This window comes from Dermacentor andersoni, chromosome 1 (genome assembly GCF_023375885.2).
Source record: "Dermacentor andersoni chromosome 1, qqDerAnde1_hic_scaffold, whole genome shotgun sequence".
Classification (NCBI taxonomy): Eukaryota; Metazoa; Arthropoda; class Arachnida; order Ixodida; family Ixodidae; genus Dermacentor; species Dermacentor andersoni.
This window is the reverse complement of record NC_092814.1, coordinates 23,454,135-23,742,492: the sequence shown is the minus strand read 5'-3', so window position 1 is coordinate 23,742,492 and position 288,358 is coordinate 23,454,135. Positions and strand designations below refer to the sequence as shown.

The window sequence follows — 288,358 nt, the reverse complement described above, 5'->3', positions numbered from 1 at the left end:
CGGCAGGACATTCAGTTCGTTACTACGAAAGTGACTTAATCCGTGCACTATTATTATGCTAAATATGAAACAGTAGAAATATACTTATCTGCAGTTTGTCGATGCTTCCGTCACTGTGTTGGTTGCGAGATCCATCATCGGCACCACCTCCTTGTCGCATCGTAGCTATATCGGCTGTCTTCCTTTTGCACACACTATGCAATATTCGTGACGCTCGCAGTCACGCAGAGTGGAGGAACTCAGCGCACTCACAGAAGCAGCACCGGAGAAGTTGTTTGTTCAGGATTGTGCCGTGAACAGTAGGTACGCGTTGCGATCTGTAAAATCGCCTAAGCTATTCGTAGTCTTTCGGCGTGCACGGAAAGATTGCTCACGGAGGAACAGAACTATCCAAAAAATAGTGGTCATCGTCCAGCCTGATCACTACGTCGCACACTGGAAGCTCGTTGTACGAGTTTGTTTACACTGGACCTCTTCGATGTTTAGCCGCCATGCTCGCCCGATGAATGTATGTGATGACGCCACCACAGCGTTCCCTCGTGGTATAATGCGAAGCGTACTAAATTACAAATTAGTCGAATACACATTCAGTGTACATCTTGTAAGCTTTAAAATGCTTTTAAACCACGTTAAACTAACTAATAATATTGTATTAAATGCATTTGTTTTATAACTCGCTTGTGCGTGTAATGCATTCGGTGGGAACGACAAACAAGTGAAAGAAGGCGCGACCATGCACCGACGGTATGATCACGTGAGCCCCAGTTTGTCGACCGCCCAGAAGGCAACGCCCAAGGAATGATAGCCCCCCAGAGTGAATCTAGATAAACCAATGAAACTGGAGGCTTCTCGAAAGATAAACTGTGTCTCGGTACCATTTGTGCTTTCATCTTGGGGTGTCGCCAGAGCTCGTGAAGATCCCGAGTTTCGCCAAACTCGGCGCATCCTGCATAGCACCCCAGGTCAAGTAAACCTAATGCACTCACTGGAAATGGTTCAGAATAACTCTACTCGTTTCATTCTTTCTAACTATAATAGAACCGCGAGTATCAGTGCCATGAAATCTAGCCTTAACCTACCGTCCTTGTCATCACGTCGAAAAATGTTCCGTTTGTGCCTTTTTCATAAATTTTTCATCACCCGCTGCTACGCAACAAACTTATTTCTCCGCCTCCGTATGTATCGCCCAGACAAGATCACATTCATAAAGTCGGCATTTCATTTTGCAGATCCAACGCTTTTTTGCAGTCATTTGTACCACGCACTTCCAATGAGTAGAATTGCCTCCCCGCCTCGATGGCCACTATCGCAGATCACCAATTGTTCAAGAATGCCATAGCTAGCACTGTATAACTAGGAACCTTTTTCTTCACATTGTTCAACCTATACTCACAAACGCCATAGCTAACATTGTATATCTAGGTGCCATTTGTTAAATATATATATATATATATATATATATATATATATATGAAGGGAAGTGAAGTGAAGTTCATTCTTCTTTTCAAGGAAAAGAGGGGACCGGGACAAAAGGCAGTAATGCCTGACGAGGCCCCGGCACCCATACAGTTGGCAGTAACAATATAACTGCAAAAAAAAAATGTACATAGAAGGCGCGACAAATATGTCAAAACAACGCTATAATGCGCACAGTGAAACTTAATTCGACCCGCCGCAGTTGCTCAGTGGCTATGGTGTTAGGCTGCTGAGTACGAGGTCGCGGGATCGAATCCCGGCCACGGCGGCTGCATTTCGATGGGGGCGAAATTCGAAAACACCCGTGTACTTATATTTAGGTGCACGTTAAAGAACCCCAGGTGGTCAAAATTTCCGGAGTCCTCCACTACGGCGTGCCTCATAATCAGAAAGTGGTTTTGGCACGTAAAACCCCATAATTTAATTTAACTTAATTCGGCAAAAATACAAACATGTGCAAGGTAATATGCAAGCACACAAAGTTATACACGTACAAATACAATGCGTACATGGCTTGTGAATTAAGACACGAAAACATGCAACTGCAGCAAACTATTGTTGCTTGTCCGCAACAAAAATAGAAAGAAAGGTATGTATAAAGAAACGGTAGATACATTTTCTTACATTTGAATTTCGCCTTCAATCAAACGTCGTTTCATGTTTTTCTTGAACACATTTTTAGATAAAAAGAAATCGTCTCTAAAGGTAAATTTGTTGAGGGCGTTGGGTACTTGAAAATTTAGTTTTTGTTTACCATAATTCGTGCGTGTTCGCGGTACACGTAGTTTTACCTCACGAAGGTTGTATTTTATAGTACTGTCAGCAATAGAGTACAAACTGTTTCTATGAATGTATTGCAACAGCCGTAGATAATATACACTTGTTCAGCTTGTAGTATGCTATGTTCAACAAACAAGGGTTGTGTACGTAATTTATGTGGTGCGCCGCAATAGCCCTCAATAGTACGCAAGGCTCTTTTTTGTAGCAGTAGTAGTTTATGGTAATTTGACGACGTAGTCGTACCCCATACAAGATTACAATATGACAGTGTTGAGAAAAACAGTGCGTTATACATGGGCACCTTTAACCAAACAGGTAAGAGTTTAGAAATCCTAAGGAGCAGACCAACAGTTTTGCTTAGTTCAGAAGCAAGTTTTGAGATATGAACAGACCAAGAAAGATTTTCATTAAACCACACACCGAGGAATTTTTGAGAAGAAACCTGATTGATGTGTGTATTATCATAATAAGTCTGTATAGAATAACGTTCCACGGTGTTGATCGGCTTGAAAAGAATATATTTTGTTTTATTTATATTTAAACTGCAGTGATTGTACACCTTTCTTTTCAATGATAGTGGTAAGCTCCCAGTAAGGAGCCGACAGTGTATGCCGTATGCGCTACAACTCATTTTTATTATTTTGTGAGTTTCCTTCTTATGATCAGGGTGCCCTGTGAATAATTGACATGTGAATAGTATAAACTTTGCATTCTTCCAGTTTTCTGGGACCGTTGCAGTCGATAGACACTTCGTATATAGAGCCGCCAGTTTTCCAAGCATTATGTCTCGTTCATCTTTGATTAAATAAAATGGTAGTCCATCTTCTCCTGCCGCTTTTCCCCGTTTCCTGTCTTGCAAGGCCCTTATAACTTCATCGCTATTTATAGAAGGAGGTACTGTAACTTGTTCATTACTACTTCGAATGGAGGTATCGAGGCTGTTTTGGGTACTGTATAGGTCAGTATAGAATTCTTCCGCTGCTTTTACTATATGTTCGAAATTGCTGAACATATTACCGTGCTAATTTTTCAGCGCATACGTCTTGGTTGGTCCGATGACAAGTTCTCTTCTCACTGATTTCAGGCTGCGTCCAATTTTTACTGCTTCCAGTCTTTCCCACATTATAATTTCGAATATCCCTTATTTTCTCCTTGTTGATCAGTTTGGATCGTTGCCCGAATTCTATCTTATCTCTTGAGTTGGATACTTTTATTCGTTGTCGTTTCTTTGTTACTTGTGAGAGTTTGCCTACTGGTTGCCTTGGTGCCTTACCTCCCACTTCAATTGCGGCTTCTGAAATCAACCTAGTTGATAGGTCTTCATCTATCTGTTCTAAAGCTGCATATTTGTTTGCAAGCACTAGCCTGGATTAGTCTGCTTGAACCCTTACTGTATTTAGGTTGGCCTGTTTGTTCATGACTAATATTATTCTTTCTCTGTTTATATTGAGGGAAATCCTAGGCCTCACTAACCTATGATCACTGCACTTTACCCTACATAACACTTCTACATCCTGCGCTATGCTGTGATCGGCAAAGAGTGTGAAATCTATTCCTTGTTTCTCTATTAGGGTTCTATCATTGTTTGTTAGTTTTTTATATGAATAATAAAAATTGGGCTCCTCGGTTTCAGAAATGGTTTCCCGCAGAACGTTGTGACACGGACACGAAGAGACGACGGCACACGCTGCAACACGTTCTGCTGAAAACCAATTCTGCTGTGCACAACCAGCGAGCTTAGGCTGGCATTATGCTGACGTCCCTCGCTTTTGTTTCTTCTAGTTCATATGCACATGAACGGGGTTAACGGAGGAGACCGATTTTTGTAATCACATCATAAGAATTCATAATTATTATCACACATACACGCACACGCACACACACACACACACACACACACAACACACACACACAAACACACGCACGCACGCACGCACACGCACACACACGCGCACACACACACACACACACACACACACACACACACACACGCACGCACGCACGCACGCACGCACGCACACACACACACACGCACACGCACGCGCGCGCGCACACACACACGCACGCACGCACGCACGCACACACGCACACACACCACACACAAATAAATAAATAAATAAATAAATAAATAAATGTATACATATCTATATGGGTGTGTGTGTGTGTGCGCGCACATCACACACATTCATAACGCCGCTTCTACACAAACAGTGTATAAGCCACTAAAGTTAGGTCCGTTTTCGACGGTATATGCGATATATACTGGAGATATTTTCGCCACGTGACAGCTGTCATATAATAATGCGAAGACACGTACAAATGGCCTGAGGCAGTACCACGACGAATGGAACTTGTTAACAGTTGTAAGCGTCGAGCCGAATTCCGTGTAGTGCCCTTGCTACATAAGCAGCATATCACTGAAACAAAGGCAAGGGATAACCGGAAGATGCGGTGTAAATGGTCATGGCACGTATCTCCACAGGACGTAGTCCGCATACCATAATAGTAATTCTTATAGTACGTGATCATGACATGTGGATTGGTGTGGATTGGGTGCCATTTTGGTCACAGTCGGGCGAAGGGGAGACTCAGCATGAGTTGAAGCAAGTAAACTAGCAAAGAAGCACAGGCACGCACGGAGGCAAACATATTTAAGTCGATCAGCCCTTGTTGACTATGCGTATCGACATACAATGTTGCAAACAATTGAAAACACTCTGCTAAAAGTACAGAATGACCTTCCTCGTAAAATGCGTTTTAAATCGTCCAATAAGCGGCTTCGCTCGGCGCATCGCTCGTTTCTTTTTTGATTACCAGCTCGGCATCGAGCCGTTCCGCGGAGTGCCCTCCTCGCTTTTCAAGGCCTCGTCGCAGGAATCGGGAAAAGCGGGGATAGAAAGCGCGCCGCTTATTTTTTTGGGGCGGCGTGCGGCGTATAATCGAATGAAAGAAGTGTGCTTTCAAATGCAATTCGATTTGTGGCGGTCCCGCTCGCAGCCTCCACTGCAGAGCTCGGGGCGAAATGGCGCCGGAGGGGGGTTCTGCTTTGTGGGCTCTCATTATGCTGTAAAAACTGCTCTTGGGCGCGCGCTCCGTCAACACGGCTCGCTATTGTTGGTGGTGGTGTGACGCGGGGGAGGGAGCGCGCCGGTCGAGCGATCTGATTATCGGCCACTTCAAGGAGCGCCGCCGGTGAACGTTTTGGAACAACTGCTGACCTGTGCAGGCGTTCTTTTGCCGGTGGCACCCGGTTTCACTGCTGGGGCCGAGGTGCGCACTGCGCGAAAATTCAGGAATGCTGTCTCGCATGAGGTACTGTGCCGGCCGAGAGCAGTTTGAGCCGGCGACGCGTTTCCGTTTCTGTGCGACTATTTCCTGTCAGTCCCAAGCCACCGGCGGCTATCCGCGTCATCGGTGACACTGATCACCTTATCTTATCTGATCACCTTATCAACGAAAGCAGAAGTACCACATGACATAAGAGAGCGTGTGGAACGCTTATTTGTTATTGCTCAACTGACGCCGAAGGACAAAAATACGGGAGAAGCTGTGAAAAATAGTGCGCTCTTTCTTCTGACATTTTTACGAGAGAAGACAGGCCTTATTGACACGTGGTGACATTTACCGCGAAAAGAGACAATCAGGCGGAGCAAGTGCCGGCAAGGCTAACCCCGCCTATTGTAACACCACCACCAGGTTGCAGAAACTCTTGCAGTTTGCGTTCACATGCGGTGAGACGATGAAGGAAGACGAGAAGAAGACTGGATTGAAGACTGGTCGTTACGACAACCCGATGGCGACTACAAAAACTGTAGCGACCAGATGGCTCGTGTAGGAGGAGGGCGGGCAAGAGGATTTTGGTGTGCGATTGGACAAGCCTGTCGGATTCAAAGAGATTCAAAGGTCTGGTACGGTGTAGCCGTGTTCATCCGGAAGATCGTAGAACCTATACTCTCTAGATTCTGATGCGGTAGTGCGAAGGCACGCGCCGCAACTTCCGAGATGCTTTTGCGCGGGGTCTCACGCGCAACTGCCACAGCCTATTATGGCAACATCCAGGTTGTACTCATTAAATATGTATATAGGCGTACAAGTAAGTTATTTTGAAGATCCTTTCTTGAATTCATACTAGCTGCTACTACACCTTTGACATCACAGTCCTTCGCCAAGGCGGAATTGGTTTGTTCAGATAAGTTCACCCGGGCATTTCCGACGACCATTTTAAATTTAGATTAAAAAATGACTCGCAAGGACAGCGAAATTAATCTTCATTTGGCGAAGTTAGTGTTGTGCAGGCCACCGGATTTGTACAATGAATGCCTGGTCTTGCTGACACCGGCTGGAAAACTTGAAGCTTTCCACAATCTCATGAGGTACTTGATCGTAATAGTCGTTCACAACTTGATCGTACGTCGCGAAGCTCGGCTTTGTTGGCGCAAGCCTTGCACGCAAAATATCGACTATCCTGAAGGGCGGTAACCAGCAGCAATCGCTTCTTTGAATCATTAGTTTCAATATCATTAATTTCGTCATAGCTTTGAGCTTTGATAAGACCGCCACATGTATCCGTCTTGGTCGAACTTACGCTGCCTGTGGCTCATTGCGGTCCGTTGCGTCGCCACCAGAGCCAAAACCGTACGGCAAATGAACGATACTACGTCGACCAGCAAAAGACGAGCGTTTATTGCCAGCACGTTTTCGCATAGAAAACTGGGTGGAGTGGAAGGAAGAAAGGAGCACATAGCGACACTAAGGGCGCAACTGCGAGAGCCGCTCACGTTGCAGACTGCAGCCAGTATGGCACACGTACACACGTACGCTGAGAAGGCATTGCTGAGCCGGAGGTTGGATTTGTGGCCTGCATTCACCATGCTTACGGTGCGCGTTCGAGAAAAACCCCCAACTATGATAGAACGCCACAGAGCCTGTCTTGCTTTTGGGACATCACACAACGGGGGATGTATCAGCCGTAGTGAACCTGGCTGAGTCCTTAAAAAAATTATGAGGCTTTACGTGACAAAACCACTTTCTGATTATGAGGCACGTCGTAGTGGAGGTCTCCGGAAATGTCGACCAGATGGGGTTCTTTAACGTGCACCTAAATCTAAGTACAAGGGTGTTTTCGCCCCCATCAAAATGCGACCGCCGTGGCCGGGATTCGATCCCGCGACCTCGTGCTCAGCAGCCCAACACCATAGCCACTGAGCAACCACGGCGGGTAAACTTCGTCTTGTTTAGTGATTGCAACAATTTCATCAAGTATTAGGTGTTAGCTATAAATAAAACTATGAAGTACTGCAAAGAATAACCTTTACCCAAGTGGTAAAACGTATTCTGGATACCTCCTCAGGGTGCATCATTTCCATGGCCCATGTGTTACTTGTAACTGCTGAATAGCTGAAATCACGTGATCATGCTTGGTGCAAAGCACGCACTGCCTAAGAAATACGTACCAAATATACGCTCGATATTGCGATGTCAACGAGATAATCGAGGAATTCTGCGGCCAATCCGGTGAGCTTATCGTGCCCTCGTTAGCGTTCGAGGCTCGAACGCGATGCTATACCGGCGAGCCGACATTGCGACTCCCCTCGACTTGATTGCTCCTACCGAAGAAAGCGTGAATGTGGAGTAAACAAAAGCTGACGTCAGCTCTATCTTGTTCGACTCACGTTTCTAACTCGGCAGTGTCTCGAAAATAGGTAACAGAAAGAGGCACCGCGTCGTACAAAATGGGTTAAAATGCTTGTGAAGTGAAGGAGGGGGCTTTCCCGTCCAATGAAAAAGAAGCGCCTTTGGCGTCAATCTTGTCTGCGGTGCAAGCCGTGCACTTTTGCGGGACGCAGCGCCGCGGTTTAGTGCGCGGTTTGGGCGGGCTCACCGAGGCCTTCAATTTCTGATCGCGGTCGCCACCCGCCTACGGGATGTAGTTTAATTGGATCTCCAATAATGGGCGCCAAAGCGGCGCGTTTCATACATCAAAGCCACTTACGAGGCGGACCCAAGCCGAGATTGGCGACGCTGTAGTTTTTCACGTGCGAAGCCGCGCTCGCCTCAAGGGCCGAACCTCGCGGGGAAAGCGCCGAGGGCCGCCTCTGCGCCCATAAATCTCCATTGGAGAGCAATTCCAACACGGTGGCATATTTTCTGGCACCGCAGCAATGGCAGAGACTAAACAAAGCGGAGCGTAAGAACACGATGAACAGCGGCGAAGCAAGGACAAAGGGCCGTGACAGCCTTCGGCCGAAAGGGAAGCATTTGCATATCGGCTTCCTTCCGCGCGCCGCTTATCGCGCGGCGTGTCCGGCGCCAGAAGGGAGCCGTCATTTCCCGCAGCCAATTAAAGTTGTCCACAAAGGCGGAACCCCCGGGGACAGACCGGCCGCCGCTATCTCCATCCCGTGAATAATTCAGCCGCGGACGGTCTCGTTAACGGGCGCTTTTGTTTCAACACTGATAAGGGCCTTTTGTCTGCCCATCCAAGATGGCCACCGATCGCGCCCCTTGGCAACCTCGGCATCCGTCTTCATTTGCGCGACGCACCCTTGACGAGCAGGGCCTAATGGGAGCGGCTGCACTGTCATCGCGCACGTGACTCCCGACTGAAAGTTTCATGATGCCGCTGCGACGCTTATTTGCGCCGGACGGCTTTTTGCCTCGTAGGGCGCAATGAAGAAGCAGAACAACAAGAAACACAAAATCATGACCACTTCAGGTGACAAGACCGACCGGTCCAATCCCTTATACCCCGATCGTCGTGTTGCTTGCCGCTGTGACACCCAAGGAGCAGCTAATTCTCTGCCACTGGCACTATATATGGACGCGGCGTGCTTCTACACTGTTAGAATTCGCAAACACGCTGCATGGCGAGCAAAAATGAAGCCCATTTTACTTGACGTTGAAGCCGAGTCTAGGTCTCATGGTTTTTAATCCTCATGACTTGCAATCCCACCATCTTCGCTGGTCTGTTAGCAGTGTACAGCTGACCGATTCTTTAGCAGCACCGTGTCAGGAGTGATTGGCCGGCCGGTCAGCGCCTTCTAACCGCGCGAAGCGACGAGATCAGCAAGAATAGCGCATGCGCACCAACTGGGAGCCGCGAACTCCGATAAGCTGGGGAGCTTGCACCGAGGTAATCGTCGCAGGGGCTGTGTCCAGCTGGTGGGAAGAGCTTAGCAGACGAAACTTGCGCTTCCAGTAAACTTGATGCGGATGCGCTACTCTTGCAGATCTCATCGCTTCGCTGGCTTCGCGCTGTAAGAAGGCACCGACCGGCCGGCCAGTTGAAGAATCGGTCGACTGTGCCTGTGCTGCCCAGTCGTAACCCTTTGACAAAACCCCAAAAAGCTTCTTTAAAGCAACTCACACCCACGTTGATGCCGACCAGAGTCTGAGGATTCGATCTTCCCAGAGTTGGTCGAGTTCGTCGAGTGTCGTCGAGTTCGTCGAAAGCACCAGAGAACGTTGTAAAACTTATCAAGATTAGCACACCAGCAAGAGTGTAGAATAGGGTACACAGTTTAGGGTCTTTCTTTCTGGGTTTTATATATATATTTTTCTTCACGGTCGAGGCTTGCCTCGTGGCGCTAGAGCACAACTACTCAAGCTGTGGGTTGGTTGCGTGAACGTGCACCAACGTTTATACAGACAAGGACGTGTGGCAAGTCCATTGTGTACGTCTTGTGGCTACTGCGAGACACTTCGGCCCCTTATATTTGAGTGTCCCGCTTTCAGTGCGCAGCGCATGTCGCTAGTAAGAAACTATCATTTCCTTGGCCTGCGGTGTGCGACACTCGAGGAATGTTTATACCCCAGTGGTTGTGCGTCTAAACGTGATCAGGCCCATTACGCCCTACTTACCTTTCTAGCGTTAACTAACTTAGGTTCACGTTTGTAGCGTGAACATTCAACATTCTGTAGTAGCGTGACCTTCAGTGACCGGCCCTTCTGTGTGTGATCTGTACTGTGTTCTACTTTAGTCTTTAGATTTGTCCTGTTGCTCTTCCTTTCATCTTTCCTACCCTCCTTCCTATCTTCCATTTCTGTGTTGCTGTCACCTCCCTTCAGAAGAGTAGGCAGGCATTGTGCCCCTTCCGGTGACAGTTGCCAGCCTGCTCCTCGCTTTCCCTTTCCTGTTAACTGTGTATATGTGCTCAAAACAAATAATAATAATAATAATAATAATAATAATAATAATAATAATAATAATAATAATAATAGTAATAATAATTCGAAGGGTAAAAATCGAGTGGTATTATTGCAGAGGAAAACCGGAGAGAAATCGTATGTTTTGCTTGTTACATCATCATTATCAGCCTGGTTACGCCCACTGCAGGGCAAAGGCCTCTCCCATACTTCTCCAACAACCCCGGTCAGGTACTAATTGTGGCCATGTCGTCCCTGCTAACTTCTTAATCTCATCCGCCCACCTAACTTTCTGCCGCCCCCTGCTACGCTTCCCTTCCCTTGGAATCCAGTCCGTAACCCTTAATGACCATCGGTTATCTTCCCTCCTCATGGTGACATTCCTTCCTTTACATGGTGACCCAAAGTTTGTGATTTTCCTGGTAAGGTTTACAATTATTATTATTGTTTTGAAAACATATATACATTTAACAGGAAAGAGAAAGCTAGGAGCAGGCTGGCAACTGCCACCGGAAGCGGCACAACGCCTGCCTACTCTTCAGAAGGGAGGTGACAGCAACACAGAAATGGAAGATAGGAAGGAGGGGAGGAAAGAGAAAAGAAAGAGCACCAGGAGAAATGTAAAAGAATAAAGTAGAACACACAGTACAGATCACACACAGTAGGGCCGGTCACTGAAGGTCACGCAATTACAGAATGGTAAATTGAAGAAATAGTATCGACGCTACAAACGTGAACCTAAGTTAACTCTAGAAAAGTAAGTAAAGTGCGATGAGCCTGATCGCGTCGAGACGCACAAGCACTGGGGTACGAACATTCGTCGAGTCTCGTACACCGCAGGCCAAGGAGATGATAGTCTCTGACTAACGACATGCGTTGCGCGTTGAAATCGGGACACTTCAATATCAGGCGCTGAAGTGTATTGCAGCAGCCGCAAGACGTACACGAAGGACTGGCCACACGTCCTCGTCTGTATAAACGTTCGCGCACGTTCACGCAGCCAACCCTCAGCTTGAGTTGTTGCGCTCTAGCGCGACGAGGCAAGCCTCGACCGCGAACTCGGGGCGGGAACGTTCCATTTGCGACGCGCTGGTCTGGATGCTGCTTGAGTAGGTGGCGACGAATCAGCAGACGAACGTCATCAAGCTTGCACAAAATTTCTGGGCAGTCACAGTTGTTATGAGCGCAACTTGAAGCGAGCCGATCAGCCTCTTCATTTCCGGCGATTCCTACGTATGAAGGTATCCATTGAGCAACGAGAGATACCCCACGTGATGTAATTTTGCTCGCAGAGACAGTAATACTGCGCACAAGTGGACAATCAATCTCACTGCGTTGTAACCTGCTAAGGGCAGCACGGGAGTCCGTAAAGATGGCAACCTTCGATGTAGTTAACTCCTCTTGCACGCTGCTAGCTCCGCAGTTGCCGACGAAGTTGGATGAAGTATTTGAAAGATACGCCGTACTTAAGTTGAAGGGCAGAAAAAAGCTGCAGAGGCGCCTTGACCGTCGCAGTGTACAGATGCATCTGTGAATACTTGAAGATAATCTGGAAATCTTTCGCACACGTGATACTGAGCCATACTTAAATATACTAAAATTGGAACGATACAGACAAGGCTTTCAAACGATTAACGTAAGCAGTTGCTTCCTTTTAAACACAAACGTTTAACTTTAACAAGGGAATCACTCACAAAAGTATGCAATGGTAAGTGAGCTCGTCGCTAATTATGTGACGAATGCATTTCTACAAATCCTCATTGTCAGCCATTATTGGTACGTTTGAAGGAAGCCACAATAACAAAATCAAATGAAGGAGAGCGGTGCAGTCGGCTAGCTTGTATTGAATATTAAACACTAGAACAGCGCAAATTACGAAGACGAAGGGAAGACAAGAAATGACACTCGGTCCACAGAGCCTGCAGGTTGTTTCGTGTCTCCACGTCGTATTTTGCACTGTATTAAATGAACAAATGAAGACGGGTTTGGCGATCCCTTGTTTACTTTGTTTGCCGTAGTTTTTTTACAAAGGAAGAACGTACAAGAAGCAGTGCACACTGACATGTATCGCAGTAGGTGGGATGTTTTCCCTTATCTTAGAAGCCCCTTGTTGACGTTTATTGTCATACACATTGGAACCATTTTTGGGTCAATTTTACAATTGTTGTCTGCTGACATCCTGTTTTACAGGTTCCAAATATACGCTCTTGCAATAAAGTTTATGAAATATTAACTAGACGAGTCAACCACCCTTCTTTTAGCGTAAAATAGCTGGGGAAAACCGGTTAATGTTCACAATGCAGGGCAACGTCATCGCTGCGTTAATTCGCTTCCTGGCGCATCACCGCGGTTCACATGTATGCAGCGTGCGGGAAATATGATGCAATGTTCCACTGTCGTATTCTTGTAAACGTGGCAACTGAAAAAGCAACGAGCCTTCGTTCACTCAGCGCTGGCAGGTGCTCAATATATGACATTTTATTTATGTGCCCGTTTTCGCCTATGTGTTAGGTGAAAACAAGGCATATGCCACGTTGATGTATTAATAATAATATTATTATGATACAGCTTGACCTCTTGCTCTCAAAAATTGGGCAGCGTGCATTAGTTTTGTATGGTATGGTATGAATAACTTCATTGGGTCCTGAAGGTCAACTCTAGGTTGACGCGGGCCGCTCCCACGTTGGGACTGTCAGGCCGAGCCCTTCAGACACATCGCGGGCCTTCTGGACTGCCCGTAATTGGTCAGAGAGTGATTCACTGTGTAGCATTTGCCGCCACCATTCTTGTTCCTTGTCACAGTCTGTGAAGACCGCGGGGCACTGCCAGTGGCGTAGCCAGAAATTTCGTTAGGGGGGGAGGGGGGGCTGATGTTGCAGCTTGGCCTCCTCCTTAAGAGGAAGCTTTATCTCGGATGTTCCTATCTAAATACATATAGAAGGTGAATTGGTTTTTCTCGGCAACCACTGCACAAAATTTGATGAGGTTTGTTGCATTTAAAAGAAAAACTTAAATTCTACTGTATTCTGGTTTCGAATTTGTCATTTAGGTTGTCAATTTTTTATTAAAAATCGGCACAAATCTCAAATTTTCAGAAAACGAAACTATCACGTTTAAAACTCTGTAACTCAGCAATGAAAAATAATATCACAATTCTGTGAATCGCATCTAATAGTACATCTACAGCGGACAAAATTGATATGTTACAAATGAATCTCAAACAATTTATCATTGTCGAAATACGGCTTTTGCAGAACCCTTGCGCACCACGTAACTAATTCAAATAAGATACAAATTGACATACCGAATTTGTCAACTTTCACTTTTATAATAGATGCCGTTTGAAGAACCGCGATATCTGTTTTTGATGAAGAGCTTTTAGTTTGTAAACGTCGTGCTTCTATTTTTTCGCACTTTCAAATTTTTCAAAATACTTTAAACAAAATTCAGGCCCTAAATCGAACTTCCGCTTCCAACAGATACTAGAAGTTAACTTCCTCAAATTCAACAAATTCCATTAAAAGTGATCCAGGGGTTAACTCAGAAAAGTGTTTCTGCGTTTCACATTTATTTGAATAGGCCGCGTCGGAGTTGGGCCCGAGCTAAAGCTTCCTCTTAAACAATTTGTCGAGAGATCGAATACATGAATAATAACTGCATTGCCATTGCCAAAGATGCTGCAAACGAATTCTTGAACGCTACGCACTGTCAAATATCTGTAATATATGTATTTCTTAATAAAAAGACATACTCGTATGTGCCAGAAATTGTGCTCAAAATAACTGATATCAATGCTTCCATGTTTTTGTATATTTAATGAGCAAAGAAAATATCACACGATCCTTATAACTGTAACAGTTCGAAACCAGCAAAGCAGTGCATGCCACTGATATCAAAAATGTAAAAGCCATGAAATGAACAAGTTGAGGACAAATATGTTAATGAAACTTTGTCATTCAACAACCTTGTTTACATTTTTGTACATATGCAACGGCCAGTGAAAAATCTCAATGACGCTGTCATTTATTCCAATGTATTACGCATGAGCAGCTGTCACCGGTCGTACATCGTGAGTAATGGCATCGAATTTATTGTCCCAACAGAGAGCACGTATACAAATCCGTTGTGCAAAATATACGAGGGCGAGTAAATAAAAGTGAGCCAATGCAAATATATGACAAACGGGGTACTTAATTTAAAAGTAGTCTCCATGAGCACTTAGATATTTATCCCATTGACTGACGAGTCGGGTGATTCCCGTCTCATAAAACTCCTTAGGTTGCTACTTCAACAAATCTGCAACTGACTCTTTCACGTTATCGTCCGACACGAATCTGTTTCCATTAAACTGTTTTTTCATTTGCCCCAATATGTGGAAGTCGCAAGGAGACAGGTCTTAGCTGTATGGTGGATGTTGCAGCGTTCCCCACTTGAACTTTGCCAGTTTTGTATTGACCACATCAGCGACGTGGGGGCGGGCATTGTGGAAAAATTTTAATTTAAATTATGGGGTTTTACCTGTCAAAACCACTTTCTGATTATGAGGCACGCCGTAGTGGAGGACTCCGGAAATTTCAACCACCTGGAGTTCTCTAACGTGCACCCAAATCTAAGTACACGGGTGTTTTCGCATTTCGCCCCCATCGAAATACGGCCGCCGTGGCCGGGATTCGATTCCACGACCTCGTGCTCAGCAACCCAACACCATAGCCAGGTCGTGGAGCAAGATCACCCCATTCGTCAATTTTCCAGGTCGTTTGTTCTTGATTGCGACACGCAGCCGATCCGGCGTTTCACAATATCGGAAACGATTGATAGTCTCTCCGGCTTTAGAAAATTCTATCAGTAATGGCCCCTGACGATCGAAAAAAAAATAGTAAAGAACCCTTTCCCGGCGGAAATGACGGTCTTTCCTTTCTTTGGGGGCGGTGAATTCGAATGTTTCCACTATAAGCTTTGCTGTCGTGTTTTAGGCTCGTAGTAGTGGCACCATGGTTCGTCCCCGATCACAATTGCAAACAAGAAGTCGTCACCCTCATTGTGATGCCGGATCAGATGAGTTAAGGCAGCGCAGGACCTTCTGGCGGTGGTTCAAAATGTTGGGCATCTATTGGGCACACAAGAGCCGATAACCGAGATGTTCATGAATTATGGTGTGAACCGAACCGCGACTGATGTTCACACGCTCTACCAGTTCATCGATGTTTATCCTCCGTTCTTGTCTCATTAGCTCATCGCCTTTTGCACTTGTGTTGGGGGTGATTGCATGATGACTTTGGCCCGGTCTTGGATCGTCTTTGCAACTTTCACGTCCTTTTTCAACCGTTTGCTCCAATGCTTCACAGTGGGCAATGAAATGCAATGTTCAACGTACACGGCAGCCATACGGCGAATAATATCCTTTTGGGAAGCACCTTCAGCTGTCAAAACATTCACGGCCCCCCGCTGCTCAACTTCTGAAGTGTCCATTACGTCACGACCCCATGTTCAATCCAGTGTATGAGAGCATTAAGGAATATTTACCCTCACATCTGCATGTCACTTTTGTAAATGAAAGATGCCTGTGTACTACGCGCATGCCTCGCAGATAATGAAACGAACCATTATTGCGCAGAGTGGGTAGGCTCACTTTCATTTAACTCGCCCTCGTTCATTAGAAATGCGAAGATACAATGGAATATACAAATGCTAGATAAAGGGCAAAAAAGTGTCACTGGAAAGAAAGTTCACTGCACGTATACACAATACCTCGCAACAAGATATTTAAATATACGTATAAGTCTCCAATAAATCTACGTATCCAAGAAAAAGTCACTGTATATAATGCGTCAAATAAGGCAAATAAACATGTAGCGCAATCACAGTTTCACAGAATCCTAGATCCCGCCCCCATTCCATCCACTCCATCCGATGTATCGCGTGCGACGGAAGGCGGTTCGCTTGCTCCCCACTTTTCTCCTTTGCGCACGCAAGACTGAGCCACCATCATCGGCTCACCCATTCCACCACCCCCCCTACTCTCACTCGCACATACAGCATGCGGCGCGCGGTCACGACGTTATTGCCCTGAGACTTCATACGAAACATGAGGGCGACGGCGACAGCAGGAGTGCGCCTGGAGTCTTCATGTAATTGCTATCACAATAATATAATAATAGTATCCGGTAACCGAAGCGTGCCATGACCGATTACTTTCCGCAAAAGAAGTAAGAAACTGTCACCATGCGACAATTCGCTGCGCCGCAACAATGTATTTTTTTTTCCTTTTGTGGGACGAGGGCACCGAAATAAAAAAGAACGCAAAGGAGAGTATGTTGGCCACATTCCAATGCCTACTTTGGGCACCTAATGTGGCTACCGAATGAATATCGAAGAAAACGTGAGACGCTTGGTCCACCGATAACCATACGCATAGTGCTCGGTATTTTACACCGGCGAGACAAGACTTTCCGGAGAGGTTGCGCTCAAGCGAACGTGGTGTAATCCGTCAAGTCTTCACAGTGATGGCGGTGGGCGACCATTGCTTCTTTTTGCCGTCTGGTAGCCAGAAGGCGTCCAACACTCTGCCAGGCAAAAATTCACTCGGCCAGAGAAAACCACATGCGCACCGAAGTACGCCGCGCGGTGGTTTCGGGGCAACACAAGAAAAACGCATGCGCTCTGGCTGGCTCTGGCAGCCCGCGAGTAGGGTAGCGAGAATAAAAAAATTTAAGAGGCTCAACGTGTCTTCACGAATAAAAGTCAAAGTAGAAAAAATAAATAAGAACGTAGTTACCCTGGCTGGCTTTAGTGTCTTGACATGGATGCTTTGGCGTAGGAGAAAAAAAATGTTGATATTTTTTTATGCGACATGATGGCACAAATGAACCACCACAACGCTTCGTCTCATCGTATCTCGCTGCGTGTTTTGTCAACTTGTCTGATAATGTATTGATTTGGCTTGTCTCGTTGTATGTTCCGATCTAAGACTTTAGAAAAGTCAATGCACCTTTGGCGTCAAATGTTTATAACAATAGTAAGCCCACAAAGTTCCTGAATTGAAAATCTAAAGCAAGACTTTGTAAATATCAGTGCAAGTTTCCCATCAAAAGTTTATTAGAACTTTATACCCATAAAGTCTCAGAATTGAAATCCAAACGCTCCCGAATCCGCGGCCTCCGCGAGATGCCGCGACGAGCCCGCCCACCACGCCTTTGGAACTTAGTGCTCGGATGGAGCTCCTTGCGTTACAATATGTGACTCCCGGTGCATGGGCGTTCCCGCGAAATCCAGCCCGATTTCGCAATGTTCGCGCTAAAATGTTTTTTCGAGCGTGAAAAGGACATTCTAGACAAAATGGAGCATGATTTCCGGCGCCGGGGACTGTTCTGGGCGGCGGCGCATGGACAGCACGAAAAAATTTCGGGGGGGGGGGGGGGGCTGAAGCCCCATAAGCCCCCCCCCCCCCTTGGTTACGCCTCTGGGCACTGCCAAAGCATGTGGTCAAGAGTAATGATGCCATTGCACTTATTACAGTTGGTTTGAGTTCCCCTCTCCGAATAGATCCTGTTAATAAAATCTGGACTTGGGTATGTTCTTGTCTGTAGCAAACGTAATGTGACCGCTTGGGCTCTGCAAAGCTTACCGTGTGGCAATGGGTATTTCCTTCTGCTTAAATAATAGTGCTTCGTGATTTCCTTATATGTTAATAATCGATCCCTGTATTCCCCGGGTGAAGTATAAGTTACTCGGTCTTGAAGAGCACGGCAAGAAAGTTCTCATGCTGCTTCATTTGCCACCTCATTGAGGTTTCTCCGAGCTCCATCCACCACCCCCAGATGTGCAGGAAACCAGCGGATTTCAATCCTCTCACTGTTGACTTTCGCTAGTAATCTCCGTGTCACATATCCGTTAGTAAAGTTGGGTATGGCTGTTCTAGAGTCGCTGTAAATATGTGTCCACCGATTAGCCCGGATGGCTAAGGCGATTGCTACTTGTTCTGCTACTGTTGGGTCCTTGGAATAGACGCTGATGGTATCCCGTATGTTACCTTGAGTGTCTACAGCAAAGTAGGTATACGCATCCTTATTTTTAGCCCAGGCAGCGTCAACGAACACCGCCTGCTGCTTATGTTGATCTATGTCGTGAAGGAGTGCCTTCGCCCTTGCCTTCCGTCTCTCGAGGTTATGTGTCGGGTGCATGTTTCTAGGGAACGGGGTCGTCTTTATTGTTTATCGTAGTCCCGCTTGCAATTCTGTTAATAATTCTTCGTTGGTGTGGTTGTTGATTTTTACGCCAATTTCTTCAAGTAGAGCCCTCCCAGGTACTGCCCCCTTAGTCTCTCCTGGTGGGCCGCCTGTTGAGCCTCAGCTATCTCTTCTAGTGTGTTATGCAGCCCTAGGCGTGATAAGCTATCATTGGCCGTGCTGATGGGAAGTCCTAGTGCAGTTTTTATAAGTCGTCTGATTAAAGCGTTTAGCTTGTTCTTATCACCCTGTGTCCATTGTAGTATGCCTGCCACGTACGAGAAGTGGCAAAAGGCGAATGCATGTACCAATCTCAAGGCACTTTCTTCTTCTAGCCCCTTATGCTTGTTGGTAATTTTAAGCGGAAGGATAATGACTTCTTGTGACTTGTTAGAGACATGTTGTATCATCCTGCAATTAGATCCATTCACTTGCAGGTTAAGTCCTAGCACTCTAATAGTCTCCACCTGCCTGATTGGTTCTCCATTCTTGGCGTATATGTCAATGCGGGGTTCTTCCTCTGGGATATATCCGTACGGCTTGCGCCCACGCTTACTGCTCGGTAGTACCAATAGTTCTGATTTTTCAGCAGATCAGTTCAGTCCCATACCCTCAAGTATAGTTCCCACCACATAAATGCTTTCCTGTAGGTTGGTCTCTGTTTGTCCCATATTACCTTCGGCACTCCAGATTGTTACATCATCTGCATATACTCTCAATCTGCGCGAGACCTCGAGCCACTGTTGACATTGCCAAATTAAATAACATGAGAGATAGGACAGACCCTTGTGGTGTCCCACGATTCCCAAGTTTCAGGGTTGTCGATTGGAGTTCGCCTAACCTGAGACAAGCAGAACGGCCACCGAGAAAGGCTTTGACTATATTGTGCAATCGCTTACCCAATCCCATCTTCGAGAGGATATCCAATATGGCCCTGTGCTTGATGCGATCAAAGGCCTTTTCTACATCTAGGCCTAGGAAAGCTCTCGTATGTAGCGGGCTAGCAAGAATAAGGTGATGTTTGATTAAAAGCATTGCATATTGAGTCGAAAGTCCAGGACGGAAACCGATAAGGTTATGCGGAAGAACATTTCTGTTTTCTACATACTTAGTCTATTGAGTATGACATGCTCCGTGGTTTTGCCCAGTCATGATGTTAACGGTATGGGTCTTAGGTTATCTAGATTGAGTTGCTTGCCTGGTTTGGGAATAAGAATTGTGTTAGCAATTCTAAATTCCTTCGGATAATCACTGTTTTTCCAGAGTTCGTTGAAATACTCTGTTCAATAGTTTATAGAATCATCGTCCAGATTTTTCAACAGCCTATTGGAAATTCCATCTGGACCGGCAGCGGATCTACTGTTGAGGTCGTACAGGGCTGCGCGAACTTCGCTTTCTGTGAAGTCTTGATCCATAGGCTCGCAGTCTTCCCCTGTATATTCAGGCTGGTCTGTACTCTCATTGCTATCCTTAAGTGGTAAATACTTAGCTGCGAGCCGATCCAGAATGTCCTCCTCCGTTGTGTCCTGACTCTCACGATGGACGAGCCGTGCTACTGCTGTTCTCCTATTAGATTTCGTGTCGTTCTCATGAAGCAAATGTCTAAGTGGGCTCCAATTTCCACCACGTTTGATTCGGCCATCTATGGAATTACAAAGCTCATCCCATTGTTGTTTCTGTAAATTTCTGGAGTGTTCTTCAATCTCCCTATTCAACAATGATACGCGCTTCCTGAGTCTCCTGTTCAGCCGTTGTGTTTTCCATCTTTTTAACATAGATTGTTTCGCTTCAATCAAGTGCACCAGCCTACTGTCCATGATTTCGATATCCTCCTCTGTGGTAATATCCTTCGTTGCCGCCTTTACATCTTCCCTGAGCTGAGTGGTCCAAGTTTGGAGTGTTTTCTTTTGTCCTGTCTCTGTCTCAGCTCTGCTTTTTCATGCTTTCCGAAAAAGGTCCCAGTCAATGTAGTTAAAGTGCTTTATCTCATTACTGGGTGTTTCCAATAGTATTTGTAATATGTAATGATCACTACTCAGGTCAATATTGGAGTTGTTCCAGCCAGTGTTCGCTAAATTTGATACAAAAGTAAGGTCTGGGGTGGAGTCCCTGCATGTAGATGTACCGCACCTAGTGGGATAAGCTGGGTCTGTGATGAGGGAGAGATTAAGATCTGTAGCTAGGTGCCAGAGTCCATCCCCTTTCTCACTATTCCAACCATATCCCCAAGTTGGATGTGGGGCGTTGAAATCCCCTACAATAATGAGTGGAGCGTGCTTAGTAACAGCCATAGTCTTATTAAGGAGTGCCCTGAAACTGTTTCTTGTCGCTAGGGCTGCTATAAACATTGAGACAAAAGAGGCTTTGCGGTTCGCTTCTATTCCTTTTCAAAATTATTTCCACAAGTAAGTATTCTAATTTGTTTAGTCCAAGGCGCAAATCATGTTCTACGTATGGTATTTTCTTATCTACGAGCGTGGCTAGCCCCCTGCCCGGCTCTTTGCCCCTCCATGTCGCTTTGTATCCGGATAGGCTGATCTCATCCGCCAAGGTTTCCTGCAGCATAATTATTTTTGGTTTGTCTGGAGAGGTTTTTATTAAGTGCATGAGAGGTGCTTCTTTGTGATAAAATCCTCTGCAATTCCATTGCCACAAGGTAAAGCTGCCCCTGCTAGCCATTGCTTATGGAACCCGCCTTACTGCTCCCCGCTAGAGTACGCTTCGTAGAACCCCCCGACGCGCCAGGGAGCGATCTGACGCTTTCTGCTTCTAGGGTAGGTATTCGTAGTCCTCGCCTTGCGCTTCTACTTTGGTGAGCCTCTTTTCAGTCGTCAGTCTCCATTTCCATATCTTATCAACTTTCAAGGTAGTTTTATCCATGGAATCTCTAAGTTGTTTAATCGCCTCCTTGATCTCTTCCAAAGCAGAGCACACTGTCGTTTCTACTGGGCTTATTGCCCGCTTCTTTGGAGCTGGTGTGTTTTCTTCATCCTGACTGTTGTCATTATTCACCGGTTTGGCTATTGCTACTTTTGTGAAGCTAGTCTGCGAGTTCTTGCGAAGTTCTACAACCTGCTTAGTAAGTTCCTCATTTGCCTTTCTCAGATATGTTACTTCTTTAATTAGCTGTTCTATCCTGGCATCATTATCTCCGACCGGCAGCCCCACACCGCTCTCCGCAGCCCTCACAGTACCTTTCACTTTGTCGGCCCAGGCTGTTCCAGATGTCGTCTTGTCGCCAGGCGTCTGCCCTCCTCCTTCGAAGCGCACCTGCACTTCACGTGATCTGGAGCGGCTTCTGCCCTTCGACGGCGTGCGGCGTCTTGACCGCGTGGGGTTCCTTGAGCGCATACGCCCCCTGGTGCCCGTTTGGGCATCCCATTGCAGCTGAGCTGATGTCGCCCCCGATGCAGATTTGTTGCGTTCTCTTTATCGAATTCGCACTATGTATGGAATTTGGTACCGCTGTCGGCAAGTCTTGTCCCCAGTTGGGTGGTCCCCTCCACAGAATTTGCAGTTAGGCACACACATCTGATTGTCCTCCGGGTTTTGAGTTCCACCTCCTCTGCACTGTGCCACGTCCGGTGTTCGACATACATCTGATCGATGTCCAATCTTTCCGCAAGCATAGCAGACATCAAACTGCTTCCTATACAGGTAGCACCTTACAAGGGTTGACCCGTATCTGACTTAATTGGCTACCTTGAGCCCATCAAACAGAACAATGACTGAGCCCGTCGATTTAATACGTTTGGCTGCCAATGCCAGTGGGTTAAAGTCATGCACAATGTTCTTCATTATCGTGGCCTGATGCCTCTGAGGTCAACTCTCCGAATCACCCCTTTACACGTGGTATGCGGAGCTTTCTTGTAGGCGTTAACTTCATATTCGGTTTCCAATATAATGATTGACCTGATTCGCACATAGCTGGCAGTATGACTGGGATCTGGTGTACTAACCATCACGATGTTTTGCCTGAAGTTAGGGCAAACGACATCCTCTCGGGCTTGTTGCGGAGTCAGGCCCGATGCTTCAATAATCGCCACGCCTATCGCTGTGGTGCTGACTTTGCTCAAGTTGAGACCTCCGCGTGGGCGGATGATGATTTTGCTGTGCTCCTCAGGCAATTGGGGCATCCTTGATGCCTTGACAATCCGGTTTTTGAACATAGTGGTTGTGGGTGCCTTGTTCTTGCTGCTGTTGCGTTGCTCTTTCTGGCTCTGCGGCGATGTTTTCCCATCGCCAGCAATCCTTGTGGTGGAGCGAAATTTTCGGATTGTCACAATTTGCCAACCTAGATCTTCCTCATTCTCTTCTAATCCGGTAGCGTCTTCATCTTCCATGCGCGTTTCCGCCATTGCAGACCGGCGGGGCCAGTAGGCCTACTTGGGTCTTGCACCAAGAAAGGCCAGTAAAAGTCCCATAAATGGATGTCCCACCTTAAAGAAAGGTGTCCGCCAATTCCCGGTGACTTCACAAATCCAGTCATGTGCTTGAATCCGTGATGGTGGTAAAGATGGCTGCACAAACATTCAAAAACGACGGAGCCGATGTGAGGGACGTCCGCACCTCGGCTTCTCCTACCCATTAGTTTTGTACCGCTTGCTTTTATTATTATCCTTTATATAAAATTTGGCGGAACCCATCCCACGTTGCCTGGCGACGGTAATGTACTTTAGGCATTGAATCAATATAGCGGCGCAGCGTATCGTCGCCATCGAAACGAGAGAGAGACAAAAGAAAGTGGAAAGGCAGGGAGGTTAACCGGATGGGTTGATCCGGTTTGCTACCCTACGCTGGGGAGAGAGAGGAAGGGGAGGTAAAGTGATAGCAAAGTAGAGATAAAGAAACAAAGAAGCATAGACATACAATCACAGTCTAATACTGTCACCGTATACCGTCACCACACAGCACAGTAGCACTTGCAGCACTATGAACATCTGTTTAGGCTACAGCCGCTTGTCCAATTCTGTTACCCTTAAAAAGTGCAACAGTGCCTTCGTCGCCCTCCGCTGCGATGGTTTGTGATTTCAGCATTGTAAAATAAGTTCCTCTGTTAGAGGTATTTGGTCTAATCGCGCTATCGCGATTTCGAGCGATCGTCTCTAAATTGTAGCGAGGAAGCCACAGGGAAGGAGTCAGAGGGAAAGAGCCTCCTCTCTACCACAGTCATCACACGAGGCATCGTCGGCCCATCCGATTCGGAATGTAGAGGACTTAGTGAAGGCCACCCCCAGCTATATTCGACAAAGCAGGGTAGCTTCGCGACGGCAGAGGCCAGCTGGAATGCAAAGGCGTAGAGAGAAGTCTAGGTTGTGCAGCGGGTTGTTTTGAAAACTTCCTGCGTTCCACAAGGAGAACGTGATATCACGGGTGAGCATTAGAAGTTTTCTAGCGGCATCTGTCCTTGATAACGGTATCAGCTCCTCTTCCTCGCCTTGAAGAGCGAACCGAGCAGCGTTATCGGCGTGTTCGTTCCCTATGACACCGCAGTGACTTGGGAGCCACTGAAATGTCACGTGGTGTCTTTTCTCAGTCAAGGTACGGATTAGTTCTCTAATCTCGAATACCAGTTGTTCGTGTAGTCCACGCCGGAGGGCTGATAGCAAAGACTGCAGTGCTGCCTTCGAGTCACTGAATATTTACCATCTTCGAGGTTGTTCTTAGCTGACAAGACAAAGTGAAGCGCGAAGAGCTGCAAGTTCCGCAACCGTCTGTGTCGTTGGGTGACACGTCTTGAAACTGATGGTGGTGGCTTTCGCTGGGAAAACCACGGCTCCGGAGGAACACTGGGGAGTTGCCGATCCATCAGTATAAATATGCACGTGGTCGGCGTACCTCTCGTGCAAAAGGAGCAGAGTTAGTTGTTTAAGAGCAGGCGATGACAGCTCAGATTTTTTTCTGATTTCTGGCACCGTGAGATGCACTGCAGGTCGAGCCAAACACCATGAAGGAATCGATGGCTTACTTGCGGGGGTGAAGCCTGATGGAAGGAGGGTGTAATAACCTGAAGTAGTAGCACAAACTGATGCCTGTGACCTTTCTGATGGTAGCGTTGCCAAGTGATGGGACCGGGCACGGGCAAAGTGCCTAATGTGCACTCTCAACACTTCCACCGCAATGTGTGTCTGTATGGTTTGGTCCTGCGCGATTGCAACAGTTGCCTCTGTCGATGCGCATTTTGGCAAACCAAGACAAGCCCTGAGAGCCCGAGCTTGTATAGAATGTAGATCACGAAGATTTGTCTGGCAAGTGTTGGTCAGTGTGGACAAACTATCTCAAGAAGCCCAGAAAAAGAGCCCTGTACAATTTCAACATTGCATGAACTGACATTCCCCAAGCCTAGCCGCCCAGAAACTTGAAAAGCTGGGAGATTGCTGTCAGGCGCTGTTTCAAGTAGGTCACGTGCGGGCTCCATGAGAGATCTCTATCAATGATTATGCCAAGAAATCTGTGAGACTTCTCATAAGAAAAATCTGGCCATTTATTGAGATGGTGTACGGTGTCATTGGTTTGCGAGTGAATGCCATCAGTGCATATTTGTCTGACGAGATTTCAAGACCTTGGTTGCGGAGGTATATAGGTGTCACAGTAGCAGCTTTCTGAAGTGTTGCACGTATCTCAGGACGTGTCACACCTGAAGTCCATATACATATGTCATCTGCGTACATTTATATCTTGATCGCTGCTAGTAGATGTTCAACGAGACCAATGAGTGAGGTTGAATAGGGTGGGGCTTACTACACCGCCTTGAGGAACACCTCGGTAGGTGTAGTGTCGTGCGGTTTGACCATCGCCGGTACATACAAAGAACGATCTCATAAAAAAGTAACGAGGAATCCATTGAAAGAGTCGACCACCTAGGCCAACCAACTCAAGAGCATCGAGGATAGCCTCGTGAGATACGTTATGGTATGCCCCCTTGACATCCAAGAACAAAGCTGCAGATAATCTTTTGCGTGACTTTTGATGCTGGACATACGTAGCGAGATCAACAACACCGTCTACTAATGAGCGATCACGACGAAAACCAGCCATGCAACTTGGGAACATGTTGTAGTGTTCCAGGTACCACTCCAAGCGGACAAGGATAATCTTTTCCATTACCTTTCCCACACAGCTGGCCAGCGCTATTCGGCGGTATGAGATGAGTTCAAGTGGGGATTTGCATTGCTTCAGGAGAGGAACCAAGCAGCTTGTCTTCCATTCTTTGGGAACCATGCCATCTTGAGGATACACTGTAGAGATCTAACAGTTCTCTCCGTGCGCCTTCACTCAAGTTGTTCAAGGCGCGGTAGGATATTCCATCTGGTCCCGGGGATGAAGAATGCCTGCATAGAGCAAGAGCCGCTTCAAGTTCCTCCATTGTGAACGAAAGATCTATGCGGCAGTCACGCGAAACAGGGATGTCACTGGGGGCTGGAGAACCTGAACTGGTTGCTTGGACAGCGACCCTTCCACAAAATTCTTCTGCAACATCAGCATCCAGTCGCCTCTGGAAGAGCGCCAGCGCTTTGAATGGGAAGGGTTATTAAGGGAGGGAACACAGACCACGTATCGTTCTCCAGATGTGGGAAAGTGGCTTTTGGGGGTATAGTGACTGGAAAAACATTGTCCAACGTCGAAATGCCAATCTATCCATGCGACGTTGAATTTTCTTTTGTAATCGTCTGGCTGTCCTAAGGTCATCGATGGATTTTGTACGCCGATATCGCCGCTCCGCACGACGACGTAGTGTACGAAGCTGCTCCAACTCTATATCCAAACCCGTGTGCTTCGTCGAAACCGCGACCGTCCGCGTGGCGTCTCGCATCGCAGACTTGATTTTTTCCTCTAATCCAGAGGACACGGCCTCTCGACAAGCATCTTCCATGGCAGAAGTAAATTTAGTCCAGGCAATTAATCAAATGGTGTTCCGTGGGAAGGACCTGGACATCCCTTTGATGATAAGATACGTGGGAGTGTGATCTCTCCCGTGTGTCTCGATGTCCAAAAACCATTTAACGCATCTTTTGAAAGAGCTGAAGACGAAAGCAAGGTCAAGACAGCTGCCATAATTCACGCCTCGTATAAACGTTGGGCTGCCGTCATTCTGGAGTGAAAGGCCGTGGTTGCAGGCGAAGTTTGCTAGTCTTTGCCCTCTTGCATTTGTGCATGTACTTCCCCATGCCATATGGTGCGCATTGAACTCTCAGATGATGACATATGGAGCAGAACACAACGACAAATGTTCGTTAATCTATTTGAATCAAAAGTACTTGAAGGCGATGTATAAACGCCTACAAGTGTAAACATGAATTTGCCCTTTTTAATTGTTAGGCAAACATATTGATTGTCATCGTGAGGCGGAATCGGCTGGCGAACATAGGTCAGCTCTCGACTAATAAAAACGATGACTTTGCTACATGCAACAATTGTTACGGGCATAACAGCCTCGTATCCCGATTGGTTTTGAGACGTTAGGCTCACATATGACAATGATTGGAAACCAATTAGTATATATATACTGACGAAAGTCTTAAAGGCGGGACTTCAGTCATCTTGCGTTTCACTGGATGATTGACGCTGCCATGACTTCTTTTCGAAATGATTGGCGATGGTTGACCTTGTCTCTATTCGAGAGATTCAAGCACTGGGCTTAAGGCGTCCAGTACATTCAGTGCACTTCGAGCAGACGTGGTTCCAAGGCTTGACAAAATCACTCGAATGGCATCTATGAGGGGACGCAGCATCGAAATGACTTTACGATCTGCTTTGAGCGTGTCATCAGAGGCAGGAGTAGGCTCCCGAGAGGACTTGACAATCTGTGGTTATTTGGGGAGTTGCTGGTTAGGAAGCGCAGGCCATTATTCTTGAGAAAGATTCCGTTCAGCTGACTGTCTTGTGCTGTTCAGGCCCTTTGTGGCCTGATTGGAGAATGTGGAGAATGTATGTGAGAATGTGAGGTTCGGTGACCCCGACGCCTACGCCGGATGTTTCCGCAGCCTCCCTGTGTGACGAATTGTCCCGAACCATCTGCTTCAGAACTGCGAATTCTTTCTTGATGCCGCCCTATCGCCCGCTCTGTCTCCCGATCTGATTCGGCAACCATTCACATGTCCACAACCTGTAATGACCAGTATTTCGCTCCCAGACCACGCAATCCTGCTGAATGGCGAACCCCAGAGGACAAACCGATCTGCTTCCGCTGCCACCGCGTTGGTCATGTATCTCGCCACTGCAGCACCACCTGGATGCCGCCGTACTGGAGCTCATTCCCTGCTCCTTGCCCATACGCCGACGCTCGCCGCTATTCACCTCGCCATCTGTACCCTACTTCTCATGCCCCTGACAACCGCTCCTCCGTGTGATAGCCGTCGCCTCAATGCCGTAACTCCCCGGCACCCCAGCCTCGCCGCTTTTCCTCGCCAAGCCGACGGACAGAAAACTAGGCCACTTCCCGCCATCAATGCTCCATGCAGCTCTTGGAGGTAGTGCTGCATCACGTTCGCCCTGTCCAAATCCTCCGTTGACGCTCCTCACCAACACGAACGTAATTGAAGAAGACGTAGATAGTGTTCCGTTGACGGCATTAATTGATACTGGAGCCAGGGTTTTCCATAATAAGCGCTAACCTATGTCGTCGCCTCAAAAAGGTTCTCAAGCTTGCCATCACTCGAGCCGTACGCGTCGCCAATGGCGCCACTGTTGCCGTCTGGGGTATGTGCACTGCTCGCATAGAAATTGCCGGCCGCCGAGTTCCACTCCTGTTCACTGTGTTGACCAGCTCCACTCATGACCTAACCTTCGGGCTCGACTTTCTGACGACTCATTCTGCCCTCATCGATGGTGCCACTGGTACGCTGAGCCTCGAGCTTCCTCTTCTTTCAGACGTTCGCCCCGAACAACCGAACGCCTTCTGCTCTACAGCGTTTCTTCGCTTACCTCCAAAAGCCCTAACCTTCGTCGAATTTGCCTCAACGGCAACCGTGCCTGATGGCGACTATGTCGTCGCACCTATTCAAGATGTCCTCCTGGCCCGCGACATCTCTGTGTAACACTCCGTCGTTACCCTTGCCGCCAATCGTATGTGTCTCCCTGTTATCAATTTTGGCTTGACAAAGCAAGTATTACCTGAAAGCATAGCCGTGGCCACTGTTAGGGTTGGCGTCTGGCACCACCTGTTGAAAGGAATTTCAACCGACCATCTTACCCTGCCTCGTCGAAATGAGGCGTGACTTCGCCTGCTATTGTTGGCGTCCCGCTCCACGTGCAGAAAGAACTTTTTCTCACCCGACCTTCTTCCACCAAGGCTCGTCGAAATGAAGCGTGACTTTCTAATTCGCCATGACCATTTCGAGTATCTGCCTGTCTGCCGGAAGCCCCGCAGTGTACAGGCCTCTTTTGTGTGTGTATGTGTGTGTGGGTGTGCGAGTTTAGAGAGACCCTTTTCTCGAATTGGACCTAGAGGAGAACTTCCCCGAACCCGCAACGCACAGAAGAGGCGAACAAGCGTATAAAATTCCAGGAGGCGGGACGACCTTTTCCTTTCAGCAGGCTCGGTATAACCAGAGGAGGAGGGGTCCTCTTTCTGTGCCGGTCACGTGACGTCGACGGAAGTAAGCTCTCGCCCACGATTGTAGAGACCCTATTTAAGGGGCTCCGAAATGTACTTTTGATCACTTCATGCTCTTCTCATTTTCCTTCATCTACCTTTGAATAAATCGTGCAAGTTTCGCACTAGAAATCGTCTCGCTCTTGCTTGGTCGCCATGGTCTACCGGATGCCTGCAGCCCGCAGACAATGCCACGCTACCCAATAAGTAACGTTGGTCGAGCTTCGATAGGCAGGCGCCGCTACTACTCGGCAGCAGTACGATACGCTACCCTGGAGTACGCAACACCACGCTCCGGTCAGTGACAGACGACCACGTCACTGCTTTTGCAGCCGACGCGTCTCCAGATCCTCCTGATTACCCGCAGGATGCCTTGAACTTAAACGGCCCATTATGTCCCATGGACGCTCCGGAACTCGCACCTGACCAAGCAGCCGCCCTATACCGCCTTTTGCATTCCTACCGCGACATATTTGACACTGACAACCGACCACTTGGTCCCTTGTTAAGCATCGGATAAACACCGGTGATGCTGTTCCCATTCACCGCCGACAGTATCGCGTGTCCACGGCAGAGCGGCAAGTTATTCAGCAGGAAGTATGCAAGATGCTCGCCAGAGCAGTTGTTGAGCCCTCGTCGAGTCCGTGGGTGTCGCCAGTCATGCTCGTCAAAAAGAAAGATGGCGCGTGGCGTTTCTGCCTTGACTACCGCCCCCTAAACTGAATTACTAAAAAGGACGTTTACACTTTACCACGAATCGATAACGCTCTTGATTGTCTTCACGGTGCCAAACACTTTTCGTCCATCGACCTTCGACCTGTTTATTGGCAGATTTCCGTCGATGAGCAAGACAAAGAAAAGAACGCTTTCGTCACTCCAGATGGCCTCTACCAATTCAAGGTTATGCCGTTCGGTTTATGCAATGCCCCCGCCACGTTCGAACGGGTGATCGAATCTCTGCTTCAAGGTTTCAAATAGTCAACTTACCTTTGTTACCTTGACGACGTCCTTGTGTTCTCTCCTACATTTGAGACGCACCTTGATCGTGTCGCAGCTATCCTTGACGTCTTCCGCAAGGCTGGGCTCCAATTAAACTAATCGAAGTGCCATTCCGGGCGCCGACAGTTTACAGTGCTAGGCCATCTCGTCGATGCTTCCGGAGTACAACCCGACCCGGAAAAGGTTCGCTCAGTAACGGCTTTTCCTGTACCTTAGTCTGCCAAAGACGTCCGGAGTTTTGTGGGGCTGTGTTCTAATTTCCGACTTTTTGTGAAAGATTTCGCAGCAATCGCTCGACCACTCACTGAACTTCTGAAGGAAGACGTGCCTTTTACGTGGAGTTCCCCTCAAGCTCCCTCATTTTCACGCCTTATTACGATTCTCACCAATCCACCGGTCTTGGCCCACTTTGACCCGTCCGCACCTACAGAGATCCGAACCGATGCCAGGGGTTAAGGAACCGGCACCATCTTATCGCAACGCCAACACGGACACTACCGCGTTATAGGCTACGCTAGCCGGCTTTTGAAAACCGCAGAACGCAACTATTCGTTTACCGAGTGCCAATGTCTTGCTCTCGTCTGGGCTGTTTCGAAGTTCCACCCATATTTATATGGCAAGCCCTTCTCAGTAATCACAGACCATCATGCGCTCTGTTGGCTTTCATCGCTCAAGGATCCTACTGGCCGGCTCAGTCGTTGGGCCCTCCGACTACAAGAATATCCCTACACAGTGACTTACAAGTCGGGACGCCAACACCAGGATGCAGATTGCCTCACTCGCTACCCTGTCGAAGACGCGACCTCTGCGTCTGATACTGACACCGACGCCTGTGTTCTCTCTGTTTTTCCACTGCTCCATGTCACCAACAAGCAGCGCCGTGATCCGTCCTTGCGTATCATCATTGGCCGCCTGCAATCGTCACTTTCCGACAGTTCCCTTCGCTTATTCACACTTCAAGATGGCGTACTCTACCGCCACAACGTTCACACCGACGGCCCTGCATTACTCCTTGTGATCCCTAAACACCTTCGCTCGGCTGTTCTCCACGAACTTCAAGACCTCTCCACTGAAGGTCACCTGGGTGGGTCAGGTACCTACGACCGGATCCGCCGACACTTCTTTTGGCCAGGGCTTGCTCGCTCCATTCGAAGATACGTACCTGCGTGTGAGAAATGCCAGCGACGCAAGACACCATCAATGCTCCCTGCTGGGTACCTTTAACCACTCGACATTCCCGCGGAACCATTGTTTCGGGTTAGTTTGGAACTTACTTGGCCCTTTTCCTCTTTCTACCTTTGGAAACAGGTGGATCGCTGTGGGTACGGATTACGCCACGCGCTACGCGATTACCCGAGTGCTTCGTACAAGCTGCGCCACAGATGTCGCCGATTTTCTTCTACCCGACGTGATTTTATTACATGGAGCTCCGCGACAACTTCTCACAGACCGTGGCCGGACATTCTTATCAAAAGTTATCGCGGACATCCTGCAGTCCTGTGCCACGAGGCACAAGCTATCGACGTCATACCATCCGCAACAAATGGCCTCACGGAGCGTCTCAATCGCACTCTCACAGAAATGCTCGCGGAATATTTCTCTTCAGACCACACTGACTGGGACCTCGCTCTACCGTTTGCCACATTTGCTTATAATTCGTCGCGCCACGACACAGCCGGTTATTCCTCATTTTTCCTTCTGTTCGGCTGAGAAACAGCACTGCCCCTCGACACAGCCCTCCCTGTTCACGCGGCACCGACCATAGAATATGCAGTTGACGACATCGCCCGCACGCAAGGGAAGTTGCCCGTGACCGCCTTCTGAAATCCCAAGAGAGTCAAACGCGTTTGTACGACCAGCGACACCAAGACGTGCACTTGCCGCCTGGTTCTTTGGTGCTTCTATGGTCTCCGTCGCTTCAGGTCGGCCTATCAGAAAAACTGCTGTCTCGTTACACAGGCCCATACCGAATGCTTCGTGCCGTGACTCCCGTCACCTACGAGATCGCCCCTGACGCCCCATCTGCGTCCCAGACCAGTGATATCGTGCACGTTACACGACTGAAGCAGTATCACCCTCCTAGTGATGACATTTAGACGGTCCGGGACGTCGCTTCTGCCGCCGGGGGATTATGCTACACGTGTGTGGTATTTTATTGTTTTAACGAAACGCGTCGGCGTCATCACTGGAGAAAAGAGGCGGAAGAACGTACTGGGCTTGCGCTGTGAATCTAACCGGTCAGCGCTGCAACCGCTGTTGTAAATATAACCTGTAAATAGTTGGTCGTCTTGCTGACTCGTCCTTCGCGTAACAATATGTATAACGTACTGTACTTACATATGTGCGCCACAACGCAGCACATAACCATTAATCGAACATAATGATAGAAACAAAACATCGCATTAAGACCGTTACCACTGTGATGGTTGGGGTCGGGCATGAAATAGATGGTAGCTGGCCCATGCCGTCGTCTAACTCATCCATTCTGAGGACGTTGTTGAAGGGAGATGCTTCTTCTCATCGAGAACGAGGAATATGGGAATTTATTTACAGTATCGACATGAGAATGTTACAGTTCATCAGTCTAGCATGACTGAAAGAGAATGCACACTCAGCAGCCGCGCCACGGCTGCTTATAAACACTCTGTCCTCCCTATAGATCCCTAGGTGAAGGAAAACGGCCGTTCAACCATCGACCAATTCGGAGCGTTCAAAGTCAAATTCAAATTCAAATTATGTATTTTCCAAAACAAGTTTTGTGGTTGACAGGGCTAAAAGCTGCGGTCTGCAGCTTGACAGAGGCCCGGACACCATATTCAAGGCAGGGCTTGACCGCGACGTGAATGTCGAACCGTTAAACAAAAACGTATGGAACAGAAAATAACAGTTCATCAGAATAAGAATACATATTACCAGATATACTGCTTTATATACAGAAGCGGATATATATATATATATATATATATATATATATATATATATATATATATGAATGTCAAATATAATGAAAGAAAGAGGGAAAATAACGTATATATATATATATATATATATATATATATGAATTCACAGATGCATACACAGAAACACATATAATACATCAGGAAAAAATATCACATTCCAGAAACACTACAATGTGAAATACAGGCAGACACAGGAGCATTTAACTTCTGTTAAAGAAAAAAAGAATTATGAATGTACTTAGCTTCCCGACAATAGTGGTAGGTATGATATTTTTTAAAGAAAATAGCTGTTGAAGTAATGCTAGTGTGGGCTTTACTATATCTTTATATTTATTTAGGATTAACAGAAGATTATATTTCAAAGACTGCAGTGTGTAAAAGTGCGGAAACGCGGAATTATCCAAAAGTCAAGAGAACGTGTACGAACAGTGGTATTTTGCTGAAGCAGTGCTATTGTACTAATAAAGTTTTTAAAAGTGGGTGAAGACACATAGAAGGAACGCAAAACACGAAATTCATACACATATTGTATTTTCATAATGTTGTACAACCTAAAATAATATTCTGTGGAAGCTAAGTAATCGATATTTGCGATATTGCGAACAACTTTCTTTTGTAATAAACAAATCCTCGTAATATTCCTTTGTGTAGTGGTCAACCATACGAGACTACAGTAATTAATATGGGAAGCGAACAATGCAGAATAAATTTGTTTTTTGGCTTCCACTGGGAGAATTGTACGGCAACGCGATAGAGCTCCTGTGGTCATTAATTGTTTTTTTCATAAGTTGTCAACATGCGAATCCCATGTGAGATTAGAGCTAAATGTTACTCCGAAAATTTTATATTCACTGATGATTTCGATCCTGTGCCCGTCGCAGTATATATCTTGTCCTAAGTTAATTACTTTATTTTTTGAACGGAAGAAAAGTACCTTGGTTTTAGCTGGGTTAATCTTGAGGCAGTTAGAATTTGACCAGAATAAGAGCTTCTCAAGGACCTGATTACATCTTGACGCTAGATCGGCTTCATCAGTTCCGGAGTGTAGGATAGTGCTATCATCGGCATATATTGACACGTGTACTTATCTTTATCGGGCGACCACGTTTCGCCACCTAAGAAATGTAATCGCACAGCGCGGTACGCGCCTGCATGTATCCGAAGTTTCTGGAAAGTTATCGATGCTTCTACCCGGCTGTCTGTTGTCGCCGAACGTTGTGTTATCTGATTTCATCGCGTGACGTGAATGGTGTAGAACATTGTGGAAGGCGCGCGGGTCCGAACGATTAGTCTGCAACATTCGACGACTGCTGTATAAAAGCCGACGCGCTTGCCTCGCTGATCAGATTTTCGACGATCGCCGACTGTGTTCGCCGCTTTCGTTGTGCTATAAGTGTAGCCTGTTTTGTGGGCACAGGTTCGCCCAATAAAATCTAGTTTTGCCTTTCGCAGTATTGCCACTGTGTTCTTAACGTCACCACCACGTGACATCTGGTGGAGGTGCTTGTGCGTTCATGTACCGAACGCCCCCGCAAAGCCGCGATCCAAGCCCGAAGCCCGAGGACAGAACCAACATCGCCCAAGACCAGCGTGCTAGCCGCAGACTGCAAGGACTGCCCCCAGAGCACGGACTTCTACCTGAGACGACAAAGACGATCGTGGTCAAGACAACTCCAATGGCTGCCCCAGCGTCCCCCGTTATCCTACAACAACCTCGGGACCCACCAACCTTCCATGGAGCAGCGACTGAAGACCCGGAATCATGGCTGGAGACCTACGAACGAATCGCAACATTCAACAACTGGGACTCCGACGAGAAGCTGCGGCATGTCTACTTCGCCTTAGAAGACACCGCCAGAACTTGGTTTGAGAACAGGGAATCGACCTTGACAACGTGGGACCTGTTCCGTACCGGCTTCCTACGCACCTGTACAAGCGTCGTGCGCAAGGAAAGGGCTGAAGCTATGCTGGACGCCCGAGTGCAGCTGCCAAACGAGAACGTCGCCATCTTTACGGAAGAAATGAGCCGTTTGTTCCGCCACGCCGACCCGGATATGGCCGAGGAGAAGAAAGTCCGCTTACTGATGCGTGGTGTAAAGGAGGAACTTTTCGCCGGAATGGTAAGAAGCCCACCGAAGACCGTCGAAGAGTTTCTTCGTGAGGCGACGAACATTGAGAAGACACTCGAGGTCCGGAACCGGCAATTCGATCGCCGCGCGAACTATACAAACTACGCCGGGGTTCAATCACTGGCCACCGACGACCTACGCGAGACTATCCGAGCTGTCGTGCGGGAGGAGCTACAAAAGCTGTTCCCATCATCACAACCTCAAGTGGCTTCGATTGCCGACGCCGTGCGTGAGGAGCTCCAACAACAACTTGGAGTAGCCCCTGAATCACCGCAGCCTGAGCCGCAAGCGATGACCTACGCCGCCGTCGCGCGCCGTCAAGGTCCCCCTCCGCGACCGCGCCAGGGCCCTGTCACGCCGCAGTTCCGTCGTCCGCCGCCGCCGCAGCCAGCACGACCACCCGTCGTCCAGCGCACCTACGCGAGAAAGACGGACATTTGGCGCGCTCCTGACCACCGCCCGCTCTGCTACCACTGCGGAGAAGCGGGTCACGTCTACCGACGATGCCCATACCGCGACTTGGGACTGAGAGGGTTCGCCGTCAACGCGCCGCGTCCACAGCTTGGAGAGCGCCAACGTGACATCGCCGACTACCTCGCCGCTATTCAATGGAGCACTCGATGACCGTCCCGTTCGCCGTCACCAGGCCGCTACCTGTCGCCGCAGCGCCGACCATACACTAGCCCAGCCCGGGACCGGTCAGCGAGCCCATATCCGGAAAACTAAAAGCAGCAACCGATGGAGGTGCGGTTGCTGTTCGTCGAACTGACTAAGATCCTCCGCCGCCGACGAAGACGCCGAAGAAACCATCTCGACGACATAATAACGACACGCCGCCGTCCCGAGGAAGTCAGGAAGCCAAGACTACACCGACGAAAGACGACTTAACGACGCGGCGTAACAGCTTCAGTTCAACACGACGCAGCCGTGATCCGACGCCAAGACCCAACTGCAACGCAAGACAAAGAACCACCGACCTCGACGTGCTTCTAGACGGCCACGCAGTCACCGCCTTAGTCGACACAGGCGCCGATTACTCAGTCATGAGTGGACACATCGCCCTCCAGTTGAAGAAGGTTAAGACTGCATGGGAAGGCCCTCAAATTCGGACCGCTGGAGGACACCTGATTACGCCGACAGGAATGTGCACGGCAAGAATTACCATTCACGACCGGACTTACCCTGTCACATTCGTTATCCTCCAACAGTGTTCACGAGACGTCATTCTCGGCATGGACTTCCTCAACCAACACGGCGCAGTCATCGACCTGAAGTCGAAGTCAATAACGCTGTCGGAAGATCATGCGATACCGCCGGAGAGCCCTCGTAGTCACCACGCCTTGAGTGTGCTCGAACATCAAGTGAGCATCCCGCCTCGCTCCAGCATTGTTATTTCGGTCGGCACCGAAACACCCGCTGACGTAGAAGGCGTCATCGAAGGTGACCAACGTCTACTGCTAGACCGTGAAATTTGCGTCGCAAGAGGGATCGCTCGACTGCACGGAGGAAACACGAAAGTGTTGCTGACAAACTTCAGCCAAGAGTTCAAGCACATCAACAAGGGCACGACGATCGCATACACCGAGGAAATTCTGGAAAACAGTAATGCGTTTGTCCTCTCGGATTCCGCCGCATCTACCCCGACGACCTTAGTTCCCGAGCCAGACTTCGACATAAATCCAAGTCTCCCCGCGATTAAGCAACAACAGCTCAGAAGTCTACTTCGACGATACAAAGAGTGCTTTTCGACGTCATCAAGGATTCGACGAACCCCAGTCGCAAAGCATCGCATAATAACCGAAGAGGGCGCTCGACCTCTCCGCCAGAGCCCATACCGAGTTTCGACGCGAGAACGCGAAGCTATAAGGCACCAAGTCTACGAAATGCTGCGCGACGACATCATCCAGCCGTCCAAAAGCCCGTGGGCATCTCCTGTAGTCTTGGTGAAAAAAAAGGACGGAACCCTGCGTTTCTGCGTCGATTATCGTCGTCTGAACAAGATCACGAAGAAGGACGTATACCCCCTCCCACGGATAGACTACGCACTGGATCGGCTCTGCAACGCTAAATACTTCTCGTCAATGGACCTCAAGTCTGGCTATTGGCAAATAGAAGTCGACGAAAGAGATCGCGAAAAAACGGCCTTCATCACCCCAGACGGCCTCTACGAGTTCAAGGTTATGCCATTCGGACTGTGCTCGGCGCCTGCAACGTTCCAGTGCGTGATGGACACGGTTTTAGCAGGATTGAAGTGGCAGACCTGTCTCGTTTACTTGAATGACGTCGTCGTCTTCGCCGGAAATTTCGACGATCACCTGAGGCGGCTTGCGACAGTACTAGAGGCCATCAAGTCATCAGGGCTCACTCTGAAGCCGGAAAAGTGCCGATTCGCTTACGATGAGCTTTTGTTTCTAGGCCACGTCATCAGCAAATCAGGAGTACGCCCCGACCCACAGAAGACAGCTGCCGTCGCAAAGTTCCCGCAGCCAACCGACAAGAAGGCAGTGTGCAGATTCCTTGGCATGTGTGCCTACTATAGGCGCTTTGTCAAGGACTTTTCACGCATCGCGGAGCCGCTAACACATCTAACCAAACGTGATGTCGAGTTCAAGTGGGAAACGCCGCAGGCCAAGGCATTTCAAGAACTCAAACGACGCATGCAGTCGCCGCCGGTACTAGCACACTTCGACGAGGACGCCGATACCGAAATCCACACTGACGCCAGTAGCCTAGGCCTTGGTGCCGTCCTAGTTCAGAGGAAAGAAGGACTTGAACGGGTGATATCGTATGCTAGCCGGTCGCTGTCAAAAGCGGATAAATTTTGAGCTTGTGTCAATACGGACAATATCGTTTATGTATACGTTAAACAAAAGAGGACTTAAAATACTGCCTTGAGGTACACCACATTTTATATCGAGGGGAGATGAATGGTAATTACCAATGTACACAGACTGAGTCCTGTTGGCTAAGTACGAACGGAATAGTTCGAGCTGCTTACCATGAACCCCGTAGTCCGAGAGTTTTAGTATAAGTATGTTATGGTTAAGTGAATCGAATGCCCTATCTGTAATCTGCGAAAAGACCGAGAGTTATGTGTAAATTTATTTTCAATGTTTTGTAGCACACTTTCTTTAAGAGTAAATAAAGCTGTTTCGGTAGAGCGTCCTTTTCTAAAACCAAACTGTGCGTCGGAAAGAAGATTTATTTTGTCAAAGAAGTTAGTCAGTCGAGGAAGCAATATTTTTTCTAAGCCTTTAGAAAAAAAATTGCTATCACAGATATTGGCCTGTAATTTTTTTTCTCATTTTTATTGCCTCCCTTGTAAATGACTGTTACCTTGGATCGTTTCAGTGTGTCAGGAATTTGACCTGATTGGATAGCGAGATTGAATATGTGAGCGAGCGCAGGTGTAATGCATTCGATAACATATATTATGGGCTTTATTTGTAGGTTGTCTATATCTAAAGCCTTCCTGTTCTTTAGACCTAGAAATGTTCGATAAACTTCAGTTTCACTTATATCACGCAGAGCAAAGCTTTGAGCAGGGCAATTGCTTGACGGTCTGATAACCTGTAGGTTACTATCTGGAAGGGCGTGTTCTAGAAATGCTTGGTTGAAATGATCAACAAGCGCCTGACCGACTATTTCACGGTTATTGTGCGTTAACTTTGAGGGCGTTTCCGTTTTACTTTCGCGACCGAGAACCCTGTTTAGCACTTTCCATGCGGCGTCGGGTTGCTGTTTCTTTATATCAGAAAACAACCGCTGATAATATCGTAATTTTGCCGACCTAAGCTCGGCGTTCAGTTTATTTCTTAATGTTCTAAAATCTTTAAAATCAGACGGTACTCTTGTACGTAAGAACGTGTGAAATAATCGATTTTTCTTATTGATAGCTTTCCTGTGGGCAGGAGTGACCCAAGGTTTTCTTATTCTTTTTGATAGTTTGAAACTTGTAAAAGGAAAATGTATCGCGTATATTCGCTGAAAAATTTGAATTAACTTAGAATATGCATCATTCACGTTTTTTATTCTGAATATAAAAGACCAATCCTGAGCACTGATGTCACACTTAAATAAAAGTAAAGCATCGTCTGATACATACTGCTCTGTGATTGCGTCCCTTCGACTATTCTTGTGAACTTTGGGGGGGAAGAAAATCATGAAGATTGGGCAGTGGTCACTTATGTCAGGTGCTATGGTTCCTGCATCAGCGACTCTAGTTTCCGCATTGGTAATAAACAAATCAAGTGTCGGTGAAGTTAGTACAGTGATGCGTGTCGGTGTAGTGATTATATTCCCAAAGCCTGTGGAAGAAATGGTGTTGTTGAAACGACAGTAATGACGTCAGCGTTTCGTTTCAGTGTTAGTACCTCGTAATCGTTTGTGATGCATGTATAATCTAATATTACTTCATATTCTTCAGAAGCTTTAACATAATTAGCGACGCCACCGCCCCTACGACTACTGCGATTGATAAAAAAGTTTTTGTATCCATTAAGATGGAGCATTGCGCACCCATGTTTCAATACCATGTTTCAGTAAGCATTAAAGTACTATACCGAAAAGAGAATTCATCAAGGAAACAGGCAATCTGGTCATGCTTAGCGAGAGCAGAGCGTGTGTTAATATTCAAAACAGAACCGTACATAGAATAACTTGGAAGAATTTCATAGGGCAACGCAAAATCGTGGTAGCGCATTTTGAATGCTTAAACTGTACGCAGAAAGAGGGGGGCTAATTACACCGATGTTATCTTATTGAGGTCGTCTTCACAAGTTATGGATATGGCGCCAGAAGTGTCTGACTGCCTCGCAAAAATCCTTCCATTATAAGTCCACATGGATCTCCACTGGCAGTGCTTACGCCTGATAGCCATACTGAGAAGTCTCTTTAGTATAGGGCAAAGATGCTCATTTACATAGATAGGACTTGAGCTGCCAAGTCCTAGGCTGTCATTAGTAGGCCGGGCTTTTCTCGCTTTCCTTAATGTCATGTCGCGCTTCGACCGGGACTTGAATTGCACGATAATGTTAGTTTTATCCCGATTACGCGTGGGGACGCGATGGCAAGTCTCGATATCGCACTCACTGATCGGTTCTTCAATAGCATCTCCTATAGTGGTCAATATGGCAACAACACTTTCATTTTCTGTCTTAACGACTCCCTGGATTTCATGATTGGCATTCCTAGAATACTGTTCAAGATGAACTACCTGGTTCTCAAGTTCGCCATTCGTTCTTTCCAAGGAAACGTACTTTGCCTTGATTGCCTGGTCTTCTTCGTAGTCATCGTAGCCGACCCGCCTTTGAGGGGACGGTTTACACTCTCTCTTCCGCACAGGTTTCACTGACACAGCAAGGTGAGAGGGTCTTTCGCAGACACGGGTCTTGCACTGAGCAGGCGACTCTTTGTCCCAGAGTTGACCCCGCAGACAGTGGCCGCTGCGTCTGTCCATTCACTGACGACTTCTGAGACCCGTGAGACGGCACCGCAAAACACCTTCTTCCAGGAGTTCCACCGCTTCAAACAAACCATAACGGTGACGGCGAATCCACTAACAATACCTGGTCCGCCGACTGTGGGTAGATATAGCGGCACCGTTCGGTTGGGGACTGTCGTATTGTCGTCCTGACAAAGCGAGTCGCCGCAGTGGCGCCGAAAGGCTGCTGACTCGGCGCATTGTTGTTTTCCCAAAGCGAGTCATTGCAGCGGGCCGGGCAGGTTTCGTCGGGCGCTTCTCCTCTAGTTCGCTAGCCCCCGCAGGCCGTTTGTAACATCACACAGCATACTAGATCACAGGTGACGATGGTATTACCTTTTACTAACTGGTCGGTGAAACCTACTAACTGTTTAATAAAGGCAGCACTTATATAAGTCTGAATTATCGAAGGTAGTAAGCACCTAGTAAAGTGGTAAAGCTGGGTAGTAAATTTAGTAACTACACCCAGTACTGTCTTTTTACCACCTCTCTTTCTAATAGCTAATGTACGGCTAGGAACACTAGCTTATTTATTTTATTTATTTTACATATTGTACGCCTACAAGGGCTATAGCAGGGGGTTGGCACAGTACAGGATTTGCAAAGAACAAACATGAACGCGAATGTTACAAAGACATTATGAAAAAAAAAAGGTGAAGCGTGCAGACAGGACACAAGAGAATAGAAGTGGACAACAGGAACGCCGCAGAGGAAAAAGGAGCAGTCAAAAGGCAAAAAAAGAACAGAGATTTGTGCAGTGGAGCACAATAAGAACAATAGTTTTACTAACTGTCGTGTGGATGTGGTTTATGAAGTTCCCTTTAGCTGGGGCCAGTTCTACGTCGGGGCAAACGGGGCGGTGTATCAATCAGAGGCTAATGGAATATAAAAGGTCGTTAACCGGTGGATGGTCTTCTAATATTTCGCTACATTGCTAAGATTGTAATGGTACGCCAGAGTTAGATGAATGCGCGATATTGCACAGGCACAAGAATGAAAATACGCGTCTTATGGTAGAGGCATGGCATATTTATAATGGTGGAAGTGCGTGCGTGAGTCAGCCTTCGATTACTTTACATAAGGAAGAGATTACGTGCCTTAACAGTTATCTCTCACGTAGACCGGCACATGTACCCGGCTGACACGTGGTGATACCATTCCAGAGCTTGCGCAGATGAGTTTTTCTCTTCTTTCTTTTCTTCACCTCAGTGCTCCCTTCAGTTGATAGTCGGCGTTCCTGTTGTCCACTTCCCTTCTCTTGTGTTCTGTCTGCACGCCTCACCTTTTTTTTTTAATAATGAATCCTTACCAACTAGCTCAGCTTTCTGTCGTTCTGTTACAAAAACGCTAGGTAAGAGAACATGAGATCGTAGAATCAACTATAGAAATAAAATCGTTAAGGGGTAGGGAACGCACATTACTAGGTGACAGTTGGCCCATCCCCCTTTCATCAATTTACATTAATTAGTTCAGTTAGAAGTGATGCCCACACGTGACGGGCTGCTGACGACCACATTTGAGACACGAGTTTTAAAGATGTATTTCGCCATAGGCAAATGAATACCTTTTCCCTAAATTTTGCAACGTATAGTTTTTCGTCCTCTGGCTTAAATATATATAGAAAAAGACACCACGCAGAAGAACCTACGCAAACCCCAAGCCGAGCAACTTGTAGATAAAAAGACAGTGACGCCGTGTAAGGGAGCTCTCTCATCCTTCGTCCGCAATTCTAGGGATCTGGGGACGCATTCACAAAGCTTGTCGTTCGTAAGTGCTCTTCGCTATTGGCCGGCAGCCTTCGTTAATATATGCCTAGCACCAGCATTGGCTGGAACTTTTTCTTACGAAGAGCTCTAGCGCAAGCGCTTTGCGGGAATACAAGCCCGGTTTCGCCGCCGCCCGAAATCTACCCAAGACCTCGCAAGCGCTTACAGAAAACCGGATGCAATGATGCAATAGGTTACAGAAAACCGGATGCAATGACTCGTCTTTAACAGAGGCTGCCAGCTCAACGCTTCACTATATCTGAACGCAGCATCATGTTCCTGCGCGTTGCTGCTCTACAGGGGGATCATTTTTAAGCTTTGTGCAAGTTTTAAAAAAATAGCCTGTTGCAGATTGAGCTGGATTATTCACCTAGGCGGACATTACCTGCACGAGAAATCGAAACATATATTCAAGTAATTAACAAACAACCACTAATTCGCTTTTTAATTATTTACCTTGCGGCACAATTGCAATTTACAAATTGCAACCGGTGAGTTTGCAGGGTGCGTCCACTTGGAGTGAAATTACAGAATGACTCCAGTTTGGAGATATGCGCTATCAAACTTGCCCTAAAAATGCACTTTTGTTCCACTTTTTTTTTAACCGCTATTTTGTGCAATGAAGCACAAAAATAAATAGAACGCAGCGTATTTCGTTTAATATTTGAAAACTGGTCTCATTCCGGAAATTCATTTCAAGTGGATACGTCTTGCAAGCTCACTGTCTACAATTCGTAAATTGCAATATCTGCCGTAACGTAATTAATCTTGAAGTTAATTAGATAACTACTGTTAATTAGTTGAATACGTGTTTCGATTGCTCGTGCTAGTAATGTCCGCCCCTTGGAATAATCCAGCTCAAACACAAGAATCTGCCAGAGGCAGTCTTTTAAAAATTGCATGAAACTTGATCGCTCGGCGGGACGCAGGCTGCGTTGCTGGCTGTTTGATTGATTGGCATGGCTCGGCTTCCATCGCTACCGCACGAAAACAGCTTCCCTGTGTCAAGTAGAGCGGGGCCGATTCAGCGCGACAGTGCTCCATGACACAAGTGGTATGCAGCGTATCTACATGGATTGCGTCCGATTGAAGGGGAAGGCAGCCTCATTTCAAACAGTCAACGACGCTTTCAGTAAAATGAAGCACAGACAGTTATGCGTTTGTATGCCAAAAGTGATAGCTACGTTTCTTATTGGCTTCTTTGTCATGCAGTAGAGCGGAGGCTTACGGGGCGAGGACGCCTAAATAAAGAAATGCTCCCTGCATAAATATAAGAGAAGGAAAGGTTACCTTAAAGTTTTCTCCGCGATACAGATCTCAGTCTGAAGTAGGTGCTTCCTCGCGAGAAGCTGAAGGAGAGCAAGGAGGTGTTTGATGAAGGCTAAAATGTTAGTCACTGCACCAAAATGTGCCCGTGTTAGGTGTGTTGAACAAAGCATAAAACATGCACGCTGCTGTTGCCAACAGATTGTGCGATAAATTAGGATAGCCTTCGGTCCATGCTCCTTTTCTATGGTTCCACATAACTAAACAATAAATTCTAGTCGCCTCGAACGGTTTCTCCCCCATCGGCTGGTATCGATTTGCGCTCAGACGCCCTGTATTTGGAGACCCAGGCATACCACGAATGCATGAATGCTGTGCGTCTTTTTCACTTCAGCGGCATTGCCTAGTGAAATCACACCTGGGTCTCGTGTTACCCCTGTCCATTTCATTCACATTCTGTGTTTTCCCAAATATTTCCTAAAGATAGCTCTGCCTATCCAATATCGTATCACAACAAATAATTGTGAGCATCTCTTGCTTTCTCTTAGAATATCCGAGGTCAGTACAAGAAACGTTTAGTTATAATATTTCGCTGCAGGAATATCCGGACTGTCTCAAACTGAAAGTGATCAGCGATATTTTAACATATTGTTTTGACTGCCTCCCCTAACGTTTCTCTTTCCTTTTTATGACTGTGTCGCGTCCATGGCTCTACTGCGCTAAGTGAATGCAAATCATGTCACTTGCTTTCTCAACTTAAGTGTTTACGTGTAAGAGTAGCTGTACAATTCCAGATTCCTGTCATTAGGGAAATCTTACCGGTTTCATTTGCTTCTACAATTATCAAATGTGGACGACTTACTGTTTTTAATGAACTTTTAGGCCTGTCCTCACATCGCGTTTGCAATATCTCAATGTTATGGTACTATGATCATAGGTTACGGAGGTCTAGAATTTCTCTCAATGTGAAGAAAGTAAGGGTAAAATTAGTCAAGAAGAAACAGGCCAACCTAGACGCAGTAAGGGTAAAAGCAGGCAAGTCTAGGCTGGTCCTTAAAAAAATATGCAGCTTTAGAACAGAGATGAAGACGACATAGAGGTAATGAATGAAACCGTAACTAGGCTGATTTCAGAAGAAGCAATTGAAGTGGGAGATACGGCACCAAGGCAACCAGTAGGTGAGCTCTCCCAAGCATCAAATGACCGAATAAGGAAACGACAAAGCGTGAAAGTGTCCAACTCAAGAGATAGGATAAAATTCGCTGAACTGTGAAAACTGATCAACAAAGAGAAAGTAAGAGATATTCGAAATTATAACGTCAGTATGACTGAGGAAGCAGTAAAAAATAGACGTAGCATGAAATCAGTGAGAAGAAAACTTGGCATAGGACAAACCAAGATGTATGCACTGAAAGATAAGTAGGGTAATATTATCAGCAATTTCGAAGATATAATAAAAGCAGTGGAAGAATTCTATACCGACTTGTACAGTACCCAGAACAGCCACGCTACCTTCGTTCGAAGTAGTATTGAACAGGATGCAGAGGCTCCTTCTATAACTAGCGATGAAGTCAGAAGGGTCTTGCAAGATATTACCTGGGTAAAAACGGTAGGAGAAGATGAAATAACAGTCGATTAAATCAAAGATGGAGGAGATATCGTGCTTGAAAAGCTTGCAGCCATTTATACGCGATACCTCACAACTTCAAGTGTACGAGATAACTGGAAGACAGCCAACATTATACTAGTTCACAAAAAAAGAGACGTTAAAGACTTGAAAAATTATAGAATCATTAGCTTGCTTTTAGTATTGTATAAAACATTCACCAAGATAATTTACAATAGAATCAGGGCAACACTTGACTTCATTCAACCAACAGAACAGGCTGGTTTCAGGAAGGGGTATCCTACAATTGATCATATCGATGTCATCAATCAGGTAATCGAGGTATCTGCAGAGTACAATTAACCACTCCATATGGCTTTCATAGATTATGGAAAGGCATTTGATTCTGTAGAGATACCAGCAGTCACAGAGGCTTTACGTAATCAAGGAGTACAGGAGGCATACGTGAATATCTTGGGAAATATCTACAAAGGTTCCACAGCTACCTTGGCTCTTCACAAGAAAAGTATAAAGCTACCTATCAAGAAAGGGTCAGGCAAGGAGTAACAATCTCTCCAATGCTATTGACTGCATGCTTGGAAGAACCTTATTCAAGTTTTTAAACTGGGAAGGCTTAGGAGCGAGGATGAATGGCGAATATCTCAGAAACCTTCGTTTTACAGATGACATTGTCCTGTTCAGGAACACTGGGCGCGAATTATAACAAATGGTTGAGGTCCTTAACAGGAAAAGTGTGAGTGTGCGGTTGAAGATTGATATGCAGAACACAAAAATAATCATGAATAGCCGGGCAAGGGAAACAAGAGTTCAGGATCGCCAGTCCGCCTCTTGAGTCAGTGAATGAGTACATTTATATAGGGCAATTAATTACAGGGAACCCCGACCATGAGAAGGAAATTTATAGAACAATAAAAACGGGTTGGAGCGCATACGGCAGGCGTTGCCAGATCCTGACTGGGAGCTTACGATTATCATTGAAAAGGAAGGTGTACTATCAGTGCATTTTACCAGTGCTGACCTATGAGACAGAGACTTGGAGACTGACAAAGAAGCTTTAGAACAAGTTAAGGACCGTGCAAAGAGCGATGGAACGAAGTAAGCTAGGCATAACGTTAAGAGACAGAAAGAGAGTGGTTTGGATTAGAGAGCAAACGGGTATAGACAATATTCTAATAGACATTAAGAGAAAAAAAGGGTGCTGGGCAGATCATGTAATGCGCAGATTGGATAATGGTTGAACCATTAGGGTTACTGAATGGGTACCAAGAGAAGGAAGGCGCAGTAAAGGACGGCATAAGACTAGGTGGGGTGATGCAATGAGGAAATTTTCAGGCGCAAGTTGGAATCAGTTGGCTCAGGACAGGGGTAATTGGAGATCAAAGGGAGAGGCCTTCGTCCTAGAGTGGACATAAAAATGGGCGGCGGTGGCAGCTGCGTTGAGGGTTGAGCCGTTTTTTTTTTTTTCACATAGGTGTCAGTTGCAAGTCCAGCGTTGTGGTGTCTCTTCCTTCTGTCGTGTTTGCGTCTCAATTTTTTCGCTGGTGTTTTTTCTCAAATGTCTCTATATTACGTGGGGTAGATCAAATAGAGAGTGTGCAGATTTATGTAGGTGTTCGTCTGTAATCTTCGCAACACGGTTGCCTTCGCAGCGCTGAGTTTGCCGTGCGGGGGTGGATATATTTTTATATTTTCTCTATAGTATATTTAGAATTGTTACGTAGCAAGCATCTAGGGGTGTAGGGTCCTCTATTGCAGAGTCCGGGGTGACTCGGTAATTTGTAAAGCCTCGAGCTGCCTCGTCTGCATGCAGGTTCCCGGTGACACCGTCGTGGCCCGGTGTCAAGTTCACAGTTTGGTTGTATTCAGCTGTGGGGTCCCACCCAGTCCCGACAAATATTCGGAGTGCCTGTGCTCCAATTTCGCCCCTAAATACTTTCTACAAGCTTTCTTTGTGTCAGTGATTATTGTTAATGGAGCTTTTAACGTCCAGCCCTCTTTTATTTCGAGAGCATTTGCGACCTCTTCCGCTTCTGTTGTAGAAGCGCGATCTATTGAAGCGCAGGCTGTAATCCCCCCCCTCCCCCCACGGTCTGTGACCACCGCTACCGCCCCCATTGCGCCTTTCCCAGCATGCAGTGTAGGATCCATGTTCTTAGGTATTGGGGATACCGTGTACTCTAAGTCCATTGGGTACCTCTTTAGTTTCTGTATGTTTTTGTATTAGTGCATCGCTCCCCAACTTCTCTGCCTGTTGGAGTCTCGAGTAGGCGATTTTCTTTTGTTCGTAGCTGCGCTTCGGTTAATTCTTCAATCGTGTTGCGTAGACGAAGCGCCAGTAGCTTGTCGACAAAAACGGAGTCGCACACAACGGCATGAACCAGACTTGGCACCGTTGATGACGGCATGGTGAGCGCAGGGGGCCAGGTATGACGTCGTGGGAGCATTTCGGCAGGATAACAAACTGGTCTGTATGCAGATCATCCAGAATAACGACCCACGCTGTGCACGCCGCGAGAAGTTGGATTCGTTGCGCGCTCGCAGTGCTCAGAATAAAGCCAGGAAGGGGCGTCGTAACTTTTCAGCGTTCATGGCACAGTTTCTCACTCACAACACACACTGTGGCTCCCGTGTCGACAAGAGCTAGGACGGGGACACCTTCGACAGAGAAGGCAACTACATTATATGGGGAAAGCTAGGTCTTGAAAACTTGGCATGCGGTGCACTTCTTGCCCCTGGAACTGCGGCTGCTATAATTTCCCACCGGGACAGGTTGAAGCTGAACGGCGACGTAGGGAAGGTGATCGGCATACATTGGAGTTTAGGTGTGTCGAAGAGAAGTAGTTCACAGGTGAGCCAGATGAAAGATTCTGCGGTGTGGGCGCAAGATGATAGTTGTTTGGGTGGACGTCTTCACTTGACAGAAAGCCATTCCGGCGACAAAAAAGCATATGTGGCCATTCCTGCGACAAACCGCCCCAGAAGCATATGTGGCGGTTGTGCTCCACGGGTTTTGAAAACGTGGTGCCGGTCGGTAGATTGAACGGCCAGCCTCCGGTTGAGGGGTCGCAATAAAACGTGCGGGCACGTAGCAGTTCGTGGCGATGGAAGGACGAGGCCTGACCGTGGCTTCGGCGTAAGTCAGCGGAGCAGCCACAAGTAACGTAGGGGCTGCGGTTATCACCTCGGCAACTTGCTCTTGAACGACGCGTCGGATCGAGGAAGGTGGCGCAGATCGGGCAGGATCAACGGTACAAGGAAGAAGGGAGAGCTGGCGTGCAACCTCCTCGCGTACGCACAAACTACTTTTTCTCGCGAAGTAACTAAGAGTGATCCCCCGCAAGATCAGTAGGTGTTAATGCGGAACTTATTTCTTTGGATGAGCAGGTGCGGCGAGTGGACCCACATTGCCTCCCCAGCTCGTCATAGCTTTGACATCATTGAGTGACATCCACTACCGCTTACGTGCTCTTGGCGATAAGCATCTGGAATACATCTTCTGTGTGACACCTTTCAATACGTGTTTGATCTTCTCGGTTTCCGTCATGCATGGGTTGACACGCTTGCAAAGGTCTGCCACATCCTCAATATAGCTAGCGTAGGTTTCTACACGTTGCTGAGCTCGTCCGCGCAAGCGCTGTTCGACGCGCAACTTGCGAACGGCTGGATGGCCGAAGAGTTCCGTAAATTCCCGTTCTGACGGCTGACCAGATAGTAACATCAGTCTCGTCGTTACGGAACCACAGGTTGGCGACGTCAGTCAAATAAAAGGCTACAATGTTGAGCGTCGTTGTATCATCCCAGGGTCGTGTGACGCGAGCCAATTGTCGACGTAACTTATGATTACATAATTACGACACTGGCTCTCGGCTTCTACGAGTAGCGCCGGTCTTTGTCATTACAATATATATATATATATATATATATATATATATATATATATATGTATGTATATATATATTCTGTATTTGCATCGCCTTGGAAGGTGTTACAGCAGGGGGGCACATACATATCTACATCAATTGCCACTCATGCCAACACATGCGGTAAGCGTTTTCATTACATTGCATACCTACAATACTTGACGGGAGACCATTCCACTCCCTCGTGGTCCTATAAAAAAATGCATAACGCAATGCGCCACCCTTAAAAGTAAATTCATGAAGATTCAAGGCATGGTCTCTCCTACGCGAGATATATGATGGTAATGTAATATATTTGTTCCTGTCAATGCCTGTTTTAGGATGATAAACGCTGTGAAAAAATTTGAGTCTGAGGCTCTTTCTTCTGTCCTTTAGATTCTGCCAATGATGTCTGCTCTTGCTTCAGGTGATACTGAGGTTTTTGTCGTAATTCCCCAGAACGAATCGAAGCGTTCTATTCTGAATTTTTTTAAAGTAAATCGACTAACTGACACGTATAAGGATCCCAGCAGATACACGCGTACTCAATACCCAACGTACGTGAGTGAAATACAGCCGTTCTTTCAATTTACTAGGTAATTGGCCAAAACTTCGACGTAGGAAACCCAATTTTCGTGCCGCCTTCCTTCTTACCTCCTGTACGTGCCTGTTCCACCTTAAATCCGAAGTAAACAAAACTCCTAAGTATTTGCATTACGTAACCCTACGTAGAGTAAAGCGATTTAATTTGTACTCATATGCCTTGTATCAATGTTTTCTTGTAAATGTGATCAGTAAACATTTTGAAACGTTAAGTGACATTTTGCATTTCGCACACCAAGTTGAAACTTTGTCTAAATCACTCTGAAGTGCATGAACATCACAATCACTAGCAATAACCCTATACACTACGCAGTCGTCTGCAAACATCCTGAAAGATGACGTAGTATCACTAGTGATGTCATTTATGTACAATAAAAATAAGAGATTCTGCCCCACCCCCCCCAAGACAGAGCCTTGCGGTACTCCAGAGGTAACTGCAGCAAGATTAGAGGAGATGCCATTGAGAACCATAGAGTGTTGTCTATGTGAAAGATGTTCAGATATTCATGCAATTACCTTTTTGTGCCATTTCTACGCGTGTAATTTGCTAATAATTAGGTCAACGTCAATAGCTTTACGAAAGTCTAGAAAGATTCAATCAATTATCTGCGTTTTGTCTATTGCTAGGGCCAAATCGTGAGTGAATACTAAAAGCTGTGTAGTACAAGAAAAACCCGGCCGAAATCCGTGTTGGTTTGCATTTAATAGATGTGTTTAACTATATGCGCCATAATACAACTATATATAACGTGTTCCATTATTTTCCATGTAATACTAGTCAAGGACACTGGCCTGCAGTACTGAACACAGTTTTTAGAACCACTTTTGTATACAGACCCAACATTTGCCAATTTCCAGTCGGTAGGTACGGCACCCATACCTAAGCACTTTTGGAAAAGACGGCAAAAATACAGGCATAATGATTCACAACAGCTACTAAACATTGCTGCTGCCATATCGTCTGGCCCATTTGCCTTTCTGGGAAAAACATTTGCTTGAGAGCTTACGTACACCTTCCAAAGCAAACTTAACTTCTGGCATTTCTTCATTGCATAGCGAAAAATCTACACTTACAACCCGAAATTGACGCTCACTAAATACGGAAGAAAAATAACTACTAAATACTTCAACTTTGCGCTTGTCATCATCGACTACCGTGCCTAAGTATTCAAGAGGAGGGACAGAATTCTCGTTCTGTCCATTACGCTGAATATACTTCCGAAATTCTTTGGGATCTTCTGCCAACCGTTCCCCAAGACGAGCAAAATAAGATTCCTTAGCCGATTTGGTTGAATTCTCGAAATCAAACTTCAGCCTCTTTAGTTCGCGCAAGTTTTCCAGGGACCTGTGATTTTTTTATACTTTAAGTGTACCCTCCGCACCCTGCGCCGCAAGATGCGCTGTTCCTGATGAAACCACGGTTTAACTTTATCATGTTTAGATGAAAGCATCCGCGTCAGAACGAATTTATCTCGAAGATAGAAGAGCTTTTCTTTAAAGCTTTCCCACAACTGTTCAACGCTCAAATCATCCGCTAATGTGTCAAAAGTTGGGAAGTATGAATCTAACGACTGATTTGTAGAACAGTAATCAGCCTTACAATACTAGAACACTTTTCTAGGCGGTTTCTTCACCATGGGCACATTTTAAACACTAACGTCAGCAGCAAAAATCTTATGATCGCTCAATCCAGGTAGTGCATGAACGTCTGATACAATACCAGACCCATTACACAACAGCAAGTCCAAGACATGGCCAGTACCATCGTCACGCGACGCACTGAGTACATATTGTTCAAATGCATGAGTGTCCATTGGATCAAAACAATAGGAGGACAAACAACCACGAACAGAATTCCTGGGAATTGCACATGACCAGTCGATTTCCGGTAGGTTAAAGTCTCCTCGGACGAAGACACGGTCATTTTCAAACACTCCAGAAAGTCAGAAAGCTTGATAAACTGATCATACGACGCACTTGGTGGACGATAGTTGGAGCCAAACACCATCCTTTTTCCCTTTGTCAGCCGAGTCCTACAAAAAACTGCCTCGATATCAAGAAGTGGGCTTGCCACGTGAACGCAAGGTATACTATTATTTATAAGAATAAAAACACTTCCACCGTGAGAATTTCGATCGCGCCGAAAACAGTGGTAGCTTGCCGGGAAAATTTCAGAATCAAAAAGAGAAGAATCTAACCATGACTCGGTGCCAAGCACTGCCGTGGGCTGTAGGGTACGTAGCAGGCATTAAAATTTATCGATTTTATTCTTTATGCTCCTGCAATTTATCAATAGAACCCTGAGAGGCAATCCTGTTGCACGCTTATGCGAAGGTCGCTGCTGAACTACATCTTTCGTTGCGCTATCGAGCTGAAAGCGCTTTCGCCGCAGATAAAGCGTATCTTTAGAAGAGTTAAGTGCTGGGCTAGTTGGTGATCTTGCATAGTGAAAAGATTTTGCGCCAAAAAACAACACACACAAGTGGTGTCGTCGTCTTTCTTGTGTGTGTTGTTTTTTGGCACAAAATCTTTTCACTATAAAGCGTATCATACTTCAAAACAGCCTTGTCCCCTTCCCACTAGTTCAACTTCGCATAGTCTCATAGTTTCTTTCTTTTGTCCCTGACAGATTGTGAAAAATCTTCAGACATATTATAATTGGTGCCTTTGAATTTGCAAGCGTTCAACGGCACCGATTGACGGGATTTATAGGAACAAAATTTTGCTTTGACTGGACGCGAGTTCCCTGCCGTGTATGTCCCTACACGATGTGCACGCTCAATGCCCAGGCATGTGACACCAACCTTGCTTCTGCATAATTCTTCAATAAACTATTCAGATTTCGCTGCTGTCTCTTGCAGGATGAATCGTTCAACCGGCGGAAGACCAGATTGTTCCTTCTTTGCCTGTTCTCGATGTCGTCAATCTTTTGGGTGAGAGCCGTCAATGTAGCATGGTCACCTTGTTGCTGGCCTGCCACTCTTGCGACAGCATTGCGTACGTCATCGACTTTGCCAATCTTAACTTATAGTGAAAAAATACGAACTTTCAAGTATTTGATATCTAGGGTCAATTGGTTTTGTTTTTCTTCGATAGAATTTAACTTCAGCATCATTTTACTCATCCTAGGAGCTTTGAATATTGCGCTTTAGTTGACCCTGGGTAAACTTCAATATTCCCGCCACACAGTAATAAAAACAACAAATAAAGCGCTAAATTACGAAAAATAAACTGCCGTTTCGGCTGCCTTCTTTTCGAAAGCGACCCAGACGCAAACATAGAAAACAGCACTAAATATATATATATATATATATATATATATATATATATATATATATATATATATATATAAATGTGTGTGTGTGTGTATGTATATATAAAGGAGAAGAAAGGGGGTTAACCGAGGCGCCCGATTGTTATTATTCATATCGTAAGAAGCCAACGAACACTGACACCAAGGATAACATAGGGGAAATTACTTGTGCTGAATAAATGAAACAAAGACACGATAAATTAATGGAAATCAACGAGGATAAAAGAAAAATACTTGCCGCACGTGGGGAACGATCCCACAACCTTCGCATTACGCGTGCGATGCTCTACCAAATCACCTACCGCGGCGCCGTTTTTCCGTACACAGGAAGACCACAGTGTCAACACCGGCTCGCGTCGGGCTCCGTAGTTTTGTGAGTTTTTTATGGTGTTTTCAACAGAAAACGACACGAAACGCTTTCACCAGCTTTCTAACGTTATAAGGACCGCATCGACGCCACCCCCGTGGAAATCCGACCACCGAGGGCCCCAGGAGGATTCTTGAAAGTTTCGTCACCACGGGTGAGCCGCTAACCCTAGCCGGCGGCGGCAGCCGCTCGCTTCGCCGACGGGGATTCCCGCGACGGCACTTGGCCTAACCATGGTGAACGAAGCGACTACGATCGTTGACCCCCTCCATACAACTTCCGGAGGACACAAAGAAGAACGCATGGACCAGACTACCGAACCGGTGAGCCAAGAAACTCTGTACCATAACACCGTGAGAGAAGATCTCAAATGGCAATCAGTACGAACACAAAAGCAACGCAAGCAAGAAGCCTTGGAGAGGCGACGCGGTAGTGTGAAGCCCCAAGACCCCGAAACTACCACTAAACTACCACTAAACTACCACTACCACTAAGCGACTAAGAGTCGCTAGACCTCCGCCGCTTCCGAAAAATGACTACAAAATAATCATTCGTCCAAACCAAGGTCTGCCATTAAGAAACGTGCTCACTCATACACTTGCACGAGCGATCATCGACGCGTGCCACAACGAGTTCACGGATGACAAATTCATACTGAGAATCAACCCGGGATCCAACATAGCCATCCTATCGACCCAGTACGAAGAGGTCGCCGAAAAAGCAAGACACATCCACACCTTAACGCTTAGTGGCAGAAATCACGCAGTGCGCGCATACACCGCTCAAGGAGAAGGCGCCCTCAGAGGAGTGGTACATGGAATACCGTTACACACAATCACTGAAACCCTCATGGCCCACCTCTGAGTGAGAACACAAGGCGTGGAAATCCTTACAGCCAAGATGATTGGTGCCACTCGAAGTGCAGCGCTTACCTTTATTGGTCCCCATCTACCACGATTTGTGTACTACTACGGAGGTGAACTCCGTTGCTACCCATTTAGACCGACGCTCCAAGTCTGCAAGATCTGCAGGGAAAAGGGCCACCGTACCGACGTGTGCCCAAACCTAGACAGACCCATCTGTAGATTGTGCGGACTGCTTAACCCAACCGACGGACACAAATGCGAGATAAACTGCGCCTCGTGCGGGGAGGCCCACCCAACCGGTGACCATTCGTGCAAGCAGCGACTCAAACCGGTTCGACCCCGACCCACACCATCATCAGCCCCGATGAAGTCGAAAGCCCCACGATGGTTCGCCTCGGAAGACGAAGAAGAGACCTACAGGGCGGACACTCGCGGCCGGCCGGTCAATACTGAGGAACGCTCCCGCTCCCAATCCCGCTCCCGTTCCCGGTCAGCGAACCGCGAGCATCGGGCACCACCGACACCCAAAAGGAACCCGTCGCCTCTGGCAAGGAAGCAGAAGCCTTCACACGAGGTAAGCTGGGCGGAAGTCGTCTCTCCCAAGCCACGAAACACATCCACACCGATCGCACAAAATCCAGAATACCAGAGAGTCATTGAGGAAAATAGACAGCAAAAACAGCGTCTAATCGACTACGAGCACAAAATCGAAACTTTAATGAAAAGAGCAGCCATGCTTGAATCGGCACACGCTGCGACCTGTGAGCGATCGCCACAATCTCAATTACCACAGCTAAGCACTCTCACCGGACATCCGCCACTACAAACACAACTGCTCCCCTCCCCCCAAACAACACAGCCAAAGCAGCCTCAGGCGCACTCACCGTCTGAGAGCAACGTGGTAACCCAGGACCAAATGCAACAAGCACTGCAACAATCACAACAACAAATAATACAACAAATACAGCAACAATTTCAACAGTTCTTTAAGGAATTCCAAGAATTAAAGAAATACGTTAACGAATCCCTAACCAAGGAACCCAAGCGTAAACGAAAAAGTAGCAAAATACCCTCTCAGACAGATGACGGTAGCATGCTAACTTCCGACACAGACAGCACAATACCCTCTAAGTCCCATCATGGCCCGTAAACCTCAAATGGAAACCGAAAGCATCACGATCTGGTCTTGGAACTGTAGGTACATTAAAAGCAAGCACGCATCCCTCTCGCTATACGTACAGGCGGCGCTAGTACCCCCGGATATTATCTGCTTGCAAGAGGCGGGAGAGCGACCGAAGCCAATTATGGGGTATAAAATACAGTACGACCCCAGCTACCGCAGGGTGGCCACGCTCGTCCGCAAAGATTTGGCAACAACCCTCACAGTGCTCCCCGGTGAGGAAATCCCACATCTCATCACCACGATATGGCCTGTCAAGAAGGGAAGACCTAAACAAGTCGTATGCAACGTATACAGTCCCCCCCGCGACAGAAAGGCTGACTTCGCGTCATTGTTCCGGCACCTACAGGGAATGCTGGAGCACCGCGATCGCCTAATTATAACCGGAGATTTCAATGCAAAGCACAACACGTGGGGCTACTCGAAAGCAGACACCAAGGGCGCCAAGCTCTTAGAAGCCATAGAGCACCACGAATACACACTAATTACAGTACCAGGTACGCCTACTCGTATAGGAAACAGTGCCAGCAGGGACACGACTCCTGATCTCACCATCACCAACGATACCGTGGGAACAAGCTGGAGGGTCCTAGACGACTCACTGGGTAGTGATCACTACATTATCGAAATCACCAGCGCCTCGGCCAAACTACGCCGACCCCTAGGGAAGGCCAAAATTACAAATTGGCCTAAGTTTAGGGAGAGGCAACAGCTCGATTTAGATACAAGTCTGCCCTTCCCGGAACATCAAGGCCGCTTAACCACGATCAAGGAGTGGGCCAAACGCATCAAAGAACTATATGACGCCAACACTAAAGTGTACCAAACCGATACCGACACGCCGGCAATCGACAACCATCTAATACACTTATGGGAAGCATGCAGAGGCCTCACAAGAAGATGGCGCAAACAGAAGCTAAATCGCAAACTTAGACTTAGGATTTCAAACGTCACTAAACAGGCCAACGATTATGCCCTGAAGGTTCACAGGGACAATTGGCGCACGTTCTGCGATTCGCTTAAAGGCACGCTAAGCACCAAAAAGACATGGAACATACTCCGCAGCATCATCGATCCTTCAAACACCAAAACAGAAACAAACACAACCTTACAAAAACTCGTTGGCGAATATCCGGGAACCGAGGATGAACTCATACAGGAACTCCAGCAAACGTACACGGGAATCCGGACCGGGCATCCGAAACCATACCCTCAATATCCGGGAGCTCCGAACGAGATACTTGATGCACCGATCACGTATGCGGAGGTATACGCGGCAGCACAGAGCTTCAAGAAAAACACGACACCGGGTCCCGACGGGATCACCAACGCTATCTTGAGAAACCTAAGCGATGAAACCCTGCGAGCCTTTACAAAGCAGCTGAACGAAGAAATATGGGCACCGGGCGGAACATTACCCGAGGAATGGACTACAGCTCACATAGTCCTTATACCCAAACCAGGAAAACCGCGCAGGCTCGATCAATTACGACCGATCTCGCTTACGTCTTACCTAGGCAAGCTTCTTGAACGAATTGTACTCACTCGAATGGAACAACACATGGAAGAACATGGACTACACCCCAATTGCATGTACGGATTTCGGAAAGGCATGTCATCACAGGATGTCTTCCTCCTCCTCAAGGAAGAGGTCCTCAACCCACAACCGGGCAGCAACAACAACATACTCCTAGCCCTCGACGTAGAAAAAGCATTTGATAATATAGCACACGAAACCATCCTAGATGGCCTCGCCGCCATAGGATGCGGAGAGCGAGTATACCATTATGTCGTGGCTTTTCTCAGCCACCGCAAAGCTCGCATCGGCATAGCAGGCGTACAATCGGACATATATGATCTACCGCAGAAGGGTACTCCGCAAGGGTCAATATTATCTCCTTTCCTCTTCAACATCGGACTTAGAAAACTTGCTTTACAACTGGAAAACATCCCAAAACTCGGATGTGCCTTCTATGCCGACGATATCACTCTATGTGCAACCAAGGGTTCATACGGCGACAGAGAAAACACGTTACTCACAGCTATCGGATACATCGAGTCATACCTAACCACAGCAGGAATGAGGTGTGCCCCACACAAGTCGGAGTACCTTCAAGTCCGACCCAAGCAAACTAAGGAACATCGAGCCCCGCCAATACATCTCGAGATTGCCGGGCAACCTATAAAGCGCGTCCCGACCGCACGCATACTAGGTATGCACATCCAGGAGAACAACGGCATAAAGCTAGCCTCAGAGAAATTAAATCACGTTATAAGAAGCACCGCATCAGTCATCGCCAGAGTAGCGCGCAGCAAAGATGGTTTCACAGAGGACGAAACCTTAAGACTGGTACAAGCCCTCGTCATCAGCCGTGTCACGTACGCGCTACCGTATCAAGTCAAGCGCAAAAGCGAGACAGAACGCATGGACACTCTTATAAGAACCGCGTACAAAACGGCCTTACAGCTACCGTCAAGCACAAGCACAAAGAAATTACTAGCGCTAGGCGTATACACACCTTTGAGGAGCTAGCAAGTGCCACGCTCATAGCGAAGAGGGAGCGCCTCAACAAGACTCAACAGGGAAGACACCTTCTTCAACGGCTAGGGTACCCGCTGACACCTCAGTACTGCAAAGAAGAAACACAACTCTTGCCTAACCACATTAGAGAGAACATTGTAGTAGACCCTATCCCCAAGAACATGCACCCCACCCACAATCAGGAGAGAAGAGCAGCGCGTGCCCGCATGTTGCACAAACGTTGTTTCAGAGACCCGGATACGTACTACATGGACGCTAGCCCGTATCCCTCGTCGCCACGTTGCGGGCTCAAATACACAATCGCCGTTGTCAATCAGGGGAACCTGGTAGCCTCAGCCTCCATCCGCGCCACATGCAGCGCAGCAGCAGAAGCAGCAGCAATCGCTCTCGCACTTCGCGACGCTGAGAGCAAGGGAAGGTCCTCCCGTGTCCTTACTGACTCACAAGCGGCTTGTCGTTTATACCTGAATGGAACACTCCCTATACAAGCCATTCGAATCCTGGGTCGCACACTACAATGGACCCATGGTATCGTCTGGTGCCCCGGGCACGAAGGCCTGCGGGGCAACGAAGAGGCGGACTGCGCAGCTCGAGGTCTCACTAGCCGAGCGGCAGACCACACCGTTCTTCAGCCCCCGACAGACCGACGAGCGACCCACGAGTTATTAACGACAGGTCAACAAATACTACAGGACCAACGGCTCGGAAGAACGCAATACGCTCCCCCACACAAAGCTCTCAATAAACTCCAGGCAAGGGACTGGCGCCGCCTGCAAACTAACACATACCCACACTTGTCTCGTCTACACGCAATCTACCCAGACAGTTATACGTCCCGAACATGTCCCTGGTGTAGCAACCACACAGCGACACTCGCGCACATAACACATGAATGCACCGACCGTCCGGGCGACGCAATTTCGCCACGAGTCACAACACACACACTCACTACGTGGTCTTGGGAGGCGAGACTCTCCGAACTGGACCTGGGAAGCCAACTGGTGACCCTCGACCAGGCCCGGCGAGCCGCGATCGCCAGTGGAGCCCTGTCAGAGGGAACCACCCAGGAATAAACCGCGCAACGGTTTCCGCAATAATAAAGTTTCTCCTCCTCCTCCTCCTCCTTCCGTACACATTCTGAGGTATTAAGGATTATCTACTGGATCTAACCCTGGGAGTGTTAGCCAGCGGCACCACTCACGGACTTAGCGGTGTATGCGGAACATCCTTTGAGCCGCAAGCGCAACGAGGACGCGATGTTCTTTCGGGTGAAGGCAACTGGTCAATAAACCCACACATGCTACCTTAAGGCATCAATGTTGCCGGATTCGAGACCCTCGCTATATAATGATTTTACAATTTCATTTTTTCCATTACAAACGCTCTGTTTTCGATACGAATGACATTACTTATTACAGAAGCCTCATCATTCAAGCTAGCTCCACGTAATGTTTTTTCAGTGTGCCTTTAAAATCGCTCGATCAATACTTTCAGCGTGTTGCCGCTCTCCGGAAGGTCATATCGCGATCTGTCTTCCTTTCACAGATGGCTTTTTTTGCTCACGTAAGTGCGGATAACTATAATGCGAATGTCGCGGATAATCTTAACGTCAGCGGCAGCAGTACAGCCAGAGATATCTTATTAATTACAGAGAACACGTGTGTGGGTAATTTGCCTGCTAGAAGCAAACTAGTACGTCATTCATGTAAGCGAAATAAGTAAACAACAGGCCGTCTAGAAAAAGCACCTCTGCAGTGTTGTTTATCAGTCTACTATGGTCTGCTAGCCCTGCTTCAATCCGATATGAAATTATGAATAAAATGTGGTCTGATGTTATATTGACTACGAATGGAAATGGCGAGTACAGTAAATATTTACTGAATTGAAAGCCATTTACTGGTAATATTTATTGTAATGCACAACTCCCAGCGAGGAAAGTCCTTAATCAAGGAATGTACGTCTGGGATCGTATAATACGAAGTCAAAAGATAAAATGTACCTAAGATGTATAGACGCATTTGACCACGAAACACTAATAAAATATAAAGTTCGCAGGACCAAACGAGAATTGAGCGAGTAAAAATCTGTACTACAAAGCATATCTGAATCTTCAGAAGAAACAAAATAACGGTAGGAGAGTTAATACCATTACCTTTCCACTGCGGCAAGATGGCACTCCAGAGGAGACAACTGCTAGTGACGAAAGCATATCGGAGGCATCATTAGCAGAAGGTATTAATGTTTATTGACAGGCTGTAAATTTCGAAAGCACTATGCTGCCTACCGAGTTTTCCTGCTCTTTTAGCAATAGGGAACCAGTGTTCATGAACGCAGCGGTATCGTCTCCTGAAGTATTTGCAGTGCTTGTTAACCTTACCAAAAGAACAAAAGCCGTGATGTAGACGGTTTATAAATTATTATATTCTTTATAGATAAGCACGGTGTTAGATCTGTACGAGGTCTGTCCCAAAAGTTCATGCACTATGTTTAAAAAATTGATTTCACAAACTTTCAGATACATCCGTGTGGTCGCCTTCAATAACACTGTACGAGACAATACATTGGTTCCAGCTTTTCTTCCTTTGCTGGAAGCACCCTTGGAAGTTCCCTTCGAAGTTCTCTTCTGATAAGAGCTTCAGCCGTGATGTCATTTTCATCTGTGAAGTGCTGCCTTCCGTGGATCAGTTTGCATTTCAATAACATAAAAAAAGCAGCTGCAAAGTCTAGAGAGAGAGAGAGAAAATTATATATGAAAGGTAGGGAGGTTAGCCAGGACTGAGCCCGGTTGGCTACCCTACACTGGGGAAAGGGAAAGGGGGACGGAAAGATATAAAAAGAAAGAGAGAGAAAGTCAACTGGAGATATCAGTCGGTCCCTCAGTCCGGATCACAGACGCTGACTCAATCCGGTCGCTTTCAAATATCGCAGCAGCGCTTTTGTGGCCTTTTGTAGCTGTGATATGCGAGGCCATGATCCCAAGATCTTGTTCAAGGTGAACGGCTTTCCATCTAGCTGATTGAGAGCTGTGCAGAGGTCTTGCCTTTCATTTTCATAAGATGGGCAGTAGCACAGTAGGTGTTCTATAGTTTCCTCGACACCGCAGGCATTGCACTCGGCGCTATCAGCCATTCCAATCAGAAATGCATAAGCATTTGTGAATGCGACGCCCAAACGTAAGCGGCACAGCATTGTTTCCTCATTTCGCGGAAGACCTGGTAGCAGCCGCAGTTGCATAGAGGGATCGAGGGAATGCAAGCGATGGTGAGTGAATTCAGGTGTGTGCCACTTCTCCAATGTCAAAGAGTGCGCTAGCTTGCCTAAGTGTTCGGCTGCGTCGGTCCGCGATAAAGGTATTGAAACAAGGGTTGCTCCCTCGTGAGCTTTTCTAGCAGCTTCGTCAGCGAGGTCGTTGCCGGAGATACCGCAATGACCAGGCAGCCACTGAAACACGACGTCGTGTCCTTTCGCGATCATGTGATCGTGCATTTCTCGTATCTCCGACACGAGTTGTTCACATGACCCGCGACGAAAAGATGCCAGAAGACATTGTAAGGCCGCCTTCGAATCGCAGAATATAGCCCACCGATTAGCCGGTTGGTTATTAATATAATCAACGGCACCTCGGAGGGCAACAAGCTCCGAACTAGTCGATGTTGTCAAGTGAGAAATCTTGTATTGGATGCTTAGTGAACGGGATGGTATAACCACTGCGCTGGTGGAGCTGGTCTGAGTGGAAGAGCCATCCGTATATATATGTACTCGATCAAAGTAGAAAGTGTGCAAACAATCCAGAGCTGCTTGCTTCAAGGCCAAGGTAGGCAGGTCGGTCTTCTTTCTTATCCCTGAATCCGTAAGACGCACTTTAGGTTGTTTTAAGCACCACAAAGCTGAGGTTGAACGTGCAAAGGGTGTGAAACCCGATGGTAAGGAGGCACGATGGATGCTGACCTTGTTGGAGAAGGAACCATTATAATGGCTCAAGACCATCCGATCACGACTTACATTAGCACCGAAACGCTTAGAGCCCATGTTCGTCATGTTTCACGGATGCAGTCAAGCTCTCTTGCGTGCCTGCCCGAACGACGACCACAGGTGCAAAGTCTAAATTTGGCCAGTAGGGAAAGTGCTACAACATAGTGGCGGACTTGCTGGCCAAAAACTGACGCACTATCGATGCAGATTGTACAGGGGCATTATTGTACAAAGACGCGGCGCGCAGGGCCTTTCAGACGCTTCAGAACCTCAACGTAGAGAGCCGCATTGACAGTCTAACCTTCAGGTACAAGTTCGTGGCGCATAATTCCATGGCAGTGAAAAAACTGGATCAACATCAGTTTTAATTAGTTCTTTATTTTTTCGGCGCTTTTTTAGCCTTAGCTCATCTTTCTTTTTTTTTTTTTGCTCCTTGCTCTGCGACTTCAGCTCGATGTGGTATTCGTAAATCCAGGTTTCGTCGCCCGGTGCCTATCGAATACGTGAATTCGACGGCGTCGTCTTTAGTTTTCTAATCAATGCAACATTATATTCGACGCAACTTTTCTTCAGCTGTTTCAGCACCATCTTGAAGCAAACCATTTTCTATTCCCAATTTTTGATCGACTCTCCCAAACCAAGTGCATTCTAACAATTAGTTGGCGATCCTTGAGCGCGAGAGAACACACACGATTGAAGTTTTATCTTCCCACGAGGGGCGTCCGGATCCTGCATCGTCCTTGGGTTCAAACGGGTGAACCCACTTCAACACAGTCCTTTCATTTAGGGTATCCTTTCCATAAGTCCTTTGCAAGATTTAATAAATTTCTGCACCATTCTTGCCCAATTTCTCAAGACATTTGGTCTTGATCGTTTGTTCCGTCTTTTCGTCGATCTCCATTTCAAAAGAATTCACTCGCGTGCCAGTTGAAGCATTGTTCTTGAAAACTGAGTTTGCGCAGCGCAAATAGAAAGGACATCCATGAACACAAACAACGTTGACGGATGCTGCATTTCGACAAAGGGTGAATATGGATTGCAGACCCACATAAATTTATGCCTTATCATACAGCAGTCCGGCTCGTAGTAGAGGTCAGCCGGTTCCTTTAGAGTAGAGAGAGCTTGATAAAGCGGAGCTGCTGCACCCTCTCCCACCTTTTTGCTGACGATTGCATGAACATTTGCGACAGACCTCGTGCACTCTATGCTCTACTCTTTGTATACATATTTAAGCCAGGCCTATTATCCGAAGTATTCCATCATCTCATGCAAATAGCTAAATCTGCGCTGTACAGAAATCACCAGATTTCAGTGATTCCTTCGTCTCTGAAGTCACGTACGGCGACACACCAGCAGTGTCTGACAACAAATACTGCCATCATTCGACGTCGTGTTCATGCGCTACAATATTACCTGCAGTGTCCTCCGAAATACACGCACATACGCCATGCACCCCTCTCGCAGTCTGCTTGGTGCACAAAACAGCGCAAAAATTACGAGCGAAAATGGCATATCTAGGAGAGTGAGTTCGATCCCTTGTGACGAGCAAAGTATATTCGCCATGTCGGATGAGCATAAGCAAGCTGCATGACGGAGAGACCGACGCACATCATTTTAAAAGCTGTCCCAGATGAAACAAATACCTCACTAACAGGCTAGCTTCAGTGCTAACTATAATTTCGAAAGGTCCAGAAAATGTAACTCATACTTTACTGATTGACTTCTGTTAAAATCACACCGTCCTAAGAACGGTTCTCAAAAAAAAAAAAGTGATCATAGATATAGCGAGATAGCATAGCTTGATTCAAAAGTATAAATTGCACCATCTTCTGAGTGCTGGAAAGCAGTGTTCGTGTATCGCCGATTTTTCTCGAGATTTGACTGGCTGCTTATAAAAAGACTTGAGGTGAGGTGCATGGTATTTAGAATTCAGCACGTTCATTTATCACATTATACCTTGAACAACCATACGTCCTCGGTGAAAGATATAACCGCAAGTCTCGCTAAAGGTAACATTTTTTTTCTCCTCCCGCTTTTAACCCTTATTGACGAGTGTTGTCTACAGGCAACATACAAGAAAATAATTATTGTTTTCGTCTAGTGTCGGTGACCAGTACGAAGTTTCTGGCTAAATGTTTTCAGCCAACTCCGAACGACAGACAGCAAGCATCATTTGTTAGTTTTGAGCAGGAATACTGGACGACGAAACAGAAGTTTGGCTCGCGACTCGCTTTGCTTTGAAAGCAAGGTCACAGGAGACAGGCCGATGCAAATTATCCAGCTGCAGTGGTGTCTCAAACGTCATGTCAAGCAAATTAAATGTACACCAATGGGTCACATATGGTGAGACCTGTCTGTACAAATTCAAAACGAAGCCATAGTTGACTTGGGGTGAAGCCCACTTCCAGTTTTCTTTTTGGTGTTTTTCCGGTATTGCTGAAAAAGTTCCCGCAAGCTATATCTTTTTTATTTCGCTGATTATGCTTATTCTAGATATGTTTTGCACATTCCCACAGAAAAACATTTCTTTGGGGGGGGAGGGGGTATTTATGTGTCTATATTAAAGGCACATATAAATGTAAAATATAAATATCCATATAACTATAAAATATACACACCTGCTCATCAACGATACTGTAAACACTCCCACAAGTACAAAATATGCTCTCTATGCTGATGATGTAACTTCACTATTATCTTCTTACATGGTCGCTGGTATGGTTGGACACGCTGTTGTCGCACTTAGGGTTAAAAGAAATGAACGCGTTCGAATATCGATTGATCTATTATTTGGTCCCGAATGAATGGACGTCATAGAAAGCATACGAAAAGTAGATGCACAACTGATTTTGGATGACTAAATGAATATGGTTGTAAGTAAGCTGTCTCGTATAACATGCTGACATTGGCTAGCTGCTAAAGCAAATGTGTTATATATTTGTATGTTCCTCACACACCCTAACTATTCTTAGATTGGATATTTATATACGCATATATATATATTACAGAAAAGAAAGCATATTACGTAATGAGAGTATACCGCACACATGGCTAATCTAGATAATCTAAAAACATTATCTTGCACCAGACACAACTAGAGGCAATTCAGAGGGCCCAAGAAAGGGCGGAACATCACGGTATTCCTGCCCCGACTTGGACGCGGCCAGCGGCTTCCGCGGGTCCCCGATAGGGGCCCCCGCTGAAGCTCCTCGGGATCAAATAAAGTTCGTTGTCTGTCTGTCTCACAGTTTCCGCTCAGAGCAGTGTAGTTAGAGGAAGAGGATTAATATAGGAAGGCGATAAAATGTGAACAACCTACACACTATCAAGCCTATCTTTATGCCCCATGTATAAAAGCGCGTGGTCCGAACTTTGGCACGCACAGAAATGCCTAACTAATTTTGGAACTATACAACCGCGTTTTGTTAGACAAGTTTAACTGAAAGGGTGGTGCCGATGCTTTCTATATTTATCGAAGCAGAGTTCTCCGAATTATTTTCGTCGTGTGCTGGTCACATGTGTTTCTGTTGTTTTTCTTTTCAGTCAATGCGTATGGAGTACTTGCCGTGTTACTGAACATTGGTTTATTCTACATTACACGTGCTCTCACCATGCACTGAAATTGTTACTTCGTCTTGTGTAATGTTCACCACAATCATTTCTCCATCCGTAGTGCATATTACAGTGTAGTAGTTCATGACCGTCACGAGCTTACCTTCGTATTTCAGTCTGACCCTTGCACCATAAAACCCTATAATCACCACCATCATCATTATTCATCATTATCATCTCACCATTATTGTCATATCATCATTATCATATCATTATTCATATCATCAACGTCTATTCGCCGATGACTGTGTTATTTACCATCGTGTCACTACTAACACTGACTAATCCATTCTGCAAAATGACCTAAATTCTATTGACAAGTGGTGCTCACGCTGGATGATGGAAGAAAATATTTCCAAATGCAAGTTAATGCATGTATCACGTAAACGCTCTATATCTAAATTTCCATACTGTTTAGGCTCTGTGAATTTACCTTAGGTCGACAGTTACCGCTACCTTGGCGTTATCATCACTACAAACTAAATTCGTCGAACCACGTTCTGCAAATGACAGCCGATGCCTCAAGATCCCTGAACTATATTAAAAGATCCCTATCCTTGTCTCCTCCTTCGGTTTGTAAACTAGCATATGAAATTTTCATCCGTACCAAATTAGAATACGCGTAATAAATTTGGAATCCGTGTCAGAAGTACTTGATTGACACTTTAGAAGCTACTAAGTTTTGTACTAATAAGTTTTGTCTTATCGTATTATGACAACACTATCAGCGTTACCAACCTGAAATTATCTATTGGTCTGCCCCTTTCAGTATCAAGACGTAAAATTTCACAACTCTGCCTATTCCATAAATTGTACTATAACTTTCCTGACCTTCGTTCCTCGCTTTTATTTCCACCCGTGCGCTCATCACATCGCCTATTCAATTCTTTAAGTATCCAATGGCTTCATGGTTCTACTAAGGCTTTCAACAAATCCTTCCTTCCCGTTGCAATGTAACAATGGAACTCGCTTCCGGAATCCGTCGTTGTAGAGCGAAACCCTTCCAAATTTCGAGAGTTACTAACCGCCCATATTTTCAACTAATCATGCAAAAACTTGTGTTTTTGTGTATTTTAGTGTCTTTTCAGTTGTTGTTGCTTTTTGTTGCTTTGCACATGACCATTCCTTCGATGTTCGTATTATTGTTTTGCCCCCCCCCCCCCCTTATGTAATACCCCACATGGGGCCCTTGAGAAATAATAAATGATGATGATGATATTTCACCACTGATGTTTGATTAACATATAAAAATATTCATTTCGTACCACTGCTCACATTCATAATCTTTGAACTTTGAAGAATATCCAATTGGCTCTTGCGTGATTTTGATTATGTACAGTTCTCGAGTGCGCTCACGCACTGTAGCAGCAGGTGGATTTTTCCTCAGACGTCTCCGAAATTACAGCAGAAATCAGTCATTTCATTTGTCGGACCACATGTCTCGATTGCATTCATCATTTGAAGTATCAGTGTTTTTTTTTCTTCTGCTTCTTGCACTCTCTACCAAGACTAAGATCTAGCCTCGAGGGGGATACACGATATGTCTGTTTCCTTTCCGGTATCCGATCATGGTAGGAGCCAATCTGGCTTCAAAGCTTCGGGTGGTACAACTCTGCCACGTGGCTCTGAGGACCGACGACAGGTAATCGAGGAAAGCGTTGTAAATGTGCGGCTTGTGTTGCTGCGGATGATGCTGAACGCATCCTTTGGCGCTCGGCTCTGCAACACCCCTCGTAAGGCTCGGGATATTAATGAAATGTCAGAATGAAGCTCAAAGTGTCGCGCAATCGGTAAAATAGAACTCTCGGCAACTTGACTGCCGAGAGTTAATAAGCTGTATACACACCGGCTCTTTACTTCCTTTTTTCTTTCTTTGGCATCATACGCACAAGGCGCAGCGGCTGAGGACATGCTACAGCCTGCCGACCGATGTTTTTAAACGACACCGGGCTGCATGTCGGTATTGCGTTTACACCAGAACAATCGAAACTGCACAGCAGATCGCAGCGATTGGGAGCGCAAAGAGCGCCGCCATGCCACCCGACCGGGTCTTGACGACAGTTCGTGGCCCACTAAACGAGAACAGGTGCGCGAAGCAGGACATTTATTACGAAATGACATGGGCTGCGGCCGCAGGAGCTGGGCGGCGCCTGTGCCAGCGCCTGCGCCACGCAGCGCTCTCTGTACAGGGTTCCTCCTACGCGATGGATATGTACACACGGGCTGGGAGGAGGGCAGCGTGGTAGAAAAAACGAGTCCATGATAATACACATTGTACAAGACGACCGCTCAGCGTCACTTGGCACCCGAGGTGACGATGGAGCCGCCGTACGACTGGCCGTTGCACGTGGGCAGCGCGAACGGGTTCATGGCGGCGAAGTGGGATGGCACGATGCCTCCCATGCCTGCGGAGAAAGAGAGAATGACGTCACCGCGCGAAACGACAAGTGGCCGCTCGGCACTCCCGAGGTGCAGTGCTCGACAACCACGCGAGTGCACTGCGACTGTCCCACGACATTTGCTGACGTTGGCACACGACAGACCGAGTGTTGCGCAAAAATCAACTGCCCCGAACGTTGGCGACATGCTTTCAGTTAACCGAAACATATTCGGCAAGAGGAACTGTAACATGATCTTGAATTGTAGCGCGAAGTGACACAGACAGAGACTAGAAGCAGACAGGACGTGCGCTCGTCCTGTCCGCTTCTAGTCTTTGTGTCACTTCGCGCTACAATTCAAGATCGTGTTACCGTACCAACTCGCCTAACTTTCTATCCTTTTGCAAGAGTAACTGCGTTGTATGACAAGACTTACTAATTTAGATCTGAGATTTTGCGTGCTAAATATAGGATCTGATTTTGAGGCACGCCGTACTGAGGGACTCCGGATTAATTTTGACCACCTGGGGATTTGTTGCGTGCACCTAAATCTAAGTGAGCGAGTGTTTTCTGCATTTCGCTCCCAGCCGCCGGGATTTGATCCCGCCACCTCGAGGAACGCCATAGCCACTACGCTTCCGTGACGGATCACGGCATGACTTCTAGCTAGATGTACAATGTATTTTAGTGTGTGCTACGCCGCATTGAACTGTGTTGGCCAGGCGTTGCGTTTCCAAGGGCACGGCAGCAAAATCGGATTTAAGAAGTCTTTCTGCCTTCCAGATCGACCACTGTACCACAGAGACGACGTCTACACGCGTTTATCCTTCCGCATTTTTAGATATTTGTCACTACGGTTCGTAAAACGCAACGGAGTTTAGCGAAAATGGCGCATAAAAGTAATTAGAATGTGCCGTTTTGCAACCATGGAGCTCCTGGCGCCCCACAGACGAAGGGTGATAGAGTTTAAGTCCTCTTTTTCTTCTATGGACCCACAACTTTTGCTTGGTGACGTTTTGTTGTCGCAGCAGCCACACTCTTTGCTGGCTCAATGCAAGGTGCCAGGTTTGGGACTACATTGCACCAACAACATTGCCGATGGCCGTTCTTTTCCACAATATACCGACATTGTTAGAAATAAAGCAGTCAAAGGTCCATGGATGGTGACAGAATGCTTCGTCATCGTTGGCAAACGCTTAACTAACGATGAAAAAATGTGTTACTTTTCTCTACAGATCTTCATTCTTCTATTACACACACGCGTAAGCGGCCGTGTACTTAGATTTAGGTGCACGTTAAAGAACCCCAGGTGATCGACATTATTCCGGAGACCCCCACTACGGTGTGCCTCATAATCAGATCGTGATTTTGGCCCGTAAAACCCCATAATTTAATTTTTTGCACTACCTAATTTGTGGTTTTACCGTGGACACCCAAAGCCAATCGGCCTACCGATCTTTGGTTAACTTCCAACCCCGACGAGATTTCTGATTTTAAGCACAGAATGACATTTGCCAACGCTAACGCTCGCACCATTATTCCTCTCCAGATTCCGCGCACCACCTCATAACTATTGTGGCCCCATCGTGCTCTATGCTTAATTGTTGCTGCATTCCGCTTCCCGTTTATTTCCACATTAGCTTGGTGGGTGCTTGAGTAAGTGTTTCCTTCGAATATGTATAAGCCGAGGTATTTATATAGCTTAACTAGGGGTTTGACTTGATGTTGAATTGACACCACGTAATTACTAGTGTCTTCACTAAAGAACGTAATTCCTGATTTTTCTGTGCTAAACTTAAGATTTGTCGCTGCGTTGACATTGATATTTGCAAGTGTCTGTAAATCTCTTGCATTTTCCGCTAGTAGCACTATGTGGTCCACATACATCAGTCCGGGGACCTTTTGTTGCACCATTTGTTCATTGCGCATGTAGGATAAATCAAACCCTAATTCAGTGTTTTCCAGTCGTCTCTCTATGTCCTTAACATAAAGCACGAACAACAATGGAGACAGAGGACATTCATGATTTAGACCTTGGTGAACTTCCAGACCTTCATTATATGTTCGGCCTTTCTATGCAATTTGTACTCGGTTGTCTCTATATACCTCTCTCAGCAGCTCCACGAAATCGTCATCTATGCCTTCGTGCTTGAGATTCTCTCATAACAGTTCCCTGTATACGCTATCGTGGGCTCCTTTAATATCCAGAAATGCTATCCATAAAGGTCTATTCTGAGCTACTGAATCTCTGTGCACTGAGCTAGTACAAACGTATTATCCTCTAAGTGTCTGCCTGGTCTGAACCCATTCTGTAGTTCCACCAGTACATAATTTTTTTCTTGCGTCCATCTTACAGAAAGAACGCAAGAGGGGCAGCTTCCATGACACAGTATCTTGCTGGCGTTAGTATCATCCGCGGAAATTGTGCAGAAAAATTGATCTCTCAGACGACACATACAAGAATGCACCTAGTGTACGAGCCTAACAAGGAATGAAACGTTAGAATACAGAAAACGACTTCTCATCGATGTCGAACGAATGGTGCGCTTGGCGGCAGAGAGAATGCGGAATGCTTTATCCGTGTGTTCCACGAACGTTGCGACAGCACTGCATCGCCCATCGTCTATTCTTTCCTTTGCCTTGTGCCTAAGTGCTGTCTTTATCTATCATCCAAAACTAACCAGCCATAGCGCCTGAACATGTTGGCGACGTCGTGTAGCCGTGGCGCTGCTACCGTGGTACAGACATTATATTTCAAGTTGTGAAGTGAGTACGACATGTGCTTATTATAGCGAGGTTTCCAGAGAATACACCTATAGTTTGAAGTAGAAAGAAAGCGCCAAGCGAAGGCTGCAACACTCCGCCTCTTCTCCGTGTAAGCGTGCGGCTGCGAAAAGTCGCTCAGCACAGCATGCACACTGCCGGGTGCGCGAAATAACTCTGCGTGATTGCCACAGGCTCAACGTGTCTTGGCAAGGACGTCAGTTGCACGAAACGCACAAACAGCGTCCTCGGTCCGCAGCGCAAAACTAGGGCGTTCATGCAAATGCACCACGAAATGAGGCTCGCAATACTCTACGGCTGGCTCACCGAGAAGGCCAGTATGAGATGAGGGAAGAAAAGGTTTAACACGAGCGAGAAAGGAAGCTCTGGCAACAACGCTCTGGCCGTCGCGCCGTCGGCGTCGCTGCAGCCGGGAGGCCCGCGCGAGAGGAGCACACGCACCGTTCAAGAGTCCCGGCGACCCGGGCAGCGGCCCCGCGGCGGCATACGTGGCGTTCGCGCCGCCGGCGTACGGCCCCCCGGCTGTGGCGGCGCCGCTGCTGCTGTGCGGCGTCGAGGCGTTCGAGCCGTAGCCCCGAGGCGACACGCTGCTGCTCTGCGAGCGGCCGTACTCTGCAAGCGGCGGCAGCAGTCAGTGGGCCAAAGTCCAAGCTCCTCCGCCCCATCACATCCGTGCAGCACACGCCGTTCGACGCCAGCGTGTCTCTCGCGCACGTCGTGTCTGGGCGAAGGCCCGAGGCGCGCCGAATACTGTGCGTCTGTACGTACGTTCAAGTGACAGCCGCTTCCTTGCACACTTAGCTCTGGCGGTGCTGCACGAAACTGGTGAGGCGGAGTGTAGCGTACACAGCGAATTTCTCAGAGATCAGGGCGGGTGCCTCACAGTTCTCGAAACGGTGCCGTCGCGCAATTTATGCTGCGGCGGCACTACCGGCTGCAGCACACGGAGCAGCATTCATTTGCGAACATTCAGAGCACGTGGTCGTAACGATGCTTTTCGTGACAGCGTATGGCTTGCGGAAAGAAGACACGCCGTTCTAAGAGAACGAATAACATGAAAGTGCAGACAAAGTCACTCAGTCGTGGTTTTTTTGCCCTAATCTCCTAATGAGAACAAAAATCTCGCGTAAGCCTCATCACGTCATCAGGTCACGGTGATGTTGACAGATATGCTACGACCGCTGATTAACCCGACACCTACAGAGCCGCGTATCCGCGCTTACGCCTTAAATATTGAAAGGGAGAGACATGTCAACCAAGGCCGACTAACTAAGTTTCGTGTCGTTGCCCTTTCAAGCGAGCCTCAAGCATAGGAAGGTGACAGCCATTACAATGGGCCGGACGCTCGTGTCGCGTACTAAAGATCGCTGCTATCGCGATTCCCGTTGTGACCTCGTGTAACGAGCCTTTGACGAGGAGGACACTGCACAAAACCCGGCCAATTTCATTAACTGAAGGCGCCTCTGGTTCGGAGCAGACCTTAAGAACGAAAGGCTTTATGAATACCACTCCTGATTGCTACTATAGGACGGCGACAGCGAATCGCAGATAAGTGTGTCATACTTATCAGTTATCCAGGCTCTGAGATTTGCTGTTTAGACTATAGTCTGATATAATGTCGCACATATGCACACATAATTGCGGCTTGGCTTTTGCACGGTCACTTATCCTCAATAAGCAGAAGGCAGTGATAACTCATACATTTCCGTCAATGGACTGGTTCCATTCGTGTTCAACCTGAAAAATAGCGAGGCGTGCAGTCATCCTAGAAACTCGCAAGTCTGTCAAACCAGACCTCACAGAAATATTGCTCAATCCGCTTCAGTAATCAAAAATAACGTACAGCGCGAAGGACAAGGACAGCGATAGACGACATACACAGCGCTGTCCTTGTCCTTCTCGCTGTACGTTATTTTTGATCATGAATTACCAACTAGCCCAAGCAACCACCCTAGTTCGCTTCAGTAACTTTTTGGCATGTTCGTCATCGTCGCCTTCTCAGTTCAAGCCCCAGCTTTCGCCCACGTGCTTCTGCTGTTCGGAGAGGGTAAAAGAAAACGCGATGTTTTGCCCCGTGCTGATTGCTGCTTCCCAGCAACAAAATATCCATGCTTCAACTGCGAGAGAAAGTGAAATATCGGGCTCGCTCATGGAACACCCACCTCGCGCATCACCTGCGATAACAGGCTGTGCTGCCACGAAGCACAGCACGTCAAAGGCATTTGCACTTTCAAACCGTCTAACGAAATGTGTCCCTGAGCTGCAATGGTTCTTGTAGCTGCTGCAGTAAAGAGCACCACAAAAAGGAATTTCAAACTTCTGGAGTATTAGGAAATTAGACGGTGTTCGCAACGTGTCAGATCGGTTTATAAGTTCGTTGTGTTTCGAGATTTAAGAGGCTGATGTCCCTATATCATCGCCCATAGCACGCAAAAGTGACTCACGAGTGAAATCACAGACTGTTCAAGTTCACGTGAAAGCGAACTGCCAATGCACATGGCAACACCAGCGCTATTCACGGCGCGTCGCAAGGCAGGCCGAAATGCAAAAACCAATATATGATACCGCTGTGGGTGTAACTGCGATAAATGAACGCATGCTAAGCGTACCGGATAAAGTTGGATAAAACATCGCTGTGATTTTTATCATGCAGTTTAAACGTCACTCTCTGTTTAATTTTACACGTGTGACTTTATGCGCCGTGAGCGAAACTTGAAGTGTGCCGCTGCTTTATTTTTCTTTTGAGGCACGTGTTTGCAGGTGCTTTTTGTTTTTCTATGTCTGCATGCGGTGTGCGTCTAAACCGTTATTTCCTCGCTATTTCCTTCGCTCCTGTTGTTTATTTTTCTGCATATCTCTTACGCCTCTCTCTTTTTCCATTTTGTTTTAATGCGTTCTCTTTGAAGAATGCTATTGTTATCGGCTAGTTGGTGTTTCATTTTATGGATACAAAGGGCGAAAAAAAAAAGAAATAAAAGAACACGCAACGTAAATAAACACAGGCGTTTTGCGCTACGCCTTCTTACGAGACTTTTATTTTCTTCGCATTATGACGGGCACAGATGCCGCTGTCCCGGCGGCTCACCGTTTTCCTGGACGTTGACGGCCAGCTGACCGGCGGCGGCGTACGCGTTGAAGCCGGCCGATCCTCCGGAGAGTGCGGGCGAGCGCGGGCCCTGCAGCGAGAGCTGGTTCTGCCGGGGCATGCTGTACAGCGCCTCGGCCAGGTCGGCGGCCCGCTTCAGGATGATCTCCTGCAGAGTCAGGCTCCGAGTCAGGCCGCTAGAAATAATCCTGTCTCGCTCCGCTAACTCTCCTGCGCCGAAGAGCGGTTTGGCCCTTGAGAAAGGCATTATCGTCGTACGCGAGACTCCTACGACACCCAACTGGTAGGTTCCTGTGCTCGCAATTTCGGAGAATACACATCGGAATAGCGGCGACGAACTGCCCTTTAGAATTGTGAATACTTCAAGCACAGTCAAGTGCCGACAAGCGACGGACTTTCGCATAGTGTATGGGAACGCACCTCGGTAAACGCCACGCGTATTCTGCAAACATCAAAGCGAAGAGACAGTAGCAAAAAAAGTGGCTAAGCGGCCCTTAATTCAAAACAATATAAGCTGGGGCTCCCACCCACCAGAGCAGGTTAGTGTGCCCTCTCGGCGCTGCCACTCGGGCATATTTGGTCAAGCGATATAATACGAGAAAGCGAAACCCTTCGATGCCATATCTAGAAATATCAAGTTAAAAAGAACATGTTATGCCTGTATGTGAATACCCGTCGAATATTCGTTAGAATATTTTATTTTATCAAACATACGAAGGCCTCGTGTGGCTCTTAAAGTGGAAGCATAAGTGAAAGATGTATTATTTGCTATTATTTTGGTTAAGCGGACAACATTCTATTCGTTTGGCTAGCGTGTGTTCAACGGACATGCACCAATAAAAAAAAATATATGCGGATCCCACGCACTGTGAAAGTCGACGTAAGCGAAGCTTTATGTGCCGTTTGCTTTGAATGACGATAATCAGCGGTGATGTTGACTGCGAATGCATAATTTTCTCAGCGTTTAGTGCAATACAGAGAAGTGTTTATTTTTCAGAAATAGCATAAGCGTACCGTACCTTCAGTTTGTCCGCAACCATAGGGTTTCATTGCCTTCTCGCGTCATCTTTCCCCTCTCGCGCCCTCTCCCCTGTATGGCTACTGCGAGGATGACAATGCTCTTATTCATGCGTTTCGTGCCTGTTCTACCCATTTTCTGCCTCCTCTCCCCGTCTTATCTACAATTCTGTCTATGTACCCTCTGAACTTGCACGTGAGTAGAAACGTAAGCGCTGCAGTTTCTGTAATTAGGTTCACGGATAATTACCACTGCCAAAAAACTAACGTGGCGTCAACCAGGAAGCTCCAGAGGGCGCTGTGATAGCTAGGACACTAGGCAACATAATAAGAGCTTGGTGGCGCCACCCACCACCCCGTTCCAAAGGGCATGCTCATAGCATCCATCCATCCATCCATCCGCGATGGAAAGGTCGAAACGAGTTTCTCGCGTCGACTTTCCTCTCTGCGGCACTCCTGCCATGTATATGCACGCTCCGAACCACCTCCCGACGCTGCGTGACAGACAGAAGCAGCGCGAAAGTCAAAGGAAGAGGCAAATAAAGCTTCGCTTTAAAACATTGAGCCATACTTTTCAAATTATGAGAGATGTGACCGACAGAGAAGGCTGGACAGGCAGCACTTTCTAGAAGTGCCTTGCTGCATCGCGCGGGTACTCAAGTTGACTTCCCACGTGATCAGCTCCGCGAAAATGCAGTGCAACGGCACACTACCAGCAAGCAGCACGGTCTGGCGCGAAAAGTAAGAGTCGCCTGAACCCACCTTGGGAAGCTTTTCGGGGTCACCGGGATGGCGCGGGATGAGCTTCGCTAGCCGCTGGAAGCCGTAGTCGATGGTGGGCTCGTTGAGCGCTGTGCGAGACAAGCATGCGCCGGGGCGTCAGCCAACCCACGCGCGTCACTCTATTTAAGGCAAAAACTCCGGGGCAAGTAAGTCAACTCGCTCAGGGTGTGGCCACTGCGGTAAACTTAGATCAAGCATGCACCAAAAAACACTGTTTGCTTTCATTCCTCGGTACCTTTAAGCCACAAAACTTCTCATTCGTAAAAGTTTATTTCACATGGAGCCTTCGCTATATAATATGTCCCACATCACGACTGGCTACCATCTGTTCATGCAGACAGTTCTGGCGTAAGCACTTCTTTGTGAATAAGGACCCCAGCCCGTATTTACAAAACGCGCGCTTTGTAATATTAAATGTTCTGATGCTGTATTAGCGAAGGCTGCTAGCCAATTGGAAATGACACTATTGCCATTGTCTGTCAAAGTTTTGGCAATTCGGCTCCCGGTTCCTAGACTATACGCCAACTTGGCAGCGAGGATGTTTGGAGGAAGGGAACACAGGCAAGACAACCAACATAGGGAAGACCGAACAGCCAAGTATGGTTCTGCAACATAAAGTTGCAAGGCGCGAGACGGCGGCAAGCAAGTGGCAGGTACGCGGTAATACGATGATTTGACCTCTTGGCACTGAGCGTCCGACCTCCATTCCTTGCACTACATCACCCTGCCCTGCCCTAGTTGTCACTAACCCGAAGGTTATGCGTATGCATGCGTGATGACGAAAAGCAATAATACATTTAGGAGAATTTTCTTAAACACGTCGCACGTATCTGTACGGCGAACACGCCTTCTCAGCCTCAGCGCTCTCTCATGATGTCTAGAACAAGAAAACTGAACGGCACTCTTCCTTCAGACGCAATTTAGTCGTCACTGCCGTTGTTCAGTTATGATGGAAAGCTTTTAGCTCGGGGGCTCTGATCTAAATACACGGGAAAGAAGCAATCGTTTTTCTGCGGAACCACTGCAGCGAATTTGATAAGGATTGTTACATTTAAAAGAAAAGGTTAAAATTTAATGACTGTTGAAGCGGATTTTTATTTAGGCCGTCGATATATTGATAAATGCTGCCGAAATTGCAAAATTTAGAAAAACGAAACTATCATGTTTACAACTCTACACCTCAGCAATGAAGAAGAGTAGCACAATTTTTAAAGCTGCATTTAATGATACAACGAAATGCGGACAAAACTGATTTATACATCCCTGGGATATGTATTACTTATTTGTGAATAGGGCTTTTGCAAAACTCTTGTAATATTGTAACAGATTCATGTAAGCTGAAACTTATTTCAAATGTCCGCTTTCGGCGCTCTAACGGATGCAGGGGCCCTATAACGTAAAACTATTCCAATATGTTTTTATTCCAATCTCCTCACGTCAAATTTACGTAACCACCGACGCAAGCATCGGCCGGTCATCCGAAGAGTTGTCTCAACACACCAATCAAACGCTATCCTCTTTTATAGGAAGTCCCTTTTGTTTGCTTTAAAAGCGGATAACATTGCCTACACTGAGCGGCTTGTCTTATCTAATTGGCTGACAAGAGGCGAGGAGCACGCTCAAGTGGAGAGGGATTCGATGGGGCCGAGCCAGTGCACTGAAGGTCGATAACCGAATGAAGAGGGTGGTGCCGGCGTCTGCGATTGGTCCGCTTTCCCTTACTTAGCTTGCGGTGGCTGGTCGAAAATTGCGGTGGCATGCACCGGATGGTTAATAATGCTGCTAAAACGGATCCTCAGCAAAGAAGAGTTGGCAGAGCGAGGTCGTAAACGTTCCGAAAGTGCTCGAAAACGTTACACGGTCATGCAAAAAGTTTTATTGTACGCAAGTAAACCCATGCAGTTCGGCAGTGCGAGTAACCAGTGCCTTAGCGATCGACGGCAGCCATCTTTTATTCCTTTCGGAACGGGGCAACATGCGGCTATTCAGAAAAAAATTAAGTTTTTTTCGGAATATTAGCGCATCTTTAACGCGTACATGTCACTTTGACGCGGTGAGTTTTCGCGGTTTTGTGACGTCGCGTAACAGGCAGGTGAAGTGGGTGCAACCCGAACACTTTCGACCAATCGCCGAGGCCTAATGCCCAAAAAAGCGTCGAATCCGAAATAACTATATTTTTTTGTTTGGTCCAATCATGCATAATCGGTGTGTACACGTCATATCAGATGGGGAGCTATCGAGGTTTGAGTGACGTCGCGTGACAGACAGGCGAAGTGGGGGTGGTCCCAAAAAATTTTCGCCCAATAGCGGAGAGCTGATTGCAGAATTGGAATAGAAAAGTTTGGAATAGCTTTACGTTATAGCGCCACAGGTTACAGAACTGCAATATCTGTTTATCTGAACTGTTTATCTGTTGCGAATTGGTAAGCTTCCTGCTTGTATATTTTTTTCAAGCTTACCAGTTTTCGGCAATTAAAAAAAGCTTCCAAAGTTTTCCCTTCTCTCTCAAATGCAAGAACATTCAATAAAATTGGTCCAGGGGTTATTCCACAAAAGCATTTCTGCATTTTACATGCATACTAGATTTGGCAGCATTCTATTGGGGCTTGAGCTAAAGCTTCCTTTTAAGTTCGGCGAATAGAGAAGATTTTTTTCTTAAACGGCAGCCTCATTCGAGGAAGGCCCCATGAGGATGGCTCAGGAATAGTTTCTTATATACGGCCGCATTGTGTTCGAAATGGGAATGGCAACATTCCGCTGAACATCCCAGTGGGACAAGGCGATTGTCGCAGTATCCGTGACCAACCAACAAATGCGTGGTTTGCACGCACAGGTATGGTGGCGGCGCCAACGACGACCAGGCAGAACAAGCAACTCATCGAGCATAAGCTCTCCTATGTCCTGACGTTCAAAGCGCAGCTGCATTTAGCAGACTCCGTAGTTAGCAGACACATTATCAATTATTCAATGTATCAAAGTTTAAAAAGAAAACTGCGCTCTGGTTTTTATCTCATTAACTCATTTCATCTCATTCCGTTTCCACTTTAAGTGAAGAAGTCAAAGCGCCTGTACCACCGCGTAGATGATGTTAACTTTACACGAGGTCAAGAGACTGAAATCTCAGCCACGCAGTACCACCGGAGACACGCGTGCGTCCAAGCGGTCCGATCCGTCAGCGGCTCCGCGACTGCGGATACTTGTGGGAAATTGGACGCGGTTGTTTGAGACACGACCACTCGTCGCACGTTGAAGAACGTATTAACTCTGCCTCTTTTGTAAGGTGCCAAATACGAGAAAAAACAGCGAGACATAGGACGTAGTAATTGGGAGTTATCGAACAATTAAGTGCACAGAAGAAATAAACGTGATAAAATAACATATTAATGTCTTTCACAGCACATCACTACAACGCGAGAACAAACAAAAACAAACGAAAGTAAAAACACAAATTGGAAACAAGGAGAAAATATAAGGCGCACCTATTCAAAGCTGGGGTATCCGACGGCGTGCAATGCGATGAGATCACCTAAAAGAAACGTCCGCTTGATAATAAGAAACACAACAAGTGGGTGTCATTAATCAACAAAGTTTGAATGAAACGTAAAATGGCAGCGTGCACTGTGCAGAAAGGGTCGAGCTGGCCGCAGTAAGGTGCGCGCATTCCACGGTGAGTTGTGCAAAAATGCGCCCCACGCGCTGCCCTTCAGAAGTAAACGGCTGTGCATGACTGCAAGTATATATGGAACACCTGACCTGTGACGCAGGTTGTTCGAGTAATTTTGTTAGTCTAAAGATTAAAGAAAACGCGGTTTTTCGTCCCATATATTCAAGACTAGAAACAGTTGCTACCCTGACATGCATTCTGGAAGCTCAAGTACTCTCGCAGGTACATCGTCACCGACAGTTTTCATGTACGAGTTCATTGAGGAATAGTACCATTGAGGGATAGCTCCCAGAAAACATTTTTAAATACCAAAATAAGTCTCATAAAACATAAGACAATAGTGGAGCCTTTGTCACTATTTTAATGTTGTCAATGCTTTTTTTATGCGGCTCTTACATTTTCTTTTACTTATGTGACGTGCAATGTCAAAATACTCTTGCATGTGGACTTTTTATACACTAATGTTTCACACTGATTATTGAGCAATAATTCATAATGCTCTATAAATACTACAGAGTGCAATCAAGCAGCTAGAATGTGTGTTGTAAAATTGTTTCCGCAGGACTCAAATTTAATTATTCATCGTGCTTCGCATTCTTTAAGAAATATATATTTTGCCTTAAGTTGTTCCTGAACAAGGTACTGTAAATGCAAGTGGATAATTTCACTTTAGGCACCATGAATGCTCAAATGCTAACGTTACGTTGTTTCATGACTTCTGGCAAGTGTGCCATTGACAAGTCAATGGTATGCTTCCGGTATCATCATCATCATCATCAGCCTGGTTACGCCCACTGCAGGGCAAAGGCCTCTCCCATACTTCTCCAACAACCCCGGTCATGTACTAATTGCGGCCATGCCGTCCCTGCAAACTTCTTAATCTCATCCGCCCACCTAACTTTCTGCCGCCCCCTGCTACGCTTCCCTTCCCTTGGGATCCAGTCCGTAACCCTTAATGACCATCGGTTATCTTCCCTCCTCATTACATGTCCTGCCCATGCCCATTTCTTTTTCTTGATTTCAACTAAGATGTCATTAACTCGCGTTTGTTCCCTCAACCAATCTGCTCTTTTCTTATCCCTTAACGTTACACCTATCATTCTTCTTTCCATAGCTCGTTGCGTCGTCCTCAATTTGAGTAGAACCCTTTTCGTAAGCCTCCAGGTTTCTGCCCCGTAGGTGAGTACTGGTAAGACGCAGCTATTATACACTTTTCTCTTGAGGGATAATGGCAACCTGCTGTTCATGATCTGAGAATGCCTGCCAAACGCACCCCAGCCCATTCTTATTCTTCTGATTATTTCCGTCTCATGATCCGGATCCGCCGTCACTACCTGCCCTAAGTAGATGTATTCCCTTACGACTTCCAGTGCCTCGCTGCCTATTGTAAATTGCTGTTCTCTTCCGAGACTGTTAAACATTACTTTAGTTTTCTGCAGATTAATTTTTAGACCTACTCTTCTGCTTTGCCTCTCCAGGTCAGTGAGCATGCATTGCAATTGGTCCCCTGAGTTACTAAGCAAGGCAATATCATCAGCGAATCGCAAGTTACTAAGGTATTCTCCATTAATTTTTATCCCCAATTCTTCCCAATCCAGGTCTCTGAATACCTCCTGTAAACACGCTGTGAATAGCATTGGAGAGATCGTATCTCCCTGCCTGACGCCTTTCTTTATTGGGATTTTGTTGCTTTCTTTATGGAGGACTACGGTGGCTGTGGAGCCGCTATAGATATTTTTCAGTATTTTTACATACGGCTCGTCTACACCCTGATTCCTTAATGCCTCCATGACTGCTGAGGTTTCGACAGAATCAAACGCTTTCTCATAATCAATGAAAGCTATATATAAGGGTTGGTTATATTCCGCACATTTCTCTATCACCTGATTGATAGTGTGAATATGATCTATTGTTGAGTAGCCTTTACGGAATCCTGCCTGGTCCTTTGCTTGACAGAAGTCTAAGGTGTTCCTGATTCTATTTGCGATTACCTTAGTAAATATTTTGTAGGCAACGGACAGTAAGCTGATCGGTCTATAATTTTTCAAGTCTTTGGCGTCCCCTTTCTTATGGATTAGGATTATGTTAGCGTTCTTCCAAGATTCCGGTACGCTCGACGTCATGAGGCATTGCGTATACAGGGTGGCCAGTTTCTCTAGAACAATCTGCCCACCATCCTTCAACAAATCTGCTGTTACCTGATCCTCCCCAGCTGCCTTCCCCCTTTGCATTTCTCCCAAGGCTTTCTTTACTTCTTCCGGCGTTACCTTTGGGACTTCGAATTCCTCTAGACTATTTTCTCTTCCATTATCGTCGTGGGTGCTACTGGTACTGTATAAATCTCTATAGAACTCCTCAGCCACTTGAACTATCTCATCCATATTAGTAATGATATTGCCGGCTTTGTCTCTTAACGCATACATCTGATTCTTGCCAATTCCTAGTTTCTTCTTCACTGTTTTTAGGCTTCCGCCGTTCCTGAGAGCATGTTCAATTCCATCCATTCTATCAATTCTATCAATTCTAGCTTCCGGTATATACATACTATATTCAGATTTGTCCACACTAAATTCTGGTGAAATTCAGGCGGCCTTCTGAAATATGGTTCTAAAACATGCTGCCCATTAGGTTACACTGGTGCATTGCGGCGAAGTGCAACAGATGGCCGCAGAGGCAAAATTCCTGGACGTGATCCTAAATTTCTTTTTTGTGAAAAATACGAGAGACCGAACAGAAAGCTCACTCACCAGAATTTTTCTTTAAATAAAGAAGTGTGACGACTGTGATACAAAGCGGTTAAGCGTGGTGCGAGCGCTTCTTGGTGTTACGGAGGTTACACTTTCAAGAAAAGGCCGACGCCTGAGATAGCTTCTCGGTGGAGAGGCTGCGTAAGGCCGACCTATACGCCTTTCCTTGCGGGTTGCATTGCGCTCGAAGGGGAGAACGGCCACAAGAAAAAATTTTCGATAAGAAAGGCTGTTGGCGAACGCACCCATTATTGAGCTGATGACCATTATTGTTACGAATAGTTGTGAAGGTAGGGCGAACTACTTTCTAAATTAGTTTACTTGGAACATGGCGCTTAGCTTTTACTTCGCCGAACTCTCCATAGAACTGCACATCAGCCAGCCTGCTTGACATACAAACTTGTCTGCGTCATTGTGCATGGAACGTAGTCGGAAGTGCGATGTACACGGACAGGAGCCGCGAGGTGGTGTTACTCACAGACATAGACGAACCTCCCCGGCGCGCCTTTGCAGAACTGCTTGGACTTGTACGACAGCGTCACTTCGACGACGCCGGGGATGTGTCGTGGAGGCGTCTGCACCCGGATAGCGTGAGACGTGATAAGCTGCAGGGCGAAATCAATCAATCAAATTATATACTACTGAAAACATTAATCAAGTGTCAATGTCTACCCCAGGATTGTTCTTTAAGCCTTTCAGAACAGCAATACGTTTTACCGTTTCGCATAGATAATGGTGCGACACAGTCATTGATGATTGAAAAAGATTTAATTTTCAATACTAAACATTATATCTAAGTGGACAAATAAGATAGCGCGTGATAACGTTATATGAATAGCATTCTGCAGGCAAAAATCTCGCAGAGATAGACAGCAAACGTGACAGCGATTAACCAGTGGAGTCTTGTGGCGTCTCAGTGGCGGCATTATGAAAGAGCGGGAGAATGCTGGCACTTAGATGAGCGATTTGCCCCCTCTGGGGCTGAGCAGTATGCTGCGAAAGAATAGGGGAGGGAAACGACAATCCGCACTGCCTGCCGACAGAAAGGAAGCGAGATGCGCTCTTGAAATCTGTTGCAGGCGAAAAGACGGCACTTATTAAACAATGAAGGAGGAGATCGAAAAGCAATGACTGAATGCAGCCGCCTCCAGAGCTCAGCTAATTCTCGACTGGAGTCCCCGACGCTTTCGGTTTCTCCGTATACCTGGCTTTCGTGAAGGCACAAACATCAGTGAGCATTATATAGGGTGCCCATGAAACTTGAGCCAAACTTTAAATATACGCAAATGCCACGTAGCTGGACGGAACCTAAGTAATGTTGTTTGCCGTCTCTTGGAGATACTCAGATTGTCTTTTTGCATTCCGCCTAATTACATAATTAGTCCTAATTAATTAATCAAGTTCTTGAATATTATTATTTGGGGGAAAGTGTCAATAAGAAAATTGGAGCGCAACATGAAAAACTCCCGATACACCTTTCTGTTGCTCAATACGTGCAACCTAAAAGTGTTTTTCCTAGCGTGACCGCGAATATACGAAAAATCGCCGTGCAACTGGCCGCTCGAGGCACTTTGTTTGTATTCGCGGGGTTCTCGCACGCCTGGAAAAAAAATATGTTGCACGCATTGATCAGCAGAAAGTTGTATCCGGAGTCTTTAATGTTGGTCTACAATTTTCTCATTGACACATTCAATCTAATTATAATATTTGATTACTTAATCAACACTAATTAGGTGACTGGGTAAAATGCAAAACAATAATCTGGACGTCTCCAAGCAATGGCAAACGAGATTACCTTGGGTCTGTGCAGCTACGTGGCACTTGCATATTTTTAAAGTTTGGCTCAAGTTACGTGAGACACCCGGTGTACAGGCCGCCGCCTGCTGTAGGCGACGACCGAACCAGTTTCTGGTTGGCGATGCTTCGTCTACTCGAGGCAGTGGAAAGACGGCGAGGGAATCTGGCTCGTAGCGGGGTGTTCCCCTGCACTCCGTTAGATCACCTTCAGTTTCCGGCTGCGGTAGGGGCATCGGGACCGTTGTGGATGAGGTCCTCTCTATTCAAAATAATATAGCCATGAGACTTTATTTACTGGTTATAGCCATGACATGCGCTTATTGACCGCATGTGTGGAAATATCTGCATGCACATGATTGCTCTTCGAAGCTGCAGCTGCTATCAATAATTTCTCGCTCAAATGCGGCACTGGTTTACTACCTCTGGTTGGAAGTGACATTTCAAACGCTTGGGCATTCCTTATCAGAACGGGAGACATGCCTGCGTGCGACTCTTGCTGAAGGAAAGACAGAGAGCGAAGGGAGCATCTTCTCCGCCTATGTGTTCACGTTGCTACGACAGCGCCACCCTCTCCGGACAGCACTAATTAAATTAAATTCTGTGGTTCCACGTGCCAAAACCACGAGCTGATTATGAGGCACGGCGCAGTTCGGGATTCCAGATTAATTTAACCACCTGGGGTTCTTTAATTACACCTGTGCACCGTACACTGGCGTTTTTTTTTTTTTTTTCTGCATTTCGCACCCTTGAAATGCGGCCTCTGCGGCCAGGATTCGATCGCCCCTTCTAGGGCTTAGTAGCGCCACACCATAGACGCAACGCCACCACGGGGGTCCAGTCGGCCTTAAACTGGTCGGACTCAAGACCGCTTTCAGAGGCGAAAATCTTTGGAACATGGTCGTACTACGCGGCGATGGCGCGGGAAGCAACTAGAGCGTTAGTTCAGTTTCTCAAGTCGATAGGTCACACCATGTGGATCTACACGCATGCAGCAGGCAGTGCTCTTCTTTCTCTCCTCCTCGTCCCTTCATCCCCGTAATTTTGACCACCTTTAACGTGCACCCAATACACGGCACACGGGCGTTATAGCCCGAAGCCCCTCACCACGACGGCGTGGCTCAGAATAAGATCGTGGTTTTGACTTGCAAAACCCCAGAATTTAATTGTTTTTTATCCCATTGCTGCATGGCATGACCAGACGGACGTGCGTCTCGTCAGCCTTTCTTCTCTTAATGCACAAAGGGACAAATAAAGTGCTTTTCGAGTAGAACGCTTCTCTGTCCACCATCACTTTTTCTCGCTTGTTCACTGAAAAACTTCAGGGGCAGCGCTCCCGTCTTGTTGCGATGGATTTACCGTTCATTAAGACGCGGCCCGATTTTCTGCGGGAACCACGTCGAGGAAACGGAGAAACGTTTTTCGCCACAGCGAGGGCACCGAGTTGTACTCCACCTCAGGTCATGGTTCCTCGGACGACGTGTTGTAGACTATCATGCCCCGAAAAGCTACAAGAATTCTCGTGGAACTTTCGGCGTGAAGTGCATCTGTCGTGAAGGTTGACCGCTGTAGTCTTGTCCGCGCGAGAGGACTCTGCCAGTAATATGCATGTGCGGAACAAGCAAGCTCTATCATTGTGTTTCGAAAACATTACACAACAAGCTTAAGGAACTGAGGCTTAAGACCAAAAAGCACGTCTCAACAATTCACTTTATAAAAAGGAGCGTACTGGGTACTCCTCGCAAGATAATGCAGCTGGACAACATTAAAGTGCGATGTGTCATACCTGATGCCACCGCAGCCGGCCTCATGTTTACGCGACAGTATCGAAAAAGCTGGTGAAACCTGCCAACAAAAGTGTCGCTACACTGCACAGTCATGCGCCTCGGGAACCCGCGCTTCGTGACGGCTAGATACGGGTACGTCTCCACACATCAACTTGGCCCTTTTAATGCTACAGCATTATAGGCGGACTAAGCCACTTTGCATGTATCCGTTTGACAAAAATGTATGGGCCGATCCAGGAAGCAGTTCAGCACACAGCGTGTCAAAGCGCCTGCTCTCACAAGGCGAAAATTGGCACGTGAGGAATGCGCCAGGCGTTTCCAAGAGCGACTTTGGCACGAGAGACGCATGCGTGCGATGGTGGCTTCACGGTTAGAGCAGGGCTCTCCAGACTCCCTGGCCCGAATTGATGGCCGGTGGCGCTGTCGAGGATCGGCCCACAAAGAACTGAATAAAAACTGGCGAAAAATAAATTTGTAAACTTAAGTAATGCCAATGGGCGTATACTAAAAACTTTATTCCATTTAATCTACGTGGTTTATTCAAACAAGTTCTTATTTTAGTTGGTTACATTGACCTTCGGGCGTGACGTCATGGATAGAAGCAAATTAACATATTGTGAATTATGATTTTGCTTTTACGATTGGTGATGGCAAACGAGCTTCTCATTTGCCGTTTGGACATAGCTTGTTTTTTTCTCGTTGACAGACATTCTATATGCACCAAGCAGATATCTACAAGATGTTGAGGTGGTCTGATAAGCGTCACCATTCTTTACAAACGGCCCTTTGTTTTGCCGGTGTGTCGCTACCGCAAGTCCGGTAGGTCTACAAATCCGTGTTGACTTTTACGCATGGTGCTGACGCTTCAGTAGTGCAGAAGTGTAGGCCACCATTGTCAAGAATAACATAGCGCAATACATAGGAGAATGAGCACTCGTGTAGTTTGTCTTGCTCTCTGCTTCGTGCATGGCGCCATTTTCTCCTCGACAAGGTTCACGTTCTGAGGGTTGCCAGAAAAGACGACTCGTGTAAGTTGTACAGTAGTCATTGAAAGCCAGGCGTGCAAGCACGGAAACAAGAAGGGAAACACCGACTCTGAAAATTAGTGTTCCCACATTGGCGGGAAAAAAGAAAGACACGAAACTTACACCAGCACTCGCCCAAGGGAAGGCGGCGCTCACCTTTCAATCATTGCCACGTGCAGGTACTCGCGAGAGATGACTGTTTAGGCATGACAGTCGAATTGAATCCTGCGGTTTTACGTGCCAAAACCACGATTTTGATTGTGAGGCACGCCGAAGCGGGGGACTCCGGATTAATTTTGACCACCAGGGGATCTTTGACGTGCCACCAACACAGGCGTTTTTGAATTTCGCCCCCATCGAAAAGCGGCCGCCGCGGGCACGACAGTCGCGTTGTTCAAGATTGTCAAGGGCTGGCCTGCGCATGCGCTACCGTTTTTAATGCTCTGCGAAGCCTCGGCCGCAAGGCGAGTTCCTTCGCTGTCATGAGTGAACAAATTTACACTGTCTGCAAATTTTGGAGGGCGCTTGCAATGGCGACAGTGCAACGAAAGGGGGCAGTGTTCAACCGGTCAACAAACGCTTAAACGTCCTCTGATTGGTGAAACGACCTGCCTGCCCGACATAGCAGTGACCGCAGCTAAAAGCTTAGAACACTATGAATTAGGCCTACTAGGCATACTGCGAACTTGTTGGCACGCTATACACAACACATGCCAGGTATGTTCTTGCAGTATAAGCGTACTTTCATACAATGAGACTTGGGACTGTTGCGCTACTTGGCGTTTGAAAAGCCACCCCATTTTTTTTTTTCTGTTCTGTGTGACCGCAGTCATGCAGCCTGAATTGCTATACTTTGCAGTTACGCTGTTTGTGAACAATAATCATTGCCAAACTGGATGCTTTGCTCCTTAAGCAGACCAGTTGCATAAAAGGATAGCTTCAAGTGTGCACAAAAATTTTCGGATGGCACGTTAAGCTAATATTATTGCAAGGTTGCACTAATAAATGCGGTTTAAAAATTAATCCCGACTGAAGCACGAATTGATTACTCGATACTCATTTGAAGAAATCATTAAGCCCTAAAAATAAGCTTTTTCACTACAGTCTTCAGGTGAGATTTAGAAAGAAAAAAATCTATCTGAGGCAGCTGGTTAAAGTGACCTACTTGGGGACTCCATATTTACACAATTGCCATATTGTATAGTTCTGACACAGCACACATGGAGCATAAAGGCCTTTTATAGACATCGCAAAACTCTCCCTCAGTGAGTGTTTGTTGAATGTACCACGCCGTGGCTGTGTAGCCAGGCGCGTAGGAACGCGAGGCAGCCCGAGCGCCGATATCGGTCTCGAGCTTGCTCGCGCTGCGCTTCGGCGCGTACGATCTGTCCTGCACCATCTGCGCCCGCCTAGTTTGGCCTTAACGCTGTAACGGCGCAGTTTCGCCACACACGCGCTCATCGTCCAGTCGGGTGCGCGAAGCCCCAGGCAGCCGCCGGGGTGCGGTCTACGCGGCGCATAGGCCTCGCGCGCTTGCTGTCGCTGCAATTGCTTTGAGCGAAACTGTAGTTATTAAAATAAAAGACTGCGCACATTTATGGACTTGCATTTGTGAATGTGCAACAAAGATGCCCCACAGCTTCTGAGAATACGCGTTTCGCTTTCGTGTTACGACCTATTTCTCTAAAAGAGGAATCAACCAATTTCTTTGTTCCTTCGGTCAACAGCTTTCTAGTCTCTAGGGAGGCAGCCACCTCAGGCGAAGAACAGCCCGGTCAAATTATTGAATTAAGTTTATTCTATCTACGTCCATACTTATTCACCCTTGTACGCTCGCTTTCCGCCACGAACATGCGTGCCTAACAGGAAGAGCACGCTTTACAGGATGCCGTGTACACATTTACCTATATTAAAATACTTGCGCCTTCACACAGATTTGTTTGACGAAAGTGCCAACAGGAACATAATTACTAATATTAAGTCTGGAACATGCGCCGTCGTATGTACTGCAGTAAGCATTTTTTTAATGCAAATAGGCGTACATATTCTGCATTTTAAGCAGTATCTGCCAGGTATCCCACCTGGCGCATCATACGATTATGATATCTACGGTGCTCGATCATCACTCCTCACTCGTCACCGAGATAACTTCTGTGGGCTAAGTAACCAGCTACTTAGAGAAAATTATTCAATTTCTTTTTCTTTTTTCTTTTTAAATTGAACTCGTAACATCAGAGGGGAATTGCTGGTATTGCGTCGTAAAATATCCTGTCGTTTTCGGCGCGCTATATCGGACGCAATTATATTTTTTCCGCGTTTTGCTCATAGCACGTAGAATATGAAAAGTACGACGACACCAGCGGTCCAAAAAGTGAGTGAAATCGGCCCGCGCTCTCTGGCAGACCCCTCGCGCTAACCGCCCGGTCACTGCGTAGGCTGCGATCGTCACGCGGAACATGCAGCTTGCGATCAGCGGAAGCCGCAACAGCCTATCACGCCCAGGCGATGGTCGAGTCTGGAAACGAGCCCAGTTGGTTCCTTGGAATCACTTTTGGGACCGCTGGCGTCGCGGCACGTGGTTGAGTAATCACGCAGCCCTTATCGTATTTCGCTATTTCGAGCGCCACGCGTAAAACGCACAAAACATTATTACTCGCAACATGACGCGCTGACAATTACTGAATGGGATGTTTTAGGGCGCAACAACTTTCCTATTTGAAGACACGCGTCTCGCTCAAAATCTAAGAAGTTGTGTGGGTGAGTGGGTGAGTATAAACCTTGTCGAATACGAAACGAATACAAATGTTGAGTAAATAATATTCAATCGAATATCGAACAGACAATTGAGGATCATATTTGTGCAGCAGAAATGTATCTATTTGACTATACTGTACCACGCGTGCACTGACTAGCACTAAAAGTTTTAAACACAAGATCACTATTGTTCATTAAATACTCTGCCCGGGCGGCCCCTCAGCATCTTTAGAGCCTGGCGGCTAACAAGTTTTCCAAGAATGAACGACTGCTGTGTTGCTTGCTTTCCAAAAACGATGAATAAATGGTTGCCGAAAAAAAAACAAGAAAAGAGAGCTTGTCAAAGAAGAAAAAAAAAGCTGCCGAAGGACTTTAGTGCCACAAACATATACCGATCTAAAAAAAAAATCATCACCGATGTGTTGTGTCAAAGATAAAACTGTTGTCTAATTAGACTTCACAAAACACTATCATTATGGCAGACTAAGAGCAAAAATCACGGTTTTTACGTAGGCTTCCGCCACATAGCCGAAAACAAAGCTTGCATTACCCATCTTGTATCTACATTGCTTCGAAGACTTCTGTCATTGCGTTACTTCTTAAAATTTGCGATAGTTTGTTTAGTAGACAGAGAAGAGTGGCAAGACTCGTAGGTTGTAGCGAAATATTTTGTTAGTTTTTAGTATTCAAAAATACTGAATGATTTCTTTACGAAGGCAAATACGCATAATAAATGGGAAACATTCGATTTGTATTCAAATCTAGGAATTTTCGCCTAGCCCTGGTAATTATTCGTTTCTTATTAGACTGGTAATTAGTGCAATAGAATTATCCCGGTGGCTGAAGATGACTAATGACCAAACGTTCTGGGTCTCATAGCAGTATATTGTAGTATATATATATATATATATATATATATATATATATATATATATATATATATATATATATATATATATATATATATATATATATATATATGTATATGTATATGTATATATATTTCTAATCGCGTCATTAGGTTGGGCTACCTGTCAGTTGCGCGATGCCGATCGTGCTTCCTTTTTTTCGCTGCTCGGACCTGAATTTGAGGGCTAGACTTTTGAGGAAGGCGTCCTTGGATGTGTAGGTGAGATTCGGCCGACATACGGGACAGTGACAAAATGTGTCCAGCGCCCGCAGACTGCGTTTCTCCTCGCGCGTTGTTTATGGCGGTGGGCGAGGCACCGCTCCACGATCGGTCGGTCGGCGCGATGTTGCAACCAGAAAAGGGCGGCCCCCGTATCGGTTGCCCGTTATCAGCGCTAGTCTTGCAAAGACAAAGCGAAAGACGAGGAAGAGAGCGCACTCACCTCACTCCAGACGAGCATGGTGCCGAAGACGACTTGGAGGCCGTCGAAGAAGTTGTCTCCGACGATGATGACCGTGGATCCGCCAGTGGTCCACCCTTCGCTGGGGCTGATGGCCTTGATGCAAGGCGTGGCGGCGAACGGAACTGCGCACGGCAATGAACTGGCATGTGAGAGCCGCTCCCCCACGTGGCAGGGTCCACAGTGGCCGCGAAAATGACCGCAACGGCAGCGCTCTGCTCCGCACGGCGATTGACCGCGCACCTGGCGACGCCAGCGACGCCGAAGACGGCGGCGGCGGCGGCAGCCAATCCGGGCAGCTTTTCCAACCTGTTGTGCGCGACAAGCCCCCGCTCTCGGAGCCTAATAGGATTTTCTCTCGAGAGATTAGGCCGCCTTCGGAAGGAGGCAATTACGCGCGGGGGTGTGTCGCGGCCCTGTCGCCGGTCGCGGCCAGCGCTTAAGCCCGCGAAACAAGGTTTGCCGGACGCCGCCGGGGGTCATCGATTTTACGTCGCCCCCGGGGGACAGACCGCCCCGGCGGGATGGACGCGCGTGCCGGCCGCAGCCCATCACGCGCTGGTCCACGCCGGCGCTGGTGTGACAGAACTGGTGCGGTGACACTCAAACGCGGACGTCGCGACGTCAACAAAAGTGAACGCTGCTGCTGTGCTCGGTTACCTGAGCGCACACTAGGTACCGGAAAACGCTGCACTGCAAAAATAAAAGTAAATGAATGAATGAATGAATAAATAAATAAACAAATAAATAAATAAATAAATAAATAAAGGAAAATTAAACATTAAAAATATATACGTTTGGCAATGGGAACAACGACACTGACTCCCCATTGTTCGGTTTTTCAGGGTACGTAGATGGCACGATTGTTCAACCTATGTGGGATTAGAAACAGCAACTATTTTCATTAATTATTATGGGGTATAAATGAAATTATTTTTATAGCGCTCCTGCTCTTTTTCGATATCGGCCGTGAGGAAAGCAAACGCTTTAGTCCGATGAATCATCGCTCAGCCCTGTCGGCAACTTGCAGAAAAAGCGCCTTGCTCACCTTCAGTCGGGTCGAGTCGCTTAGCCCGTCGACCGTGCTTGGAGTTGTTGTGCACGAACATGTTGTCTGAGACTGCCAGCAGGGGTCCTTCCACGCTCACTTGATTTGAGATGACCACCTGCGACGGATTATTATCTGTGATACTTCCCACGTCTCAGAAGAACGCCTGAGCAGTGACAAAATTGCCATAAAGAAAGTAATAAAGCTCTTGCTCGCTTATGCACCGCTGGTTCTGTAAGGTCATCGTATACGGCACTATCAGTGCTCGAGCGACCAGCGCAAGCAGTCGCTATAAAGCAGACGACAGTCTGCAGCAGAAAGCATGTTGCGATTTGTCTGTTCCGCCGCTGTTTTCACAAAAACCTTACAGTTCTGAGTCATTTTTGGTACTTTGAACTTCAAAAAGATGTTACCACAAAAATTTATTGAACATTTAAAGAGTTCAAAGGGTGCGCAAGAGACGATGTATCTGCTGTCATTGAAAGGCACTAACAAACTAAGCCACCAACGTCAGGAAATGTGCTCGTGAGTTTGGCAAGTTCTGTTTGTCTCTATTTTTGTGTTAATTTCTGTGATATAAACTATCGCACACGCTGCGGATTGTTTTCATTTTCTTTTTCCTCGGGTTATGCTGTGTAAGGCTGCATTACCACTGTCTGATGCATAAAAGTGGCTCTTTTTCCATCTCCTCGGCCATGTTGTGAATGCATGTATGAAATGAATGAATAAAATAAAAAATAAACCAGCAAAATAAGCAAAGAGTCCATTCGCTTAAAAATTGTCCGAAGCCTAATGACGTCTTCATTTTCTTGTCCTGTCTATATATGTTTACATTGTCTGCTATGAGATTCAGACTCTGTATTGTTACGAAGTTGGGTTTTTTTTGTCCATATTTTTACCAACCACAACGCACGACGCCGAAGGGTTTGACGAGGGCTCAACAATACCTTTGGCAAGCGTCTTGTTCTCTTCAACTTGAATAACCTTACGCTCTGATGCAGGAATTTGATATGGTCGGCGATGAATGCTAGTATTTATGTGATGCTTAAGTGAAGTCTCACCCAATTGTCGATTATTGGGGTTGAAGACGTCGCAGTAGGAAACCAAAAGGCGGCTTAGAGCTGCTGCTTGTTCAGGAAATAGGCCCGCATCAACCATGGGATCAAATGTGGCGTCGAAGCAAATTGCATCCTGTAGACATGCTGAAGAATTGGAGCAGACGTCTACTGAAAACGTCGTGACGTGCTGATGTGCCATACCACGCAGCGTTGCAACCGATGCGCCTTGGGACAGAACTTCCTTTGTCAGGCCAAAATTGATGACGGGGAGGGATGTCCGGTTATCGGCAACCGTTACCACGGAGCGGGGCACAGTGATATTGTGCACCAAAAGGACACCAGGAACAGTTGTGATGACGCAATCGCCATCGGGCACCGGGAAAGATGACAGCAAATCGACGAAAGACAAGCCTTTAGGCGGCAGGCGGACGAAGGCGGTCGTACTTAAGTCGTTCGGGAACTGGGCACAAATATGTGGGAGAAGAGGAAGTTCAAGGCAAAGAGTAGTGGCAGGACCGTCGATAAGAGCGGAATGCGCCTTAGGAAAGTCTAGTCCGAGGATAAGGTCATGGGGACAACTGGTCAGCACTGTAAAAAGAGATGGAGCGTGGCGGCCGGGGGTACTTATACGGGCAGTACACATTCCAGTGACGGCTGCAGTGCTGCCATCGGCGACGCGTATGGCTCGAGTAGTAGCAGGCGTGAGAGGCTTCTTTACTCGACGCCGGAGGTTAGCACATTACGGACACCTGGGCCCTAGTATAATGGTGGATTTCGGCACGATTAAAATAATACAGCACCACCCACACAAGCTGCATGGTTTAGTTTTCCATCCGGGAGAGTCCATAATTGGTCAGCGACGAATAGCGGCGTGGATGGGGCGACGGGGACCGACGGCGCTGAGGTGACGGCGAGCGAGCGGAACGAGTGTCATCTCCAGGAACGTCAATGTTAGGAGACATACGGCGAGGTGAGTAGTGGCGAGTAATGGTGAAAAGTAGTTCCAAAACGGGGACGTCCAGGAGGTGGGGCGAGCTACATGGTCAATTTGGTGACAATGGAAGCAGACTAGTCTTGTCATCCGGAGTTCTCCACTCAGAAGGGTCGCGGAATCTCGGAGAAGAGTACAGGTCACTGCGATGCACAGCTGTGGGCACCGGTCTGGCGTAAGGTCGGGAGACAGAACAAGCTGCAGGAAATCCGAGGTTGGCAAATTCTTGCTGCGCAACTGCCTGAATGCGGGAGATCGCTAGTGCAGATTGGTGAGTGGGGTGGTCAAGTGCGCGTGGATGGAACGGGGCTGGACTGGCAGCCTAGAGCTCGCGCCGAACGATACGTGCCCCGTTCTCATTGAAGGAGGGTGCAATGATAAGGTCGACGAAAGAATGACGTCGCAGCCGCGTTACGGAGACGAGATAACTGTGGAATGACGCGGCGGCTTTTGGCCAGCTCGAAGCGGCGTCATTTCTTGACAATTACGTCGATGGTCGAAACATTGTTTAAGATTAACAAGTTGAATGCGTCGTTCGCGATCCCTTTGAGGACGTGGCCTACTTTCTCAACCTCGGCCATTTCCTCGGCGACTTTCCGACAAAGAGCCAGCACGTCTTGTATGCACGAGACATACGATTCAGTGGCAGGCGGCACTCTGATGGTAAACTCTTTTCTTCCAGCCAGTTGGGGACCGGTCGGGTTTCCAAAGAGGTCGCGGAGATTCTCCTTGAAAGTATCCCAGCTAGACAGCTCGTCCTCACGCGTCCAGAACCCGACACGCGGTGTGCCGCCCAAGTATAATGTTACATTGGCTAGTATTATGGTAGGGTCCCAGCGGTTGTTCTAACACGCCCATACATGCAAGCCTGTCCTCACCGTCAACATTATCTTAGCCGGAAAATATGCCAGCATCGCGGGGATGGGTAACCGTGACGTACGTTGTTGCTGGAGTCGCATGTGTAGATGCAGACGAGGTGTCGTCACCGAGGGCCATACTGGAAAGCTGGACGGTGCGGCCACTGTGGAGCTCCGTGGTGAGGACAGGGAACGCCAACCTCCACCAAAATGTCACGTAAATAGGAGATGAAACACCGATGACTATTTCCTATGTATACTATAAAACAACTGCAGCGCTAAACAGTTCAGCCGACAGCTCCAGCAGTTGGTCTTCTTCGTCGGGGCGCCTGCGCGCATTGTCCAAAGAAACACGCAATATGCATGCAGCAGTATGACAAGCTGTGATATTGAAATTATTAGTCAAAATGCAGATAAAAGCTCAGATAACACCAGCTTCCGGGCGCTTCGCATTCTGTACGCAGAACAACACAGAGTGATGGAGAAGGTTTCCGTATAGATTATCTAAATGACAGAGAAAATGGTGGCGAAAGAAGACAATATGTTAGAGAGAGAGAGAGAGAGATGTGAAATATTCAAAGCCGAGAAAGAGCACCGGAGATCATATAAAGCGGGGGGCGAAACAGAAAGTGCTATTGAGTTGATGCTTGCGCAAGTTCAGCGAATGGGGAAGCTTCTGACATCAGGACGCCGCGGAAGCTTACATTTCTTCCACGGTCAAACACTGCTATAACAATGTACGTACATCCCCTTATCTGTGTCATGTAATTGCTATTCAACGCTTGTAAGCGTTGGAGAAAAGGCCGTGGAGAAAATCAGTGACAGTGCGTGGCGTCGTCCCTGTTCTCGTTTCTCCACAGCTACTTGTGCATCTCGCTATATATAAAAACATCAGCGAGATTTCTCACTAGTTGATGTACAGGGGATCACAGCCGACCCTTTCACAGTGTAGCCGTAACGTGATAAGCTTGCGATTTGCCGAAAGCAGTGAGACGGACATTTCAAGCTGTCACCGGAGGAATGTAATGAGGGCACTGATGTATCCTGACATAGGTGTGCACTTTTCGGTGTCAAGAGCTTTGCGCTGGTATTATATCCAACACCTCCTGCACGTGCCTTAATTTTCTAAGAACGCATTCAGTTGTCGGGGCAAAACATTCCTTGAAGTGTAACAACTTTTTTAGAACAGCAGCGCGAGACGCTGATCGTGTCGTGCACCCAGCACCATTCCCTGCATTTCTTGCCCTTCTGCTTCGTATGCCACTCACGAAATGTTGTTTGCGGCGCCATCCTGCACCTCGCGACACCAGCACGGTGCCTATAGATTGACTGTTCCCTCTACAGCGCACTGCTGTTTGAAAGGAGCAGCAAGTGACTCGTTGTGTGAAGTGAACAGCTCCTGAGAGCCTACCTACCTGAAACCGCCGCATGTCCCGCGGGTTGCCAGCGTTCTTGAGGCAGTTTTGGTTGCACTTAAGAAAGAACTTGAGGAAAAACCTGTGGACAGAAAGAATAGAGAGAGGTGCGCAAGAAATAAGTGAATGCATGAAAACTGAATTCTTCACTAAATGATCGACCGCGAGGACGGAATTAACACTGCATAAGTGGCACAACACACCGCGAGCTGAAGATCTACCGACCGCGCCAACTTTAAGATGTTCGTAACTGTTATTTTGCATAGTAGGTACCTGTGAACATGAAATTAAATTTAGGAGCTGCGTCAAGCAAAGCGACATAATCTCATCCCGAAAATTACACTTTTACTTACCCCGTCATCGCGAGACACATTTTCTTAGGGAAAATTCTCATCACATTCGTTTCCGTACAAAGCAGTGGACCGCGCGTCGTATGAGAAGCTCAAAAATTTGTTTCATTTGTGAATAAGCGATGCCTCTCATGCTACAAGCTGTTTTTCCTTATTTGTGCTACCTTTCGTAGCTTCCAGTTGGTTCGCCAAGGCTGAGATAAAAGCTGTTTCTGAAGATGCTCAAAAACGCCAAACTGCTACACCCCACCATAGCCTACACAAAAGGGTCGCGTCTCTGGAATTTTGTTTTGCATATGACACTAACTTGTCTTCGCCACTAGGCACAGAAAACGCGCTGTCGATTCGATCGCGGACAGTTGACGGAAATACGAGTCACCGGCGAGCTGGCCGAACCGCTTTGACAACAGGCGCGAAGTGGAAGGGCGCCGGTGGCCAGCAGCGACTGCCATCGCTGACACTTGCGGTGCCACACGGGGCGCTGCGGATCCGCGAGCCACCATCTGCCCGGCGCAGCGAGCGCGGGATCCGAGCACCCTGCGCCCGCCGGGTAGCGCGCTCACCGACGCGTCGACACTCATGAAACATGCATGACTCCCAGTGGCGTGCCTGAGAAGAGGCGCGGAGGGCGCGCCTAATGGCGGAGAGAACTGGTTCATTATGTATGACTGCATGGGCACCGGTTGCATATTCATTTTCGGCTGGTCCGATCGCGCGTCCCTGGCTTGCTTTCGCGCGTCCCCACGTCGAAGCAGCGTTGCGCGCAGAACACGCGGCGTGGACGTCGCCGCGAACGCCCCCGCCGGAGTCAAGGGGCGCGTGAATATTGAATGGGCCTCGAGGTGCGTACGTTTCGCCCGCCGCTCAACAAGAGGCCGGACGACGCGTGGCTGCTGGGCGAGAAGGTGAGCGAGGCTCCGACGACGCCACCTTGTTTGACACCGTTGTCTCTCGAACGGTAAACGAGCCCCGTCGGTACTCGCACGAGCGAGGCTGGTGCTCCCCTACAGCGAGACAACGCTAAGGATTTCCGCTGGAATTTCTTTGCAGGATTTCTCGAGGCACCGTTGTTCACTCCACGAAGCAATATCGCATCGCCTGCTCGCTTCATCTCCCCGCACCCAGGAGATATACGATTCCTCCGTTGGTTGACGCGTTGCTCCGCCGAATACTTTTTCATCTCATCACCAGCCATGCCATCTGCATCGCGAAAGGCTTCTCTAAATTCTACGTGAACCTTATTTATTCAGTTACCGCAGCAAGCTGGGCCAGTCCACACAGACTGCCCTGCTGCATCACAATGAATATGGAACGTCATTGTCGCTAGAAAATATAGATTGGCTCGGTGTTTAGAAGGCCTTTGGCAGAAGTAATTTTGGTGCATCTTCAGGAAACCAACCCCGTTATGATTTCCGACGCATAAAACTAGACCTACGTGATAGCTACCTATTCGAATTGCAACAGAAAGTATGCATTGAAAAAATTAGCGTCAAATCGGAAAATTAGATAGGTGCCCTTCAGAGCCCGTAGCCATATGGAGGAGTCCTTAAATTGGAAGCACGGCAGCTTCATTTTTACAGCAACTGATGAAAACCACCCCACCTTTCAGACTGCTATAGTAGCACAAAAAAACAGCTTACAGTTGGCCTGCTCTTAAGAAAATGTTTGCTTTTTCACCCAAAACTATCTGCTTGTAGTCTGCCACTTCGTTGCGACTCAACAATGATAAAATAATTTTTGCCTTCCGAATCTAGATGCCGTTTTCTAGTGGAACTCCAACAAAGAAAACATGCAATCCAATATTTTTAAATCTTTAGAAAAAGATGTCAAGGAGTGCTTCTACCTAGACGAAAACTACTGCATAATTTTTCTGTTTGATTGTCATTTTACGGCATTGTTCTTTAGTCTAGGCTAACTGCACGAGAACATTTGCTCAGGACCTAATAATTAAAAAAAAAAAACTTTAGATATCATCAAGAATCTCTTATTTGATACTCGTATGAGCCATGAATTTCTCACCTTCACATAGGGTTATAAGTTTACCATCCGTTTCTGGTTGCTTTGAAATGTGAAGTTCAAAAGAACGTCAAAAACTTCATCGCAAATAAAAAAAAGGAAAAGAAAAAGGTGAGACCTACGCAACTGTCCACTGCCGCACGTCACATAGAGCATACGACCGCATCGCGCAAAGCGGCACAGTGCGTTATGGGCAGAGAGCTACACTGTACCGTTAGTTAAACAAAAGAAAAAAGCAAGGCCACTGCGACGCGTGGCTTGCTGTTTCTTTCTTTCACTTCCCCCACGTTGCTGGTTGAAGTTCGTCTCCTGCGGCGCGATATATAACGGGAACTTGATGGGATGCTCTCCTTAATGCATTCGATGACATATAGTTACGAGCACTGGGAAAAGGTTTATTTAGGTATCGAAGTCGGCTACGAACATCTGGATTGGCCGCTACGCAGTCATCGTCCTCACCTTCTTTTCTTTCAGATGTGCACGTCTCTATTTCGCACTTGGACGCAACAACATTAACCCACGAATGTTGTGCAAGAAGCCTGCGGCCACCTTCCCCGCGTACCAGTTCTCGAGAGACGCTATGTATAGTTCGCTTCGCTGATCTTGTCAAGGACAACGTGCAGGCCACCGTAGTTTGCCAGCAGCTTTTGGCACAAACCGCGCTTCCTTGTGGGAGTCCAAAGCCAAACGAGGTCACCAGGGTGATAGGTAACACACCGATGTCGTGCGTCGTAGCGTGCTTTGGAGTTCTCTTGCGACGCCAAAGTCCGCAGACGCGCAACTCGCCGAGCCTCTTCAGCGAGGCGTAGTGTATCGGCGACCGTAGGGTTGTCGGGGTAGTAAAAAAGGCAGGAGTGTCAAGCGTATACCGGGGCGGGCGATCATATAGAAGGAAGGAGGGGCTGCAGACGGTTGTCCCGTGTTTGGCGGTATTGCATGCGCAAGTAATAAACGGTAGAACTTCATCGCAATTCTTGTAATCGGACGCAACAGACATGGTATGCATAGTGGAGATCGTTCGATTAGTACGCTCAGTTCATTTGTGGATGATACGGCGTCGAGCGCCTGAAGTGCGACTAACATAAACGTAGAAGCTCTTCCACGATATCCGCTGTGAGTTGACGTCCCCAGTCGCTTATAATAACACAAGGTGGTCCATGTCACAGAACAATAACATGAAGTAGGTGAAGTAGGAAGATCGGCACTTTGGTGGCAGTGGCTCATGGTATGGCCGCCGTCTCGCACCGAAGTACTCGGCGTGTAGAGTTATCCAGCGGTTCCCCTTGGATGACTGATGTGGCACAGGTTGAAGGAGACCAGATGGGGCCGTGATTGTAAGTTGCAGATGTTGGCACCGCGTGCAGCTGGCCGCATACAACTCAACCGAATGCCGCATCCTGGGCCAGTAAAAGCGTTCTTGAATGCGATAAAGGGTCCACACAGTGTCTAAGTGATCGGAGGTATGGTAGTCGTGCGTAGTCCAAGGGAGTGTTGGCCGGAGACGCTCCGGCGAGCCCGTCACGTGCAAAGTAGCTGCTTGTTGCAATAGAACGGACCGAAGTGAAGAGTGACTCCAATTCGATGTCTTTCCATTGTCCAGCTTTGAACACATCAATATCAGGAAAAGCGGGTGCCACAGAGGCAACGAGATGATCAAACTCGTCTGCGTCGCAGTCCATCGCGGTAAGCGGCATCCGGGAAAGACAGTCTGCGTCAGCATGTTTTCGGCGACTATTGTAGGAAACATTGAAATTATATTCCTGTAACCTCAGAGTTCTGCGCGCAAGGCGATCACAAAAGTCGCAGAGGTTCACGAGCCAGCACAGGGAACGGTGGTCTGTGGTGACTACAAATGGGCATCTGTACAAGTAAAAGCGAAATCACTGAATCGCAAATATTACAGCCAGGCATTCTCGCTCTGACATCATATAATTGCGTTCAGTTTTGTTTGTGCATAAGCAATCACTTGCTGACGTACGCCATAGCGTTGGACCAGGACGGCACCCAGACCAACGCCACTAGCATCTGTGGGAATTTGAGATGGCCCTGTAGGATTGAAGTGACGAAGGATAGGTCGGGAGGTGAGCAAGAACTTCAACTGACGAAATTCAACATCGCACTCGGGTGTCCACTCAAACCGTGCGTCTTTATGCAGAAGGCTTGTCCGTGGTTAGGCAAGGTCAACAAAACCAAGAATAAATCGGCGAAATTAAGAGCAAAAGGCGCAGAAAACTACGAAGTTGCGTCACTGACAGCGGTGCCCTGAATGCCTCAACAGCTACCGTCTTGAGGGAATCAGGCCGCATACCGTCCTTGTCAACAAGATGACCCAGCACAAGGGTTTGACGGTCATCAAAGTCACATTTCTTGGAGTTAAGAACCAGGCCAGCGTTTTTTATGCAGTCTAGGACAATATCCAGGGCCGAATTGCGCTCACTGAATGTGAGTCCGAATGTAAAAAGTCGTCAAGATAGCACATACAGAAGTTCCACTTTTACAGGCGTGAAATGGTGTCCATGAACCTCTCAAAGGTTGCCGGAGCATTGCACAACCCAAATGGCATCACACTGAATTCGAATAATCCATACGTGGTTATGAACGCTGTTTCCACCTTATCTCCCACGTTCATCGGGATTTGCCAATATCCGGAGCGTAGGTTCACTGAAGAAAAACAAGAGGTCGAATAAAGGCTATCAGTTGCATCATCAATCCGGTACAGACATCATTCTTGGATACGAACTTTACTCGGCGATAATCAACGCAGAATCTCCAATTACCATCTTTCTTTCTGGAGCTGCCCAAGGACGCGAAGACTCTTGTATTGCTCCATTTTTCGACATCTCACTCACTTGTTCATCGATTATCTTGCGCTCATTAGGCGAGACGCGATAAGGCTTTTGTCTTACGGGGCGCGCAGATCCTGTATAGATAATATGGCGTGGTCGAGACTGGGGAATCAAGAACGTTTTGTCCGGCTGCGCACAGTCGAACACTGACAGATGGTTAGAAAGTATCCACCAGTGTATGACACTCCCTTGTGCTGAACGACTTGTTTATCATAGACAGAAGCTTGGTATCTGCGTTGGGAAGGTCAACAGGTTCACACGACGAATCTGTTAGTACAACTACGGACGAATATGTGTATTACGTAAAGTAGGCGAGTTTCAAGCCGTCTGGAAGTACGATGGGTTCTGCTGAGCTGTTAGCTGTCCACAAGCCAGCACGCCCGTTGCCGATTGAGATCGCCCAATGAAGGACAAAAACGTCGATCATCACACAGTTCATATGCATTGGCTCTACGGAGGCATGGAAACTGTCTGGAACTTCACCGCGACATACAACCGGAACGCACAGCGATGAACGCAGGCACAACAGTATCTCTAGAGCCACGAAGTTCACCTTGACTGCACGACTTCTCTAAGAGCCCGGACGAAACAGCAGTAGAGTTGTGCTCATAGGAAATGTGGTCCTCGTTGAAAACCTGAATCGTTCATCCCACGTTGTGGGACGACGATTGTAAAACCTTGCTACGGTCCGCGACACCGCATTGTAAGAACACCGGCAGAGGCCGAAAATTTCGATGCTGCTCAGTGTAGTCAGGCACGTTACTGTCGACCGCATAACCAGCAGGTGGGTCACATTCATCATGGCTAGGCATCGGCCGCGGAAGGAGTGCATGCGGCGAGGGTGTTGGTCGTATAGTCAGAATCTTGATAGCTCCCAGTCCCTCTCGTCTGTGGGGTAGACCTAAACCCGGCACCACTGATGCCGGGTTTTCGACGGCACATCTCGTGGGGCAACTCCTCGCGAACAATCTGCCGTATGGTTGACGGAAGGTCAATAGACGGGCTCATATCCCCGCTCGCCACCGTTGTTATGTTAGCCAAGCGACCAAAGTTCGGTGTTATCCATCGCATTTTCAGCGTCTCAAAGGTTGTGCATTGACGAATGACGTCAGACACGAAATCCAAGCTTTCTTTGCGGATCGAAAAATTGTATACGTCTTCAGCTACTCCTTTCAACGAATGTCCAACTTTATAATCTTTGGACATTCGAGCGTTAATTACAAAGCACAGTTTCAGCACTTCTTCGATATAAGTATTACAGGTCTCGCTGGAAACCTGAGCCCGTGGCAAAAGCCTCTGTGAAGCGCGTTTCTTTTTTGCACTAGAGTCTCCGAAACACGCTTTGAGCTCCTAGATGAAAAAGCTCCCATGGAGTGAGCGCGTCATCATGTTTCTCGTGCCAGACGAGCGTTGTGTCCATAAGGGAAAACACAACATTGGACAATCACGCGGTTGAGTTCCAACCGTTAGACCGGCTCACCCTTCAGTAGTTCGTGAGCACTCGTCGACATCTTCTTTTCCTTTAAAGTGTGTGGCACCCGGTAGTTCTGCCACGAAACATCAGGCACTAGCCTCAGGGCGGCGTCATAGTCTTCATGAATCTGGCAGGCTTCTTCAGGCATGTCATGTGAGGGTGGCGGAAGCCCAGTAAGTCGACGTATTCGGCGAAGTTGTAGCAGCGTATGCTCCGTCATTACGAGGCGTACCTCGCACCTCCACCAAACCGTTACGAGCCTGGGGAAGATGTTTGTTTAGACCTTGAAGTCGGCTACTAATAGCAGGAATGGCCGCTGCACGGTGTCGTCTTCCTCTTCTTTAGTTTAAGATCTACACATTTCTCTTTTTCGCACATGGAAACAACAGTATTAACCTACGAATGTTGTAGAAGCAGCTGCGCCCATCTGCCCCGTGTACCAGTTCTCGAGACACGGCCATATGGAAAAGAGTTCGCCTCTATCGTGACCTCTCGGAAATAATCAAACGAAACTGGTTGGCGCACCTATAGGTATTATCTTTAAGTGGACATCGTTGCTTCTTTTACTGCATCCGTAGGCCTCATTCACCCAGCCATCATCCGCCACGTCCCGTCATGGCGCGACGCACTGAGGTGTTCTTTCGCAGGTTCCAACTCAAAAAAGAAACGCCGGCGACCTTGGATGATGCTCTGAATGTCACTGGTGTTCAATGTTTAAGGAGAAATCGACGCGGAACCTCCTGACAGACGCCAATGAGGTGAGAATGACGAGGCAGTAAAACATTAATTAATTTGGGAGAGTTGATTCATAGTAGCTTTTTTTTGTGTGAGTGTAAGTGTAAGTGTAAGTGTAAGTGTTTTTGTGTATGTGTAAGTGTATGTAAGGAGATGTTGGCACCTCGTAGAGGTGCCGGCTACTTCCTCTGCTTCGACGTGGAATAAAAAGATGAACACTCTTGGGGTTAGCGAAGCCGTAGCAATGAAGAAGCACTCAAGAACGAGTTCCCGCGTGTAGTTCACAAGTCATGACACAAGAACTACAAGTTCACAATCCAAGTTCACAGGCTAGTCGTGGCCTAGTGGTAGAGCGCCCACCTAGGCTGTGTGAGGTCGATTTCTACCTCCGCCGGGCACCCACTGGTTCTTTCAAAAGGGCCACAAGCGTACCCCGACCAGGCACTCGGCTGTCTTCAGAGGTAATACGCTTGATTCAGCACCCTTAAAATTCCATCGAAATCCTGGTTAGCACAGAAAAGAAAGCGTCATTGGGAATCGGTCACACGATCTACGCGGACGACATCACTGTCTGGTGCGCGGGCGGCAGTGACGGACAAGTCGAAGCCGCTCTCCAGGAAACTGTCGACACTACAGAGCGCTTTCTAACCGACACGGGACTCCGGTGCTCCCCAAAGAAATCGGAGCTCCTTCTCTACAGCCCAACTAGAAAGGGCCACAAGCCGCAGAACTGGAAACCCCCCACTGAATTTGACATTAATGTTTACACCAAGTGCGGAGATCCCATTCCCAAAGTCGCGTCCATTCGAATCTTGGGAATGGCACTCGAAGGGGCGGGCACGAATGGCATCACCATTCACAAACTAGCAAAGAAGACTGATAGCGGCATCGGTCTAATCAGGCGTGTAGCTAACAGAAGGAGAGGCCTGAGCGATAATCTGATAAGGCTAGTCCACGCTTTCTTGTTATGCCATTTCACGTACGTAGCGGCCATGCACGTCGGAAAGAAGGCCGAGCGAGACAAGCTAAATGCCATGATAAGGAGGAGGATCAAGAGCGCAGTTCGGACTATCAAGCTACACACGCACCGACCAACTCCTGCAGTGGGGTATTCATAATACCCTGGAAGAAATTGCAGAAGCACAAGAAAGGGCACAGATTCTCAGGCTCTCTGGCACCAGAGCGGGAAGACGACTCCTAACAGAGATGGGCGTCCCCCAGGCCACTGTCGAAGACGCCTACCAGGGCCTTCCGAAAGAGGAGAAAGATAACATCATCATATCACCCGACCCACGCAATATGCATCCCCAGCGCAACGTAGAAAGAAGGACGGACAGAGCCGTGGCACTCCTACGCCGCGCAACAGAACTCCCTGGCGGCAGCTGCTTCATTGACGCGGCCCAGTATGGCAACAGCAACAATTTCACGGTAGTGTTAATCAACCACAGGGGTTCGACCGTTAACGACGCTTCGGTACGAAGCACGTCGTCGCGTGCGGCCGAGCAAGTGGTCATTGCCTTGGCCCTCCTGGACGACAAACATGCCAATATCTTCAGCGACTCCAGGGCAGCCATCCGCGCCTTCAGCGTTGGCGCCGTGTGTAAGGAAGCCTGTCGCATCCTCGACGGCAAAAGCATCGCTGCCCACGCTCTCACGTGGTTCTCCGCTCACATGGGATCCATCATGGGAGGCCCCACAAACCTCAACGAGCTGGCCCACTCCAAGGCGCGAGGTCTCGCTTTCCGCTACCAAGGAGAACTCCAACACCGGCCCGCAGTGGTGGAGAACAGAGATCAACCGACCACATACAATGAAATTGCGCTGCACTTTTATCTCGGCAGGAAAGACTTTCCCCTTCCACACAAGAAGTTAAATAGAACGCAGGCATTGACCCTCAGATTATTGCAAACAGGCTCGTATCCCAGCCCGGCTTTATTCCACAATATTTATCCCGACACCTATGCCACTAGTTCTTGCAGGCACTGCAATGACATCGCTAGCCTAGATCATATGCTCTGGCGTTGTCCCTCGTTACGAGGCACAGAACAAATAAATGAGGACAAGTGGCTCTCCGCTATCAAGAGCCCAGATGCCGGGGCAGAACTATGGGCTGTCCAGAGGGCCCACGATGCGGCGGTCGGGCACGGCCTGACTGTCCCAACGGGGGAGCGGCCCGCAGCGCGCTGAGTCGCGTACCTCAGGACCTTCATTAAAGTTTTGCATCCATCCAACCATTCATTGGGCCGCTCCGACGGCAGCACTTTCGCATGTGGCGTTCTAAAGCACCTAATAAGTGGGGGCGCCCTCGGGTAGGGGACAAACACGCCTTTTCTGAGAATTGATACTCCATAATAGCCGAGCACCTGGCCGGGAGCGTGCCTGTACCTATTTCACCAGTAGGTACCAGGCCGTCTGTGCATGGTTGGACAAATTGCGCCCTGAGACCAAGCCTAAAAATCTCTATAGGACCCCCTTTCGAGATGCAAACCCCTACAAGTAGCCGAGCACCAGGCGGGGAGGCATATCTATACATTAGAACAACCGCACTCAAGTACTCACGTACGGGGCAGAAACCTGGAGGCTTACGAAAAGGGTTCTACTTAAATTGAGGACGACGCAACGAGCTATGGAAAGAAGAATGATAGGTGTAACGTTAAGGGATAAGAAAAGAGCAGATTGGGTGAGGGAACAAACGCGCGTTAAATACATCTTAGTTGAAATCAAGAAAAAGAAATGGACATGGGCAGGACATGTAATGAGGAGGGAAGATAACCGATGGTCATTAAGGGTTACGGACTGGATTCCGAGGGAAGGGAAGCGTAGCAGGGGGCGACCGAAAGTTAGGTGGGCAGATGAGATCAGCAAGTTTGGAGGGTCAACATGGCCACAATTAGTACATGACCGGGGCAGTTGGAGGAGTATGGGAGAGGCCTTTGCCCTGCAGTGGGCGTAACCAGGCTGATGATGATGATGATGAGAACAACCGGTGGGTTTCCGGCGGCGCCGTGGTCTGAACGCAGTACCTCGCACACACAAGCCGGCTGCTCTACGACTAAACCATGTTAGAACATGTTGCCCGCTGATATTAGGCCTTTGTGATTGGTGGCCTTCTTGAGGATGCACTTTTTTTACCGGCTAGGCAGATGTTTTCAACCATGACATCATGGTGAGCAGGAGGTGGCATCTTTTCTAGGTTCACGCTAAGAGTGGCTTCATTTGACAAGAGCAATGTGCGATCACAGCTCAACCTTAAGTTTCTCTTAACTGCCCTTAAAGAATGCACACTTTTGAATAAGCCCACACAACTGCGTCAAGCGAAAAGTGCTGCGAAGCAAACGCAGCCTGATGCCAACCTATTCGCGCATTGCGCTAGAGCGGCGTCCAACGCTCAAACACGTATCGTTTCGAATGAATAAGCGGACACGCCAAGCCCTTGGCATTCATCGACGTCCCGAGCTTTGACTCCCCCGCTCAAGATGGCGGCTGCGTGCCCGGAGGCGTCAGGTGAAAGCGAGCGGGCCTCCTGAGCCCGAGGGGGAGTTGTCGTCGTGGCAGCTCCACTAACCGAGTTAAGGGGGGCGGTGGCGTGGACGCTGCGGCTCGGCCGGCCGCAACGCTGTTTGTCTTTGCCGCCATCAGCGATTCAAATATGCACCTCCCCCTGTTTGACTTCGGAGCGGTCCATCGACCCCTGCAGCCGCTGACATTACCCCCCTCCCGCACTCGATCGCCCCTTCAAGTCATGTCTGGGATCGCCAGCACTCCCCTTTTCCGGTCGTGCAGTCCACCAAATCGAAAGAGTGAGGGCAGGCAGCGACAGCCTGTTCTCAATTCATTACATGCGGCACTGCTTTGATGAGGCGGGCGTGATGTAACGTCAGCTGTTGGTTAAGAAAGAGGAGCTAAAGCACTCCGGATTGATTTAGACATGTAAGAAAGAGGGGAAAAAATGCAAGGGAAATTAATTTCTGCAACCTTCTGTTGAAATTGTAATACAATGAACATTTTAATACTATTGCGTCAAGCTTGGGAAAAAATGACGATAACAGACACTTTTGAGAGAGAATATCTTAAGCTCAACCCATACGTTATTATACCACGCGTGTTTTTAATTATTCACTTGACTTGTTCAGGTAGAGTTGATGACCAGAAAGACAGTACATACACGACCATTTGTGACACTCAAGTAACCAAAATTACATTTTTTTATTCATACAAAATTAAAGAAGAGGTTAGCGCCTTCATTGGAGTCGGCTACTAGAGCAAACAAATTAGCACGATAATTGCTTTTTTAATTGACCACATGATGACAAATTTTGAACGTGTGAGATTGAGGCAAGGAAGCAACGAATGCAACGAAAGCAACGAAAGTCTATGACTATTCACCAGAAATACTGAGGTCTGTTCCGACATCATCGTCCTCACCATCGTTGGAAGGAGGCGGTGCTCTCCTAGGTGGCGCTCTCTGTCCCTTATTCTCCGTCTCCAGCCTGTCCTTGTTATCACCTAGCTCTCTACCACTCTCGACTTGGCTTCCCTTCAACCGATTGTGTTGCTTAATAGACCATCTGTTACATTACATCACCCGCTCGACTCCAATTATTACACTTAATCTCTATCAACTACAGATCACCATCCGCCTGTCTGCGTCCTCCACACTGCCGTCTTTCTATTTCTCAACAGTAATGCTTTACACCGATCGCATCTTGGTTCTGAGCCATATCCTTGCGCTGCTAAGCACGAGGTAGCGGGCTCCATTCCCGGCCGCAGCGGGGCTGCATTACGGGGGAGGGGTTGCTGACACGCCCCTGCATTGGGTGGTCAACAATAATCCGGAGTCCGCCACTATATACGGCGCGCCTCGCAATCAGATCGTGCTTTTGGCGCGTAAAACCCCAGAATTTAATTTTAGTCTTTTTTTTTTTTTAAGCCACCAGCTTGAACATAACTTCAGCATTGTCAGGTGCTTCGGTACATCGTGCGCAGCTTGGCATTGTCTCGCCCTTCCGGTTCAGCGCCCAGGTCAACAATTACTCCCGAGCAACACGTCAACGGGCGGATGGCCAGCCGCTGTTGGTGCGGCAAAGGGCAACGCGCCAGCTCTTTGAAAGCACATTGAGAGCAGCAAACAACGGGGGATGCAAATTGGTGTGAATTGTAATTCTGAAGGTTACTCGAAGAAGCTTGCTGGCAACATTAAGAACGTTGTACGCTCGATTTATTATGAGGCAGCAGCGAATATTATAAATGCTGTATTGCAGAAAGGGACTTTCACTTGAAACGTTCACAACGATAGCCTTATGCAAACATAGATTGGCTTTTTATGCAGTGTTAAATGAGCGTAACGATGGTCGCCCTACTTCCGCAGAATAACCTGATGCGTTTAACAAAGTTCAATCAGAAATGCTCGCCCATATCACTGACCTAACGACGCCCGAGTTGACGAGTGCCTCGAAAACGATGTCTCTAAAGAGCTTGGGCGTCGCCAATCCCACTTCCGCAGCTAAAGCCACTAAATTGAAATTACATAAATCATTAGTCCGCCCAATTTTAAGATACGCTTCTGTGGTTTCGAAACCTCATAAAGACCTCGAAATCAATTTGTTAAAAGGTATACAAAGAAAGACAATTCGTTTCGTTTTCCGTAGGCATACGACTGCAACTTTTCGCCTAACCTCAGCTTTCCAATCTGCAAACTTACAATCGCTTTATTTTCGCCTGCATGTGGACACCTTAAAATTATTAGATTCAATTACTATTCAAACTTCTCCCCTCGCTGACAGCAAATACGTAGGCTTCTCAAAGAATCCATCTACTCGTCACCATTATGAACTGCTTTCTATCACTGCTTTCTATCCGCGCACTAATATCTGCAAATGCAGTTTTTTTTTTTCCCTCGCTCCGTTGATTGCCGGAATCTACTGGTTCCTTGGCGCTGCCGTACTGTTTTGAGAAAAATTAGCGATTGTTAAGGTTTTGTCCCTCCCTGCCCACGCTCCTGTGTGTTCTTTTTTTTTTGTCTGTGCGACATTTATCAGATTTTTATTGTTTAGTGTCTTGCATTTCTAATCTAGCTAGTACATTTTTCTTGTTGTCCCACCTTGTCTTTCATGCGCTCCAATACTTAAAATATTTGATTCTCTTCCCACTCCTGGTATACTCCAATAGGGTTGCAGTATGCCAAAATGAATAAATAAATAAATAAATAAGATTAGAGGACGCTTAAGCTTCGCCTTTAAGAGTGGATCCAGATAGCATTCAAAGATCCCTGACTGCTTATCACGCTTCCCGGCAACTGCAGCTTATCTAACCGTAATGTTTACTCGGAAACGCTAGCGGCGAACGCTATGCACGAAAGCGAGCTTTCAGGTAGAAATGCAGCCTCTTGCGTAGGCCGATTCCGCAAGTAATGCCACAGCGGCGCCAAAAAAAAAATTACATCATTTTTATGTTACTGTTACTGTTTTGCTCATTGTTATTTCAGTCAGAGACGATTTAACATAAAAGGCATGCGCTGTCGGTGTTTTGCTTCATGACATTTGTTTGTGGGCTGCTATTCTAAAGATTCCGAGGAATAACTTTGTCAAGAACATAACACATGGTCTGAGCAACTTTCGTGGTAGAATGGTGTGGCAATATAACCCGCATATACCGCATGTCATATAGCAAGGAGTGACATATCATCATCATCATCAGCCTGGTTACGCCCACTGCAGGGCAAAGGCCTCTCCCATACTTCTCCAACTACTCCGGTCATGTACTAATTGTGGCCATGTTGTCCCTGCAAACTTCTTAATCTCATCCGCCCACCTAACTTTCTGCCACCCCCTGCTACGCTTCCCTTGCCTTGTAATCCAGTCCGTAACCCTTAATGACCATCGGTTATCTTCCCTCCTCATTACATGTCCTGCCCATGCCCCATTTCTTTTTCTTGATTTCAACTAAGATGTCATTAACCCGGGTTTGTTCCTTCACCCAATCTGCTCTCTTCTTATCCCTTAACGTTACACGCATCAGTCTTCTTTCCATAGCTCGTTGCGTCGTCCTCAATTTAAGCAGAACCCTTTTCGTAAGCCTCCAGGTTTCTGCCCCATACGTGAGTACTGGTAAGACACAGCTGTTATACACTTTTCTCTTGAGGGATAGTGGCGACCAGCTGTTCATGATTTGAGAATGCCTGCCAAACGCACCCCAGCCCATTCTTATTCTTCTGATTATTTCAGTCTCATGATCCGGATCCGTGGTCACTACCTGCCCTAAGTAGATGTATTCCCTTACCACTTCCAGTGCATCGCTACCTATCGTAAACTGCTGTTCTCTTCCGAGACTGTTAAACATTACATTAGTTTTCTGCAGATTAATTTTTAGACCCACCCTTCTGCTTTGCCTCTCCAGGTCAGTGAGCATGCATTGCAATTGGTCTCCTGAGTTACTAAGCAAGGCAATATCATCAGCGAATCTCAAATTACTAAGGTATTCTCCATCAACTTTTATCCCCAATTCTTCCCACTCCAGGTCTCTGAATATCTCCTGTAAGCACGCTGTGAATAACATTGGAGAGGTCGTATCTCCCTGTCTGACGCCTTTCTTTATTGGGATTTTGTTGCTTTCTTCATGGAGGACTACGGTGGCTGTGGAGCCGCTATAGATACCTTTCAGTATTTTTACATATGGCTCGTCTACACCCTGATTCCGTAATGCCTCCATGACTGCTGAGGTTTCGACTGAATCAAACGCGTTTTCCTAATCAATGAAGGCTATATATAAGGGTTGGTTATATTCCGCACATTTCTCTATCACCTGATTGATAGTGTGAATATGGTCTATTGTTGAGTAGCCTTTACGGAATCCTGCCTGGTCCTTTGGTTGACAGAAGTCTAAGGTGTTCCTGATTCTATTTGCGATTACCTGAGTAAATACTTTGTAAGCGATGGACAGTAAGCTGATCGGTCTATAATTTTTCAAGTCTTTGGCGCCCCCTTTCTAGTGAATTAGGATTAGATCTTTCGCCTCCTGCGATAGCTTACTGGTCTCCTGTCTAACGGAGTTACCACCGACTTCTATTGCACACTCCTTAATGATGCCTATAAGATTGTCGTTCATTGCTTCAACACTAAGGTCCTCTTCCTGAGTTAAAGCTGAATACCTGTTCTGTAGCTTGATCCCTAATTCCTCTAGTTTCCCTCTTACCGCTAACTCATTGATTGGCTTCTTATGTACCAGTTTCTTCTGTTCCCTCAAGTCTAGGCTAATTCGAGTTCTTACCATCCTATGGTCACTGCAGCACACCTTGCCGAGCACGTGTACATCTTGTATGATGCCAGGGTTTCCGCAGAGTATCAAGTCTATTTCATTTGTAGTCTCGCCATTTGGGCTCCGCCACGTCCACTTTCGGCTAACCCACTTACGGAAAAAGGTATTCATCATCCGCATATTATTCTGTTCTGCAAACTCTACTAATAACTCTCCCCTGCTATTCCTAGAGACTATGCCATATTCCCCCACTGACTTGTCTCCAGCCTGCTTCTTGCCTACCTTGGCATTGAAGTCGCCCATCAGTATAGTGTATTTTGTTTTGACTTTACCCATCGCCGATTCTACGTCTTCATAAAAGCTTTCGACTTCCTGGTCATCATGACTGGATGTAAGGGCGTAGACCTGTACGACCTTCAATTTGTACTTCTTATTAAGTATCACAACAAGACCTGCCACCCTCTCGTTAATGCTATAGAATTCCTGTATGTTACCAGCTATATCCTTATTAATCAGGAATCCGACTCCTAGTTCTCGTCTCTCCGCTAAGCCCCGGTAGCACAGGACGTGCCCGCTTTTTAGCACTGTATATGCTTCTTTTGTCCTCCTAACCTCACTGAGCCATATTATATCCCATTTACTGCCCTATAATTCCTCCAATAACACTGCTAGACGTGCTTCACTAGATTACGTTCTAACGTTAAACGCTGCCAGGTTCAGATTCCAATGGCGGCCTGTCCGGAGCCATGTGGCGTGACATATACATATACCCAAATATATACGGCAATTTTCGCTCGCAGACAACTCCGCCGAAGGCGGCCGACAACAGATTTTCTGGGAGACGGGGCCTTCGACGTATTCGCGTTAATAAATAAATAGCGCGTGAAATTCGGTTCATAATAAATAAATAGTTGTTGCGTACAAACAGAAAGACGAAGGATAGGCATTTCAGTGCTGGAGGCAGGAGCCACGTGCTAACAAGGCCCTTGTGCCCTTCTCATCGAGCCCTTCCAAACTTGTGAAACGGGTAGTGGCACGTCTGTGTGTAAGAAAGTTCCTGCAGAAATATTGCCACCACCTAGTGCAGGACAGCTTTCAAGCGCAGGTTGAGTGAGTAGCTTCGGGAAGCCGGGTATCCGGGCCCTCTAGTCGCATCTCTTGCAGAATCGTTACTGCAAGCGACAAAGCGGTCCACGCACGATATGGATCAAGAACAAGCCGAAAATGCAGGAAAGCAGTTCTAAAAGACGGCTGCTATTCCATATTTTCGTGACGTCTCCCATCGGTTAAAAAAGATCGGAGAGCGTGCAGGTGTCAAAGTGTTTCTTATTTTTTTAAACGCCAAACAAGCTCACTTCGCTTTGCAAGATACGCAAAGATGGCGAAGTGATAACTCAGACATCCGCAAAAAGGCTCAGGACACAGTACGTGACATGTGTCGAAAAAGTGGTGCACGCGATTCTGGTTTCGTGCAGAACGACGTACGTAGGGCAGAAGGAAAGATGACAGGGTCCGTGAGCACCACAACAACAACGAACACAGAACTTGGGCAGTGCCGGGATTGTGGGTGTCTGCCGGTATTTGAAGATTCATTGCGGTGGTCGCTAAAAACAGGAATCAGAAGACACGAGTGACCATAGAGAGGCGGCTGAGATAAGCCGGCTAGGGGTCGATTGTGTCAGCGTGGCCTCGTTGGGGTTGTCACAAAAACAACTCGATTATTTATGGCGACAGCCGCGACGGAAACAGTAGGTGGTCCGAGACCGCGTTTCACGTATAGACAGACCTGTCGGAGTGAGCCGCACGTGTTACAGTGTCTTTCTGCTTCTTGTTTTCTTTTTTTTTCTTTTTTTTCGTAACGCCTGTTTAAGATGCTGTAGTTATCTAGTTATTACTGTTCATCCCTCCTTAGGCGCGTCATGCATCACCCACTTGTCCAATACATTTCAATTTGCAAATAAAAGTCAGTTGAAAGCTTGCGCTTGTGTTTGTCAAATCCCTGTACCTTGTCTTTCAGTTTGTGCGCAACAACAATTTATTTATTCTGGTTTGTTACCTACTCACCCAAACCAGTACCCTAATGAGAAATTCAGTTTACGGAAACAGCCAAACGCATTTTCATGAGGTCATGCAGAGACGTTACTCAAGCACAAGATCGCAGTGCGGGCCTCTCTCAGGGGGCCTCCCCGAAGACGGCGTCAGTGAAGCGGCAGGACGCAGCCGTGAGCGCGGACACAACCCACCGACACCGTCTATTAGGAAACAACCATTAGCATGGATACACACTAGTTCACGTGGCGGCGACGTTTCCGTCGACCACATGCAACACCTAGCTGAATAGAGTTTCCCCCAAAAAATTACTAGAGCCAACTCTGGCGCTGTGATAGTTCAGTCGCCATGGGCATGATTGTAGTTACATGGGTTTGTCTTAGCTTCGTGCTTGTGCCTTCGGACGTTCTTATGTCGTTGTTTACTATGCTTTATTTGCTTTTATTTGCATAAACTTCAAAGCAATCTATACTTTTTCTAAATGCAGAAGGCAATAACTCTCTGCGAACACGCACACTGGCTAATAATTGCAAGGGTTCCACCTGTCGAGGTGGCCAAATCGAAACGCGCCAAGCGTCTCAACGCGCTAGCTTGCTCGAGGGAAATTCTTAGGGGCGTTGTCTACCGCTTGTCATCGCACGCGTTCGTGGCATAATTGTTTCAATATGGGGCTTCTGTGCTAGAAGTCTTCTGTTTGAATCCAGCCATCGGACAGATTTGTTGTTTATTTAATTATTTATAACGCGGTAGCTTGTTGAAAATGATAAGTTTACAAAGTCACGATGCCGTTTAAAGCCAGAAGGACGAAGTTTCGGGAAGTTTATGTAATACCCCATCATTAATTTCACGTTCGGTGAACCGCGCTGCTTGTTGCTCCCGTGGACACTAACGCCACAGTTCCCTCTAGTAATTATTGTAGGAAACTCTATGCTTGCTGCACGGACTGCAGCGCTTCCAGTGGCGGCTATCACCTGTTCTCCGCCGACAATCCTCTGCAAAAGCTTTTGAGTGTAACGTTAGCAAGTCTAAGAAAAAAGGCTTGCGGTATCTTTTTCTTATTCCGTGTCGGAAGCATACCTGCCGTCAACTTTTTAATGCTAAAACGTGTTCACAAAGTTGCTCCGTTCTGTTGCATGGAACAACAACATACTTGTTTTCGTTTTTCCTTCAACATCGATCGTCGCCGACAGCAACCCCTTGAGAATGAATCCACGTGTGAGATAAGACGGTTCTTCGTTCGGAAATCTCGAATCCATCCTGTCCTACTGGGTCTCTTGTTTGCTCCCCCCAGCCCGTCTTTCCCCTTTCCAGGCTGTATCTGGGATGTGTCAGAGGCGGCGCGACTCAAGGGTGCGTGGGAGAGATATAACATTGACCGGCGGCGTTCATTTTCATACTGCTCGCGGCCGCGCGCAGTGAAACGGAGCGTGCAGAACCAGTCCGCGCTTGTTTATCATGCAAATCGGGGAAGCGCGCAGGCATTGCCGCGTTCGAGGAAAGCCCACTCGGGAGGCGTTCTCCCCCTCCCATCTAAAGGTGCGCGGTAATTATTTCCTCCGGTGGCAACGCGTGTAAAAAGCGCCGGGTCGCTTTGCATGACAATACCGTCGGGCCCGCAACGGGACTCCCCAGGGGAGCGAGGCGACAGCACGCCGGCCGCGTCGGCGGCCCGGCTCGTCTGCGCGCGCTCGAGGCCTGCCCAAGTCGTCCGTCGTGAATGTGCCGCGACCCCCGTTCGGAGTTGCCTCTGCTCTAGCGTGCGCGAGATGTGCCTTGCGAATAGCGGCGCGCACTTGAGATGCTCACAATCGCAAGTTTCCCACAATGCTCCGAGCCATAGAAAGCACATTATGAAGGCATGGTACGGGAAATTTGGTGATCATGAAAGCGACAAGCAAAGCAAACACACAACGCACGTTCTTCGTCGATAACTACGACATGCATGACAACTCTCGAGGAGTTAATAGCAAAAAAAAAAAAGCATCGATATTAAACTTGATAGTAGCCCTCACTGAACTGTGCGGTGTGCGAGGACAGTGTAATAATGATAACGAATTTCACTGGCACTATTTCGAAGGTTCAAGCGGAGACTGAAGCGGAGACTGAAGCGGAGACCTGCAGCTATACAGAGCTCACTCAGCAGTTGTTGGGAGGCCAGCCAGTTGCTCGAAGTCCGCCATATGCAAAAGCTGAAATGTGCAGCATTTTCCAAAAGTTTTGAAGCCACAGCGTAAGCTTAGCAGAGCAGGTAGATTTGCTGCACAAGAGAGCTTGCCTGCCAGTTGGCAAGCAGTTCGCAAGCGGCCCATTTTCTGTGAGAAGTGGTTTAGCTGTGGGCATTTCACACTGCAGTACAGGCCAGTAGTGACTGCTCCGAGGTCAAATAAATTGCCCAGATGTGTTTGTGAATGTTGGCGAGAAAATCATTTGGAAAAAGCGTGCAAAACTAAGAAATGGTATGAGCTGTGAGGGAATAGCGTGGCTGAGGGGAAGAAAAAAGGAATGCAACTCTTCCTGCCCCATTAATAACCAGCCAGACATGTTCCTAACTAAATGAGCTTTAGTGCTCTGTGTACACACTGTGCTTATCTGTGGGAAAAAACAGTTTGCTCGGCGAGTTCGTGGACGCAGTTGTTATTTCGTCTCATGGAATGAAAACCTTTCAAATTTTCCATTCAATGAAAGCGCCCTGTTTTGAAGCACGTTGTGAAATGTTTTATTACATTTACGAGTAACAAAACACAGAGGATCTTCCCGCATCCCCATCGTTAAAAGCCGTAAATGTCGTCTAAAAGTGGTCGCGCATTTCCGTCTGCATAGAGCGTGGGAAACCCGCTGTCGCTCTTTCGATGACCGACATGCCGACCCGTGTCGCGGGATTTCTAGCCCGCGAGTCAGCGAACGCGATTGCGCGTATAGGTCGGTAAGCCCTGCGAATGCCCAGCTTTGCCGGAGCAATTCCCTCGGCTCGTTGACGTGCGTGTCCGGCGGAAGGGCCGGCCGCCTCGCGACGCGTTGATCCGCCTCTGCTCGCACCTTCGCGGCGGCGCTTTACGCGGCGTTAAACTCGCCAAGCCGCCGGCGACGCCTGTTTGATGGCCCGCAAACGAGGATCAAGTGCGCTGGCTCACTTTACCCAGCGACGCACGAGCGACTCCCGTTGAGTATCTCCCCCCTCTCACTTTATTCCCTCTCAAGTGCGCGCATTGGATGACCCCCCCACAAACACACACACAAGCGACGGAACGCTGGAATGCGGCAGCTTGCAACTCGGGGGCAGATTGAATTTCCGAGATTTATTCCCACGTCATGTAATGCCTGCGTTTGAATGAAGCACCCTTAGCGACATTACGGCTGTGCCAGTTAATCTCGATGTTTGCCGCTGTCGTCGCGGCACCTGTGGAACGTTCTCTTATTTTGCGCACGAAATTATTGTATAGACGCCAATGACCTGGTTCGTAAAGCAACTCAAAATCAGATAATAAATCGAAGCAAATCAGTTGATAAACCAGTTATCTAGCCAGGAATGTAAACCTCAACTTACCGAAAGTCGATCAGTTCGAGTAACAACCAGTCATCCGCGAACAGCGGTTTATGTGAGAGAGCACTGGTTTTTCGCAAGTATCATGCAGGTAGTGAACCGAAATTGCTCCAATAAATAGTCTCGACGCTGTTGCTTCGCAGTGCTACCACGCAGTGGTACCATGCTTTGCACCTAGGAACCCGTCACAGACGCACGTGAATTGCGAAACGTTGGAGTCTGCAGGAACTGGCAGAAATGTTGGTGCAAAAAATGAAGAAGAAAACAGAAATTACTAATGGACTGGTCGTCTCAGAGAGCTTAACGAGCGCGTCATGTGTCGTGAAATTCAGCAATTATATAAGAATGGGATAATGTGAAGATTGCATTCCAATGATGTTCGGTTTTAGTCAGCGGTCTCAGCGACGCTCCTTCACATAATCAACGAAATCCACCTTCTGCGAGCGGTGGACTATAAGAACGCAATAGAATTGAGAGAAATGAATCCCTGCTTATACCGATCTAAGTTTCGTGATGAGATGAGTTTCGTCTGAATTACGTGAAGCCAGCTTGTTATTTGCAAGGAACAAAGCTGCAGCATTTAGCCGGTGAGGTGTGCAATGGCATCTACAAGTAGGTATGACAGCATAAGAACAGGTCGATCGTGCACTAGGAAGTCGATTACCGCGCGATTAGCTGTTGTCCGAGTTGTTAAATTGCTTACTTATGGTGACACAGGACTTACAATCGCGATATAATCGCTAGAATAAAAAAAAACAAGAAAAAAGAGAAACTTTTTTTCTGGCCAGAGCCAGAGCCGCGGTCGCTCTGGCCATTTTTTTTTGTCGCTGCCGCCATTTTTTGTAGTGAGAGAATAGTTTTCTCATTCTATTGAAAAAGCTCGCATACTCCATATGCTCTGCATTCACGTTCTTAAATGATTACAGTCGAGTGCCTCTGCAGCGAACGCACCTACAACGAAATCACCTGTATAACGAATGAATAATTCAGCCCCGGTGAGAGGTGCGGTGCGCGATCTTTACAACGAAGTAACCTGTATAGCGAATGATTGCGGAGGCCCCAAGCACTTCGTTATAAAGGCATTCAAATGTACATGGTATCCTGTATGAAAACCCGCACGTTCCCACATAAACAAATATTGAGTCATGGTAGGGGGCATATGGGTCTCCTTTAATAGCCAGTAAACAGGTTGGGCCCATGTTCTTAATGCATGGTGCGCTGGCGCGAACACGTCTTATCAGCACCACTTGACATTGCATCTCAATTTGTTAGTTTAATACGTGCTTTGTCTATGCTTTAGGTATCCTGTGAAATGATTACGCAAGTGGCGTGAATTCTTGTCGGCTTCAGATCAAAGGTGAGTGGTGATTGAGAAGCATGCGTATGGTGCCTGTCACAGCTGGGACCGACGCTAGGTTTTGGTATTCAGCAGTGGCACAGTTTCCAAGTTGCATTTATGTTCGCGATAATATCTCGAACGTATGACTTGCTTTCCTCGTATTTTGTTTCCCTCGCCTCGCGTTTCCGTTGCAGGCGAAGAGGCCGTCCGCGCCGCGCGGCCGAGCACACCCCCGACGCGCCACACGAGCAGCGTCGTGCGGCGGCGTCGCCCGGAAAGCAGCGGCCATGTCGGGGCGTGCAGCAGGGATGCTCGTAAATGTTTCCCGGGGCCAAGGTGTCTTCCCCCGCGAGAGGGACCGTCCGAGGGAAACGTGCGGACGGGGAAATAACGCCGCCGGCGCTGCCACCTAAGAAATCACCGGAGCAAAACTGGCTGCCTCGCACTGAGGAGAAGGGCGACCGTTTTCCTCTCCCCGCCACTGTGTAGCAACAGCAGCGGGGAGACGCGTTCCCCAGGGAGCCGAGGACGAGCCGCATTGAATTGCGGCCGTGCTGGACGGCTCGGCCCGCCGGGCAGATATCGACCGCGCGTTGGCCGCGCGCCTTCCTCTCGTGGTCGCGGCGTGTGACCACTCGATCCACTCTAAGGTCGCGGGTTCGCTTCAAAGAGCACTCGCGCGGCCCCTAACAACTTCGATTCCAGTTGGGAAACTCTTGCGTTAGCTTAGCCGAGCACCGCGGTTGTCTGTCTACGCCGACACGGGGCTCTGGCAAAAAGCGACTGTTGTTCCGTGACACACGCAACATTTCGCTGCCAGAGACCAGAGCTAGCGGACGCTCACGCCGGGTAGGGGAACCGAGCAGACTGCGAACGCTGTGATCCACTCAAGGATAGATGTACACGCGCAGCTGTTTCCCATGCGCCTAGATTACTAGGGTATACTGGCCACCCATTGCTTTGAATTCTCGGGCTTTTCGTGCCAAAACCACGATTTGATTGTGACGCACGCCGTAGTGGGAGACTACGGATTCATTTTGACCGCCAGGGAATCTTTAACGTGCCCCCAATGCACGGGCGTTCTTGCATTTCGCCCCCATCGAAAGGCGGCCGGGTTTCGATCCCGCGACCTTGCGGGCAACGCGATAGCCGCTAAGCCACCGCGGCCACCCATTGCTGACACAGCCGTGCAGAGAGTAACGAGATGGTGATGGTGACTTCCTGTACATTCTCGTAGCCATCCTTGTGGTTCATCTGCAAAGCATCGTTTTCGTCATGCCTCGATCATAAGAACTGAAAAAAAAAAGACACAGAATGCGTGTCCTCACGTTTAAATAAGCGAAAACATCAGTAGGAGGTTCAATTTACCGGGGCCACGTGCTGCTTGCATGTGCGCAAGCTTTCAGAAACGCACTCACAGAGAGATCGCGATTCCTGTGCGGAGCTAAAGACGACGAAACTGAGCAATAAGATTGGCTTGGGCACATTCCCTTATCCCCACACATTCTCAGTTGCTTTACACAAGGCGGAGATAGACTGTCCAGAAGCGCACCATCACTGACTCGTCGGTTATTGTTTTTCTTCTTTTTTTTTTTTCGTCCACGTGGTTCCCTCTGCTCTACTCTATTTTTCTATCATGTTCCTCACTAAATCTTCAGTTGCTAGTTGGCCTTCAAGTTGTGGCCGTCTTGTCCTCGTCTTTCGTCTACTTAGTGCTCCTTTATTTATCGTGCATTACCAATTGGCCCAGAAGTCTATCCTACTTAATCCTCTGATCACACGTGCGCAAGAAGGTAACAAGATTGGCCGGTGCCTGTTCTTGCGACTCGCTTTACCGAGCAAAGTGACTCAGCAATACCTGCGTTCGGATGAAACGTAGTTCTTCACCCCTGTGGACTTTCAAAACAGGCCAACCGCTTTTATAGTGAGTGCATGCACACCCTCAAATTATCCACCTTTGCTCCTGCTCCCTGACGGCCTGCATAACAGTGTTCACCCCACGAGGGCAGCTACAAACTTAAAACATTCCAGCAGAGTTGGTTGAAACATTTCGGGCTTCTCTTGAGCAGTCACACGTCACGTTGTGCTCAACCCTGCGACGTCGACGAAGCAAGACACGTACGTTTACCTCTTTTGTCCAATGATTCGTGCCGTCCTCCACGCCATTAACAATTCATCGGCACAACTCTTGCAAATTGTTCACTTGACAGGATCAACTAGCGCCTCCGGTGACCGCAACGTAGACTGTTTTTCACGAACCATCTCAAACTGCCGTGAAGATAAAAAAATATACTATGCGACTTGTCGATGACCTCGCGTGCTGCGGTTCTTACTGGGCTAGTTTTGGTCAAGGCTGTGGAAATGGTCGCAGCTTCGCAGAAAAGAGCAAAGTGCGAGCAAAGTATCTCGCTCAGTGAAATTGCCCAGAATCCGTTTCGGATATTTGCTATTATTTGCCGAACACTGCGTTTCTGAAGCACGGTATTCTGCTTCCCATATTATATTTTTCCAAGCGTAGTGTCTGCATCTAGCAAAAGTGAAAGTGCAAACTTGCCTGCAAGAAGAGTCAATCACAAGCTATCAGCGCCCCAGCTGTTATGACTAACATCCCTTGCAAACATTTCTTTAAACAGTCTATGGTCCATTCACATTTGTCCGTATGATTTATAGAGGGTCTATAAATGAATGTTGTATACTATGTATAAACAAATTTGATGAAGTAGTCTACAGACACTCCAAGGACGTTTATGCTGATTTCTGTCGATTATTGTCTATAGACACTCTAAGGACGTTTATGCTAATTTCTGTCGATTATTGTCTATAGACAAATCCTTTACACTGATCTATTGACAGTCTAATAACTTTATTTTTATCACTTGGCGTGTATTGCATGTCTGCATAGAATTTTCTACAGAATCTTTACAGATCCTTTATAGCATTGCGTTACACTTTTTATCGATGTTCTTTATTGTGGATGCATAGACAAATCCAACAGATTGGTCTGTAGAGTGCGTAAATCTAGCTCTGTAAAGGATGAATTGAATGGTGCGTTAAAGCGAGCACTAATTAATGGGTTCGATTACGGTACTGATGTGTTATTCTCCTTTTTTTTCTTTTGCTAGGCCGTTGATTCGGTTCATTAATTTTTCATTTAGGAGGAAAACTTGGTGGAGCGTTAAACTGGAAACCTCATTTAAAGAAACTAAGCGCAAAGCTATCTCTGTCTTGCTTTGTTATTTCAAGAGTACGACAATACGTAGACGGCAACACACTACGAACTATATATTTCAGTATTGTTCAACCACATATAGCTTACTGCATTCGACTCTGGGCCTGTACTTAGCAAACCTACAATTAACCACATCGTGCGCCTTCGGAAGACAGCAGTAAGAATCATAAACAGTGTTGCCCCTCGTACACCACCGCAAGCCTTATTTGACAGCAACCAAATAATGCCCTATCTTCGCCTGCGCGATTGCCGAGTTGCGCTGTTATTGCATAGCCTCTATACACAATACACTTTTTCCTCATTACAATTACTCGTTTGTTTTCTTCGGGCAAAGTCCTGGTTCCACTCGCCCAGAATACTTATGGCAAACGCCGTTTCACATTTGCGACGCTTGGAATGCTGCTCCCCCGGTGTGTAATAGAATCTATAAATGTAAGCTGTGCGCTCAGAGCTCCCTATCTCTCCTACACTGAGACGGAAGACTGAAAGAGACACAGATTCAGCGCTCAAAGATATTGATTTTTTTGTAGAATAATATTCCTATGGCTGTGCATGTATAAATGCCCGCAATCAGTTTCCATGGTTGACATAGTGCCCTGTCATTTGTCTTGCTACCTTACTAAGTAGTGCGTACAAGTATAGTGCGATTGTTTTTCGTATTATTGTATTATTATTATTTATTTGCTTGACTAGTAGTTGAAACATGCATGCGACGCCCACCTTTTTCCTAAGTTCATTTCTGGCACGAATCCAGAACTAGCTGCTGTCTAAAATCCAGATATTACTGTCTGTGTATGTGTATAAGTATGTACATGAAATAACGAATTGAACTTTTAAATAGAGTCAGACCTAGTGATCACGTCATTGTATGTGTCACCACGGAAATTACGAAATGTAGAATTTTACGAATTCGGATGGATGGGCATAACGAGCGCCTAATAGCGTGGTCGCAGGGGCCAGCCAGCTCGTTCACTTTATTTTTCTACTGCACCTTACCCTCGAAATGCTTGGCCAGACGGTTGAAGGCACAGTAATGTTAGTGGCGCGCAGCCTGAAGGAGCGGGAAAATTCAACGCGAATGTCCAGATTACTCTGGGTGGTGCGGTGAAACGAAGTATAAGCTTCAAACTATAAGTTTTTTTTTTTTTCCAGTTACTGTAGTGTTCTGGTGTTCACACAGCTAAAGGTGATGCCTAATAGGGAGCCCCGTAAATGACTCTTGCAAAGTAATCCACGAAACGGCCCTACATTCCTGCGCCTGTCACGAGGAAATCCTGCAGAGTGGCGTCGGCCGCATGGCGCACTGGACCGCGTTTCGCGCACACATCGCGACGCCGAGCGTTCGCGCGCAGGGCGGCGGCCTCCGACCTTGCGCCGGCGGCTCCCCGGGGGCCGCACCCAGGGACCACACCCGAGAGCCCTGGGCGTGCCGGCCACAGAGCCCCGTGACGTCACGCCACGCGATTACGTGACGCGCCGAGACCAGGGGGCACTGTGCGGCCATTTGCCTAATGGGCTTTCGCGTCGGCTGCACTCCAGGCGTGCCAGGGCTCGACTTGCGCGATCGACAGCTTCGCGCCACTTGAGTGGTCTACCGCAGCGAGGACTCATGGCACGAAAGCGGGGTGTACAGATGTTATTAAGGTACGGCCAGTCCAGCTGCGCATGGTGCGAAAGAGCGCGTGCAGCCACGGAAAACCAGATCAACGTAGGAGCGCTTGCCCCGATTCACACTTGTCCGGCAACGAAACCAGCTAACTTTGACCCGGAAGCTTCCTGTTTTCAAAGAGATCTTTCGAGTCAGCGAGTAAAGTACGCCGTCACCTAGCCAGAAAAGACCTTTTAGCGCCGGCCGGGAGGGCGACCGGGGATGCCGCCAAGATTCGCGTCGACCGACACGGCTCAGGGCGGCTTGCGGCGCCAAAAGAGTTGTGCGAGACAGTCCCTAATCGGCTTAGGACTTGCTCCTGTGGCGGCCGCTAATCCGGCGACAGCCGCGCGCCTCGTGGACATGGCCTTCGGTAATCCGGCGCCTGTACGCTGCCATTCACTTTTATTTGCTGAATCACAGAATAAAAACCAGGAGAGGCACCGAAGATGTCATTTTCGTACAACAAATAAAGTAACAATTACCCAGAAATTTTCAATTAACCACAGCCTCGTCCAATAACCAAGCTCTCAGCCAGTCATTTATGGCAACTTTCGTGAATTAAGATATAAATGCGGGCAGCCGGAAACGTTGGAATATATGGACAACAGTATGGCATCCATCAGTCCGGGGATACTTCAAAACCTATATTTATACGCGTGTGCCCATACACACTTTGCTAAGACTGATTTTCGTATGTTCCTAATAGCAGCGCTATCTACTCATGAGTGCAGCCAGTGTAGGAAGACGCCATTTGTTTTATCGGTGCAGAAAGAGTACTGCTCGACCCACATACACAAAGCAATTTTTTTATAGCATAAGTTTAGCGTTTCCATTACACTTTCTACTCCGCAGTTTCGATTAGTCTGAGTAGCAGACGACCGCGACAACAAAGGCAGGCGTTGCAAACGCGTGACGCCATTTTGTCTGCGACTATTGGAGTTGTCGGTATACACATATGTGGCAACGACAGTGAAGGTTTGCTGCGAGGACGGCAGCGAAGGGCTGGCACCACCATGTGTCACAGGGGAAGGTGAGTGATTCTATCTTCCAAGACAAAATTATCGTACTCAGAGATGGTGCTTTTACGGACAGGCTCTTCCAGATTCCGCACTGTGTTTTATGCACATATCGAAGTTGTATTCATGCGCTCAGAATTTTCAATGTATCTAGCTGCAGTTTGAGTGGATTTGCTGCTTAAAGGAAAATAGTACTTCGACATTTATTGTTCACGAACAGTTTTCAGGCATGATATGACAGATAGAGGATGGGAAGTGAGGCGAAGTGCGAAGTGAGACGCTTGTCATCTGCTAATCCACAAGACGACGCGCAGTCTGCTCTGATTGCCTAGAATCCAGTATGCCAGGTGCAGCAAAAAACGTCATAGCGTCTGCCCTGCACCACACACGTCTGCACGAGCGTGCGTGAAGTGCAGGTAAAAAAATAGCCTTAGTAACATATGCACCATGCTGCGACAGTTAAATTGGCTGGACGTGCGTAGAAATGCAACGAGTTCGCATAGCGGCTTCGTGGAAAAAAGAAGTATTTACCGTACCCAACAGCTACGCCAACGTGGGACGGAATTAATCGATCACCTAATGACGATCAGACGACAGAGATGAAATCATGTGCATGACAGAGATCCGTCTTGTCAGGATTACTCGCTACCAATATACCACATTCAAGCTTTGTGCGTGCTGTCTAGGATGAGCCAGATGCACCCACAGGGTAGCTTTCCAGTATGTGCGAAGCTGGCCCGAGTGATAACGGTAAGTCAGTGCCGAAATGCACAACTATCCGACGCCCCACACGGTCGAGTGTCAACGATGAAGCCATTTGTGCACTTCTTTTAAGTACGACACAAGACACAACCCTACTGTCTTGAGGGGCCCGCATGTTTTTCTTTGATGATCGAGTCAAGGGGGTTACTAAAGGTCCATTGGCATCCCCTGCTCAAATTAGGCCAAGTATTTGGGAGATAAAGCCTCACCAATTAGTTACTAGTAGTGCACAGAGGTACGCCACGCATCGTGCGCTCACAAAAGAAAAGATCTGGATTTTTTTCTTCAATGTTAGGTCCCAGGGAAAGCTTATAGCTTTGTTGGCTATATTCCAACTTGCACCGTTTTTTTCTCGCCTGAACACCCGTCACAATACCTTCGCATTAGGTGAGCTCTTGAAGTGCCTTCAATAAATCAAGAAGAAATAAAAAGTGCTTGCCACCTCTGCAATCGAACGCAAGAATACGCGCTATCCTACAGGAGATCGAGCCATTGATGCACCAGTGCGATGTTCTACCGCACTGATAACTAGGTGGGATCTCTCTCCCCTCTTCGCAACAGTCATTTCATGCGGAGCTTGCACATTGCACATTATTGCACACTTGCATATTACGTGCCGCTGACACGCATTCGCATTTTAGCCGGGATGTTGTTTGGCGCTTCACTCGGTCGTTCTTTGCGTGCCAGGCGACGCCACCGGCATCTGGCTCGGACAGCAGTCACGCTCTCGCGCGCACATCGAGCACCTCAGAAATGCGTGCGCTGCTTGTGAGCTGCGCATGTTGCAGGGCGCGCAAAGGACAGCGTCGACACGGGGCTGGCTAGTGTAAACCGCGGTTCGAGTCGCGCTGCTGGACACAAGTCTTCGATGCACGAGTTCCAGTGTAAATGCAGAGACTTTCGGAATTTAAAAAAGAAAAGAAAAATAAACAAATTTTTTTGTCAATTCACAGAATTCACTTCCAACCAAGGAAGGTTGGATGTATTACAACTTTTTTACCGGTCCCTAATATCCCCCCACAGTGTGCGGCACATTCTGTGCCAACGAGCAATACCTTAGAAATACCTGATGAAAGTAAGTACCTGGCCCAATAATCTACGTTTGAGAGGCTGCATTGCTCTTTCCTTTAGCACCAGTGATAGACTGCAGCCGTGTGTTGTCTCTGGAGTAAGGCGAACGACCACTATTGCAAACGACGGGCGTAAAGAGGGAAAAAAATGGATGGATGGAGAAAACAGAAAGCTGCAGCGCTACAGAAAGCACATGACGTTTTTGACCGTGTTATGCCACCTGGACACGTTCACTATAACGCTAAGCCTGAGCATGTCTAACATCAAATTATGCATTTTAATTTATTTCGTGCACTTAGTTCGTTAATTCCAGCTGAAGCTTACGAAAAAGCTTTGCTTTCTTTAACTTGTGTTCCCGTGAAATTCGAGTGCAAAATTTAGCTTGCACACTTAACATTCAAATACATGTAGAATGCATCAATTTTCTGATTAGGCTGAGCGGATTTTAATAAAGATCGTCGGGTGTCGTGCACTAGATTCGCTAGTGCAGAAAGTGCTTCAGCGCGCTACAAAATACGAAGTGAGATTCCGTGGGCTGTCTACAGCACACGACAGAAACATTAAATGTATATACACGTCTTTTGTAATCTTCGCCGCACTGTCGATTTTTTGAGGAGCTTCGTCGCATGTGTTAGCATTGTGTTTTAAATAGCAGGCCATATATCCCTTTGTTTATTTATTGAGTGTGTCAAAAGAAAAAGAAAACAATTCCGGGAGGAAAGGTACCCCACCTAGCAATACTGAACGTAACAAAAGAAAAGTTTGCGTCCCAGCTAGTTCGAACCGCCACTGGCAGTTTGTGACACAAGCGGGTTCCGCTCCGACAAAAGTGGCTCTGCATCAAAGGTCCGCACTAAAATAAAGAAGAATGTCAGACAGCATGGGAAGTGCCGCCGTGGAGCGGAAGGCGGTCTGCGAACAGAGTACAAAGGTTAAGCCAATTAAAGACGCTCGGCTCGCAAATTCCCCGGCTTTTGGAACAATCCCCCTGAGCCAGCTCGTAGCACAAGGGAGGCCAGAGGAGTTCGCTACAGAGCAACGGCGAAAGGGCGCCGGCGAAGGTGCTCTGGCGACATCCTGTCTTTGAGAGCATCGTGTTTGCTTTCCTCGACGGCTGTTCGAAAGTATCGCTCTTTCCTGGCTTTTGGGCCGCCAACGTTTCTACGCTGAACAAGCTCCGCATTTTTACTCTACCGCCAAACGGAAGCATGTAGGTCACCTGTTATCGTATTTTTTTTTTTCGAAAACCACAACACAGGAAAAGCATTGGCCACAGCTGTTCAAGACCTTTACGAGAGATGTGTCCTAGAAACAAACAAAACCAGAAGCAGATTACAATGAAAAAAGTACATTCAAAAAGATGTTGCCTGTGTGTAGAATTCGCCTTTGTGTGAGTGAGTGAGTGAGTGAGTGAGTGAGTGAGTGAGTGAGTGAGTGAGTGAGTGAGTGAGTGAGTGAGTGAGTGAGTGAGTGAGTGAGTGAGTGAGTGAGTGAGTGAGTGAGTGAGTGAGTGAGTGAGTGAGTGAGTGAGTGAGTGAGTGAGTGAGTGAGTGAGTGAGTGAGTGAGTGAGTGAGTGACTGAGTGTGTGTGCGAAGTAGTGATGGCCCAGTGAATAATGAGTGAAACGGCATGAATAGAATTTGCAGGCGTCGTGTTGCGCGAACTGGAACCTGAGGCTTAGCTATTTCCGCGTATGAAGACAAACCTGTGATTATACAATGGCAGCCTCTGCTGAATGTGTGGACCATTCTATGTGCAGCTCTTGGGAACCTCTTTTCCCCTTCACTTTGACAGCTCAGAAGTCGCAATGCTTTCGTCGCATCCGCTGCGTCATAAACGTCCCGTTTTCATTCAACGGTTGTGCTCTCCGCAAGCAACTAGAAAGGTCGCAATCGGCACTGTATTACTGTTAAAACGCTGTATTTTCAGACTTCGCTTTGAATCAAAATGAAGCCAGAGCAGATAATTTGGAAAACGAGGCAGGCCTCCTGTCACGCACGTATCTACAAAAATACTTTGAGCTCTTGCTTAAAGTTCTAATACAAGACGCATGCAAGCAATAATGCGCAAAAGAGCATATCCTCCTTTATACAACACTTATTTTATAACTTTTCCACCATATAATATATGCAACCTGTTTCCACTGCAACATGAATAGTCTGCTAGGCCGGCAAGGAGTATGTAACCCGTAATAACGAACGTCGTTAAAATGGGCAACATGCCTGCTATGTGCAAGTCAGCCTAGTTAATGGAGAGTTTTAGAATTTGGAACACAAGAAAATTGTGGCATATAAGTGCGCATGCACAGAACCAACGTTTACTTTTCAGTTATGTCGTTGCGTCAACCGACAACAAAAAATACAATAAAATAAAAACGGTGGGGGCGCATCAATTGCTTTCGACTGTTCTCGCAAAGAAGGAGAAATGGTGTGGTAAGCAAGGGAGGTCCAACGCACCCATAGAACACCCAGCGTTCGATGTTTTTGTTACCCTGAATATCCAGGGCACATATGTGCAACGCGCCGCGCGCGTTCGCAGAGCTCTAGCTTCCTCCATGCGCGGAATCAGAAGGCACATCAGCCTTCATCGTATGTGCGGTTGGTTTAATTCTGGCTTCGCATCCAATCACAAAAACTAGTAATACAATTTTAACATTGTCTAATATATTAAATTAAGTTTGTTATACTTTTATCGCAGAAATCTTTTTTCTTCCCCCAGCTGTGCTCCAAACCAATGCTACCTGCGCTCGTCCCAATTCCAAGTCATCCTCCGTGCCCAAAACCCACAAACTTCCAACCCGGCTATGCTTGTATCACCAAAGTATTAGGCCCCGAATCCTAAAACTACCTATCGCTATAGAAGTAAGGCAGTTTCGAAGTATACATTTTAACCTCACAAGGACACCGAAAAACCTAGAAGTTTCAGGTCTCACAACCCTACAATACCGCTTCCAAAACTATGGGGAAATTATAGCAAGACAACGTAACTTCTTATAGCTCAAGCTGTCGCACGATTGCATTATCTCCATTTAAAAAAAACACAGCTCTACTGCGATTCCTTAGTTGATAAAAGTTATCTAACACGCTGAAGCGAGATTTCGCAATGAACGAAACAATAAGCTTTTTTACCCTTGCACGATAAACGTTTATAGCAACTACATCTGCCAGAAGATATAAGGAGGCTTCGACTTCGTAAGGGGTTACGTGTGTGCAAAGTCTGCCATAGACTTGGCGGTAAACTGAACTATGCCTGAGAGGTTTGGAAAGATATGGAAGCCTCGCCCACGACGCTCCACCAACCAGTGTCGAAACTATTGCAGAAGCAAGGGTGCATTATGAACGTGGGTCAGGCCGCCTCCGGGTCATGGAACTTCTGCCCACAGTCAAATGATGTGTAAGCCGGAGAGAATATTTCCTAATAAAACAGCTAGGGGAAAAAAAGGAGTGCATGGGCGGGGGCGATGCTCTCGTTTGTGCAGTTCCCAAACGGCTGCTGTCCCCGTAACACAGCGCGCGCAAGTCAAGCGTGGCGCTTTCAAATTTAAGACACGTGGTGACAGCGCTCCGAGGCACGCGCGGCTACTTGCGCCACTGTCGAGCAGCCCCTCGTGCTCAGGTTTCTAGCATATCGAGAGTGAATTGGCACGGTTCTTGCTTGCTTAGAAAATACATTAAGTACGCCAATGCTAATGGGCTGAACGCTAATCGTGCTGTTTTTTCTGTAAATCATGCTTTGCCTTGTAGGCACCGCGTACAAGAAAGAAGCCAACTTTAAGAATGCGGCGGTGTCCCAAAATTTTGCACAGGATTACCAACACTCCAAGACACTCAAACACTGCAAACTATCGTGGATTTGAATCAAACGTCCCGATTTAACGTTTAGGGGCAACAAGCTGTCCCTGACCGAATCGTGGCTGCGACAGTACAGGCTGCCTGCAACGCAAAAATACTCAAGTGACGAAATAGTACACAACGCCAAAGTTGTTGCGGCAGAGCCAACCTAGAATGAAAAGAATTGCACAATTACCAGGTAGAGTAAAAACTGTAATCACTATTTATTTTTTCTCCATATAACGATAATAACGTGCACAAAAACATTACAGCAGATTCTAACATTGTCTCACGCTCTTTGAACACATGTTCATCTCTGATTCTGCAACGCATAGTGCGTTAAAGCGATGGCAAAAAAGCGCCGCTGCATATAACGTATTATTAATGCTGAATTACCGTCAGCAGCTACTTAAAGGGATTCGGGCAAATGAACATTGCTCGGATCCATCGACACGCCTGCTGTATCCACTGTAAACAAAGAGCGTTCATATATATATATATATATATATATATATATATATATATATATATATATATATATATATATATATATATTATTTCACCCTCGTACTTGCTGTGCTGAAGCATGCGTTCGCATGCACTGAAACGAGAAGTGTGCTGCGTTTTGACCTCATTCGATTTCTTTGGCACATAACCCGTTACTCAGCTACATAGGCACGTGACTCCCGACCACAAGCTCTTCATGCTTATCTGAGCATCCCGCGTCCATTTATCTCGGATCTTTGTTGATCTTTGTGACGTGGCTCCAATCTTTGCTTGCGCGCATGTTCTCTAAACGGTCATAGCCTTACCGGGCGGTCGTAGTGGATCCAATGAAAATTTATTGACAAAATAATGTTTTCCAGCTTCGTAGTGCTATAACAGATTCCTGATGATACAACCACCAGTCACTCCTTACAGTATGGTATATGTTGCTTTGGCACTAATCTGGTGAACATTTAGCTGTTCTGCTGAATATTCTGAACATATTTTGGTGAAGAGAGTGATGCAGCTCTTTTTCTTTTTAACTTCCATCACTTTTCCTGGCTGTGCCATTCACAAGGCACTGCTGCATCAATGCTGACATGCAGGTTTTCCTGTACCAGCTCTCGCCACACTGCGTCCGATGTTCAGCATGGATGGTGCGACTAACTCTACTGTCGCTCCCCCTTTTATAGCTGCTGCTTGCGCAACCAATATGCTTGTCAGCTAGCGCAAAGCCTCACTGCTCAAGTCAGACACGTTCGATAAATTTGCGCCCTTCCAGAAAGCAGTTCGCAGCAATGCGTGTTCCCGACGCGCGCGTTCAAATCTATGGCTAAACATAGACAGCAGCGATCGCGCACCGCTTTCTACCATGACGCTAGTCCAGTTCGCAGTACCATTCAGTAAAGCGGCAAAGAATCTTTCACACAGTGGCCGATTGAAATATTTCGAACTTTATACAGAAATTTCCGCTGTATTTAAACTGTAGCATACAATCTAAAGCAGGATATTGTTGTGCAAGCTCCAAGTAGTAAAAAAAGTTACAGAAGAACCAGTTCACTCAGTGACCCTGGATTCTCACAAACTTCGCGCTGTTTATGGCACCGTGGACGTCTCCAGAAAAAAATTCTTAAGAAAAACGTTACAATTGCCTGATGAGGCGTATTCGCTCGGTTGCATAAATTATAAGGGCTAAAATAATTGTGCAACAGCGAAGAGCCAAACTCGAACGTCTCACTCTCCTACAACTTGAGAGTTAAATCTACCACGCACAGTAAGTAGTTCTGCAGATAAGTAGCATCTATAATTATAAAAACAAAAGAAACTGAAAAGCGACTTGCAGGAAAAATAACGAACAAACTTTGTTTTATAATGAAATGATTCACAGTGCTTGAGCAGCAGGCACCAGAACCAGCGAAGCTGCAATCACAGCACTCATGCTCCTTGAACGCCTTGACACAATCGCCATACAGGTGAGACCGGCGGCCATAAATACCATAGCATTTAGCAGCCGCGCATATATGCAACTCTCGCCTAAATGTTTGCCGATGGAAATTATGTGGTTTCCCAGTACTGCTTCATGAGCCCGCAGACAACAATAAGAGCCGCGCAGAACGAAAATCACCACCCAAGCACTCCGTACAGGTGATTAACCAGCGTAGCAGAAACGTGCGCCCCGGTGTTTATCACTGGGTTATCACTTCATGGATCGGAGTAAACAGGCATTGTGCTATCTAGGGGGTGTTGGCTAATCGCGCCTCTCTCTCTCTCTCTCTCTCTCTCTATCTCTCTATCTATCTATCTCTCTCTCTTTCTCTCTCTCTCTCTCTTACTCTCTCTCTCCTTTCTTTTTTTTGCGCATGCGCATGGGGTAGCGCCGGACGAACTTTCGGCGTACAGGCGAACGACAGACAGACGGACGGACGAATCGGCCAGCCATACACAGCTTCACTGTGACAAGCGGATATTACGGCTGCATACACAATTTCTACTAACATCACAGCCGTAATGTCACAAATGTATATCGACGTTTCCGTCGCTAAGCGGCGGCGTGACGACAGCGTGAATGCAATGGTTGTCACTGCTCGCTTGTCTGCGTTACCATTTGATTGCATGGGCTTTCGGTCGGCTTGTGGGACGTCATGGCTCAAGCGCTAAATAATTGATTGCAGGATTGCTCGCCACTATCACCGCCACAGAGGTGCTCGGTGCTATTACGAAGGCACCAACCTAAATAGCTACCACAATGTAAGGCGATGAGCAAAACGAGAACAAGGTGAAAGCAGGAGCCACCAATGTAAGACTTTCTTGGAACCGTACTCCTTCGGCAGCCCCGTCAGCCACCTGCCTACCATGGCTTGCGGAGAGAGTCACCTGACAAGCGGAGCGAACAGTTTTAATGTTTCGCCTCGTGAAACCATTGGTTAAAACGCTAAGTAGGGAACCAACTTTTCGACCCCGAATACCATGCTAGGATGAGGTTCTAACCAGTAATGGGCTGTGAGAAGGTATCCGTAATCGACTCTGATTTGTAAGGCTGAAAACCAAGGAGGCTTTTCGAGATTTCGACGCCCGAAAAGAATCTCAGCTTCGCAATAAAGGTCTTTACAGGTCTCGATGGTTAACTTGCTAAAAAATTGCTGCGCAATGCATCAATAAGGCCACAGCGACTGAAAAGACCTGCGCGTGACTCAGTAAAACCACCACCTAAAAGCCGCGGCGCCACGCCAATGCCAATGCAATTAGGGCGGAAAGTGCGGGAAGAACTGTCCGCACGATTGTTATTGATGAGCTCTACACTGTTGCCGGACATAGAATCACAACTTTCTTTGTTCGCGGATGTCACGAAAGTACCACTGGAAATCACACATCATACAAGTTGTAATGAAAGAAAACTCCAAAATTTAAACAATATAGAAACTTGAACTGCTGTGTCTGCGACCACTCTCCGCACATTGTTGTTGTTTCGAGTCATCACACCTTAACCAACGGACATGCTGAGAAATATTTTTGAGCACGAGTGTGACATGAGTATTGCGTTTCATTCAACAAAGCACTTCAGTTAGTTCTCTATAGAAATAGTTGTTCTTTTTTTTTTAACAACGGCACGTATTCTTTAGAAGAAAGAAAGAGCCGCTTGTGAAGCTTGCTTGGGGCGTGCTCCTCCCCCCCGAACATCGATAGTTCGCTCGGGGCTCCAGAGAAGCAGTCGCGTTCTGCGGGGCTGGGCGGCACCGCGTTGCAAAGTGAGGAAGAGACTGATGCTCCCGCAGTTGAACCCGCGCCGCCTGAAACGACACGCGCATTTCCCTCCTCTGGCGAGCGGAGCAATCGGGAGGTCCCCCGCTTGGGAGCTTTTTCCCGGGGGTCTCCTGGGGCCGCGGCGGTGGTGCATCACTCATCCCGCTCGTGCGCCTCCCACCGAGCGGCGCCGCATCTTCCTTGGGGGCACAAAAGCGCGCGAGACGTGTTTCCGCGGGAGATGTACGCCGCGATGTTTATTTCGCGCGAAGGGGACCGAGTGCTCGCGTACGACGGTGTACATGGCTCGCCATAATAATCAAGCAAACAGCAGCGCGCGAAGTGCACAACACTTCTCGGCGTAGCTCAAAAAGCAGAGCCTCTCGAGGAGAAAGTGCCGGCGGCTGTTTTTGGCAATTTTATGTCGCTGACTCCCTCATCTCTACACGGGAGCCGTAACTTGACCCGTTACTTTTAGATCCGCAGAAACCAAGTTAAAGCGAATCACGCGAACAAGAATTTCAGAAATGAATGCAACTTCATTTAAGGAAGCATTTAAGATGATTCAATTTGCTACCCTAAATCATGATCGGTTTCCACATAGGTGCTTATATGTTTACTGAAAGAGCGATTGTACAAACAGCGCACGAAACGTGAACTTTTGTAGCTTATTTATTGCCCATTGTGGACAAAAGCTTATACGTACTTAGCGTCGTGCACCCATTGGTACCCGCTGTAGTTTCCAACCGCGCCCCCGCTTTGCTTCTGCAGCGCCCTTGGTGTAATGCGAAGCCCAAACCAACTCGGGTTCGTTGACTCGGACAGTTTATAAAAAAAAAATGCAGTTTAAGACAAGACTAGTGATTCGCGCAACATCTTTGCTCGTCGGTTACTGATTAATTGAGTTCCTCTAAATTGGAGGTGCTCAGGCACGGAAAACAAGCAATTAACGAAAACCTGGCGTTACCCCGACCAACATGCACGGCGCATAGGCGCGCGCCTTTCCGCTCGGACTAAGCGGCTGCAGTGCGTGCAAAGGCCGCATTTCCCGTCTCGAGCTTGGGTCTTGCATCCCTCCAAAGCACAGTCGCTTCAGCTGACAAGAGCAATGGCAGAGAGCGCGAAAAACGTGCACGGGTATAAGCGCGTCATTTGTTGCCTTTAAGATTTCGGTTATCGGCGCTTACGCACGTAAGCAAAAGTCTATCGTTAATTATGTATTTGAGACATAATATTCATTATATCGCACATAGATTTAACGTGCAAACAGCTAAAAATTATGCAAGCAAGAGCAGAAATAAAAAACGGCAACTACCCTTACCGATCGTTCCCAGCGCATTCTCGTGAAGCTCAAGTGCCCATTTTTCATTCAGCAGCAAAGCAGACGTTATCCTCAATTACACTACAGTGAAGCTAGAAGAAGGTGAAGCGGGAGCTGCTGCAAGTATTGTGCTTTGGTAGTCGCGGAAGCGAACAAGTGCAACCACATTCACACGTCTATGCAAGGCGTTACGAAACGACACCTCCGTATCTCTAACTTCTGTTTTGCTCTAAGCAGCGAGTTTCTTTTTTTGTTTTTGGAAAAAGAAATGCACAAACGAAATATGGCTTATTCAATTTTCGAATAAAGCTCAAACGATAAGGAAGACACTGAATGCACGTTCCATACAGCTTCATGCGAAAGCCTTTTCAAGAGGTGTAAAAAGAATCAACTTAGCCGTCAATACATGCATTAAGAACCACGTTCCCGCCAGCAGATGTCATTGGCATAAAGAAGTAAGACTATTAAAAGATAAAAACATCAAGTTGGGTAAAATATACAACGGCCTTTCGCCTAATCATGGAAAGTGGCCACCGACAGACACATGTTACGACTTACCCAACGTGTCGGCTCCAACAGTTAGCATAAACGGTATGTGCCCTGAGAACGCTGAACTGCTCTTAGATAGTTTGTTAGCTAGAAAGATGACTCAACGGTCTTCAAAAAGTGATTGCAACAAGTTCTGTCATCAGTAAATGAAGGCAGGTATTCTTCGCCATCGCATGAAATGAGTCCACAAAGCGCCTATTTGGCCTATACCTTCTTTTACTACAATCTACGAACTCGCTTCGACAGTTTGGTCGGCGATAATATGTTTGTACATCTCTAACCTCACAATATATATATATATATATATATATATATATATATATATATATATATATATATATATATATATATATATATATATATATATAAATGAAGAGAACGCTAGTGTAGGGGCAATTTTGCGAATGATATTAACGTTCTCTTCACTGGTTGCTCGTCATTCACGCCTCGTTCATTTGATATGGGTGCCAGGCTGCGAGAGCTTATTTCTTTAAAGCATCAAATGATCCAGGTGCAGCTGCATCCTTTGATGGTCAGGCTGGCAGAAAATACACATGCATGTCGTCCACTCTGCACTTCAGGAAATGCGCTGTTGTTGAGGAGTGTGCTAAATTCCCTGTGTCACTGTGCTCTGATTTTCCTATTCGTAGTTAATTCTTAGTACTGCGCATAATGTCCCGCAAGAAGGTTCCATTTACGAGGATACCGCGTCGAAAACCTCCGCCCAACTTGTATTTTCGCAAGCCTGCTTTGTTTCCGTATCCTCGGCATTGTTCTGTAATTAAATCGAATTTACACGACGCCTATGTTCTAGGTCAAACAGATTGAATTTAAATAAATTGTGGGGTTTTACGTGTCAAAACCACAATTTCATTATGAGGCACGCCGTAGTGGGGGACTTCGGATTAATTTTGACCACCAGGGGAACTGTAACGTGCGCCCAATGGACGGGTGTTTTTGCATTTCGGCCCCATCTAAATGCCGGCCGGGGTGCGATCCCGCGAACTCGGGTTTTGCAGCGCAACGCCATAGCCGCTAAGCTACTGCGGCGGGTATCCGAACATATTGTTTTCAAATATCGTATACGGCAAAGTCAGCCTGTTCAAATAGAGGGTGATCATTTTTAACATTTACGAAATGTTTAAAAATCGCATGTGGCGGGCAGCGTAATTCTTGTCGTTGAGCTGGATTATTAGAAGAGGCAGAGATTAGTAGCACGAGAAATCAAAACACATGTGGGAACTTATTTTAAAAATGGACAAGTTAAGTGCTTAATTACTTTACGGCACATAATGCAACTTACGAATTATAGCCCGTGAGTTTACAAGAAGCATCCACTTGAAGTGAATTTCAAGGATACTACCAGTTCCGTGATATTATTTCCTAAAGTGTGGGACGAAATACATGAGCGTCCCAGTTACTGTTCTGCTTCAATGCATAAAATGGCGTTGTGTTAAAGACAGTAAGTGGAACAGTGCATTTTTACGGTGAGTTTGATGGCGCATATCTACAAACTGGTGTCATTGTGGACGTTCTACTGCAATTTCTGCGAAGTGGTCCAGACTTGTAATCTGTCTCATCATATCATCATCAATCATATCGTCATATCATCATATCAATCTCATAATTAGACCATGTCCTTAGTTACTTACCTCGACATTGCAAGTTATGATACAAGTAATGTGCGCCTTACCCAGAAACCTACCTGAAAAGACGGAACAGCAATATCTTTGACAGGTAAGTCATAAAAAGATTATTCGAGTGAAAACAAATTTCACCGACGATTACGATACTGCCTAATGCGAAATTTGAGCGCAGCTCTATGCATGTTTTCATTTCGCGATATATTGAGGCAACAAATTTGAGAGAGTCGACTAGGGGAATCGGCAATTGTCGAAAATATGATGTGCGGGTCAGGCGCGTCGGCTTTTATACATGGCTCGTCGAAGGGTGCAGTGCAAACGCTGGTGCTGCGTGGCTTCCACAAAGTACTACACAATTCGCGTCGCGCATACAATCGGATTACAAAACAATCGCAAATCATGACAATCGAAACAAGCCCGAACGAGACAAAACCAAGCAAACCGAACAAGCGCGAGCAAGAGCTGATGCGAGCTGTCGATAGATACGAAACGAGCGGTCCGGCTGAGACCAGATACGAGTACGCATCGAGCGGTGGGGCGGTTCCGCATGACACCAGTTTCCGGCGCGCACGTCACTGAAGGGGCCGCTCTCATCGGTCTCCGCCGTTCGCGTCTTTCGCTGTGCTCGTTCGTTCGGTTACGCCGACGCTCGCCCAAGAAACGGGCGCCTAAGAGCTGCACTCTTAATACGAACAGTTCGTATAGCTACGCCTCAAAAAGGCACTGCAGATGTTTACTGCAACGAAGGCACCTTCTGGAGGGTTCCCTTCGCCAGCTTCGCCTTATTCTTCGGATGGCTCTTGTGCATGACGCTTCGCCACTGGTCTTCAGTCACAGAAGCGTATGTGATGCACAATAAATTTCTGTTGTGAGACAAGGCTAGTCGTAGCGCAAGGAGTCACCTATACTAATTTTTTGTAATATCAGTACTGAGTAGTATGTATACATTATCTTTTTGTTTATGTTGAACTTCACATACCACTAATTGAACGCATGACTTTCTTCCTCCCTAGTTTTTAATGCGAAAGCATTCAATGGTTCATGAGGCGCGAAATCCGACGTTGTCGGCGTGTCCAAACGATGGTCCAAAAAGGCTACGAACCCTCGACCCTTGGGTGGAAAAGAAACCACGACCTTGGATGTTTATTAAACCTGCGAAGCCTAGACCACTGGTAGGAGTCGAACGCACGACCTTTGGTGTCAAGGCGAAGTTAATGAATACACAGTTAATTAATATATAGTTAAATAAGACAAACGAACCCACGACCTTTGGTGCCAATTAAGGCACAGTTCATTAAGATAGAGTTCATTAAAGCACTCGAACCCACGACCTGTGATGGGAGTCGCACCCACGACCATTCGTAGGAGTGAAACAGACGAACTTTGGTTGTAATTAAGGAGAAATTAAGGTACAGTTAATTAAGATAGAGTTGATTAAGGAATTCAAATGCACGACCTTTAGTGAGAGCTAACCCTGGAGCTTTGGTGGGACTCTCCCTAGTTTTTCTTGATTTATTCATCCGCCTTCTATTTCTATTTCTTGTTTTTGTTTTTCAGATTTATGCTTCTGTTTATTTCTTGGCCTATAAAACCGTGCATCAGGCTAGTGCAAAAAAGAAAAGGCGTAGACGGCCGCACAAAGATGAATAAGCGCTATACAGCAGAGCCAATGCCTTTTGTGCCAAATGAAGACGACTCCAAGTTATGAATATATTACCGTTTGCTGAGACACCAACTGGCCTTATTCCATTCCCAATGGCTGGCACAGGTGAGGTACTAGATATAACAGATGGTTGCAACTGAATTCTAATGGACGGCTTTTGCGAGGTCTGCTCGCAGGTGCAAACACCTCCCGGAAAGCGTTTGCGACGACATTCAGTGTTCACAGCTACCCTGGTTGCTTAGTGGCTATGACATTCTGCTGTTGAGTACGAGGTACGCGGGTACTGCGGGTACCGCGAATTTAGCAAGCCAGAAGATATTGAGCGCTGACGATCATTTGGGATTCGCCTTGCAAGTCCGCAATAGATAACAAGGCTCTCACGCATCTCCTATGGAAGGGAGAGTAGCGAGATAGGTGAGCGGAATTCAAAGTTTGATTTGGATTAGAACGTCGGTCTGGGGACAAGCCACCAACGCTGGTTCACGCTGCACATTTAGGACGTCGGCAGCTGTGGACTTGCACAGGTCGTCAGCGGAAGACATTACCACATGAGAGGTTGCCGAGACCTCTCGAAGTAATATCCTTGGATTGCATCACCAACATTTATGACAAGACTGCTTTTGGAAAGCGCATAAGAAGTTGCAGGAACATTTCACGGGGGAAAGCACATGCAAAATAAGGACGACTGAGGGAGAAAATCGCAATCCTGCTGTACTCAAAGATGCCTTTCGAGGTCGTGTATGTATATATTTCAAAAACTAAAAATAGGAAATAAGAAAGGACAAGATAAGTTGGGAAATATTCCCCGTCACCGAGGGCGCGATCACGCAACAGGAAAAGCCACCGCTTGCATCATACACTCACGCATCGGCACAACAACGCGAAGGCTGTTGACAACAAGCCAGCCTCCCGAAGCGAGCAACAACGAACATTCACGACGTCGTGCCAGCGAGGAGGCGATGCTCTTGCTGCTCATTCGAGATATTACGAAAAAGTTTCGCGGAGGCTGGAAAGGTGCAACCCAGGCGAACCTCGCGCACTGTTGTCTCGGGCCCTTCAGCCGTCGCCGCACCACACCTCGCGAGGAGGTTCGGCCCACACCTGCCTCGAATGTTCTTTTTTATCACGTTCAGTTTCCTTAAAAAAATATTCCGGCTTCGAATGGCTGTTGCTCTCTTTCCGTGTGTCAACCAAAAAAAGTGCATAAAAAATGGGCGACCGAATACTTTTACTATTTGCCTAATGATAACAATGCAACAAACCGAACACGCAGTTGGTTAAATGCACGCAGTGCCCGCCTCTCCCTCCCAAAAATTAGCGCCGTTTAAGTGTGAGACTCCAGAAGGGCGCTGCACCCGCGAGCGGGCGAATCTCGGCGCCCTCCACGCCAGCGGCGCTCGTATCTGGGCGCGCCAGAGTGGCGGCCGCCGTCACGGGACCTGGCTGCAGCGCCAGCGATCCGCGTCTATCGGGCGCGCGCAGCGGCGCCTGCCTCCGCACCTGTTAATCTCGGCGCCGCTGGGGCGTGGAGCCCCGGCCTCTCGAGCCGCGCGCGGTCACACCCTCGGCTGGCAGCCGAGTGCCTGAGTCACGGCCGTGAAGGAAGCCACCCGTTCCGTTGCCACTCGGCCGGCAGGTTGCGACGCGATAAGTGGCCGCGCGGCACCCCCGGCAGGGGCGGCCGTTACTTTTGAACGCCCCTTTGCAGGAATGGCGAAACACTGCAACACCGTTTAAAATTTCCCGGCAACAGCATCGTGCTGATAGCGAAGGGCTTAGTCGTGTTTCACCACCAACCATTGCTGCTGCTTCTTCCGCTGCTTGTCATAAACTGCCACGAACGACAGCACTCTTACTCACACGCACCTGTGCCACCCTAGATGGCACTGTTTTGCTGGCTGCGCCTAACTGCCCTTTCCGCTGTCTGTCCCGGAACACTGCGAACGAGTGAAGGCACGACCCCTCTGGGCACCAGAATCCAGAGTAGCCTGCTCGTGGCACACAAGCGCGTGTCGAGTGCACGGGCCATTCGCGGAGCGATGTTCTCACGCCGCAAATGTCTGTAAGAGCTGGTCATTCGTGCTGCTGGACAATTTATTGCCGAAGGCAGCCGACTCGTCGTCATGTGAATTAGGCCCTGTCTTTCACTGGGAAAGAATCGAGCTTTAGGTGTGCAGGTTACCCCAGCTAACTTTCATCATCATCATCAACAGCAGCAGCACCACCACCACCACAACCAGCCTGGTTACGCCCACTGCAGGCCAAAGGCCTCTCCCATACTTCTCCAACAACCCCGGTCATGTACTAATTGTGGCCATGTCGTCCCTGCAAACTTCTTAATCTCATCCGCCCACCTAACTTTCTGCCGCCCCCTGCTACGCTTCCGTTCCCTTGGAATCCAGTCCGTAACCATTAATGACCATCGGTTATCTTCCCTCCTCATTACATGTCCTGCCCATGCCCATTTCTTTTTCTTGATTTCAGCTTAGATGTTATTAACTCGCGTTTGTTCTCTCACCCAATCTGCTCTTTTCTTGTCCCTTAACGTTACACCCATCATTCCTCTTTCCATAGCCCGTTGCCTCGTCCTCAATTTAAGTAGAACCCTTTTCGTAAGCCTCCAGGTTTCTGCCCCGTACGTGAGTACTGGTAAGACACAGCTGTTATACACTTTTCTCGTGAGGGATAATGGCCGCCTGCTGTTCATGATCTGAGAATGCCTTCCAAACGCACCCCAGCCCATTCTTATTCTTCTGATTATTTCAGTCTCATAATCCGGATCCGCGGTCACTACCTGCCCTAAGTAGATGTATTCCCTTACCACTTCCAGTGCCTCGCTACCTATCGTAAACTGCTGCTTTAGCCAGAGTTTAAAAATACGCGAATGCCACGTAGCTGGACCGAACAAAGTTATCGTTGTTTGCAGACACTCAGACTAAGTTTTTCATTCCGCCTAATTGGATAATTAGTCTTTATTGATTAATCAACTTCTCAAACATTATGATTATATGAAAAGTGTCAACGAGAAAAATGTAGAGCGACATGAAAGACTCCCGATACAGCTTTCCGTTGCTCAATACAATGCTACATGAAACTGCCTTTCCGAGCGGGAAAGAAGCCCGCAAATGCACGCAAAATTGGCTCGCGACTGGACGCTCGAGGCACATTGCGTGTATTTGCGGGCATCTTTCACGCTTAGAAAGGACACTTTTATGTAGCACGTATTGAGCAACGGAAAGCTGTATCGGGAGTTTTTCATGTCGCTCTACATTTTTCTCGTTGACACTTTTCATATAATCATAATGTTTGAGAAGTTGATTAATCAATAAAAACTAATTATCCAATTAGGCGGAATGAAAAAGATTAGTCTGAGTGTCTGCAAACAACGATAACTTCGTTCGGTCCAGCTACGTGGCATTCGCGTATTTTTAAACTCTGGCTAAAGTTAGCTGGGGCAACCTGTATAATTACTTAATTCCACCTCGAAGCGCCAATTGACGCGATGATTTGCTGATGCGCCGTTATTAACACTGTTTATCCACTATGTTGCTTTAAAAGCACTTATTGCATTCGCAGATATCCAGCTTTTCTGTACAAGTGACAACTGTCGCTGCCAGTCGCCTCACTACGAAGCCGGTGCGCTTCCGATTATCTTTCAGACTTGGAACGTTTGTGTGGCTTCCGATGTTCCTCTTATGGAAGCTATTTATCAGCGCAAATTACGCATGTGACAGTAATTAGTCTTTATTGTACTTTGTAGTATAATGCTTAGGCTATCGCTTGATTTTCAAAGCATGCCTTTTACCTTAAACCTTTTACGACTTTATTCGGCAATATTCAAAAGTGCAAAACAACAGTGCTCATACTTGAAAATGATGCAACTTTATCGGCGCGGCTGTGTACTATTCTGGAATAGGCCCAGGGAATAGGTTTGAGACATACTCGATATGGAAAAGTGGTGCTAAAGTCGCCAAGAAAGACATTGGCTGTAAATAATACACACAAATGAAATAGCCCGATGGCCGCATTCAAACAGAGGACTCGTAGCACCACAGCACGTTTTTACTTAGCTTGCGTTCAATTCATGCTGCCACCACAGCCACCACAGTCTTCTTATAATATTCTAACACGTTGCTATCGCATTCACTGCTTCGCCCTTACGGCAAAACTGTGATATTCATTTTTGTGACAAAAAAAAGAAAAGCCAGCTGTTAACACGCACACCAGAAAGCCTACCGGGTGGCGCGGCTGAGCACGAGGTCGCGGTCGGATTACCGGCCAGCACCTTGAAGAAGCCCAGGAGGCGCACATTAACCCGGGGCACCCCGAACATGGCTTGCTTCGCAATCAGGTGCTGATTTTGGCACGTAAAAGCCAAGAATTTATTTTAAGGCAAAATTTAAACTTAAAAAGAACTGATATTGAAATTGTACTACAAAGATGCCATGATGCCACGATACCTTTTTCAAAAACAAAGAAATCGTCCACGATAAGGGGACAAGTATTCTCCCTGAAAAATTGAAAAAAATAATGAGCTAGAGCCGCCGAAAAATATTTACACGCGGGCTATTTCATTAGGCGATAACAAGCATTTAATTTATTTGATACCCACTGCTAATATTATTTAGTTCATCATTTAAATCGTCAGTTAGGGTGCAGATGTCATTATGAGAGATGTGAACAGTAGTTTCATCTGTACACCCTGCACAAATTGCAGTTTGAAAAATCCTCAGTAAATATAAGGAAGAAGAGGTGACCCAGAAGACACCTCTATGATAGGCCAGTCTTAATTATTTTGCGTCAGACAGGGCTCCTGAAGCTAAACCACGCTGCTGAGATATGTTGCGTAACTGCGGAGTCGTTCTCGAAATGGTCCAGTTATGCGCGCTTAGTCTAGTGAAAAGAATGTTGCGACTATTCGTGTCAAGTGTTCTTGTGTAATCGATAAAGAGAGATCCTACAAATCTACCGTAATCAATTTGAACTTTGATCTTGTCATTGAGCGTAATGAAAGCAAGGTTAGTAGAATATCTCGGACCAAAACCAAACTATCTGGCTGTCAGGAGCTTGAACTAATTCAAGTAGTTAAACGGACTGGTCAATTAGTTTTTCTACAGCTCAAACACGGTAATATAGGCAATTTTGAACGCAGTAACAAATTAGGTCCTTTGAAGCCACTAAGAAAAATGGCCGTTTTGAAGATTATATTTGCAACGGAACTGAATGTTTTCACATATGTTGTCAACAATTTTCTTGGTGTTATAGGAGCATATGGTGTCTAAACCAGTATTTTTACGATTGACGATCGTGGCACGAACCTGACTGGGTGGAGGAATTCACGCAGAAAATGCTCTGCTCTGAGTACGCGCAAGCATCGTGCCACGCGCTCGTCTCCGCCTGGTGTCACTGAAACTCGATCCGGCCCGTACAAATGACGGCGCTGCGGACGGCGGCGCAAGGTGAGTGGATGATGCAAGGTGGCGGCGCCACTTGCGCGATCGCTCTTGCTTGCGTCGTCGAACCGTTGTGCGCCGCGATCAACTCTGGCGGCGGCCTCTTGAAAGCGCGATCTGCGACGGCGGCTGGCAAAGCGCGGCGAAGGCCGACACAGTTTCGTGTGCGCTGTGTTCTCGCCGCTCAGTTGGCGTTGAAGCGACAGTCGGCATCTGTGATTCGTCTGTGGGACATTTTGAAACCGCAGGTGATGCACGTGGCCCCCCATTGTGCGCGTTACCTGGTTGGCCCGCGTGCCGAGGGCGTTCTGAAGGTCGCCTCTGACTGGAATGTGGGCATATATTTATGCGCATATGCTCTCACGCATTCAAAAGTAGATATTCCTGTTTTTACTCGCAAACAACTTTATCTCCTGTGACAGTTCCACGCAATATTCGATACAAGAAGAGTCGATATGAAAGAGTGCGTTTAGCACGCCAAATGTATGTGACCGGAAGTGACAGATGACGCCAAACAGCGGAGACACGACGAACGCTGGTGCCGTAATGGTCGAGCGGACGCTGTTGACAGAAGGCATACCCGCCGTGGTTGCTCAGTGGCTATGGTGTTAGGCTGCTGAGCACGAGGTCGCGGGATCGTATCCCGGCCACGGCGGCCGCATTTCGATGGGGGCGAAATGCGAAAAACACCCGTGTACTTAGATTTAGGTGCACGTTAAAGAACCCCAGGTGGTCGAAATTTCCGGAGTCCCCCACTACGGCGTGCCTCATAATCAGAAAGTGGTTTTGGCACGTAAAACCCCATAAAGAAGAAAGAAGAAGACAGAAGGCAGTGTAACGGGACTGCCCTAGCGCATAGTATGATCAACGACAGAGCACTTGTAGGTGTGTGCTTCCCTCGTAAGGATGACGGATATCGCGGTGTGTAAATGAATGCACTGAACATTATACGCGCTTCAACTCGGACAGATGTGTCTTACAGTGCGTGCACGCACAGGTTGCCTCTTGCTCAACTGTTTATTCAATGCAATCAGACAGAATATGAGCAGATAATCAGCATTTGCGAGCGAGCATGAAGTAAGAAATTATATGCAACCAGGCAAATTATGCCACTATAGGAAACCATCATCACCTCGACCTCTGCCGTCACAATAGTTTAGGAGGAGCAAGTGATCAACATCTCCGGCGAGAAATGTCGAACCCTAGTCACCTTTCAACGAGCTAATCCTGACAATCGACTCACGAGCAACCAATGCGCCTGAAAAGCCGGCTGTGGCACTTATTACAGAGCGCCCAGGCAATAACTTTACGTTCGCTTGAATCGCTAGAAAGCGCAAAGAACAAAACGATGTCATCTTAAGGTGTAGCGTTCACTTTTCTACCGCACAACATATCCATTACTTTAGACTTGGCACGACTACCGCTAGCTTAGGGCTTCAAAAGACCGACGGACGTACACGTCTCTACAAAAATACGCGCCGCCCTTTTTAACCTCGGAGAACGCGAAAACGAGAAGAGATGGCAAAACGTGTCAGTGGCCGCTTAAGACCCTAATCCGGTGGCTCTTCTGAGACGCACAAGATAAATGCTGCCATAAGGCCACGGAGGATTTAGGCCAGCACTCAGTCACTCGGCAAATTATTCCCAGGGCGGCTTCCTTTCCTCCAACTCTGCGCTCCGTTCTCTTTAATGGAAAAGAATAAAGGAGGTTTCGAGAGGCGCTTTTTGGACTGCATGCGTGTCAAGCGTTGAGCACAGATGCGGCGCTTTTTAGCAGGCTGCTGCAACAGCTTCTATTACGTGACTTTCTTTAAGCAAAAGACCATCTGCATCGAGATTTAGCCAAATACAAGCATCCCTAATGTGAAACAACGCATCATCGGCTCCTTTGTCCAGTCATACACACGTTGCAGAAAGTGGAACAAATATGAGCAAGTGCTGCGCTGCTGTCAGCCGCTCACTGAAATCGTATGCTGTTCTCTGCCCCTTAATCTCTTTTGATCGTGCAGCGAAGCAACTCCCCATATACGTCTGTAGCTATACAGATGCGTCCAAGCCCCTACATATTTGTTGAGCATTCCTTTTTTTTCGTCTGTTTTACACTTTAAAGACTAACCCTACGAGATTACCGCTCCGACTTTACCAGCCAGTCTGCCCCCCCCCTTTTTTTTTTTAATTGGTATCTTCCGAATGTAGCCGGCCTCCTTTGTCTAGAGTCAAAATTTAGTTATTTCTTTTATTTCCTTTTTACGGGGCCCACACACAGCTGTAGAAACTAATAATGAGTCATCCGCGTTTATAAAAACGTGGAGCGCTATATAAGACGAGGACAACGTGGTCTAATATACACAAGTACAAAGTTATTTGCACAATATCATCAAGCCCGCCATAACGTCTCCGACTCGAGTCCGACGAAGCAAGCAAAGAAAGGCGAACGCGGAATGCTTCGACGCCGTGCAGCCGCAGGTGCCTGCGGAAAAGCCTGCTCGCAGCGGCCTCCGAACGCGTTCGAAGCGAAACACAAACGCTCGGGGCGCGCGCGGGTCGGCCGCCCCGGCCAATCTGGCAGCGGCACGCGACTGGCGTCGGGGAGCGAGCGGGGCTCCCGCCGGGTGACATATGGAGGACGGCGCAAGGTGGCCGGGCCACAAAAGCCGGGGGACGTCGTTATTCCCCGCAATCCCGCTAACGAACGGTGTAATGGGGAGGACGCGGTCCCCCGGGCGCTTTAATGAGCGCGCGCGCGCAAACACACGTGCCGGGAGCCATATGGTGACCCGGCCTTTGTGGATGCGACAGATGGCAGCCACCTTGAAGGCGCGATTCCCCTTTCGGGACTCACCTGTCGATGATGACCGGGTCCGAGGGCGTCTCGTTGCGGTTTCCGCAGCTCTTCTTGTCGCAGCAGCGACTGCACGGAGAGACGCCGACATGAGCGCGCGTTCTGGCCCGCAGAGCGCGTGGCCCACTCACCTGCACATCACCTCGTGCGTCAGCAGCACCCGGCACATCTCGGGGTTCTTGTCCTGTCCCTCGTACACGATGGCCTGCGGCGAGGCGCGCCCATCTGTTACGCAAACGCGGCGGCCACGATAAGCACCGCCGAACACGCTCTCGAGGGCACAAACACCGGGGCACCACTCGAGCCGAGCAGATGGGGGACTCCCTTTCCATCTGTCCCGCCTAGAGAAGCTTATCTCATTCGCCTGATGCACTCGATTGTCTCTGTTTTTTTTTTTTTTTTTTTTATGGGTCGCGCCCCATCCCTGGCCTGACGGGGCTCTCCCCCCGGCGCGTGGCTGCCGCCGGCGCATATCTGATGACCGCTCGGGTAACGAGGCTCGGGCCCGACAAGCCGCACACTTCCCTCTTGGCTTCACCGCAGAGCGGACGGGCGGCCCAAGAGTGAGCTCACTGACTTATACCTGCCACGTAGTTGGTGCGTACTTGGACGCCTATACCACGCGGTTGGCATCGCCTTACTGTAGTCGACAGGAATATACCAACCAGTATTTCAACCGACTTAGTTGAGCACCATTTTCTGTTCCCCCCATTTCTATGGTTACGTATAGCACATTCGTAGGCTTGTGCACTCGAGCTTTACGCACTACTACGCCCGTGAAGCAACCAAGTTCTTGCAACTTACGCACGCAATCCCGAACTGGGAGTCCTCACCCGTTCATCTCGGGAAGCGTACGTGCGCAGGCTGCGTGTTCTCGTCAAATTATTTGTTGTCACGAGTTCAGCACTATGCGCAGCCCCCAACGTTCGGAGCTTAGATCTGCCCAGTAGTAGGGCGAAGCTCGAGTTTGTGAAACAGATCTTGCAAGCCACTCGCGGGCTCCATTGATCCCCCAACACCAGACGTCTCATATACGTTATGCACCGCACTGACTATACAAGTGGCTCCGTTTGTTTCTTAAGCTGATGGCGAAGTACTCGTGCAGCCAAGCAACACGAACCATTACATCAACTGTACGCAGTTCCTCTTCAAACAGAACTAAAACTTATCTTCTTCGAAACTTGCAAGCACATTGTGCACGAAACGCTATTTGGCGGAGATAGTATCGCTTTTATTTTACGCTCCTAAAGCCGAGCCGTGGCTAGGAAGTATTCCACAGTCAGTTAAATAAAACGAAGAGAACTGAGGGGCGTCACCTTGGACACATCCTAGTGAACAAGGCCATTTTTGCCTGTCCCACTAAAGGAGCAGAACTTAGTCACCATCTCGCATGCAGCACGTTATTGTGCTGTATGCGAGATGGTTTAATCGTTTTGCTGCTGCCATTTGCGTTAATACACAACTTAGAGCGCATTGGGGGCATGTTAAAGATCCTCTGGTACCCGCCGTGGTCATTTAGTGGCTATGGTGTTGGGCTGCACAGCACGAGGCCGCGAGATCGAATCCCGGCCACGGCGGTCGCATTTCGATGGGGGCGAAATGCGAAAACATCCTCGTACTCATATTTAGATGCACGTTAAAGAAACCCATGTGGTGGAAATTTCCGGAGTCTCCCACTACGACGTGCCTAATAATGAAATCGTGGCTTTGGCACGTAAAACCCCAGAATTCCATTAATCGCAACTTACAGCGACAACACGTGCAACGGTAGACACGAATCAGCCTCGCGTCTGTGGTACGAGTTGCCGTAAGTGGTACGAGTTGCCAAAATTTAAATAGCGCCAACAGAGAAAATAACAGATAAATCAAGACAAGCGCGAAACAGTAAAGCTGTTGCTTTTTTTATCTCAGAGACTATCGACGCGGGAGTCGCAAGGCAGCTGTTCCACGCCGCCAGAATTACGCGCGTTTTTCTCATGTGCGTGCAATAAACTGAATGTGTGGATATGTTGGCTCGTTAAGTTATGGGGTTTTACGTGCCAAAACCACTTTCTGATTATGCTGCACGGCGGAGTGGAGGACTGCGGAAATTTGGACCCCCTGGGGTTCTTTAATGTGCAGCTAAATCTAAGTGCGCGCGTGTTTTCGCATTTCGTCGCCATCGAAATGCGGCCGCCGTGGCCGGGATTCCATCCCGCGACCTCGTGCTCAGCAGCCCAACACCATAGCCACTGAGCAACCACGGCGGGTCATGTTCGCTTGTGCATACGAAGAAACTATAAGAAAACATTTGTTTTATTTTGCGCTGAACGTAAGATTGGCGTGTACATTCGTAAATACTCTATAACCAACTTTAGAAACAATGGTACCACGAAAGGGCACCACGTCACAAGTCTCCTCGCGCAAAGCGTTTGCGCGAGAAGACTCATGCGAAGCCAACAGTGTCTCACCTCGCTTGGCCTAGCAAGCTAGAAATTGCGACCGTAAGCCAATATTTTGGGCGAATTTCCCCGCTGCAGGTAATTTGAGCCAGTTGACAGTGCTCTAATGTAGCGACCAGGCGAGCATGCCGTTCACGATGTACGAGCAGTATTGCACGCTCTGTACACGCACCGCGGCAAATAAAAGTATCCGCTGCGAGGCTATCACGTGCTCATCGCCCCCCTCCTCCTCTGGCGTATGCAGCGCTTCGAAGGCGCACGCTTTCGGTGCCCCCTGCGCAATAATGTTGGCGCGAGGAAAAGCCTCGATGACCCCGGAACAAGTTTTTCAACTTAGGCTCTGCCTGAGCACCTCGTTGCGCTGAGTCAAGTGCCGTGTCTTGTCGATGATCTCCTCCGTCGCGCTGGTGTTCCTCCGCATCGCACCGCCTCTCCTAGTGACGTCTCATTGTGCGTCGGTTCGAGTTGTCTGCGACATTCGAGCGCCGGGGTGCGCTGATGGTGTCGATCAGATCCAAGTTGCATATGTGCAGGCCGTTAGACTGTTCACATTCTATACGCTTTTGTGCCTGTCCCTCGCCCCTGCCTAGTACGAGCTATGTCGACTCACTGTCGCTTTAGGGTCTCGATTACTCTTAAAGACGATTGCAAAGCGCTCGCTGTAAGGGAACTTAGCACCTGTGGCAGTTGCCAATATCGCGGCACGAGCTAATGATAGGTGGTACATGAAGCCGGACGTTGTTCTGGGTTTATCTATTAGTGCAGTTTCTTTAATAATTATGGGGTCTTTAGGTGCCGAAACCACGTTCTGATTATGAGGCACGCCGTAGTGGGAGGACTCCGCGGAATAATTTCGACCACCGGCCGGGAATCGATCCCGCGAGCCTCGTGCTTAGCAGACCAACACCATAGCCGCTAAGTAACCGCGGCTGGTTGCAGTTTCTTTTGAAAAGCAGGAAGCAGTTACCAATACAAGGTAGCAACATACTGCACCCCTTATTGATTTATTTTCTTCATTTAGAAAACACCTTACAGGTGTTTGCGGAATCAAAATTCCGAGTTATATATCGGGCAGCTCTGTTCTGGATGCGTTCCAGCATGGTTATTAAATATTCTTGGTGTGGTGACCATACAGCGGATGCAAATTCTAATTGCTGGCATACGAACGTCAGGTATGCTAATTTACGCACGTCAGCAGATGAATTTTGCAAATTGCGCCTTAGAAAGCCAAGCGTTTTAGATGCAGTTGCGCAAATTGTAGTGATATGCGAAGACCCAGAAAGGTTACTAGTGAGGTTTACACCAAGGTATTTGTAAGTAGTGGTACGAGACAGATTCCTGTTATTTATGATGTATGTGAATATGGAGCTAGTGCGCTTGCGTGAGAACGATATATTATTACATTTGGAAGGGTTAAAAGACATTTTTCATATGTTACACCAGTAGTTAATAATGTGAAGGTCATGCTGCAAGGCGGTATGATCGTTAATGGAATTAATCGGTCGGTAAACAACGCAATCGTCGGCGAACAATCGTATGCAAGAGGAAATGTTTGAAGGTAGGTCGTTAATAAATATTAGGAAAAGCAGAGGCCCCAACACACTTCCCTCTGGTACACCAGACGTGACCTCAGTGATAGAAGGATAATCGTTAACAACGGTAAATTGGCGGCGAAGCTTAGCCAAGAAAGGGTTAGTGAGTCGATACCTAGATGAGATATTTTACAAATGAGCCGGCAATAGACAACGCGATCGAATGCTTTTGAAAAGTGCAGGAAAATGGCGTCTATTTGTTGACTGTTGTTCATACTGCTGTGTAGATCGGTGGTGAACTCCAGTAACTGTGTTTCACAAGATAGACCTTTCCTGAAGCCATGCTGTTTCTTAAAGAAAAAGTTATTTTTTTCTAGGTGCGTGTAAATGTGCGAGGCGATTATGTGTTCAAATAGTTTGCGTGACACAGATGTTAGCGATATTGGGCGATAGTTTTCAGGCCTGTGTTTATCTCCAGTTTTAAAAATGTGGACAACCTTCGCAATCTTTCAGTCAACTGGCAAGACACCAGACGACAAGGACTGCTTGAAGATACGATACAGAATGACACTTGAAATAGATACTGTGTTTTTTAATAGCTTAGTGTTAATATTGTCAATACCACAGGCAGATGTGGTTTTAAGTTCGTTAATGAGGCTAACAATGCCTTCAGTTGAGATATTTATGGGTGACATAAATGGGTAATCGTAATCCGGAACCACTGGAATATCGGAATTGTCTTGCCTTGTAAAAACAGAAGAAAAAGATGCATTAAATAGTGATGAACATTCCCCGTCTGAGAAAGGTTGTTTGTCGTCTAGCAGGGAAATGTCGGAAGTGTGACAGGGTGTTAACGTTTGCCAAACTTTTCGCGGATTAGACTTCAGGAGAGAAGGTAAGTCGTGAGCGAAGTACTTGTCTTTAGAAGCGCGTGAAGCAAAAGTGTATTCACTAAGGAAACTTTTGTTCTTGCTCCATGAGGACTCGCTTGCACGGTTGATAGCATTGCGGTACAGACGTTTTTTTTTTGTTTATTACGTAGCGTTCGAAGTTTTTTATTGAGCCATGATTTAGACTTGTCGTTGGCTGCCGAAACGTACGGAATATATTTGTCTGCAAGAGCGAGTAATTTGTCTTTGTAAAGTATCCAGTTTTCGTTAACGGAACATTGAGAAAAAGACGGCAAGAATGAGTCACTGAGAAGTAAATGAAGTTCAGTGTTGATGGAAACGTAGTTAGCCTTGTTGTAATCCCGAATTTTTTTTATACTGATACCCATGGGTATCTGGAGCGTCAGCTGAAGCAACTTATGGTCACTAAAACCGTCAGAAATTAACACAGGACACACGGTTTCAGGTGCGGTAGTTAGTGCCAAATCTAAAAGGTTATTGTCACGGGTGGGTTGATTGATTACCTGAGAAAGATTTAAGTCCAAGGTTAATTCAATGAAATCGGTTGCGTGCTTGCACGACGATGACAAGCATGGCCCATTGATTTGGGGAAAATTGAAATCGCCAACGCTATAAACATAACTATAAAGAGTGCTATAAACATAACTAGTTGAACATTTCTGCATGGCAGTAACAATGTTTTCGCGTAGTTTATCAACAAATGGAACGGACAATTCAGGGGGCGGTAACAGACACCAACTAATATGTTTCCACAAATGGTTTGACAGGCAGCCCAGATAATCGCAAGCGATGATGAGGTGCCAACTTCATAAGGAGAAATCATTTTATTTATTACAAGCAAGACACCACCGCCTTTTTTATCATTGCGGTCATGCCGATAAATGCTGAATACTTTCTGTAAAAATTTCACTATCTGAAACATCGTGGTGCAGCCATGTTTGTGTGATCTTTCTTTTTATCACAATTTTCTTTTGATGGCACACCAATGCATTTCGCCTCTAGTTCGATAAAGTATTTATCGTAAATGATGCTATACGCTGAATGCCTGCGACGTGGATGTCACTTCCTTACTTCTCGGCTTCACTTCCGTTACAGAAATAAACAGAAGGTTAATTGGTAAACTTACATCACACTGCAATTTCTTTTGCAGGTAATGTCCGTGTGTTCGAGTAGTCCAGCTGATCTAAGTTAATTATGCTGTCTGCCATAGGAAATCTTCTTCCACATGGTATATGTCGATTCACACCACGAATAAATGTTACCGTTCCTACTTGGAACAAAGCTCGTCCTTTTACGTCATATTCTACAGCGCCATTTCTGCAGGAAAGTGTGCGTATGCCGCTCTAAATTAGCACGCTGCTTGTTTGCAAAGGTAGCGTTAGTCTTCTGAACAACCCCTTTGTTAATCTCCAATTCGCATAACACTTGAAATGTAAGCACACCGCCGCGTTACCAAACGCCCCGCAAGTCCGAGAACCATGACCCGTTCCCACGCGCCTTGCACTACTTCTTGTAGTATCTCTCAGCGCTCTGTTTCACTCATATGTTTCGTTTCGATATATTTATGCGAAACTATTTCACTCCTTGATTTATATGCGGGCATGTATGCACGTACGTGCACTAAGTGTTTCACTTTACCATAATCTCAAGGACCGGTCAATGGTATCACTGAACGCCGCCAAGCCTTAATGCGCCGCTCTTGTCATCATAACAAACTGCATCTCTCTGATCATCCGTTAATAAAACACATTCGCACATTAAACCATTAAGACGCTGCTCCCCCATCGCACCAATCAGGACAGTCACACCGTCATGTGCCCATCTAGTGGTCCCGCTATGAAATTCTATGGCAAAGCCAAGCATAACGAAGGGCCTCGGAGCTGTTAAATGGAGCAAGGTATTTGGGAACTCGCCGCAAAAAGCAGCTGCTTTGCACTGAGCGGTAGACCGAGCCTTTTGTGCTTTGGAAATAGAAGGAACGTTATGAGTTCAAGGTCATCACATTGGGCCATTGCTCCGCACCCGCAACAATACAGCGTCATCACCCCCACGTTTCCTTATCGTGTACGTGTGTTTCTAGACTATTTCGTGGGCCGAGCTATGAGATAGAGTAGTCTTTAAATGTGGGCCGATCCCGAAGGTAGTAGAGTCTAAAGCTGTTCCCGCGGGTATGTGCTGTTTAAAGATGTGGCCTGTTCCCGTGACGATGTCACCACTCTATTCCCACTCACTAAAAAAGACAACGTCTTTGATCGACGTCAACTGCAGGTTGAATCGCCTTCCAACCTCTTACTTTTTTTTAGATGTACACTTTTTTCAAGTTGGTGTTTTGTTTTTCAGCGCCGGTACGATGCTCTCTAGGATGTGGGGGAGGGGGGGGGAGGCTTGGAAATCTGGCGCGAGTACATTCGCCCGCGTACATTGGCACGCGTGCATTCTTTATACTTTCCTGGTGAGTTGTTCTTCTTTTTTTTTTCACCGGCTAACCAATGTCACAATAACAATATTCGGCGCAAGACGCGCCATCATCTATCGGAACTTTCCCGAATGTTGCCGTGCCGATTCCATGTAGCCAAGTGATCTTGTCTAAGAATGCTTGCGCGAAGCTAATAGTGGTGCACATTCTGGAACGTACGCGGACAACAGCGATTACGGTGGAACGTACGATGAGTCATGTATAATCAACCGGCACACTTGACCCGCGGATCTAACTGGCGGCCACGCATCGTTACGCAGATGGAGAAAAAGAGGTGCAAATGAGAGAAAGGCAGGGAGGTTAACCAGAGTTATAGCCTCTGGTTTGCTACCCTGCACTAGGGAAAGGGAGGTAAAGACGGAGAGAAGAGCGCTACTTCCCAAATAACGGTACGAGTCGGTTTTGATAGAGTAGTAAACGAGGGATCGAAAAAAACTGTGATTGTTCCGCAAATATATATTTCTCAATAATTCTTCCAGAGCGAATTCAAAAAACGCTGCTATAGTCGGATACAACTTAAGTCTGCAGTGAAGCCTCGCCCACGCCCTCATAACCGCCAGCCACTCTTCCTCCGCGAGGCTGCAAATCATTCGTACTTCAATGTTATCCAAATAAGGCGGTAACCACAAAAATAAATTTATTAGCACGTAATTTTATACGTTTTCCCTCGCCTGTTATAGTGGAATAGCGAAAGCATAATTCTTCATTGAACTGAAATTATATTCTTGCCTCGCTGCAACTATCTATTGTCAAGTTTCACTTCAGTTGGTAGTGAAGTTTCATGAGTAAAACGGGCTCAGCAGGGAAATGAACTGTACCGCAGACAGTGAAATGCTCAGACTCCATACGCTTTGTCCATGTCTGTTGCACACCTCATTGCTTCCGCTGATGAAGAATCTTCAAGAACAGCAGATGCTCAGGAGCTATCAAGTACGACGCCATTTTGAAAAGGCCGCATGATGACGATTTTGTTTGCTTCTGTGATTGGCTGACCGAGTAACACAACCCCGCGCGGTCCGTGTGCCTTAGTAGCTAAGTGCTTTTTTTTTAACTTGTATTCTGCTACAGAAATCATTATTTTACACTTTCGCTTGTTTGCTTGTTCTTAACAGTGTTCTTCCGGCGCGTGTCCATTCGATGTGGTTCCTTGTTTGCCAAGTAAAGGAGAGGTGTATCTCAAAGGCCTACCTCTGAGATACCCCTTATTTCATTTCTCTTTGGCGGGTTTACGCGTGTTTGTAGCGAATGGTGGGCGTTATTCATATTTGTACTAGTAAAGCGACTCCCCTCCTCATTTGCATAGAAAAGTTACCTTGAGCTGCCCCCCCCCCCGAAAGAAAATCCTGGGTACGTGCGTACATCATCAGTCTCACCATAATCATATACGAAAAGCATGCGAAATATAACGCAACCGCGTAAGAGAACGTTGACTGTCGCACGAAAGAAAGGTGAGATGCTTTTAGCTAAGCAGTTATTGGCAGGATGGGAAACGCGCGTAAGAACCTTCCCAAAAGTTCCGGCATACACCTTTACTAGTGCAGCACTAAGCATTATATCCAGGAGCGGAAGTAGATGAAAGAGGATGCCACGGCTGTCAAGGGAGACAGAGATGGAATATGGCGACTCAGTGATCATAATAAATGCTCGAAGGCTCCCAGCTTTCGGAGACCAGTCTGACCACCACGTTTGGTCTTTGGATGCACCGTCAGCCCACGGCCGCATTCGGAGGATCGGTGCTCAGGAGCGTGGCCTCTATTCTAGCGTGCCCATCGGGTGCTTAGTCGAGCGCCTTCGTTGGGTGCTGCCCCACGCTGCTGTGCATCGATTGCCGCGCTGCGTGTGCCGGCGTAGCGTGCCGAAGGACCGTTGCCGCGCGGGTGGTGGGCGGGAGCGCCTTAGGCCTAGCGGCTCCGTCCCCGGGGAGACCGCCTCCCATAGATTGGCCACCGGTGGGCTCCCCTCCCTCGGCCGGACGGACCCCAAATTGAGTTGGCGGGCTTCTGCCGCCGGCTCTGATGGCGCCGCGGCTGCCTTCCTCGCGATGGGGCCGCGTGACAACTTTTTGGCCGACAAGCTGCGTCTCGCGCACAAGCAAAAAGAGAGAGAGAAAAAACGCGCGCGCGCTTCAATGCGATTCATTTCGTCGCGTTTCGTTGGGGTGAAACGAACGCTCCGCGAGGTTCATGGCCAAGTCCCTCCTCGGCACTCAGTGGCTGCACTCGAAAGGGCAATGTCTTGAACAAAGATGGAACCGCCGTCCTTGCACACCACTGCAACGCTTCGCGTAACAAGTCAGATTGACCACTTCATTGTCTTCACGTGGAAGGCGGGTTGTTCCAACAGCGACGGGACGCGCTTGCACATTGACTCTGCGCTTGGTTTTGTGTGCGCACGCCAACCGAGAATGCTTTCCTGCTTACGGCCAATGTACTGCTGGGTCGCTTCGTGCACACAAACGCCCGCGCTCTTGTTGCCTTCGTCGGGTCGGCCTCGTTGACGAGAGCAAACTGACCGCGGTCATGTACAGCACACACGTATTTTGGACTGGGTGGGAGCTTCATGCGATTAAATGACCAAACAACTGCGCCCCGTTCTCTGACTTGTAGTCATTCAAACAAAAACCGCAACTTTCATGAGCAACTTCATTTAACGCACATTTAAGGCGCGTTTAACGCTTACAGCACGCCGGAACCTCCTGCTGATAGCGCCCGCTGAGCCGGCATGGATTGGAAGAACGACGTTCGAGCCGCCCTGCTTGGCCGACATGCTGTGCTGACACGCGACGATCCGCCGCCTTCCTCGAGGCACTTTTTGCCGCCTTCCCGCTCGAGCCTGCAGCACAGCTTCGTTGGCTGGTGTCACACTGTTCCTGCCGCAGTTGTCTGAACGGTTGCCATTGAGACTAACTATAAGAAATTGTTACATCATTGTCATTTGGCCCCTTGACGTGTGTCCTAAATCCGCCCGTGTTTTGGCTCGAAGCTCGGCTGCATTCTGCTTTGAGGCGCAGCGGAGTGCGGCAGAACTTCGATCGCCATGTGCACTGCGAGCGGCAAACGTGTTGTGCCGGACTGAAAGGGCCTGCGCCTGAATTGACGGAACATGTCTGCGCGCTATCTAAATTGCGTAGGTACGTAGAAACCCTTGAAACAGTCTGTGTGCTGAATAAGGGATAGAATTCGAGACATAAATAAACGCGAATTGTTACGGCAAGCGCGCACATTATATCACGCACGTTCGTAAACGAGGATAATGAATTTTAAACAAAACGAGACTGTCACGTACTGCGCCAACAAATATTTCACCAAGCAACATTATGCGCAGACTTCCCATATATTTGAAGCAAAATAACCTAGCTCAACATACTTGCGTTTACATATCACAGAGAAGGAGTGCAAAAGCGGCGCTGCATTGGTCCGTCTCACGTGCACCAGATCCCACAAACTGTGTGGTACAGCATAGTATGCATCATGTGAGTCAGTGAGTTAGGGAGTCCAAAAACAGACTTAGCACAGCGATATGACCGTGGTATCATACTCCTCCCGTGTGCCTCGTGTGATGTTCTACGCAACAGAGCGTCAAATTACTACGGCAGCAAATGTGCTTACTCCATTAATTGCAACATTATTGTGACATCTTCCAGGGGCCCTCAGATGTCGCTGTTCTTTCGGGAAATGCACGCTTGAGAAAGCGACAACACCTCACATGTGCATGTTACTCTGCGGAACGTTCCTATTCGACGTTCAGTTTCCACTCATCCACAATAGTCCAAGGCCGATGAACGACAGCAATATTACACAGAGAAGCACTTCCCGCTTTAAAAGGGCCCCTCACCAGGCCACATAGCAAATTTCGGTTATGGCCGATAAGTGGTTACGTGCCCCCTAGGGAGCCTTCTATCACAATAATTTTTTTAACTGGTTCATTAATAGCCGAGATATAAACATTTCAATGCTGCGAACCCACGATTTCAGGAGGCAAGCGTCACCGCCAACATAAATACTCTCTCCACTTGCCGCCGTCAAGCCTCCGCAAGCCAAATTCTTCCCCTGCGTTCTCTTATACCGGATCTGGAGTGCCGCGCGACGCATACGTCACAGGCTCCGCCTTCTTTATTTTCTGGCTTTTTTGCTGCATGGTGCACTTCTGCTGAAGGTCTCGTGAGCGAGCTGTTGCGTTTGCCTCCTTTCGGGCAGCGCACGATTTTGCGCGCTGTGCACGAGAACACCTGACTAGCGGTATAAGTCAGTGCTTCACGAACACTGAGGCAGACGCAGACAGAACATAACCGCGCACTGGAACAACGTAGAAAGTGACATAGTTTCGTTCTCTACGTGCGCGACTACACGACGTGGGAACAAGCAGACGAAACGGAAGCAGATCTCTCTTACTACGGTATACACGAAGTAAAACAAGAACACGCAGACATACGGCTTGTGCGTTTTATTATTTCTCTAAAGTTTAATTCGTCTATTGAGGCAACAGATTAAACAATTAACTGATGTTGCATTGCATAAGTCTCGATGTCGCGTGGCCCCACGAGTGATGTCACGGCACTGCCATGTGCACGCAGGCGCATTTGCGCAATCGACGCCGACTCTCCGGCTGGGAGCGCGGCACCCGCGAGGGGTAGGGTCGTTCGGTTTGAACTTCCGGCTCTCTTACGCGGCGCGTAGCGGTGCAATACTTTGCAGACACGATCGTTAGCGCGCATTATATGAACAGTTCGAAATGGCCAGACCTGGGGGGGGGGGGCTTTGAAAATCTTGCAAAGAGCAGCATCTTTAGTTTGTACTAAGCCTTTATGTCAGAGTTCCACTCTTATGTTTGTAGCAACAAAACTGGTTTTACATGTATCATGCAAGCGTCAGTCAGTTTCATGCATTTATTTATGTGTGGCTATATGTAGTTACTCAGCTGCGAAACTGCGCATGATTTTTGTCTTCCGGTGTTCTATGTTTTTAATGTTCTTTTTTTTAACTCTACGACAAGGAGTATTAAGCGCCACCTAAAGACGCCAACATCATACTGAAGTTCGTACTATAAAAATATTTTAAAAATCAGCCGACTCGAATAATCTCACCGACTGCGTACCCATTTACTGCGACAGTAGTTACTCATGTAGTGACCCAAAGTTTGCGCAACGCAATCCTAATCCTGCGGGACGTCCTCCCGATGCAATCAACGATGACGCCGACGACATTTCGGTGACTTACATCCGGTCTTGTAGGAAACAAATTACGTGTAATCAATTACATTTTTGACAGTCTTGTAATTGATCGATTACTCCTTTAACCGGTAAGGCTCACTGGAATTGAATTACTTTTTACAGCAACCCATTACATGTAACGAATTACTTTATTGATGAGATAAGCTGTAACAGGTTTACCTCGTGAAATGATTAGAGCTTTCTAATTAGTTGGGAGCAAACGTAGAACGCCCGCAGTCGGGCAGCAGCACAGAATCCTCCCGAATGCGGGTGTTCCGACAAAAACACACAACGGGAGCTCTGTATTTGTTCCCTCATCTTATAGCGCTCCACCAGGTGTTGGCGGACTAATTGAACCGGTGCCGGGTATGTCTCGACAGTGACGGGCCATTTCGAACGTTAGTAAATTGCATACAGACGACTTTTAGAGCCTTTAACTGGCCATATATAACGGGAGCGCTTTCCTTGTGGCCCCGCCGCCATGAAGCGCTGCGCTTCGTAGAGAAGCGTGCACCGCGGCATTGAATGTAGGCACCATTTTGTGCGCACGGTGTTCGCACATTGCCATACTGCCCTTTCCTTCGGCGCTCACATCGACCGAGTTTACATCGTCGCTGCTGATGTTTGCACAAGAAAACGAGAGAAGAGGACCGACGAAAATACTGAAAAGCAATTGTTAGCGAATATAAGCAAGTGCACGAAGGGCTGCAGAAGGCGCTCCAAAAGTACCAGGTCCACTAGTTCTATCTACTGTATGTGCGCAACGTTAACCAAAGTTGGCAGGAAAATAACGTACAAGATATAATGCTTTACTTTTGAGTAATGCCCTGAATTACTTTCGCGGCGCAGTAATTGTTAAATGTAATCAATTGCATTTTTGAATGCAGTAATTGTAATCAAGTACTTTTTACTTTTTTTTCTGTAACGCGTACAAGTCTGCGTGACATCCAAGATAACGAAGAGCTTGCATTGCGAGATGAACGTGAATGCTGGATGTCACCAGCTATGCAGTAGGGTCCGTAAAGTACGCGGTGTCGGCGCATCGTTTCGAAAGAAGCGTCGGCAGCGTCCGAGAGCTGCGCGATATACACTCTTAGGCAAAGTTACACCTTTTGGGGTGTATCTCTGCCACCCAACGATAATCGTCATCTGCCTTGCTTGCGTTTCCTTTCTTGAAAACGCCGCGCCCGATGCTTTCCTGTCGACAATGCTATGTCACGCTGATAACGTGCATGCCGTTCGTTACTGGAAAGTACCGGGCTCGCCGCGTTAAAGAAAGGCAATGCGGAGAAGACAGGTGACGATTATCGTTGTGTGGCAAAAGGGTGTACTTTTCCTTAAGAGTGTATCTGTAGTGGTGCGTGAGGAGCGGAGTGTTTCTGCTGCGACGTGTACGGAAAGGGTGAGCGGGTTACGACGACGGCGTATGACAAAAAGGAAGGAGACAGATAATCCCCTTTCGAACATGCTGTCGCACTAAGATTAATGGCAAACGCTTGCATCAACGGTGGAAAATTGGTGCAATTTTATGAATCCAAGCTTACGTGGAAGTCGTTGAACGCCTCCGCCGGCACGTGTGACCACAAAGACTCCTAGTAAAGCTCGTCCCGACTGTCTTGGCATTGAACGACCGCTGCGCGTCGCACCACTTATGCGGGAATTCTCGCGCGGCACAATGCGCACGTGGAATGCACCACGCGCAGAGAGCGGTGCATTCCAGTGGGAAAGGTTGCCTCTCCTGTCTCGCGGAAAAAATAAAGCGCCAGAGGATAATTTGGGCTCCGGTGCTACGGTGTAGTCGGGAACGTGTTGCAAAACGAAAAGGACAGCTGCCAGACGAGGGGCAGTTAAACCACCTACATGCGTGTAATGACCGGGCTCGCTTCGTGTTCGCATTGAGATTAAAATCCTTTTAGAGAAAGGATCGAACTTGTACTGCAGCGCCATGGGACACGGAACGGTGATGCCATCACGCCCTTTCGGTCGTCCGGAATGCGAAAAAAAAAAAAAAAGCATTACCCGGCAGCGGCACAAGTGCGGCTGCACCATTCGCCAACAACGTAGCATTGCCGTCGAAGAACGCATGCTTCGAGGCCTCTTTCGCGGAGGAAGCCCATCGCGAGGGCGGAAAACGAGCGGAGCCGATCGCCCCGACCGGCTTCGGCTGCGCGCGGCCGAAGCAGCGCCCTCTGCCGGGCAGCGGTGACGTCCACTCACTTGCTTGGTGACAGAATCGATGAGCCGGACGTAGAGGTCCTGCTCCTGCCGGACACCTGCGCCAGGAACAGACGCGCTCGCTCAGCACACGCCGCCAGCACACTGCGAAACGCCCACCGCCGCTCAAATTACGCCACAGAAAGCGGCGCCCTGCTGGTCGCGCAGGAGGCGGCCGCACTTCTTCCGCCCGGGCGCCTACTGTCCGAGCAACTATTGTATGCTTCTCTGCCTTGATATGCGGTGTATTGCTAGACTTGCGTAAAGCGAAAGAAACGCCAAGGAGCGACAAAATTTGCCCTCAGTTTTTATTCCGCTGCGTTCGCCACCGCGGCGAGAACCGACGCGACTTGTTGAGGCAGCAAGGGGCATTAACAGGGCCCCCGATCTATTCGCTGCGTACCAGTCCTAAGTGTTACTGGCTATCGGAACTCGGCATAATGCAGACCCGCTATTAATTCTTCCCGCTTGATCCCTTTCCATGAGGTACCATTCGTCGCTGCCACTGGCTGAAACTGGCGGTGCGACAGTGGCTGTGGGGAAAAAATACAGATAGCAGTGCAATAGGGCCAAGTTACAATTATCTCGTACTAAGGTAAGAGGTATAAAAGAATTACACAACTCTAGGTATTCAATTTTTTTAACCTACTGCAGTGGCAAGCCCACGGAGCTCTGGATCTTGATAAGCCCGGCGCCGTATTACAATATTCTGAAGAACAGAATTGCAGAATATATTCTGTACAATACGTTAACACTGCACTATTGTTATTATTATTATTATTATTATTATTATTATTATTATTACTATTATTATTTGGAGTTTGGAGATAATAAAATACACATGCAGAAGTGAGGCAGCAGTAACGCAGCACAAGTAAACCAAATAAGTTACGAAAATGACAGTGCTTTATAACTCGGGATATAGGCACGCTTTAGCAAGCCACAATCCACACGGATCAGTACCCACCCCACGACAGGTTGTCGCAGACTAGAAGTGATACATACCGTATACTGTGTAGACGGGATTATCCATCTCGAAAACTTGTCCAACACATCGAGGTTGTCAAAGAGGCCGCATTAGCAACCGGGCTACAACCGAAGATTTCTGGTATAGCGGGCAAGTTATGGAAGCATTCGGACACAACTTTCAGGAACGGCATTGATTAGAGCCTGCATCCTCGTCCAAAGCAGCAGGAATCCCATTCAGAGTTTGGACTCGCCGGCTGATACTAGGCTTAGCATCCGCGGGGCGCTTGTTATGTTTCTCTCGGCTACGACTGTTCAGCCGCCGGCGTTCGGGCGCTCGTAACCAAAGCGAATACCCACGGGCCATTGAAGCCTGCCGGTCGCTAAATAGTTGCATGCAGCGCCGATTCAGCCCGCGCGAACATACAGAGAGGCTTGTCCTTGCGCAACCATCTGCAGCCTTCGTTCGTTGTTTGCATGCATCTCCGTGCGCGAGAAAAAATTCCTTCCCGAAGCCTGGCCTCGTGGGAGTGTCGCGTCCTCCGGCGCGCTGATTGGATCAGCGTTGCTGCAGCACAGCGAGTGACGTCGCGCGGGGTGCCGACTCGCCGCGCCGTGTTTTACGACGATCGGCGGCCCCATCTGGAGGCGCACTGTCGGAGCGCCCATTCCGGTAATCCCGCAGGAGACCGGCTCGTAAAAAGGGCGAGGGGAATTAGGTGTTGGCCGACTCACCGTTGGCGTAGAGCAGCTGGAGCCGGTAGTGGATGCCGTTGTTGGTCTTCTGGCCGTCCGATTCCTGCAACACAGCGCACGCTCAGCCACGCGCACTGCAGCAGGCCAGCGACAACCTGTCACCCTTCGTGCACGCGTTGCAAGTGTGAATGCAATGTGGTCCTCGGTGCCGCGTTTGGCGACTTACCATCAAGACTCGCGACGTTGGCAGCAATATCGCTTGACAGCACCAACTGCCGCAACCTTGCAGCATTTTCCAAACAAGTTAAGCGACTGCACTGCGAACGACTTAAAGGCAGTAAAAAGCGACGACAATAAAATGAAAGAGAGAAAAAGAAGGCGCTTTCCCGGTTGTATGGCAGCGAGGCAAAAGTGGGCGCTTTCCTGACCCCCATCGGCGTCGTCTCAGAGTGCTGACTAGTGGACTTCGAGAGCAATAATAAGCAAATGGAGAATAAGACGCGAAGACCAACTCGAGGCAGCTGGCAAGCAGTGTTCTCGGAGCGCACAGTTTCAGGCACACACAGAGAGAGCTGTTCAAACAGATTCATTTAACAGCGGCCGGCCGGCCTGGCTATACCGCGGGTGACTGCTCTTTCAACAGGTTAAGCAAACACACCGGAGCGTCGGGTATACTTGGCCGATCTCATTCCGCGGCCAGCAGCACAAAAGGCGGCATCGAGCCGCGTAATTAGGCGCGCGCTCCTCACGGGGCCCTCCTTGCGAGGCCGCACACTCCGCCCCGAGGTTGCGGTTTTCGTTTTCTTCTCGCAGGCCCCACTTTTGACTGAAGGAAGAGCGGCCCAATTCCTCCCGCCTCATTAGCGACCTTCCTGTTGCACCGACTTAAACGGTTGCTCGCCAGAAACCGTCACTGGAAGCGGAGCATGCCGCGCGTCGCACGCATGGCTTGCGCGCGCCCACGTGCGCCATTGCACAGCATGGCTCCGTCTATACGTGTGCAGCCGGTAAAGGGCCTACTTGTTCAACTGTTATTAAAGGAAGATACAAGCCTCGTCAATCTTTGCCTTTTGCCATAATAAAGTGCCTTGAGTCATGCTCAGCAAAAGCTCTCGATGAAAGCTGTATATAGTACATTCGCTGGCGGACTGGCCGGGCCGACCATCTGCAACGAAAGGGCCGACGAACCAGCGCTCTCCGCTGACCCCGGCCTGCACATGCTCGCCGCAATGCATGATTCAAATTAAGCGGCATGTTTCACACTCCTGTGACTGCACTCCCTTGACCCTCTGTTGCGTCTTCGACTGGTCTACCCCAATGCGGCTCAAGTTTACTACGTTGCTTGTGGCGTCGCTTTTACAAACACCTGCAGTTTCCGTAAAGGCGTGGTGGGCGCCTCGTGCAACTCTTGTGGTAGCGGCGATAGTGCACATCTCGATCCGCTGCCATTTTTTTGATGACGAGGAGCTTTGCGTGCTGCTTTAAGCCGACGGGACGACGGCGTTATGCAGCCGCGCCTTCTAACCGGTATTAAGTCGAATCGTCGCGAGTCGTTCCGGCCAATGCCCTCGCTGTAACCGCGCATATACAAACCACCGCGCCAGTCCACGGAGGACGGTACAGTAAACAACAAGAGGCTGCTACCAATAAAGCGCAGATCGATGCGAAGCTCGCACGTGAGGTCAACATTTGCTGAGCACTTGTCTTCGTGCAAAGTAAGTGCTCAGCAGTAAATACGTCATCATTAAGTTTACGGCAGCTCATACGATTACCGAGTGCCTCGACGAATATACTCGCACGTTGAAGCAAAATTTGCTTTATTGCTTTACGCGTTTTGCGTGGGCTCAGAAATGATTTAATAAAGTCCGTCAGTTGACCTGCGCGTGCAAGAGCGCGACGCCGATTAGCAGCAGCTACTTCGTCGAGGATTAAACCGGTTCTATTTAGTCAACAAATGCCGTCTCTTGTCTGCTTTTAATGACTTCAAGGCCATTGCTGTTGGCGTCGCCATTCCGGAGAAGAAGAATCTTCACTTTCTGCATGTGAAGTCGAAGACAGCCGCAAGGACACGAGAATTCGCACAACACTCTGCTCAGCAAGAATATTCGAAAGTCAGTCAAAGAACGCATTTAATTACCATCACTGACTGCTCGTGTGCGCGTGTGAAACACTTGGAGAGGCTGCCTCTTTTGTGCAGACAAGGTAGAAAAGAACGAGAACAAGTAACCGGCCCTGCTGCGGGCCAACGTTGCCAACCTCGCCACGGGGAGACCGCGCTCGGAGCGCTCTCCCCCCCACGCGCCGCCCTTTTGGGAAAGGGGTCCAACCGATCCGTGCGTTGTTCTGACGAGAAGCTGTTCCAGTGAGTTTCAGTTTCTGTGCCAAATAAACTGTTGTTGTTTTGTAAATGCTGCAAGCTGTATACGTATATATGCAGTATGATAACGCTAAAGACTAAAGCATTTTAAAATGAGAGATACCATTTATTTGCCTCTGCTGAAATCCATATTACTAGCAAAGGTAGAGCCCTTTGACGTATGTTTTCTCTAGTAATTGCGCTTCTTCATCATTACAGGCTATTAAAATTTTATCCGTGGAGAACATTGTTAATTACAACACTTGTTTAAGGCAAGTAAAGAATGATCTTCCCGAGTAATTTATTCTGTAAGCCTCTCTTGAAATCCAATAGAGCACAATGTAGAACTGTGGTAAGCAAACTAAGTTTTGCGTGCGACTCGATCATTTGGGAACACTTTTTGGCAGGTAAAATTACCCAAATTTCGCTCACTTGTTTCACGTATTCAACTCGTATACGTGCGTGCCGCTTTCTATCGACTGTAATAATTTTAGCGTAAAATTATATTTCACTTTTCTTGCTCTATTGCAGTAACTGCACTGTCTGTATAATCCGAATTGCCTCCGCTTCACCATTGGGCGCATCTTTAATGCATTACGGAGGGGCCATTTCAATGCAATCAATGGCTCTTTCTGCCAATCTGACACGCGCTTTAAGCAAACTTGGCGCTTTCATCAAGAATGGGCTAACGGTGAAACCTAGCGCATACACGCGCCATTCGCACCCACCTGACCCTTCTCGACGAATCCGACGAAAGCGGTCCGCTCGACCTCCACCGGTTGGCCGGCCTTGTCGTACAGCGCGACCACGAAGTGGAAGAAGTTGCTCTTGCGCAGGTTGGACGGGGGCTGCTTCTCGAAGTGCGCGCGGCCCAGGCCCACACTGCGCGCGCGCGCCTGTCAGCCGCCGCAGCGAACGACTCCGCCAGCCAATCGGGAAACCTTGGCGGCCGGCCAAAGGCACTTGCCAGCAAAAATACTTGTGGCATACATGACACAAAAATATACGAAGGCGAGCTCCCCGTTCGTTCGCCTGCCCTTATCGCATCCCTCTCGTGCGATACGCAAACAACAAGCTGTACCGCAATGCCACGATGCTAGAGCGTGCGATGGAGTCCAACGCATCCGACATGCACAGAAAGAATGTTTCCTATGTTGCGCTGCCTTTTCATAAGATGTTGGCCCTCATTCACAAAGTACGTCCTACCCTAAAATGTTCCGTAAGAACAGGCGCCGGTCAAACACGATCGTTCGCGTATTATTAGCAAAGAACGCCGGCCAATGATAAGATGCTCTTAGGAAAGACACCTTTTGTGCATTCGGCCCGCCATTGTAACGTGCTGCATGGAACGCTGGATCAAATAACACGTGATTCACAACAGCAACAGTTCGCAACGAAAGCTACTCTTTCCAGCCGTCGGCCTGCGCTTATGCGCTTTGAGAACCAATCGACGCGCCATGCACTGCCTGGCGTCAGCATGACAAACAGTGGGGCCGGAATAATGTAAGCATCTCTTAATTCGCGTGCAGGAGGCTCGCATTATTGTCAGAATCGGCCGATCGATAATAGGAATGTAGCAAAATCAGGCGGAAAGAATTAATGTTATGCATTACACTGGCATAGCATCAAACAGCAGCGAAAACAGCGTAAATACCGTGGCACCCACTCGGCCACGTATTCAGGATGTGAAATCTAAAGCTAAAGCTTCTCCTAAAGTGTGCAGCACATTTTTGTAAACGAAAAATATGCCTCCAGGTCCTCCAGAAGCGGGCCTAACGCAAGGGTATACCAGCTCTGACAACATTAATATTGACTCATTTTATGAAGAATTACGGGCCTATGTGGTGCACTTGTAGTACACAAAGTTGCATATCGATGAACATTGCCTATGGCTAACGATACATATATCATAATAAGCCAGCAAACACTGACGCCAGGACAGCAAAAGGCAAATTATCTGCAGTTCTTAATTGACTTAAAGAGATGATAAATGAATGGATATAAAAGTAGATTGGAAAACCGCCCCGCGGTATATCAATTGGTAAGAGCATCGCACGCGTAATGCGAAGACGTGTGTTCGCATCCCATCTGCGGCCACTTGCGTTTTCATCCACTTTCATTGCCATGTATTTATCACCTTCTTTATTCGATTAAGAAATGCAGATAACTTCCCCTTTGCTCTCCTGGTGTCATTGTTTGCTGGCTTATTATGATATGAATAATAAAAATTGGGTTCCAGCGCGAAGTCCTGGACATCTTGTTTACATATACTGAGTCAGTTGGTTTGCTGTCTAAACTATGACTCACGCGCGCCGTCTCATCAAGACTATGATTTTATTTTGCGTTTACCGTCTACCTTCATCGCATCAGACACTTACTCTACTGCTGATAACATCACAGGGCATGCATTTTTCTTTTTTCGTTTTTCTTCTGCCAACCCTCTTCTAGCGCCATTCTTCTCCTTTGTTTCATTCCCTGTAGAGTAGCGTGTAGGTGAAAATAAGCTGGCTAAACACTGCATTTTTCATAAAGTGCTTTCTCTCACTTTCTCTCGGGCCCCTCGATTTCCTTTCTTCTCGCTTATAATATATATATTATACATTTTTTTTTATTTTCATAAAGAAGGAGGTTACGATGAATGTAATGAAATCGTTGAAATAACATTTCGGCTGAGGGCCCGGACTTACTTCTTCAGATGATTATAAATATATATATATATATATATATATATATATATATATATATATATATATATATATATAGAGAGAGAGAGAGAGAGAGAGAGAGAGAAAGAGAGAGAGAGAGAGAGAGATGTGCGTGTGAAGGCCTCTCCCAGAAATCTCGAATTTCTTACGGCCCAACGGCTCCCATTCCGTTTTTCTCACACATGACCCGCTGCTATCTGTTCTGCGCAGTACATGACCCAAAAAACACCAGAGGTTGCTGTTCAGCTCAGCTCACTTGCGTTTCACTCATAACCTCCGTAGCATAACGAGCTTTCTATGACTACTTGCTTCTTGTTTAATGCACATGAAACACTTACTAACACTTTCCGTCGCCAATCACGCATCACTGAAGACAATAATACATCGTTAACGATGTCTTCTTCTCAGCAAGAACTGCGTATAACTGCCCAGAACTTGCCTTCGGTGGGCAGAAAGACATCTATCAAACCAAGCATTCTTGTACTACGCTGTTCTCAAGGTGTAGTAGTTCATAGCGCAGTGCATGTTATCTCGGGAAATCCACGGCCGAGTTAGCCTGACCTGTGGCAACGCCTTGGGCATCCTCGGAGAACTCGCTTCCCGAAAAAACTGCGGCTTTCGCCTTTGCACTTACCTGAAAAGCATCCTTTGGCTAGGCACCAGGTATTCCGAGCAAACGGCCTCCATATTTCTGGAAGAGAAAATAAACACGACCTTTCACGTTTCATGTGCCCCCTTTATCTGGCATTTCAGCAAATAGATCTCGTTATCCATTCTTTAAATTATTTGGAGACTTGCACGGTCCTCTATAGACTACTATTTTTAACCGAGTCTGACTGTGCTTAAAGACGCCGCCAGGCTCGTCTCAAATCGCCATACTCGTCGCAAGGCATCTTGAGTATTCCCTTCATGGTTCAGAGCACTTGCTAGCCAGCATGCTCGTTTATGCTGACCAGCAGCTCAAATACCGTGTATCCCAGCGAACGTTAGCCAAGCTGTTGAAAAAAAAAGAAACAATTAACGGTGCAAGATATGATTATAAGGTTCAGATGTGAGAGGTCGCATGACTGAACGCTGTAGGTGTTAAAATTGCATCTTGCACAGTGTTTTATTAATCTTTCTTTTTTCTCAACAGCTTGTCTAACGTTAGCTGGGACACCCTATGCATGCCGGACACTACGCTTCCTTAGGAAATACTGGAGCCGAATTGCCAAAGCGTTCGCCCTTTGCCCGTGGTGCGCCATCTGCGCTGATGTGACCAACGTAAGGATGAAGTGGAGTTTGCTCTCCCGAGCAATTGCACCGTAAGAGCTCTTTTTTTTTTTTTTGCAAACGGGTCCGTTCTTCTTGCTATATTTTAGCTCGTATTCGTGTTACGGTAGAATTCTTAGTGAGAGCGAATTCCAGTTCATCCTTACGCTGGTCACATTATCAGCGCAGATGGCGGGCCACGGGCAAAGGGCAAAAGCTTTGGGAATTCGGTCCTTTATTGTTTAGAGGAATCTGCTATAGAGAACTTGGGAAAGCAAGAGCACCGGATGAATTCAAACCAAGCTAGCGACATACATATATGTTGCAGCACACACCTTATCGTTACGTAGTTAGCTAGCTGCAGCAAAATGTAAGCAGCTTAACTTGAATATACGTAATAGGTGTAAGTAGAAAGGTAACACGATACCAAATGTTGCAATATGCGCATGACAAAGTAGGACAAGACAGACGCGCTCTCGCAATATCCACAAAAAGACCGAAAACGCTCCCCATTTAAGCAATTCTATAGTCCCCGAACTTAAAGGTGTACATACCAAAACTCGTCAGGAGAACTTACGTAATTCCCATGGTTTTAGGCGCGTGCGTAAAGGCACCTGAACAGGCGTTTAAAACAAAGACTGCGCACCGCAGCGCCCCTTTCCAACCGCGCACTGCCAGGGCTCCTCGCGTCGCCACCATCGGCCAAGTAAAAAGCGCGCGCATATATTAGTTATGCGCAGAAGATGCAAAAAGGTTGCACACTGAATGCGCGCGCTGCGCCCCGACGTGCGTTATGCGTGCCGCCGTGCGGTTCATCCACTTAATGGACGCGTGGCGGTTAAACAGCCCTTCAGAACTGATGGAAACACTGCGGCGCCGACCGAGCTTCGTTAAATTATGCGGCCAAATACGCGAGATCGTTAAGCGAGACCCACACACGGTGTGCGAGGAAGTGCCTGCCTATACGTGCAATCTGTCTCGGTCGACAGCTTGAACGCAGCGCGTAAAAGCAGCCGCATGAGGCTGAAAGCTGCACTGCAAGTACTGTAGGCGCAATGACACCGTCCAATTTATGTGTTGCAAATTGTGTGCGGCGTTTTTCACTCGAGCACCAAGACAGCACACCTTACTCTTTGCGCTTGGGAAACGCAATTCAAGCATTGTAGTAGACGATTTAGGGAATAGTGCAAGTATGTTCCTACGCCGTGAGTCATTACAACAGAGCGGATAACTAATGGACAACGTGCGTTGCGACAAATTTAGTGTTAACACGAAGGGCGAAAGAACTCGTGAAACGGAAATATTTAGACATCCAGTGGTCGTATTCAGGAAGCAGTTTATGGCCTGCTTTTTCGTAGTTAATTTCGGGGCAGAAACGGGAGATGTATTTCGGAGTTGTTGTTTCTTTTTTTCTTTTCGTAAAAAATCGGAGTTTTTTGTGCTTTCATTCACACGGTACAATAAAATTTAAAATTTCTCGGCCTTTCTTGTTTCTTTCTTTTGTGTGTTATTCAGCTATAATTTTGCTCACAGTATAAGGACAACATATTTCGAAGAAGAAAGAATAGTTAGAGAAGCAAGAACGTTTCTTAGTTACAATCAAGATTTACAATAAAAGAAGGGTTTATCGCCATTACAGTTTACTGTAATATGTGAATGCATATGTCTACCAATGTTACAATTTGTCATTAGTGAGCGGCCTTTTCGATTTACGCAACGAAGCATCGAGAATGACCTTTCAGCGTTCTCACTAAATACACCATCCAGTGTGAGAGGACGGGCCAAACTCCCAGGCACCCTTCGGAAAGCTATAATATCAGCGATGTCTTGAACAGCGTACGCCAGGTGACCTTGCCAGCAAGGTAGTGTCATGCTTCAGTGGTAAAATTGCAAAAAATAACTGCTTGTCCAATGCTATACTGGCAGCCTGAACCTTCATGTTTGGGTTGCGCCATCTCAGTCAGCGTGGTACCAGAATTACACGTTGGTAAAGTCCAAGGAAAACACGGGGAAGCCGGGAGATGGAAATTCAAGACGATGAGCAAAACGAGAACAAGGTAAAAGCGGATGTTAACGTTTCGACAAGTGGACGTGTCTTTTTCAAGGCGACATATGCTTTCCTCGGCACAGTATGCAGGGTGTCACACGTAACTTTAGCCAAACTTTTAAAATATGCAAATGCCCCGTAGCTGAACAGAACGAAGGTAATGTTGTTTGTGCTCGCTTGGAGGTACTCAGATTATTTTTTCATTCCGCCTAGTTACATAATTAGACTTATATTTAATCAGCTTCTCAAACATTATAACTATATGACATGTGTCTACGCGAAAATTTTAGAGCGACATGAAAAACTCCCGATACAGCTTTGTGTTGCTGAACACGTGCTACATAAATGTGTTCTTTCTAAGCGTGAAAGATGCCCGCGTATGCATGCAAAGTGCCTCGAGCGGCCAGTCGCGCGGTAATTTTGCGTGCATTCGCGGGCTTCTTTCACACTCGGAAAAACACTTTTATGCAGCTCGTATTCAGCAACAGAAAGCTGCATCGGGAGTTTTTCATGTCGCTCTAAAATTTTCTCGTTGACACTTTTCATATAGTTATAATGTTTGAGAAGTCGAATAATTAATTAAGACTAATTATCTAATCAGGCGGAATGAAAAAAACATAATCTCAGTATCTCCGAGCGACGGCAAACAACGTTACCTTCGTTCTGTCCAGCTACGTGGCATTTGCATATTTTAAAAGTTTGGCTAAAGTTACGTGGGACAACACCCTGTATTATAGGTAGGGTTCTTCTGAAGGGGAAAGGGGGATAAGGCGCGCAGGTGAGGCAACAACCGCTCTCGTTTTGCTCAACGCTGGTAAGACCCGCCGTGGTTTCTCAGTGGCTATGGTATTGGGCTGCTGAGCACGAGGTCGCGGGATCGAATCCCGGCCACGGCGGCCGCATTTCGATGAGGGCGAAATGCGAAAACACCCGTGCACTTAGATTTAGGTGCACGTTAAAGAACCCCAGGTGGTCAAAGTTTCCGGAGTCCTCCACTACGGCGTGCCTCATCATCAGAAAGTGGTTTTGGCACGTAACACCCCATAATGTAAAAAAAAAAAAAAAACGCTGGTGACGTGCAAGTCGTGAGGCATGTTTCGCTGCATGGCACGGCTCCTCTTCACAGAAGCGTAGAAGCACTCTCGTATCCTGCGCTTCTCCCCGTGTATACAACACGTGTAGGGGATGTCCGTTATCACAGATGCGTTATTCCGTCGACTTAGAGGCGTCGACTTAGAGGTGCATGCCAAGTAGACGGCACAAGAGCTTCTGTAGCCGATGGGGAGCAGATCGTTGCAATTCCCCAAGAGAAACCTCAGTTTGATAAGCTCGTTCTGCGAACAGTCTGTACTTCCGACGAACGCCATCTACCTTTTTTCCCACGGATGTATAGCCACGGCAAGGTCACGTGAACACAACTGAGGGCCCCGAAATTCTGAGTTTCGCGTATTAATCCGGATCGCCAATTTGTTTACCGGCGAGTGCGTCTTGAATTTTATCGGATTCAACCGAAAACGCAGAACCCTAACTATACACAGCAGGTCGCAGAAACAGGAGCCGCCGAATCGCGATATAATGTCAAGGTTTGAGACCGGGTAAGTAACATCCCAAATGATCCCTGCAATTCACCCACGGTCCTCAGTCCCCAGCAGATGCGGAGCACCTGACCAAGAGCACCTGGTCAGACCTGTAACGCAGCAGAGGGTGCTAAGAATTTATGGGTCCGGACAGGCCGCCAATGGAAACTGACCCTTGCAACGTTTAACACCCCAACCCTCTCGAGTGAGGCTAGCTTAGCAGGTCTCTTTGAGGGACTATCAGGCATTGTTTAGATATCATCGGCCTTAGTGAGATTAGAAGAACTGGTTAGGCTTACACATTGCTGAATAACGGCCATGTCCTCTGCTATAGAGGTCTCCCGGATAAGAAGCAATACGGGGTAGGATTCCTAATGTATAAAGACATAGCGGGCAACATTGACGAGTTCTACGGTATTAATGAGAGGGTAACTGTAGTCGTAATCAAACTTAATAAGAGGTATAGAATAAAGGTATTACAAGCCTACGCTCCAACATTCAGTCACGATTGTGATGAAGTAGATCAGTTTTATGAAGATGTTGACTTAGCGATGAGAAAAGTGCAAACTAAGTATACTGTAGTAATGGGCGACTTCAATGCAAAAGTGGGGGAAAAGCAGGCTGGTGAACAACCAATTGGCAAGTACGGCGTCAATTCTAGCTAGGAACGCTAGAGGAGAGATGCTGCTAGAATTCGCAGAAAGGAATAAGCTTCGAACAATGTAAACCTTTTTCAGGAAGCGTAGCAACAGAAAGTGGACCTGGAAGAGCCCTTATGGTGAAACAAGAAATGAAATTGATTTTCTACTTTCTGCCGATCCCAGCATAGTGCAGGATGTAGAAGTTATAGGTAGGGTAAAGTGCAGTGATATTAGGTTAGTGAGGGCTAGGATTCACCTTAATTTGAAGAGAGAAAGAGTAAAATTGGTCAAGAAGAAACAGGTCAACCTAGAAGCAGTAAAGGTAAAAGCAGACAAATTCAGGCTGGAACTTGCAAACAAATATGCAGCCTTAGAACAGGAGATGAAGATGACATAGAGGCAATGAATGAAACCGTAACTAGGCTGGTTTCAGAAGCAGCCATAGAAGTGGGAGGCAAGGCTCTACGCCAAACAGTAGGCAAGCTCCCCCTGGTAACAAAGGACCTAATGAAGAAACGACAAAGAATGGGAGTAGCCAACTCAAGACATAAGATAGAATTCGCGGAACTGTCAAAATTGATCAAAAAGGCGAAAATGAGTGATATTCGAAACTATAACGTGAGAAAGACTGAAGAAGCCGTAAAAAAATGGACGCAGCCTGAAATCAGTGAGGAAGAAACTTGGAATAGGACAAACTAACATGTATGCACCGAAAGATAAGCTGGGTAATATGATCAGCAATCTCGAAGATATAGTAAAGGCAGCGGAAGAATTCTATACTGACCTGTACAGTACCCAGAGGAGTCAGGATACCTGAATTAGCAACACTAATGAATAGGATACAGACACTCCTCCTATAACTAGCGATGAGGTGAGAAGGACCTTGCAAGACATGAAACGAGGAGGTGCGGCAGGAGAAGATGGCATAACAGTCAACTTAATCAAAGATGGAGAAGATGTAATGCTTGGAAAACTGGCGGCTCTTTATACGAAGTGTCTATCGACCGCAAGGGTCCCAGAAAACGGAAAGAATGCATTATACCAGAAAATTATACTAATCCTCAAAGAGAGAGACGTTAAACAATTGAAAAATTATAGACCTGTTAGCTTACTCCCAGTATTATATAATATAGCTACCAAAATAATCTCCAATAAAATAAGGTCAACACTGGAATTTACTAAACCAAGGAAACAAGCTGGCTTTAGGAAGGGATACTCTACAACGGACCGCATCCATGTCATTAATCAGGTAATCGAGAAATCTGCAGAGTACAATCAGCCTCTCTATATGGCTTTCATATATTACGAAAAAGCATTTGATTCAGTAGAGATCCCCGCAGTCATAGAGGCATTACGTAATCAAGGAGTACAGAACGCTTACGTAAATACCTTGGAAAATATCTACAGAGGTTCCACAGCTACCTTAATTCTACATAAGAAAAGTAGAAAGATACCTATAAAAAAGGGTTCAGACAAGGAGACACAATTTCTCCAATGTTATTCACTGCGCGCTTGGAAGAAATATTCAAGCTATTAAACTGGGAAGGCTTAGGAGTAATGTTCGACGGCGAATATCTCAGCAACCTTCGATTTGCCGATGACATTGTTCTATTCAGCAACATTGCAGACGAGTTACAACAAATGATTGAGGACCTAAACAGAGAGAGTGCAAGAGTGGGGTTGAAGATTAATATGCAGAAAACAAAGATAATGATGAATAGCCGGGCAAGAGAACAAAAGTTCAGGAAAGCCAGTCAGCCTCTAGAGTCTGTGAAGGAATACGTTTACCTAGGTAAACTAATCACAGGGAACCCTGATCATGAGAAGGAAATTCATAGAAGACTAAAAATGGGTTGGATCGCATATGGCAGACATTGCCAGCTCCTCAATGAAAGCTTACCATTATCACCTTAAAGGAAGGTGTACAATCAGTGCATTTTACCAGTGCTGACATACGGGGCAGAGACTTGGAGACTGACAAAGACACTTGAGAACAAGTTAAGGACCGCGCAAAGAGCGATGGAACGAAGAATACTATGCATAACATTAAGAGACAGAAAGAGAGCGGTTTGGATCAGAGAGCAATCGGGTATAGACGATATTCTGATTGACATGAAGAGAAAAAAATGGAGCTGGGCCGGTCATGTAATGCGCCGGTTAGATAACCGTTGGACCATTAGGGTTACAGAATGGGTTCCAAGAGAAGGGAAACGCGATCGGGGACGGCAGAAGACTAGGTGGAGCGATGAAATTAGAAAATTCGCGGGCGCTAGTCGGAATCGGTCGGCGGCAGCACAGAGATAATTGGAGATCGCAGGGAGAGGCCTTCGTCCTGCAATGGACCTAAAGTAGGCTGGTTATTATTATTATTATTATTCACGTTCTTAACATGACATGGCGTGATTAATATCTGAGACTTGAGGTAAAACTATAGTGTATGGAACAAACGAAACCACTTGACGTTATCGACATGGACACTATTTAGCTGTTGTAAAGCATTCGTATCCGTACCTGGTGGTTTAATGTTTGCAATATAACGGAAGATCTTTTGCTGCACTATAATAATCATACTTATGTTGATTTTGTTGTATACTCCCATTTTAATATGCAGTCAAGATTAAGTCCGAATTAAACCGCGTATATGAATACAGACAGGCTTTGAGCGGTGGTGAAACACAACATCTAGTTAGGAGAAAAGTTTGCATATATTTAACTTAGGTTTCTCAACTTGGACGAAAATTAAGCCCCGGTTGACTTACGACCATGTGCAATATGGGTATGTTGTGAATTAAAAACAATAAAGAGGCGAGAACTGTCTATGTTATCTTTAAGCACGGGGTATAATACGTTTAGTTTTCACGAGTACAAGCCTAATTCATTTAGCTTTTGATAATGAGTAAAGCTAGAAAGTATCTCGTTCACCTTGGAAAATCGCTGCCATACATTTCAGAGTCGGAAATAAGTATTGTCGATCATCGCCCTGCATCATCGCTGTCTCTGCTGACAGAAACCAAGTTGCAAACGAATATGAATCCTTCCATGTGGATAAGGCCAGCTGTATGTTGTTACAAGAAACCTGCAGGAAAATAAAAGAAATTCTGGTGTTTTACGTACTAGAACCACGATCACATTACGAGGCACGCCGCAGTGGGAGGACTCCAGATTAATTTTGACTAACTGAGGTTTCTTTAATATGCACATAAATCTAAGCACATGAGCGTTTTGTTGCATTTCACCCGCACATAAATGCGGCCGCCGCGACCCCGCATCGAGCCCGCGACCTTGAGCTCAGAATTGCAACACCATAGCCACTGGGCTACCGCGGCGGGTAAGCCTGAAGAAGTCTCCAATGTTTTTTTTTTTTTTTTTTTGTGGTATCTTGAAATGAATAAGCTATAATGAATGTTTAGCTAACTTCGTAACACTTAAACTGGCATCCAATATGTGAATACCGTTTTATAGAAAACATCTGAAAGCATTATTATCGGAAACGTCAAAAAAAAGGAAAAAAAAACGCGACACGGCCTCCAGCTGAAGCTGCTCTGGAAAACAGTGCGCCCAACCAGTGAACGGGCGTCAGCCGGGCCCTCGTTTTGATAGCGGCTAAATTCCTACCACAGCTGCGAGGCTCGCGTGCAGCCCGAACGCGCGTCAGTTTGCGAGCACGACAAGCGACAAGCAAAAGTCAAGGCTACAGATGTCACTTCGACTCACAACAGTGTGTAGACGCAAACGCGAAGAAAGGCGGCATGCGCTATTTGTGAGCGAGACTGGCACGGGCAAAATGAATCCGTTCGCAGTTTACACGTCGCATACGTCCATGCACCAAGTTACAGTCACGTTGGGAAAGAGGTAGAAGGGATTTATGAGGGTGCCCGATTACCAATGAGAAATAATAAAAATGTTTAGTCACCGGGAGACATTCATGCAAACGTAAGGAAAAAGCAGGCACGGAGAAAAAGTGTGGCATCGACTCTAGAAAAATGTAAACGATATAGTTTGGTGACGGGCAGTAATCAATAGTGAATAAGCAATACATTCTTCGGGAAACGCAGTAATCGAACGTGAAAATTGAAAAGTCCAAACGGGCATAAGAGAAGCGAAATTCCACGCTGGAGCCAGCATCGTGTACGATGTTGGGTAGGGCAGGGATCACAATCACTCCACTTTATGAACGCGACTTACAACTGGAGATGAAGTACAACCTCAATTTGAAAAGGCTCGAATATTAATCATCCATAACAGTAATACTCAACAGCTTGGCGAGGGTATGATAGTCTTTAGGCAATGAAGAAGCGAGTTATATCTGCAAAGGAAAACTACACTTTGGTTGTAGCGCATGTGTAGGCTGGAGTCGTGAACGGCAGCGTGCGAGTCTCCTTAAAAAGAGATGCACGTAATCAATGCACCCTGCAGTATTAACTGATGGGGCCTTAACTTAGAGGATAACGAGGAATGCTAACGATAATGAAATGGCAACTAGAGATAGAAGGAAAAATAATTGGCGTAATATTAGGAGACATAGGAAGACGGTGATACTCATAAGAGAGGAAATGTGGGCTTACGTGGTATTACGGCTGAGAAAGTTGAGTTGGGCTTATATTGCGCTGAACAAATAAAGGTCGGTCCGTTAGAGTAGTTGCTGAATGTATGCCAAGAGAATGGAAACGTATACACTAAGGTGTCAGAAAATGTGATGTGGTGAGATTAGGAAACTTCCATGCATAGAATAGACATGCGCAGAATTAGTGCAATTGGAGATCTTTGCGTTTTCCCTCCATCCTGATGTGGATGATGACAACGACGCCACGATGACACCTCACGCTTACATGTAATGGCAGAGTGGCTTCATTAACCGCATCCAATAAATGGGGAGTCCTTTGCATCCTCGCTTTTGCTCCATATGTACAAGTGAACAAGAGAAAGAGAGAGAGAGAAAGAGAGATAAGAGAAGGAAAGACTGGAACGTTAGCCAGTGTAAGTACCGGCCGGCTATCCTGTGCAGGGGAAAGGAGCAAATGGAATGAAAGGTGATAGAAGAAACAAATAAATAATAATAAAGTGAGAAAAATCACACAGCAACGCGATACTAAGCGCTACAACTTTCGAAGCCGGCCGCACAATTCACAAGCCCTTGAGAACTTGAGCAGAGCACTTAAGGCCTCGAGTGCCGAAAGCCGTCACTGACCAGCGGACAACGTCACACAGCGTATGCTGCACCTGCAATGCACATTAAGCTCTTGCATACCGGCTTGGTCCATACATGTCGCGCCACACCGTGTGCGTCACGAGACAAGCGGCGCCAAGGCCTGCAGTGCTGACAAGGCGCCTGCTTCTTACGACAACCGTCATCTCTTCAGATTGTTTTGTTATGCTGACAGTTTTATCTATACCTTGTGTTTCTTTTGTGCGAGATAGACATCATCAATATCGATTATAGCATCGTTTACCTGCTAGGCAAGAAATTTCTTACAGTTTATTGCGTTACCAGTAGTTAATGCAAAAAATGTTTTGCTACTGTTGTGCCACTTGTCAGTCTTTTTCAACGTTTGCAATAACAAATGACATTGAAGGCTTAAGCCTTCACCCTCTAAAATAGTCCGCTAGACGTAATGGGCAAGGAGGAGATAGAAATAGGTTAGCCAGCGCCCCCTGTGCTGTAGCGGGCAGAACTAATGGAAGGCCGCAATAATCAGGGGAGGTATTCTGTAAGAGTCCACCGAGCGGACATGTCCATTTCGTCTGCTGCTGAAGTGCTGATTGGCTGTTGTTGGCTGCGCGTGCACAGCAGCCAGGCGCTACAGCCAATCACCGCTTGAGCAGCAGACGACATGTCCGCTCGATGGACTCTTACAGAATACCTCCCCGGGACTGTCCACCCGTCGGAACTTTTGCAGCGCTACCTATATTCGGTGCCTTACAATTGAATTTCAGCACAAAATAAACGAGTGGTGCACGCGTGGGATCAACTCACGAGACCATTTGCATGCCGAGAATGCATGCGCGAAGCTGCACACAAGTTCCTCGGCCAGAAAAGCGGCCCGGTGTGGCCACTGCATCGACGAGAGGATACACAGCGACCAATGCATGGGAAGTCATCCAAGAAATGTTTTCTTTGGGGACCTTCTTCGTGAATATTAACCTTCCTCTATTACGTCTTGTCGGCTATATCATAGGGAGTAAGTGTTTATTAGCTTCGTCTTGAAGACATTTTTAAATTATGTCAATAGTTATCTTATTTTTGTTATAGCGCAAGCTTGACAAGGACAACCAGAAAGGCACATCTGACACACACAGCGCTGTGTGTGTCAGATGTGATTTTCTGTTGTCCTTGTCAAGCTTGTGCTACAACAAAAAATAAGATATGCCGTACCAACAAGCCCCTGTAGCTATCTTCCTCGTCAATAGTTAATTCATTTTGGAAAAGCATCCATCTATACCTTACGCGGGCTCCTTAAATATACAACCAAGTCAGTTTCCCAGTGCAAACTTTGTTGGCTGTCCTTCTTCACAGGTTCAAATATAGGCCCCATGTTCATCGTGCATAGTGTTTTGCCGAATACAGCCGGTGCGAGCTTCAAGCTGCGCTTCAAGGAGTGCGAAACGCGACTTGGTCTCACGCTGAAATTACGAGAGGGTTAGAAGTGCACAAACAAATAATACCGGAACAAATAACGTGGAGACCATTTAATTCCGTTTAGCATAGCCAAACGAGGCTAAATAATTATTGCGCGACATAGTATTAAGCGTTGCTATCGAGGTCCAGTGTTAAGTGTTTGTGCACATATATAAAGAGGCACTGGGGCTGCGCTTCGAGGGGTGGACGCGTATTTTAAGTCCAATTCAGTTTATTCACCAGATAGTCCTGGATGGCTACCTGGGCTAAAAGCTGTGTAGACAGCTTGACAGAGGCCCAAGTAGCCGTTACAAGGCAGATACAGCGAAACGGCAAAAACGAGATACTTAACAATACATGAAGTGAATATTTAAGCATATATGCTCATAAACCATACACAAGAATCAGAAATACGAGGATTATATATATAAAATTATTGATGCGACAAACATTTCTTACTGTGCTTTTACAAAAAATGCTCGCAGCTGAGATTTCTACATGGATTGCGTTTCTTTGTATTTGTTCAGAAGTAAAAGAAGATTGTGTTGCAGCATTTGTAGTTTGTAATCTGTGCGATAACTTGGGAGAAACCACATGTCTGTGCAGCGTGTATTTAACACAAGCCTGTACGCACATAATCTCGCGGTTGTTTCTAAGAACTGCCTAAATATTTTATTTGAATTATAAAAAGACGGCAGAACAGGATATTAATACATGGTTTTTACACGAATTATGCTGAAGTTTTGAAAAGCGCTCACAGTAGATTCACAATATTCAAGGTTTGAAATCTGTAGTATAACATGCCATTCTACTGCCATTTGGTCACGTCAGGACCAGAAAGAAGTACGGTGAAATCATCTGCATATATAATGAACTTTTCTGTCGAATCAATGTTAGTTATGCTATTTATGGAAACATTAAACAGAAGCGGTCCCAATACGCTTCCTTGTGGTACGCCTATCGTTATTGTTAGTAAGGACGATTTGTGCGTGCCGATACATACATACTGGCTTCTGCTGGAAAGGTAAGATCTAATTAAAAATCAAGGCTTACCACGTGCTCCACATATCGATAACTTATGTGTAAAAATTTTATGGTCAAGTGAATCAAACGCCCAGCTAAAGTCTATAATAAGGCTACAGTTATCAGTTTATTTTGGTTGTTTATTAGTACGTGTTCTTTCAATCCGAATAATGCTGATGCCGTTGATCGACCCTTACGAAGACCATGTTGTGATTATGAAAAATGCTGTATTCTCTGAAAAAAGTTGTTGAGCCAATAATGCAAGATTTTTTCAAAGGCTTTAGCAAAGATAGGTATAATCGATATCGGACGGCAATCTTTAGCCACGTTTTGTCTCCGCCGTTATATGCAACATAGACTCTTGATCTTTTCCCTGCATCTGGGAATTCACCTGATTCTATCGACAAATTATATATGTATGTAAGTACGGGCACCATGTATTCAAGTATTGTTTTGATTGGCCAAATTTGGAGGTTGTCGATATCTAGTTCTCTCGTATTCTTCAGACATGAAAGTCCTACAAATTTCTACTTCGTCTGTGGGATGAAGGGACGCACTTTCGGTGCAGATATTGGCCAAGTCATCGCCGAGAAGGGGGTTTGTAGCAGGAGTGTTATTGCCAGTGAAATGCTTAGGTAAAAATTCCGCCAGAGCATCACCAGTGTATACACTCTGTTTTCGTGCGTTATTTCTTCTGGAGACGCATTTTTTCTTTCATGGCTTAAAACTTTATTTACTGCATTCAATGCCGCGGAGAAATCTTTGTTCGAAATGTTACCAAAAATATTTTCGTAATAAGCTGTCTTGACTCACCGTAGTTCCGAATTGAGCTTATTTCTAACTTCTTTTAACTTCTTCAGCGCAGTAGAGCACCTTGTTTTTAAGAAAGTGTGAAAAAACTTATCTTTGCGATTTATTTCGCTTTTGTGTCATAATGTTACCCACGGTTTCTTTATTTTTCTGGGTGGTCTAAAAGTTTTAAAGGGAAAATGCGTCGTGTAAATGTTCGTAAATGTCTCCAGAAATTTCAAATATGCGTCATTCACATTTTTTTTTTTCATATACGCAAGACCAATCTTGCAAAGCAAGGAAATATTAGATTTGAAAGCCTCTAAGGCATCATCGGAGATACACTGAAAAGTAACTGAGTCGCACTGACGTTTTCCAGTTTTCCCCGGAGCATCATAACACATAAAAATTGGACAATGGTCGCCAATTTCCCATGCTAATGTACCAGCGTCACGAATTGTAGTTTCACAGTTTGTAATTAGCAAGTCTAGAGCAGACGAAGTGGACATCGTTACTCGAGTAGGTGTTTTGATTATATTAACAGAGCCTGATGAAAGCAGCCGCGTCGTAAGATCACGTACAATATGTGTGTCATCAAGAACATTTATGTTGAATTCACTACCACAAATTAATGTAAAGTTACTCGAGCGAGCGTATTCCAAAAATGCTTCAAAATATTTCATAAACGACATTAGGTTGCTGTTTGGAGGGCGATACACCACAGTAGCTAGCTCAAAGCTATTTCTTACACATAAAAATTCGTAGTCATCGGTAAATGCCGAGTATTCTGGTAGGAGTTCATAGTTTTTAGAGATGTCATTGTAAAGAGCGACACCACCTCCACGCCGATTTGTGCGGTTCATAAAGAAATTTTTGTAGCCTTCAAGACACAAAGTATCGCATTCTTCGTTATACCATGTGTCTGTCATGATAACTGTGTCAAATTTAAAAGAGAAGTCACTTAGTAAGTATGTAATATTGTCGTGTTTCCCTTGGGCAGATCGTACTTGAAACTGTAGCACAGAGTTTAAAGACGTAGGGCAAAAGGTTATCAGATTAAGTTAAACAAGCACTTGGTAATTCACCGCCATAACAGTCAGCCAACACTGTTTAAATTATCTTTTCAAGGTCGTCCTCGCTAGCAATCTCTATGGCCGTTTGTGACGGCATGCTTTTGTGTGCATTTACATGCACTTGTAGAGGAGCAGTCACGCCAAGCAGATGAAATTAGCTAGTTAAGTAACAACGGTTGTTGCATCGGAATCAAACCGAGAACTGAAAGAGAAAAAAAAATTAAATGAGGGAAAAAGAATAGGCTATGGCGAGGCGGAAATTAACCAAAAACGCAATATCTTTCTTTCTTTAAAAGTAACGGGAAATCTACAAACAATATTGCCCATTACAACGGAAACACGACATTCATGTAGAAAAAGTGATTCCGTATTTTGAGTTTGCCATGACACCGAATGTTAGAGCAAAGACTTTAAGGAATTCTCAAAAACACTGCTTATTATTTTTTTCGGCGATAGATTATTCTCCTTCATCGGCAACTGTGCGCTAATTACTTAGTTACCTTTTAAGTATTACTAAAGCCCTTTATGTAACTTGAACTCAATTATTAGCTTGTTAAATATTCACTTCAAAGCACATTTTTACGATCCCGGACCGACGCGGGTAAGTGCTCACAATTGTCCCCTTGGAAGCAATCTTGCGACTAGCAGATATTGCGAGATATCTGCTCAGCAAACCTGCCTAGCAATTCTTTGTCGTTTCTCTTAGGTTAATTCGAGAGTGCGTAATGAAGCTTGTTCAGGAAATATAATGACAGTCGACAGCAATTGGCCGCAATGCATATGTGCACCGACAGGAATAAAAATGGAGAGTTTTAGGTGAGGGTGCCAAAGAGTTGAGCTAGACGCAAACTACCGGACGCACACGCAAAGGGTACGCAATGAAGGTTGCGTTCTCGGTCAACGCTTGGGTGTCGCTTGGTGTACCCAATTCTATAACTCTCTAATGGGTGTAGCCGTGGAGAACGGTTGCCGTTATCGATCTCCACTGCAAAGTGGGTATTTGCTGTCTACGGCATAGCTCAGTGTGAAGGCATCCTTCCTGCCAGGATAGATTTGCCTTGAACATGCTCCTTTCATGTGAAAGAGAAAAGAAAAACTCGATAACCGACGCTCACCGACAGGTCACGCATTCGCATAAACCGCTTTTCCCAGCGTTGCCTTGCGCGAAATTAGCGCTCAAACGATGAAAACGCCCAGCTTGCAGTCAGAGCAACGAGACAATGCTGCGTTCCCGCGCGAACTATATGAGCGTGCTCAGAGACCTTTGAGCCAACAAACTGATGCTGCTTGGACGTTTTGCTATATGCCGAAGAAGACGGGCAAATAAAAACGAGGATGTAGTGTGCCCTTTAGACAAACTTGTGCACCTCCTGCTCTCCACAATTTCGTGCCCTCAAGTGTGTTCCCTCGGAGGAAGTTATGAATAACAACAATCGTTAGTTTTCATCATGTATACAGTTTGCGATGCGCCATTGTAATTTCATCGACACTACGACTTACCGGTTAAACAAAACGACAAGTACAGCTTCAAGTGCATCCTTATGACTAAAGTTTAAAACAATGTGCGAGGCATATAGCCCGTGCTTGATCGCTTCTTCTTGACAGAACGCTTGTTTCTGTGCTCTCTGCATTTTTGGTGAACTCTTTGCCTTTCGGGGTGCCTTACCTCCCCATCTTGCGACCATGGACGCGGAGCATGCCACAGGCCCTCCTGGCCAGAAGTCATCACGGCTGTCAACCGCAAGGAAGCGAGTTGGCTCCCCCAGCGACACCGAGGACACCGAGCTGTACTCTATGTCGGAAGACGACTCATCCGACGACGGCTTCATACCCGTCCGGAGTAAGAGGGCGAAGAGAAAGATCGCCAACACAGCGCCGTCACCTCCTGCGAGCACTACGACTATGAAGTCAAGGCCTACGCGCTGGCCACACGTCATCATCTTTATGCCGGAAGAACCGTCAAGCAACCTACGGTTGCTGAACAGGCAAGCCCTATCCATTTTTCTGGAACGTGCGGTGCCGGATCAAATTAAAGACATCAGAATAAACCCACGCAAGAATATACTCGCCATAGACGTGTACAACGCGAGTGCGCTTGGAACACTTCAAGAAATCACGGAGCTTGGCGGAATCAAAATGCGCCCCTTCATCCCGATCGACGACACATCGATAGCCGGTGTAATTTACGACATTGACATTGCCATTCCCAATGAAGATTTACCTAGCCTCATCAAGCCGGCAAACGAGGGCACGATCATTACGCAAGTGCGCCGTCTTGGGAATACGCGCTGCGTAAAAGTAATCTTCAAGGGGGATTGCATACCCTCCCACGTTAAAGTCGGACATTTTCGACATCCAGTTCGACCATTCATCCAGAAGCCGCTTCAATGCCATCAGTGCTTCAGGCTAGGACACGTAAAGGGCGTGTGTCCGAACTCGCTTCTGTGTCCCCGTTGCGCTGAACCTCATGCAGAAGTGACCTGCGGTGCCACAGTTCTGAAGTGCGCCAACTGTAGCGGCCCTCACGCAGCCTCGTCGAAAGACTGCCCCCGCATCAAGAGGGAGCGCGCGGTTCTGAAGCAAATGGCCAGAGACAATTCGGCCCACAGGGAGGCAGCCGAAGTAGTCCGGCGTCGGCGTCGACGTCGGCACCGTCGTAAGTCTTCAAAGAAGGCGCATGAGCGAAGCGATAGTACCCGCTCCACTACGGTACCGCTTAGTCGCGACGCGATAGGGCCCACCACTTCCACGAGGGCATCAGATAAGACTCTTTCTTTAGAGGAATGGCCTACGCTACCGAGCCGCTCCCTTGCTAAGGAACCTCAGAAGGTCACGGCGCCACCGGAGCCTTCTCCGGCCATTGATGATTCACCTAAAACAGATCAAGTCATCTCGGTGCTACGTTCCCTCATGGAGGCCATCCGAACGATTTTAGTTGAGATGGGGACACCGTCTGCTCGAAGCGCACTTAAAGTGCTGGACGCCTTAAGCCCAGTGCTTGAATCCCTCAACTAGAAAGATGGCTACCCATACCCCATCCTTCCGAAAAGAAGTCAAGGCAGCGTCCGTCATGCAGTGGAACGCCAGAGGGCTAAAATCACGAATTTCAGATTTCCGTCAGTATGTGTACACCAATGTGTTTCCACTCATCGTCATTTGTGAGCCCAACTTGTCGAAACCAATCAGACTGTCAGGGTACGAATGTTTCATGTCATCAACAAATAGTGCATGCAGCAAAATCATCATTTTTGTTCGTCGGGAACTCACCTATGTTTTGCAACCGATTGCGCCCCACGACGACAATCAGTATTTATGCGTCACAGTTAAAAAGAACAAACTCTTGTTTACTCTCATAGGCGTGTATATATCGCCTTCCAACAATTTCGACACTAAAAGATTAGCGGATATCTTGAGTGTTAGCCCCGCTCCATGGGTCATCATAGGAGATTTCAATGCACACCATCCAGCATGGGGAAGTACAAAGACAAATGCAAGAGGACGAAGATTATCAAGCATCGCCTACAACTATGGCCTTACTCTCTTGAACGATGGTAGCCCCACCTTTCTTCGAGGCGTGACATACGGCAGCTGCCTCGACCTTGCTTTTGTCTCCAACTCTCTCACCAGATATGTGAAGTGGTTTCCAGATATTGAGACCCATGGGAGTGATCACATTCCCACCTATCTGAACATCAAAGGCTTGATGTCTAGATCTGGCCCACGGAATACCATTCGGACGATTCAATGGGCCAACTTCAAATCTGATATGGAAGATGCCTGCAGCGAGGGCCTGCCCTCTGGGTTAGAACAAACAATTAAAAATACGATGCGGAACGCCACTCGCATACTGACGATCTCTCACACGCGAAACGACTTCGACATAGAATTAGAGCGACTTCGCGCACTTCGTCGCCGGGCGGAACGTCGATATCGGCGTACAAGATCAATCCATGACCTTAGGGCAGCCAGGAGGATACAAAAGAAGATTCAGCGTCGAATGAATAGATTAGCGTCGGAACGTTGGGCAACGTTTTGCCAAACACTCGACCCCCGCAAGCCGCTGTCTCACATTTGGAAAACGGTGCAAGGTCTGCGTTGCCTTCCGGAACAGCGTTTTCCATTCAAGGCACTCGCGCTTTTCCAAGGGCGGCAAGACATCGATGTCGCAGAAGACTTTTGTGTGCGAATGGCAGACCAAGCGACACGCCCAGATCCTCCAGCCCGAGATGATGTCCCCCATTCCCGAGATTGCCGCATGGACCTTCCTTTTACAATGGAGGAGCTCGAGGCGGCACTAGCTCTCTGCAGGCGCTCATCATCTCCGGGTCCAGATGGTATATCATACCGAGCCTTGTGCTATCTCGGAGAATCCGCACGGACAGCACTATTGAGTCTCTACAACACCTCATGGCAGGAGGGAAATGTTCCTGACGAATGGAAAGTGAGCCGCCTGGTGCCAATATTGAAGCAGGGCAAATCCCCACTAGAGCTCAGCTCTTACCGCCCGATAGCGTTGGCCAGCTGTGTAGGAAAGATAATGGAACGGATGATCCTTGGCCGCCTGGAATGGTACCTTGAACACTACAAGATTTATCCGAGTTCCATGGCTGGTTTCCGACGTGACCGCTCTTCCATCGACAATGTAGTTGATCTCGTTTCATATGTCCAGCACGAAAGGTCCCGTAAACGTTTATCTGCAGCTTTATTCTTAGATGTGAAAGGGGCATACGATAACGTATTGCATGAGGCTATTCTCGACGCTCTTGTGACGGTTGGCCTAGGTGGCCGAGTATTTTTATGGATTGCAAGTTACCTATCTGCAAGATCATTCTATGTATTAACTGACGATGGCCCAACTACGCGACGCTATACCAGCAAGGGCGTTCCTCAAGGCGGTGCTCTCAGCCCGACGCTATTCAACCTCGCTCTTATTGGGCTTGCTGAACACCTGCCAACTACCACCAAAATTTCAGTATACGCAGACGACATCTGTCTCTGGACTTCGGCAGTCACACGTCCTCAGATACGTGCACGGCTTCAGAGAGCGGCTACTTTGACAGCGAGCTACTTGTGTGAACAAGGTCTCAGCATATCGCCAGAAAAATGCGCCCTAGTGGCGTTTACTCGCAAACCAATGACGCCTTATGTCATCTCAATCAACGGGCGGACCATTTCCTATGTCAGAACCTACAGATTTCTAGGCGTAATTATCGACCGAGACCTCTGTTGGAGCCCGCACGTGGCTTACATGAAACGACGCCTAACAGCAACCTCCCAGTTGTTTAAATACCTGACAGGAAAGACGTGGGGGATGTCAGTAGACGCAATGCTGAGACTCTACAGAGCTCTCTTTCTCGGTTTTTTAAGATACAGTCTACCTGTACTGAACAACACCTGCAAGACAAATATTCGTGTTCTGCAAGCAGCGCAAGCTCAAGCACTCAGAGTTTGTCTTGGTTTGCCGAGATGCACGTCAACTGAGGCAACTATTGCGATTGCTCGGGACCATCCAATGCAGACTCACATCACGGTGGAAACCCTGAGAACGCATATCAGACATTTGGCACGGGCCCCCTATCACCACCTTGCAACACTACCTTCAGACAGGCACCAAGCATCATTCTCAAAAACTATTGTCAAGTACAACGACAAACTTCCCTCGGGCTTCACCGCTGCATCTAAACCATCGATGCCCCCTTGGTGCCTTGTCAGCCCCACAGTCCATCTCAACGTGCCAGGAATCGGGAAAAAGTCTGAGCTGTCGTCGCCTGTGCTGAAACAACTGTCTCTGCTTCTTCTGCACGAGAGGTACGCAGACAGTGCACATATTTATACTGACGGTTCCACAAACATCCAGTGTTCGTCCGGTGCTGCAGTCGTCCCAGAAAGAGGTATTACCATCAGCTTTAGGACTGACCACCCAACGACATCTACATCTGCGGAACTAGCTGCTCTTCGAGCTGCACTTTGTTTTGTCAATCGGGAACCACCTCGACAATGGTCAATTTTCAGCGACTCAAAGGCAGCCCTACAATCTGTACTATCAGCTCTGCGTCGCGGGCCATCTGAACAGCTCGTATTCGATATTAGATGCCTACTTCATACATCACATGAGAAAGGACATCACGTGACGTTTCAGTGGCTGCCAAGTCACTGCGGCGTCATCGGAAATGAAGACGCCGATAAAGCCGCTCGGACAGCTCTTGAAGACACACAGGAAGAGGCCATACCACTTTCACGTTCCGACGCAGCCAGCAGACTTCAAGTGCTTGCACAGGAGATCACGCTCTCTCTATGGTGCACACCAAGCAGCCAGACCAACCGCAGCGATCATCAACACGACCTGCCCTCCTTGATGCATCTCTGTATGCCAACCGGACTCCGCCGAAGTGAGGCCACCCTGCTTTATCGCTTATGGCTAGGGGTGGCCTTCACGAAATCTTACTCGTTTCGCATTGGAATGGCCGACAACGCTCTCTGCAATGCCTGTCTTTGCGAGGAGACGCTGGAACACATTCTGTGCGACTGTCCTGAATATAATGTTCAGAGACAGTCCATGGCGTCCGTTCTAGCGCACCTTGACAGTAGACCATTGTCAGTTGCAACCATTTTCACATATCGCCGACTGAAGACATCGCAGCTGAAGGCGACGAAGGGACTACTTCGGTTTATGAAGGATACGGGCTTGGACAAGCGACTGTGACAGTGATGTCACGTACCACACAAGAGTGACAGACTGTAACCAACGATGTGTGTGCCGTGTTATGTGCCCTCTATCTCTTCTCCCCATCTTTCATCCCCCCCATCCCCCTCCCATGTGTAGGGTAGCAAACCGGTTAGGCAAAACTGGTTAACCTCCCTGCCTTCCTTCTCCACTTTTTCCTTCCTTCCTTTCGTTAAGCTGCTAGGGTGGGTGAATGATCGTTAGCTACTTATTGGCGTCGATACCGTGGTGTCCTCTCAATTTTTTTATTGCTTTCGTCATCGCTTACTTTTTATTTATGGCGAAATTTATATAAACTAGAGCAGCTGAAGCCCACACACTAGGCTACAGAAGCACAACGACATTAAGCTCGAACTGTTCTTGATCTTAAAGCGAAGCTTTCTTTGCAAACGCTCGAGCAGACATTGCTGTCCACGCTATCTTGCCGAATAGCTAGACGCATATCGTATAACCGTCCATGCTGCCATTATACCGTTGCGCAGGTGCTCATTCATGAATCAACTGATGAATATGGCAAACCAGTTCTGTGGAATCCCGCAAAGTGGAGGAAGGTTCACGAAAGAAAAGCACTGTCATCCCTTTTCGGGACCCTTCCTCCTCCTCGCAGGTCTCCGCAGGACTGAACTACCATATTCAATGCCCGTGTGCTTCGAGTTGTCGATTAATTCACCCTCGCTCTGCCATCTGCGAGCCTCTCGGTCAGCTCAGGTAGGAGCGACCACCCCGGAAGGGCATTGGTCCCGGGTTCGGTCTCTCGGACAAAATTCGCCTGTGAATGCATCATTCCTTTGCCTTCTTTCATCCCAGGCTCTGGTGTGTCTTTCGGGTAGGTTTCTCGCCGAGCAAAGTGGGCCGGTCATGCAGGTAGCGTAATCAAAAGTGGGCCTATCCCGGAGACGGTGTAATCCGCAGGTAACGCGTGCGCCAATCATGCTGCCAAATGCGGTGCCGAACGCGGACACGTGCGCGTTGCCAGTTAAATGACACATTTCCGGGACAAGAACGGGGATAGTTCTTTGCGCGTAGCAAATGAAAATAAAATATCACGCATCATGTGTGTATTTGCATAGTATTTCATTCAAACGTTTCAATCAACGTTTCAAGCGTATCTCAATGTTGATTCCAAGAAGGGCGTTGGATTTCCCGTATTTATTTTTAATCTTGACCCACCTTAAACTGGAGCTCAACAATTTCCTATTAACCAGAGAAGATGCAGCAGCAAACAGAAATAAAAAGCTTAATTTTTTTTTGTCCTACTATCACCTTGCCGAAAGACACGGTCGTCAACCGAAACGTTCACGGTGCTGTGTATAACTCTGACTGCTCAATCACCGTCATCAGTTGACCTTACACACCTTGACTTTGTTCACGCGGTGAAGTATTCAGATAAAGGACTCCGCCGGAGAATGACACCTACAACACGTTCTGGGCACATTTGAGGACGAGGCGTAAAACAATTCCGTCTCTGACGCCCCCGAACCGAGATTGCCCAGTCCTCCTTTCCTTCCCACGCCAGACAAGGTCGTGAGTGGCCCCTGCTCGCTTCCCGTGAGGTCCTGAAAAGAAGCGCCGCTAACTCCCGGGCGCCGCATGACGGCACCGGATGGGGCAAGTTGTGCGACCGAGGGCTTTCGCGTGGCCAAATGCCTGTTTGCCGAAAAGTGACCGATGCGTGGAGAATAAACCTCCTGGCTGAGTGCGGTTCATCTTTCTTAGACTTCCGAATCGCTTCAAACATCGCCGTTTCTAAGGCAACCTGACAAGGGAGGGCCTGCAGTTTTCATGTGTGGCTGTTCACCGTTAGCGCTGGCGCCACTCGAGAAAGCTGATCAGGAGCCAGCAACGCAGAGTCGCCGAAGCGGACCACTGCGCCGTCTGCGTTAAAAATTCATTCGCCGGATTCCGCAGACGGAGCCTCGTGGCGCAGGATAACAGGCGCCGCCTTCTTTTTTGACAGCCGCTATATTCGGCGTACGCGAACCAAATGAGCACGTACAAATGAAATAAAGTTTTGCTCCAAGTGCTTGTCGACAATGACGGCTCTTATTGGCGAGTGTGTTGTCTTCCGTGTGTCTGTTTCGTGCGCACGTTTGTTTTCTCGCAGCCACGGTGAGCGTATATATGCGTGGAGCACACAAATTGTGCTTCTTGGCACGAGTGGTCCCAGAAGTTTGGGAACTTTTGCATTTAAAACGAGCTCAAGGTGCTCATAAGCCAGCAACCTTACTTTGGGACGTCAGATCTTAATGGAGACTAAATAAATTTCAGGAAATTTGTTTTTATACGTTGCCATTACAATGTGCGACCGCTTGCTGAAAGTAGCTAAAACAGCTAATACTAGCCGCAATCTGAGCATTTAGGGCATACAAAATTATAGTTAATGACCGTCGCTCACGAGGTCGTATGAGTACATGCGAAATTATTCGGAGGGCGTTGGCACAGCCCTGGAAGTCGGCACGTCCCTGCGACTCTTTATAGACATTCAAGGTCTCTCTCGCTGTTCCCTCCTTTCTCTCTCTTTTCAACTCCCCTCCCCCAATGCAGGGTAGAAAATAGGACTTGTGTCTGGTTAACGTCCCTGCCCTTCCTTGCCACCGACCTGTCTCTCTCTCTCTCCATTTGGATCCAGAGTTTTCCGTTCTGGTGCGTCGATAGCAAAATAAAAATGACGTAGTGCATTAGTTTTGCTTTATCTACTGGTTCTTTCTCTGACATACTCTATATCTTTGACGGGGTGCGTAATGCTGCATTGACTGACACATATCTCAAAGACGGATTTCCAGTTGCGGTATAAATAACAGTAAAGCTGTATTGCACTAGGTGCAACGTGCTGCTGATTTAGATATCCGACACTTTCGAAACGCTTTACTTTTGCCACGAGTGTGTCATTAGATAACATTGTCTGTAGTTTCTTTTTTGGCTACCTACTTACTATTGTAACCTCCGGAAGTGAAGCTTCATTCATTCTGTGGGCTCGACATAGCGAGCAGAGTACAGGATATTGTGGCAAACAATTAAGTGATGTGAAAGAATTCGGCGACCTCGAATTGGCATGGCCTCCGCTGATGGCGAGCTCCGCGTGACAAGGACCGGGTGGCAATGGGCGGGTATAGTTTTTTTGCTAATCACTTTTCAGGCCGCTGGATGCCGCGTATTCGCGGGGCTCTTTTTTGTATTTCGCGCGCTACGAGTGCAGCGCGAAAAATTAAGCAGGACATAGCGCGCCGAAAACGACTGAATGGGACATTGTAGGATGCACTCCCACCGGAAGTCGCATCTCTAATTCAGAAATATAAAAAGTTGCATTCACCTCTAGTTAGCCGCGTAATTAGTACAGAGCAAGATTATCCTAAAAGCTGGACCGAACGCGGTTGGTCCTATAAGGCATACTGTGCCACTTTCGGCAGCTCGGCTACAGTGGGGAGACCCGGCAGAGGACGCGCGCTTCTGGATCAACTCGGCCACAGAGTGGCCGGCCTTGGGGCCACGAAGCGCCCGCAGTCACGTGCGCCGAGTGCGCATGATGGATCGAGCAGGCACGCTGGACGCCGCCGAAAGCGCGTGCGTGCATTCTGTGAGGGCGTGCACCAATGTGTGATTCGGACCCGGTGGCATGGCAGGATAACATCTATAAGCACTTGGCGATTGGCGGAGCGTCCAGTCAGCGTTATGGTCCAGAAACGATTGTCGGCGCTAGCTGAACGCGAAGGCAGAGGAACGCTGCAGCGCGCAGCTCTCTTGAATGGAGCTCGAGACGGTGGAGAGCATCTGCTCCGTATGCACGCTTCCTCCAGTGTCTGTCGACGATTACAGAAGACCAGGCGGGTCTGTCTATAGGGAAAAATAAAAGTGTTTTGATTGCGTAGTCGACCCCGATTGTTCCACTCGATGCTTTGCAGTGTCGTGAGACGGAATGCGAGGCGGGAGAGGACAGGGAGTTTATGCTGTTCTCCCGGACCAATTCTCAGCGTCCACCATTCCGTGCCGATGCTGCGGGCGATAGCCGCACCGACAGATGGGTTACACCCTTCCCGCCAAGAAGGCTTATTATTTCCGCTCATATGCGAGTGCAGGAGGAAACATTAAAAAAAAGACGCTGACAAGGATGAAAGTTGTCTCCGCCGCGGAGGCTAAAATGACACGTAGGCGAAACCGACGTCCCGAATGCCTTTGCGATTCTCTGGCCACCGGCTGTCCGCGCTGTCTCACCAAGTACTGCAATGAGGCATTATGACAGAGTGTCAATACCACTCATCTCCGCGCGCATTAATAATCGTCATGAGAAATTTTATTCTCCTAAAGCGCAAAATACCTCTCAACGATGGAAATATGTGAAAAAAGAAGGCAGTAGTGCGCGAGGAGGAGGGAACTTGCGCGGTCAGACGACGCTTCCCAGCATCCTCACTGTCTTGGCAGACGCCCCGGTATACAGCGCGTTTCACCGCGGAAATTCAAACGGTGCGGGAAGCGTTTTCTTCTTTAGTTAATAGCGTTGTCAGCAACAACAAAATTCTATGGCGTGCAACCGGATTCGAATCTTGCAAATGTGGTGTTCGATGATGGTTGCACGATCACTTCGTCGCTCACTAGCCCAGTTTAGCCGCCTGCGACAGTGCCGGCGGTGTTTCAGGAAAGAGTCGTCAATAATCGAGCCAAGCTCATCTCCCGCCCTGTACGCGGCTCGTTACTGTCGAGTGCACGCCCGCACACAATGCTGGCGCCAAAAGCACGGGGCCCGCCGTCTCGCAATTCATTCGGGCGCAACGCAATGTCACGATCCCAAGGCAGCGCGAACTCGACACAGGATCAACGAAACACGTTTCGTTGCGAACGTGTTTCGTTGCTCCTCGGTTGCCATGGGATCGCGCCGTCTGTAGCCCGGTGGAATTGCCAAATAAATGAATCTCACCAAGCACAGTCGTGCACTACCAGCAATTAAACGGCAAAATAAAATAATCAACGGACAATGATAGTCTTCAACTTCACATCTAAACTTGTGCATTGAGTTATAACATTAAGTCGTAAAAACAGGTGAAAATTTGTTATCTAGCCAAGCGATCATCGCGTATTTAGTCTGGGAAGTTGTGTCCGCCAGCTTACAATGGCTCAATAAGCTGTACGTTATGGGCGATTTTTCTAAAGGTATGTTTGACAGAATCTGTGCGAAAGTTCCCTATCGAAGAAACCCGTACGCGACGTTACTTCAACATCCAAGCATCCCATATAAATTATAAGGACATTTACAGTTTATTTTTTATACAGGGGGACCATTTTTAAACTTCCCGAAAATTTTAAAAATCACCATATATCATATTTCTAGTCCTTGAGCTGGATTATTCAAAGAGAGGCGGACATTAGTTGCTCGATAAATGGAAACACATATTCAAATAATTAACGAAATGCACTAATTAATAATATAATTTGGGGATTTTGGTTAATTAGTTGAACATCTTTTTCGTTTCTTTCCTTTATTTCTGGTAACGTCCGCCTCTTGGAATAATCCAGCTCAAGGACAAGTATTATGCCATCTGCCACAGGCAATTTATAAAAATTCCGGAAAACATAAATATGATCTCCCCATATAAGAAACCATAGTTGCATACGGGATTAATAGCTTATGGAGTTACGAAGCGTATAGACTTTTTTTATATAGAATTCGGCTGATAAAACATCAGTTCCCTGTTGAAAGATGTTTCTAAGCGCCACTCGTTGTGCACTTCGCGATTACATACCGGGAGGAGTCGATTTCTTGCAGATCAAAATACAAGTTAAAGAATCGGCATGAACATTTTGTCAGCCAGTCTCGTCTAAAGTGAATAACTGACGAAAGAGAAAAAGTCAACTAATAAAAAAAACTGACAGATGGCAGTGCGGTTCCACGGTGCTACAACAGATTGCTACTTATTGATTGAACCGCTCATTCCTGCTTTTTGATTGTTGCCCTCATAATGCATGATAACCGGATGGGCGGTTATAAACTTCCCGCCCAACCTATACAATCGCCCATTCTCCATACCAAAGGTGAATCAGTCTTCTTTATTGAACCTGTTCCAGGCACCAGCCAAGGCAATGCATCGTTATGAAGCGTCATTACGTGCGAGTTTGCCAATCCTTCAAATGAAAACCTATCGTCTCCCCGATATGGCTTTTCTTTTTTAAGATCCAATAGCTTTCTTCGGCTCATCAGACAAGCTTTCTTTGCTAGAACCTAACCGTATTGGTCGGTCGACCCCGAAGGCAGTGCAGTCCTCTAATACAGCGCCTCAAAGCTCTCACGAGGGAAGACAGCGAGTAACTGGCGTGTGACATTTGAAAACGCTGGCACGAGATGCATGGCCGTGGTCCTACAATGATGGCGCTGCGGGAAAACGGAGCTTCGCTCCCGACACCAGTCACGCATTTCTTTATAGGAGTATAGAAGGACGTTTGTAAGTGTTACGAGAAAAGCCTTTTTAACAAGGCGCTCACTGGAAGCGTTTGTCTATTCGCTTATATTTACAATCATCGTCGATGTTTTCTGCAATTTTTTTTACATGCGGATGGGCATTCCTGGCATTGTCAGAGTAGTTTTCTTTTTCGCGGCCATCTATCTATCTGACCAAAAACGTTGGCCGAGGCCGCAGGTAGTACAGTCTAATAATGCGGGCCATTCCCGCGGATATGGGCCGCCCTTCGGTGAACGCCAACTCGGGCAGTGCTTGCTTCGCTGCGGCGCCACCAGATGGCGCAGCGTGTCTAGAGCCCGGCTGCAGTGGGCGCCTCGCGAATGATGCGCCTCCGCTGTTCACAGACTTGGAAAGCCGTCGTTAAAAAAGAAGTACTGCCTCTTTTTTTCTTCTTTTTTACTGCCATCTGCTCGATCTGTCTAACGCAACAGATCGAGCACACGGCATCCCTGTGGTGCTGACCATAAATCTAGTTGCGTTGCCCAATAAATAATTTTAAGCTAAATAATTTCGAGTACGTCACATGGGGCACGCAAGCAAACGTGTGGTGCATAATTGATATAGCATACGTATGCAGTTAGTTAAAATTGCGCTTGCACTGAAAAGCATGATTCCAGCAGATGTACTGAACACATAACTTGATTGTATGCTCAATCGCGGAACAGAAAAAAAAGAAGTAGGCAGGCGCGCAGGTCGTGACGGCGCCTCCGATCGCGTACTCGGCTCACGTCTGTAGACGAGCGTGGCAGATCGGGGGAAGCCGCCGACGCGCTTGAATCACTATTGAGCCGCGTCAATTAGATCACGTGCAAAGTGGGGGGCAAGTACAGCTGGGTTTCAACCCGATTGCCGGCGCGAGGTTTCCCGCTGCTCGAGCTGTAGGCGACACACGCTGGCGCGCTCAACCTGCCCAGGTGTTCGACAGCCAGAAGTGATTGAACAGCGTCACGACAGGAGACGTAGTGCATACTGCCTTAAACGATATCGTCGTACAAGTTTGAAAAACGCGCATTTCGGTAGCATAATCTTATCGAAATCGTTGTGTATATGATTTTTTAATTACAATTCTATATGGATCTGTCGATCAGACTATACTAAGGTTTTCGCGGTCGCGTTTGAATCACACTGCTCCCATTTCAGTTGACAGTACAACTGAAGCCATCTTTATCGCATGCGTATCTGATGTTATATGCTAGACCCCGTCGGGGGCCAACGTTCGAGCACGTAATGCGTATAAATACCTGCAAAGGAATTACACGCATGGAGCAGCAGTCTGCATGGCGAAGGACTTATTTGAAAGAGTTCACTCCCGGAATAACTGGTACGTTGCTCGTGAGAAGTTCGTGTCCCAGCGCCAGACCAGAGGACACGCGTACGGGGACACAGACACAGTTCCCTACGCTTTCCAACTCTCGACGGCTCTGCAGGGAGCGGTGACACGCATGACCGACCCCGCGCGCAGCATGCAAATCACGTGTGTGGTGCCACCGCGACCGATACCCCGCGTGTGTGGAGCGGGCTTTGCATTGCAGACAAGTTTCTCAGTGCCACTTTCGTTCACATTATTTCCTACTGTTTAGTTGCCATATGGTCCTTGTACTTTAAAAGCATCACACGCCGCATCCAAATCTCTCTTCAGTTGTTCACAATAGCTATAGGGGTACCATTGTTAAGGACCTTTATTTTTTTTCTTTTATGGCAAAGCTCCCACCACCTGTTGTATCCATGGTTTAGCGAGAATTTCGGGGCAAGTTTCCCACTTTGCACAATTCGGGTCGCCATAGTGCCGCGCAGGAGTTGAAGCGCCTTTTTGTGGCATACGTGCTTGCTTCTAATAAGCAGCCGAAGACTGACAATTCGGTTGGGATGACTACAATAAAGCGACGACGTCAGCGCAAGGCGCCAATGAAAAGTGCATGCAGGGATATATACCTCTGTCCGCATTAGTTAGATGCACGCCACGCATTAAGCAGATTTATTCGGCTTTAGTGCACTAAGCGCTTTTCTTTTATTCTTTTTTATTTTGCGCAGTATATATAGCAGGATGTAAGGTCCTCTAATGCTTGTTCGATATACAAAGAACCGGCCGGAATAATCGTTCGATCGTCCCAACGGCGGCGGCAGAGATCCGCTTCTCGCGGTGATATTAGGCCGCTTCACTGATTTGCATGCGCAGTTGGGCTAAGCGGCCACGTTCCGTCAGAGGCATCGCTCTTCCGCTCGCACGACGTCCGCACCGAAGCGGGGGCAATCGCGTTGAAGAAATCACTTAACGCGCCAAGTGCACGTTTGTTTTACGAGCTGTGTAAAAGGTGAAAGGTTATCACCTCAGACTACATTCACAACCGACACCAAAGCGGCCGAAGTGAAATCCACAATGTACTTTCGGCAGAAAGTGAGGGAGTGGTTTTAGATAAGTTTGCAAGAGGCCGGAAAAAAAAAAAAAGGCCTAATGTGAGACGCCTGCAGCAGACGAGGTACACAGAAGCAGGCGGCTTGCGGAGAGTGTATAGAGGATGCGCGCAATGCACGACCGACGGGACGTCAGCACATCAAACAGCAAAGAGTGAAATCAAAGAGTTTGAGATTTCTAAGGGCAGTGCCCTATACTATTCGAAGCCAAATCAGGATGCTGAGGACGCTGTGTAACGGGGCAAAATCTACCACTGAGTGCGTGGTGGAAATAGCGCCGAGATAGCCTTGCATACCTTGTGCAGCATGTCGCAGTGTCCAATGAGATGTAAATGAGGACCACGTCGGAGGCAATGAGTTTTAAATACGGAGTCTGAATGAAGCCGTGGGCAATACAGTTAAATACGACTGAAGCATTTGTGGCGTATACAGCGTAAATACACCATTAAAACAAAAATCTTTTTTCACACCAATGAAAGGCTTTTAAGATTCGATACTTCTGTAGCACAAACCACTTGTTTTATGAGTCAAAAATAGACGCTCAGCAGAAATATCTTGAAGACAGACATGGCTGCTTCGTAGCCCTTTGACCAATGCACCGTTTAAAATCGAGTGCTCATCAAATCCATTCAGTTGTCCCTGGTGTTTCTTATATCGCGGAGAACAAAACGACCTGGTCAAAAGTGCGTATACTTTGACTATGCGCATATCAAGATCCCGAATGTGCGCGAATAGAAGAGTGAAGACTAGATTGTGTAGTCTAGCGTCTCGACGCTGGCTACGAAGGATGCTATACGAGGGACGCCAGACGGGAAGCATTGGCTTCGACTTTGACGCGCACCTAAGTGGGCGCACAAGCGCTTTTGCATCCCGGCCCCACCGGCCGGCATTGTGAAAGACTGCGACTCCGGGCCATTCGGCTTCACTCGCGGATCTGGGGAGCAATAAAGAAGAAGGAACAGAGAGAGAGAGAGAAAAGAAACGGATTGTGGCTTCGATCTTTTTCGTGCACTTTTACGCTTCCGCAAGTGCGCGCACAAAACCGACAGGCACACACGTGTATCGCACACGCATGGAAGGTTGCAATAAAGGCGCCAGGCATAACGCTCTGGTTCCGCTGACGCGTGATGAGGAGCACAGTGAGAGACCGTACCCGCAATTCCTATAACGCTCACGGTTCTTCTACGTACCGCGCTCTCAGACTGACCGTGCGTTATAGGCACACAAAAATAATAATAATAAAGGCAAAGCATAGTACGCAAATGAACGAAACCAACTAACCGCGGTCGTCCAAATCCATGTACATTCGAACCTCGTTACAACGACACGGGATATAATCAGTGCCATCCGTGTAGTTGAAATCTCTTGTAACGAAGTAAAATTGTCCTGCCAATGGATGTAACGAACTAGATTTGTCTCGGAAACCAAAAACTACCAGACCGTTACAAGTCGAATATATAGCTTTCCGCGGACCCACATTCGGTGCAGAAGTTAGAAACTCCGACGTCGAGCAACGCGCCATGTGGCCATGCCCGAGCAGCGGCTCGTTATTGCCATCGCGCTTGCCTCGGCGGAGAAAGGGAAACGCGACGGTGGTGCGAGAGGCCAGCGCGTCCATCCCTCTCTCTCTCACTGCGCGGGCTGGTGGGCGTGGCCTCTGAGATCGCGTCGGCGGCGCCAGTGCAATCTCGGAGGCCAAAAGAGTCGGCCAAGCCAGGCGGGTGTGGCGAGGTTTGTTGGCCTTGCTCACCCACACGGTAGAGCCGAGCGGCGGATCGGCTGCGCAGTCGGCGCGCCATATTATGTGCCACGTGCCCCCTTGTTGCTGTTTCATTAAAATCTCATCGCATACGCCACCGCGTAGCGCTTCCGCAAGTCGTCTTCTTCTATGCGTGTTTGTTTGTTGTGCACTCCATTGGAAATATATTGCCGTAAAGGGCAATAATGGATATAACGAAGTAATTTTGACTCTCCATTGAACTTTGTCATACTTAAGAAAGTTTACTCAACAATAATAATAATAATAATAATAATAATAATAATAATAATAACAATAATAATAATAATAATAATAATAATAATGTTTATTGCCACAAAACATACAAAACAACACAAGCAGGTCGGTCTAAGACTCAGTTGGCTTGTAGGACCGTGCCAATGAATATGATAGACAAGGCAATAATAATAATAATAATAATAATAATAATAATAATAATAATAATTATTATTATTATTATTATTATTATTATTATTATTATTATTATTATTATTAAAGGTGTGCAAAAAACGTTACCCCGCGCAGACTGATATTCCACGCCTGTATACATATAGAAAAGCTCAGCCGAGACACTTGAATGTAGATACCTAACATGCAAAAAGCATGGAGAGATAACTTATATATTGTATTTTTATCTCCAGTAACTCTTGTTCGATTGCAACCAAGTTATGCCTAGCGATTACTTTAATACGAAACGATCATTTTTTCTAGGCTGGTTTCATGCAGGTCGACTTTGCAGCAACGGCGTTCTTATAGCCAGGCCACACTCACTTCATGAGGTGTCATGTTTCAGCGGCCACTAGTTATTCAGCAATGTCGCACTCACGGGCTCTCCAGTTCCTATATACTTCAGGGACTCTACTGAAACTGATAAATTGAAGCCTGTCATTTTTCTTTGGCCACGTCCTTTATTCAAACACACACATGTGCGTGTATATATATATATATATATATATATATATATATATATATATATATATATGAACGAGACGAAACGGAACCGAAGGGCCCGATTTTTATTAATCATAAGAAGCTAACAAACAAAGACACCAAGGACAACATATGGAAAATTACTCGTACTTACTAATTAAATTAAAGAAATGGTAAATTAGTGGAAATGAAAGTGGATGAAAAAACAACTTGCCGCAGGTGGGATACGAACCCGCGTCATCGCATTTCGTGCAAAGGATGTTCCACATGCGCCCCCAATGTTTGTGAGTGGTGGCTGCTGGCTAACGCTCCCAGGGTTAGTTCTAGCAGTACAACACAAGTACCCCAGCAACGGGATGGGAAAACGTCGCCGTGGTAGCTGAATTGGTAGAGCATCGCAAGCGTAATGCGAAGATGTCGTTTCGTATGCCACCTGCGGCCACATAATATATATATATTCTTGCCCATTTTTTTTTTTTTTGCCATTTAAGGCTGTAAGTGCGAAGCCAGCGTATCCATTCCCAGCGGTGCACCTATTGTAGAACGGCCCGGCCCTTATCTGCCGGTAGCTCCGCGGCACGGCGCTGCTGTCAGCTATTGAACACACACACGTACACACACACACACACAGATAGAGAGATGTCCCAGCTCACTTTAGCCAAGGTTTACAAATATTTTAAGCAGCCTAGGAGGCCACGACCAAATGCATGTTGTTGGTCATTCTGTGGAGCAAGTCACTCACATTATCTTGTGTATTCTGCTTATAACTGCACAATTAGTCAAGGTCATTTAACCAACTTCGCAAGCACCAGCTTCAGGGCAAAACATCCACTGGGAAAATTGCAGAGAGCTTTAGAAGACATCTAATTCGGTAGCTTCGAACTTTCTAGCTGTTGCGTAATCGTGCACCCTATATAAATATGAAAAGAAACAGAAAGCGAAACCCGTGACATGATCATCGTTGACGCACCGCGATTGCAGTGCTCTCGAACGTATGCAGCCAACGGCGCATTTAGCCTGCAGGTGCGCTGCCACTCGCTGATCGACAGGGCAGCGATTCGGCAGCGCGATTAACGCCACCGCCGAGCTTCCGTCGCGGCACTCCGTGATAGCGATAAGCAGCGCTGCTCGTTTTACACGCGGTACGTTTGAGAGCGCTGCAATCGCGGCGCGCAAGCGGGCAGATCACGGGCGTCCTTTCCTTTCTTTTTTTCACGTTTCGCGGAGTTTCTTCAGCCCGCAGAAGAAGTTAATTATTACAGAAGAAGAGGTTGGGAGGATTGAAAGCCGGGCGAGCTTGTACGAATTCATGTTGTTACTGTGCGACGAAACCCGGGGACAAAACACACAACACATGCGCAGACTCGCAACTGCAGTTTAACCTGAACGGGTGCTACAAATAAATTGTTGGCCTAGGTAAACGTGTCATTATATATAAGGCGGAATGAGCGGAGAAACAAAAAAGAATGTCCGTCACAAAACAGTATTTTCCATGCTTCGGCATTGAACATACCGTGTTAGACACATATACGAAAACTTCTGATCTGAGGAAGCTCTTGACGGTCGGCTTATGCATTCTTCTTTTTCGTTTCCAATATAGATATATCTTCGCCCTGTGAGCGTACTTATTTGCGACACCTTTTCATACCAAACCTGCAGCGCAGTTGCTTATCAGATCTGATCTCGCGAAGATTACGCCTCGCCGAGCGTCATTATCGGAACGCGCGGTGATGTCGTGCGAGCGTCGAGAATGACGTCGGCGGCGCTTCGAGCTACATCGAATGGATGAGAAGGGGCGCCCAGATGAGTCCCAACCAAATGAAGCGAACGGCGTTTTTAAAACTGCGCATATATTGCGTCTATTCATATACTTCCTGTGACGTCCTTCTATGCTATAGGATTGCAACGTTGGCCTTAAAACCAGCAAACGAGAACTTAATTAACCAATCTTAGATAATTAGCGAACGCGCTGCGACGGATACTCGACCATTCCGCCCTGTTGAAAGAAGCGACCAAAGCATCGGTGTACACGTGGGTTGAATACCATTTTTCTTAAATCCGTTTCCGCTCACATGGTATATACACTGTAGAATAGCTATATATATGTATATAACAGCTTCTCTGCAGTTAAATACGAGCCGTTTTAGCGCTCCAAAGAAGTGCATTAAATACGAACGACAGAAAGAGGCAGTGCATACGAGACCGCTGTACGCGCAATCAAGGACTTACTTTCTCTCTCTCTTGCTCTTTGTACAGATATTTAGCACGTGGGCCTTAAGGATTGTTTTCCATCAATTCTGTTCCTTTCTTATCCCCCTTCCCAGCAAGTTACTGATAGTGGCGAGACCGCGGAGGTATATACATACGCACGTCTACTTCACTGTACATTATATATATATATATATATATATATATATATATATATAACAAGAAGAAAGGCTAACGAAAAGAATCACTGCATAACATGGCCGCTTCGGCATCCCAAGGATTTCCATGCTTTGTGACAATATCCCGACCACCCGCATGAAAAGAAAATCAGTTTCTAAATGTCGGTGTACATTCATATCCACGAGGTCTCTGGCACGACTCGCGGATGAAACCGAGTGGGCATCACGATGATATTCACGTCTGCAGCAAGACCTGTGGGTCTTTGCAGCAATTCGAATAATGTATACAACATTTGCATAACACGTAGCCATGGCACGGCATGCATTGGTCGCATAAAAATACGATGACGTCCGTGTGACTGCTATCGCCGTCCTAAATCAAGATAAATCGCCGTTCTGAGCAAAAACACCATCGTAATTCGAAGGGTCTGCGCTGTTTCTCGTGTTGCAATCCTCATTGTCACTTTTCAATAGGCATGAACACAAGCGCGTGATAAATGGGCTTTCCCAGACTGTGCCACGAAGAAGTCGCGCACGAACCAAACGAAAATTTTAAAATAAGTAAGTAAAATTAAACAAACAAAACACGCACAGAGAGAAGGAAAGGGAGCAAGCAAGTTCCCGCGCTGCCTCGGCCGCTGGCTGCGGCCCTGCTTGCACACGGTGTCCACGTGCTCGCGAATCTGCCTTCGCTGGCACTGACGTTGTGTGCATGTCGACATATGCGCACTCATCTGATCGCGTGATGGGCAGTTGAGCGCTAAGCGCGAATGGCATTGTGGCATATGTCACACAAAATACGATGGCGCCTGACATTTTTACTTTTGGTCGTGAGAAACATTTGGCGGCTGCGCATACAGGGCCACATTCATCACCCTATCAACAGCGGATTATCTGCGACACTCCTCAGGCTTACGCGCGTGGATTAGCGTTGGTATACGCGAAAGTAGCAGGTGGCCATCGGTATATACCGCCTATATAGTCAACTACGGAGCAATACATGGCAGTTCTTTATATTACCAATTTTCTGCACAACGCAAAAATGCAAGCATTTCTTATTAACACAGTCAATGGTTTGGCGAAAGCTCGTCTGGTTGTGGATATCATAGTCAGAGGGGGAAAAAAGGTGGGGGGGGGGAGGTGGGGCGACGGCAACTGCAAACGAAAACAAATATATGCAAGACGTTTCGGTTCTCGTGCCGTCACTCGTTCTTGCAGCTAAAGGGTCTCCTTTGTTTATCATTATTTTTTGATCGGCGTCCATTTTACCCTTGACTACCTGTAATATGCGAGGCCTTGGTTTCAAACACAAGAACGCTCTGGAACAGTGTTGACGCTCACAGTTACCCCATGAATGTGTGTAAGGTGCCAGCTCTGCTAATGAACACCGCGCATGCTCAGGTTGCATCTGACCGGAGTGATTGGAGTGCCACAGGGTGGATAAATAAAGCGCGCGTAATCGAATGAGCGGTGGAGGGTCGAACGCTGATTGATTCCAACGTCTCCATCCACCTCTAACGCAGTTAACTAGCTGGAATGCAGTTGGATGAGTATATAAGAAAAAAAAAAAGAAGTGCCGGAAGTGGGGAGGCAATAAATAAGGCATCCTTAATATGCCTTTACAAAGCAACATCCAGGTAGCTCTCTAACGTGGAATGAGTTGATAGCCTTATAGCCTCTATGAGCTAACGTAGTCTTGCTGGTGTTGTCATTAAATATTTACAACAAAATTAGCGTGATTTAACGGGTGTCATATAACAAGGCCACGTATCCTGGCGATGTCCTTTCGTTCTGCTGCATGGTTCCGCTACAGGCGAACTGCAATCATGGTATTGGCGAGGCTCCTGAACTGTTTCGGGTTCTCTGCGTGCGATGCTAGCTCGTGAACGAACGTTGCTTATTTCCAGGCTACGCGCAGTCGAGAGTGATAACAATAGTAGTTCATATATATATATATATATATATATATATATATATATATATATATATATATATATATATATATATATATATATATATATCGTTGCACACACTGTGAGAGACGTGTTACACTTGTTGTCATCGGTGTTGGCACAGCAGTCGTCCTCACCTGGTCTGGTCGAGCATGGCCGGCTGCATCCAGCCGGCGGCGCGCAGGGGCGCCAGCGGCTCTTCCTTGAGGCCGGCCATGGGGCCCCTCAGGCCCGCGGCGTCCTGTAGGCCGAACATAAACGTGCCTTCAGCTGCCACGCGCCGCCATGGCCCGGGGGAGCGCGCCGCCTGACAGCGCGCCGGGACCGGCCGATTTGACTCCGCCAAACCTCCGGGGGTCCGCTTTTGTGAGCACACACGCGGCCCGTAACAGGCGCCTCCCATAGGACTGCCCCCTCTGGAGACCTCCGCGACCGGGGGGGGAGACGGGCGTCCCGCCAACAGGTGACGGGAGCGCCCCGCCCCCGCGGCGGGTGGCCGCCGGGGGGCGGGACTGCGGCGCGGCCCAATGGCAGCCCGCGGGCGCCACGTGCGCGCCACGTGCTGCCGCTGCGGCGCCCGGCCGCGCGCACTCGCCGCGACGCCGAGCCGCAGCACGCCGGCACAACTCAGGTAGGCACTCGGGCCGCCTCGAGGCTCCGCGCGCAGATGGCGCCACCGGCCGAGCCGGGCGTCATCCCGCGAGCGCGACCCCGAGGCGGGCTGCGGCGCGACTTTCGCGGGACGCCTTTGGTTTCGTTTTGCTCGAAGGTTCTCAGTTGGCTCGAAAGAGCTCCGCTGACGCGTCTGTGCCGAGATAATTGGTCGACACCGAACCTTTGCATAATCACCGGCTGGCGCAGTGCTTGCTCTTTTTCTCGACTTTACAACTGCGAGAAACATGTGCGCTTCTTTAAGTGTGGCTCAGCACTTCTGAATCGTTCTAGTTTACCCTGCGCTTTAGAGCCAGCTTCTAAACGCCTTTTGGTTTCATTTATAAAACGGGAAACATCACGACAGCTCTTCTTTCAATGGCACCTATCTATTTCTCGTTTCCTTTCATCTGGGAGACGTTGGTATTACCAGAGTCCTTCCATACTTTTCAACGACCGTGGTATGACTTTTCGTACGATGTGCCACGAGCGTCGTTTGTGACACGCTCGAGTTCGTCGTAGAGCTCCATGCTCTTTGGATTTTCATTATGTCGCACAATAACAACACGCTCCGCTGTTCGCATTAGAACGATTGCAGCCGACAAGGGACCGCGGGTTCGAGGCAATATCTAGTGTCTATATTCTCGCAAACTAACGATGCCCTTTTCTTAGGTTCGATACTCGAGGTTATGGAGGAAGGAAATAAATTAGGCGGGAGTATTACGTCACGCAGCCAGCCCCATGAGGTCACCCTCTCTCTCAAAAAGTCGGCCCAGCACGTGGCCCTGCGCTGGGCTGCATGGAGGTATACATGTGGAGGAAGCAAAAGACTTTCCTCCTTGCCCGTTAGCATTCGGCTCGATACCCTTGACTCCCCGTAGGCTTTAACTGACGCGTGCTCGTCGGAGTGATTTCTTCCCAACCGCTCTGCGCACAATTTCTCCCGATGTGCTTGCGCAGCTTCCGTGCTTTATTGCTGCGCATAAATCGGCTTCGTCGCGGCGTGCGAACGCGGTAGCCGCATGCACGTTGCTGTCCTGCATATCTGGCCTTTCTGCAAGAGCGGGCGCTTACCGGGACGTGATCACGTGTTGCGCCGACTGGGCTGGATTCAGTGTTGTTACGCTTGCTTCGTCTCTTCCTCCGTGTTCAAGGCAGGGCTGTATATAGGAGAGTGCGACTCGGTCTTTAGAGATGACAACTCATTAAGCAGCAACAATTCTAACTCACTCTATAGCGCTCGCTCTGACTGTATACAAGTTTAAACCTTGCAGTTGCCAAGTTTAAAGCATGCGAAGTGCTGATGTGTTATTTTGGGCAATATTTGCCGAAATGCGCTATACAGCGGGAGTATTACCGCTTCGATAGTGATAACACGACAATTCCTCGTGAAGTCATATGTATGCTATCAGGCGGTTTCACGGGTACCAAATATTCCTTGCAATTTCAATGCATACATGGCTATCCATGGCAAGATAGGTGATGAAATGTGAACAGCGTATACCCTTGCTTTTTGCGCTTCGCAACACTCAGCCACCACGGTGTCTCAGGCTCCATGCATCCATGAATGTGCGCATCGTCTCTGGCGTGCCTGTCGCAGGTGTACTGTGCGCGAGGGTGGCTTACAACAGCGATATTCGCAACAACACTCTGGAAAGGATCATCGTGGAGCGGCGCAGCATGCCACCGGCGAAATCATGTGATCACATCGAATTATAGCAACAGTCGCGACGCGTGCCAGATGCGCACTGCATGTCGACTGGACGCCGCATCGCATCCAGGCGACTCTTCGATGCGACGCGCCGGCCATAAAGACTTTAACCTAATGAAGTTTTAACCAATGAGGTTTTTAACTTAAGTTTTAACTTACAAGTTCTAGCCGGGGAGCTCGCAAGGTGGATCCACTTGGAACTAATTCTCGGAAGGACACCAGTTTCGAGATGTTAATTCCCCAACTTTGCGTAGAAATGCACTGGTGCTCCAGTTACTTCTGTTGACAAAACGCATAAAACAACGTTTTGTCAAGAAAACAAGTTGAACGACAGCGCATTTTTACGGCAAGTTTTACGGCGCATATCTCGTAAATATATAGTGCCGTCCACATGGTTTTTTTTTTTCAAGTGGTTATGCCTCACAGTCTCACCCGCTAGGATTTGTAAACTGCATTATGTGCCATAAAGTAATTAGCTGAATACTTATGTGGTGAATTTTTGTTAATTAGTTGATTATGTATTTGCATTTTTTTTTGCAAGTAATGTTCGCCTCTTCACACACACACACACACACACACACAGTTTCCCTCTTTGACACACCTAATGCTAACGAACTGCAAAAAAAAAAAAAAACGCTAGCCGAACCTCCATGTATGGGAAGTATCCGAGATATTCATAGCGTTATATTCGGCTTCGACTTGGGCCTGCTGCTGTTGTTGCGGCTGTTTTGTAAACATGTTAGAATTAAAGGCAACTGTATATATATATATATATATATATATATATATATATATATATATATATATATATATATATATATATATATATATATATATATATATATATATATATATATATATATATACTTGTGTAGTCTTGTATTGCACATTCCGTACTCGTACAGCCTTCTCTTTCCTTCTCGTGTGCGCTTTGCACTAATCCCTCGTGTTTTCTCTTGTACGTGTTTGTTCCCAGTATACCGAGCAAGGGTCTATGGGTGCTTGCTGAAGTATGGCACAAACTTTAGTGTTTTTAGTGTTTTCACGTTGTTGATGCCACGTATGTATACGTGATCAACGACTGCTCTTTGTCTTGTAGAAGGCACGTAGTAGTCCGTATACACGGTGTTAGATTGACGACTGTTTTGCACCGATGTGCATAATCGTAGCGGTTTGCGCGGACAATGAGGCCTCGCCACGCCACACTTGCCGGCCGCTGTCCAGCGCGCACACAATGGCCTTAATCTGCGCATTCTCCCCCTGTATTTGGAAAGCGTTCAGTATGGGGTCGCGGTCGGCCCGGTATTGCACTATCTGTGGGATCGGCCCACATTTTTTAACTACTGACGAACGGACACTCTTTCGGACCTACACCCCCTATAATACTAGAAATTAAACAAGCCGACTCGGATTCACGCATGCGCGTCAGCGTCATAGTGCTCTCAAACATATACAGGGCATTATTTTTTTTTGGGGGGGGGGGGGGGGGGGGGGCTGTACCCAATTTTTAAAATTAGAAAAATATAAATTACCGTACCGTTATTTTTACCGAGTGTACGGATTGGAAGCCTCTAGATTCAGAGCAATTTCGGGACTTACGTGCGTAATTAGTGAAGTTGCGGTAATCAACTTTTTAATTATAAACAATAGGTGGCTACAGCAAATTAGTACTTTGGGGCCCGTCCTCGACACTACCTATCACAACAATCAAATTTTGAATGCTGGAATTTATGTGGGAGCAACGTGAACAGTTAGGTTCCCTAGGCAGGCTCCTTGAAACAAAAAAAGATGGCTGGAGAACGAGCGCCTGGGTCGTCGATGTCTCCGCCTATCCCCTTCTTTCGTCACGTCTGTCCGGCCCTGCGAGCAGCTTTCGTGATCGCCTTGCTGTCTGCGGCGTTGCCCTAGCTCTTCAATGCCGGCGGGCTGCCAAATTTACTTAGTCATTCCGTTGGGCACCCCGTGTCCACTTCAATTGACGAAATTACCGTTTGGGTGCCACGTTAACCCTGTAGCGCCAACCGCGCTCTTTGGGTTTTTAGATACTGCATGCACGGCGTCATATATCAGTCCGTACCGTCGACCATATGGTATTCCTCCCCCCCCCCCCCTTCACTCAATGAGTTATGTTTCTATCTGTTTTAGTTTGCGCGTCTTACTGCGAAGCGGTATACGTCAACCGCCAAAGGAAATTTTCGTGTCGTTGGCGTGGTAAGCAAAAAAAAAAAAAAACTACTCCTGTATGGGCCGAGCCCCAAGGTGGTGCAATGGCGGGCCGACCCGCGGTGGAGGTGAAGCAGGCGCTGAGCACTCCCCGTACGTGGACGGATCCCGAAGTTAGTGCAATGCCGGCCCGACCCGCGGCGGAGGTGAAGCAGGCGCTGAGCACTCCCCGTACGTGGGCCGATCCCGAAGTTAGTGCAATGCCGGCCCGACCCGCGGCGGAGGTGAAGCAGGCGCTGAGCACTCCCCGTACGTGGGCCGATCCCGAAGTTAGTGCAATGCCGGCCCGACCCGCGGCGGAGGTGAAGCAGGCGCTGAGCACTCCCCGTACGTGGGCCGATCCCGAAGTTAGTGCAATGCCGGCCCGACCCGCGGCGGAGGTGAAGCAGGCGCTGAGCACTCCCCGTACGTGGGCCGATCCCGAAGTTAGTGCAATGCCGGCCCGACCCGCGGCGGAGGTGAAGCAGGCGCTGAGCACTCCCCGTACGTGGGCCGATCCCGAAGTTAGTGCAATGCCGGCCCGACCCGCGGCGGAGGTGAAGCAGGCGCTGAGCACTCCCCGTACGTGGGCCGATCCCGAAGTTAGTGCAATGCCGGCCCGACCCGCGGCGGAGGTGAAGCAGGCGCTGAGCACTCCCCGTACGTGGACGGATCCCGAAGTTAGTGCAATGCCGGCCCGACCCGCGGCGGAGGTGAAGCAGGCGCTGAGCACTCCCCGTACGTGGGCCGATCCCGAAGTTAGTGCAATGCCGGCCCGACCCGCGGCGGAGGTGAAGCAGGCGCTGAGCACTCCCCGTACGTGGGCCGATCCCGAAGTTAGTGCAATGCCGGCCCGACCCGCGGCGGAGGTGAAGCAGGCGCTGAGCACTCCCCGTACGTGGGCCGATCCCGAAGTTAGTGCAATGCCGGCCCGACCCGCGGCGGAGGTGAAGCAGGCGCTGAGCACTCCCCGTACGTGGGCCGATCCCGAAGTTAGTGCAATGCCGGCCCGACCCGCGGCGGAGGTGAAGCAGGCGCTGAGCACTCCCCGTACGTGGGCCGATCCCGAAGTTAGTGCAATGCCGGCCCGACCCGCGGTGGAGGTGAAGCAGGCGCTGAGCACTCCCCGTACGTGGACGGATCCCGAAGTTAGTGCAATGCCGGCCCGACCCGCGGCGGAGGTGAAGCAGGCGCTGAGCACTCCCCGTACGTGGGCCGATCCCGAAGTTAGTGCAATGCCGGCCCGACCCGCGGTGGAGGTGAAGCAGGCGCTGAGCACTCCCCGTACGTGGGCCGATCCCGAAGTTAGTGCAATGCCGGCCCGACCCGCGGCGGAGGTGAAGCAGGCGCTGAGCACTCCCCGTACGTGGGCCGATCCCGAAGTTAGTGCAATGCCGGCCCGACCCGCGGCGGAGGTGAAGCAGGCGCTGAGCACTCCCCGTACGTGGGCCGATCCCGAAGTTAGTGCAATGCCGGCCCGACCCGCGGCGGAGGTGAAGCAGGCGCTGAGCACTCCCCGTACGTGGGCCGATCCCGAAGTTAGTGCAATGCCGGCCCGACCCGCGGCGGAGGTGAAGCAGGCGCTGAGCACTCCCCGTACGTGGGCCGATCCCGAAGTTAGTGCAATGCCGGCCCGACCCGCGGTGGAGGTGAAGCAGGCGCTAAGCACGGTTGCAGCGAGCAAGCTGGAAGACAGATCGTTTCCTTTTTTTTTTAATGTCCATTGACTTTATTTTAAACGCGGCAAAAAGACCCGCGCAAGATACAATACGCCGCAAAGAACCGAAATTGATGTTGTCGAGCGTGCTCTAACACTCTGTGTTGACATAAGTGAAGTAATTAAGAAGTTAATTATTAAAAATTATCAAATAATTCATTATGAGCAATAGAATAGATAGAAGCAGCAGATTTAAGAGTAATTTACCAGCACTCGTGTAGCTGGGCTTGCTGGTGCATATTCAGAAAGTATAAAGGAGCGCAACCGGAACTCGCACGAAGAAAGAGCGCTCGTCCCCACCTCTTTGTTCGTCCAGCGTTCCAGGTTGAGCTTCTGTATACTTCTTGATTAAAAAATGATGTTGCGAGGGGGCGACACCTGTCAGAGCCTCATCCAGCGCGCGACGTTCCTCGCCTGCCGACATTGGAGTCGGTTTCAAATGTTTGTCGCAGTTGTTTGCCGTGTTTGCTGCGCGGCACAGGAGAGGATGCATCTTTTAAGTACGCTCTTCGGCCATCTCGTATCTGTGATGCGAATTCACGGTGAGGGATAAGCAGGCAAGAACGGGAAGAACGTAAACACGGACAAGCGCTCACTTCCAACTAAATCTTTAATAATGCGATAGCACTGTAGGCGGACTTAAACCACTTTGTAGGTATTATAGAAATGTGGGCCGATCCTGGAGATAGTCCAATAGTAAACTGGGCCACTATCATATAATATGCTGTTCCCAGAAATTGGTTTTGGCACGTAAAACACCAGAATTTAATTTGTTCAATTACCAACGAGCCATATGATCACGAAACTCACAAAAAAAGAAAAAAAAAAAAACTGAAACACAGGCGCCCAACCGCTGGCGCATTCCGAATAGAATTAACTTCCCTGTCCGATAGAACTATGGATGGCTTACTTACTGAATACATTTATTTAATTTTTATGCTGTCTTTGCCATATATATAGTAGTTAAGAATTTCATTATGTGGTGCTGGAGAAAAAGAAAACGCGTGAAATACTCTTGGAACACACACACACACGCACACACAAAGCCAACAAACAACGACACCAAGGACAACATAGGCGAAATTACTTGTACTTACTCATTATGTTGAAGAAATGATCAATTAATGGAAATGTAAGTGGAAGAGAAAAGGACTGGTCGCAGGTAGAATAAGAACCCACGTCTTCGCATTAGGAGTGCGATGCCCTTACGAATTGGTAAGAGCATCGCACTCGTGTTATGCTTTAGGGCTCGCGTCACTCACTGTGATGAGGAGTTCGTTACAAGTGCCTTGAAACGTACAGCGGCGGTGTCCGCTGATATATCGTGGTTTCCGGCGCAACGAAAAAAAAAAAAAACAGATAAGAAAGCTACAGCGGCTTGCTCGCACTGCCATGGCGACGTAGAATAACCGTCACCGAATCGCGACGATTGCTCCAGAAGCGTTGCGACTCCAGCCGCTGAGCTGAAAAATCCAGCCGTGAGCGGCGGACCCGAAACGGTCGCCTTTCGACCGAAGCGGCCATTTTCAACCGATGGCTGCGAGGCACTAGTCACTTGCCGGTATGAATGCGGGAAGAGAATCTGCACCAACAAATGTTTTCCGCTTCTTTCTCGCGGAACAACACGTGATATTTCCTTAATAATATTTCCTTAAAGTCCGGAATAACAATTGATTATTTATTCAAGTACTTTGTATCTCCTTTTGCTGTATGATTCCCTTCCTGTTTGGACATAAGTGCTCGGTATGTAATAAATAAATAACTTGCGGGGTTTCAGGTGCCAAGACGAGGATGTGACGATGAGGCGCGCCGTAGTGGGAGGCAATCTTCGCGGCCGCCCCTTGCACGCGCATCCACGTCACGGGGCCCCCGTCGGAGTTGCAAGTGGCGCCGGTATCGAGCCCGCGACCTGGAGCTGAGCAGCGGAACGCAAGGGCTACCGCGGCGGGTAAATAAATAAACAACTAATGTATGCGCCATCTGTTTCATTAGGTGCCGGGAATTACCTGCATGAGAAATCAGAATCATCGGGAAATCAATTAAAATATTCACTAATTCGTAGATATTAAATTTGATGCACCTGTTGGGGCATTGAAACCTGGCAGTGGAGCATTAGTGGCTGCGCTTGACGGAAACTGCAGCGCCCCTCACGAGGCGTCTTTTTCTCCTGGCAAGTGTGCCCGAGTTCCAGCCTTATTCCCAAACTGTATTAGAGGGACGCTTTTGGGAAACTGAAAGCTCAGTGGCCAATTCATTTCGTCGTACACTTTCGAATCTTGAAACTGGCCTTCTGCTAACGTTGCTTCGCTACTGCTCGGCTTCAGTTTGGCAATTTAGACTTCTGTCACGAAGGAAACAACTAAAAAAGTTAAATAGTCCATCTTTTTAATTAACTGCCTGGACATTGCGATATGCCGTGCAAGAATTGTCTGCCTCTCCAGGTAAGCCACACCGGAACATGTGGAATTTCGCTATATGTTGCATGGTATTAAAAATATACGTGGGCGACAACTATATCAATCAATCAATCAATCAATCAATCAATCAATCAATCAATCAATCAATCAATCAATCAATCAATCAATCAATCAATCAATCAATCAATCAATCAAATGCTTATTATATACTGCCCAGGAAAGGCAACAAGCCTTTGTACTGGTCACTTAAGGAGTAATACACGACACACAATGTGCAGAAAAGGCAAATGTGATTGACAAAATGTGAGGTAGAGAAGCAAACATGCATGAAAAAAGAAAGCGAGCGTAAAAGTGAGTTAATCATGCAACATGATTATTCACACTTGTGCAGAAGAACACAGGGAATGAACTCCTAAATATGTGAATGCAGGTAATTGTTGCATGTTTTTTCCAAGTCTAGCCACAGCACAGTCTCTATACCGCAAGAAGACGTCACGCAGAAAACGCGCATTGATGCCACGCATATTTTTGCGGCACACGAAATTGCGCATGATCAAGAATGTATAGTGCCATGAACAACCTTATAAAGCCTTATATTCTCTCTGCACCAGTTTGAGAGTGAGAAAATGTCTATTTGCAGGTGAACGCAGACGCAAGCACTTTCGACAGCCTTAAATAGCTTCAGGCCGTCAGCATATACGAAGAAAAAAGAGTATTGAACTGGCTGACGAAATTTGATTTACAAACAGTAAGAAGAAAAGAGGGCCAAGAACGGATCATTCATAAAATCCTTTAGTGACCTCGTAGCTAGTGACCATTAGCGCCCCCCATGCACTTGAAAAGAAGGCCTTCGTCGACTGATAGCGTACACTGCAGAGTGATAAGGAAGGGTACTTGAGGTAGATACATATTGGACGCGTTAGCATTATGAGTGGCAAAGTGAAAAAGAAACTATATATATATATATATATATATATATATATATATATATATATGTGTGTGTGTGTGTGTGTGTGTGTGTGTGTAAAGTATACTGGTCCTTTTTTTTTGCGACAACCTCCTATTCTACTGAAGAAAAACTCACACAATTTTACCTAAATGTGGGAAGCAATTATTCAGACGATTTCTTTCTGTAAATAAATTGCTGATGCCGCGAGAGTGCTACGAAAGTTGCGCACACAAGTGAAACTACGTCGGACAGAAAAATTTCTACAAAATTATTGCTTTGACCTATTACTGCGAATTCTCTTTTCTATATTCTGCGTACAGCACTCTTTCATGGCTTTAGTGGTATATTACTTTTCGTTTTGATTTATATTACATTTAGTCATGACAGAAATTCGACAATTGCCGCATATTTAATATTTTTAGAGAAAAACTAATTGCTCTGTGAGGAACATATTCACAACTTGGGCTTGGTACATGTGTATACTGAATGATAAAAATACTCTGAGAAGAAATGAAACCTAAAATTTCTGTTCAAGTTACGACAAACTTGGAAAAAATTATGTTGTCACTGAAATTGTGGCTCCATTTTAACAATGTAGCGGTCCAAGTAAAAATATGTCCTAATCAGGATTGTATAGTATGCTTTGCTGCTAATTTATTTAGAAAGTTCTAAAAGAGTGAATTCTGTTTTAAGTGAGAAAAAAATGTTTGAACTGCACAATCACAAGGTTGCGCGGGACATCTTTGTTTTGCCTTCACTGCACAACACATCAGTTGGCCTTTTAACCTGGCTCGTTTCACGTGTTCCTTTTCCTTCTTTTTGAAGACAAGGTCTTCTTTGGAAACTCCAGATTTATTTGGGGTTCGTGAGGTCTGGGTTTCATACCACTTTCGTTTTGTAAATTGGATGACTCGAGGCCTTCTATATTGCACGTAGGACGAGGAAACAGGCGTCGAAACAAAGCTGAGAACACAAAAGACGTGCGAAATTATCCTACAGCTATGTACAGAGAAGTAAGAACGCGTATCTAGTACATTTACTTTTTTTTTGTGGGAAATTTCATTTTGACGCCCGTTTCCTTGTCGTACGCGCATTAAAAGGCTTAAAATCGTATAATTTAGGAGATGCAAGTGGCCAGAAACCAAGAATTCACGAATCCCAAATCAATCTGAAGTCGCCAAAGAAGACCTTGTCTACAAAAAGACAAAAATCCGAGGACACATACGCACTTATGAGTTGTGAATGTGAAATCATTCATGTCCAGTTGAACGCCACTGAGCGGTCCTTCGAGTTGTGAGCTGCGAGTATTGTAACATAGCGGTACGTGCTGCCCGAGCTGGCAAGTAGCAGCATCCTGCGGTGCGAACGCCTCATACCACCGACGTCCTGCGCGACGAGAGACCGATGAAGCAGCAGCGGCCACCAAGGCCGGCAGGCGAGCGCACCTAAGCCCATAGAAGGGGGGGGGGGGGGGGGGCGTTGAGGTACGAATCCCGCGCCGGCTTCCGAGAGCGACACGGCAAGAGCGAGAGACGCGCTGGCACCGCGGCGACGCCCTCATTCGACACCTGGCACGCGCTAGCGAGCGGCAGGTGGTTCGTTTCACCCGCTCTGCTCCGTCGAGGCGTGCTCGTGACGTGGCGTGGCAGCCAAATGGGAATTTAGGCGCCGTTTCGCTGCTACAGACGCCGGCTTTTTCGTTCAGTGGGCCATTTGGTGCTTTCGCATCAAAATGGAACACCTGAAACGAACCGGGCTAAAACGCCGACCGACGTGCTGTGCAGTGAAGGCGAAACAAAGAGATGCTCCCCGCAATGTTGCGATTGTGCAGTTCAACAATTTTTCTCTCGCTTAAAACACAATTTACTCTTTTAACGCTTTCTAAGTAAATCGACAGCAAAATATACAACACAATGCTGATCAGGCCACATTTTTGCGTGGACCGCTACATTGTAAAGATGGAGCCCCAAATTGATTCAGTACGTCATTTTATCGCGATAGCAATTATAAGGACACTCCAGGCGCAATTCTGCCGTCGCCGTCGCCATCGGCGTCGGCGTGAGGTTCAGCATAAACAGCCCAGAAAGAGGATGGGAAGACGGCACCGCGGATGCGACGGCGCAGCCAGTTGTTTCTTCAGCCATTTTCATTTCCATTCTATCTTGGTCGTTGGTGTCTCTGTTCACTATTTATGATATATATATATATATATATATATATATATATATATATATATATATATATATATATATATATATATATATATATATATATATATATATATGCAATGCGTTCACGGCATTGCGAAGTTTGGTCAGGAGCAGATACATGGTGTTTTCAGTACGAAACAGAAGAATGGCAGTTCTACAATATGCGAAAGTATGCGTGATACTATGACACAACAACGCAAAGCGCGCAAAAGAACAATGACAGCGAGTTATCAGAACTATCGAGATCATGAAAGTAAGCTTTATAAATACTCAGTACTGTGTGAACGGTTGAGTGTTAGGGATGACAGGCACGAGAATCAAGGGGGTTAACCGAGGGGCCCGATTTTTATTAATCATATCATAAGAAGCCACAAAGACACCAAGGGCAACATAGGGGAAATTGCTTCTACTTGCTAACTGAATTAAAGAAATGATAAATTAATGGAAATGAAACTGTATGAAAAAACAACTTGCCGCAGGTGGGGAACGATCCCACGTCTTTGCATTACACGTTCGATGCTAAGTACAAGTAATTTATTCTATGTTGTGCTTGGTGTCTTTGTTGGCTCCTTATTAAGGAATGACAGGCGGGAACATGGAAAGGTGTATGTTCTCTGGTGACGTTGCGCGGAATACGAAACATTATACAGCTGAGGAGTTCGGGGCAAGTGAGGATGCCGTGAAAGAGTGAAGAGAAACATGAGGTTCGCGCAATTACGCCGGTAGCGAAGTAAAGGCAATAATAATAATAATAATAATAATAATAATAATAATAATAATAATAATAATAATAATAATAATAATAAAAATAATAATAATAATAATAATAATAATATTTATAATAATAATAATAATAATAATAATAGCTCCTCCTTCGTGAGCGGCAATACAATCTTCTTTTGCTTGTTCGGTGTCTATAGTGGTGCGCCCCAAGATTCCTTGTTAGGTGCACTTTTCTTCCTAATTTTCATCAGCGCTGCCAAGATCAAATTATTTAAGAAGATGCAGAGTATTGAGGAATACCGCACTCTGTAAACTGACCTGTCGTCATTTTCTGAATGGCGCCAATTAAACGGGCTCATTCTAAATTCATCTAAGACTCAGAATTTTGTAACATTGGCATAAAACCCATAATACCGTCTTTCAGTATGTGGATCGGGCAATGTATAGGGGGTTGTTGAAATAAGCGACCTCGGTGTGTTTCGTGAGAGTACCTTAAAGGGACAGTTAATTAAAATTCTGCAGCCGAGTTTGTTAACCGACGTGAAAGCTGGGGCGCTGAAAGTGGTAAATAGAGCGCTGTCTTTCGGAAAGAATTGGACTGAAAAAGATTTGTGATTTTCTCATAAACTACCAGGCCTGTATAGTGGCCGCGGCGTGAAACTGAAGACGTGACGCATGGCCTTCGAGATGGCCCGATCTGCGATCTCGGAAGGCACGCTGCTGCGCTCATTCTTTTACCATCGCCCGCCACCGCCCGCTGGGCCCCGCACGGAGTGGCGCACAGGCGGACCCCAATGAACGGTGCGCTCGCGCTGCAGCACTCGGCGAACGCGGTGCGAGCCGAGGTCACGCCAAGGGCTTCGCTTTGGCGGGAACGTCGTCGCTCGCACACGCGTGCTTTTATTGACGAACACTTGACGGCTCCGCCGCCAATAGCCCGCTGGACGCCGACGGCGCTTCGGCTCTCCTAGATCGCAGATTTTTGCCAACGTGATTAACCTCCCGCCGGTAGAAAGAGCAAGCGGGCAAGCCGAGGGAGACTGTCTTGCCTGTGAAATACCCTCGCATTACGGCTCCTCATCTCGCCAGTACATTATTTAGGTTGTTGTTCTTTTTCAACACAGGCGCACTTTTGACGTAGCCTTATTATATGAGTTACTATTTTGTGTCAAAAGCGCATTACAGAGGCTCGCCTCTCCACAGAATGCCAAGTCGATGCAAGTGTCATTGTCTCCATCTTGCTGTGCAGATGTAGAGCCTAGACGTTAGTGGCACATACCCGCTCTCGGGGATTGGCCAAGAACCAGGTAGTTTCATATAACAACAGGATGGATGGATGGATGGATGGATACAACTTTCTTGTACGTCCAGCAAGGTTTAACGCGACCCGGGCTCAGGTCTCCCACGGGAGTACGTCAAGGCCCTGCCTCAACGCCGCCTCACGGGCTTGCTGGACTGCCCACATCTGGATTCCGAGGTCTCAGCTGCGCAGAGCGGCGGCCCACCTCGACGATAGGGTCTCCGGAGTAACTGCCATCCCTCCTATAACTACATCGCCAAAAAAGAATTATAATATAACTGCAAACAAAACTGATGAATAGGTAAATTCGAAGAAATAGATTCTAGCTTATGATTGTGATATCTTTCAAAACGCGTTGTCTTCTTTCTTGTGTACCTGTTCCTCTTGAGCCTTCTTTCTAGCTTGACTTCTCTGCTATCTTTTCGTAGTTTCTTTCTGTGTATGTATATTCTGCATGTCAATTTTGTGTTGTTGCTGGATTGTTTCTCATTATAGACCTGTTTGTTCAGCTTTCATTTTCATTATATATCTTTATCCCATTACTTTGGGCCGTAGCCTTACCTTTCCTGTTTTTCTGTGTGCCAGTATTTACAGCTCGAGTTGTTCCCGGACACATAAGATAAAGCTCTCGACTGATCGATCACTAATAACACCCGCTCTATAAACAGGGTGTACCAATAACGTGCACAGAGCTAAAATGAGGGCCCTGAAAGCGAAGCCCTCCATGCCGCAGAAGCTAGCTGCGGCCTGAAACGATGGCCTATGCGTATCGCGCAAAGCGTTTCTCGGTCGAGGTGCTAAACGCCGCGGCGGCGGCAACCGTCGTTATCGTTACGCACTGATGGTTGACAGAGCACTCGCTTCTCGCCTCGGCGAGGTATGATGTTTACAGGATCCGTGAGGTATGGCTGCCATCCTGCTTCTCGCATTCCAACTTCCCATTCCTGGACTTGGACCCCAACCGCAGTTTGCGTCTGAGAAGTTGTAACTTGGTCACGTGATCGCCGAAGGGTGCCGAACAGCGGCAGCAAGACGATTCAGAGGGACCCCGGGACGATGCTCGAGGCAAACCACCTGGCTCCTCCAAAGTGCTTAGAGGCCTCGTTGTTGGGTAACCCAGTAAAAATAAATGCCCTTTTGTAACCTCCAGCGAGTTCGCTTTCCCTGTTGGCAACAGTACTATGTTAACAGCCATGCATCAAGAAACCGCTAGTAAGACTGTGCTTTCAACTTGCATTCCATCTCGCAGTGGACCGATGCCTCGAAAAGAGTTGTAGTGCACACAACGTCGTCTTGGAGCGCCTGCTGTGAGACTGTTTGAGTGCCGCGCAAAATGACAAGCGTCAAAGCATTATTGAACATTGCCGTAGCTGGGGAGTTGGATTCACCGCGTGGACAACGAGGGCTTCTTTTTCGTCTTCATATGGCGAAGGTGAAGATGGGGACGACAAGCTGGCAAAGCGACGGCGGCGGAACGGACTGACACGTTTCGAGCGTTTAATTGGCGCTGCAGTAAGTAGAGAGAGAGATAAACGGGTTGGGAAAGGCAGAGAGCTTAACCCTAAAGGATTCTGCTTTGCTACCCTGCACGGGAGGAAGGGTAAGGAGAAATGAAAGAGGGAAATAATAGCGGAGAGCAACAGCAAAAGCCCTAAAAGGAGGCTGCAGGAATAAAGCCGTTAGCACGAGGCGATCCCATATGCAATGCTCGCAAGGGACCAACGCATGACCTTATTTCGGGCTTCACCTGCTGCTGCACCTGCTGAAAAAAAAAGTCGCCCTTTCGCCCACAGTACGAAGCATATGATGCCATAGCGGGCGCAGTAAGATTTGCACTGTTTCGTGCGGTTGGGGTAAACATTCGCAAATGTGCGCGGTCAATCTCCTTGCCAGGAGAAAGCACAAGAAAACAAACATTATTCAATGTTGACGCATATCGTTTGAAAAGGCGGCGTTGCCCGGTGTACGTCGGAGGGGAGAGACACGTCACACTTTTATAGGGAGAGCAGGTGGGTTAAGCCTGCCTCCTTTCACTTTCTACTCCTGGCTTCGTTACTTTTACGTCAGCGCTCGTATCAGCCGTCAGTAGTGGCGTCATTTCATCGAGCGCTCAAGAGGCATGTCAAGATGTGTACATAGCATGCGCGGAGGGACTGTAAAGTAGGATCTTCGCCAGACTGCCTCGGAGTTGCGTCTCCACCAGTACGTTGCGCACTGCCCCTCCGTGGAGGGCTGTCACCGAGGACCATCTGTCAAGGCGCGTTGGGACGCATTTAGCCGCGTGGGGGCACACGGTGCAGACGGCCAAGACTGTCGCAGCGACTTTGGTCCGTAGTTCTTTATTTAACTGTGGCCCCGCCATTTGTCCACGCGAGTTGCTCCTTGTGTAGTATCAAGAGCCACGCGAATAGCCTGCGACCCACCGTGCTTGCCTAGTGGCTTTGGTGTTAGGCTGCTAAGCACGAGGTCACGGGTTCCAATCCCGGCCGCGGCAGCTGCATTTCGATGGAGGCGAAATGCAAAAATGCCCTTGTACCGTGCTCGTTAACGAAATCCAGCTTGTAATAAATATTACGAAGTCAGTCTATTCTACGTCATGCCTCATAATCGGATGGTAGTTTGCGCACGTAATACCCCAGCATTTAATTTTAATATTTCCTACGCGTTCTCAGTGTGCCTAACGAATGCACTCAGTTTCAATCGCGTTTTTGTCATCGGTTTTTGGATTTATGTCGGCAATCGCGTTCTTATAATCGACGCGCCGGAGAAAAACTCATCAACAGCAACGACTATCAACGGTTGCGACTCAGCGGCACGGCGCCTGCTAGCTTCCCGTAATTCTTTTTTTTTTTGTGCTGGAGTTTTACGAGCCAAAACCACGATTCGATTATGAGGCACGCCGTAATGGGGGACGACTGATTAACTTTGACCACCACGGGATCTTTAACGTGCCCTCAATGCACGGGACACAGGCGCTTTCACATTTCCATCTGCCATCAAAAAATTCCCGCTCCAATGCAACGTTGTTATGCCGTCTCTGGATAGGAGTTGCATTTACGAAAGCATACTTCCGAAATGGGATGCCAGACACACCTACGGGGGACTCCTGCGGAATCGAAGAAAGTATTGAACATTTCCCGCGCTTTTGTTCCCGTTATGACGTCCAGCGCAGCCCTGTCCGGAGAACACTAAGCCGACTATAGACTCAAGAACGTTTTCAGAAGCCAAGCTTCTTAGATCATGGCCGTGTGCCCTCACTGGCGCAGAAATCAACGAAGGCGTTGTTACAGTACTTGAAGTCCACATGTCTCTGCAGTAGTCTGTAGACGTGGTGTGCTCCTTCGAGTGTGCGCGTGACTAGGTATCTCTCTCTCTTCGTTCCCTCCTTTCTCTCACTTTTTAGCTCCTCTCTCCCAGTTCAGGGTAGAAAACCGGACGTATGCCTATTTAACCTCCCTGCATTTCCTTGCCTCTCTATCTCTCTAGAGAGGACAGACCTTTTGCAGAACAGACGATTTTGATGTGATGTGATGTGACGATTGTGATGTTCGAAGCCACAAAAGCGCTGCTGCGCTTCTTGAGGTGAATCAGTCTGAATTTTTATGTGACGAACTGAATTATGAACGCTTAATTGCGTCCTTTCTAACTGACACAATTGCGTCAGAAAGTCAGGATCTGCATTGAATAAGACTCTACCAGCCTTAGGGCTCTTCAGGTGGACTTTATGGTTTCAGCTATTGTGTCGATAAAAACATTCTGCAGATCCCACACACTGTGGGAATCGACGTTATGTGAAATATTCTGCACGCAGCAGGCTATGTAAATTGTTTGGGGTTCATACCCAGGAACTAGGGACATTTCGTTCAGATTGCTTTTTTCGCCACCACGTGACGCATTGAGCTTAACGAATTCAAAATGAATGCCGTGACGCACAACACAATAAAAAGAAGCACACCCTGAGACTGTCGCTTTACCTCGGTACTTCGAAACGAATGCGCTTATGTATCAGCCTTATTTCGAAGGCGGCCAGCAGCAATGGCAATGACTCGGCGATTCTGGTAGAAACCTAGCCAGGCAGCTCGTCGGCATTCCGGATGAAATGTCAGGCCGAGATAACTGCTGCAGCGAAGCTTTCGTTGGATACTTCCTTCTTCTTTTCTTTTTTATTTGTGCACCACTGTGGCTGTGGGATTGCGTATACGTAAGCGTTCTGTTTCATGGGTTTCCTGTACAGAACCGGCGTGGTGCATTTAATTAATTAATTAATAGTCCGTTCCTGCGGCGAGCGTCGGCGGCGTCGGCGTAACCGATCGAACGAGCGCCGCGCAAAATGAAAGCGAACGCGGAGCGCAGCGGTAGATGAAAGAAATGCCATAGCGAAGAGAGGAGGAGGAAATCGCAGGGGGAAGGTGCAGCGGAACCATGAGGCGGAAAGCGGAGGAGGGGCGGCGGCCTGCGCATGGGGCGAGTTTGCGGCGGCCACGGTATCCGCAGCCGCATGGGCCATCTCAACAGCACTTCCGAGGTAGGAAGGGTACTGTAAGGTGGGAAGGGCTACGCTCGTCCGCGGCGTCTGCTGCTGAGGTCAGCCCGTGGTACCAGCCTGTGTGACGGGGATCACTGCTGCTGCATGGTGTTGTCGCCGCTGACTTCCGCGCGACCAAGGACCGCTCTCGTCGTTGGTGGAACGAAAGCGTGGGAAGAAAAGCGTAGTGCCGTGCAAAACGGGCTGTGCGGCAACCATGACTACAATATCGCGCCAGAGTAGCGCGCGTCGCCTGTATGGCAACAAAGGGCTGCATGAGTGGAGGTCTGTCTGCGGCGGTTGCTGTGAATCGCACCCACGCGTCACCCACGTGCTGCCCCCTGCGGCGTGCCTTATACTCCGATCTTGGTTTTGGCGCGTAAAACCTCCTAATTTCATAACGCGTCTCTTTTGCCAAGACGCCTAAATATACGACTAGAATGCTTGTATAACACCGTAATTAAACGATACAAATTAAACTTTGCACGCACATCTGGTTTAACCTGCGCCATTTCTGAAAATATGTATTCGTTACCTTGTTCAGTCGACCAAGGACAATGAATATGCCCACTACATACATCTTATTACGTATGAAAATAGTAGAAAAAGCAGTATCACCAATTATCTGCATAGCTCATAATTAACCCAGAGAATGATGAGTTGCGCTGCCAGGGGGAAGCAACTGCTAATGTCTTTCGGTATGCTGGTTTCATCAGCATCCACCAATTGTACCGCTATCGATTAAGTGTGGGATTTAGACTGGATCTTAATGAATATTTAAAGTATCTGTGAAAATTTTTTTGTTTGAAAAACAAAGGAACATGGCTACAAGGCGGGTGAATGTGAAACGTGGTAAGTGCCAACTGCAGGTTTAAATTCCGAAATCTTTTGAATTATTAGGAATCCGTCTATTTTGATTCGTTTTTCTGCGACTCAAGCAAGTTAGGCAGGAAGCGCGGCCCACCACAGTGCGATCACGTAAACTTTCTTCAGCGTTCATCTGTTTACTGATTATTTAGTTATCTATAGAGAAAAAAATGCTGAAGATATCAACAGAGTCTTGTCACTTTGACGCCGTAACTAAATGGTTTAATGAATGGCTCACGGAAATAAACGCTAATCAATTTAAATTTATGCGGGGGTCGCGGAATACTCGAACCTTATTATTTATTCATGCGCGACCCGCAGCACAATTATTATAGGGGCGTTGCACAACGCCCGCAGGTAGTGAGTTCTGAACAACAATGGTTCTTGGAAAAAAGAATATTCAGAGAGATCAGCCCTGGATAGGTACGGCCTACCTTTAAGTGGATGGACTTCACGCGAGGAAACATTGTGTGGGACCTTCAGATCAGTAGATTCTCGCATGATTGTGGAAGATTGAATAAAACAGCTTAAGGCGTAACCTGCTTCATCGTCCAAACAAAGGCATACAACAAAGTTATTTTTTCACTGCTGTTACACTTAGAAAGCGGTCTTGTATCGCCAGTACAAACCTTGCCGCGACGGACTGGATTTTTCCTAATGAAATAATATGCACACCATAACACGGATCCCACAGTGGGCAACCATACTACAAAACTGGTAAAAGATGCATTTTATGCGCTGTTTCTTTTACGTCAATGCTTGCGTGTTTTAATCTTCGTTGCAAGAAGCCATGGGAATGCCCTGCACTTCTAACTACAGTATTACCACGTTCTGTTACCACGACCAAGAGCCATCCTCTGACAGCAGAAAACCTAAATATTTGACTCATGGATTATTTTTATTTCTTCACCACTTAGCAAATACTGATATTTGATTTTGTTAACCTTTCTACTAAAGCTAACGCGTACACATTCTAAACAGTCTGTCTCATCAGATACGCTTGCATACAATACACGATCATCCGCACACAATCGTATCTGTGTTTTGATGTCATCAGAAATAGTATTAATAAAATCAAGAAAGAGAAGGGGTCCCAACACGGAGACTTGCTGCACACCAGACATAGCAGAAACATCCCCCGAATGACTCCCAGTCAAAACAACTCTTCTTCGATGCTCTTACTCAACAACACTGCGTTAGAGCCTGCACATCGTCTAAAGCTGGACGAAAACTCGTCAAGTGAGGGTGATACATTGTGAAAATAAAATAGGCTCTAAGGTTCAAAAGGAAATAAAACATACAATGACCTCTCGAGACCGCTACGCGTCCCTTGTTCACAATGAAGATGAGCGCAAGCGAGGGGCCGATTATTTATGCGTTAGGTGGCGCAGAGTTCGCATGTATATCTCGGCGAGATTACCTGTGTCCTGTTGATCGCGTTTCTAGTCATATGAATATGTAAACATCTTCAGAGTAGTCTTGAAGATAGGCACTTCTCTGTCGCGATTATGCTCGCAGCAACCCAATCGGTTAGTAGTCATGTGATGATCCGCCAAGGTGCATTTTTGTCTTTGACGAACAATTTTACAAGCAGCGGTTCGGAATAACAATGCGAGCCTCCGTTTCTGTCGCCTATGCAAACCTCGCCCTAGAGGGACTTGAAAGTTCGGAGATAACCTCGCTCCAAATTTTTTTGTCCGATACATGGACGACTGTTTTTGTGTGACTCGTCTTGGCGACGAGTCACGCAAAAACGACGAGCCTTTCCTTGGGCATCTGAAATCTTTTATACCAAGTATCAGACATTCGGCGAAGGGAATGAGAACCAGTGTGTATCGGAAGCAGACACACATGTCGGTTCGACTCTGCACATCCCATGGGACAGAGACGCTCGGTTGCCGTTGCACTCTTCTCTCCCGCATTGCGTATCTGCTCCCAGTCTGGACTGCGCTAGCAAGAGCCAGCCGTGGCAGAGAAGAACCTTTCTCTCCAACAAGGATTACTCTTCACAGCTTGTGAAAACTCAAGAATTGCGGTCTTCAGTTGCTTACCATGAAACAGTACAAGAAAAAATTTGTGTGGCTACGCTATCAAACACACGAGACCAGCTGAGCTGGGTGAAGTTAAGGCTTCTGAACAATGTATGCCGTCTTCCTCTTTGGGGGGGTTCGGGTGGGACGGTGCCTTTTGAGGCACCCACTGCAACAGAAGCGATTTCTTGAGACGCCATATTCGTCGGTGCATGCTAGCTCTATGCATGCTAGCTTCGGCGCAGTGTACCTGGTAGCTTCTTGAAAAATCCGCCGAAGCGAGCGCACGATATTTTATCAGCGAGCAATGACGTCACACCACCTGTGTACCCGCAGCGCCGCTCCTTCTCCCCGTTAGGCTCCACTCACCCTCGACGCGTCGCTACGCTGTGTGATGCTATTTTTATACTCTGCTTTCACTCTCTCTCAGCTCGCTCTCCCCAAGCTCGGCGAAGCTGCGAACGTCAACAGAAACCCAGTGAGGTTCTAACAGCTCCATTATACAAGAGAAACAGAAACGTGTGGCTGTCCCCTACGCGCAAGGAAACCAGTGAGGCACTCGCAAGAGATTTTGGCTCATAGGGCGTACAAATCGCACAGGTGCCAACAAACCAACTATACGCGCCGTGCACGCCGACGGACGCGCCACTGGTGGCGGCCTTGCGCAGAACACGCGGGAGAGGAGCCTGGCGCGCGCCGTAGTTTGTTGTGTCGTTGATCGTGCTTCTCCGTCTTATTCACGTTTTTTCAGAGCAAGATAGGCAACACCATTCGCACGTGTGGGGTGGCCAAAGCTTCAGGGAATGTCGAAGAAGAATTGTTGCAGGGTGGGGGGGCTCAAATATCGGTGAAAACGTGCCGGCGTACGGTTTTAATCATTCTCGGCAAAGCCTCATCAGCGGGAGCAACGGTAGCAAAAATGGATCGTCACTTCAAATGGAAATTTCTTGTTCTCATCCTTTCCTTTGTCTCGTCAGTGTTTTTTTCCACTCGATCATAGTTAGACGCGTGAGCAACGAAGTTCGTCTGCAGTGCAGCATGAGGTTTAAAGGCATTTCGCTAAAGTTCGGAATGCTGTTTGCCGCTTATATTGTTTTCCGCCTCTTTACCTCGTTGCGCTAGCTAGGCAGCACGACTGCACGAGCGCATTGCGTTGTATGTTAAAGCTACTGAAGTTTGCAAGAACTGAAATTGTTGGTTTCATATGGCGCGGTAAATCCTCGCACCAGCTGTCGCGCACTTCATGTTTTTACATCTATTTTATGCGTGGCTTCGCACATGTTTAACTGTTGCTAGTTGCTCCATGCATAACTCTTGTCGATTCTTTTGGGCTGCGAAGTTTTCACCCTGCCTTGTTTGTAAAAGGCATAAATCACGCTGTGTCTTATCGGAATGATACCAAGGAAGTGCTTCTTTAACAGCTTTATTCTTTTCGCCCGAGGGCATCTTAGATATTGTTTGCGTTTTTGGAAATGTGTTTAGAAAATAGGTAGTTCAGGGCGAGAATTGCTAATAGCTGCTGCATATGGTATTTTTGTTCCATTTCTCGCTGAAAAGTTCGCGTCCCGTTTGGGAAGTCATCACACCTCGATGCTGCCTGAGCAAACTTAACACGCCGAGTGATTTGTTTGTTTCACAACGTAGTCCGTTCTTGCATGTGAGTTTTCTACTCAAATGAATTCTTTCTTATATTACGCTGCAGACGACTAAACCGGGCCTTGCCGCCATCGCTCATCTACTTTGACTGGCGCTGCTCTGCCTTTAAATATATCATGGGGCACCTCTCTCTAGTAATATAAAAATGTACTGAAAACTTAGTCAGTCTTTAGCTTTGTACGTTTCCAAGCAGCTCCCTTGTGGAATTTAAAATTGTACAAACTGCAGCGGGAACGGTAGTTCATCGGCGTAGGCAGCAGAATTGCATCGGCGGTACAGCAGTAACACGCGCTTTTATTAACCCGTGTGTTTGGTGACTTCGTTGGCTAGTGTACGCGTTTCCATCAATAAATTGGCAATTACTCTTCTTGAGGCGGCTTCGACTGCAGTTATTCGGCAATGTCACATGTATTCATCGGCAGAAAAATCACAACGGCATATGCAGAGATTGCACCGTGCGGATTTGTTTGATATAAGTCTGCATATAAGACAACAGCTATCACAGCTTGTTTCCAACTAACACCAAACGCAACGTATTACTTCGGCCGAGGCGCGACAGATAAGGCACTACCTCGATCGCGATGGTTTTCTTTATTTCCTTTATTTCGTTCTGGATAACTCAGAGGGAGCCTGTTCAAGGGCGCTGCTTAATGATCCGGGTGGGAGCGCAATTATGTGGTATTCTCCATATTTTGCGAGGTTTATTTATCAGTCGGAAAAAAATTGTACGCAGTTAGTACGTTGCTGAAAATACCGCAGTTAGAAGTTCCTTGGCTCTGCTTTCAAATGCCTCCTTGACACTTGATAATTAGGATAGAATGTCTCAAGTTAGATAATTATTTATAATTACGTAATTAAATCTCCGTAACAAAACAATTACTGGCAGCTGCTCCACTCTACAGTAAACAATATGCACTAGGGTTTGTTCGAGTAACGCACTGCTCTTTCTTTAAATCTTGGTGCATCATAGTTAATTTGGACACCCTGTATATTTATGACTTTGCATGCAACTGGCGATGGTTCTATCCCTTATAAATGTTGTAAATTATTAGGAGAGTTTTTTTATGAGTCGTTAGCATTGCTTACTGGAAAAAGAAGCAATACTGAGACAGACAACATTCACGTGAATTTCACACGCCATGATAAAAGTCCGTGCCGAAGGGGTCACTGAAGTCTATAGTTTTTCATGGTCAAAAAAAGCACGCAAAGCAATTTGAAACGTGGTGAACATACAGCAACATATTCCTTCTCTAGGCATAGGGTATCCATATGTTTAGAAATATAATTTTATTTGGCTATACCTCAATCTCTTTCAAAAATATAATAAGCTTTGCCCTGTGTGTACATTGAAATAAATTGTGTGCGTGTGCATTGTGTTTACAGTGGAAATTTAAAACAATGTTGAAGTGAGAAAATACGGATGAGGCGGCCGCCGCTAGTGCTTCTAATGCGCGTGTCCTCCTATTGTCAGGTTTTGTAGAAATAAACCAAAAGTGTGAACTAAAAGCCGTGGACGTCCACGCGAATAATGATGCAGTAAGCTATTAGCCCCAGTAAAATTTCAAGTGAAAAGATCGCGAAAGTCAAAAGAAAACCTCAAATGATGTGTGTGACAAAGCTCGGGCAATGGCACTTTAGGTGTGTGTGGGGGGAGGGGGCGCTTCGGCATCGCCTGGGCGGGGGGGGGGGGGGCTCAGCCCCCCCGGAAAACTCTGGAGGGGGCTCGGGCCCCGGAGCCCGCCCCCCCTCCCCCCTTTCTCGTAGTCGGCCCCTATGTTATGAAGTACAGCTTTAGTTTTCTTTATTGCAAATTATGTTATATGAATGTTGACCTGACTCTGACATCAATTTCGAAATTTTACGTATAGGCTACCCTGACACTGCACTAACTTCATTTCTTGCCATAATACGGAACACAGGCCGTCGAGTGCGGCTCATCAACACATAAAGATAATAAGGGAGAATTTGTGAGTCAATTTCTCGCCATGGGTAATATAGGAGCCCGTTTCTCGTAAATATGCCTCTTGGTTCAGAGATTAGATTATGGGGTTTTACGTGCCAAAACCACTTTCTGATTATGAGGCACGCCGTAGTGGAGGACTCCGGAAATTTCGACCACCTGGGGTTCTTTAACGTGCACCTAAATCTAAGTACACGGGTGTTCTCGCATTTCGCCCCCATCGAAATGCGGCCGCCGTGGCCGGGATTCGATCCCGCGACCTCGTGCTCAGCAGCCCAACACCATAGCCACTGAGCAACCACGGCGGGTCTGGTTCAGAGCGTGTGTACTGAAAGCAGACTGGCAGTTCGCGCTTTCTGTGCAGCCACCCAAGTCATTGTGAAGACTTTCGCTGTTTGGGGGTTAGGCCTTTCGTTGTCATGCACCAAAAACATACACAAATAACGCGCCCGGTCGGCCACCGAAAGGTCGCAATCATCATGTTGAGGTCGGGATTACGCTTCTACGGGTTGGTCGCATCCTTGAGAAAAAATCGGAAAGTGACAGGTTACTTTGAGACGACGGGCTGCCGCTCTTTATCACAGATGATGACTCGCGCCAACGTACCGGCCTTTGTCGTGAAGCTGTGACGCATATTTCTTTAAAAATTACATTTGTTTTTGCTCCGTGGCATAACTTACGTCATCGGGGCACATTTAAAACTAGTGTCCTTACAGATCATGTGATCACAGAGATGTCAGGTAAAAGATGACGATTGTCATCTGTCACCTGACAATTGGCTTTCGAACTTCCTTTTTTGTGCGTATCATCGCTTTGTATCTCCAAATGATGTGTTTGCAAACGCTACCTGTTTATTCATGTATCAGCTGTTCATTACAACGATTGGCACGCATTTCGTTCGCCAATTTTCTTCGTTTTTCATGTAAACCGGTTGATAATCTGGCTGATATGCACATGTGTATAAATTGCACTTATGCCACACATTGCATTCTGGTGAAGTCCAAACCCCGGCCGAAACGCCAATAAATTGCTTCATACGCGCGTATACTGCTCTGTATGTGTGTATATAGATAAATTGGGTGGAGTTTTCAAAGCTTCGTCGCATTTCATTTCAATCACAGCCAACTATATCCCTATATGCTTTCCTTGGCTTCGCTGTCTGTCGGTTGTATATATCCATGATTTAAAAAATATAGCCGCTCGGTCTCCCTCCTTCTCTCATCTATCTATCTATCTATCTATCTATCTATCTATCTATCTATCTATCTATCTATCTATCTATCTATCTATCTATCTATCTATCTATCTATCTATCTATCTATCTATCTATCTATCTATCTATCTATCTATCTATCTATCTATCTATCTATCTATCTATCTATCTATCTATCTATCACTGGCTAAGAGTCCCAGGTTTAGTTCTGGTAGTAAAACATAAATACCCCAGAAAGTGGACGGGAAAACGGCGCCGCGGTAGCTCAATTGGTCAGAGCATCGCACGCGTTTGCGAAGACAGTAGTTCGTATTCCACCTGCCGCCAGTTGTTTTTTCCTCCACTTTCATTTCCACTCATTTATCATTTCTTTAATTCAATTAAGGGAGAGAGAGAGAGAGAAAGCAAGCAAGGACAGGAAAGGAAGGGAGGTCAACCAGAAGAGCATCCGGTTTGTTACCCTACACTGGGGGTGGGGGAGAGGGTAATAGAAAGAGGAAAGAACTACAAATAATATCGTCTGTGCTTTCCTTCGTGTCATTGGTTGTTAGCTTATTGTAACTTGACTAATAAAAATGTGGCCCCTTGGTTTACTTTATTCTCGTTTATTATATATATTGTGGGAACGTCCCGCTCCCTCAGTCCTGGCCGGCCGCGCCCAAGAGCACCCCGCCGAGCCTAGTAACCCGCGCTCGCGCTCACGAGTCACTTTCACCTCCACTTCGACTGCTGGCTCCGATGCCTAATGACTGTGGCTACTTTGCCTAAGGTAGTTACACAAAGCATCTTTCTTGTCCATTGCCGCCACCGATGAGATTGTCTCAGCTTCTCACTTCTCACTCTCACTATACCGGTCGTATGCATGCTCGTAACCTGCCTATTTGTTTTCCTCCACTGTGAGTCAATGTTTTTTTCTGTACAAATACCTGAATGGTCTTGCAACCATTTACTTGCTTTCACGACTCTATTTTGCCAGTCTATTTTATTCATAACTTTTCTCGACTTGCGGCTCCAGCTAAGCGCTCGTCCCCTAGCGGCCGCGCCGACAACCAGCCGATCTAGGTGCAGCCTCAGATTGTCACATTACAGCATGCGCTGCAACGTTGTGTCGTAATTCACAAGTCGTCGTGATGCCGCCGCGAAAAAGCCCGAAAAAAAAAAAAGTGGATGTCGAAATTATTTTGCTGTGTACCATCATGCGTGTCATCGCGGTTAAAAGACAGCAATGTATGATTCCATTGTTTCCCTAAAGAAACAGAACACTCGCATCGGAAACTGGCAGGGATAAGAATCTTACTCATTGAGAAAAGGTGACGGGTACTACGCTCGTTTATTCGAAACACTTCCCTGAGGACGACCTCTTTATTCCCGGTGAGTGGACCATTGCTTTCTTTTTATATATTTTGAATATGTTGCTAGCGTTTCAAATTGCGGAGTGTACTTAGTTTAGGCAGGCGCTATAATAAGTTAGTGATATACACTTAGAGGTCAAGGGTCTCACGGAATCCCGTCTGGTGGGGATGGTACATGACGAAAATTAGATGGCACCAACCAAAAGAAAGGAAAGATGGAATGACGTTTCAGCTTTACCACGGGAGTTTTGTTCACAGTGATGCAGAGCGATTTTGCGTCGCTTTTTAAGTACTGCGCATGAGCGGACCCAGGTATCTTGCATACATTGGAGGCAAATTTCCGTCATTGCGATTAAGTGTATGTGCTGCCGTCTGGATGGTCAGTGATTCGAGAGAGAGCCGCGACTTTCTGTCCTTTTCTTGTGCAATCACACGTGCCTTTGTCCTGTTTATGTTGTGTGCGCCAGATATCAAATACTCAGCAAGTGAATTTTGATCTGTGTGCCGGTTTCTGACATCGCTTTGGTGATCGCGTAAAGTTCGTTCATAGTCACCTGATTGACCGACATACACAGATGGGCAGTCCGTGGAAGGAATCGAGTACACCACACCAGGAAATTTTTCTTTCTTGAGTTTGTCCTCGACTTGGACTAGCTGATTCTTCAGTTTGCGAGCTGGCACATGCGCGGTCTGTACGTCATACGAACGAAATACACGCGCCAGGCTTTCACTGATGCCTAGCACATATGGAATGGCAGCTCGCTTCCGGGTACTTGGTGTTGGTTGGAACTTTGGACGATCAAGTTGGCGTTTCACAGATTCAATTACACGATGAGGATAGCCACAGCTGGACAGATCGCGGCACAGCATTGAAGTGGAGGTAATGGCCGGTATGTGCGGGCTTTCGATAAACGATGAACTTTACACGTGAGGATTGTCGGGAAACTAGTACATCTAGAAAGGGGACGTGGCCGTCGGTTTCTTCTTCGACGGTATGGCAGGCTCCAAGCTATTCGAGTGAATTGCAAAGTCCTGCAGTGCTTCTTTTTTGACATTACAAAAGCAGTCGTCCACGTATCTGAGGAAAACTTCAGGAGCCAGCGTGAATGATGCAAGTGCGCGGTTTTCGATGTAGTCCATTGCTAGGTTGGAGACCGTAACGGAAATAAATGCCCCCATAGCCGCTCCTTGAATCTGCTTGAATGGGACATTTTTATAAGTAAAATAGGTGTTTGTGAGGCAGAAACCAAGAAGACGGGACAGATCATGGGCGTCGATCGGAGTTCCTTCGGGTAGCGTTCGGTCGGCCTCGAGGGCGGTGGCACATACTTCCATCGCAAGTTCAATTGAGACGCTCGCAAAGAGGGATACTACGTCGAAGGAAACCATCACTTCCTCGGAGTCGATTTCTATGTGTCGAAACTTTTCGATGAAGTCTTTGGTGTTTCGTATATGCGTAGGGCTCCTTCCGACGTGTGGAGCCATTACCCGGTGCAAAAACTTGGACAAATTTTGAAGAGGCGACCGCGTGAAATCGACTATGGGACGCAATGGGTCATCAGGCTTATGAATTTTTGGGAGTCCGCAGATGGCCGGGGCTGAACCATTGTGGCATAGCAAGTAGTAGTGCAGTGACTAGTGCTGTGGGGGCACCATCCGAAACACGTCAGCGAGCAGCTTTTGCAGTTATCTTTGCACCTTTGCCGTCGGATCACGGGAGAGTCGAGGACAAATTCAAGAAATCAAACTTTCCTGGTGTGGTGTACTCGATTCCTTGCGCCGACTGCCCATCTGTGTATGTCGGCCAATCAGGTGATCTTGAACGAAGGTTACGCGATCACCAAAGGGACGTCAGAAACCGGCACACAGATCAAAATGCACTTGCTGAGCACTCGATATCTGCCGCACATAACATAAACTGGGCAGAGGCACGTGTGATTGCGCAAGAAAAGGACAGAAAGCCGCGGCTCTATCTCGAATGATTGATCATCCAGACGGGAGCGCGGGCGCTTAATCGCAATGACGGACACTCGCCTCCAATATATGCAAGACGCATGGGTCCGCTCATGCGCCGTACCTAAAGAGCGACGCTAAATCGTTCTGCCTCCTTGTTAGCAAGGCTCCCGTGGGGGAGCCGAAACGTCCTTCCATCTTTCCTTTTTTGGCCCGTGCTATCTAATTTTCGTCCTGATGTACACTTAAGCGTCATTTCGATTTCTCAAGTTTTCTGTCCCTGCATTATCATTAATAATGCCTTAAGTAACAGAAATAGATATATTCTCGCTACTTCTGTCCGCATTCACGGTAGCAGCAATCACAACTAGCTCGGAAGGTCTGAAGTGTATCATGACACACGTTACGCCACGAGGCGCCATATCGTTTTCATGGCATGCCTTAGTTTAGACAAGGCGTAGTTTTTTAATTGCTCGCAAGCAATTTAGTAGCAACTGCAAACAGCGCTCGTTCCAGATTTGGAGCATTCGACCTGGCCCCAGCGCCGCTATTTTGCCTTCCGACTCTGTGCACATTAAGCCAAATTACATTAAACACATTAAACCAAATCAACATCGTGCAGTAAAGTCAGCCAGTTGCATCCCTTCCTGCAAATGATAGCATCCTTTCAAGTTCGGATGGTTCGTGCACGTCCGCAGCTAGTCAAGTGTGCAGACATATCACGAGGCATAAGCCATGCCTCGAGCTTTTGTATATTGTAAATTATGTTGTAAATAAATAAATACTGAATGAATGAATGAAGATTACAGAAGCAGGGGTGCTAATGCCTTTGTAATTACATGTAATACTGCTTAAACTCATAACCATATCCTGTCTTTACGGCCTGTAAAATTAAGGTATCATGCAAATTGCAAGATATACAAAGACAACATGCCATTTGTGTACCTGAATCTTCTTTTTGTCAGATTGTGAGACGAAGCTGCTTACTGATTTATTCTATGATCTGATTTAATCGCATGTCTCCGTCTGCAGACTCGCTAGAATTCTACCCAGCCGAGCTCGGACTCATATTCATCGAATTTCTACTCAGCCAGGCTCAGACGAACTCAGCCTTACGGGTTGGTCTGAGCCTGGGTGAGTTGACTCTTGAGTAAGTTCACTGACCTATGTATACATTACATGACATTAAAGTTGTGACCTGTGCGGTATGTAAGCAAACATTGCATAGGAGTTCGTGCTGCTTCAGACGACAATAAGTACAAATGTAAACACTACAGTTAGTTTTATAGAGCTTAGTTGACATTGCATGAAAGCTTCGCCTCATGTCGATTCAAAAAAGTGCATTGGAATTGGCATCATATATTTTACGATACTGCTGGCTATCTTGGCCATTACTGGGTGGCAACATTTTGCACATTTCAATACAAAGCTGAATAAATGACTGCAGTGCAATACATTAAAAAAATGCTTACATCACTGCAAGCACAACAATTAGAACACATTACCAAAGCATGTGCATAATAGGATGACCACGAATACTGAATACAAGTACAGATGGAATCACAATTATGCCAAGTTGGCCTCCAACTTTCGCAAAAAAGAAAGGAATCACAGGCCGACACCGCAATGAGACCACACATGGTCATGCCGCTTGCCGGGTCTATGGTCCAGGGAAACATACGTGGAACGAAGCAGTTACTGCAAGGTAGCAGCTACGGGCGCTGGCGCAATCCACAGCCGGCCATTCGACTACTCTAGACAAACGTAATTCAGTCTGTACATGTATTTAGACACACTTTATTTGTCTTTATCTGAAACGCTTTAATGTGGTCTCGTCAAAAATTTGCCAATGTTTGGGTTCTGAAACTTGCAAAAGTAAACAGTTTTATTACATTGTTCTTCATTAAGAAAGCACATAAAGAAGCTTTGAGATATTGTCAACGCTTAACATTCTTCAGAACATCATGTGGTATGCTATTGATATTCAAGTAGATTTTCAGCAGCAAGAAAAGGAATCAGTCTCCCCTGTTTTGAGCATTGGATTTTTGCAGGCAATTTAAGCAGGCATAAAATGTGGCTGACCCTATGTGTTCGGGTGTCAAATCTCAGTGGTCCTAACAACGTGGTTAATCTCACGCACGCATGCGGCCATGAACGCGCCTAGGTACACGATATATTTTCTGCGAACTTGAACAGCACCTGAAACGTGTTTGAAAAAAAGGAAGAAAAAGGGAAAAGGTTCCAGCGTTTACCGAGAAGCCCCGAGCCGTGTATACGCGGAGATACACCCGTCCACGTATTGTCGTGTCTGCCTGCCTCTTGCCGTCGTTTGCTATACGGAAACTGGCGCTCCCGGGTAAATAGAGCGGCGAGACGGGTCCCCAGAACAATATCAATATGTGCAACATACGGCTATCAGCAAAACCCGCCGATGGCGAATAAATCAATGGATCTCTTAGGCATGTAAGGCCTTCTGGGGTGAACGTCTCCGGGATAACGTAGCCGCGCCACCTACAAAATTATCTCACTGAGCTATGTCTGATGCTCGGTTGCCATAGTCGGAAGTTTGAATCCTCGTATGATTTTTTTTTTTTTTTAGGATGGTAAGCTTGACTCACTTCCTCCGGCGCACTACATCACCAGACTTGGAATGGCGCCTGACACCGGCAAAAGATGGCGAGAGCGAGTGGGGCTATACTAATCCAGGTAAAACCAAATTAGGAAGACCCACTACGCTTCAACAAAGGCACTTCCTCACCAGAACAGGAATTGGCCTCCCTGGTGCAGTGTTCGGCCACTACCTCCCTCGTGATTTCTACAATTAACCCATGGCCCTCAATCCACAGCAGCTGCGGAGCACCTGACCAAGGCGGCGGTGAGACCTGTAACGCAGCAGAGGGTGCTAAGAATCTCCGGACCCGGGCAGGCCGCCAATGAAAACTGACTCTGTCAACCTTTAACACCAGAACTCTGTCGAGTGAGGCTAGCTTAGCAGGACTCTGAGGAACTATCAGACGATGTTTGGGATATCATCGGCCTTAGTGAGATTAGAAAAGCTGGAGAGTCTTATGCATTGCTGACTGACGGACATGTCCTCTGCTATAGAGGTCTCGCAGATAACAAGCAATACGGGATTCATGATCGATAAGGACATAGTGGGCAACATTGACGAGTTCTACAGTATTAGTGAGAGGGTAGCAGTAGTCGTAACCAAACTCAATAAGAGGTATAGATGAAAGGTAATACAAGCCTACGCTCCAACATCCACTCACGATGATGATGAAGTAGATCAGTTTTATGAAGATGTTTAATTAGCGATGAGAAAAGTGCAAACTCGGTGTACTGTAGTAATGAGCGAGTTCAGTGCAAAAGTGGGGAAAAAGCAGGCTGGTCAACACGCAATTGGCAACGGCGGCGTCGATTCTAGGAATGCTAGAGGAAAGATGCTGGCATAATTCCCAGAAAGGAATAAGTTTCGAATAATGAACACCTTTTTCAGGAAGCGTAGCAACAGAAAGTGCACCTGGAAGAGCCCTAATGGTGAAACACGAAATGACATTGATTTCCTACTTTCTGCCGATCCCAGCATAGTGCAGGATGTAGAAGTTATATATGTAGGGTAAAGTGCAGTGATCTTAGAATAGTGAGGGATAGGATTCACCTCAATTTGAAGAGAGAAAGAGTAAAATTGGTCAAGAAGAAACAGGTCAACCTAGAAGCAGTAAGGGTAAAAGCAGAGAAATTCAGGCTGGTGCTTGCACAGAAATATGCAGACTTAGGACAGAGAGATGAAGATGACATAGAGGTAATGAATGAAAACGTAACTAGGCTAGGCTAACTAGGCGCCAAGGCAACCAGTAGGCAAGCTCTCCCAATTAACAAAGGACGTAATAAAGAAGCGACGAAGAATGAAAGTGTCCAACTCAAGAGATCAGATAGAATTCGCAGAACTGTCAAAACTGATCAACAAGGAGAAAATAAGGGATATACGAAATCATAACGTGAGAAACACTTAGGAACCCGTAAAAAATGGGCGCAGCCTGAAATCTGTGAGAAGGCAACTTGGCATAGTACAAGTTAAGGTGTATGCACTGAAAGATAAGCAGGGTAATATCATGAGCAATCTCGAAGATATAGTAAAAGCAGCGGAAGAATTCTATACTGACCTGTACGGTGCCCAGAGAAGCCACGATAGCTCTATTCGAAGCAGTAATGAACAGGTTGCAGACACTACTCCTATAACTAGTAATGAAGACAGGAGGGCCCAGCAAGACATGAAACGGGGAAAAGTGGTAGGAGGAGATGGAATAACAGTCAAATGAATAAAAAATGGAGGAGATATATTGGTGGAATTACTGGCGGTTCTATATACGAAGTGTCTATCGACTGCAAGGGTCCCAGAAAACTGGAAGAATGCAAACATTATATTAATCCACAAAAAGGAAGACATTCTTTTTATTGAAATGAAAATAAAAGAAAGAGACTTAGTCACCTTATAATTGCGACGGCTACTCCTTTTCTCGTAGCAGAAACAACAACATAAAAATATGTAGGAAAATGAAAAGAAATCACTTCATACGGTCAGAAATCCATAGCACAGTACTATGCGCCCATGAAAATAACGGTATAAAAGTCAAATGCAAGTTTCACCACAATCAGTTCATAAAGAAAGTCACAAACACACACAAACGGCCGTGATGTAGACTTCGATGAACATATAAACAAATGAGGAATTCAGGAATTACACAGTGTTAAAATAATTCACGCACAGAAAAAATGTATAACACATAATATAAACGCACTAATAATTACAAATAACAGAAGAACGTTATTGTAACATTGTGGGATTATTCAGTGCAATACCTAGTACTTGTTAAGGATGCCTGTTCATAAAATCTTCAAGTGCGTTCAATACTTTTCTCTGTGCTATTTTCGATGATCATGGGCCCAGCAATTTTGCGAGTGAGAAAGGCCAGTGAGGATCAGTGGAGTGTAGCTCTTGTTCTAGCTGCCGTCTTTGCATTTCGTATATGGGGCATTCGAGGAGTAGATGGCGAACATCGTCGTGGCCACAGGAGCAAGCCAGAGAAGGAGCCCGTTTGATGCGATATAGGAAATGTTTGGCGCATGCTGTCCCAAGGCGCAGTCGATGAATTAGTGTCTTGGTACTTTTAGAAAGTGCATCCAGCTGGTATTTGAGTTGAGGGTCCACTTCGTAAAGAATTGATTCCTTAGTGTTTTCATTAAACCATGTTGACATACACAAGTCTTTCTTTAGTACTCTAAATATCGGTTTTGTGTCCATTGGTGATAAAGGGATGAGTTGAATTACTGCGTTTTATGGGCCGATTTTGCCAATGAGTTCGCTAGTTCGTTGACTGCTATACCAGCATGGCCCGGGTCCCACTATAATATCACTTCATGTTTCCTTTCATTAGCCTGAGTTAAACTGATCGGTACTGCGTATGTTATTCGTGCGTGTGGTTGGCTGTCATCAATATTTTCAAGACATGCTAAAGCCAATAAGGAGTCCGTGCAAATTGCCCATTTTGTTTGTGTCTCATATCTTTTGATAAATGAGTGGCTTGGAGAATTGCCACTAATTCCGCTATTGTTGGTGACGACGTGTGTCCCAGTCGATAAGCGTACTCTACCTCTAAGGATGGTATAACACAAGCTGCAGTTGCACTTTCTTTTATTACAGAGCCGTCCGTGTAGACGTGAATATATTCCTGGTACTTGTCAAATAGGTGATGGAACGCTAATTGTTTTGCTGCTAATGTTCAAACGTCGCTTTATTTTTAAGCCCTTCGATTGACGTTTCTATTTTCGGCGCTTGCAGAAGCCATGGTGGGTAGCAAAGGTCTGAGTGCCAAAAAAGTGATCGTGGGAGTCGTGATTTATGCTCTTGAAACAAGGCGTGTATCTGTGCACCCGGAAGGTTCTCTATCAGAGAGAGAGAAGGGGGTGTGCAGAATGCTGAGCAGAAATTCTGAAGAGCTGTCGGCATGTTTCCAGGCTGCGAATCATCGTGAAATGCGGTTCCCGCGCTTCTGCAATAGTGAGGTGATTGGACGTAGCTTGCGGGACTCCTAGACACACTCGTAAACTCCGAGTCTGCAACAGCTGTAGCCGATGGAGGGACGTCGCCGATAATTTGTGCAATAGAGAGGAGGAGTAAACATTTCTGTGACGCACAAGTGATGAGTGGACGTGAAGCAGGGATGCAGTTGTTCCACCCCACTTCGTGCCTGCTATTCTGCGGGGAACATTTATAACACAACTCATTTGGTCCTCCAGGGCGGTCAAATGATGAGTCCATCGAAGCTGGTGACCTGAAATACCGCCGAGAAAACGATGTTTTCGAACCAGCTCGATCTCATGGCCATCTGTTGAAAGACCAAAATTTCTAACCTTTCTTCTTGTGAGAGGCAGAACCGCTAATTTGGCATACGATATCTTCATGCCCCGTTCTCTTAAATAATCACCTATTGCGTTCAAAGCTTCCTGCAGCCGTTCCTTGACAACTTCTAGAGATTTAGTCGATGTCGATATGCAAAAGTCATCACCATACCTAGATATGTTTATGTCTGCTGGAAGTACTGCTGGTAGACCTGCTATTGCTGCATTGCAGAGAAGTGGACTTAATACAGTTCCTTGCGGAACTCCTTTGTTTATGGTATATGTATGGTATATGTTTATGTATATGTATGTGTGTCTATATATATATATATATATATATATATATATATATATATATATATATATATATATATATATATATAATTCTGTCTTTCAAGAAGTTAGCGCTCCATCAGCGAACTCGGCCATGCACTCCGAGAGTTGAGAGTCCAAGCAGAACATCAAGGTGACTGACCGAGTCAAGGGCGTTCTTAATATCAATAAACACAGCAACAGTAATGTTCCGGCAGCTAATCTCGTGGTCAACAAACGATACCAAGTCAAACATGCAGTCCATTGTACATCTACGTTTTCTGAAGCCAGCCATTTGATCTGGCAGACAACTGCTGGATTCTATCCACCATTGCAGTCTAACATCGATCATTTTTTCCATCACCTTTGAAACACAGCTCGTTAAACTAACAGGACGAAAGGAGTGAAGAGACAGTGGCTTCTTGTCAGGTTTTAGCAATGGGACTACGTTAGTGATCTTCCAACTCACAGGAACATGTGCTTCCTCCCACATCTTGTTGAAGACGTGTAGGAGAGTGAACGTGCCTGTTGGGCCAAGGTTTTTCAAGTTGCAATAAGAGATGTTATCAGGGCCAGTCGCTGTTCTTTGGCATGTCTTCGAGAGAGTGTGCTGCAGTTCATTTAGAGAGAACAGAATATCCAACTGGGTATGATGTAAATTGCAAACATTTTCAATCTGTTGCTGCGTCGAAAAGATAGATTGATCTTGAATTGATACAGGAATTGCGAAATTTACTAGTATTGCGCAGAACGTGTTTGCAATTTCGCGTTCAGATAAGCCAAGAGCTGTAGCAAGGCTTTTGAAGGGACTACATTATGGTACCGGATGGCCAAGGGTGCTTATTATTCTCCAGACTTTCGCAAGGGAGTGAAGGGGGTAAGTGACCTACAGAACTCACGCCACCGTTGATGTCCCAGTTTTTGCATGTCCCGGTCAGATTTTCTGTGTGCAGCTTGACTTTCTTGATAATCTTCAAGCCGTCTGCAACGATGAAACCGACGCTCTGCTCTCCGTCTAACCGCTCAGAGTCGTTCATAGTCTGCGTCGACACTGTATTGTCCTTCCCGAACAGTTGTGTATCGCGTAGCCCTGGAGTAATTACTTAGTACCGATGACATGAACGTGTCCAAGTCATTTACTTGGTTCAGTACCGCAGAATTATATTCTCGAAATAGTTGCCAATTAGTAAGTTCTGTTACTTTGGGAGATCTTGCCGGATGCATAAGGGGATGCGCTATGAGAACTGGGTAGTGGTCACTACCCCGTGTCTCATAATCTGTGCACCATCTAATACCGCGCGTAAGGTGAGGGGAGGCTATAGTAAGATCAAGACAACTAGCGTAATTGTAGCCTCTTAAAAAGGTAATGGATCCATCATTAAGCACAACAAGGCTGCATGAGGCTAGGTCTTTAGAAAAGCAAGACGTTAAAGAATTGAAAAATTATAGACCCGTTAGCTTACTTCAAGTACTATATGAACTATTCACCAAGATAATCTCCAATAGAATAAGGGCAACAAAGGACTTTAGTCAACCAAGGGAACAGGCAGGTTTCAGGAAGGAATACTCTACCATGGATAACATCCATGTCATCAATCAGATTATCGAAAAATCCACAGAGTACAATAAGCATCTATATATGGCTTTCATAGATTATGGAAAGACATTTGATTCAATACAGATACAAGCGGTCATAGAGGCATTACGTAATCACCGAGTACAGGCCGCTTAGGTAGATGTCTTGGAAAATATCTAGAGAGATTCCACAGCTACTTTAATTCTACACAAGAAAAGAAGGAAGGTACCTATAAAAAGGGGCTGAGATAAGGACACACAATTTCTCCAATGCTATTCACTGCGTGCTTAGAAGTATTCAAGCTATTAAATTGGGAAGGCTTACGAGTAATAATCGACGGCGAATATCTCAGCAACCTTCGGTTTGCAGATGACATTGTTCTGTTCAGCAAGACTGGAGACGAGTTACAACAAATGATTGAGGACCTTAACAGAGAGTGTGAGAGTGGGGTTGAAGATTAATATGCAGAAGACAAAGATAATGATGAATAGCCGGGCAAGGGAACAAGAGTTCAGGATCGCCAGTCCGCCTCTAGAGTCTGTGAAGGAGTACGTTTACCTAGGTCAATTAATCACAGGGAACCCCGACCATGAGAAGGAAATTCACAGAAGAATAAATATGGTTTGGAGCGCATACGGCAGACATTGTTAGCTCCTGACTGGAAGCTTACCATCATCATTGAAAAGGAAGGTGTACAATCAATATATTTTACCTGTGCTGACATATGGGGCACAGACTTGGAGACTGACAAAGAAGCTTGAGAACAAGTTAAGGACCACGCAAAGAGCGATGGAATGAAGATTGCTAGGCATAACGTAAAAGAGACAGAAAAAGAGCGGTTTGGATCAGAGAGCAAAAGTATAGACGATATTCTGATTGCCATCAAGAGAAAAAAATGGAGCTGGGCAGGCCATGTAATGCGCCGGTTAGATAACCGCTGGAACATTATGGTTACAGAATGGGTACCAAGAGAAGGGAAACGCAATCGAAAACGACAGAAGACTAGGTGGAGCGATGAAATTAGGAAATTCGCTGGCGCTAGTTGGAATCGGTTGGCGCAGGACAGGGGTAATTGGAGATCGCAAGGAGAGGCCTTCGTCCTGCAGTGGGCGTAAAATAGGATGATTTGATGATGATGATGATGATGATGATGATGATGATGGTGTTGGTGGTGGTGTTGGTGGTGTTGGTGGTGGTGGTGGTGGTGGTGGTGGTGGTGATCTGCTCGGGAAGGCCACATTAGATTGTAGCTTGAAGCTTTCGTTGCACTTCCTTATTTTGGTCGATTAATGTAGTTTTAAATAGATTAATGCTAGAGTATGCTAACAGAAGCCAATACAGATTCAGTGCATGATTAGCTTAACAGATTGGGATGCTTTCTTATTTTGATTTCTAGTGGAGGAACCATAACATCTGCTCCAGTTTCACAAGGTTTTGTTAATCTGAGGTTTTCAACCCTATATTAAGCCAATGTGCTGAGGAAGGTAGAAGCACACGCATGTAAACAAGATTGGATGATTGTTCCTATACATTCCCATTTTAGCCCACCCCCTCCCACGGCCACTACGAATACAAAATTCTAGAACTTTATATTGTTATTAAACAAACATTTGTACTCCTATAAACGTACTTAATGTTTGCCGTGAGGCTGCGGCATATTGAGTTAGCCTTTCGGGGTAAATTCACTGTATACTTGCAGCGCGAGACGCAGGACGAGAAAGCAGACGACACCCGTCTGTGTTAGAATGTATGTCAGAATGTATGTCAGATGTATGCTGCGTACACAAGTGATAGCAGCTCATAAAAAAAATTATGGGGCCAGCTTTTACGTATTTCGAAATAGTCAGTGGCGACTTCTATACATGCACTTGAAAAAGGGGGTACCAGTGAAACACAAAGAACGCGTACACAAGGAAATGGTGTTAGACACGGATGGACGCTGGGCTTTCTACTCTACTTTATTAGAATTCACTTGGCCGTACAGAACCTCCGACGCATGCGCATCTTCAACTCCTCCCAAGACGTGTGCACTGATAACACCTCGAAAAGTACATTGCCGCACGAAAACTGCCGATATATGCGCAACTTGTGCTCCTCCCAAGACCCGTGCATCAATGTCAGTTTTTTTTCCAATAAAGCACAGTTGAAACTCCACTATCCGTCCATGTCTAGCGCATTTTCCTCGCGTACGCGTCCTTTGTGTTTCCCTGGTACCCCATTGTTCAAGTTAATCATGCACCAACCATAGCCCAACAGCTTGCGCGAATGAACCTCTGTAGATATTCGCGGCACATGCGCCTCAGTAAACGAGCCATGACTGTTCACACTGATTCTGTTCCACGTTCAGTGTCCACACACAGATCATTTGCGTCTTCCTTCAGGGTCTTACGTGGGCTTTAGGGTTGGTGCTTGCTGCTGCGTTTGGTGCAAGATTATGGCTATAGGAGCAGGCACCGCTTATGCGCCATTGCGAGCAATATATATACGTACATAATTTCTTCACAAGCTGACGCTAAGCGAGGGTAGCGCAATGGATATCACTGCGCTGACACGAGAACTTCGCTGTAGCCGAATTTCGCAAACTGCATATGCGATGAGGACAGCCATATGAGCTTGTTGGTAGGTCCTCTTGTAGTTTGCTGTAGCGTAGGCAGAACAACACGGACATAGAAGGTGCACGAGACAGCACACAGCGCTCAACTATAGCTGAACGACCAGCTGTGAACGTTGTCAGGATTGGGGGCTCAATCCCATCGCTCGTGATCCGTTGTCAAGATTGGAGTCGGACATGAATTAGAAGGTAGCTGGCCCATGCCGTCGTACAACTTATCCACGCTGAGGACGTTGATGAAGGGAAGGACTGCTTCTCATCGAGAACGAGGAATATGGGTTTATTTACAGTATTGACTGTTTGAAACAGTATGACTGTTTGAGAAAGTACATCAGTCTAACACGACTGCTGGAGAGAGAGAGTGACCTGAGCAGCCGCACAACAGCGGTTTTTAAACGCTTGGTCCTCTCCCGATACAAGGTGATGCGAACGTTCGTTTCGTCATCGCAAACTAGCCGCCTCCCCGCAGGACGGTCTACACACACAAATGCACACACGTTCGAATGTCCCGAGCCGACGTCAGAGGGGCCCCGTAGAACTCGGAGCCGTTCCGGATAGCGCGTTGGGGAGTTTGGGAACAATAGTTGGCGCGCGGAACTCATCCCGTCACAACGGCGATGAGGCTAGAGGTTGGTGGCGGTTTCAGCACAAAGCCTGCTTCATCGAACCCATCCTAGCTGAAGCGATGGAGAGTGGGGGATGCCCATATTGTTCCCCGACACAAAGTCGAGTTAGTCACGCTGTGGCTAGAAGTTGGCGGCGACGCTCCCGGTATGTTGCCGCCATAGTTGTAACTGGGTGGCAAACTTGCACTGCAGCTGGCCGTTCTTAACAGCACCGGAATGTTGCCGCCATAGTTGTAACTGGGTGGCAAACTTGCAATGCAGCTGGCCGTTCTTACCAGCGCCGGAATGTTGCCGCCATAGTTGTAACTGGGTGGCAAAGTTGCACTGCAGCTGGCCGTTCTTAACAGCACCGGAATGTTGCCGCCATAGTTGTAACTGGGTGGCAAACTTGCAATGCAGCTGGCCGTTCTTAACAGCGCCGGTATGTTGCCGCCATAGTTGTAACTGGGTGGCAAACTTGCACTGCAGCTAGCCGTTCTTAACAGCACCGGAATGTTGCCGCCATAGTTGTAACTGGGTGGCAAACTTGCAATGCAGCTGGCCGTTCTTAACAGCGCCGGAATGTTGCCGCCATAGTTGTAACTGGGTGGCAAACTTGCACTGCAGCTGGCCGTTCTTCGCAGCACCTCCATGGCCCGAAAAATCTCGACTGTCTAGCGCTGACAACCGCTGGGCAGGAAGAGAACGGCTGGTGGCCAGGGGGGGATTGATGCCTTGGCTCGCAGCGACCACTTGTGTATTGATGTCACCGCCCCAAAGCATCCAACAAGGACAGGCAACTGCAAAATGAACCCCACAACACGGCTCTGCGCCGAGATGACGTACCTTGACTCCCACTTTAGACCCGCTAGGCTTAAAAAAAACATAATTGCAGAAACAAAAAAAAATGCTGCATTTCGCTATGGCAATTTCTGAAGCAATTTTGTGCTGACAAATTCAGCAAACATGGAGGGAATCCTGCTAAATGAGAGGAGATCTTCTTGGCTTAAAAAAAAATTAACACTAGTAACCCTAACATTTAGGCGGGACCCTCAAACGCAGAATTCAAATTAGCCTGCTCAAACCATCGGCATTGCTATGCAACTTTCCCTTTTTATATCTAACGGAGAAGTTGTACTCTTGGAGAGTGAGACTCCATCGGAGCAAGCGGCCATTTTTGTGTGACATTTGATTGAGCCACGTCAGAGCGCAGTGGTCGGTCTCGAAGATGAATTTCGCTCCGTACAAGTAACACGACAACTTCTGGGCGGCCCAAACTAAACAAGCGCATTCCTTCTCAGAAGCGCTGTAGGCTTCCTCTCTTACATTTAGTTTACGGCTGGCATATAGGATGCTCCTGGTTATCGTCGCCGACCTGACTAAGTACCACGCCCATACCTCTGTCGCTTGCGTCGCATTGAACTATGAATTCCTTTGTGTAGTCTGGCGCGCGAAGCACAGGACGAGAAACCAATAGCGTTTTCAAACTTTGGAAAGCGTTCTCTTTGTCCTTATCCCAGTGTATGTTACTCGGTGCTCCCTTTCGGAGGGCGTCCGTTAATGAACTTGCAATTTGCGAGTAACTCGGAATGTACCGTTGATAGTACCCCACAAGTCCCAAAAATGAACGAAGGTCTGTTTTCATGCGTGGCTGAGAAAATTCTCCAATCGTAGCTATTTTCAGCTCGGCCGGCCGTCTCATGCCCTGACCGACAACATGGCCCAGATAAGTAACCTGCGAACAACCAAACCTACACTTTTCCGCTTTCATCGTTAAGCCGGCTTCCCTCAACTGTGAGAACACCTGTTTTAGGTGCGATACGTGTTGTTCCAAGCTGTCCGAAACAATTGCTACATCATCAAGATAGGGCAAGGCGAACTCCTGCAAGTCTTTTAGGACAATATCCATTAACTTAGAGAACCTAAACGGCGCGTTCTTCAGCCCGGAGCTGAGTGCGAGAGGGCGGAAAGTGCCTACAGGTGAGATGAATGCGGCATAGCGGCTGGCACTTTCTGAAAGGGGAACTTGCCAGTACTCCCGCACGAGATATATAGGTGAAACCTATTTAGCAGCGCTAACTCTTTCAATTCGTTCCTCAATGTTGGGTATCGGGTACAGCTGATCCCTAGTGATGGCATTTAACTTCCTGTAGTGAACACACGGACGAGGGTCCTTGTTAGGGGTTTCTACCAGTATTAGCGGTGACGTGTAGTCACTCTCAGCGGGCTCAATAACTCCCAACTCTAGCATGCGCTGTATCTCTGCCTCCATAATCTCTCTCTGTCTTGGAGACACCCTGTAAGGCTTTGATCTTACTGCTTCGGTTGATGTCAGCTCAATTTCATGCGTTATTAGTTCGGTTCTACCCGGCCGATCGCTGAATCTGTCGAGATATTCCCCTAACACCTCTTTTAGCTCATCTAGCTGCTCGGGTCTTAGAGCGTGCGAGCTTACCGAGTGTTCTACTACTTCTTCTAGGCCGATTTCAGAGTTGGAGGTCGCCCTATACTCCTTAAACTTGGTACTAGTGCCATCCTGCTCTTTGATGGTATAGTTAACGACCCCGCTCCACTCTACATACGGCTTCATCAAATTACAGTGATATATCTTCATTTCCTTCCTGCGACCGGGCATTTTCAGAGCATAGTTAGTATCTGAAAGTTTGTGCAACACTTTAACGGGCCCGTTCCAGTGAACTTCAAGCTTGTTCTTTCTTGAAGGTTTGAGGATCATTACCTGGTCTCCGGCGTTAAACGTACGAAGCCTCGCATTCTTGTCGTAATAGAATTTGGCGTTCTTTTGAGCTATTCCCATGTTATTTCCGACTAGTTCTTTGGTTGCGCTTAGCCGTTCCAGCCAATTTAGCACATATTCAACCACTGTTGGACTCTCGCCTCTTTTTTCCCACATCTCTCTTAACATTCTCAGTGGAGAACGGAGTGTCCTCCCATACACTAGTTCTGCTGGCGAGAACCCTGTCGCTTCATGTGGAACCGTTCGCAAAGCAAACAAAGTTGCCGGCAGACAGTTCTCCCAGTCCTCCTTGTGCTCGTAACAGAGCGCACGCAAAACTCGCTTAAGCACCGAATGCCACCTCTCTACACTGTTTGACTGAGGGTGATAGACAGAACTGTGTATTAACTTTACCCCGCACTTTTGCAAGAATGTGGAAGTCAGTGCGCTCGTGAATACTGACCATTGATCTGCCTGAATTTCGGCTGGAAACCCAACTCGTGCAAACACTTTCAAAAGCGCGTCAACTACTTCGGTGGAACTGAGCTCTTTCAAAGGGAGTGCTTCTGGAAACTTGGTAGCCGGACACAGCATGATAAGCAATTACCTGTAGCCCGATTTTGTTTTTGGAAGAGGCCCTACCGCGTCTATTACAAGTCGTCTGAAAGGCTCTGTTATTAAGGGCACTACCTTCAGTGGAGCTTTCCATGTCTCTCCTGGTTTACCAGAACGCTGGCAGGCGTCGCATGATCTTACAAAGTTTTCTATGTCTTTGAAACAGCCAGGCCAGTAGTATTCCATAAGCAAGCTTTCCTTTGATTTGTTTATGCCTAGGTGGCCGGACCACCCATTTCCATGAAAGAGACTCAAAAGGTCCTACCTGTACTTAGTGGGTACGACTAACTGATCTAAAATCCTGCACTTTCGATCTCTGTAGTGCCGATACAACAATCCTCCTCTCTCATGTATCGTCACGTTGCGCCTAGCAATGCCTTCTTTAGCTGTGTCATGTAATTTAGCTAAGCTCTCATCATTCTTTTGCTCGGCTGCCAGTGACTCTTTATCCACACGTAAGAGCTGATCAAAGTTCTTTGAGGCCGGTGATAATAACGACCCTGTCTCGCTTGTGAGTGCGTCAGCTTGCTCTTCCTGCAGGCTAGAACTTTGGCCCTCTAGTGTTACGCTCTCATTGAGCTGGTCAGCTGGCAGGCTCTGCTCAACTGTTTTTTTTTTTGTCCCTCGGGCCTAGCTTAGATTCAGGTATTGAAGTTATCCCCTTTTCTGCTTCCGCTGGAGGAGCTTGTGCATTTTCAGCCGAAAGCGCCGCGATCTTACGAGCTTGGCCTCGGGTCAATGCCTGTACTATGCCCTCTCCCAGTATGAGCCCTTTGTCACGCAGTAACTGATTCGAACGATTCGAAAAGGTGTAAGGATACTGCAGTGACAAAAATTTGGAAACTGCAGCCTCAGTCTCTAGCTCCCCGAATGGTCCTATGATTTTGACTTTGGCCATGGGCAGACACACGCTGTGTTCTTCTACAACCTGTTTTATCCAGGCTACTTCTCCGGTGAAGTCATATACCGTCACGTAAGACGGATGGACAATGTCCATCGTGGCGGCACTGTCTCTTAGCACTCGGCATGGTTTGCCATTAACTTGCAGGTCGTGAAGATATGGACTTGAAAGTTCCATACTCTCGTCTTTTTCCTCCACGTAGGAGAAAACTACGCTAGGCTTCCCGCAGTATACAGCTATATGTTCCAGTTTGTGGCATTTGTAACAGCGAATTGGTCTAAAAGATTCGAATTTTCGTTTCTGTTCTTTTTGTGCGGTTCCTCCGTTAAGTTTCTCCTCGTTCTTTTCTGCGGGCTTTTCCGCCATGTCTACAGGCTCCGATCGTCTAGTCTGCGCACCCCTTTTGAACGGAAATGGTTTCCGCGGTCCATTTCGACCGTCCAAGTTTCCGTCCTTAGCGTTCAACTTTCTACGGGTTGCGTACTCTTCGGCTAATTCAGCCGCCCTTTCCACAGTGTTTACATTCCCTCTGTCTTGCACCCACAGTTTCACAGCTTGGGGGATGGTTTTGTAACACTGCTCTAGACACATGCATTCAATGATCATGTCTCTGCTGTCGTACGCTTCCGCGCTTTTAAGCCACTCGACTAGGTTGGCCTTTAAGCTATATGCAAACTCCGGATATCCCTCGCTATCTTTCTTGCCTGTGCTCCTAAACCTTTGCCGAAAAGCTTCGGCTGAAAGGCGGTATTTCTTCAGGAGATTAGCCTTAACTTTTGCATAATCATATGCATCCTGTGCACTCAATCTGGCGATTACTTCCGCCGCCTCACACGGCAACAAAGTCCATCTCACCGCTGTCAGCCAGTTGTCAGGATTGGGGGCTCAATCCCATCGCTCGTGATCCGTTGTCAAGATTGGAGTCGAGCATGAATTAGAAGGTAGCTGGCCCATGCCGTCGTCCAACTTATCCACGCTGAGGACATTGATGAAGGGAAGGACTGCTTCTCATCGAGAACGAGGAATATGGGTTTATTTACAGTATTTATATCAGTCTAACATGACTGTTTGAAAAAGTACATCAGTCTAACACGACTGCTTGAGAGAGAGTGACCTGAGCAGCCGCACAACAGCAGTTTTTAAACACTCGGTCCTCTCCCGATACAAGGTGATGCGAACGTTCGTTTCGTCATCACAAACTAGCCGCCTCTCCGCAGGACGGTCTACACACACAAATGCACACACGTTCGAATGTCCGGAGCCGACGTCAGAGGGGCCCCGTAGAACTCGGAGCCGTTCCGCGTAGCGCGTTGGGGAGTTTGGGAACAATAGTCGGCGCGCCGAACTCATCCCGTCACAACGGCGATGATGCTAGAGGTTGGTGGCGGTTTCAGCACAAAGCCTGCTTCATCGAACCCATCCTAGCTGAAGCGACGGAGAGTGGGGGATGCCCATCTTGTTCCCCGACACAAAGTCGAGTTAGTCACGCTGTGGCTAGAAGTTGGCGGCGACGCTCCCGGAATGTTGCCGCCATAGTTGTAACTGGGTGGCAAACTTGCACTGCATCTGGCCGTTCTTAACAGCGCCGGAATGTTGCCGCCATAGTTGTAACTGGGTAGCAAACTTGCACTGCAGCTGGCCGTTCTTAACAACGTCCGCCATGTGTCCTCGCACTAAGCTTGAAGAACCGCTGTTGCGCACTCCACAACAAGTTTAAACTTCAAATTAAATAACGAAACACGTTTATTCCTAATGGGAAAGCCTCATGGGTCGAAACGTCTGTTGTCCGGCGTTATGGAACCAAAATTCAAGCTCCAAGTTGGCTCCAAGCTCCAAGATATGACCGAACCAGCCATATTTCCAAGTTGGATTCCAGTTCACATCGTGAATGTCGAGAGCCGAACCCACGACCCTTGGTGTTAAATAGGACGAAGTTAATTAAGGTACAGATAATTAAGATATAGGTAATTAGGGTACTCGAACCTACGACCTTTGGTGTTAATTAGGGCATGGTTAATTAAGGTATAGCTAATTAAGGCACTCGAACCCGCGATCTTTGGTGGGAGAAAACCACTAATAGGAAGTAACAACGCATTCGAATGAAAATGTCAAGTAATGTAATGAATGTCCTCGTGGAGCGCGCAGGCTCTCTACTTCACCCTCTTTAGCGTATGCTAAGGTGACTCAACTTTTTGCTCCTATTAAAGACAGGTCAATAATATCATAACGCACACTTTTTCTTTCATTTGAAAAATTATGCGGCCTGTGCTAGAAACCCTGGCAGCAAGCAACCCTGGGCGTCACACCAGCCGCGACGTTGAAATCACCATCGTGTGAAATGAACCTTTTGAGAATCGTATTACGATGCGTGCGACCGAACCCATTTTCTTTTTCGCTCCAATCGCAGCATGTGAAACAGGCTTAACGAGGAGCTAAGCGAGCTTTCCTATGCGCATCTGGTCTGCAACGTTATCAACGTTCGCTGCGCATCAGACAGAGGCACAGCCAAAGGAAAGCTTCTCAATGCGCCGTGGTTCAGGAGACCACCACTGTAGCCACTAAGGCTATGGTGGTGGGCTACTGATCACAACGTCGCGGGATCGAATCCCACTCACGGCGGCCGCATTTCGATGTGGGCGAAAATACCCGTATATTTAGGTGCACGATAACGAAACGCAGGTGTTCCAAATTTCCGGAGTCCACCCAGTGCGCCGTCCCTCATAATCAAGTCGTGGTTTTGGCACGTAAGACCCCATAATTTAATGACAAGCGTCTGGATAAAAAAACGAACGAGTTAATTGATTCTTTCCAAATATTTGACTCAACTTATCCAAAAGCATTACAAACCAATACTTCATGTTTTAATCATGAAGTAAAGTCTTAAGCATACAGAAGTTTTCATTGGTTCGTCCGATTAATTTCAGTAATCCAAAAAGTTATACGGATAATTCAGCGGGGCCAGATAGCTATTCGCCTACTACAAAATTTAGCTTTGATGATTTCTGCGCATTCTTTTTTTATATTCACAACGCAAAATCGGGATGCTTCCGTGGATTGCATGAATAACGTCAGCGGTAAATACTCTTTCATGAACAAGCACAACCAAGTCAATCTAAAGCGGCACTTTGCCATTCATCCTTTCTCACCAAATGCGCCTTGCTCAGCCAACAAAGCATACCACACCGATAGATTTCACTCCGAACAAGGGGAAAAATGGACAAAAGTTTCACTGCTTTTCTATTTTACGCCTGACAGCGCGACATTGCGGATCAAAGTGGAGGAAATCACAACTTCCGACCTGCGGCAAGTTTTTTTTTTTTTTTCATCCACTTTCACTTCCATTATTTATCGTTTCCTTACTTCATTTATTAAGCGCAAGTAATTTCCCCTATGTTCTCCTTGGTATCAGTGTTTGTTGGCTTCTTATAATGTGACTAATGAAAATCGGGCCCCTCGGTTAACGCCCGTTCTTCTCGCTTACACACACACACACACACACACACACACACACACACACACACACACACACACACACACACACACACACACACATATATATATATATATATATATATATATATATATATATCTATATATATAATATGTCCTTTGTTACAATGTGTTGCGCAGGAGCAGCTGTCACCGGTCGTGTATTGTAATTACACCGAAATTATAGTCGCAACAGAGAGAACATATAGAAAGCATGAGTTCAGGAAAATATACATTAGAAATTCGAAGGTACAATCTAATACACAAATGCGATGATAAAGCTTGATAAAGGGGAAGAAACTGTCCCTGGAAACAAAGTTCACTGCATGTACCCACTAAACCTCGCAACAAGATATTTAAATATACGTATAAGTATCCAATAAATCTGCCTATTTAAGCAAAAGTCACTGTATACAGGGTGTCTCAGCTAACTTTAGCCAGAGTTTAAAAAAATGCCCATGCACTCTAAGACGGTGCGACCAAATGCGTGTTGCTCACTTTTGTTTGTAGTGTGTCACGCTACAATTTGTATTTTGCTTTATTAGATTTTGTCAAGATTAACCAACTTGTGAAATAACGAAACTATGAAAAAGCTTCCAATTAGAAAGTTGCAGCGGTTTGCAAAACGTCCGAATAAACAGTTTCTGTCTTTCTATCTATTAAATATAAGTGTATTTCAGCTGACAGATGATGACCGGGAAATACAAAACACCACGTGACATACCCGCTTGCATGTCGTTATTGCACTGCTTCCCAACGTTCCGCGCACAAACAGCCATAGGCGCGCTGCCGCTTAAAAGGCGACAGGGCAGCGACGTAGGCGTTGGCTGTGCCATTTACGCCAGCGATGTGCTTCCCTGGCGACAGTTCGTTATAGCGATAAGCAAACGCAGCGGCTATTGCTTGCGCTTCCAAAAGCAACAAGTCCGTCATTTCGCGATAGCTGTAAGCAAATTTAACAGGCCTAAATAAAAAAACTCCGTTTTCAGAAGGCTGAAAATGGTAGAATAAGAGTATCCTAAATGGGCAGACGCCGTCTTTCCCTGAATTTACGTTGATTTTTAATGCGCTTTCCCATCAAGTGCTCGAAGAGGTCACCTTTTGCAGCCATTCAACACTGGGATCTTCTGAGCAGAAGGCTTGCTGTCGCTGCCTTGAGCACCATCGGTGAAATTCTGTGGCAGACTTCAATTATCTTCTTCTCTAAGGCTTCTGGAGTCGTCGTTTCCATCGTGTATACATGATCCTTACTATAGCCCCACAAGGAAAAGTCAACAGGGTTGATGTTGGGTGACCTTGCCAGCCACAGGACAGCCCGTTTCTCCCTACCCGTTGCCCTGGGATGGTAACATCAAGTCATGTTCCTGCTTGACTGCAGGTGCGGGCTGGGGCCCTATCGTGCTGATACCACATTGCGTCAAGCAGGGCTAGTGGCATGTTGCAGCAGATGTCTTCAACCGGCCCTTTGAGGAACACACATAGCTATTGCCGGTCAGAATGTCGTTAAAAACACTGGGCCAATGACTGTGCTGTCACATATTCTGCACCAAACGTTAAAAGACCACTGATATTGGTGGAGGAATCTTCCTAGCCAGTGGGGATTTTGCTCACTCCAATAGTGTGCATTGCGGATATTTACTTGGCAATTTCGGGAAAAGTTCGTCTGGTCCGTCCAGAGTACCTTGGTGCGAAAGTCAGAATCCTGCTCCTCCTGAATAAAAATCCAATTCGCAGTGTCGAGCCTTTTTGGGAGGTCCCTTGACTCCAGGCATTGATGCAACTTCAGATGATAGAGTTGCAGTCGAGCTGCTTTCAAAATCCTCCAGGTACTTGAGTTGGACACACCGAGCTGCGCGTACTAGCATGTGGATTAGCCGCCATGAAAGACAAAACGTTGGAGCGAACCTCATGATTTATGACTGAAGCTCTCTGCCTCTTTCTTGTGAAGTTACCGTGATAGTGATTATTGGCATCGGGCTGGGTCACGTAGCCGGGTGCCAGCTTCGAAATATTCTTGCAGCCTGCCCTCTCTGTGCGCTTGTAGCTCCTAGGACAAGAATCATGTCTGCTTTTTTCTCGTTGGAAAAATGCATCCCGAAATTGCTCGCCCTTTAGCAGCCGATGCACTACAGTCTGTTTTATCGCTGTCTGGAACTACCACCTACCACCACCACCACGTCCGTCAGTCGCTTTACGCAGCGTAGGAGATAACGGTTGCTAGCTGAAATCGAACAGCCAACGCTTGCGTCGCTGCCCCGTCGCTTTTCAAACGGCAGCGCACCCATGGCTGTTTGAGCGCAGAACGCTTGGGAGCAGTGCAATCACGACGCGCAAGCGGGCATGTCACGTTGTGTTTGTTTGTATTTCGCGGGCATGCGCAATAAGCTGAAAAACACTAATACTTAATAGATAGAAATACAGAAATTGTTTATTCGGACATTTTGCAAACGGCTCTGCAACTTTCTAATTGGAATCTTTTCCTAGCTTCGTTGCTTCAGAAGTTGGTTAATTAATCGTCACTAACCATCTAATTAAACAACATACAAAAAATAGCAACCAAAGTGAGCAACATGCATTTGGTCGCGTCGTCTTAGATTGCATCGGCATATTTTTAAACTCTGGCTAAAGTTCGCTGAAACACCCTGTATAGTGCGTCAAACAAGGCAAATAAACATGTTGCGCAATCACAGATTGACAGATCACAGAATCCTAAGCCCCTCCCTCCTCCCTCCACTCGCTCCGATGCATCGTGTGCGAAAAAAAAATTATGGGGTTTTACGTGCTAAAACCACTTTCTCATTAGAGGCACGCCGCAGTGGAGGACTCCGGAAATTTGGACCATCTGGGGTTCTTTAACGTGCACCTAAATCTAAGCACACGGGTGTTTTCGCATTTCGCCTCCATCTAAATGCGGCCGCCGTGGCCGGGATTCGATCCCGCAACCTCGTGCTGAGCAGCCCAACACCATAGCCACTGAGCAACCACGGCGGGTGCATCGCGCGCGACGGAAGGCGGCGTGCTTCCTCCCCGCTCTTCTCCGTTGCGCACACAAGAGTGACCCACCATCTTCGGCTCACCCCATCCCCGCCCCATTACGCTTTCACTCGCACATAAGGCATGCGGCGCGTGGTGACGATGTTATCACCCTTGGACTTCATACGGAAGATGACGGCGACGACAGGAATGCGCCTGGAGTGTCCATGCAATTGCTATCGCAATAACATAGTAAGAGTATCCGGAGTGTGAAGAGTCCCGTGGCCCATTACTTTCCGCAAAAGAAGTAACAAAATCGAGCTTTGACCATGCGACAATTCGCTGCGCCGTAACAACGTCTTTTCTTTTGTTTCTTGTGGGGGGGGGGGGGGGGGGCACCGAATTTACAAAACGCAAAGGAAAGCATGTTGGCCACAATCGAATGCCTACTTTGGGCACCTAATATGGCCTAATATCGAAGAAAACGTGAGACGCTTCGTCCACAGAGAACCATACGCATTCTGCTCGGTACCCTACATCGGCGAGACAAGACTTTCCGGAGATGTTGCACTCAAGCGAATGCGTTGCACAACCCCCTGGCTACGCCCCTGATATATGAGGAGGTTCAGCATTCTATCACAAACTTGAGCACGCAATGTTTCCGCCCCGTAAGTAACCAGACAGAGGGCTACAGGAGAGTTTGATACTGAGCCAAAGGAAGCCGACCGCAGCCATGCATGATGTAAATGCCTAAGTACGCGTTTTAATGGTGCAAGCGCACCTAATGGCGGTGACGTATTGAGCGCATGGATGACAGCTCTTGCTCATGTGCACTGCCAGTTGTCTAGCAAGACAGTAAACATTCACCACTGACACTTCGTATCAAGTCGCGAGCTCTGTTCCGCTATAGGCACGTGCCATGAGCGTGAGTCGCATCCGGTAGCGAGTCTTCACTCGCTTTCCCTGTCGGTGCGCAGGCGGCGAGATTGATGAGCCAGGGAGGATGACGCCGGGCCCAGGACGACGGCAGGTGAGCATCGTTAGCGCCCACAACTCATCCTATCAGGCAAGACGCCTTTCTTCTGTTTTTCTGCGCTGCTTTCCCGTTGTCTGTACTGCATGGTACGCGTTGTTTACGCGAACAAGGGCGCCTGCACGAGCCTGGTCGCGCTGTGAAGAGGCGAGCCCTGGGGAGAGCACCGCCGCCGCTGAGTGCCCGGCGCGCGCGTGCCTGCATCGTTTAAGGCCACTCGTCTCCGATGCGGTGAATAATGCACGACTCGCTCCCTTTTAACTCCTCCCCATGGACATTTGCCTCATATCACGTGTGTTTTCTTTTGAACGTGTCGTTATTCATGCGAAACACTTGCCTGGAGAACAATACTGGTCCCCTATACTTTTTTTATGCTTTGTTTCTAGATTGTATCGATGCCACCCGAAGAAAAGCTAAGTTGCACACGCAATTTAAAGGGAGGCTAAAATGCAACACTAGATCAATTGCGACTCGTCAGGTATTCTTCCAAAACTCTCTTCTGATTTACTTGGTGGAGTAGAGTTTATTATTGCTGGAGATTTTTGCCTATAAGCTCAAACTTGTCTCTCTCGAATTTCGCGTCGGAACCTCAGCGCTGGTACGTCAGTTTGACGTCATGGATTTTGAAGTGTTTTCTTGTGCATTACTGAAGATTATTGCGTGAATTCTGATGTCTGCAACTGCTATGAAGCTTGGACAGCGAAAAATTGCTTTATCTCTAATTTAATAAATCTAATGAGCCACGACAAGCATCGATCGCACCATATCGGGGGCAATTCTGTGCAGTACATCCTCATACGAACCGTGCACCAGCTGCATGGTACTGCGGCTCTTTTATTATAAATCGCGCAAGCACAGCGGGCGCCTGCAGCTGTGGAGGAAACAAAACATTGCATGAGGCACGCGCCCATGCTTCACTGTTACGCGCCAAGAAGTTCGTGCTGCCGCTTTCGGCAGCGACCATGCACGATCAGTGTCGCTCAACATTTGCACGTATCGGAGCCATTCTCTATAAGCGATCGCGAGTGTCGTACCATGAGTGCGCACTCCAGTATTGCTGCGTGTTCCGGCGCTGTTGTGCACAGTGGAAAGCCCATCAGGAACACGTCGGTACGTGCCGTCTGCTGTGCCCAACGCTGAGTGGCGGCTCGGTGACTTCTGCGGACTGCGCTGTATAGAGAACTGCACGGGCTAGTCTTTCTCGCCGGACCCGAGCACCAAAGTGTCATGCACTGGCCCACCCAAACCAAGTATGATGGTCTCAAACTTGGCTCGTATCCGACCAGGGCCTGAAAAATACAGGCCTAGACCGACGCCGCCTTGTGCGGCGAGTTGCCCTTGACCCTAACCGAAGCCTGCATGGTCCAGACCTCAGTTATTGTCAAGACACCATCTGCACAGAGATTCTTTGTTGTGCCAAGTTTTCTATTGGATTTGTTGCTCACAAAGGGTTCAGTGAAAGAGAAATAAAAAAATTACATCTTCTGTTCATTATGCTCGTGCGTTACTTTGTGGTATGAACGCCCGTGCAATAGCTGTGCGGCAATGTACCGGGCGTTCAAAATTAAGTTTTGTGGTTTCCTTAAAATTGGGCAGTGGGAGGCACGCGAAGTCCACCTGCGCAAATAAGTTATGTGGCCAGGGGGACACAAAGTGAGATTATAATTATCACTGTCAGCAGCCCAATTAACCAAAACTGAATACTTAACTTTTTGTGTACTGCAGTAAGTGTGTGTATTTGTATTGAAAAGTTAGAGGCAGTCACGTTTCTACACAGTACCAGTTGGGAAAATTCTTCTAGCGTGTCTGTACTCCGAGATATCCGACTCCGGGCGTCGACGCGTGCTAATGGCGGACCCCGCGGCTGGTTTGTGAATGGTAGAAATGCCGGAAAAAGGGTTTGTTTGAGTTTCCGCGCAACAGAATTATGTTTTCTCGTACAGTCAAATTACAATTCGAGAGCTATCATATCTGTAGGTTGTGTATAATTTATAGCTTACAATTTTCCACGTATTTTAGCTTGAGAAATTCAATTAGTTGAGTGAATTTCTTGCATCACATGAACGGCCTGGGTATGTGTGGTTCGAAAATATTTTTGCCGATACGACGTCCGACGTCGACGTCCGACGTCCGACGCGGGCTCCCTAACGCTATCGCGTTAATAATACAACGCGATGCGCGGCGTCGGCCAGACAGCTTGCCGTGGAGATTCGGATGAAAACACGGGAGAGCCCTTGTGAACCACAGGGGCGGCCAGCACTCGGTATATACTGCATATAGGCGTCGCCCTAGTTGCAAAACGAAAAAGAAGACACCTTCATCTTCTACGTCTGCGCGTACTGTTTTCATAACACGTCCTCGGACAACTTTCACCAGTACGCTGTTTGCCAAGCACGATAATCTTAGATCATATTCAAACAGGATAACAATAATGTGCGTAGCACGAGGTCACGGGATCGAATCCCGGCCACGGCGGCCGCACTTCGATGGGGGCGAAATGCGAAAACACCCGTGTACTTTGATTTAGGTACACGTTGAAGAACCGCAGGTGGTCGAAATTTCTGGAGTCCTCCACTGCGGCGTGCCTTATAATCAGGAAGTGGTTTTGGCACGTAAAACCTTATAATTTTTTTAATAATGTGCGTGCACGAAGAAATAGTTGACTTCGTCCATTCGCAGTAGTTGACCGACTCGCATGCGCGCTTTTCGTCGGCATCCCAGTTTGATGACGGGTGCCAAGTTCTTCGCCGTACGCTCACCGGAAACAAAATCCTTCTGAATATACATGCGACGAAGGTCATGGCGTCAAGTCCTTCCTGTTTATGCTGGCAATCCAAAGCCGACGCTTCTCTGCAAGCGCAGCTGCGGAGTCCACGGATTCGCCGCGGCTGAAGATGTGCGTCATGTTCGCTTCCGAAAGTTATTTTTGCAGTCAAATATGGCACAGTTTAACAGTCTCGGAAGAGAACAGCAGTTTGCGATAGGTAGCGAGGCACTGGAAGTGGTAAGGGAATACATTTACTTAGGGCAGGTAGTGACCGTGGATCTGGATCACGAGACTGAAATAATCAGAAGAATAAGAATGGGCTGGGGTGCATTTGGCAGGCATTCTCAGATCATGAACAGCAGGTTGCCATTATCCCTCAAGAGAAAAATGTATTACAGCTGTGTCTTACCAGTACTCACCTACGGTGCAATAACCTGGAGTCTTATGAAAAGGGTTCTGCTTAAATTGAGGACGATGCAACTATGTAAAGAAGAATGGTGGGTGTACGTAACGTTAAGGGGGATAAGAAGAGAGCAGTTGGGTGAGGAAACAAACGCGAGTTAATGATATCTTAGTTGAAATCAAGAAAAAAAATATGGGCATGGGCAAGGCATGTAATGAGGAGGGAAGATAACCGATGGTCATTAAGGGTTACGGACTGGATTCCAAGAGAAGGGAAGCGTAGCAGGGGGCCGTAGCCAGGCTGATGATGATGATGATGGCACAGTGGCAGCCCGTTGACCTTGAGTCATCTGACATCGCCGCAATCACAGACGGAACACGTTAGAATCGCACTCATTCGCAATGACACCGTTACTGACACTATTCGTAATGACAAGTTACTCATGGCAGGTTTATTTTCCGTTGCCGCCGCCCATGAGATTATTTCAGCCTCTCTGACTTTCCGCTTGACGTTCTTTGTTGCTGTGTGGCCCACCCTACAGGCCGCATACTTGCTGGTAAGTTTCCTAGTTCTTTTCCTCCACCGTGAATCAATGCTTTTCCTGTACAGATTCCTGAACACTCTCACAGCCCATTAACTTTCTTCCATATTCCTCAGCCGTTCTTCATACTCAATTTTACTGCGAGCTTCCCTCACTTCAAAACTAGTCCAGCCCATATCACCCTGCACAGCTTCATTTGTAGTCTTCCCGGGAGCGCCCAATGCGAGGCGACCCACTGACCTTTGGTTCCCGTGGAGTCCTGATTTTGCCCCTGATGTAAAGCAAACAACCGCATTTCGAAAAGTAAGTCCTGGAACCATTACACCTTTCCACATACCTCGGAGGGCCTCGTACCTATTGTATCCCCATAGCGCTCTGTGCTTCATTATGGCTGCATTTCTCTTCCCCTTTACTGTTATGGTTTTTTCCTGTGTTTTCATATATATATATATATATATATATTTCTTGGCCCTGTACCTCCAATGTCTGTTCACTGTTTTCATTGAATACCATAACACCTGATTTTCTAACACTAATTTTCAAACCTAAATTGTTGCCTTCCTGTGCACAGATATTAGCCAGACGTTGCAAATCACTTCGCCAGGCGTTGCAATCACCTTATGGCTACGCAGTGGAGCCATCTATGGGCAGTCGGCATGCTGGCTTAGGCGAGCGCTCAGTCTTGCATGGCAGGTATACGCTCGACGGTAGGTTCTGACGTTTGTTTTCAAGCTCATGTGGTCTATTTAGTATGACGTGCGTCTTCTACGTGGTAAACGATTCTGTGACACGTGCTGAAGTGGTTTAAGTCGTCATGGCCGGAGTTTCTGCCGGCGTCGAGGCGGACGGAGCACGCAGCGCGATGTGTGCGCGCATATTTGAGCCTACAGTAAGCCTCGGAGATCAACTGTGTATTTCTGAATGTTCCATTCGCGAATGTCACCTTATAGCAATATTCTTCTTTGGTTCTAAGCTGGGGTTTAGGAGCCATGAAACATACGCGACGATCGTAGCAGCGTGGGTACCGTTACTGCTGCGATAGGAGCTGTGCTGTTATACTTTGACAAGCGTTCAGACTGTTAGCTGCAGATTACGTTTTGTGACTACTTGGTTCGGTGGATGAGGTTTCCACCCATTAATAAAATAGTTTTGGTTATTAATAACAGCATACCATACATTGTGAATCAAGATTGTCCAGCAAAGCGACCGTTTACGAACTGCGCGAGTGTCCTAAGCAGTGATAGGTGCTGGAGTACAGATATATTTGTTCTACATATTGCATGGTGCAAGCATACGGCATCAACGTTTATAGATCTATAAACGTTGTGCGGCGTGACTATGCGAGTTCGTATTGCGGCGTTAGCCCGTTTTCTATTTCTTTTTCGAGAAAGAGGATGATAACCGATTTTTTTTTTCGGTTGTGTTCGTTCCGTTCTTCACGACGCTCTCACACGTATTATGGAAATTTTGTCCTCAAAAATAGCCATCGCATTCTCTTTATGCGATCCCTCTCATATATTAAAGCTTTACAGGGCAAGAAGGCAATGCCGAAGCACACAGCTCATATATATATCATGCTGGTTCACCAACCGCAGTGATCGCTGTGTTGAGCAGCGCCATCGGCCTCATGCAGGAAGGCTAGCGTAGACATATAGTGACTTCAAGCCTACTATAGACTTGAAATGCGTGAGAACGATGCCGGTGCATCACAAATATTTGATAGCGCTTGCGGCTTCGATGTTTCGTAGTTGCCTTAGGTTGGCCGTACAGGAGCATGCGCTCTTATGCTTTATGTTTTAGTCTCTACGACAAGCGATCAGATAATGAGCAGATTTACCATTTCATGCTGGTAATACAGAGACGCCGGTTCTCTTCGTTGAATTAAAACCGATATACGCAAAATAGTTCACAACACATACACACACCGCGGCTGATAATGCGCGTCGCGTGTATGCGCCCCCAAGAGATATTTCCGTGTACTGCAGTTACAGATGCACCGAAAGGCTTCCCTGACGACCTTATATGAAAGGGCATTGTGTAAATTTCACTAAGTACGCTCTAAAACATCTCGAAATCGTTCCGCAGCACGCGACAGCACGCGACAGTGACAGCCGGGTCGCCCAAGCCAGAGAGGAGGAAAGGCTCGCCGCGCGCCCTTTCCTCCTTCCCGATGAAACGGTCTGCACAGCTTCGCTGTAAAAGATCGCTTAAATTTCTTCTATCTGGAGCAGAATCGAACCCACGTCAGAACTGTTCCTCCAGGACAGCAGGCCGACGCTCTAGGAGGGTGCGTCACAAATGGGCTCGCTATGTGCCGCTTTTCAATGAATGTATTTCACGCCAGCGCCAGCTGCGCCTACAGAATGGACAGGCCATGTGCGGCTCTTCATTGAACCTCTCGCCAAGTTGGGTTACTGAGTATGTGCCATTGCGCGGGCGGCTAGCGAGGCAGCAATTCTGTCGAGGAAATTTCTGTCGGATACGCATTACATTGGCAGATGGTACTCCCGTACCGCACGTAGAGAAAATTAGAATCCTAGGGTTACACCTGCAGGCAAACGGCCATAACGGAGAGACGGTGCGAATACTTCGTCGTTCGGTAGATGACACGATCCGACTCTTGCGTCGCATCACGAATAGACGCAATGGTATGCGTGAAGAGTGCGCGATCCGTCTCGTGCAGGCGTACGCGATAAGCCGCATAACGTATGTTGCCCCCTACCTGAGGTGGATCGGGTCCGAAAAAAACAAAGTCGAATGCATGATCCGAAAGGCTTTCAAGAGGGCGGTCGGCGTTCCACTCAACGCGAGCACCGACAAGTTTCTAGAGCTCGGAGTTCACAACTCCCTCAACGAGTTAATCGAGGCGCACGACATTGCGCAATACGAACGATTATCAAGGTCCAAGGCAGGTCGATGCATCCTCGAGTCGCTCAGCATCGCGTACCACACTCAGCATGGAGAAAAGACGGCGGTTCCCGCCTCTGTTCGCGACCGCCTGATCATCCCGCCGCTTCCCAAAAACATGCACCCGACGCACCACGCCGGGAGGCGCAACAAACGAGCAAGCGACCTTCAGAAGAAGTTTGGTAACAGCAACGAGGCGGTGTACGTAGACGCGGCGCGATATGGAGGAGGGAGAAGCGCGCACGCGATAGCGGTTGTAGACCGCTCGGGTAGGTGCCTCGCGAGCGCCACGGTGACCACGGGACACACGGAGGCGGCCGAGGAAGCCGCGATAGCCCTAGCACTCGTTGCGGTGCCGAACGCTGCAATCGTGATCAGCGACTCGCAGGCGGCAATCCGCGGCTTCACGCGTGGTCGTGTCTCGCGGGAAGCGGCCCGCATACTCAAAATTTCTGACGACGGCGACTCGCCCTCGCAACCCCAAAATTCTACGGTCTTCCTCCTCTGGACCCCGGCACACACCGATGTTCCGCTCGCGGGAAACGAGGCGGCCCACGCCACGGCTCGAGGTCTCACACGCCGAGCCGCCGCCGATGCCCCGCCCCCGAGAGCGGGGCATCGGATCTGCCGGATCGGGACACTACAATAGAAACACAGCAACAAGAAACACACTGGGCGTGGGGCGATCGCCTAACCACGTTCAGAGACCTCACCCAACACTACAGACTTGAAAGACGCACATTCCCGCCACCGCACGATAAATTGAACAGGAACGAGGCCGTAACATTACGCTTGCTCCAGACACACACCTACCCTAGCCCCGCTATCTTACACCACTGCTATCCGAGTTTGTACCCAACAGACGTGTGTAAAACATGCGGACACAGAGCAACGCTGCGACACATGCTCTGGGAGTGTGCCGGCAATAACGGCAATCAAAGCAGCTCCGTTGGCGACGCGTCCAGAATCGCGGCTGTTGCCAGAGTAGGAGAAGGCTCGAGCTCCATTCTTCCCGACGCCGCCCCGGATGCGGGGGCCGCGGGGGACCTTCTCCGTAGGCGTCGCCGCCGCTGGGAGGCGGCTATCAGAAGTTCAGAGCTGGCAGACCAGCTCTGGGCCGTCCGGCAAGCCAAAGATGCCGCTCGAGTCCAAGAACTTCGAGCCGTCACCTGAGGCCACCACATCAAGAACTGCCGGACTATTTTTTACTAAAGTTTCTTCTTCTTCTTCTTCTTCGGATACGAAACTGGTTGTCATCAACATGACGAAGGCGGTGGGCATACGTTGCTTTAATATTGGTGGCAAATCATTAATAAACGATAGAAATAGTAGGGGTCCAAGCCTTGATCCCTGAGCGACGCCCCTGTTAAATATATTAGGAAAAGAGAGCAAACGATTCACTTGGACTATTTGTGGTCGGTCTGTTAGGTAGTCAGGAATTGACTGCAAATGTGCGCCAGAAATGCCATGAAATTCTAGTGTGTGTAGAGCATGAGTTGGTTAATTGTATCGAACGTCTTAGTGAAATCAATAAAGAGGGCACCGACTGATAGGCTTCCGTCTATACGTAACTTAACTTTGTCAGTGAACGTATTAAGTGCAAGTTCTCTTGACAAATGCTCTCTAAAACCAAATTGATAAGAAGATTTAGAACGTTAAATTTGGATAAGTAATTAGGTAACCATTTCTAAATAAGTTTTTCAATTACTTTTCTAAATAAAGAAAGAAGGCAAATAGGATGATAATTATTCAAGCATTCACAATCAGTTTTTTTAAAGATTGCAATCTTTAAGAAATGTGATCGTGAGGGATTACTTTACCCGTTACACCCGTGTGCTTAGATTTAGGTGCACGTTAAAGAACCCCAGGTAGTCGAAATTTCCGGAGTCCCCCACTACGGCGTGCCTCATAATCAGAAAGTGGTTTTGGCACGTAAAACCCCATAATTTTTTTTTACTTTACCCGTTCTAAGGCATTTAGGTAACACACCATCTTTAAATAATGTATCTATTACGCCGACAAATACAGGTGAAATTTCTTCACGCACACGCTTAATGTACGAGGGCTGGATGAGAACAAGGCCAGGACAAGTCGTTTTGAGTGATGTGATGATGTAAACTTCTTGTGAAGTTGCAGGGTATAAGTAAAATGAATAAGGACTGCGTGGCAAACCAGGTAAGGGTGGTTCACACTGTGTATCATATACAGCACTAAATTGGTTAATGAAACGTTGGCGACGCCCTTAGGGTCGGTGAAATTTACTGAATTGTAGCTGACACGATATGTGATTTTCAGCGGCATGAGTGTTTATAAATTATTTAATAGCTTGCCAGCTTCATCTGGTGTCATTTACATTTTGTCTAGTTTTGTTTTCGTAGTTGTTACGTTTAGCACATTTTAGAGTGGCTGCAAGAACATTCGAATATGTTTTGAATCGTGACTGCAATGTGTTATTGAGCTCGGCTGAGCTTTGAGCCTCTTACGAAGGTTATGTTTTTTTCTATGGACCACATTAATCTTTTACTGATCGAAAGCTTTCTTCGTGTACTAAACCAACGTGTCACTGTGATGTGACTCATGCATAAGTTAGTGCACTCTGATATCGTTGCTGAAAAAGATGCAAAAGCTTTTTCTGCACATTGCTCCCGAAACACGTCAGTCCAGTCACCTACACAAATTATATGACTTAGTTTATTTAAATTAAAGAATTACCTGATGTTTTTTTTTTCGGTTTAGACTAGATGTTACGGAGCCTGCGCAACGAAATATGGGATAATTGTCTGTTGTATAGCAGTCCACTACACCGGCCATGGTATTGTCGGTAGGTAAGCTGGACAAGATGTGATCTCTATAAATTGTTAGTGCCCGCTTGTTTACACCGGGTTGGAGTATGAATCAGTAAAGACAATCCACAGCTAAGGAAAGTGGCACGTGGTTATCGGTTCACAAATAAGCAGGCTTCGTGACGTCGTGTCATGTTCACATTGATTGGGTTTAACGTTCGAAACAAACACCTGGGGCAACAAAGCACTCTGGGTAAATGCTTTGAAAAATTTCGAGCAAGTTACCACGTACTGCACGTTGTCAAATGACAAAGTTTTTTTGTGTCACTCGATTGGGCTTGCTGTGAGCGTTGCACGAAGCTTCTCAAGCATCGGCGAGCTGCTGAAATGCCATGCGCACGAGGCGTATACTCTTGCCTGTAGGAGAAACACCGTGAATAGCGGGGAGCTCCGAATTAGGCCTCGCTGACCAAGAAGGAATCGCCGATTGTCTCCTTTGCAAGCAGAAACGAAAGCGGCTTGTCTTAATTAGTCGTCAACTTATCCTGTCTACGCCGAAAGCACGTATAGCTTCGCGCCATTGGAAACTACGCAGGGACAAGCGGCAGAGCGAGCAGCGCCACCTGTGGGAAGATGCGCCGCAGCACCTTTGCGCTGCCAAAGCGGCGGCGCTGAGTGATCAGGCCGCTAAAATATTTACCGCGAGAATTTCCGTGGGGCGAGTGCATCTGCGAGTGCAGCGCCGTTCATCGGCCTCCCCACCTGCGCGCACGTCGGAGGCCAGCGAGGGCTAATGAAACCAAATGTTGGGGCCAAACTCGCGGGGGGCCTAATCAAAAGTTGGGCTTCTTGGGAGCAGCCAATCCCCACGCTGCCTATTTGCCTGCCCCGGCTAATGAGCGGCGCCGATTTGGCCGCTGCGCGCGGAAACGTGACACCTTGGCCCAATTATCGCTGCTCGACCGCGTGCGCACGCAACTCCGATGGGACCTGCTCTGCTGGCGGCAAAACAGGCGATCTGAGCCCGATCACCCTTTCGCCCCATCGTTGCTGCAAAGAACAAAACACCATTCTTACCGTTGCTAAATTCCATGCTAAACTACATCAACCTGTACATGATAATATCACTGAAAAGAAATTCACAGTACCACAAAGGTACGCGGCATGCCGGCAACGTTGAGCGGGGGTCGGCCATATCCGTTTCAGACCCGCACTGATAGCGTGCGATGGGTAACAGACTACGTTTTTTTTCCGCCTGGATCCCGTGTTCCGTTCAGCGGAACTAGAAATTCTTTTCTTTCTTCAAAAGGATATAATACGTGGTTCTGAAATACCGATGATTATGAACCTATAACTGTGCGGTAAGCGTCGAAACTGTAGTGTGCGGCGATGATTGCGATCCTCGCGAAATCTCTTCGTCGCTTGATGAGCCTCGTCGTGCGTCCAATGCTTTCTTCGCTAAGTCCAGAGCTGTATTCATTCTCGGAGGGTTGGCGGAGGGGAAGGGGTGGGTGGAAAGAGGGGAGTGTCGCGCGTTAGGTCTCGCGCAACCAAGGTACTTAGGGTCGCAGTCACATTCTTGCTTGCTCGTTCGGGCTATTCGCTTACATTGACAATCATCGTCGCTAGTTCTTGCTCATTTTTATTTTTATTTACGAATGCATGATTGTAATGTTCCTACTGGCTTAATTGCCAAAGGAGTAAACCATTTGTGCAACATGATCCACGTTGTAAACAACTCATTAAGAGAGCTTCATCCGCGCGAGAAGTAAGCATCATTTTGTATATGGGCATAAGTAAATGTGTGCGCACTTTCTGTGCTTTTATTGTGGAGTTTTGACTATTGATATTGTCAAACTTGCAGGACATATGCAGATCTAACATTGTGTTTTCGAAGAATGTGTTGTTCTTAAAGTGTCCAGTAGGTAAGCAGTAGTGTGGTTCTTTTCAAGGCATCCTCTCTATATTAGGGCGAACGCCTTAAGTGGCTAATTGCAATGGCTCATAACCCCCCCCCCCCAAAAAAAAAAAAGAAAGAAAAAAAAACACGTCATCCGGTCTAATGGTACGAAAACTACCATCATTAGCGTTGGCTGATACCCCCCTAAGCAAGGGAAAAATGCGAGGCTCCTCGCTCCCTTAATGCAGAGGCTACAAGGCCTCAGCAAAGTGCAGCGTGAAGTGCATACAGTCATTAGAATCACGCATACGACGTGCACGAACGCGGCGTCTATAGTTGGGAAATAAATAGAAGCCCCCGCTCGCACAATTACGTTCCATCACCGTTCCGAACGTCTCAGAACCAAAGGAAGTCACTTCCTGACACGCAACCTTCCGTTTACGCTTAGACAGTGACTCATGCTCAGAGATGGCGATTTCAATCGGAACGCTCACAATAACACGGTGTTTCTAGCCGCAGTGGAGCGAGAACTAGGATTTGACTTGTTCACTCCCAAGAAGAGTATCACTACAAATAGGGGAACGTGCATAGACTTAATGTTGCACAATCACGATGCCGTTAAAGAGTTGCAGTACCTCTCCTGGTACTTTACAGACCATAGGGCGAAGGTTATGTCTCTAAACGTCGAGAAGCCACCACGGAGCCCCAGTGATGTTATGTGGTTAGAGGATCTCTTACCATCGGACGACGCTAAAAATGGACCTTGCCAAATAAGCAGTCATGAGGTATAACAATGATATGTGTCTTTATTTGTGTCCAGGTTGTGTTGCACATTCGTAACAGTTGCTGGCGACAAGCAAGCTGCACTGTAGTGCGCTAAGTGTTCGGAAGCGTCGTTGAGGAGGTCGACCTAAAGTGCACTTCACACTGTGTTATGTCTTGCAAGCAGTCTGACACCTCAGACTGCGTAAGTTAATGCGGCATACGACGATTCGGGGCACACCGCACGTGCCATACGTGCATCCGAACGAGCGAGCGGCGCGCAAGCTCCGCCCAGCGCCCCAGCTTGTATGCTCGGATAACATCACGTCGAGAAACGCAATACAAACAACTTTGCACAACACTGCTTCGCTTTATGCGAGCACTGTCAGTAAAATTATGCCCCTGCGAGTGACAGAACACTTCACCGCAGCGCGTTGTCCAGTGACGGCTCCGCTGACAGCCAGCGATAGGGCCGGTAGGCCTAGCTCGGCATACGCCGCGGCCGACGGCGCCTGCGATCTAGCCCGAGCTCGTCGAAGAGCGCTTATTTTTGCCAAAACTATTAACACTGTACACTTAGTTCACCCGGAGTTACATACATTTGGTTTACTCGACGAAGTCGTTGCGAAGGGCAGACCTTCAAGCCAAGCGAGCAGCCTCGCTCAGACGGTCGGTGTGGGCTGTCTGCTTGTACCGATGTTGCCAGCAGCTTATTACTAGTGTACTATGCGCTACATTGTAGAACAGGCACACGTTCGAGATAATTTAATGGACTGGTAACTATATCGTGTCAAAAATGAATTGTAGCCTGCAAGAAAAAAGAAAAAAGATGGCGAGAAACCGGCCCGCCGGCCCCGCTTCTGTGGAGGTAACGTCAGAGAACGTCACATGCCAGCTGCGCTGTCATTGGCTGCGGCCAAACGACGGTGCGGTTGTCGGGCGCGTTGGACGATAAGTTTTGCGTTTTTACGCTCCGCTCAGCAGTTAAGCGGGGCGGGAGCGCGAATGCGCATGCGCCCTCCGCTTAGCCGCTAGCGGGCTAGCGGTGCGAGAAACACGGTCCGCTAAGCGGAGCGTCGCTGCCCTCTTCCTCTGGCGAGGGTGGTCGGTGCGCGCGCCCTCTCTCACGCGTGCATCGTGGTGCTTTTTCAAAGATGGCTCCTTCAAGCGAGATGTTGCCCATGCCGTCCATGCCGTCCGCTTCAACCACACCATGTTCGCCTGCGCAGCGCAAAGCACGTAAGCGATTTAGGATAGATGAAGATTTGTATCTCATCACATCACATCACTTTATTACGTTAAAGACCCCGGTTTAGGGGGTATTACATAAGGGGTGGGTTTACAAATCAAGGTTACAGAGAGTGATCTTCATGAGAAACAAAAGTAGTTGGGTTGTCCGCAAAAGTTGATGAACACGTGATGGCTGCAATGCCACGGGGAAGGCCATTCCAGTCCACTGCTGTGCGAAGAAAAAATGAGGCTGCAAAAGTAGTGGTGCGAGCACGTGCGCGTGCGATTGAGTAAGGATGGGACGTACGGGGGGATATGCGCGCCGGTGGGATGATATACGGTGCTTGATTGAGCGGACTGTGAAATAATTTGAGAAACAAACAAAGACTGGCGATGCGGCGACGCACAGAAAGATTAGCAAGATCAGTTTTACGTTTTAGGGATGATATGCTTATGTCGTATGAATATGAAGAATGGATGAACCTAGTGGCACGATTTTGTACAGATTCTAGTTCGTTTCTTAAGTATGCCCGGTGCGGGCTCCAGATGGGCGCTGCATATTCTAGTTTCGATCTGATGAGTGATTTGTACGCGAGATGTTTTATGTCTGATGGTGCGTGACGCAAATGACGCTTTAAAAAACCGAGGGATCTGTTCGCGGATGATATGATATTGCTGGTGTGTGCGTTCCATGAAAGGTCAGAGGATAAGGTGACGCCTAGATATTTGTATGATTGAACTTGTTCGACAGTGGAGTGGGAGATTAGGTATGCGAATGATAAGGGATTAAGCTTGCGATGAAAGGAAACGAGCTTGCATTTAGTAGGATTAAGCTTCATTAACCAAAGATCACACCACTGCTGTACAAGGTTAAGGTCATGTTGGAGTGCAGTTTGATCAGAAATCTTTGTAATTGTGCGATAGATGACACAGTCGTTGGCAAATAAACGGATATGGGAGGATACATGTACAGGCAGGTCGTTAATATATATGAGGAATAAGAGGGGTGCGAGTACAGATCCTTGGGGGACGCCGGATGTTACAGGGAGGGAGCTGGAACGGCTACTTTTCATTGAAACAAACTGGGAGCGTTTGTTGAGAAATGCTACGATCCATGCGAAAACGTTAGGGTGAAAATTCAGCTGAGAGAGTTTTAGTATAAGGCGTTTGTGTGGTACTGTATCGAATGCTTTTGCGAAGTCGAGAAAGATTGCATCGGTCTGAAGGTTGAGGTCGAGATTAGAGTGTAGATCATGAAGAAATATGGCAAGTTGGGTTTCACAGGATAAAGATTTACGGAATCCGTGCTGGGAAGGATGAAAAAAATTGTTAGTGTCAAGGAAGTGCATAATGTGAGAGTATATGACGTGTTCCATAATTTTGCATGGGACGCTCGTTAGATAAATGGGGCGGTAATTTAGGGGGGATTGTTTGTTACCTGATTTGTGGACTGGAATGACCTTGCCCTCTTTCCAGTCGTCTGGTAAGATTCCTGTTTCAAGTGAAAGTGAGAAGAGCATCGAAAAATACACTGCAATAATTTCTTTAGTATTTTTTAACAGTTTTGAATTAATATCGTCGACACTTGCCGATGATGAAAGTTTTAATTTGTCAATGAGTAATGAAATGCCAGCGACAAAAATTTCAACAGGGGCCATCATTCGTAGCGTCGCAGTAGGTGGTGTGGGAAGAGGCAAGTCGGCTTCTTCAGTGAACACGGATGAAAGCGCTATGTTAAAGGTGTCGGCACAAACAGCGTCGCTTATAATTTCCTCTTTATCGCTTGTAAGTGTGACGTCATGTGTTTGTTTCGGGTTTATGACTTCCCAAAATTTTCTAGGGTTAGTTTTTTAGAATTTTAGCTAAGTCGTTATGATAAAATGTTTCTTACGCTTTCCGAATTGCAGTGTAATAAGCGTCTTCCGCAGAATAGTACCTGTCCCATGCGCTCGGACTTCCATCACATTTCGCAGTACGAAAAAGGCGCTTTTTCTTATTTTCGAGTCCTTTTAAATTTTTACAGAACCATGGTTTATTTTTATTGGCAAGAAAGCTCACCGTGGGGATGAATTTATTAGTCAGGTCAGTAATTTTGTCCTTAATCACTAGCCAGTTGTCATTGAGGGAACGGGAACCGAAAGTGGATTGTAAAACAGGTAGAAAATCTCGTAATTCATTATTAATTGCTTCATAGTTAGCCTTATCGTACAAGTGAATTGTTTTGCGGAAGACGGGACGTGTTTTGGGGACGAAATTAAAAGTGGTATGAATGACTTTGTGATCGCCGATTTCTCGTAAATATGCGATAGATTGTAAGCTTTCGGGGTTATTCGTTAGTACAAGGTCTAGAATATTTGAGGATTCACAAGTGACGCGCGTCGGTTCTGTTACTTGTTGGATGAGGTCAAAGTTGAGACAAACATTGATGAATTCACTTGCTTAGGTATTTCCTGAAGTTGGTGAAGCCTGATTGAGCCAATTAATGCTAGGGAAGTTGAAGTCTCCATAAAGGAGGATGTGTGCATTGGGATCTCCTACGAGAGGTCACTAGCGCCGACCCATTTGAAAACCCCGCGGCGTGGAAAGATGTACTACGAAATGTGGTGCGTGCTGTGCAGCGCGAGCTGACCATTCGTGCCATCAAAGAGCGGGTGGACCTGCTCGTCGGATATTTTAGGCAGCAAGACACAGGCAACTTGAGAAAGTGAGTGCTCTCCTTTTCGTAGTACTGTTTGCGCTGTCTGTTCATAGCTGAAACGAATAGTCGTAGCATAACCTGCTGGTTTTCTCTGTAGATCCGGCACCGAGGAGCAATATGGAGAACGCGAGCATCTGCTCCAAGAAGTGTCAGATTTCATGCGGAACACCGGGTATGTGCCGAGGACCGTGCCGCGAAGAGCAAGCTGCATGGGGCCACGGCGACCAGTCACATCGATGCCGTCGTCAACAGCGCATGGCACGCGAGCTTAGGGACTGGGCCACGGCTTCAATGGCCGCACTTCACACACCCGAGCATGGACAGCTAAATGGCAAGTGATCTGGAGTGGGCACTGGCATTAACGGATGTGTTTGTGTATCTTGTAGTCCGCAAAATTTTCTCAGCTTCCACAGATGCAATTTCTAATTACGTTCCGACGCCGTGCAATCGACGCCATGCAAGTTTTGCCTAGTGCTTACGGAATGGCGTATTGCAGGCCGGGTATTATGACTACTCATTTAGCTGAGGAATTTTCTTTGCAAGTATTACGTTTTTTGGTCGCATGTTGGCAGCTGTGCTTCTTTATGTGCCGTAGGAACTCTTCCGGTCAAAATCTTGAACCCCCATTGTTTTGTCCTATACAAACTGTTCAGCTTGGATCAGTCATTCATTTTATTCTGCCTACAAAAATACCGGATATGGTTTGAACATAATTGAACACTAGCTTAATTTGCTGTGCTACATTAAGAGGCAAGGTTCACAAAATGAATTTGTACTTCGAAGGTAATTTTATACTAACAATGTTGTCATACCTTTACCTTGTTTTCTTGTGTGCAGGTGAGAGCTCTCCCTCGTACTTGCTGCTCTCAATGTACGACGAGTGTACAGAGCCACCAGTTGGAGAAATGGTTAGGGACCCTACTCGAGACGACAGCTGTGTGAGCAGGCTGACTCAAGAAGGCGCAGCCATTCACTCACGTATGTGCAAAGAGCACTCAAAGCACATTTTATTCAGTCATTCACAATGCATACAACAGGCTCTGTTAAACAGGGTGTTTTTTTATATGGGCAGGGGACAAGCACACATGAGAAGCAAGTGCAATCTTTCTACTGTGCTTACTTATATTCATGAAGGAGGTAGTATTAGTACAGGATGGGCTTCTCGCATACTAGTGTTTGTGCATGTGCATAAAAAATTACCAGGGTGCAACACAAGTTAATTCAATAGCAAATGAAAAACACCAAAATATGAAAAAAACACCAACTAATGCATATGTTAAGTTTGCAATGAATCATTAATGCCCTTGTAGCACTGGACAACACACAAGCTGAGGAGACCACTGGAGACAGCGATGCGCACCAGCAGGCTCAAGCGCCCACCCACAAGCCGGCGACACGTGCAAGCTGTCCCAACAGGTACAGCAAATCAAGCTTGCGCGATTTGTTAAGGCGTCTAGCTCTGTTTGCATAAGACACTACGTCCGTTTTCCTTTTTTTTCGTTCTTATTTTTAATTTGAGTAGATGCTTAACTTTCATTAGAGAGAAATGTAAGACGGTGGTGAACGATGTGATAACCTGCTGCTGTCGCAGTGTATGTGTTGCGACACAAAGTAATCGAAATCTGTTAACATGAGCGCAATTTGTTTCATATTTCTTTTCGCTTTATTTATCTTTTACAGGAATCAGAGGCCTCCAGGCTATGGGACTTAAGCTCTTGCGAAGGAGAGAAGAGAACGAGTTTATTCTCCGCCAGAAAGAAATAGATATCCAACAGAAACGGCTTGACTATGACGAAAGGTGCCTGGCCCTTGAAGAACGGAAGCAGGCGGCAGAAGAAGGGTGGCAGAAACTCGATGCCCAGCGTCACGACGAAAATATAAAAAGGCTTCGCAGCATTAAAACTGCGCTCGAGGAGCAGCGAAACCAAATTATGAGCCTTTTTAAATAAAGTGCTTTCACTGTGTGACCTGAGTTCTTTGGCCTGAAATAAGCCTCCAGCTGTGGGGGTTCAACCCCAAAATACTGCGAGACCTGTGAACTGTCCATACAGGTGTGACAATTTGCAAGTATAGCACCAACTTTGTACATCTGAGAAACATTTTGTCGGTTCAGCTTCTGATTCTTTCGAAAATCCAGGAATGCAAACAGGCCTGCTATTTTTCCAAAACCCCATTCGACTGATTGCCTCATGGTGCTCATTTTCTTGTTAAAAGCATACTGCGGCAAGGTTATGCTAGCCCCGCAATAAGGTTTCAGCAGCAGAGGTCCCAAAGGATAAGCGGGATCACCATAAAGACAAAATCTGCGCCCTCTGACAAGCTTTTCAAGCTTTTGGTATGTCTTGCTCTTTCAGAGGATACCTGAAAATATAGGAGCACATTTTACTACAAGATATCACTGATGAGTATATTGCAACCTGCGCACAGTAGCTGGCTTGCCAATAACGATATGCACTTGCTGAGAAAGCTGCCTAGTGTGATTTTTCAGATGCACACTTCCTTCATGCAACAAGGCTAGTTCACGGTACTTCATTAAAGAACAAGGTTCCTTGATAATTACTTGACAATCAAACAGGTATTTGCATTGCTTCTAGTAATGATGCTACAGGTGTTATTCCTGTTGTCAATTTAAACTCAAAACATGTTGCACAATAACAAACAAAACTGGCTTATAGCATTAGAATGTAAATTTCACCATGCCCTTTTCACAACCACGGTGACAATCGCATTACCACTTGGGACATTTGTCTCACGACGTCACTCGTAAGATGAGTAGCAGTTGAACAAGAAGTGCCGCTGAAGCAGTTTCAACAAAGGAACTAGTCAGCAAGTCTGTGCCTTGTCTCGCACGGGTGTGACTGCATTATGCATGTGTTTGAGTCGCAGCATGCAGCGATTGGCTGTACATAATACAAATAATCAAAATCGTTAACCTGCCTGCATCATGTCGACTGCCCACGTATGGGCCGTTCAATTGGCAGATAATCCCAGTGGGACACATGATGGACTGGTACTTAAGGGCATGAAAACGTTCGTGCCCCGAAAAGAAGACCTTCTGATCCTTCGATGGACGGCAAATGGCCCGCGCTGTCCCGTCGATGAAACCCCAGCAATTGTGGAACGGCGCCCCTTTGGAATTCACGGCCTGCGAGTAAACGTGATACAGCTGAGTACGAGCACACACTGTCAGGTAGCTGATTGCACACCTGGGAAAAAGCTTCCAGTTAGGCGAGGTCGAGCAAGAAATGATTATTCATATCTCGCAGAAGGTGGCCGAACGTGCTCTCAGTGTGTGCGAGCACAGCATTAGTGGCTGAAGAAATGACTGCATAATGCCGCCCGAAGAGCGGCTCCAGTTCCCGCAGCCTGTTCCGATAAGCCAGCCGCCGCAGCGTTAGGCAGAGGCTCTCAACTCCTGGAATGTTGACACACAGCGGCGTCAACACAACTTCAGGCAGTAGCAGTGCACGCAGCAGCCTTCGCACATCATGTTGCTCGAAGCGAAAGTACGTGCGGCATTGCCCGCTGTCCATGCCGTCGATGTCGAGGTAGCCATGCAGTGACAGCGGGTCTCGGCGCGTGTACTGGAACACTTCCTGGCACAACAAATCTTCTATCTCTTACCACTTCAAAGTAGACATGAGAAAGGTGTCCTCCAGCACACTTCTCGGCGGCATCACTCGTGCAAGCGCTAATAACTTGCCTAACGCAACCCCAACTTGTTCTCTAAGGAAATAAATGTTAACAAAAACGTCGCAGGCGCATTGGCGTCAGAAAGGATGGGATTGGATGCGGAATGCAACATCGCTGGCTACCACGTGGCGTTCACCAGGTCGACGCTTTATTTTCCACTCAATAAAATGGACCGATATTGCATTACAAGTGCACGTCTAGATACTTAATGAACAAAGATGTTATATATCCGTTTTATTCTGTAAACGTGACAAAATAGTTTTTTATTTTCTTTCATTATCCTGAATTTGGCCAGAGGGCGCTGCAACTAGGAAAGGTCCGCTCCGCTACGCTAAACGTATAACTAAAATGTGAAAATCACTCGCCGCTCCGCTTTGGCTTAGCGGGGCCACCCGGAGCGGAGCGTACCGTAAAGAGGCTCAACTAAGCTACTGCCCGGTTGATGATGATGATGAAACAACTTTATTTATCCCTCATTAAAGGGAAGGAGGCAACGGAATAAAGGGTGGGGGAGGAACTACTTGAGGTAGGCCTCCCCTATCCTCTCAGCCCACTCCAGGATGGCCTCCTGGAGGTCGGGTCTCGAGCTGCGCAAGGCAGCCTCCCACTGCTCCTCACTAGTTATTAATTGCTTGAGGATCATGCAACACATGATCCTGTTTAAGTCCCCGGTTGGTCTCATGCCGGGCGTCCGATGCGGCGCTTCGGCACAGCAAAACACCTCGATTCCGGCTGCCGTTCCGCCGCGTCGGACGCCGGATCGGACACTCGCTATTGTCCGACGCTTTCGGCGCGCGGATGAGTGTCGCCTGCGGCGCAGGCCCGCTTGCGCTGCGCCAGCCGAAATGCCCTCGACGCGCGCCCCGTCTGCCGCTCTCTGCAAAGCGTGCGCAGAACGATCCCCAACTCATGCGCCGCTTTCGGATTCCGTCGGTGAAGCGGCGTGGGTAAGGCCAACGTTACTAGGCTAGGTTCAGTTTTCAAACTTCCGTGACTGCGTGGGACCCACCACCGATCCTCGCATCTCGTGGCGCTGCTGTCCACTTTGCTCGGTCAGCGCGGCGCGGACGGGGCGGCGAAGCACTGTCCGCGGCTGTTCACGCGTTTTAACGCGACAGCGCTAAGGAGCTCGTGTCGCAGAAAAGCCGGTGTCGTCGGCGTCGGTGTCGGCGTCCCTACATGGTGCTGATTACCAGGCTGCATAGCGGCTGATGATGATGATAACCTGAGCAATCGTGGCTCATACGCGCCGCGGCTAAAAGCCAAGAGCCACGCTGGCCGTGCGCAAAAGGATATCGGGAAAATTCCCATGGCTGCTCATGCAATCCTTCTGACCTGGTGCCAACATCCGGAAGTGGCGCATCAGCTCAGGTCCACCTCTCAGCCTTTCCGTCAATAAACTTTCTTTACTGCAATTGAAACATATTCCTAATACCTTGATGCCCTTGACGTTCTGAGTCCTAGGACCGCCTTTCACTTGTCTGGTGAACACTGATTATGTACACGCATCACTTATTTTCCTTTTCTGCCCGCGCTTCCCTCTCCCCAGCTGTAGCGTAGTAAACAAGGTGCCACTTGGTTAACCTCCCTGCCTTTCCATTTCTCTCTCTGATTCTCAGTCTAAATGTTTGGAGTTTTGTCGTGGTACAATTTAGCCAGAACTACGAATTGAAAAATTCGCTGACTGTGAACTATATTATTATCTGCGGCCCATTTTTCGATTCGCATTAATCACCTTTGCGTTGTGTTTCCGATCTTTCTTCTGGACCTTTGGTGTATACGGTGTTCCAGTCCGCCTTTCGCATGACCCGAGTGCGCATGCGCTGTACGTTATAGTGGCGAGCGTTGGGAAAGTTTTGTGCGGCGTCGGTGGTTTGTGCAGCAGACGACGCGCGCGTGCAAGAGCGCGCGCAGCCTCCATCATAGTCGACGAAGACGCGAACTCGTATATTGTCGGTACAGTGCCGACGACGCGGCATTTGAGCTGTCTTTCAGTAGAAACTTGGGCTGTTCACAACGATATTCGGTTCACGTGTGGTACGTCACCATATACGCCGACACGACACCGATGTCGATAAGAAAGCGACGTGAGGCCGATGTCAACATTCGGCTGACTAGTTGGCAGAATGTGTCAGTAAGAGACCTATATTTTCATACTAGTATGACGAAGACGCGACCGATGACGCGACCGACGACAGCGAGTCGTCGTGACAGGGTTCGTGCCGATCGCCGTGCGACCGGCCGCCGAAAGAGAACATCGCACCATCAACGCGAATGTCGCAGCAACTGTGCTTGTGTATCTATTTGTTGTCGCTCGAATTGAGCCGACACTTACTTCCTAAGTAGAAGTGCATGGTTTCCAGGCCTTACCAGCCGTCCACATCAAATTCGAGGCGGTGTCGATCTCGTTCAGCGCAGCTTTATTACGAGTTCGTCCACGGTGGACCTGAAATATAAGATAAGCAAGTCCGATGAAGGAAACTGCTTTTATCGCTCAGGCCTGGCCTTACCGTCTTGAAGTGAACCACTCTGAGCGAATATACGCTGCACAGACGAAATGTGGGAAGCGGCCACACGGCGCATGCAGTGCCAACACCCCGGTACATCACGGTTCTTGATCGAAGGCTGCAGTCGGTCACACTAGCCGGCGCTTCCATGGACGAAGTACAACTACTTAGAACGGTAGATATGTGCGCATTGTTATGCTGACAAACTTATCAGTTACCGAGAAACACAGTTTGGTTCTGATGCCAAACAGGCAACAAGTGATGACCCTTTGGATACTGTAGCGAAAACAGCATCGCTCGTTGTCACGCGAGTACGGCAGTGCGCCAGACATCGGCATTCTAGCTTGATAGCTGTCACACACGCGCTCTCTAAATGAGCGCCTAAGTGCGCAGGGTTCACTCTAGCAATGCGCTATCAAACACACAAACTGTATGGCTGATGAATAACGTGAAACGCGAGGACCACCTGTAAAAAACAGCAGTAACCGCCCTCCCAAAACGGCGACTACGTGGTCGTAAACGACTATATATAGTCGCCGTTTTTAGAGTGCCAGAGACGCTCATGCCTTCTCGTCTCAGTGCGATACAACGCTTCTGATATGCGCATTAGGAGTGTTCATATATGTTTTGAGCACTTCGTCTTGATTTCATGTCAGCGGTGGATGGTTTCTACTGTACTTGAAGCGAACAGCGAGCGGTGACCATACCCGAGCCGATGTTAACAAATGCGCCGTTCTTGTGTTGCATAACTCTGCGCGCAGTATCGTCTCTTTAGGTACCTATAGCCGCTCTGGTCAAAACTGAGCTCTAAAGCAGTTTTTATCATCTTATTGGCGTACGTTCAGTACAGGTCTAACGGTAGCAAATGGATGAACTCGGCTGCTACGATACGGCTAAACTCCGCTGAGCGGAATTGATGCGATCGGCTGGTGACTGCTCATGACTAAATAGAAATAATCGGAATACAAGCGTAGCTGCCGTCGCAGTCGCGTTTCGCTGGGATGTACTCGTTAAGAGGCACATCGCACGGTGACTGGTTTTGTCGGCGTAGTTGCACGAAAGCCCGCCATCTTATTTCGACGGCTTGCGGTTGTAAGTCGTGCCAGGGTCGTTGCCGGCCTCGGTGCTCTGCCGAGGAAGCTTCCAGTCACACAAAACGAAAGTTACAGCGACTGACTAAGCACAAAATCATTTCAGCTCGCTTCATGCAGTGTGCCTCTCTAGCTGCGTCCACCGACGCACGGACGCCGTACATTTTGTTTCTCCTCGAGCCCGTTAAAGTGGCGCTACAGCCCGCAATGCAAAAGGCGGATATGAAAGCGTACACATCGGCATAAACCTGCAGGTAAATTTTCTCGTTCCTTGCCTGGGAGAGTGAAAATAAAGGCGTACGTTGAACGGCGTATTGTTGGCTACCTGGGGGAGAGTTTAGAGACGCGGTGAATGTGCCAACGCGCGCGTGGTCGCCACCATGCCGTCCAATGGGCACAAGCCGGTCGTTTTGCCTTCTGGGCCGATGATCAGTGGGGCGGTGTTCCAGTGTACAGTGGACGATCGGATAGTCGTCGCAATGCACAGGACATTGATTTTCTTCATAAATCAAATCGAGGAGAAAGGCAGAATAAAGTGATATTATTCAAGTTCCAAGGCGGTAATTCTTCAACAGTAGAACCATAAATGAAATAGCGGCGACTGATGTTCTGTTTTAGACAGTTGCCGAAACTGCAGATTACGCGTTCCCTTTCATATTAACGCAACGTGTGTATAATCAGCGTCTGGTCTTTCGTAAAGGTTTATACCTGGGCTCCACAGCGATACTTTTTGTCTGAGGGAGCAGGTATGGTATGCCGTTATCGAACAGTGACCTTATTGGCGACCTCTGTGCAGCGCTATTATGTGCACATAACTTTTCTGTCTTGGCGTTTATATTCTAATGTTTTAGTAATGCGCTGCGAGAGAGAGAGAGATAAAATGTTACTGACTGCAAAAACGCAACTGCTCAAGCACAGTTAAAGCAATGACTAATAACTGCGTTTTTTATTAGTCTGAAACGCGCAAATAAAAAATTCACCTACGATTATGTTACTCCCTATTGCAAAAGTTGAGCGCAGCTCTATACGTGTTTTCATTTCACGATATGTTGGCTGGCGCGGTCAATTTGTCTCGTGCGGCACATTGCAAACGGAGCCAAGTAGGGCGCGCCTGCCTCGCTCGCGGGAGGCAGCGTTTGGGTGACGCGTGGGCGCGATTCACAGCAGCCGTCACAGACAGACCACCGCTGACGCAGCGCTTTGTTTCCATATATGGCAACGGTGGAGACACACTTCGGATGCCATCAGTGCATAGACGACGGCGCGCTACTCTGGCGCCATCTCGCAGCGATCGTCGCCGAAGAGCCCATCTTGCGTGGCACTACGCTTTTCTTCTCACGCTTTCACCACACCCACATGACCCGCTTTCCTCCTCGCGCTCTCTTCGCTATCGTCGTCTTTTATGCCCCGCTACGGTGCGTGTTCGCTCTTTCATCATTCGCTGTGCACGTTTGCTCAGTCACGCCGAAGGACGACGCCGAGGGACGCCGACGCTAAACGCAGGAACGGGCGCCTAAGAGCTGCGCTTTAAAAAAAACCTAGCCCTAACAGTACAGTAAATACAGGCGCGACAAGTAGGCAAAGATTCAACACACAGTATATGAATTCATTATCATCCTCATCAGCCTATTTTAAGTCCATTGCAGGACGAAGGCCTCTCCCTGCTATCTCCAATTACCCCGGTCCTGCGCCAACCGATTGCAACTAGCGCCTCTGAATTTCCTAATATCATCGCTCCACCTAGTCTTCTGCCGTCTTCGACTGCGCTTCCCTTCTCTCGGCACCCATTCTGTAACCGTAGAGGTCCACCGGTTATCTAACCTACGCATTACATGACCTGCCCAGCTCCATTTCTTTTCTCTTAATGTCAAAAAGCATATCGACTATCCCCGTTTGCTCTCTGATCCACACCGCTCTCTTTTTGTCTCTTAACGTTACGCCTAATGTTCTCCGTTGCAGCACTTTGCGCATTCCTTAATTTGTTCTCAAGCTTCATTGTCTGTCTCCAGGTTTCTGCCTCATAAGTCAGCACCGGTAAAAATGCACTGATTGTACACCTTTCTTTTCAATAATAATGGTAAGCTTTCAGTCAGCAGCTGGCAGTGTCTGCCGTATGCGCTCCAACAGATTTTTATTTTTCTGTAAAGTTCCTTCTCATGATCAGAGTCCCCCTGTGAGTAATTCACCTAGCTAAGCGTACTCCTTCACAGACCCTGAAGACTGACTGGCGATCCTGAACTCTTGTTCCCTTGCCCGGCTATTGATCATTATCTTTGTCTTCTGCATATTAATCTTCAACCCCACTCTTACATTCTCTGTTAAGGTCCTCAATCATTTGTTGTAACTCGTCCCCAGTGTTGCCGAACAGGACAATCTCATCTGCAAATCTAAGGTTGCTGAGAGCTGAGATATACGCCGCTGATCCACACACCTAAGCCTTGCCAGTTTAATAGCTTGAATACTTCTTCCAGGCACGCAGTGAATAGCATTGGAGAGATTGTGTCTCCCTTTCGTTATCGGTATCTTCCTATTTTCTTGTGTAGAATTATGGTGGCTGTGTAATCTCTGTAAATATTATTCCAAGATATCTACGTAAGCGGCCTGTACTCCTTGATTACATAATGCCTCTATGACTGCTGGTATCTCCACTGAATCAAATGCCTTTTCATAATCTATGAAAGCCGTATAGGGAGGCTGATTGTACTCCGCGGATTTCTCGATTACCTGATTGATGACGTGGACGTGATCCATTGTAGAGTATCCCTTCCAGAAGCCAGCCTGTTCCCTTGGTTGACTGAAGTCTAGTGTTGTCCTTATTTTATTGGGAATAATCTTCGTGAATATTTTATACAATGCTGGAAGTAAGCTAATGGCCCTATAAGTTTTCAATTCTTTAACGTCTCCCTTTTTGCAGATTAGTATAATGTTGGCATTCTTCAAATTCTTTGGGACCCTTGAAGTCGATAGACAGTTCGTATAAAGGGCCGCCAGTTTTCCAAGCATTATGTCTCCTCCATCGTTGATTAAATTGATTGTTATTGCTCTTCTGCCGCTTTCCCCCGTTTCATGTCTTGCAAGGCCCTTCTAACCTCCTCGCTAGTTATAGAAGGAGTCTCTGTAACCTGTTCATTACTATTTCGAATTCACGTATCGTGGCTCCTCTGGGTACTGTGCAGGTCAGTATACAATTCTTCCGTGGCTTTTACTATACCTTCAAGATTGCTCATGATATTGTCCTGCTTATCTTGCAGTGCATGCATCTTGGTTTGTCCTATGACAAGTTTCCTTCTCACTGATTTCATGCTACGTCCATTTTTTACTCCTTCCTTAGCCTTTCTCACGTTATAATTTCGAATATACTTAATTTTCTCCTTGTTGATCAGTTTTGACAGTTCCGCGAATTCTCTGATCTCTTAAGTTGGACACTTTCATTCTTTGTCGTTTCCTTATTAGGTTCTTTGTTACTTTGGAGAGCTTGCCTACTGGTTGCCTTGGTGCCTTACCTCTCACAGATTTTTTGAAAGTATGACGTTGTTTGTTCTCATTTTTAATTTTATTTTGTTATTGTCACTACTGTGTAAAAAGGAGTTGCTGTCACTCATATAGAGAGACCGATGTCCGGATGTCCCTGACATTGTGTTTGAACCTATGCGAGAACATACTGTGACATGCAGTGGTGAACTCAAATTACTTAACAATATAAATGTCTCCTCTACAAATGGTCCTCATGGTACATTCTTATGTGCTAAAGACTGGTTCCGGCATAATTACCCAAACCTGGTCATGTTTGAAAAATCGTTAAGTTCTTCATCTTTACCTCGGGAATAGGAAGCTTGAAACGTAGTTCCCATCCACAAAACTGGCCTAACGAACATTGTCTTTAATTACAGACCAATTTATTTAAAAATTGTGTGTAGCAAAACAATGGAGCATAGAGACTATAGCAGCGCAGTAAAATGTCTAGAAAACAACAAGCTTTTTACCGAATGTCAGCATGGTTTTAGGTCTGGACGTTCTTGTTCGACACAGATCTCACAATTCAGCCACGATATTTTTCTTTTATTTGACCTTCGTGTACAGATTGATGTATCCCTGGACTTTAAAAAAGCTTTTCATTCTGTTGCCCGTGTTTAGCTCTTACATGAATTATTCTTCCTTGATCTGTTTCTTTTATTGATTGAATGGATTCACTGCTATCTACAGGATGGCATGCAACGTACACGTTGTAATTAATGGCTCACAATCTCATTATGTCAAGGTTATTTCGGGAGTGCCGCGGCGATCCGGTTTGGGACCCTTGCTGTTTCTGGTGTGCATCGACGATACTGCTCGGGATGTGTCGTGCAAAACACTTCTGCAGGCGGATGATTGCGTAATTTATCACTGCCTTAGAGGTTACGCTGACCACGAGTATCTGCAATGCAATTGCGACCGTATGGTGTGTTAGGTGGCAAATGTCTCTAAACCCCAGTGAGAGTCAGTTCATCTGCTTCACACGTAAACGCAATTCATACCTGTTTCATTATACATTGGGTAGTGTACAGCTGTCGCGAGTGAGTGAGTATAAATATCTCAGGGTTTATTTACATCTGAACTTGGACCAAGCAAATTGAACACGTAACCGCGAGAGCTTGCAAAATGCTGAATTTCTTCAAACGTCACTTCAGAACAGCACCTCGCAAAATTAGAAAACTGCTTTGCTAACGTAAGGTGCATATTAGAGTAGACTGTGCGTTCTGGGATCCGCCAACTAAAATCCTTTCTAACATGCGTACAAAACCGCGCAGCTCGATTAGTTTCTAATAATTATAACTTGTAGCTTTACTACACTTAGGATGGGCTGGGAATTAGTAAGCAGGCGCGGTAAAAACATGAGATTAGGATACTTTTCAAAATTTATTGTGGTGTGGTTATACTGGGAAACATACCATTTGCCCCCTCATTTTGCATCTCGAAGACCTGATCATCAATGGAAAATAAAGAAAATTAATCGCAGAAGGAATGTCTTTCATGGCTCATCTTTTCCGTACACCATCAGTCGATGGAAGCAAGTGCCACAACAATTTACTGAACACCGAACTGAAGTGTCGTTTCGAGCTCTGTTGTTCGGCGTATAAAGGCGTGCGCGGTTATTTGGATGCGTCAAATGGCTCATTGAGCTAAAAAGCTGGCGTCCTCCGGCGTGCGTAGCAGCGAAACGCGCCCTGCGACGCCTCGTCACGAGCGCGCCTCGACAGAGCGCCTGCTGCTGCTGCGCTCCAGGGCATCGCCGCGACGCTCTGGAAGCGAGGGCTGTCCGCGCAAGCTCTCGCCTGCATTCCAACGGCGCCTCGGCAAGGCCAAACGCGCTTGCTTGCCCGGCAGGAGTTCATAACTCGAACGACTGCCGTTCAAATAGACGTTGATGCCTTCGCGTTCACAACTCGCAAGAAGTGTTTGGGTGTCCTCGGATGTATAACGGCGTGCACGGTAGTTGGTTGTTTGCTACACACCGGCC

General features: G+C 47.3%; 2 protein-coding genes across 6 annotated transcripts; one reads left to right on the top strand and one right to left on the bottom strand.

Moving 5' to 3' along the window:
- Positions 1 to 67,890: 67,890 nt before the first annotated feature.
- On the bottom strand, positions 67,891 to 207,310 carry kn (EBF transcription factor knot). 3 transcript variants are annotated; one of them, XM_050192992.2, is made up of 15 exons: positions 207,030 to 207,310; positions 169,882 to 169,938; positions 167,271 to 167,424; positions 164,226 to 164,289; positions 162,528 to 162,583; positions 147,873 to 147,946; positions 147,742 to 147,810; positions 96,382 to 96,463; positions 92,061 to 92,178; positions 90,995 to 91,137; positions 82,761 to 82,887; positions 75,851 to 75,939; positions 74,051 to 74,219; positions 71,407 to 71,577; positions 67,891 to 68,208 (listed from the first exon to the last, which is right to left on the bottom strand). In XM_050192992.2, the coding sequence occupies exons 1-15, from the start codon at positions 207,293 to 207,295 to the stop codon at positions 68,099 to 68,101; spliced, it is 1,749 nt and encodes a 582-aa protein (XP_050048949.1). In that variant the 5' UTR covers positions 207,296 to 207,310; the 3' UTR covers positions 67,891 to 68,098. The 3 variants fall into 3 exon arrangements, with proteins under 3 accessions (XP_050048949.1, XP_054917222.1, XP_050048950.1); XM_055061247.1 differs by having other exon boundaries at positions 82,761 to 82,857; XM_050192993.2 differs by lacking the exon at positions 71,407 to 71,577.
- Positions 207,311 to 207,467: 157 nt separating this feature from the next.
- LOC129380411 (uncharacterized) lies at positions 207,468 to 278,059 on the top strand. 3 transcript variants are annotated; one of them, XM_055061250.2, is made up of 9 exons: positions 207,468 to 207,523; positions 214,951 to 215,121; positions 238,928 to 239,034; positions 259,524 to 259,576; positions 275,491 to 275,576; positions 275,668 to 275,901; positions 276,408 to 276,548; positions 276,881 to 276,986; positions 277,251 to 278,059. In XM_055061250.2, exons 6-9 carry the CDS (start codon positions 275,688 to 275,690, stop codon positions 277,279 to 277,281), a joined length of 492 nt encoding a protein of 163 aa, XP_054917225.1. In that variant the 5' UTR covers positions 207,468 to 207,523; positions 214,951 to 215,121; positions 238,928 to 239,034; positions 259,524 to 259,576; positions 275,491 to 275,576; positions 275,668 to 275,687; the 3' UTR covers positions 277,282 to 278,059. The 3 variants fall into 3 exon arrangements, with proteins under 3 accessions (XP_054917225.1, XP_054917223.1, XP_054917224.1); XM_055061248.2 differs by having other exon boundaries at positions 238,928 to 239,203; XM_055061249.2 differs by lacking the exon at positions 238,928 to 239,034.
- Positions 278,060 to 288,358: the final 10,299 nt, after the last annotated feature.

Bases quoted from the DNA above. Each gene is read 5' to 3' on its own strand.
- kn (XM_050192992.2), bottom strand. From the start codon at position 207,295: ATGGGAGGCGCCTGTTACGGGCCGCGTGTGTGCTCACAAAAGCGGACC. The intron at 96,464-147,741 runs GTGAGTCCCGAA...TTCTGTCCACAG, and splicing joins GACCCGGTCATCATCGACAG to GTTTTTCCTCAAGTTCTTTC. The intron at 91,138-92,060 runs GTGAGCAAGGCG...TGCCGTGCGCAG, and splicing joins GCGACTCGACCCGACTGAAG to TTCCGTTCGCCGCCACGCCT.
- LOC129380411 (XM_055061249.2), top strand. From the start codon at position 275,688: ATGGAGAACGCGAGCATCTGCTCCAAGAAGTGTCAGATTTCATGCGGA. The intron at 275,902-276,407 runs GCAAGTGATCTG...TCTTGTGTGCAG, and splicing joins CGAGCATGGACAGCTAAATG to GTGAGAGCTCTCCCTCGTAC. The intron at 276,987-277,250 runs GTACAGCAAATC...TATCTTTTACAG, and splicing joins CGTGCAAGCTGTCCCAACAG to GAATCAGAGGCCTCCAGGCT.